Consider the following 285123-nt stretch of genomic DNA (forward strand, 5'->3'; position numbering starts at 1 on the left):
GCACGCGTATAATTTATTGGCCCTCTGGTTGAAGGGGCTCCTGACTTGACACAGGCAGCAGCCACGCTGCCACACGGATCTCGCACAAAGGCTTGATGTTCTAAGGGGTCAAGCAAGCCTGGGTTGCTGAGCCTGCTCTCGCAAGCTGGAGGCAAAGTTCAGGATTAAAGCGCTCAAGGGCCAGTTTTGACCTTAAACGTGATCAAGCACAAGAGGGAAAAGGTGCATTAACTCACCTCTTGCCACATCTGGAGTAGTGCCAGTGTCTGTCTTCTGCCCTGTCAGCTTTTTCTGTCACCCCTTTCACAGGGGAGGAAGGTTGGGCCCATGCTGCCCTTTAACTGATATTTCCTGGATTCACCCAGCCCACACCTAGACACCACACCCAGCATTGCGTATCAGGAGAGGGGATATTAGCCTCCTCCTCAGTTGCCTCTATTTCTTCTTGCTTCTTGAACAGTCACACAGAGCTACCATGGCATGGCTGAAGGGGAGTTCAGGGTCAAGTGGAACTTAAAATCACTTTTGCAAAGTAATCACCCCATGGATTTAGCCTCTCCCCAACTGTAAGAAAATTGTATCATTTGAAAGCAACATAAGATACTTAAAATGTTTTCTCAACAGCCATGTGCTGCCAACAACCAGAACCAACAGCAAACCGAAACACCCAGAGAGGCTTCGTGAATGCAACTCTTGCACATCTCTTAGCAATAATTTCCAGTTGGTACTACAAATAATGACAAACTGAGTAGATGCCAAATCCTTTCCCCACCCCTTCGCAGATTGAGACAAGAGGAGCAAAAAGGCGTACACATATATTTAAGGTCCTGAAGTCAGCAGAGTCCCCCCCCGCCAACACACGACAGGAAGGAGACTGAGTCAGATGATGCCATTTTTTCATTGTTGTTCTTCAGATCACTACTGCCTGCAAATAGGAGAACGTACTTGCATTTCCTTAAGGAAGCTAGTAACGTATAGAGAGCATAGTTGGCACATTTATAATCTCCCTCCCCGCCACCAAAAGAAAACATATGATCTCCCCCCCACAAAAAAAAAGAGCTGTATAATAGACATTCATGCTGCTGCCATCATGCTGAAAACAAATACCAAGTATACTCCACTTCGACTCTAGTGTTAAGGCCATTATATCCACTCAGTTTCTACTGTAATTCCTTGTATTGGCCATGGCATGTCCTTTGCTGTCAGTACATGGTATAGGTCAGGGCCCTCCCTCTAAATAGGTAGGTTTCTAGCTTATGTACACATATTGCCTGGGTCACTATCCGTCAGAATCGGAAACCCAATTTTTCCTCCTCTTCCTCCTACTTGGAACTTAGTTTCTTATCTTCCCCCCCCTCCCCCCCCGGTCACTGATCATACAGGATACCTCTACAAAAGCAACGAACCAACAAACCCTACTTTACTGTAGTTTCTAGTTATACTAAAATACCAGTAATCTTATTTTCTTTGAGAGCATGCATCTCAGCTAGCTTGAAATACCTTTAATTGCAAGAGGTCTAGGAAAGCGAACACTTCTTTCTCTGAAAAGCTGTCCTTTCAACTCAGGCAGTCAGTATATGAGAGAGATTTCTTACCATGCTGATCTAGCCTGGGATCTTCACCAACCAGCTCTTAAAAAAAGTCTAGGTTAAAAAGGATGAAAAGGGAGGGAGAAAGCTGCCCTCACTATAAGCTTATGTGCTTTAAATTCTGCTTCTTCCCCAAAAAAGAATGACAACTAAATTCTGATTATTTTGCAGCTGTCAGCCCCAAAGTGACAGACAAAGCAAGGGCTGAGTTTCTGGCACTGACTATTAGCAGGATTCCCCACCCCCGTTTGAAAGAGCTTGACCTAGAGTCACTACAGGACATTAGCAACGCAAAAGCCTGCAATGTTTTTCAAATCAGTCGATTCAGAAAGTAAAAACGAGGAACTGTGCACCTGTTACCTGCGCGCTTAGTTAACACACAGGAAATGCACAGCAAGAGCCTAACTCTAGAAGGTGACCAGCTGCTTTAATTTCTACTAACTTCAATACAAATTGCAGGTATAATGCTGGCAGTGAGGTGTACAGCACACAGTATGCTGTCTAGAGAAGAAAATTACTGGAGCTCAGCATAGTGGAATATACATTTTATTTCTTAAAAAGAAAAGGTACTAACAGGATTTAATACAGTCAAAATTTTACATTTTAAACAAAAGCTTTTTTTTTTTTTTTGGTTAAAAAAGGAAGTTACGAGCAGAGAAGTGAGAAGATTTAAACTACTCACAAAATCCAAGCTGTTTTTGAAGCCTTTGAGAATTCAAATCCATGGTTTATACATTTGAGAAAGTGTAAGAAATGGAAATATAAAACAATACCAACTCTGCAGCAGTGAAATGCCCTTTCCCCATTAGAATGCTGTTTAAGCACCTTTATTTTTCACCCATCAGCTGCCTGGAGCATGTAGGTTTATGTACAAAATGCGCTGTTTGGGATGAAGGATTTATATATAAACTGAAATCGTTTATGGCAATACAGTCTTCCCAGCTGCTTTACCAACATGATTATCCCTCATTTCTACAGAATCTTTCAGTCAGAATGATCTCAAAAGCACTCTATAGGCTGCTTCAGAAGTCAGCTGCATGGACAGGAATTGTTTAAACAGCCTCAAGGTGCAGACACCCAAGAGAGTAAACAATTTATCATACAATAAAACTAAGACCAGATGTATATTTCATATAAATATTGTGCAGATTTATCATCCATCCCATTGAATGAATGGGTCAGATCAATGTCACATGTGAATCCAAATAAAGTATTTTTATCCCAGAGGCAAAAGAATTTCAAGACAAATATAGCAGATAAGAGTTCCTTCAAACTATGTAGTTCAAAACTGAAGGTCTCTGAAAAAACTTTACAGGAACAGAACTTTCTGAGTAACCTGCACATATGCTTAGCTGTTTCATAGCTATTTTATAGTCTAGAGACACCAAGGAGCGGGGAGGGGGGAGCATCACCATCTCTGCCCACTACCAAAGAGGTGCTGTAGCTTTGTCATTTATGGAACGCTGCAGAAGCGGCTGATATCAGAGAGGAGACTGCTGCAGTACAGCATCAAAGACAAAGAAGAAGTGTTATGGCTGGAGAAGGTGTATACCACAGGATAATCTCCCTAGATGGAAGGCTGATGGACCAATCTCCTGACCTCCTCCTCAAAAACCAAATGTTCATGTCTCCTAGCAGACTGCTCATGATTCTCACCACTGTTTTTTTCTTTTAATATGAGATAGAAAAGGTCATGAAAGCTGATGAAAGTTCCAGCTGTGCAGCATCCAGCAAACATTTACTCAGCAAAAACTCAAGTCATGAATCACACTTTCTCTCCACACCAAGAGAGGACACCTGTGCGTCATCTATGTACATAACAGGACTAATCAAAACGTAGACCACCCCAGATTACAAATGAGCTTCAGTAACAATCACTCACTGTTTCATTGCAACTTGCTGCAGTCTGGCTGAAGGATGGAGACAGATCTGTTTAAGCCAAAAGAGAGAACAGTTTAAATAAAAATAAATAAATAAAACCCACTTTCATTTTCCTCAATCACTAAGCTTTCACTAAGCTTTATAAGCCATTTAATATTGCCATTTTCCAGACGCTGCTGGTGAACAAGTTAATTGTCCAGCAAACGGGATAGGAAGAGAACTATGAATGTCACATCAGTGACTACTGTTAAAGAAAGAGTGGAAGAGAATCAGTTCCCTCAAATCATCAGTTTCTCTGCTTAAGTGTAGCTCTTTTTTTTTTTTTTTTTAAAAACGTTTTTGCTGATAGAAAGCATCACAACTAGACTAGAATTCCACAACATCAATCTTTGTTTTGATTTCTGTAGTTCTCTAGGAAAAAATTCCCAAATCAAGCTACATGAAGCATTAACAATATTCAGATATTACAATGGAAGCACTTATTTATTACTTCATAGAACAGATTGTTTTTAAAAGTGTATTTACATATTCTAAGTCATACAAAATACAGTATTCCAATAATCATGTTAATCACCATATTTCAGACAATTTCACATGAAAGTGCAGAAGATGCATCCTTCCATGATCTCGACCAGTAGCAAGCAGACACCTGCGTTGGGACAGATGAGAGCTGCTATTCCATTCACTCAGGTAAACAAATCCCACCATACCTTCATACTGAGACATGGCGGCAGATCTAGGAAAACATTCAGGCAGGTACATGAGCAAAGTCTGTTGAGACCCACAGCCCAAAATCTCATGCCTTAATTTACTAGACAAATATGAAGTACATTTTTACAGATGTTGTACAGCAAAGAGCTTCTGTTCATGCTTTAGTTGGGAGAAGTGAAATAACAAGGGTCTTGGCTACATAATAGGCACCCAAATTACAGTTACTATAAACAGCCATGGAACTACAACTGATCCTGTGTTAAGGACACAATTCTGCAGCTGACTGCCTGGGCAAAGCTTCACATTCATGAACAGATCCCGTAAAGTCCACGTGGTTTTATACAGATACAGGGCTCATCCCATGCAGAACTGACAGCAGAATTCAGGCCTTAAAACATTGCGGCCCCAGTGAGTAATTTCCCCATGACACAGCACTACCCTATACAGCTTCATATGGGCAGGACAAGTCTCAGTGCAATAGCACACTGCTAAAGCAACACCTGTTTTTTCATGCCTTTCTGCAACAACCCTCCTCCTTATCTTTAGATTCCTTTTACTTTCTTCTGAATTGTGGAAATGAGAACAAGAAAAGGAGATTCGCAAAACCTAAACAAGCGTATATCTTCTGTATGATGCCAAACTGAGGGGATCCAAAGCGTCCTAAAACTGGAAATGGTGAGGCTTTAGAGTTTTAGCAGTCTGGTTCAGGTCAGTACCTTGCTTTACTCTTTATATTTCTGCTTTCATTCTTCATCATCCTTGCCAAGTATCTGTATTTTTACCTATCTGTACTTCCTTCAAAGGCTTCCCTTCCCCCTGTAGCTGCTTCAACATTAGGTTTGCATTCCAATAATGATCCACTGCAAAGATTAGCATACTACCAAACTAACAAGTTACATTTTTTAAATCACAAGTCTGCATTACCAAAAATTAAATCATTATAATTTCTCAGTTAATATAATGCTAACATCTCCACAAGAGTTTAGCTAGACTTATTTTTTTCTACTCTTCCTCCAACCTTTCACGGAGGGTTTATCTTTATCATGTTATACTGGTAGATAATACAGATCAGAGGAATTATTATATTAAACAAACCAACCAACCCACAGACTAGAAAGCTAGCTGGTGTCTTGTAGTGCTGCAAAGGTATAACACTAAGGACAAACACAAGCCTATCTGGAGTTCACAAAGGTCTGAGATACCTCCACTGTCACCAAAAATGAAGGCATCTGATCGCAAGCAACAAAACCCTGTGAGGCTGAAAAGGTTTACAAGGCTGAAGCAGCAATGTTCTCTTCTGTGTAAGTCCATTTTTTCTGCTGTCTACACAAAATATTCTTCCATAACAAGTAGTTATACTACAACATTCCCAAAGCTGCAACTGCTGGCTTTGCACTACACCTCCCCCCAACTTGAAGTGAATTTGGTACAGTCTGTAGCAATCCTACAGGTAATGCTGAAAATCATCTCTACAGCTAGAACTTCCTGGGCTTTCAAACACCACAGCAGAGAAACGGAGAATTGCCAACACACAAAACGTTACTAAAAAACTGCAGAAAGTTTCCTTTAGGAACTTAAGGTTCCTTTTTTAACATTCCGTCTCCCTACACAAGTTTATTGTACGCTTTTTTCACACATACCAAGCAGCAAGAAAAAACAAACAGAAGGAAAAAAAAAACAGCTGAATTCACCAGATTCCAAATATCAAAAATGTATATAGCTTGTGTAAATGAATAAAAGATGGGAAGGGGTCAGTTCACAAACATTACATCTGCGATCTGAGATGCATCCACCTGGTCCCAACGCAGAGCGCTCCAGAGTAAAGCAAAGACACCCATGACTCCAGAGCTTCCTAAATCTTAAGAACACCATGTCAGAGAATAAAGACCTTTTCCTGTGGGAGTGAATGAGATCTTTGTTATTGGCTTTGGTGGGAGTCGAACTTGGCAACAGATGACAAATTGAACTTCTAGGGAATCTTTAAATACAAAAATGCATTATTATAAGGACATGTAACTCTGTTTAGATTAGAAGACCATGTATGAAAACAATGCTACTTAAATTTTGTGCATCATTTATTCATTGACTATTTCTGATGTAGAATAAGACAATGCACTCCCCACAAACATTATCAACAGCTCATATATTTTGAAAGCGAGTACTGTGCAATGGCTGTTTGACAGCCTATGTGGAATGACCACTGGCTTCAATCCATTTCTTAATGAATACACAGCTGTGTCAAACACTGCTCCCTTTACTGGCAATTCCTGCAGTAATGCTGAAAGGTGAACTCCCTTTATTCCCTCCCCTTAGGGATGGTCCCTTTACAGCTGGAATGGGGTACATTGGTATTAGGCACAGTTATGGCCTATACAGAGCTTGTTCCATGGTTAGAGAGCTTCAGATGCTAACAGTGTCAATTCAGCAGCTTTTAACATTCAAATTCAGTTAAAAGAACATTGGTCTTCTTATGACCCCTATGGAAAACGTATTAAAGTTAGAACTTACACAGACAGGATAGTCATCTTAGTCAAAGAAACGAGATTATATAGTTAATCATTCTGAAAAGAGTGGAAAGCTCTGAAGCAGTTAGCCTAGCTTCCTGAGACTGCAAATACTGAAAGAGGAATTCAGCATTGCACATATAGGTATTGCCCAACAAAAGTTATATTCCTTTAAAAAGTTACTACCATCTCAGCTATCTTTGAAGATGTTGTTTCTTAGCAAAAAATTCCTCCAACTACACTCTCACCCTACAGTGTGATTTTCCAGTTTTGCAACCTGTAGATACATGAATCGCAAAATGTGCAACTTTGCACTGTTCTACAGGGAAGCACAGGAGTTTGCTAACAGTCCTCTCTGAAAGAAAAATCTAAAACATTCCCTCTTAGTTCCCATTGTATAAAGTTCTGATGTAATACAAAAAGCGAATAGAATTGCACATACTATTCTTACCAACTAAATGTTTTGCTATTGATATAGCATGACACACTGCAAAAAACAAATCCTGTATACAACACGAGTAGTTAAATGATATTCCTAAAGCAGTAAGACGGCAAGACCCGCATGAAGGACTAGTGACTCCTTGTCCCGTTACAATACCTTTTAAGTTTGCAATTTGAACAGGAAACATGACTTTCAAGAACAGCCATTCCAAGCTAACTGAAACATCAGAAATGATAAATTGCTAAATTTACATGCTCTCGGTATCTTTTTAAAAAATCCACAGCAAGGCCTTTATCACCAAAATAAAGCCACAAAAAACAGTACCTACCAAAAATAGCAGTCCACATCTGCAATATTTGATATAGGTAGTGATATATGCTGACATTTCAGCAATGTGGAGCTGAATTATTCATTTATTTGAATAGGATACCTACAGATTATCTCAGAACTTTAGAGTCCCAAATTATAAAAGTATACTCATTAATATACGCTTGTAACCAGCAAAAAAAGTTAAAAGCACTTTCTTGACTTCAGAACATGGTCCATTCAAACAAACAAACAAAAAAAAAAAAGGTCAAGAAGTGCATTTCATGTATATGCCCATTACAAAAGTTATGCTTTCAAAAAATTGGTTATGTCTTCCAGAGTTGTTGTTGTTGTTTCTTTGAAGTTCACAGCGTTATCTGCTTGTTCTTTTTTCTCTTTGCCTTTCTACTATGAAGTTAAGGGCAGAATCTCTCTGGTAAATGCAAAGTTAAAATATTTGTTCAATATGATAGCATGTCAAACTTTGTTGGTAACTAACTGTGCCTCATATTTAGGCACTTGTGCTTCTGAAAGCTTTCAAGAATATTTTTCTGAAAGTGTATGCTGTTTGTTAATCTCCAGGCAAAAATACACTGATCATCTTTCACTCCTGTCTGACAAGCTCTATCTTGACTATGAATTAAGGACTACAGCCCTATGCTACTTTCTGAGAAATCAAATACTCTTTTTCTTCCCACATGAATTTAGGTCTTAAGCTTCAATATAGAATTAGATTCTTGTTATACTGATTAGACTCTTGCAAAGGAACTTCCACCTACTTCCTCCATATTCTACACACAACAAGCATCCACACAATCTGTCCAACCTTTCATCTACTCCCCCACACCAGCACAAGGGTCTTGATAGTTGAAGCAGTCCATAGTGACTCCAAAAATCATTAGCTGTTTCAGATTTATAAAGCAGATGAACAAAGTATTCATTCCCCACTGCAGTTCTCTTGTGGTCAAGAGGAGACAGAAAATTGTAATGTGGTAGCTAAGTCATTGTTTTGGCAGAACTAGTATTCATTGGGTAATATGGGACTGCCGAAAGATATGGGGATCAGCAGCTTAGACCCACACCCTTTTCATGATTGCTGAATAGTAATAGGAGAAGAGATCTTGTTTCAGTCAGATACCATAGAAGAAAGCGAGCCTCATAAGAGAGTTAAAAAGGAAAAGGTAGGTTACAGCTGTGTAACTATGGGGTAGGAAAGCAAATGAAGTATTTTACTCTTATATGGGTCATTTGACAGGAGTTTATTACGCCTCTTTGTATGGCGTACCGTGGTGCTTTCTAGTCTGTTTCAATACATCTGCTGTACTTTCCTGCACTGAAAGTCTTATACATTATAGATCACTGCTTTCTGGTGTCTTCAGTTCTGCACTAACAATACAAGATGATACACTGTACCAGAAGTGAGCTGCAGTATTTACTGCAGACAAAAAAAAAAAAAAAAAAACAAAAACACAACACTTTTTAAAATATAGCTGTTCTTAATATATAGAGCCACTTGCATTTAAAACTCCCTATTTTCTTTCACGCAAGTGCCAAAACAAAGAGTCACTATTCACACAGGTTGTCAACAGACTTGGAGAAATGAACTTTGAGTGTCTTGACAAAACCCCAGTAAGCAAGCTTATTGTAGTTCATAGCTACAGTGAAAAAGACAGATAAGAAAGCCATATACAGAATTAAGGAGACTTTGCACTTTTCATCATGCCCAGCCCTGGGTAGTTCAGATGGGGTACTTGCAGGCAAGCAGGCAGGCAGGGTCATCGTCAGTTGTTTGTGTTGGGACACCTCATAGATTTCACGCTCATTCTGAAGACTGGCGATTCATGTGTGCTTTTTAGTTTCTTTGTTTTTAAAAGTCTTTAAAGTTGCATCACTCGGAATCAGATAAGTCACTTTAAACAAAGCAAAGTGTTAAGTGTGACAATTTATTTATAACATACTTCCCACCATTACCACCACACACCACCCTGTGAGAGAAAAACCCCTGCTGAAAGGGTGACAATCTTTCGTATGTTTGAAAGAAATTAGACCAACACTACATGAAGAGCTACTCTGGTCAAACTGGAACATAACAGAGAGGGGAAAAATCGTTCAAAGTATACATTTACTTTAAACATTCTGAATAAGCCTTTTTCTCCACTTGCTTAAGAAGTCAACATACAATTGGTCTCCAATTTCCATGTTGCGTTTAAAAGACAAGCTAGGCAAGAAGTCTTTAGCATCGAAAAGTATATAAAAAGTGCTGGGTTTTTTTTTCTGATTTCAATACAGGAGTTGGAAACTAGCCTAAACATCAGTTGTCCCACGTTCACTCCCTAATATAAATACAAGCCCAGGAAGCATAGCCTAGGGGTTCTAACATAGCCACTATCTTAAGATAGCTTGCCCTGTTAAGATGAATTCTAGACAAATACTTCTGTTAAAGTTTCTGGTTCTTGCAGATGGAGGCCATGGAGAAGGTTCCAACATCACATGGAACGTTTTTCTTTTAACGCCACATACTGTTGAAGCAGTGTTTGGTGCTGAGAATGGATTAGTTCCAAGAGGGCAAGTCTTGCATGCTAACTTTGTAGCAGGAAACTTGCTGGAGAGAGAACCAGCAGGCATGGAGAGACCAGATATGTGGCTACGCGGGAGATAACGGAGTAAACAGTTCATGTTTAGAGTGGGCGTGGCTTTTTCCTTGGCGTATTCACAAGGCAAAGGACCACAAGTCCTTCGCAAGCTCTTGTTCAACAGGTAAGGTGCAGTAAAGCCACGATAGCTGCTTTGTCTGTTACTTTAAAACCGAAAACCTCCTTCTAAACCTTAATATACTGGCAATACCCAGACAGATGGGCTGCAAGGTCCTGTCTAGTGAGCCAGACCTCTTCTTTTTTTTCTTTTCTTTCTTTTTTTTTTTTTTTTTAAATGGCACAGTCTCCTCCTTTACTTCCTAGTTAGGTGTCACATGCTGCATGACCAGCAGTTCAAGAACAGGGAAGTCCCTGGGGGGGGGGGGGGGGGTGGGAAGGGGAAGGGAGAGGGGAGAGAGGGAGAAGACAACCTAAAACCCAAATTATTTTGTCCCTGTCTGTAAAGTGGGAGATCCCTATTGTTCTCAATCCTGTGTTTCTGGAAGCTATCCAGAATTAGAACCTACCGAGATGTTTAAGCAGTATTTTATTATCAACAATGCATTGACTGTGGTCTGCATAAACATATGTTCATTAACCTAAAGATATCTCCATTTCTACAGGAGACTGAGTATTTTCTGTCTTAAAGGTTCCCCTATTCCTCTTGAACAGGAGCAGAGAGCCCTTCTCTGGGAAAGGAGAAAGCACACAGGTGCTTCCTAGTACCCCTAAGTGGGAGAGGAAATCATTTCATGATGCTGCGCAGCAACATCTACTTGTATCTTAAAATTACGTTTGACAGTTCAATTGGGGCAGGGGAGAGGGGGCAGGAAGAAAAAAAAAAAAATCAATCAAAACAAACAAACAAAAAACCCCATCCACAAGGACCAGAGTCCTAGGCTCTTTCTCCACTTAAAATAGAGATTAGAACAGAAAGCAAGAATCCTGTCCGGTCAGGAGAGATCCACTTCTATTCCTCCAGACAGGTCAATCTGTTCTCTTGCATAACATCATAAAGTGCTCTATCAGTGTTAAAAACAAAGTTGTAAGTATGACACTTTTTAAAATTTTGGCAACACAAGATCAGGAAAGGGCCTGAACAAGTTATGCCAACATAAACAATTTTTTTCTTTTTTTCTTTTTTTCTCTTTTTTCTTTTCTTTTTTTTTTTTTTTGTACAGATGCAAAATGGCAAAGCCTCCACAAACTTTATTTCTAGGAGTCTCTACAGAAGGCAGAGAAGTCTAAGAGGCTAAAACAAGGAGCCCTAACAAGGAAAAGGGGTGTGCTTACAAGGGTCCGTATCTGGTCTCGTATTTAGAAACAATGTTCTTGCATCGCCCCACTTCCTTGCGCAGCTCTGCAACCTCCGTCCTCAGGGCTGTATTCTCTTTCTCGAGGAAGGCTGCCCGAATTGTGATTTGATTCTCCTTTAATCGCCGAGCATCACGGGAACGCTTTGCTGCCACATTGTTCTTCTTTCGCCTTGTCCAATATTTTTCATCCTGTAGGGGGGAGAGAGAGGGGGGGAAAAAAAAGTAGAGAGAGAGAGAGAGAGAGAGAGAGAGAGAGAGAGAGGGAGAAAGAGGTGCCAATCTGTCAACCTGGTATTTTACATCAAATAGAAACCTTTTATTGTATGACAGTCACACTAACTGCAAGACTGAAGAAGAACTTTCTTCGGGTTTCAGGGCTCAGATACTAGAACGTAGGTTACACAGTACTGTAAGATTTCATCCTTATGTGATGCTCCTTTCAGGATGAACCAAGGGAACAGCTAAAACTAGGGAGATTAAAAGACTTGGCTACTAAGAAGCTGTCCAACTGAAATGCTCCCTTTACTTAGTTTCAATTCAGTAATGAACTTCCATGGAAAGCAATACGTTCTGTTGTCTGGGCTGCTTAAAACTGGATCAGACAGAACGCTGGGCAAATGCATACAGTGGCATTCAAAAACGCAGTGAATGAGGATGTGACTTGATAGTTCTTCTACTTCTAATTTCCACGTATACCATTTTAAGTTGCTCCTGCCCAGTAATTAGCTCATGATACCGGCCCAACAAAACAGCAAGAACAGCAAGCGACTTGCTAGTTCTGTTCTTGGCAGTGCTTCTGCCCAATCACGTAGGTATGGCACATTAGCTTTGTATGTAAAAATATTTGGGCAAAGAGTCAACAAGTTCTGATGAAGACCTAGAGAAATCTGCAGTAATAAATCTGTTACCTTTTGCTCATCTGGGACAAAAACCTTCTTGGCCTTTTTAATCATAGGTTGTGGTTTCAGGTCCTCTTCAGTAAACTTGTGCTTGCGAGGATTGAAGAGCTCACCACCAGGCACACTGGACAGCACTAAATCAGCAGGGTCAGGGTTAAAATTCACCTCAACTTCTACGCAGTCAGGATCAATGGGGCTGGGAGTATTTCTCTCATTTTGTGGAGGGGACTCTAGCAAAAACAGGAAAAGTTATAATACATTGAGCAGGACAAATAATTATTTCAGAAGCCAACTTGGGTACCTTTATTTATTGTCCTACAGTGGGCAATATTTAATATTATTATTTCCCTAAGGTGTGCTAGCTACTGGATAGAACACTGCACAACTTCTATTACAGAGAGAAGCTACTCAGTCCAGTTGGTTGTTTATAATAATACAAGCTCTAAGAACATATGCCAAACTAACAGACATGAGTAGATGGATGTGGCACAGAGTTAAGACTTCTTCAGCAAGAACTTCATGCTTTATGCACTCAAGCACACATTAGAAGCCATTGCCACACAGCACGAAACAAGAAACTTGCACCAGTCTAAGCTTTGTGGCTTAGAAAGCCCTACAGAAGCAAGCCTGCCCAGAGACTCCATTCCCTTAGTCCTTCGAAGATCAGAAAAGATAATATTTCCAACAAAGAACTGAAAAGAACATAGGTCTTCTGCAAACGCAATAGTACTCTCTTCATTGCTATGCGGAGACAGAAACGTCTCAACAGATGGCCTGACACTGATAGATGGCATTCACGAGAACTTTCAGGATACTGGAGACAAGAACTATACTGTGGTCATATTTATATGGCTTGATTACAGACTTGATACACAGGGACTGCAAATGTCAGTGCAATCTGAAGTAGAGACCAACGAACAAATTTTTTCATAACACCACTGGCAAAAACAAAAAAAAATCCAAAACAAAACAAACAAAAAACTTTGGGGAAAAAACCCAGACCTTATGTCCTACTCAAGTTGTTCCACATTTGCGTTTCTCTCTCAGAATCATGGAGGAAGAGTCACCAAGAAAAAGGCTTTCCATAAATCCTGCTCATAAAATAGCACTGTGTAAATTTAGCGGTTATTGTGGTTAGGATCCAACTCTCGAGCAAACTGAGCTGATGAATTCTTCTATAGAGATCTCCATTCTTCTCGTGAAGAGCAGCAGTTTCCTAGTATCATTTAACGACAAGGTTTTGTTTTTCTCTGTTCCTCTATTCCCACTTCAAAGCACCACAGAACATCCAAATGCATTGTAAACAAACGTCTTCCAAAAGACAGTTCTCACATTTCACAAGCTAGCAAGGAAACATTGCTTCATTATTTTTCTATTAAGCACTGTTATTTGAGGTACATTAAGTGGGCATAAGTTCACCCAAGCAGACCGAACCACCAAGGTAGACCGAATAACTTATCACAAACTATAAAATCCGTTGTAAAATAACCTGTCATCTGAAAAACTATGTTCTCCACGTGTCCAGCTTCTCACTAGATTACCTGCTGTCTTGCTATTGCCACTTTTTGTTGGTGTTTCAGCTTTTCTGCTTTCAAAGGTGAAACAAACCACACACTCAGGGACACTAACTCATTTTTGTGGGAGGGGGAGAGACTAAGAGGAGGAGGAGCAGCAGCATCTTCATGAATTGACATATGGACTAAGGCTCTAACCTGAGTACGCTTGTGCTGCTTAACCTGCAACAGCTAACACTGATACGTTAACATGTCCCCTCTTCAGTCTGAGGGGAGGGCCTTTTGATACGAGAACAACAAAAATCCCTCACAAAGCCCCAAATTACTCCATCTACCTGTGCTGGAGGCTGCTTCAGATTGCTGGTAAACTGCAGATGATGATGAAGATGATGCAGGTGAACCAGTGGAAGCACTGGCAGACTCCTTTCCTTCCAGCTCAGCCACAGGCAAGAGTGGATTCTGGTTCAAATCCAGGTGCGTAGGGCTGGAAGGAATTCCATTCTCCAGAAGGAACTCATCGAGATCCATGTACTCCAGGTGGAAAGACTCTCCGTCATAGGGAATAGTTTTGTCCCAAATGGGTGGCATAAGGGAAGCTGAGACTGCCATAGTGCTAGCAGCTGCTGCTTCATCTTCCTCAAGTTTTATCTTTTCCTTCTCTTTATCTGTAAGATACAAGTAGGTCACTGTACAAGCTGCAGCATAGGAAAAACTCAAAGTTTAAGATTCTTACAAAGATCTCATGAAAGGAAATTCAGTATAATTTTTTTTTTTTTTTTTTTTTGCCTCATGACATGGTCCGAGGAAACAAACGTTAAAGGCAATATTCATATGTAACTCAGTATGGAGTGCTCCGTTTCCCTGTAAAAGCTAGATCACAGACATTCGAGTAGCCTTGGAGATCAGTATCTTTCTTGTGATAACTTACTGAGCTGTGACATAATACTGCATCGAGCTTATTATTAACTAGGCACTGCAGAATAGCCTGTTTTTCCCACAGACTCATCCTGGAAGATAGGGAAAGTGACTGTGGATAAGTAGCATTACAGAGGAAGCCATTAAGAAAACACTGAGGAAGCAGCGTCGTTTATTCTAGGTACAAGAGAAATGAGGGGCAGAGAAATATTGTGGTACAAACAAGGAAGGAATACGGGTTTTCAGATTAGATTGGAAAATTAGTCAGAAGGCCCATATGACAACAGGAGACCTGAACCTCAGTATTTTAGAATCATTTCTTTCTAAAGTGACTCAGCATGTTCACACAACGTAATAGCTTCAAATGTTCTTCATTGTAGATAGCTCAGAATCCCTATATACAATTTTCACTCTTTGGGGAGCTGTCTAATAAGGTAGTGAAAGATGAGTTTTTAAAGGAACATTTTAATACCCCCCCCCAGCCCCAAAAGACTGATAAAATTTTCTCCATTTACTATGCTACAGGTCATGCATTATAGAAAAATGGCAGTCTTTACACTCACCATAGTTACTGAATCTTAAAAATTGCCTGGAACAAGATCCCAGTAGAAAACTCAAGTGAGAAAATAATTCCATAATTTAGGCAGTAAACTGGCCAGAAAAAAAAGTCCAAATCAGTTTCCTAATCTAGTTCTGTATGTAATCATGCAGTTTTACCAGCACAGCCAAGGAGGTGCTGTAGAAGCAGGGCACTGGGTCTACTTGAGCCAGCACTGCCATCAAAAGGAACCACTCTGGTTGCACTCTGATCAGTGGCAAACTGGGTCTTATTGTGGAAGCAGACAAACGTTCAGTTCAACAAAAGGAGGAGTCCAGAGATATATACTCTGATATCCACACAAGTCAGTCTGACCAAGATGCACAAACTTTAGGTATTAGGATATTTTAAAGTGGCTACCATACATTTAAAAGAGCATTTTACTTTATAGGGAGTTTTAAACTCTGCCGTAAATCAGTAAAGCCTACTTATATAAATCTTATTCTGATAAAACCGGCATTTCTTCAACTGCTGCCTTAGCAGGTATAGAACTGAGACAGAATGAGCTTCTTACAGCTTAAAGAACATAAAAGCATATAGAACAGAAAGCTATACAAAGTATATTATCATTTCAATCTGCCATACTCTGAACATTTTGTAACCAAAGAAGATACAGATTTCCAACTGAACAGCTAAAAAAAAAAAATACCAGCCACAGACTTGGTACTAACAGCGAGTACCTAAAGAGCACATTAAATTCAGACCAGAGACTCCTGGACCTGAGCTGTGCTGTTGACATCTTCTTGCCACTTTGGGCTTTTCCCCTTGCCACCTCACATTGCTGCCTCTACACTATCTCCCAACTTCTATCTTTGCTATATACTCCTTTCCACTAACTCTCCTACTATTTCCTTGTCCAGTGACTGCAAGAAGTGCAGGCTAACAGGCATGACCCAATTACTGTTTCTCAAACAGCTCCTCACTGAAGCCAGTAAAGGAACAGCCTAAGTTTTTTTCCTGCTCAGCACCACACATGAAGATGATGTCAATTACTAGTGAAGCATATCCCACCAAACTGGAACTGCCATTTTACATCAAAATTTTGAAGGAGCATATGGTTTGCATAGTGCCCAGCATAATGGAACCCAGATTCTGACTGGCAGTTGTGAACAGTATCTTAATAAAGACAGCAGCAAAACACACACAAGGGACAATAAGGACTTTGTAAATCACTTTATTTTGATCAATGCAGTAGAGAAAACAACTTGTGAATGTTGACTCAAAATGCCCATTAATTAAAAGAAAAAAACATAACATACTTTAGTCTTAACAACAACAGTATGCCATTATAAGCTATGCCAGTTTTAACACAAGACAACAGTGCTTTTGTTTTGCAGCATCTAATACAACACCTCAGACACCAGAGGAGAAAGGAAACGTTAATGGTTAGTGGACTAAATACAAAGCTTAAGAATATTTTTCAGAGGATAGATGCCCAAAGACTATACTGCTGGCATGTCTGCTGGCTCTTCTCAGATCTTTTAATGCCTTTTAGATGTGCACCATCATCCCTCTGTACTTCAGTAACCTGAAAAGACTGTAGTCTTTCCAACTTCCTCTTGCTATCCTCTCTGGCTCACACCAGATTAGATCCTTTCTTCATGCGAGAAGACCATCTGAATTTTTTCCCCCCCTTTTTGCTATATGTTGAGAACTGGACAAGCACTGGGCCCCCAGCATTGTCTTTGTTTAGCTATGCTGTCTCTCTCTCCCCTCACTTCTAACAGCAGTATCTGAAACAAATTAAAATAGCAAGAGTTAACAGGCATATTGAGTGCCCATGTGCTTCAAATATGGCATATATAAAGATAAAACTGTACTACAATCATTTTTACATTGACATTTTCCCCACTGGCTTTCTTTCAATTCATTTAATCTTTATTCCTGCTACACAACATCCTGCTGGGTGCACAATATCTAATGAAACACTAATTAACTCCTTGAATTTTGAGGGGGGGGGAGTTTCGACCTGCCCCAGCACATGGACCTGAAACATTAATTCTCTCAAGATATTTATAGGGTAAACGGGTATTACCTGACAGCAGAGCTGCAGTATCCTAAGAGGTTCCATTTGCAGTGATTCAAGGTCACCCTGATAAATCTGGACTGTACTTCTGTAGCTGATAGCTCATGTCTGATTTAGCCCCCTCATTCTGCTACTGTGGCCTGTTAACTAGTCCCTACGTCTGCTATTAACAGAGAGATCAGTAAGTAGTCTGTGCTAAATAATTTAGACAACAACTGAGCATTCCAGTTCATGAAAAGCTGGAAAATACTGGTGTGTTCTAGCCAAAAGCAGCAACCTGGAAAGAGTTTTATTCCACACCCTGCTGGGTTTTCTCCCAAGAAAAAACGACATTTGGGCCATTACTGTCAAGCGATATTCAGCCCAGAACTAATAGCTGACAAGATTCCCCTTCTTCTTCATCAAATATACACACACAAATTATAATACTATATTAAAAACACTATGCAGACTATGGCTGATTCTTCCATATGTCTTCAGTGCAACTTGTGGCAATGGAACAAAATAGGTTCTAGGGTTATGAACTCCTGATGCCCGTTATAGGGATGTTCGTTGAGGCACTCCTCCTATCACAGCAGCATGCAACTGGCGATTAGGAAATGCCTTAGATTTGAGAGAATGCAGTAGCTTCTTATTAACAGGACAGACCTATACTCCTGCTCCAGAATATTAATTCTCTTCTCTCACCTCATGGAACTTGTCTTTTTTCTAAAAAAAATCCATATAATGACCATGGCAACAATTTACAGCAAGGCTGGTCAGACATACGTGGTATAAGGCAGGGTATTCAAGATGATGGCATTCATTTGAGACTGGATGTCCTCCTCCATTGCCCAGAAGGATTAGAAATCCTGCTTGCTTATGGGTAGTCAAATTACCTAAGGCAGTTGCAAAACCCATGGTGGAGACTATAAATGGACGCTGCAGCTAGTTGATACTGTTTCTCAGGAAATTATATTTTGTCAACAGACAAACCAGACAAAAGGCATATGGCCCTTTCTCAGAAAGCCTGCTGAAAACACACCACTGTATTAAGCGAATTAGTACATTTCTAACACTATGGTTCTGTCTGTAGAACGCAAAGGCACAGAAGATGCAACAAAGATCATTTGAATTTAGCATAGTTCTACTGACTAGTTTTGTAACGTTAACTACCTGTTAACACAGGTTTCCGTTTAGTGATTTTTTGTTGTTTTTCTTTTGCAAATATGCAAAAAAAAAAAAAAAAGCCACAGACATCAGAATAAACAGAAAGCAACAAGCTGCGCAGTGCAAAATGAAAAAGTATGAGGTGGGCTAAGGAAGTCCATGGATATTTTTAAGAATGAGAGCAATTTGAACTTGATCGCAGCATGAATGGAAAGGAGTAATCAAGGTTCAGTGGACTCGCTATCAAGCTTTAGAGAGAATACTGAATACTTTCCCAAGCAGGGACAGGGTCATCTAGTGAAAAGAAAAATATCAAGTGTTTCCAACTTGATAACAATGCAAGATCTCAAGCTCATGTTAATTTAAAAAATTCGACATCTCCACATACTAAATCACACAAGCCTGGGCAACAGAAACACCACCCCTAAAATGAAGCCTCCATATCCTATTCAGCAACCATTATAATTTCACATACTTACTTAAGTTGTTCCTGCTAGCACTATTCCTAGCACTGTTGTTTAAAAATGATTTGGCGAAGAACACATCTCAAGAACTCTCATACATTGGAGATTCAAGATTCTATATACTGCACCATCCTGTACCATAGCAACATAACCAAAACCTTCATCAGAGGCTGAGAAATTTTTGAATAGGAAGGAAGAAAAAGTGTTCAGCAGAATCACAAGATGGATAATGTCAGACACAGAAAATAAAAGGATCTTAATTAGCAACTTCATTAGGAGCAATCTTGCTAATCCTGAACTGTGGTCTACCCTGGATAATCTGATGTTCCAAAAACAACTGTCAGTCTCAGAACATCTGAACGTAAGGACTCATTTATATCATACCTCAGCACATGGCATCACAGCAATGAAGATAAACCTCAAGCTCACTCAAGATCAAACTGATATTCTGAAACTACTGTCAGGTGAAAAATTCAGTGTGCCATTGGGAATGAAGACTATAAACAGCAGCACTGTTTATTTGCACCGATGCAGGTGGCAGTTGTGTACGAGAGACAGCTCCAGCCTATTCAGGATTGCATGCGCAGGTAATCAGTTACACCCTTATGGATTATCACCAAACCTAATCTGAAGAGAAGGGATTTGCTTTTTAGGCACACTGTCATATAACTTTCCAGCAATTGAGGCCAAGAAAGACCAGAAACCTTTTCAGTGCTACTCCTGACTATTACCGTATGCCCCAAGGTAAGGAAGCTACGAGACAGTTAAGTGAAGGGAAAAAAAAAAAAAACCCACCATCAGATTATGAATTCTACCTAATCCTCATAATCTGTGGCACACTTTGCACAAAGCAGACGCCTGAAAGGCAAATCGCAGCACCTTAATTCTTTGGTGGCATTGGCTAGCTGGGGAGATCCAGCTGCGGGGCAGCCGGCGCGGCCCGCTCCAGCGGGACAGGACGGGCCGGAGCGCAGCAGGCACCGCCGGCACTCTCGCACCGCTGTTTGCGCGGAGGGCGGCGCAGAGAACGGATGCTGGCGCGCGGGGAGGGCTTCAAGGCACGCCGGGAGGGGCGCTAAGCCGGGGCGTGCGGGCTGCACCGGGCGCGCCCGGGCCGGCGGCAGCACGCGCGTGGGTCGGGCCCGCGCGCTCGGGCCCGCAGGCCTCTCCCGTGGGTGTTCCTCCCCCCCCCGCACCCACCCCGAGCCAGTCCCACCGTGACCCGGCGGTCCCGCCCTCCGAAACACAGGGGCGGGGAAGACGGCAGGGAGGCGGGCGGGTTTTGGGGGGGGGGGGAGGAAGGGGGTGCCGCGCGCTCCCGCTCTCACCCAGGCGCGCGTCCCGCGGCGGGTTCTCCATCAGTTTCTTCAGCACCAGCGGGAAGGCCCCCGCCAGGCCCCGCTGCTCCTGCTGCGCGGCGGCCCCCGCGCTGCCCCCGGCTGCAGTGGGCTCGGTTCCCCCCGCCGCCGCCGCCGCCGCCGCCGCCTCCTGGTGCGCGGCGCGGCCGGGCATACTCCCCGCAAGCTGGCGGGCGGCTGAACGGCTGTCAACGGTCACCAACGGTCGCGGCGCGAGGCTGCGACAGCTCCCAGGCACTCGCCGACACCGCCGAGCCCGAAGAGACAGCGCGCGAGAGGCCGACGGCGCATGCGCGCCCCGCTGACGCTCCGCGGCGGCTTTCACTATTCATGAGCGCGAGCGCCCGCCCCGCCCCCACGGCCCCGCCTCGCCCTCCCCGCGCCGCCGATTGGCTCCCGCCTCGCGCGGGGGCGGTCCCAGGCGGGCCGGCCCCGCCCTCCCCTGCCTCCGGCGGCCCGCGCGGGCACGCTCCCCTCGCCCGCCGGGGCGCGTGCAGGGGCAGGCCGCAGCGGCTCATTAGCATGGCCAGCCCCCGCCCGCTCCGCGCCTCCTTGGGGGCGCTGCGTCACCGCCAGCTGCTCCCTCTCCTGGAAGGCCGGGCTGGCGGCGGGGAGGGGAGGGAGCCGAGCTCGCGCGTGGGCGGCGGCGGAGCAGCGCCTGCCGCGGCGCGCGCGCACGAGTCTCGCCTCCCGGGAGGGGAGGGGAGGGGAGGGCGCCAGGCCGCTCCGCCTCTGCGCATGCGCGAGCGGGGCGCTGCTGCCCCTCCCCCACCCCGGCCGGCCGAGGGGCCGCGTGAGGACGCGGAGCATCCGCTCAGGCGGCGGCGGCGGCCGGCGCTGTGCGGCCTTTTACGAGCCGCCTCTCAGCCGCGAGTTGTTGCCCCCGCACCAGCCGCGGCCCTTCCCGCCTCCTCTCGGGCTCGGCCGCCGCGGCAGCCGGCGCCGCCGGGGAGCGCGGCGGGCCCGTGACCCGGCGAGCGCGGGCAGCCCCGGGCCGCCGTTACGGCGGTTGCGTAACCGCCGCGGCCGTTGGTGGCAGGGCGCGTTGGGGGCGGGAGCGCCCGCCGCTCCGCAGCCGTGGTCAGCGCTTCAGCCGATTTTAAAATACCCTTATTTGGATCCAGAGAGCACCTTTCCCACATGACCTGGATTTTAATCTCCCTCTGTCCTACATCACGCCAGCGGCAGCTGTGCGCCCTATATAACATTAGCAGCGAGAAGGGAGAAAACTTCCCTGCGGCTGCTCCCAGCCCTCTGCCTCGAGGGGAGGAGGACAGCCAGGATTCAGGCGGGGGGCTGAGGTGCCTGGGCTGCTGGAGACGCGGCGGCTCCTGCGCCGCGCACAGAGTCATTCTGAGTTTTCATGCTCATGTGAATTTAGGGCAAGCGAGTCCTCAGCACCGTTCCCGCTGATGGCCCACGTATCCCCCTGTTCCAGTGACGGAGATGCTATGCTGGGATTTAAGCTTCTGAGCACATTAAAGCCAAATTCATCCCCAGGAGCACAGGCAGATCCTAAGGAGCTTCTGCAGAATGAACAAGCTCACAGAAGTGACAAGACGCTCCAACCGCAGGCTTTTCCCATCAGCAGTTGCTGCCTCTTGCCGCAGAAGGGCTGGCCACAGCGACCCTACTGCATAGCATTGCAAGCAGCGAAAGGGAAGGGTGCACGACCTACCTGGGATAACCCCATCTGCACCCTGAGAAGCCACGTGCGCAATCCACTGGAGGGAGATGATTTCTGTGCTCAGGCAGCTCTTCCTCCAGGGTAGATGCTCAGTTAAACATTTGCTTGGTTCAGTTGTCCTTCCACAAACCTCCCTCAACAAGACTCTCGAAATACCTCAGACATTTCATCTCAGTTGCATGGCACAATTTGACCTGACCCTTGCTAATAAACACTAGTGGTCCGGCACGACACAAATCAGATCCAAATTCCTCTCCGCGCACCCTGGGAAAAGGAATGGACTGGAAGTCACATGTGATAGGTGCTTTCCCCCTTTGTTTTATTGCAGCATAGCCCAGTGCATGCCCTCATCCAACCACCTCCTTTTCCTTCAGGGCAGACAGGGAAGCTGTTCGGGGAACGCACGCTCACTGACAGGCAACTACTCAATTCTCCCATGCAGCCTGGGAGGCAGAAGCTACAGGGGACAGGGGTCGGACTGGAGATACAACTCCTGTGCATGTTCTGCCTGCCATCGAGCTGGAGATGGCCACCTCATTAAAATAGGATGAGGTCCGGGAAGTGGGAACAGCTCAGGTCAATGTATCATTGCGAGGGGCTTAGTTTGATAAACTCAGCTGCAAGAAATACACAGAGCAGGTCATGCTTCTGGCTGCTATTTGCCCTCCGTAGACTCCATCTGTCTTGCCTAGCTCAGCTGGCAGAAGAAATAGGCACATACATGAAACAGGGATGCCGCTTCACATGGGGCAATGAAACACAGATGTCAGACCACGCATGACAGAGGCGGCACACACAGCTCGGCAAGAGGCAACTGGTCCACAGTGAAACTTTTATGCAGAAAACAGCTAGCTCTAGATGGTAACGAGAGAACACAACCTACTGAAGCTGAGAAGGAGCAACTTCTAGGAACAGGGAGAGGGATTTTGCCAAAGTGGGGCTGGCTGCAGGCTTCCCGTTCAGTTGCAGCTTTCACGGTCGCTTTGTTCCATCGCTGTAGATGCTGGAGGCCCCTGGGGATGACACTGTGTCTCAGTACTGTACATAGCTCCTTCAAGGAACAGGCTGCGCGTGCTCCCCCCACCCCCATCGCAGATCTAAATGGCAACTACTTCGCTAGTGAACGTCCATATGAATGAAGGTTATTACACTCACTCAGCAGCCTTCACCTCCAGGGCTTTTCCTTTCAGATCGACCCCGTTCTGCACATGTCCACTCAATGGTTTTGAACATTAGGGTTCACTTTTGCGCCATCACTGCAATGTGACCGCCTGGAGAGGGTTTAACTTGTACAGTGTCAGTTGCTTGGCTCAAAGGCGGGGAGTTCCTGGGGAGCATTCCTGTGGGTTCCCTCTCCCAGCACCCTGCCTGGGCAACAAACAGCTCTGCCCTGCCAGCAAGGAGGGAGGTTACTCTGAGAGCTTTTCCTTGTTGCCTCCAGGGATTAAGGATTCAAGTCACTGCCAGCACAAAGTGGACATTGCGGGATCAGCTGTACCTTCTTGGTTGAGTTGGAATTTGCCAGAGATTTGTACACTTCTTATTTTGTTCTGGGGCTGAGAAGGAAGAGAGGAAGACAATGAGATGTGAGGAGAGGAATGCAGTGACCTTGGCTGTTACTGCTGGGAGTTTTGTCAGGGCCAGATGATGCAGATCAGCCCAGCTCTGATGCAGCAAGGAGGCAAGCAAAAAGCAGCTCAGCCCTAGGCACTGGGGGACACATACGGCTAGCCCCACGGGGAGGCTTTTTTGGATAGCAGAATGCATGTCAGATGGAGCCCAGAGACCCAGCAAATCCAGAGGGCTGATGTGTCGGTATGAAGAGCTGGAAAGAAGGAATTGAACTCTGTGGAAAGGGAGCACTGATGGGAACACTGGCCCTGGAAGGGAAGTTGCATAATAAAGACAATTCTAAGGGTTACAGGAGGTGAGGCCGAGAGGCAGGGTGGTCTTGGGACTGAGGAAGAAAGCTGCCAAATAAGCCACATTCAGTTAGGACTAAATTATTCCCTCTGCAAACCACTGATTTCCCTGACACCCTTCCCTCCCCGCTCCAACTCGCGCCAAACAGATACATCTTGCCAGTGCTCCTCCCTTGGATTATTTCAATCCACTTGGCTCTGTAAACCAGTGATCCGGGAGAGCCAGCCTAACTTCTGCTTAGCCACAGCGAGGCTTTGCACCATGTGAGCCTCCCTTGGTCATTACTGCCTCCTCCCAGCAGGTCATCAGTCCTTCCACCTGGGCATCAGTCAGCTCTGAAAACGTGTCCTGGTCCAGACACCCAGCTTCATACCATATGATATGTAAACACTTTGTGCATTAACTGTGTTCTCAGCAAAGAAGAGAGCCAACTTGTAGGTAACAGCAGAGCAACATGACAAAATGAGCCCCCTAGGGGGTATAGGAATCTCCCCATGCCCTATTAACCCTTTACGCATAGGGAGCCATGCCAGTGCTGTATTTCACTGAGTCTAGGCAGCTGCCTTTCCTGCCATAAATGCTTTACTGCCACAGCAGCATCCTTCTCTACTGTTGACCCCAGGGCAAAAGCAGGGGCCCCTCTTCATCGTGTGGCTGGCTTTTCTGCTCCCACCTCCTGGGTCACACTCCCCCGTGAGATTGCAGAGCTGCCTGTGTGTCCTGGTAGCAGTTCCCTACAGAACAGCGAGCTCAGCACGTGTTCGCTGCTGTGAGTTCGACTCACTCGTGCCTGGACATGAGCTTGTTGTGCCAAGGTGTTCCCACACACCTCCTCAGCGCTCAGCAACAAACATTAAAACACAACAACCGAAAAGCAGTCTGCAAGGGGCATGTGCCATTGCATCCAAAACCAAGAGAGTCCCTAAGTTACATGAGGGGCACTTGGGGGCGTGCCCAGCAAGAGAGATGTGGCCAGTCCAACACTGCCCAGGCACAGCAGACACCCAGACTAAATAACCTCCTAGCTCATTTCCATTTGTTTTCCACAACACTGCACAGAGAACAGGAAAGCCTGGGAAGACAGAAGTGCTCTTGCAAAAAATAAAAATAAAAAACCAAAAAACCCACAACGTTCATTTTCCTCCCTACCCCAGCTTTCCACTGATAAACAACTGGAGCATCAAACACAAAGCTTGCACAGAATCACCCAGCCCCACATGGGCCAGAATGCCTTGGCAGTCCACATCTGGCAATATCTAGAAGTTCAAAAGTTAATAACCAAGGGACAGCCTGGATGGGAAACCTGAAAGCCACTGCTACATGAGCATAGAGATTTGTGCCCAAACTTCTGTGCCCAAAGCTTTGAGGATTTCCAAGACGTAGATGAGCACAGAGATTAAAAGGATCAGGAGCTCAGCCCTCTTGACTGATTTTGTAATCAATCCATCGCTGCCGTTTTTCCTCCTCGCTGCACAACACACTCAGTGCCAGAACTCCCCATCTGACTTGGACTCTTGGAGGAAGCACACCCTTGAAAGGCTTACAGCAAACAAGCACTTCTGCCCTCTTCTCGCCTTGCAACTTAAGGAGGTGAAGGAGGGGGAAAAAAAATCAACAGGCATATGTTACTTCAGTCCTACCTGTCATTTTGTTGGTCCAGGGTAAGGAGTACTCCAGCAGGGACTTCAGGACTTCGGGAAAGTCCAGGGCAGCGGGGCCCCCAGGGCTGTTGCAGCTTGACATGGCCCGTCCCGGGACTACACTAGTAACGCTAACGGAGGACCAAGTGCCTGGCCGCCGACACCACAACCCACTTTCCCAGGAGTTGCGAGAGGGGTTCAGAGGCACCCAGAGCAGACTTGCCAAACAACTCCAGCTGAGAGAAACCGAGGAGGAAGGGAAGCAGCCTGGCGAAGATGCAGTTTGCCCTGTCTTCACCTCCCCCGCTCCTACGCTGAAGTGGCCAATTGTGGAAATAGCTCGCAGTCTAGCAGGGCTGGGCCGGGCTGCTGGCCAGCACGGTTTTACAGGGCCTCTCACAGCCAATCCGGCTGCAAAGAACTGGGCCAGTTATCTAACTTTGCAAAGGCAGCACCCTTTTCCTTCCCAAGGTGTTATAACAAATATACACGCTGGGAAAAGAAAAAGTGCGCACACAGTCAAGGGTATGCGCATCAGCTGAAGCGCGACAGCAAGCAGATCCTCTGAAGTGCTCTCAGGAGGCTCTGAGAAGAGGAGCTCCGAGCTGCGCAGACTGCCCCATGGAGACGGGCAGATGTTGTTTGCATCTGCCTGCTAACTTTTTCACCTCTCTGCAATGCAGATAGTGACTATTTTTGTATATGGCATAACACTTATTGTCTGCCCCTCCTAAGTTAATACTGATAACAACATAAGGCATCTTTCTTATGAAGTCTGCGTTGTCCCCGAAATGCAGAACTACTCTTCAGAAGTGACACAAAGCTATATCAGAAATCCAACAGTCTCCTCTCCAAGCGAGGATTCAAGGCAAGAGAGTTAACGCATCCCTGCAAATACTCTGATAACAGCCTACTTAAGTAAGGTCTTGAGCATGCAAAGCCCCTCCTGTTAGTAAAGCTTTTTAGGATGGCGAGGTGGTCTGGAGACAGGAGGATAAAGGTCTGATCTTCCATCTGGTTAGTTATAGAGCTCTGGCTTGAGAAGAGCTCTTACACATGCCGGGGTCTTTCCTTTTGATGTGTGGGATAATTAGAACAGAATTGCCTTTATTTCTCAGTTTGGTCCTGTCCACTTTACTGGGCACAGCCTTACTATGCCAGCGTGAATTGTTAGGAGCAGGGTATTCCTACTATGGTCTCTGAGCATATGGGGGACAGTCCTGCCTAAGTATGAAAACCATGCTTGACATTAAACATGGAAGCGGCCTGAAGGAAGTCATTAGGACTTTTCTCATGCTTGAAGTGAAGCATTTCACCGGCCCAGCATTTAGAGTCTTCAAAACTGATAGGGTTTTGCTCACTTCCAATAGCACTGTGTTTCTATTTGGTCCCATAATGAAATGCATTTGATCTAACCCTATGGAAACCAAGAAGAAAGAATTGCCTAGCCAGGCTGGGTGGTTGGGAATTTCAAATTAGCCGGGGAAGTTTTGTGATCTAGATCCCAATCTAATCGGGCTCAGGAATCACACGCTAGATGCTTTGGTAGAATTCTTAATTGTGATACAATTACATTAAAACCTCTTGGGGTTTTCCCAGGGTTTGCTCCCCCCTACCCTAGACAGAACGTAGGAAAACAGCCAACCAGTGCTAACGATTAGCAGTTAAATCATTCTGGGAGAATATTCCCCTGCAGACTCCAGGCCATTATGGTGTCCTTTACTTGCCCAAAGCTGGAGGTAGCAGACAGACCCAGCAGAGCATCTTGAAGATCAGCGGATTCTGGCTGCTTGGAGCAAGGGAAGCACAGCCGCATCTCTTGCTCCTGCAGCCCAGCCTGCTAGCCGAGAGGCTTCTGTCCTTTCCTGAAATCTTCTTGGCCGTTCTGGCTGCTTAAGGCAAAAGGAATGGGGTTACTCAGTGCCACCAAGCACTGCTTACTCGGGAGAGCAACTATTACCCTCACATATCTCTAGGCCTGTTTCTCATCAAAGGATGGCAACTGATGGCCTTTATCAAGGCTCAGTTGCTCACTGGCAAGATAAAATGAGTAGAAATACGGTAACTGTCCAGTGCCAGGTGCAGCTGGACAGCCTGTTCTTGCCCCAAGCTCAAACCTGTATTTAAAGCTGGACGACCCTGTTTAGGGAAAGGAGGGTCCTCGAGCACACTTGTGGCCACATGTCTGGACGCACCCCAGGACTTCACAGTAGCTTCTGCAGCAATTGACGGACATTTATTACCTCAGCAAATGAAGGCGTTTATTGAAGGGAAATACGAAATTGTCACTTAGCACTTCCAATTACGGCAACGGATATTTGCAAGTTATTTTCTAGAAATCTAAGAGCACATGTCTCATCTTGTGTTCATCATGTCCACAAAGTTCCTTGCCAATGCTGTGTATCTTTCTTGATTCATAATCCCTGAAAATTGAGCTCCTGCCCAGGAGAAATGCTTGGGCAACATCACTAGTAGGATGTATCAGTGCTGCCTGACTTTAAGCCCTGGGAAAGCAGAAGCTGTGCTACGGAGGAAAGTCATAGCAGTGGGGAGCGTCTGTCTTCCCTTGTGTCCCTGCCTCGGAGAGCGCTTGAGCTGGTTTCGTGAATGGAGTTGAAGTGTTGGCTCTGTGTCAGCATGGAAATCTGCAGACATGGCCATAGATTGCATCGTTTGCGCTGGCTGCACTGTTATCAGATCAGATGGTTATTTATTATTATTGCAATCCCACGTTAGCAGAAGTCTCAGCAGCTCTGCTTCATCACTCACAAGTCCCGTCAGCCCTCAACAGCACGTTTTTTCACAGACTTGATCCGCCATAATCCACTTACACTGGCCCTAAATTGGATGCAAACAGAAGGGTGCATTGAATGAGACAGAGAGCGCTACACTCGAGCAATGCCAATTTAAACCGCAGAGGCCAGGGCTACGTTCAATGTCTTTTCTTTAGGGCTCCTTGTGTGGCTACCTGTACCACCCAGCAGTGCTGGGACATTCAGACTTCCCCGACACTGCCTCATTTATTACTGGGAGCTGGGCGAGGGGGGGCTCCTTGTGCAGATGTGCACCTCTCCAAGTCACCTTCTTTCTCTCAGTCCCAGGCCTGCTCCCTCAGCTCCTTGCAAGGACTACGGCAGCGGCACTTCTGCAGCTGCCTTTCTGCTGCTCCTCCTCGTGCCAGTCTCTCGCACCCACCCTCTGCCCCAAACCAAGAGACAGCGACGTGCCTGTGCCTTCTCAGGCAGAAGCTCATGCAAGTTGGTGCTGCGGGTCTTGTACAGGTAGGTGGTGACACCAGGCTGCCTACTGATTTTTCTGACCTCTAGAACTTAATTGTTTCTCATGGGTAACTTAAAAGTAAGGCTTGTGGAGAACACACTAGCAGCAGTGATATTTGACCAAAATAAGGCGTTTGTTGTTATTATTATTAACTGCTATTATCTCAGCTTCTTCACATGAGGTGAAAGCTTGGCTTGGTAATCCAATGGAATGTTTCTTCCTAGAAAATAGATAACATTTTTGGTCTGATTTTCTAAGGATACAAAGCTTACGCAACAGTATCATCTATCTATCTAGCCACCTCTCCCCTACCCGTTTTTGAACCTACTACCCAATTTGGCAAAGGGATAAATATATTTAAATATTTATGTCTACCTAAATTTGAAAGATCTTATAATCTGGAAAGATGGATGAGAGAGCCAAATGAACGCCTCCTCAGAAGGAAAACCTGCTGTTATTCTGTTTGATTTTTGAGGCGTGTACATTAGTAGCTGGGACCCCAAAGCATGTGCTGCCCCAGCAGCCAAGAGCTAGGGGACAGGCAGAAGCTGGCAGTACTGAGGGGACTGTGTGGCAAGGGAGAAGGTAAATTACTGCACTGAGGTATATCCAGAAATAAGAACAAAAATCTGTAGAAACCTGTAGAAGCTTTACCAATCTTGCTGCTCTCAAAACAGCCTTTTTTTTTTTTTTTTCCTTTTCAATCACCTGAGACCATTTCCTTTGGCTGCACAGCCCTTATTTGGAAATGCCCATATTGCCTCATACAGGGACATCTGCTGCTGCAGGACCAACAAATCAGACTTGCTGCTCATGGTCTCTGTGAAGGCTCCAGGCCCAGTTCTCACACTAAACCCAGAGGGGCAAGCGGTTTCTTCTTTCTCCTTTTATCCAGGCAAACCTTTTGCTGGAGATCAATCACTGCCTCATTCCACACATCTGTAATTTTACTTGTTCTTTTACTAGCTCCTTGGACAAATAAAAACAGACTCCAATGACAGATCCCAGTGGAGGATTTACCAATTTATTTGCATAGCGCGTTGGACTTGATAGGGGATTTTTGTCACCTTGGCCAGAGGTGGCAGGTTGTTTCACTATGGTCTTTCCGAAAAGGACGCTTGCCCCATATCCCAGCACCTCTTTTTCTGTGGGGTCGAAATGCTGCTCCTAGCAATGACGGGCGTGGGCAGAACTGCAAGAGCACCCAGAGCTCTAGGTTGCGGCTAGAGCAGGTGGGTCTGCAGCCACCGCTGTGCAGAGATTACTTTAAAAGAAAAGGAGGTGGGGAAGGAGCAAAGAAGCCAACATAGGATGCTGGACAGCTGAGTGTGTTAAAAGCAGGGTGGGAGCTCTTCGTTGGCTGAGTCGCTGAAGACCTAACCTGGCATCTGAAAGAGGGCCGTACAACCCCTCGGATACTTTTGACGGTGGCAATGTGCAGCACGGACGCTCAGGCTTGACCAGGCCTTGCACTGAGCCCCCTTCTCACCTCTGAAAGGGCTGCCTTTTCCCAGGGCAGAGTATAGCATGCATACGCATGTATATGTACATATTCAAGCAGGCATGTGTGCTACGGAGCGGAGGGCTGGCCTGTGCCTCTTGTACTGCAGAAGGGACAGGGAGCGTGACCCCTAAAGCTGTACTCTCTCGTGCCTTTCGCTGCCATTAAAGAAAGGCTTAACTAAAAAAAAAAAAAAAAAAGGAACGGGGGAAGAGCAGCCTTCTCCTTTGCAGCTTTGCCCAGCAGAAAAGGCTACGGCTGAACTGATTAGTCCTGTCACAACAGGCACGGGCCAGAGCCAGGTTTAATGCAGACAGAGAATTAAGCATTAATCCCCAGCGACGGGCTGCTGACAGGAACTGGGAGATAGCCCTCACGTCGGAGAAGACCCTTTGCCACCTCGTAATCCCTTCCTTTGAAAGCTCGGCGTGGCGCTGCAGGGATGGTTGAGGTTAGCCCCACTCCCAGCGACCGCGCAGTGGAGAAGGAAGGACGGGCAGGAAGGATGGAGGACGAGGCTCACCCCTAGCGCCCCTCGCTCAGCCCACCCCTCCGCCAGCACCCCTGCAGCAGGGCGGCCGGATCCTCGCCCCAGCACGGCCCTCAGAGGGCCCACAGGCTCTCGCTCCTTCCCTGCTGCAGCTGTGACCCTTCATCTGAGGCAGCCGGCAGCTTGCTTTTGCTGCAAACAAGTCCCGGCAGCCGGGACTGGTGCCTGCCGTGGCGAGCGGGTCCCGCTCACAGTGCCCGGGATCCCCCAAGCGGCGCAGCTCCGCAAAAGGAACCACCTGCACCTCCTGCCCAAGGCAAAAGGATTTCTAAAAACTAATTGCCCCAAATGAGTGCCAAAAGCTAATGAGCTTTGCTTCCCCCCCACCCCAAGACCTCCCCCCCTCCTTGGGGCGCTCACGTGGCAGCTGGGCTCACGGCAGCTCTTCTCCTCCGCACGTGGCCTTCCCCTGTGAGGTGCCATTTACCAAAAATCTAGGTGCTAAGCAGGGAGGTAACGTGAGAGGCTGGATCACCACCAGAAGTTGTGCTGCTCTGGGCAGGAAGGACACCTAGAGCTGCCCCTGTGTATTTCCCTGCTCCTGAAACACTCTGCGAGCCTGGGCAGAGCCCGCTTTGGGAGCTCTCTGAACAAACCAGAGTTGCTTTACCAGACCCTTGGCAAGGGGCAGAGCCCAGAAGATGCAGAGTATCAATAAACTAAGGCATTTAAAGCAGGATGGGGAAATCCAAGGAGAACAATTGCTGGACAGCTGCCAGGGTCCACAGGAGACCACTGGACAGGTCAGCAAGGAGACTGGGTGAAGGAAGATATACACCCCTCTGCACACTTACTCCTCAAAACGAAGAGGCTGGGTGTCAGTGATCTCAGCCATTCCTCGGCCATCCCTTTGCAGGCTGTATCACTCACCTCTCATCTGTCCTGAGAACAACGCTGGCCCCGGCAGGAGCAGGTATCCTGCAGCACCACAGCCCAAGAGGTCAGAACTGGACGGACAGATATAGGAGACAGTAACTCTGCAGAGGGTAAAAACTAACACCTCTCAAGTTGTATGTGCAAACGCTCAGTAGATGAACCTTGAAATTGCATCTTGCTCCTCATTCCCTCTGCGCTACAAGCTTACATTCAGACATCTCCTCCTTAGACCAGAAAGACCTGAGTTGTCCTGTTTGTATCCAAGCACAGCAGGGAGACACATAACAACCCTCCTCTGCTCAGGTCTCACTGAATATGACCTTCTGGTCACTCTAGCAATTTATACAGCAGTAGTAGGGTGTCCCTATGGGACTTCCTTGTCCCGCCACATGCTGGCTTCATTGGGAATCCCAGAGTAACATGCATCAGGACAGATTAGTGAAAGAAGTGTTATTAACAAATGTTTTCACACTGACCTCTTGCCCCAGGTGTGATCCTTACCACACAGCATCCTCTCCAGGAATCTGCAGAGATACTTCTCACAGCCTGAGCTGCATGAGACGTGTTGGGTAAGACTAAGGGCATCTTCCCTGGCAGAGTGCACTCTGTCAGGCAAAAGAATGGGCTGACCCTGTTTTAACAGACCAGTCTATACAGGAGAACAACCTTTGGACTGAGGTGATTACAAGACCTGATTACCGGAGGTTTCAAAACACACGTTACCCAAATACCTGGATCTGTGTGTTAATACAGAGTCTGTATTAAGAGGTTCCTGGTGCTTGGGGGACAGAAACAAAAATCTTAAAATCTTTAACCCAAGAACTGCGGGTCTGATGAAGAACTACAGCACATCTGTTTATATACACAGGCACACACATGCAATTTTCCACTCAACAAGAGTAGTAGATTATACTGAAGGATGGTACGAGATGTAATCGATTCAATGCCTGAAGTCCCCTTTTTCTTCCACCTTTGTTTTCCTCATTAGAGTAGGGAAATCTGAAACCTGGATAAAGCCATTGTGGGCTATTTGAAAAATGCAAACTCTATATCAGGAGAGGGTTTAAAGTGCACACTTTTATTTTCTATTACAAAGGCTAAAAGAAGCAGGTTTGTTTTTTATTTAAGAACAAAACCAAAAATGTTGTTAAAACATCTACATTATTATCCCGATACTAGACCTTATGAAAGATACTAAGTTTTTTTTTAATAGTAAAGCGTGGTATTCTTAAATTATATTAATACAAAGACGTATTAAAGGACTCGAAATCATTACTATCCAGCTCAGAACTGCAGCATCCCCTTGCTATCTTCTCCTTTCACTTGCTAAAACCCATCCTTTTTTGACATACAATTTCATACAAACTAAGTAGGGTATTTTTGGTTTTCCTCTTCCCCCATAAAAGTCATGTTAGCTCCAACACCAGCGTCATATAAATCCCTCCCAGGATATGGGAAAGGATTTTCACTAAGTCCTTCAGCATTTAATAAGCTGAGCTAAATCAAAGTCTATTTCATGTGAGTGTATGTGTGGTTATTTTAAGGGACAGGAGATTTTCTTCTAATGCTATAAAATTAAAACATGACTTCTTTTGTTAATTACCCTCAGATTTGGTTCTGCATCGCAAAATTTTCCTCTCCTCTTACATGAATACAGAAAAGGGAGAGTTATTGCAGGGTCTCATGAATGCACCACTGAAACAGTCCTACAACTTACTTGTGGTTTAATTGCTGTAGAGCTGTTAGCTCTTGAGCATTTCTGGTGAGAGTACATAACATGCCAAAGAAAATCCCTTGACTTCATAAAGCGAGCCTGGAAAGTCAAGTGTGAAGCCTCCTGCCTTTCACAACGTCCCTTTAAATAACATAAGCAAAAGACTTACCATTAAAACTTTATTCACAAGCTTAGCGGTATAATACTCTTTCACCGAGATGGGACTGCAAGGACATCCCAGGGGGCTTTCAAAAGCATGAACAGGGAAACCTGTCCCATCTCAAAATTTATACCTATCTATATAAAACCCTCCCCTCTTTAATAATTCCCTTTCCCTAACCCAAATAAAAGTTTTCATATTTAAACCGGAGATGCTGCGTTTCCTTGCCCGAGTCCTTTTCCTTTACCCTCATTAAAAAGATTCTTTCGATACCACACACATATAATATTATATAGAGCAATATATTTAATACCTGTGTATATATGCTTTATGGGAGGGGTCACATATATACACACTAAAACAAGTCTGGTGACAAAGTACTGCAACACCACAGACCAGGTTATCATATCAGGGAAACAAAAAGAGATACTCAATGCAACACCCTTGACCGTGGGCCTCCCTCGCCTAAGGCATGCTCGCCCTCCCCTCCTCTCGGCCCCGCTCTGCACCTCCGTCAGGGTGGGGTGGAGGGCCCGCCGAGCGCCTGAGCTCTCCAAGAGACAAGGAGAGGGGAAAGCAACCTGCTCAGTAACCTAAACAAGTTATTGTATTAGAAACCATGGTGCAGCGAACGCTAGAGTGACACTAGAGATGCGGATTTGTCTTAAAAATAAAAACACATTCCAACATTCCCCAATCCAGATTCGCTTCCTTGGCATCTCTGTCCAAGAACAACAGAACAAGATAATCCCGAAGCTGATGCCTACTTCCTCCTCCCCAGCTCTCACAGTTTATAAAGTTGACCAGTTCAGCACAAAGAGCACCAGGAGAAAGTACGATCCAGACAGCTACAACAAAGGGCAGAGGAGAAAATACAGCACCTGTCTGCTCAAAAACTGTCATGCCTGGCAGTGCTACGGGCAATAAGGATCCTTCCACATCTCTTCCTTCTCCCTGCATGCAGTCAGAGGTGAGAATAACCACTTCCCTCTTCTCACAGATCTATCATAAGCCACCAGTATATCAGCAGATGTTACAGTGCTGGCTCCTTCCAGGCCAGACCCCAAAGTGTTGTACAGCCAAGAAGGGAAGCTCATACCACACCAGTAAACGCCATCTACATTTTACAAGAGAGGAAACAAGCTGCGAGGCACTGGTTATTTGGAGCGCACAATATCACTGGAAAGACCCAAGACCAGAACGCAGCTCACCCTGCTCCTGGGCCATAACTACGCCGGCAGAGCTGAGGCAGCTATTAGAAAGGTGCCAGCTGCCCCCACAGCACCTGCATATTTCCACATCCGCCCTCTCTTGAAGCTGGGGATCCCAAGGATATTGGAGCAGGGAGGGAGAAAAGGGACCCAGCAACGCCAAACCACCACACGCAGTTCTGGGAGACTCCATACAGAAAGACATCACCCACAAAGGCAGAGAGGGAGATGTATTTGTGTTGGAGTGGATGGTGCCATCCATGCATACAAAACTGCAGAGCACCATCGGGCTGCAGTCAGAGAGGAGAGACAAGGACACACGTTTACCGCTTACGGGATGGGACTGCCAGAAAGAACAAGGCTGGCATACGGAGAAGTACTGCCTCTCACCGCTGCCTTTATGAAAGCCAAAAGTCCTGGCCCAGAGTTCAGCCTCCTTGGTTCCCTGTCAGGGCTGACCTGGCCTGTTTCACCGCAGAGCGCATGGCAGGCGGGACAGGAGCAGGTGCACAGCTGGGTCCTGCTGTGCTGCTTGCCCTCTGCCCGCAGCCATGGTCCCTGCCCAGGGCCGCATCCTGGCTCGCTCTCCCCACTGCTGCGCTGTGTGCCTGCCAGCTCCCGGCCCCAGCTCAGAGGAGGAGGGGGCTGCACCCCCAGCCCCAGCACCTGTAAGTGACTTCCAGCTGGATTCCCTGCAGCAAAGCGTCGCCAGAGCCAAGCCCTCTGTGTTAGACCCAGGCTGCTTAACACTGTCCTTTCAAATGGACTCCTACCCGGTTCCTCTGGCAGCACAGGAAACAACATAGCTCTAAATAACCAGTTACACACACCCACCATTTAAAGAGCAAGAAGGGAACCCCATTACCTCCCTCCCTCTCTTCAGGACAGAAGCTGACATAGAAATACAGGCTCCTTTTGGTTACAGCCTTTTTTCCTGACTGATATTCCAGCATGGAGTACAGTGCCACAGTGTGCCACGCTCTCCACTACACCTTCTAGATGGCTTCAGTCTTATTTGCACCAGTCACATCAGCCAAAAAATTAAACCAAAGCTACCAACCCCCAATATCTGTTGCATATTTGAGAAAGATACCTAACGAGGGAGGGGTCATCAGTTACTTTGACCCCTCGGGGGGTACAGTCAATCAAAACAGGCTAAAGTCACCTACCATTAAGTTCCCACTGCTGCAACACTGCAGCATACTGTTGCTACGCTCTACACCAAATGGCTCATACCTTCCTCAGCTCCAGCTGATGCCTCAGGGGAACATATATAGCAGGGGCTTAAGCCCTGATGTTTTAAGCCAATCTAGTGACTTCCCTCCTCTGCATCTCAGTTCCCAATTCTTCTGGTACTGAACTCCCAGGAGAGTGGGCCAGTTTGCAGCCGTGTAAGCGGGGCTTGCTCTGCAGCTCTGAAAAAAGGAGCACACAAACTTCATGGTCACCCTTTTACCAGATGTCTAGCTCTTTCTCTCAGCTTTCCCTCCCTGTTTGTCCTCCTGACCTCTGCAGCCACACTTGGAATTGAAGGGCAGGGGAATGACAAGGAGAAATTTTCCACTTCGCACCCCAGTACAGACAGAATTCATTCCTTAAATAAAGGGCAGAGAAAACAGAAAGATGGAGAGGAAGAGGAACTGGGAGGGGTAAGAGAGAGAAGATGGAACACGAACTCAGTGAGCACGGCGTTCGCTGGCCAAGGAGAATCAAATTCACGATTTCATTCACCACTAATAAATCATCGTCTCGTAATCTTAAAACGAAAGAAAAGAAAAAGTTCTCTTTGCGAGATATGGATCTCACTCTCCCTGCTACTGCCACTCTCAGAAAACCTGCCCCGTGTTTCTCTAGCTGACAGGCTCCCCCCAACCCTTACTATACGCCATCCCGCAATAGGAAGTTGTATTTCCCGAAGTCGTCATCCCTGGGGCACAGCAGCATGTCCTTGCGGGCTTTGGCCAGTTTCTGTTTCAGCACCTCTCTCCGGTCTAGCCACTCCGTCAGCTCGTCCTGGCCATGAGCATAGCGACACTCTTCTCCTTCAGGGCAGGCCTTGCTCTTCTGAAACCTGCCAGCATAAGGAGCACCGTTCAGGAGGCTACCCCTGCAAGGGCAGGGCTTTGAGCTCCCCATGTGCGATGCTCGACTGGGTCCCACCAAAATACGCTGCAAACTCTCCCTTCTAAGGGAGAGATGATTCTCCTACAATCAGTGTGCAGCCAGAGGGAGGCAACATGGAGGCTGGGCACAGAAACAGGGCAATGAACAGTCTATGGGGGCATTTAGTCAACAGAAATGACGTGAGCTGGAACTGGACCAGCAGGCATGAGAAGAAACAACTACACAAGAGAGGAAATGCTATGTAACTCTAAACAGCCACGAGGGACACAGCCATCTCTCTAACCAAAATGGCATTTCTAGCCATCGTAAGCCTTCTGAAGACACCTCAAGGCACTGATTCAGAGGGTGTGAGACATTTGAACCACTTAATAAAGCACCTGGGATTCCCACAAGAACTGGGCCAAATAGACACTGTTTAGACTGAGAGAGATGAGAGGATCCTGGCTACAGAGGACACAGGTGCAGACATGAAGTTCCCTCTCATTTTCTAAAGACACATGCTCAGGGATTTTTTTTTCTTTTTTTAAACCATCAAGTAGTGTGGCTGAGCATCTCTGTTGTTGGCAGCAGAGCCTCACTGTCACCCCCGACTGGCAGCTTGTCCCACCGCTCCTCCGAGCTGAAGCCCCTGGGGACTCCATGAGAGAGGGAAGAGGAGAAGGAGAAGGAGAAGGGATGATGGAGGCCCTGGGCCAGTCTCCCCCTTCCCTGCAGCAGCAGCACGCAAGGGAAATGAGATAGCACGTGCAGTACCTTTCGCAGAGCTGGAACTCGCCCATGGGGAAGCGGTAGCTCCAGCAGCTGGAGTCACTGTCTGAGGTGAAGACCTTCTCCTTGTGCTTCTCTGACTGGATGTGCTGCTGCCATTGCTTCTTGCTGTTGCTGTTCTTCCCGCAGAGCCAGCAGTGGTAGCCCATCTAATCGGTGCAGACATGCCAGTCAGTGCATTAATATTGATGCCCATCAGCCTTCCCCATGTTGGCATTCCCTCTCCCCTGCTCTTCTCAGAGCACCCTGGATGCTCCGCTCTCAGTCTATGGCCTCCCCTACTTCCCTGACATGTCATCTTCAGGGGCATTGTGCTGCCACTAAGGGGGAGCAGAAGAGGTGCTCTGTGTAGGCCTATCTACAGCTCAAACTAAGCTTCAGAGGACAGGACAGCTCAGTAAACTGACATAGCCTGTAGAGTCCAGCTGCAGGGCACTGAGGAGCACAGGCCATGCAGGACTCCTCAGGAGCACGAGTCCTGATGCCGGCGACTATCCTTGGGCTCAGGAGACACATCTGCATGCAGATTTCCCAGGCTTCTGTGCTCTGTGCTCTTTTCCTCCAAGCCTTCCTCCCTTTTCCAACAGGCCAGCAATGGCTTTGCCAGCTTTCCCAAGAGCAAGCAGGGACCCTGGGAAGAGGCTGGACCCATGCAAATGGGAATCTGAAGTACACTTCTACGGATTAACAGAATCCTGTTACTCCAGGATTAACAGAAAAGCCTCAGCAGAGCCTTGCTGAGTGGGTCAATCCCTTCCCACCTCATCTCTGCTGCCCTCGCTGTGCTGCTCCCAGCTGTCAATTTAACATATATTAGCACAAGCTCTTTCCCAGGAGAGGAACTCAGTCTCTGCTAGCAGCACAGGAGAGGTGCAGGCTGGCAGCGCCGAAGAGGAGGAGGGAGGAAGGACAAGAGATCAGCTATTACCATGATGTCAGCATAGTCTGTGGGCATCTGGATTTGTTTCTCCCCTTCTCGCGACGTGAGTGGTGTCCCCTCTCCAGGCTTCCCAGGATTGTGCTTCTTTAGCCACATGTCGTAGGTCTGCTGCATATCTAGTACTGCACAAAGGCGACCCATGAAGTCACTCAGACAACCTCCCGCACCGTGCACAAACTACGAGAAAAGGACCAATACTGGGGCAGCCCTTCCCTCCCCTCTCCAGTGCAGCAACACCTGCAATTAGAGCGAAGGCCTGCGCTCAGGAGGCCCAGTGTCACCTCCTCAAATGAGGGCCATGGGGAGAGGAGCCAAATTCACACAGCCTGGCCAGGGGAGGTGTCATCTGTAAGTCGAGGGGCAACTGTGATAGCAGCTTACACAAAGTACTCAAGAAAGAGGGAACGTGCTTCAGGATCTCCATGGACTTCACACCACAAGGTGATTCTTGATCAAGCCTGGCTCTGCTTGACCTCAGCAGACTTCTCACTCCAGCCACCGCAAAGACCCTGGGGTGGATTTGGATCCAGTCCTTTCCTCCACACCTATGGTTATCCGCAGCACTCAAGAGGGAGGAGAGCCCATAAGCGAGCTGGCCACAGGAAGTATTAAGGAAGGGAGGAGGACCTAATGCTAGTCTGACCCAAGTTCACAGCCTGCCCAGAAGGGCGCAGTCAACGTCTTTTGGTGCTTTTGGTTTAAAATTCACTCAGAATGCTAGTGGCAAGGGAAATTTTGGCTGGAAGCTTTGACTACATATTTGCCTTTCCAAGATCGACTTGTGAGCAAGGCGAAGGAAACACAAAGTGGTTGCAGACAGCAATGTGATGCTGTAAGTGCAATGCCGTAGCGATTTACTCCTTGCTAAACGGGGAATTGAACTCAAGGCAATGGGGGTTGATAATTAATGCAAATTCTCCCAAAACGACAACGCTGTCATTTGAAGATTCACCCTTCTGCTTAAGGATCACAGCTAGACTGGCCTGATGTGCTCGAAAGGCCTGAGCAACAGAAGGACTTGAAATGTACCAAATAGCAGCATGTGGCTCAGCAGAAAGACACCCTCCACCTGAGCACAAAACCCAGAGATAACCTCCGTGCAGGCCTGAGACACTTGGGGCTTTCCAGGATCTCCCAACAGAGAGAGAAATGACCACCTGGACAACTGGGCACTGCAAAAAAGTTTTTTCTCCTGGCTTGCTGTTGGCCTGAGTAAAAAAGGATTGCTGTCAGAGAGCTAGTGGTGCCTCCACCAGCCCCATCACTGCCTGCACAGGCACAGAGCTCCATAGGGCCCAGCTGATGTTGGAACAACTGAGGCAGTTTCAGGGAATTACCAGGGCAACAGCTTGAGGCCCTGCCTTGCAGGGAGTGGGATCATGAGATCCTGAGAAGGACAACTGTGACCCAAGTGTCCCCCCGCCAGGTTTCCCTCACAAGGTAAGTAGGGGCCATATAATTAATTTTCAATAGACTTCTCCACAAAGGCACCACCCAATAACGTTCTCGTTCAAGACCTCAAATCCACCCCTTTGCATACAATGTCACGAGCAGGGAGTGCCACAGCCCAGGAGCAAGGGATACGAGCAGAACTGGGCAAGAAAGCCAAGATAGATACAAGCTAGACAAGAAAGATACAGAAACAGCTATAGGTCAGGACTTGTGCTTTGGTGGAACTCCAGACCCATCCAGGCCTGGGACAATACAGGCAACTGGAGGGATGGCACAGGGTGGATTTGCAGAGCCGCAGAGAGGGAGGGCAGCAATGGAGCAATGCAAGACGTGGGACTGACATGCGCGAGACCCAGTGTATGGGACTGAAGGTATATATAGGTACGTTTAAGAGAGGAGCAGCTCTAAGCTACTCTAGACAGACCTTTGCCAAAATCCCACCTAAGTCTGGGGTAGCAGGAGCTCTGTCTGGCTCAGCCTCCATTGTTGACAGTGTGCCTTAACAGACCCTGCATCCACCGCCCAAATGTTCTCTTTCCCTCTCCCCAAACTCCTTGACCCATGTTTCCCTCACTCACTTTTATTTTCCTTCATGAAGGTCCACATCTCTCTCTCCTCAGGGCTGTGGGCAAAGGAGCAGTTACCCACATACTGGCATTTCCTGCCATTTTGTGCATGGATACACAACTGTCAAAAGATAAAAAACAAAATTCAGGGTCTGCATAAACCCTCCTTGTTAGAGGGATGGAGTTCAAAGGCGTTCAAAAAAACCAGTAGGGGTGTGAAATTGCACACAAGAGAGGTAGCAAACGTCATACATCATCCACTCACGCTTCTTCTCCTGAAGCTCCTGATGACACGAAAGGTAAGGTTTCCCTATATACACACAGGCAGCTCAGTTTGGCACCTGGCCTCTCCTGGGGCGCAGGTTAGCTTAGTAGCGGTCCCGGGGGAGAGAGCAGGGCGCAAGTGGATTGACCCAACACTGTCTCCTGCTGGTCCCCAAAGAGGACTCATTCTCCAGCTATCTCCAACCCGGCTAAGAGTGCCCTTAAGGGGTGGTTAGACCCCACAAGCACACACACTACAATTTTGCCTCACAGTTCCCAACAGCCTCATTGCTAGAAAAAACAAGAAGCTTTCCAAGCATCCTGTTTACTTGTCATCCCTTCTCCTCCACTTCTGTCATCAAGCAGGACAGCAGTGGGGACACCAGCTGGCCCATGTCAACTGGGAAGAAGAGACAACACTGTTCCTCTCCGGCCGGCGCTGTGTGGGAGCTCTGGCAACCTGCCTTTGCTGCATGATCTGTGACTCACCTGCTGGCCTTATCTCCTACTTCAGCAGCGACTAATGACTCCTGTCTCCTGCTCAAATCTGCTCCCTCCCCTTCCCAGCTTCTAATAACAGGCCTGCAACTGGAGAGCGCTCAAGGCTTCACTCATGGCCTTGTGTCTGCACATTGATTAAGTGACAGCAGATCCCTTGTGGTAGGAGGGAGAGCAGCTTTCTCCTTTTAGGGAGAAAGGAAAAGAGAGGGCAAGAGAAATGATCAGTTACCACATTCTGGGCTGGGGTTGGACAGCTGTAGTTTTCCTCACAGCGTGTGGGCTTTTAGCTGAGTTCTTAATTTTGATTTCAAAACACATTGTGAGCAAGTTTCACAGTTATCAGCAGAACAGCCACAGTAAAGGCAGGGATCGGCTTCTCTCAAGTGCTCTGTCTTGCTTCTTACCCACATTGAGAAACCCTGACCCGAGGGGAGACTTAAATCTCGTTCCCAAACCCTGCGCCAGCCAGTTCTTGAGATGCTGACTGCACTATCAGCAGCGTCAGAAGCTCAGGTATGCGCACAGAGGGGTTTAAACAAGCCCTGCTCCTTTTTGTGCTCCACTCCTCTTGCTGGATGTGTTTGTGATCTCACTGCCTTCGGTTCGTTCCTGCCTCCCACCTCAGCTAACACCTGCCTGCTTCCCAGCAGGTTGACAAGAAACCTGCCCTCAAGGTGCTGCACTGTGCTGGGAGGGAAGGGGAAGGTGCACCCGGCCACGCAGGACATGAGGCTTACATCGTATTGCTGTGGGAAGTTGCGGATGGAAGGCAGTGGTCGGACAGACACCCACTTCTTCTTTGCTTTGGACATCACCAGCAGGACACGACGTTCCTTTGTCCAGCTAAAGAAGAGAGAATAAATCAAGAAGGAAAAGGAAGGATAGAACAAGGTTCTGTTTTCCTCAGAGACCCTTGACTATTCAGAGGTGACCAAATTCTCTAGCCCAGCTTGTCCGCATCACTATCTGGCTGCTCCTAGACTCTGACGTGTGTGGCACAGAAGCCAGCAGAAGGGTGTTTTAGGAGGATTTATCCCACTATTTCTCGCATATTTCCTGGGGTATCTCTTCCCATAAAGCCACAAAAAGATTCCTCCAACTGTTACGTGACATTACTGTGGGGTACTAAACAACTGCATTCCACTCTCTGACACAGCCAGTTCTTGTGTAATCAAGTCCATGAAAAACATTTGGGAATATTTTCTGCTTGAAAGGTGCAGTGGAAATGCAAGTCATGACAAGCACTGTCTTATGAACAGGTGCCAGTAAGTACTAATTCCTCTGCAGCACTAGCAAGGCATCAGAAGGAGATACCCTGGCCAAAAACCCCCCCAGCTCTATTCAGCAGTTGCACAAAGAGGTGTTAGCTTCCCTTTCCAGGAAATAATGCTCCCCTACTCACTTCCTCCAGCAACTGCTCCTTCTGTCTCTTTTGAATTACAGGTCTTATATTAGCAATAAGACTCTGGACAGCTTTTTTGGCTTGGGTTATGGGAAGATAAGTCCTGTAAACCCTTAGGAAACTAATTTACAAGGAAGTGGAATGCCTTGAATCATCACTAATAGCAACATGGCAGACATCTTCAAACAGCAAGGAGTATAAACAAGAGCAGAGAACTACCTTAGTGATCTTGCTGAGAAGAAATGATAGAACTGAAAAAAAGGGAACTGCGGGAGCCAGACTGAAAGTGCCAAGAGTAACAGTTTAGCTGCAATGTACCATGCACAACGCTGGCAACAAATATCAACAGCAAAGAGGAGAGCTGGAAACAGCTACCTGCAATGCTTGCTAAAGTGAGAAACACCCCAAGCACAGAGAGGCTGCCAGAAAACTTCCCAGGCTCTTCCAACAAGGCCAAATGAACTCCTGGAGAACATACAGGGAGAAATTCCTGGTCCTAAGGAGGGCTGGAGGGAAGAGAAGGTTGCATTGCTCACCAGTGGCGGGCTTTGGCACTACAGTACTTGAGGTCTTTATCTGGCTCCACCAGCTGCCCGTTCCTCCAGCACTGGCCACACACAAATTTCATCTGGAGGTCAAAGGTGCTCGATGTGGGAGCCCGGGTGGAAGCCTGGGAAAGAGAACCACCAACCACCACCTTAGGTGAACAGAGCCAAGCTGCACCCCCCCGAACAGCAGTTCCCAGCATACGCATGTGCCAGCAACCAGCTATCTGTCTCCCCAGTGACACGGCAGAGCTTTCCTTCGCCAGTGTCAGCTGGTGGCCCTTCAAGCTATCAGACCAGAGCAAAATCACTACTTGCTTCAGCAGATCTCTTGTTTTTTGACATTTGGCCAACAGTGCAGTCAGCCCGGCAGCTTCAAACACTGACCAGGCCTGGCTGTAAAACCCCTGCCTTGTTTCTTCGTGTACAGGCAAGCTCTGCGAGACTTGCCCCAGTGCTTCACCCCTATTCCCCCGCAGGGAGAGCAATCCACGTTCCCCTCACTCTCCGTAGAGAGCGCCCAAAGGAGGACCCAAAGGAGGAAGCCAGGCCATGCCACAGCACAGGATCCAACCCTCCTGCTTTTGAAGCAAGAGGCTCATGTTACATCTAAATATTAAGTCTGAGCTGGGTCCTCAGAGCTGACTCCTCAAAGCCCTTTCTGGGCAGGTTTCCACCTCCCACAGATCCTCTGCACTGTGTTACGCAGTCATGGTTAAGCCATGATCTCTGGACAGACATGCAACCTGTGATTCACATATTTCATGCTCTCTTGGCCACTTAACTTCATTGGCCTTCTCCCTGTCCCTGTGAAAAGGCTGTTTTGGGATAAATCGTAACAAATTGGGGAAAACAGAGTGAATCCTTTATCACCATTGCCTTGCATTTTCCAGGCAAATCTCTGGAAAGTCATTTACATTTTGTCTCACTATCAGAAGACATGAGAGTCTAAAACTGCCACATGGCTGATGTCTCCAGTTCATTTCCAAACCAAATAGCAAACCTGACTGGCAGCCACTGACCTCAGGCTCAGGAGTGTGAGGGTACAAGCAAGAAACCACAGCCTAAAAGAACATCCTGGTGTTTGAGCAGACCGTGAAGCACAAAGGTTACATACCAGTAAAACAGCGCTCTGCCTGTCACCAGATAAGCAGCCCACACCAGCTGCCATGCCTTGGCTTCTCACCCTACGCATCTAATAAAGAGCGGACAGGCAAACTATGTCCCTAAGCAGCAGGCTTCTGCCACTAATTGATTAGCAGCATTGTGAATCCTATGGCAAAGGAAAAACAGTAAGCACGGGATGGTGCACAATCAAATCATCTCCCAGGTAAGGCTACATAAGCTATCAGCTACCACTCTGCATCCTCTAGACCCAGTCTTTTGGAAAAGTAGATGTGACACACAGAGGATCTTCCATCACAGTGAAAAACTAACCAGAGAGTTGAACTTTAACTCTGTTGACCTCGTGAGGCCATCACTGCTCCAAATGGCTCAGCGAGAGGACATTTCTGGAGAGCCATCAGCGCTCTTAACAAGTGCCAGCAATTCTGGCCTATTCACTTGCAAGACCACCTTTCTGCTGGCAACTGACACATGATCCAATTCATCTGACAGCTTTCACCAATGCTGATGACCAATAAAAACACATCACAGCTGCAGGTTGAGCAGGGTTGAGACCTGGGATATCGCAGAAGGCAGTAAGCCTCACCAGAAATGTATTCACAGGGTGCCTCTCTTTCAAACACGTGGCCTTTGAACAGTGCTTTTAATCTCCACTTGGTCTCCAAAGAAAATTATTCTACAACTCAACAGGCTCCAGAAGGCACCACAGATCAGAGATTAAGAAAGTGTTTCTCAGGTAATCCTGACGATACGGGCTGCTTTTCCATAAATTCTGGCAAAAATAGCCCCATGCATGTCTTCATGAGAGTAATACCAACCTCTGGTCACCACAGGACATGTATGCTTCCAGGGAATTAGGAGTAAAGAGAAAATCAAAGCTGCTGTTGTTGCTGCTACATGACTGTATTTGTAAAGGCAGGATCACATGAGGCTCTAGCAGACGAAGCCAGGCAAAAGAGCCTCAGGCTGTGGCACCACCCTTTGTTATGAAGCCAGACATTATAGTGTTAGCTATGCACCATGGCAACCAAATAAATAAAAATCTTTGGCATGGCAGTTCTCCACTTCATGTTTTGCAGAAAGCAGCAGCCCCAGCACAGCCACTCACACCTTCCGACTTCAAGAACTCTTCTCAGATATTCTGAAACGCTTTCTGAAGGAGCCACGAGTCCTTGGGGGACTATTTGAGGTGCCTGAGCTACTTGGCCACCTAACTGAGCAAACTGTACTTAGGTGCAAATATCCCTCATTAGAGGGAGGGCTTCTTTCCTCTCTATGCTTAAATTGCTAATTCGGATGCCGATTTTGATGGGGGTTCTGCAGCTGGCTAATAAGGTAAAACAGAAAAGCCCCCATTGGCTCTGGGAAGTCAGCTGAAGCATAAAAGCCCTCAATTCCCAGGGATGTGGTGGAGTTGAGGGCACCCAACTGCCCGCAACAGTCTTCTGATACCTGCCTCCTTCATGCACAGCCACTGGGTTTACTCCTACATTGCAGCAGTTCCCAAACACTCCTCTGAGAGCCCTGCAAGCATGTTAGACTGGATGCAAGCTTCATGGCAGGTGCTTAGCAAGTGAAATAGCTTCATCTTCCTTTTCTTGGCAGGTCTCCTGACACGCACCATCATGGCTGCTGGGTACCTATATGCTATCTGCCTCTTTTCTCCCCTGTGTGCCCCAATCCACTGAGTCTGACTGACCACTATGCCAGAGCGCAGCGAAATCCCTGGGAGGGACTTTGCTTCCACTGACCGGAAGGTGCCGAGTCAGGTGCAGATCACACGGGGCAGTGGGAAGGAGGGTTCTGCTTTTACAGTACTCCTGGGAAGTTGTCTTTGCCAGACAGCCAAGTTCAAAAGCTGGAGGGATGCTGAGAAAACTCTGAGTCATATGAGCCTGCTTGGACTGGAGAAAATAATGGCAAAAGTAAACGTCTCTCAACAGATCACGTTAGTCCTGCCCCCAGGGTCTTCGGCAGCAAGCCAATGTCTCATGCCGGAGCCCAGCCCTCTGGCTGAGTACGTGCCAATTCCAAAGCCATGGTTTGCAGTTGCAAACATATGCGGCTCTGACTGACTCTATCCGGCTCCCTGCACGATGCCAGAGCCTGGCTGCCAACCAACGGTGCCACCAGCAGGCCCTTTCCAACCACACCAACAAGGCTGCTGCACTGCCTCTTCACAAACTGAGGCCCTGGAAGGGCCAACAGCGCGGTCCAGCACTGACAGGCATTTGTGGGGTGAAACCAGACGTTGCCATGGGCCATGAACTCTGAACGCTGCCCAAACGGCCCAGAAACCATAGCTTTCTGCCCACTCCTTGTGGGCTGATGCAGCAGGCGCTGACATTTCTCTTCCTGATCCTCCGCCCCGTGCAAGCCCCAACAGTCAGAAATGCAACCCTCGTTCCTCCTGTACTAACCTGTCTAGCCCCCATGTGCTTCAGAGGATGTGCTTGAAGGCCTGCTGTCTAGCAGAGGTCTGAGCGAGACTTTTTTTTTTTTTTTTCACTAAGACTACAGTTAATATATAAAAATAAAGATACTCCTATCAATACATATAAAACAAACATATATAAAAAACTGAGCGTCTATATAAACCTGAACAGCAGTTTGCTTCCCTGTTGAAATGGAAAGAAATTCAGTACTCTGTAACAGCACTTTCCATGGGAGAGGATTGTAATGCTGAGGCATTACACAGTAGTGACTTGTATTATTCACATTTAGCCAATCTAAAGTAACTGGGTTCCCCCATTTCAATTTTCCAGGTCTAACCCAGCAAGACCAATGCAAGAGAAACACTGACAATCCTCCTCCTTGTGCTTCCCGAGAAGCAAATTTGCTACGTGGGTCTAGGACAGCAGCCTCACAGAAGCATGTCCCATATTTGAGGTTTTTAATGCCGACAGGCTATTCTGCTGAATGCCGCTGCCCTTGCTGGGCCAGGCAATGGCCTGTATTAGGCAGGAGGCTATTCCAGATACACACCATGGCCCCATGAGCTGCATAAAACCAGAGAAGAGAAAGGAGAAAATGAGTTGTGATACTGCAGCAATGCTGCGGCTGGCACCACTGAACATGCCATCCTCATCCCTTGAGCAAATCTTCAGAACCCATCTAGCTACTGTTCACCTTCCCCTGTCCTTCCGGTACACCTGGATCAGGCCCAATAGGAGTGCTCCCATGGGCTCCAGAGAGCAGTGAAAACCAGCCAGGAAGGGTAAGATTCTCCAGCACGGTTCTGCTGTCTCCAGGCTTTCGCCTAGCAGATTCCCCATCTCTGGGTCTTTAGGGCATCACACAGAAAGTTAAGAGAGTAGGGTAAAAGCCATGAAACAATGAATTAATGGCCTACCTCAGGAAATTAAGTTATTCTTCCAACAGCAGCACCTCCAGACAAAGGTGAATTTGAAGCTGGAAGGCTTACAGGAAAACAGTTGTCCAACCATCTTTTCTATCCCCAGACTATGCACAGAGAATGGCAAGACAGAGCTCTCTGAAAAAAGCAGGCAGATCCACAGGAGGCAGGACAGAACCAGTCACTAGACTCCGCTCCCTATGGGGAAGGGACTGCTGACATAAATCCAACTACTGTCACCAACCGCTTCAGATTAACAGTAAAATTTTCTCCACTGTGGAAATGCAGACAGTTGCCTCTGTCCCCATGCCAGGCTAGAAAGAGATGCTAGCCAGCTCTGTCTGAAGGGACCATTCAGATCACCTGAGCTCACTTTTCATATAACATAGGCCGTAGAAACTTGCCCCATACCTTCAGGATCAGTCCTACAGCTTCCTGAGAGGCTAGAGCAAATTGCTTAGGAAGCCAGACAGCTTCGGTGACTAGAACTTGGTTGCTCTGGACTGCTGCCGCTTCCTGTTCCTCAGCCAGCACCTTGTCCCCTAGCCATTTCAGACCACGAGAGCAGTAATGGGACGTGCCCATAGGTCACTGAGCATTGCTTCAAAGATGGCTCCATCTCATGCAGCACAACCAGTAGATGGGCACAGAGCCTACTGGGAACATCAGGGCGAGTCACCAGAGTCTTTCCCACTGGGCTAAGCCATGCTGATTTTTCACACCTGCTTCGCCCCAGCATCAGTGCCTTACAGCCTTCAGAACGCTTCTGCTGGCACACTGCCAGTCCAAAAAAGCCATGAGTGGCTTACACCACCATCCTGCAAAACACCTCCACAAGGGTGCTTAAAAGCTGGACTTCTTGGTTGTCTGCAAAGGAAACGCTTGGGTGAGAGATCCCAAACAAAGGTGAAACACCCTCGCTCTGACAACAAGGTTCAGGCCAAGGGGTGGTGAGCTCAGGCCTTTGCAAGTCCAAAGAAAGCTGTCAAGTGGAAACAAGAGGGATTCATAACACTTTTCCCACCACTTTGGAGGGGAGACGACTGCTCCTGTACCTCAGAGCTTGCTGGGAGGCATGAAGCTTCGCATCTCATTGGCCATATCTTTTGAAGGCAGTTAAAGAATAGAAAACTCCTTGTTCTAATGGCAAAGCTGCTTCAGTTCATCCCCAGGGCTGGGCTGGGCATCGTCTTCACTGCGCGGGCTCTGCTCCTACACTAGAGGACATCTCCTCCAGTGAAAAAGATGGTAAGACAGTACCACCCATAGCCACTAGGTTGGAAGAGAGCAGAAAGGTGCCCTTTGCTTATTACTCATCTCTCTAGAGCAAGCTCTTGGCAGTGCCAGAGGGTGCAACCAGCAGCATGCTCTCTCGCACTGAGACTGGTGGCACAAAGCAGACACAAAGCTCTCAGCCTTCTCCGGGCAAAGAGTCACTAAGAGCTTTGATTAGCCTCAGGTGGCCCCTGAGCTGCAAGCTGCAAGTTCCAGCCACTCCTGTGCTCCGATTAGTTCTGTATGTCATGAGTCATTTATTAAGAGGAACCGTTCAAACTGCTATATTGTCCCTTGGCCACTAAAGGGCAGCAAGACTTCTTTGACGTCCACACTGTGTGACCATGGCCCCCAAAGTCTCCTGGTTTGACTACCAGGCTGTGGCAGGAAGCACCATTCTCTGTGCCTTGGCCTCCCAACCCTTGGGGCTTGTCGCCACCACTGAACAGAGCAGAAAGAAACGCTGTAAAACCAGGTACAAAGCTCATCACTAGCACAGCAAACAGGAAAGCTCTCAGCCATCTTCCTCCTCAATGTCCAGCCTGGTCTGCCTGTGACCGGTCAGGCACAACAGAGGGAAGAAAATTGAGAGAAAGCGCTGGAATAGCAGGGAGCAAAACCAGGCTGCAAACCCTGGATGCGTCTTACCAAGCTGTTGGCTGGTTTGCTAGCATGTGCCTCCATCTGCTGCCAATGCTTCTTAGACTCCTGCACGATATCTTCATGGGTCATTCCTGGGAACAAGGCAGAGACATGACTGAGCTACCCTGCTTGGGGCAACATAAGAGAGGGAGGGAAGGGTCGCAGAGCTTCTGGCATCAGGCTGCATGCAAATGACACAAACACTGCTAATTCTTAACTAGGAATCAAGACTTTGACCAAGGCTCTCCCCCAAACGCAAATCAACAGATCCCATATAGGGCTCTGAAGACAATGGCTTGTTACTGTTATCTACTGTATATTGAAATTTTTGCCACTGGCGTGGCAGATTACAGATATCCCACTGTCTGAGATATCCAGCCTCTCCAAGACCCCAGAAGTCTCATCTAATCCCTGCTGGTATTAGCCTGTTACATACTTCTAATTGTGTGTGTGTGTGTGGGGGGGGGGGTGTCACCAATCAACAAGTGGAGAGAAAATCTGAAATTCAATCAAGACAAACACAAAGTGTGCCAAGGTAGCAAGGAAAGATAAAATGTGCAAAACCAAGCAAGGAACAGCTGCTTGCACATAACCTGCAGGGAAAGATCTACAAGGTCTCATGAATCAGAAATGCAACATCAGCCAACAAGCAAAAATGTCAGAGCTTATCTAAGGAATTAGCTCTTGATCAAATCAAGCGCTGAGGGAACAGCCCCTGCCAGCACAAACCCAGCTAGACGGGCACTAGGATTCTCAGTGCACAAAGCAAGAGAAAAGTACGTAAGAGTAATAAAAACTCTGGCTGCTCATGGTATGGACTGGCTCCGTCAGAGAAAAGCCATGTTATTTGAGTGCTGTAAAGATGTGAGATGGCAGCCAAAAGAAACTGAAAAGTATCCTGTAACCGTCAGCTGATGTCAACAAGTGAGGTGCTGAGGGCTGCCTTAATACAGCTCCCCTAGCACAGAGAGGCTGTGAAGTCACTTGCGTTGTGTTCGCTAACAGCTTTTATTAAGGTGCCACGTTCCTGAGGCATGGCACACAGACACAGTCCCTGATGTGGAAGCCTGTATATTTCAGGCCATGGGGGACTACATATGGCCAGCCCTGATCCGTACTTAGGGGACAAAAACTACAAGTCTGGGAAAACCATATAGAGAGCTAAAATGTGGCACTGGATCTCAAAGGGAAAGGGCCAAAGTAACCTCCGTCTTCTCTGTTTTGCACACCTGTGCTGTGATCCTGGGGGTGCAGAACCAATGGCAGAACTGTATGCAGCTCTTGTCAAAGGAGACTTAATTTCAAATTAAGTCCTGAGCATGTGACTGCCTTCTCCAGCTCCCAGAAACCCAAATGAACTCAACAAGGTCTAGAAATGCTGTCGTTGGAAAAAAACCCTCCCAAAGATGAAAGGTTGTTTTCCAACACACCGGCTCCACAAAGCATGAACAGCCCCAAAGAGATGCTCTGAGATCCAGAAGGCCCATGCGTTTATTACTTGTAACGCTTCAGCATCTTTTGCAACACTGTTAGTGAGGACAAAGACTCTGTGGTTCCTACTGGTGGAAGAAGATAGTATGGTATGTCTGTGAACAGACACAGTGAGCCAGGAAACAGTCCTGCCCTCTCACAGGTTCAGATCATGGGAACCTTTTCTCTGCTAGTACAATCCTTTATCACCAGGAACAAAGCCACATGCCTTGTAAAAGCTCAAGGTTTTGCTGTCTAACCCAGCAGCCCACGGGCTTAGAAACGGAAGATGCTAAGAACGGTGCCCCCTTCCTATTCTTTCAGGGAAAAGGGTGCCCAGGCCGAGAAAAGGGTGCCCAGGCCAAGCTCTCTGCTCCAAAGTTAAAGCCTTTCTAGAGACTGGCACAGCTACCTTTCATCTCTATTTCCATACCAGGGCTACAGTTAGGTAATAAACTACCAGCCCAGGAAAGAAAACTCACAAAGAGAGCAGACAGATATATATATATATATATATATATATATAAAACCCTGCAGAAAAGGAAAAAGATGATGGTGCTCGCATTGCTAGAAAAGATGGGAACAAACACAAGGCCTACAGATCACCTTTGCAAGTAAAACTCATAATTTGCTTCATCTTCTCAGCTTCCCCTTTGGAAGTCACTCGTTCACGGAAAGAAGGCAAGAAGCAAAAATCTAATCTACCTATATACTCTCCCACAGGCTGAAGAGGAGGGGAGAGAGAGGGAGGGAAGAAGCTCTTTTTTATGTACCTGGGGAGGGGAAGAGAGCAAGATGCCCAAAGCACTACAAGCAATCTCTCAAGTATTTAGGGAAGCAATCCTGGCCTATGGCTCTCAGGCAACATGCTGCCTGAGTAAGTCGTGTAATTTCTTAATTCCCTGTGGGCACAAGTGAGTGAGGCAAAACAGGAAGAGCAAAAGATGGCATTTGCCACAAATTGTTACTTGTTCATCATTGTCACTCACAAGCCAAGCCGAGGCAGAGGAGCGCACTGAACTATAGTGGCAGGCATTTGAACAGTACAGGAAAGAAGCTGCCCCCAGTTAAAGCAAGGAATGGCGAGAAACGCTCGTAACACCTTTTCTCGCTGAAGAACTCCAACTACCATGCTGGGTCCTGCACTAAACAAGATCTCCTAGCGAAAAAAGATCTGAGTAGCGTTGTGGGTGGACCAACAAAAACATCTACTCAGTCAACAGCAGGAGAGATCCTTGAGCATGTCAGAGAGAGAGGACTGAAATTACTGGATATAGCAGTGTCGTCATATGAGTGACCTGAATATAATTTCTGTAATAGCCTCTTCCGAGGCAGTTTGTCAAAGGCTTTTTGGGAAAGGCCAAGTATTATGTCATTTCCTACTCTCGGTGAACTTGTTCAGAGGAACTGGACAGGCACAGCTTTCTTTTTATAACTGCTTTGTCACTTACGTGTTCTGTGAGTCTCACTGGGCCAGACATTCATCCAGGGGCACAACTGCTACCTAGGGCCTTCCACAGGATTTAAACACCAAAACACCTTTGGGTATTCAGCCCCACCTAACAATCACTACGACTTATGCAGCTAGTCCCAAGGGAAAGGCTTCCCAGTTTGCAATTTACAGTAGCACCAGTAAAGGGACAAAGAGCAAATCATCTCACAGAACACCCTGGCCCTTTCTCTGTATCTCAGAGGAGACGAAGTACACGCACACGTGAGTGACAGCTTCTCAGTGCTCCCAAATCACCCTTTTTCTCTCCCAACTGGTCCCATGCACATGCTGGAGGAAACTCAGGTATACGCACCACCAGCCCAGCACCCAGAGTAACACTCACCTGAATATTGCTGCAGCAGCCAGACCTTGAGCTCAATGAAACTATGAGCAAAGTGGCAACTGTCCTCCCGCAGGCAGCCGTAACGCACCTCGTGTCGGCACACATCAAACTGGAAGTGCTCCTGGAACTGGCGGATCTTGGAGTACTTCAGGGAGGTGGAACGTACAATATGGACTAGACACCTGCAGCCAAGCCAAAGACACATGAAGCATCAGTGGACTGAATCTTCACCCCTTCCTACTTGCATCTGACGTTCACGCGTTCAACTGGGCAGGCAACGAACGCAGAAAAATCAATGCTAGCAGGGGTGAACTCCCACTGGGGAAACCAAACTCCTGCCTGTCCATTGTGTAGCAACTCTCGGTAGATATTTTCAATCTCTCCAGCCTATGGGTGACATCCTGCTCAAGTTCAGAGGTAAGACACATTTCAAAACATGCAGCAAAAATACCAACTCATCCGGCTCAGCAAGTCCTTAACTTTCAAGTTGCCACGAGCCAGAAGGGGTTGTATTAGGGTACCTGACATGTTTCTTGTACTCATTTTTCTAAACATTCGTTACCAGCCAGTCAAAAGCAGGATCCAGAGCTAAAGGATCTTTGGTTTGACCTTTATATAAAAGCCAAACTCAAAGTCAAATTAAGTCAATGGAAAACTCAGACTGACCCCAAAGGGCTTTGCTCATGCCTCAAATCCCTCAGCACCAGAAGCAAACATGCAGAGTGAAGCACACAGTGCTATTAATCATGTTTTGAGCTGCCCTATGATGGGAACCCATAGAGGGGGAAAGAAAAAAAGAAACCAGGGCCCTGGCGTTAAACTGGCTGGGCATGTGAGAGATCGCTCCCATCAACCCAAGTGATGTTCACTCACTTGTTGTCATGGAAACTGTGTTTGGCAGAAAGGTTGGAGCAGACAGATGGTGTGTCCTTGGTCCCTTTGCTGATAATCCGGGGTTTGCTGTCAAAGCAAATCTGAGAAGAAAAAAATTAGCATGCTGGGAAAATCTTAGAGAGAAGTGAACCAGAGCCATTTTGCTTGGAAGGGGAAGAAGAACCAGAGCCAACCTATTCTAATGTTCAAAGTTAGAACAAGCCTGGTGAAAACTTAGTGGTAGGGCTTTAAAATATAGTAAGTGTATTTTTGGAAAAGTTTCAGGATAACATTTTTGGCTTGTTCTCAACAACATTTTCCATTGTGGTTGGAAAAATTTTGGTCAGACCCACATATCCTTTCCCAGTTGGCCATCAGAGTAAGAACAAGGGAAACGATGGGGAGAAATGAAAGAACAGCCAGTTCACAGCAAGAGAACGTGTCCCTTTGCATCTAACACTGCCAGCCTGGGGAAATCACTGCTGCAGAGCGTTAAGAGAGAAAGAGTCGCTCCTTCACTGATTGAGTCAGTGGCTCAGCAGTGGCTTATAGCAGGATAACAGGAATGTGTATACCAGGTGGGAAGTTGTTGCCTTATGGGGTTCTGACTTAAAAAAATAAAATTACACTTCAAAGCAATATCTCATGATAGAAGAAAAGACAGGCAGTTAAACCTCATGTGGCTCTGTGCGCCCCATTTAGCTGCAGGGGTAAGGAGGGAAACTGTATCTGCATCCTCTTATACTACCACATCTATTGCTCATTGCCCTTCTGGAAGCAGGGCACCGGCTGGAACATAGCAACGGTCCAGATGCACACTGAGGACTCGATGAAGGGTGCCTGCTCCCTCCCCCTAGCTCTGTACCTCACAGAGGAAGGTGAAGATGCCCTGATGTTCCTTCAGGAGCTTGGCAATGGTGAGATTGCTCTGCTTGATCCCACCTAGCGGGTCAAAGAGGAGGTCACGGTTGAGGGTCCCCTTCCTCTCCTCTGTCCACACGTCGATCTCCTCCTGGTGGTACGCGAAGGTGCAGTTATCCCCGTACTTACAGTCCTGCTTGTTAAGCATATCTACAAAGCAACAAACAGCACACACCACCACACAGGGAGGGCGGCCCAGTCAGAAACTAAGCTCTCTCTCGTCTCTTCCCACTGCCCGCACCTCACAAGAAGCTGAAAGCAAGAAAAAAGAGTGGGAAAAAAAAGTCCCTCCCCCCCCCCCAAGTATGTCTACAGTACCAGGACACTCGGGGAAGTTAATCCAAACTAATGAACAGTGAGAACTTCAAGTAGATTCCATTCACTGGGAAAACTGTTTCAAAATGGAGGCCTGCTTTAATTCAGTGTCTGGCCAGGGACACAGCGCGGTTTAACCAACAACCCCTTTTAAAGTCAATCCAAATTAAGCTGCCCTCACAGCCCAGCACAGATGAGCCCTGTTATCTTGGCTCTTGCACTCTCCTCACCTCATTAGGTCCTTTGTAATGACATTGCCTCAGAGACCAGTCTGGTCACATCTCACGCACATACCAAGGGATGGCCTGGAGCAAGGAGCAGGCAGAGAGAGCTTTTCCCAAGGCAGAACCAGAGCCCTGCCAGAGGGCTGCTAGATGGAGCGGGACTAATGCAGGCACACGTACAGAAGCCAGGTTGTCAGCAAAGCATGTGTCCACAGGACAGCTCTGAGCCTTTGGCTGTGCACAGCACCCCACTATGTCTTTGTGATCCCACTGCAACTCTTCTCCTGCTCCACCACTTTCAAAGCTCCCTGCTTCCTGCAGTATGGCATAGGCACGGGAGCTCAGGCCCTTCGACTGTACCAGGCCTGCCAGTCCATGGGCTAATGATGGAACTGGAAAACCCCAAATGCAGCAGGCAATGCCCTCCCAGCCTCCACTGGCATGCACCTTACAGTCCCCACCCAGCCACCCCTATCCCCTTCAGATCACCTTTGCACAGGTAATAGGATCCTACAAAGTTGGTTTTGGTGGGGCGAGGACGGATCCTCTTCCAGGTCTTGTCTTCGGAGTTCTTCAGCCTGCCCAGCAGGATGTCCCGTTTGCACTTGTGCTCCAAGCCTTCCCGGTAGGTGTAATCACCAGCCTTGGGCCCTGCAGGAGAGAAGGGCCCCGTCAGCTGGGGCAAGGGCAAAACCCTACCAGGCCCAAAGTTCTGGGTGGCACAGCAAATGCATCACCTGTTTTGGGGTAGCAGATATGACAGGCTTGTTTGAAGACGTGAGTGGATGCCAAGGGGTTCTTCACCAGCAGGGCTGTGTTGGGCATTACTGGTTCTGGCTGGGACAGCAGGTGCTCGGTGACTTTAGGCACAGCCGAGTGATTCACTCCACCTAGGCTGACCTGAGAAAAAACATACACCCCTCTCGCCTAAGCTCTGCAACCAGATGGGTAAGAAAGAACCCCTCTCTAACTCCACACCCCATTCCAGTCTCCCAATAACCGTCCTCATTTTCACCCTCATCAAAATGTTCACATCTGAGATAACATCTCCAAAAGAGATGCATGCAATTTTTTTCAAAGATCACAATGTGTGATATTTACTTCAAAGAGGGGGCCCCTTTCTTTCTCGGTAAGGGACAACAGTTCTCCACTGTCAGTCATGGAACAAAATGCTCTTCCCTTCCCATTCCTTCCATCGCAACCAGCTCTGCATTCAAAGACTCTCAATCTAACCCTACCGCAATCTGAGTGAAAAAGAACCACTTATCAAGTGAGTCTTCATGAAGCAGATGAAATTGAGAAGAACAGAGACCTTGCTCTACAGCGACACAACGGGGATAGTGGAATGACAGAAACTTGAGAAGAATAATTCTTGTTCCAAACTGGCTAAACAGGGAATAACCCTCTCCCTTACCCCCGAGACTGGAGACATGGGTCAGGGGCAGAACACCACATCTGGAAAAGCCTTCTGATGGAGGCAGAGAGGAGCAAAGAATCTCACTAGTCTTAAGATGAAGCTGGCTTACAGAGCCTCATCCTTCAGTGCTATGTGGCTGCCAGACATAGCCGGGACACTGGCTTCCATGACCCCGGGTTGATCCTACAATCGAATTTACATTGGCAATAGGCTGAAGTTACAGATAAAAGATGGAATGAGTGTCTTCCTACTGCCTCCGGGGAAGTCTTTACCTGCCTTGCCACAAGGAGAGAGGCAACGCTCACTAAGGCAAGTTAAGAAGAGGGGCTCGAATTACCTACATCACCCAAGTCACTACTACCTTGGCTCCAGGGCACCTTGGGACATCAGCATGGGGGAGCGGCTCACTCACCACGGGGGATGGTTTTTGGCTGCCAGGTGGGTGTCGCAGTTCCTGAGGGCTGGTTTCTTCTGGGCAAATGAAGGGAAAAAAGAAAATCCCACAAAACAAAAACAATCATTTCACTTTCAGAAACTGTTCTACTCGCAGAAAGACAAACAGCTGCTTGTGAAATCCATTTGCTTTATTTATTTTGTAACTTTTTAGTATTTTTTCCTCAAGCCAGCCAACTAAGTCTTGAAAGAGTCCAGGAAGAGCCCTCTTGTCCTCCAAACCTCGCTGAGCCCAATTCCAAACTGCCCAGCGCTGGGATTCCCAAGGCAGCAGCTCTGAGGTTGCCCAGTCCTGAGGCAAATCTGAGCCTACTTTGAGGAGACTGGCCAATCTCTCTTCCTCTCAAAATATTTTTGCTGGTAACATATTGCAACGTTGGGAATGACCCAGTCGAGAAGCCTGCCTTCCCTCCTGGGACAGGAGGGGACCTGCTCCTTACCAACCATTCCTGTACAGCTTGGCTCCTTGTGACATGAGAGTGCAGTGCCCCTTGTGACATTCCCCTCACCAGGAATGGGAGAGACCTCCTAGACCTTAGCCTCTGCCATTCTGCCCACTGCAAGAAGGTCCTACATCACATAAAACCGTCACCAGGATTTTGCCACTTTTGTCCAAAATGATAAAGAGTCATTCGGGGAAGGCAGAGGAATCACTTTATGGTCTAGCAAATTCTGCCAGGGGAGGTACCCTGGATACCAAGCCAGGATTAGACCTCCTTGCTCATCATTATATACCTTTTGAGATTTCTTTCTTCTGAGATTTCACATCCTGCACATAATGGTTGTCTGGGATTACACACCCATAGACCTTCTCATTACCACTGAGCTGGACATATTCAGCTGCTCTGTCCAAGACAATTCCCTGCCCTCTACTATTTGTTCTCCCGTTCTGCAGCACCGGCAGACAGAGGTGTATGACAGACTTCTCAGCGCTCAAGGAAATGACCATGGCATGCATTCACAGATAAAACAGTACAACCCTACTCCTGCCGCACACCTACCAATGGCAAAGGAATCCAAGGCATCCAGTGACCCTCTAGTTCCAAAGGAGTCCAGGGCATCGAGCCGTGAGTCTGTGTAGGGGAGCAGGTCCAGGGAATCCAGAGAATCTAAGGTGGAGCCGCCACTTCCTCCTGGTGGGGGCTCGAAGGCATCCAGGACAGAGGAGGAGGAGAGCTGCTTGGTGGGATCCATCACGAGGCCGAAGGAGGCAGGTGGCAGCGGCGTGGAGACGGGGATGCTGGCTGTCACGACTGGGGGCAGCAGTGGGGTTCCTCCCGGAAAAACAGGGATCAGCTGGGGCATCTCTGTTGGCAGGTTGGTGGGAATGGTGCCCTGAACCAGAGACTTCAGGGAATTGGGAAGGGGGAGGATAAACACAATATTAAAAATGAGGAGCAGAGAATGAGTGCAGAGAGTACAGAGAGAGCAAGAGACTTGCACTAAAGAACATGCTGTATTATCTGGAGGAAAGGATGTCCAACAGCTACATCTGCCCACAAACTTCCTACAGATCTTCCAGTCTATCTACGCTGCAAACAATCTGCACCAAGTTTTCTGAGGAGGAGTCAGGCTACCTGAGCTAGTCAGTCTGCCAGGCGGAGCTCTGTGCTGAGCACCTGAACCAGCTCAGGCTGAGAAACAGTAGAGCTGAACACACACAGCACGGAGGTCACAGTTACAACCGTTGCTCTTGGCACCACTCAGAAGAGTTTTTCAGCTGAAGAGGCTTCCTGCATGGATACGACTATATTGCTTTCAGATCCAAGCTGGCTCACAGAACATCACTAACACTGGCAACTAAAATCCAGCATAAGCATCAATACAGATCGTCTCTACAGCACCCAAACCTGCTTTAAGAGCTCAGGCCGAATGCAGCCTGCACAAATACTAGAAGGTTAGATCAGCTTTCCTGTTGCAGCGCGCTCATTTCTACCTTCACACCTGTTTCAAAACCACAGACACCAGGAGCCAGGAAGAAAGTGGTGACACGTGACGGCTGTCTTGGCTACCTTTTGAGGGGCAGCTCCAGGTAGCTGTGTGTGCCACACAGCAACCCAGGCTTGGAGGGGGCCTCTTTAGATACTCACAAGCCCGTTGCAGAAATAAAGGGAGGAGTGAATAAGCTTTGCCAGAGGAACAGCTAGGAGGAAAAGGAACAGAGAGAGAGGCAGCACGCATATACACATGCTCCAAGGACCTATTTGGATCAAAAAGCAAGGGACTTGTGCAGCGCCCGCTCTTACTAGAGGGTACTGTGAGCCCTCAGCAAGGGAGTCAAGGAGGGAGTCCAGTTCTTCCCCAATGATGTCACCATCTGTGAAGTCCTCCACGCTTTCAGGCACTGGCAGGGACACACAGTCTGAAGACGGGAGCAAGCTGGCAGCAGGGAGTGAGGTAGGCAGGCCCTTCACATCAGAGTCGGAGGGCAAAGGGGCCAACCCTTCGCTCACGGGGATGGAGGTGGCCATGGGAGCCGGGAGGCACTGCAGGTCCATAGAGCAGTCTGTGATGGGGAAGAAACAGAGACAGTCACCCAGGAGAGCCTCTTACGGGGGGGGGGGGGGCAAGCAGAGCGTGGCCTGGCAAAAACAGTATTGCACAGCTCCATCAAATCACAAACACCAGGAATATCCAGCTTTCAGAAAGAAGGGACTTTGGTTTCAAGAGTTCTTGCCCTTTGATCTTTGTCTCCAGTCTCCAATGGCTCATCAAGAGCCAAAATACACTCTAAGAGTCAGATGCAATCATGACCCACTGTCATGATTGGGCCACCATGTACAGCAACCACAAGCCAGCACAAAGCCTGTGGCTAATCAGTTACTGAATTTGCTTTGGCCAGGACTGAAGGCTGGGGCACACGATCCAATTCGTCTATAACCTGACACCTGGTGTTTCCTTTAACGTTCCTCACTGATGCATTTGGCAGGCATCACTGTCTTCTCTGCTCCTTGGAGCTTCAATATCCCAACTGAAAGCTTGCTTACCCACACACCCTCTCTGAACCCTCAGGCATCCTAAATTGCAGAAGATAAAAACACAAGGCACCGGTGAAAAGAGAGGGAAAGACGGAGGACTCAGACCAGCTTGTGCTGACACTGTGTCTCCCTCCGCAGACTGGCAGAGCTGTCTTTACCTAAGTAAATTCCCTGCTCTCGAGTGCCTCCATACGTCTGCCAAGTGCCAGGCTGCTACCCAACATCTCAGTCAGCAAACATCCCCTCCTGAACTTGTTTGAGCAAGGGCAGGGGGAATTTTTCCTAAGGCTTCCTTAACTCTCTGGTGCAACACTACTGAAAAGCTAAGACGTTCCCAACATGCAAAATAAACCTCTGTTAAGTGAAGTTAAGGTTACAAGCACATATTCTTCATAGAAGAGCATTTTATTCTCCCAAAACATTAAAGGTTAAAAAAAAAAAGTTCAAATGTTAGAAATTCCAGAAATGCAGCGTTATGTTTGCAGTTCTCAAACCAAGCACTCAAACTACCTTAATTCTGCCCCTGTGCAGATGTCCTGAAATAAAAGAACAGAAATCAGAAAACGATGCTGCCTTCTCCATCCATGTAGCAGTGGTTACACTGTAGCTATGATGGTGGAAGGCTATTAGCAAGACAAAAATCTGGAGGGAGAGGCAATAGCTTTTATGAGAGAAACTGGTAAGAAAAGGAAAGAAACTAGACAAGCTTCTGAGCGCACAAATCTCGATCCAACAAGAGACACTGCTTACCCGTCTATACAAGCTCTGTTTTCTCAGCCACCATGAGAACCCAGTTAGCCTCTTCTAACCTAGACTGAATGAGCGAGCCGTGCTGCTGCCCTGTATACTGCATGCTCACTGACTAAGGACCGTGCTGATGCCATGCTTAGCAAGAGCTCAGCAAATCCCCAAGTCCTGAACAAAATGACAACAGGAGCTGAGATACACACGTGAGCTACCTTATCCCTAGCCCCACCAGGAGCACCATGCAGTCCCCCTCAACCTTTCCTCCTGCATTTGCCATGACCAATGCACGGGATGGCCAGGGGCAGCTCTGTACGGCCGAAGTCACTGTGCAAGGCACCAGAGGCCGCACTGTGACAAAAGGCAGGGGAAGCAGGTGGGAACAGCAAGCCACAAATACTGAATCCCTCTCCACAATCTCATGAATATCATCAAATGAAAGCACGTGTTGTACCTTAAGGGATTCAACTCTGTTTTCCAGCGCTGCAGCTGGACACAGTCACCACAGGCAACAGCTCAAAAGAAGGCCAGAAACCTCCTCGGTTATGTTGGCCAAGCTGTCCCTCAGATCAGGCTCAGCTCCAGCCTCATGCCTCCTTTACTATGACTTCTGCTCAGCTCAGCTCCCTTCAGCACGAACCCCAGCTGGACTCAGGAACCAGCCATTTAGCTTCCTCGGTGCTGGCTTCAACACTGGTAGCTCAGCCAGATTTCCCCCAGTACAAAGGGACAGCTTGCGCCTTCCCATTTTTTCAGATGTTTAAATCTGGAGTCCTGTCAAGATCCCTCCAGGGGCCAAGCAGTAGTTCAGGACATGCTAGAGGGGCCAGGGACACATGCAGGGGGGAACAAAAGAGCTCACAACAACAAGGCCTCAAAGGGTCCAGAAGTTTCAACCTTCTCTGAGCAATGAGGTCCTTTAGTTCCCCATCTGACCAGGAAGCAGAGAGGGAAGCCCTCATACACCCGAAGAGGCTAAAAGCCCTGAAAACCTGAATGCATGGTAGAAAGGCACAGAGACACAGGACGCCCTGCACCTCAGTGCACGTGAAGGGCAAAGGGAAAAGAGGACAAACAGATTGAACAACCAACAAGGGGAAGAGCAGGGACGACTAGCTCCCCCTCTCTGACCATCCAAACCCTTGTTGCCCTTTCAGCCACTTCCTCCCATTACCTTCAGTCGTATCTCCTCTACTCCTCCCCCTTTCCCATTCCTGCTTTTCTCAGGACTCCTCCATCTACTGATCCCACTCACCAGTCACCATACCCATGTGTTACATACTCTCTTTCCAAAAAGCCCACGCACCTCCTGCACTCACCTAACGTTTGCTCCAACTGAAAAAACCCCAGCCGTCTTTGATGGGCAGGTCAGAGGCGCATGCCTGCCTGCCTTCCCTGCTCCTTCCTTCCGCCAGCACTGTAACACTAAACCCCACGTATTATTAGAAGCTCAGTGAAGGTCTGTCTACCCGTTCCCCTGAACCACCCAGCTCCTGCCAAACCTCTCGAACCATGCCCACACTTTGTAGCTTGTCTGGCCGCTTACCTGCCTATCCCAGAGAGGCAAGTACAAGTGCTTTTAAAGGCCCTGTTTCTAGCTCTGCTTCCCAAAATGACAGCGATTCTCCAGTGCACTAGCTGGCCAAGGCCACGCTGAGCCAGATCTGAGCGTTTACCTGTGCAGGGCAGGGCTGAGCGACTCAGCTAGCTTCAAGCAAATCGTGGGAGAAGGAGTTTCAGGAGCGTGCATCTCAAAAACACTTTGCTCAAATACGTTTGAATCTGGGATACTCAATGTACCCTGCATCCACTGCCCTCCTCACGGCACACCAAATCTGAGGGCAACGGGATGAAGGATAAGATAATTTCAGTGTCTTTGAAAACATCTCCTAGCAGAAAAGGTTCTCTCTGCCTGGACTACACAGGAGCTGGCGTGCTGCTCTTATACCAAATCCAGATTAGACAAAGAGCTTACTGGAAGCAGTCATTTGTCACTCTGCAATAAGAGTCCGGTTCATCTCGGTACAGCAAGATGATGTGAAATACTCTCCTTGTTTCATCGAGCTGGGTCTCATGATTGCACTCAGTTACTGAATTGGCATTCAACAGAGAACTAACGTTTTCTAAAATAGACACCAAAACACTCCCATTATGAAATTAGGATCTTTCTATAAAAAGAGCAATAGCTAATGCAGTGGTAAACCTTCACACTTAACCCTGCAGCTGCCTTTAAAAGGAGCAAAGACTGACGTGCTCCAAGGCACCATTTAAATGCGCCAGCACGCAATGAAGGGCCAAACACAGGGCTTTCTACAGGGGCAGAGTTAAGGTCACTTGTTTTCTGGCATGAGAAAAGCAACCGCATATCTCCCCTTCTGCTCCTCCTAGGTTCCTAACAGAGAACATGGCTCTCCTTGGATCCCTCCCAACTGCCTTTGTTTGGATTTCCTCCATCTCAGCTTCTTGCAGGACAATATGCACGCAGTGCACACGCAGTGGCCTACAACCTTAACTTCACTTCATAGTTCTGGTCGGGAGTTTAAAGCAGAATCTCACTTTGCCAAGACCAGCTTTAGGAGAGCACCACTGGTGGGAGCTGTGTACCTCAGCAGGCCCTTTTAATTCCTAAAGGTGGCCAAAGCTTTTCTGTAGGTGGTACTAACAGGTAAGCATCTGCTTTGCCTCATTTTCCCCTCAGACAGTGTCTCGTAGTGAATTTGGAAGATGCAAGGAAAAAACATCTGAGTTAATAACAAGCCCACACACGTGAAGACGATGAACCTCTCAGACCTGCCAGCCTGGTCAGATACCTTACTGAAGGCACAAAAATCAGAGAGGAGAAATGTTTTTACCTGTTTCAATGTCATCTATCGAACTCAATCCATTGGAAGCGGTCTGCAAAGATGATGTAGGGAAAGGGAGAAAAATTATCACCCAAGTTCATCTTTTAAAAGATATTCACATTTCACAAATGACCCTTTACTACTCCCAAATGTCTCTGGCTCTTTCTCTTCCTTTACTGCCTCTTTCAGTGCAAGAGCTGTAAAATCAACAAACTAAAAGGCCATTAATCCAAACAGCTTATTCACTTTTACCTCCAGCAGCGGCTAAACCCTGTTGCTGCATAGGAATACCAACTCTGTGTGACATCCAAGCATGTGAGGAAATCTGTACATAGAACTGAATTTGTCATGTGTCGAAGAAAATACCATGTCCCAAGTCCCAGGACAAATCAATCAGTCAGCCCCATGCAGTGTGAGATTCGATTAGCCTGATCTTACACAACGTTCCTTTTCTTAGTTCACATATTTTGCAATCTAATAACCACAAACTTTACAGAAAACTCAAAACAGGAAAAGGTTTTCGCCAAAACAACTGCTGACTTGGAGCTCCAGGCAAGGAACAAAATAAGCCCATATTTTACAGAAACATCAACAGAGGAAAGTATGCATGCTTTTGGCTTAAAATTATAAAGGCACTAGAAAAGCATTACATTCAAGCTAATGTATCTACTGCAGTAGTTTTTGCAACCTACAGTTTTTGCAGTATTTTCACTTCTTGTAAAAAGAAATATTTTCAAAGCAAAAATTAGGCACAACTGTAAAAGAAAGATGACTTGTTCTGCTACGAAGATGCAAAGGCAGGTCACTGAACAGCAGCATGTAAACTGATTCTCTACTATCCTACCTTGTACCAAATGCACATTTTTATGATTTTATAGTTTGTTTGTTTGCTTTAAGGAGTAACGTCAAATACCAAATCCCATGTAAAAAAAAAAAAACAAAGTTGCTTTCGTTTTTTTTTTTTTTTTGGCCAGTTGCAAAGCAAGGAAATCAGCTATTTATTATATTTTGGTTTAGTATTTGTGCAGTGACTTGCCCAAGCTGGATCTCCCTGGTGACAGGACAATCCAAAGAATACATAAACTCTATTTACCGTATGTACCTTGCTCTGTTCCGGACAATGAAACTAGACCATGTGATTTCACTTTATATGGTTCTTCAGCAGTTGAGCTTTCTGATTTTTACTTAATGTTGCCCTGACTATGCAAAAACTAGAAAATTGAAACTCATTTAAAATACAAAAGAAAACAAACACTCACAATAACTAAGATAACTAAGCACCTTCAATGATCTAATTACTGACAGCAGAAGTATTTTCACTAGAAGTATTTTCAAAGAGCGGGATTTCCTTGAAAATATTCCTTAGGAGGGAAACATTAATTGACATATTTAAATCTTAAGAGATGGCAATAAACTTGCATGTAAATAAAACCCAGGAGCATTCTAGTAGCACATATCATGAACAGTGAGAATCACAGGATGGGAACTCTACCTGATTTGATAAATTGACTGACGTGCCATTACTGAGTAACGAGAATGTTTCCAATTCCTGCTGCAAGGAAGAGAGAGGTCTTAGAACAGAGTCATCCCCTGAATGCTTGCAAATTAGGTAAAGCTGGGTTATAGCATGGTGTCCTTTCAGGTACCGTCCATAAATATTAGGGAATTGGATTCCTTTTCATTTTAGTGGGAAATAAAAGCCATCCCAAAAGGCATATGACTGTGACACAAGGGTAGAGTTTACAGAATCCTGAAAGGGTTGCGCGTTTTTCTGGCCACCTCAGTGCAAAGCACACACCCACCATTCAACACAATAAAGTGAAAATTCACCTCTGGGAACAGACATTTTTGCCTTTTCATTAAAAAGTTACTGTTGGGGGAGGGCACTAAGGCCCTGGAACAAAAGAAGAGAAACATGACACAGCAAGCTGCTATCAAAGTACCAATCACTACATTTCAAATAATAAAAAGCATTTTGGAATTTTTTATTTTCATAGCACACAGGTGGTTTAAGCCCATCTCAGCTGAGCAACACGACAGCAGCAAAAATGCGACATGGCCAACACAGTGAGCAGCTGTAAAAATATTTCTGAGTAAAATTTCCCTTTTTTGGAGACAGAATAATTTCAGAATGCTGAGAGCTGCTATAATGTTGATGGCTTTTTGGGTAGGCCAATCACCCACATGAGCTTTGTAACGGACAGGCATAAGATGTTACATATGGATAGGCAGCCACAGTTACCTCAAAAGCTCGCTGCAAATTGGATGCGCACAAATCACTTCACCGCATAGTGCTAAGGGGCCCCTCTGGAGGTGGAACGTGCTGGCTGTTGAACAGAGCACTGCATACAGCGTTGAGGGTGCAACCAAGCAGAGCAGAGTTGCAGACACAGGCTGTCAATCACTCAGTGAACTTCAGCCAAGATTGCCAGTGAACATCCCTTATTCCTGAAAATGCATCCTGGGATCTTGCATGACCAAGGCAGTTATATCCGAGAGCGCTAGCTGTGGACCAACGCCCTCTAGCTCCATCCCAGGGTATACATTTAAAAAACAACAGAATACTGCAGCGCTTTCTTGTAGAGCCAGGTTATGCAGCTAGCCATTGCGGTCAATTAATTGGACTCATGACTCACTTTTTGCTGCCTCCTTTCCTGGCGTCTGACCAGATGTGTACCTGTCATGTTACCAAAGAGAGGTCTTCCCACTGTCACAGAGGTTTATGGGACAGCAACCCCATCAGCCTCGCTAATACAAAACCAGATACGCCTCCAATGTGGCAGAGGATCCCTTCTTTCTGATCCCGTAACAGACGGGACTAGGACGCAAAACCTCCTTTGGGATCAGGCCAAATGGCTCTCTCCTCCCAGAAGCACATGCTCCTAATGCATTGGAGGCTTCTCCTCCAGCACCGGCCAGGCTCTGCCTCGCCTAGCTGCGGACACAGGAAACACCCCAGCAGTAGACACAGGGCAGCGCTGGGGTTAGAAATGGGTCAAGACAAAAGTGAGTCAGAAGGTCAGCACAAGGAAGGTACCCAGGGGCCCACTGGCGGGGTCGCAGGCTAGCGTATGTGTGTGCGTAGCTGCAGAGGAACACTTATCGCTTTTGCAAAAGTAGATCTGCAAGAACCAAGGAACAGATACCCTTAACAAGAAAAACAAAAAAAAGCCGTACCTGAGGCCTCTTGTATGCTTTTCGAACTCTCAGTCCCAGCTTCTGGGCAAGCTCCTGTCCCAGCTGTGTGACACTTTCATCCTAGGGACAAAACCATTGGAAGGATGGTTTCAGTTTTGCCTCACGGCACACACAACACAACAATCAGAAGCACATGGTTGCAGCTACCCACACTGGGTTGTGGCCAGAAGCCTCACTTGCAGCCAGCGTCAGACAGACAACTGCCAGAGGCAGCTCCAGGAGAGTCCATGCAGACCTGAGCACTCTTGTCATTCAGCCCTGGAGAGAGACTGAGGTTATACCAGAACCTTTCCCCACACTCTCAGGGCTGCAGAAAACGAGAAGCAATTATCTGTCTTGAAGAAAGGATCCACTCTCTGAATGCAGGGTTCATGTTCCCCCTTGGCAAGACAGGCCTTGGAAGGGCTGTCACAGGCTACCAGCAGTCCTCATGCCAGGGGCTGATTAAGTTTCCACAGAGTCTCTGTATCTGGGAAGAAGGAGCTTAGCAAAGCCTGTGCCTTTCCTCTCTGCTAGCCACAGAGCTAATAATCAGCTAATAATAAATTCTGATAGGCAGACAGTGTTCACCAACCTTTTTTTTGTTTTTATTTTTTTTAAGCCAAAACCAAGTCTTAGTTTCCAACTTACTTGTTACAAGGCATTTTTACTGATTTCAGCCCTGATTAAACAGCCTCAGCTCAACCAAGCATATCCTTCTGCTTTCTCCTCTGCACCCCATTAACCATCCTCCACCTCATTTCCCAGGCCCAGGCCCACTCCTGCACCACCTGGAGCTTTGGAGAAAGTTTTGGGCCACATTCTATTCCCCTGCTCAATCCTCTCCTCTCCAGTCTTACCCGGACTAACAACCTGCCTCAACCCTCTTCAGTTATTTATCACCAGCAGCTCTTTCCTTCTGCTTTCCTCTTGCTCCCTGTTTGCAAAATATTGAGGTATTTCACCAGCTTCTTAAAAGAAAAAAAAAATTGCTCAATCTATTGTGATATCCCTCCTTGATGCCCCAACATCTCCCCCCTCATCTGCAACCTTGAAGCCTGCCCTCTTCTCTGCTTACCAATGCAATTCTGATCTTTCCAACCTCCTCCTCCCTGCAGTTTATCCTTTCACTTTCAACCTCTCACTAGCCTCTAGCTCTTCCACCTCACCCTATCAATGTGTTTTCAATTCAAAGTGCCATCTTTTGACTGTACTTGCTCCCCCTCCACACCGGTCTGGTCACCATCTTCTCTGAACTCTGAGTAGACAAAATCTAAACTAGTTTGTCCATTTCCTCTTCTTTAGCTGTTTTACGCCCCTTCAGAGTATACCTTCATCTGCTGAAATGGCCCCTGTACTCTCCAGAGACCCCTTCTTGGTCAAATCTCATGGTCACCACTCCCTCCTCACTCTCTTGCAACTCTGAGCTCTGACTGACACCACTATCACTCTCCCTTTATTAACATCGTACCCTGATCATGTTCTCAACGCTCTGTTCTCCGCTGGTTCTTCCATTTTTTCAAACGCTCCCTTAGGTGTGTTCTGATGAGATCTGCCCTTTTCCTACTCCCTGTGGAATACGCCCCAGAAAGACCTCTAACACCATCACTTTTCATTGATCTCACACTCATAACTACCAGATTTACCCTATCTAGCACCGCATGCCAGCCTGACTCTGAGATGTCTTCTCTGATGCCCAGTAAAGATCATGACAAGATCAAGAATGCATCTTTCTCCAGACTGTCTCCAATCTATTTCTTGCCATCATCAAGTCAATATTTTTTTTTTTTTTTTCCTCAGCAGGCCTGAGGTTTGGGATGGGAGAGTTATTTACTCTTTGTCATTCGCCAGATCTGTCTTTAAGCTTCCCTTCCTCCCAGCTAAATCCCACCCTCTGGTGCTTATTACCTCCCATTGTAACAAGAGGATGCTCAACAAGGGAATGCAATATGTTCTCCTGCAACATCCTAAACAAATATGCTGCCTCCCTTTGTGCCATACCAAAAACAGCCAACAGAGGAATATCAACCTCACTATCCTGGGAACCTCCGCAAACTAGCAGCGCTAAACACCTACACCCAGGAACAAATTAATTCTGCTAGACAGTGAGTCAACTGAGTGGCAGATCTTTCATCACTGGAAGTTTTAATGCATGCTCTGTACTGACCACAAAGTTCTCAGCTGTTACAGCAGCATAAGCTGGAAGTACCCAGGTGCTCCAGAGGTCTAGCAGCTGGTACAATGGAAACAGGAGTGAGATGATGGATAGCGTCTTGCCTTCGATGCAGAAAAGGCATATGATTTGTGTTAATTGGGTAATAAGGCAACGGTATATGTTAATTTACAAGAATGGACTTTTTAGACTAGGGGGTGCAAATGTCTTGGTAAGTATTTGTGAGGCTGAGCTGTCCTGACAAGAGGAGTTTCATAAAAAGTTTGTAGATCACAACGACTGTAATGATGACATGGGAAATATGTAAACACAACTGAATTGATATCTTAACCATATACTAAAGTGGCTCAATTGCACCATGGGATATATAGCCGCATACAGCTTTACATGAACACATACATTAGACCACTTTGGTTATAAAAGGGTACTTTTTAAAAAATAGATCTTTAGAACTTCCCAAAAATGATCCCTTTAATCTGTTTTGGTCACCTTGTTCTGCCAGACCAAGGAAACTAGGGATACAAAAAGAGTAACTGATTGTTAGCAAGGCTTTGCTTTCAAAGACTGCTTCCGTAATTCCAGTAATAAAGTTAACTTCCTTTGCTGAAGCAGATGCATTTTTCTTATAACAACATTAACGTGATGGATCAGAACCAAATTTAGCAAAGGCAACTAGTGCTTAGTAGGATCTATCCAATCACAGTCTGGTTTCCTGCTCAATATGTAGCCCAAACAGAGGATACTGGCTCAACTGAAGCACTGTTGGGAAAATACCTAGGGCCTGATATATGCCAATAATACCCTCTGAACGTAAAAACGTACACGCATGTGAACATAAAAATAATCGTCATACGTGATATCAAAGACCCCTTCACATGCCCCTCAAGAAGTAATAAACTTTATCAGCTTGTCTTAGCAATTATGAAATAAAGCATCAGATATGTTAACTAAAACAGGACAGGCTACACGCTTTCCTTCCAGGGCTCCAGTTCCCATTTGTCCCATGCTGATAATAACTCTCATTAGACATATAAAAACAGCTAGTTAAAAAAATCCCGTGGCCTTAACTCACATTTTGTCAAAGGCAGGTTTTTGCACTTCACTAATAGGCCGCCAAACCTACTGCCACTAACCAGGGTCTCCAGCTGGCAGTGTCCATACAGGGCAACTTGGACTGAAACAAAATGGGAGTTCAAACACCCTCTCTGAGTCAGTAAGGCAGGATTGCTGGGCACAAGCATGTCTCCAGGTATAGCCAGCTTTCCTCTTCTTCTATCCTCAGGCCTCACACTAAACATTATGTTACAGAGGAGGGAAGCGGTGAAGTGTCACAGAAGTCAAGATGAGCTGTATGTCAAAAACTTACGTGTGGGAGGGACAGCAAACATCGGCTATTACACTCATATGCTTCTTTGTGTCTTCCCAGTTCATTTAAGGAGCGGGCTTTCCGGAAGAGCGCTCGGATGTTCTCCTTGTCTAGACCCAAAGCCTTCTCGCTGTCTTCCAGCGCCTTTTCGTACAAACCCTGCATGGAAGAGAGTGCCTCGAGTCAGTTATGGCACTGCAGAATTTAACTCCTCCTCCTGTCTGAATGCATGTGTTTTACCTCTCAGCAAAACACAAGAACATACAAGGCAGTTGAAAATACATATACTACACCACACACAAACCCACATACAAACACACAGAACCTACAGTTAAAGAACATTTTGCTAAGGCTTGTAAAACTGAAAACACTTCAAAGTTAGAGAATGCCAGGATTAAGGCAGATTGAGCAACTTTACCTTGCCTCCCCCTCTACCCTGGGCATGTTACATTTGACAGTCTTTAATTATGTGACTGCTTGCTAATTTTTTTCATGGTACTCAGCCTCATTATGAACGGGATGGACCTGCTCTGGGGTTGTGCCATAAAAGACAGCTGTTGGATTCTTAAGGAAAACGGAAGCATGCAGCCTTTTAGAGCCTGAATATTTCAGAATCCTTTTCCACGTGTGTCTTGAAAGCTTTATGTTTATGGGGAGGCAGGCAAATTTTAAGAGCAATGCTCAAAGAGTCAGTTCTGGAAGGCACTAGTCCTTTCCAATCTGATCTCTACATTGTATTAATTCCTCCCAAACATGGAACTGAACTGCATTCTCAGTACTTTGGCTTGACCAACAACAGTAGGTCTCCTCTCTCTCATATCCTTCCTCTGATCTTGCAAGACACAGTGTGGGAGTAGGGAGATAAATTTTTCTCTGTGGCATTGTCTCCTCTGCAGCTGGAGACCGGAGTAGACAAAATCAGTTTAATCCTCTCCTGCCACCTCTTCCAATCGCATGGAACAGCAACCCAGATGCCATGCCCCCAGTTCTTGGAGATGACTTGGGAAAGCGCTCACCATGGCGAAATAGCAGGCAGCTCGATTGACATGCAGCTTGCACAGGAGTTCCTTTGGGATGGTCACCTCATCGGAGGCTGCATAATCCGCCACATTCAGCCCTTCTACATACTGTACCAGCGAAAGCTTGAAATCCTTCTCTCGGAACAAATCATTGCCCTCCGCAAACAGGTTTCGTACCAGCTTCTGCAAAAAGGCCTGGGCAATAGGGAGAGTGCAAACAGAGTGAAGCAGATGCCGTAAGACAGAACAGTTCCCCAACTTCCCTTCCCTATGTTTTAGCAGGCTTTCTGCCCTCTAAAATTCTCCTGCCTTCCCATCCCCCTGTATAACATCAATCTCTTGTTAGAGGACAATCATTCAAACAAATCTTCTTTCTTCAGCACTTAACTGCCTTCTCCTCTCCCTGAAAGTTGTTCTTCTCAGAATTCTTAATGTTTTAAATTGTAGAAAAATTATGAGAGACCATTTCATGCTCTCCACCTCTGGTGTGTAAACTAATGGCTGTGCAATGGGACAAAGCTTGTTCACTAAAGGGCACCCAACTTCAGAAAACAAATTTTTGATTACCTCATAATCTTCTTGGCTTAGGGGTAATGTGGACCTAAAAAAAAGGAAGAGGAAATGCTCATGAAACAGGCATCCAGGCAAACACACACTTCCCTCTGATGAAGAGACCATTTTCTGGTCCTGTGTTGATCTAACTGAGAGTTACTGAACATTTGATCACTTGCACAGCAGCAGGGGCAAAGAGGACAATTAGAGAGCACTACGTTCAGTGATGGCCACACTGGTACCAAGAGATGGTCAGGTCCCAAAGGGACTCGAGACAAGTGGAGCCTTACTTATTTACTTAGTCTCAGCTATTTTTTGGGCATACAGGATCCTCTGCTATGTGCCCTCAGATAGTCACCAAAAAAGGTTCTTTGAGAAAGTGCCATGAGAGATTGCCACGGAGAATACATTTTAAGTGCGTCCGGCTCTAAAGAGAGGCACAGGACTGGTCACTCCAAGACTGCCTCAAATCCTCTGTGTGGCCACAGAAAAGACATACAATGATAAACGCATCTCTGTGTTACCTCAGCTACACACCTTTAGGCCTACACCACAAAAACAGTGTCAAGAAAAGGAGAAAACAATGCAAGTTCTAGAGGCCCTTTAATTTGATCTGTTTTGGCCAAAACTGCCAGGCCGGTGACCCACAGAACTGCCGGTTCTCGTGTGGAGAACATCCATCCCATAGGAGCACTGACACTTAGGCAAAAGGCTCCATCCTCTAAATCAGACCACACAGGTCATCCAGGTTTGGCTCACAATTTATTTATTTTTTCCCTTCAAGGAGAAAACATCAGACTCTAGTAGAGAGTCTTTTTCTTAGACCTTTCACAGCGCTACTCACCCTAAAATGCAACATCACATACACGATCTTATTTGTCAGAGAATACACTTTTCTAGATTTCATCAGTACTGCTCCTTAAAATTAACTAGAAGAAATGTCATGGCTTTCTAGGAAGCGCTTAGGTTGCAGGTAAAATTGGGCTACCCCTCTTTCACAAGCTAATCAATGAAACTTAATCTGGTTCAGAGCCCAAGATATACTCCAGAAGCGTGAAAAACATCCTATAATTCTAAATCATTTTCTTTCCAAGGAGCTTATACATTTTTATAAATGTTACCAAAAAAAACCCTCAAAACTACCTCTTTGAAACTGGTGTTATTTTGTCTCAGACTAGGGTGAAAATATCATTGCCACACCACAGGATACAGATACATGACCTATAAGATTTGGCTTTTTTGTCTCTTGTGGATAAACACACTTCAGCCATAAAAACTGCAGGATCCAAATTAGACCTTAAAAAAACTACACATTGATCTGATGACAATCTTGCTGTTTCCCTATATGCCACGGAACTCACACCTGAGTCTGAGGCTTTTGCTAACTCAACCATTGGAGGGAAAAACACTACTGTACTTTATGAGGAGGGACTTGGACTCCTAGCTACCCTTTGAGTACTCACCCCAAGCTCCGGAAAGCCACAAGATATTCACAGAAGAGTGACCTGAGGTAACTACTATCTTGGCAACTGTAAAAGAGCCCAGATCCTCTATTTCTGCTACAGGTACCATACAGGACATCTGGCAAGTCATTTACCTAGTTTTCCCCACCTGTAAAGTAGAAACGCTACCTTCCTTCCTAAGAAAGGTGGGATAACCTTGTTGAGAGTAGAATACTTTGAGATCCTTGGGCTACAGATAAAGCAGAAGGTCCAAGTACCGTTAGCATTATGGTGACTATAAAGATTATCCTGTTACTACAGTAGAGGGCCAAACCCAGGAAAATTAAAATGATACCATTTCAAGTTTAGAGAGCTGGTAGGACAAAAAGCACCTTGAAGAATCACAGTAAAAATCCTCAGGACCAATATGTCTTTCTCACGCAGCAGCTCCAGAGCAGTGAATAGGAAGAACTCAGTTCCTGTAGCCTTTGATTTGAAGATAAGCCACAGAAAACAATGAGGTTATCCACTTACTGAATGAATTGAAGTCCCTTCTCTATTTCTTGTTTTCTCTTCTGTCTCTCCATTATAGTCGCTGCAGAGGAAGAAGAAAAAAAAAACATCACAAAACAAGTCATTACAGGTCTTGCTGGCAATTAAGCAGCACCATATTTTATGTGTGCTTGAATTTACTACTAACAAAATGTTCCAGACCAGATGCCCTCAACACTGAAGTCCTTGATTTATCCACACAGCAGATACAGGATGGCAAGCAGCTCACTACCCAGCATCTGCTTTTTCTCACATGCCACTGCCAGGACACATGGGCAAAGAGAAATTACTTCAGTTTGAGCTCTCTATTTAGACTGCCAGTAAATAAAGCAATGGGAACCAACAGTAATCAGGACTGCTTTCTAGGAAAAAAAAAAAAAGCCCCCAAACCAACATTTCCCCTGCACTGACAATGATTTCAGGAGTTTGTACGGGGACACTCCCATGATAAGCAGTTCTGACTATGTATCTGAGCCAGATTTAAACTGGTTTACAGCACGGCATACAAAACAAGTAACCTATACAGGGTGTCAGGAAGCATGTGACAGAGAGAAACACTAAGGAAGAAGAAGGAATTGCTCGCTGTGGTTCACATAGAAGAACAGAGATGAATCTAAGCCATAGGAATTTCAGGTTAAAGATCAGCAGCCAAACCCTATAGGCAAGGGCAGCTGTCAAGAGTCCAGTTCTCTCTGACCAGGTTCCTTTAGATATTCCACACATACGGAGAGCACAATTCTTAACACAAAAGTTTATTTTGAAGATATTTGATGTTACACTGGATTTTTGATTTAGCAGAGTGATTCAGCAATATACCGAAAATCACAGTTCAAGTGTACACTTATACAGTTCAATCACAATACCAATGTGATTGCCGTTACCGGTCTCTAGAACATGCTCACCATCACGAAGCTGGGCCTCCCCAATCGCCAGGAAGGAATACACGAGTTGAGGCCAGCTCAAGCCCGTTGCTCTCTTCAAAATTCCTTTGTTAGCTGTTGAGGTTTTATACTCTGTTGGGCTGAGCCACATATAGGCTTCCCCCATGCTGGTCTGGCTAGTCTCAGGGAGACATGTCCAATTAACGGCTATGGCTACTTATCTAAAACAAAGGTCACCCTCCGGCCCCCTTTGTGTTGAGATAAAGTCAGTTCTCTGCGCAACAGCAAGGCTTAACAAGCCACATCCTACACTGCTCCTGAACTTCATGGGGCACCTTGCCCTTTGAGCCTTCTCCCACTGCAGGGGTTACTGGTCAGTCACAGCAGCAGAGACCTTTGAACGCTCTCCAGCAAAGGGGACAAGGGCCCATACTGCAGTCTTTTAAATTGGGGTGGGCAGTGCCTGAAGAAGACTCAAAAGAGAGTAATCTTCCCCGATCACAAACACACACAGGCAAACAGGGACAGGGACACAAACAGGCAAAGTAACTTGTCTGGGTTCAGCCAGCTCCAGTCTGGGTCTCTTTAAGTGCAGATAAGCTAGGAATATGATGCACTCATTTTGGAGCAACAGCACCATTCTCAACTAAAATGGGTTTGAATCACACCGTTAGATACATGGGCTTCATCCCCTGCACTTTGGGATCAAGTCTTGGATCAGCTCCCTGTCCTCCCTGCAAGGTACACAGAGCTGCTGTACAAGGCAAGAATAAGGAAGGGGAGAAGGGATGGCACTTTTTGTAGCAAGAAGGACTTGCTGGTTACTGCAAATTTCCCAGCCTTGTCATCAATCAGCTGTGATCGCAAACGATGCTCAGCATTCGAGGAACGGTAACTTGGGGACAAAGACAGCAAGCACAGAAACACAGAGATGAGACGGAGCTGATGACACTGTGCACTCCCAGCCTGGGATCACCTCTGAAGGGATTACGAGAAAAAACAAAAGTCCCTTCTCAACCCGCACTACACAGCTTGGAGAGCACTACTGCCCAGCTCCCTTTTACATTAAGGCCGTCCTTACCACTCTAAGGTATCTTAAGATAGCTAAGGACCTTTAAGGGGTGTGGAGGAGGGTCAATCTTGAACTCTTAGAAAGCCCTTATTTATTGTACTCTGCACTATACACAACGTAGAAAAACTGATTCATGCCCTCTATGACGGAGAGCCAGAAGGAAAAGATGGAGGAAAAAAAAAAGAAAAGGCAGGAGTGAGATAAAGACCAGAAAGAAATCATAGCAGAGGTATGCAAGGATTTGAAAGTGACACTGTGCAGTTTGTAAGTCATCAGACAGTACATTTGAGAGCAATCTGGTCCAAACAGCAGGTGGAAAATTTTAAGCAGCTGCATTTGGAATGGGATGGGCAGGCACAGCAAGAAGGGGAAAGCCAGAACGCCAACAGACAAGGTGAGTGATGATCAAAGTCTCTATGAAGGCTTTCAGCAGAAGTGATGGAGAAGAGCAGGTAGACTTCAGTACAACACCAACAGAAGGCCTGGAATGATTTATAGATAACCTGGATAATGAGCAACCAGGAAGAGGGAAGGAAATCTAACAAGGAGACTGAGTTTAATATGATCACTAAAGCTACGGGCAGAAAGGCTTGGGGAGTAGAAAAAGAGAGAGCCACTTGATTTGCCAGTATTTCTCTTTGCATGAAATTCTGCAAAGCCAGAAGAAGAAAGATGGAACAGACAAGGTGGAGAAAAAGCAGTAGGAACCATCTGCACGCAGACAGTACTGACAGCCGTAAAAGAGGACAGAGCTACCCAGAGCAGTGCAGAAGAGAACTGTGAGGGACATGAGAGATGAGGTGGGGAAAGAGTCAACACAAGAAGTGACAAGAGACAAATTTGGAGGTGGTAGGAACTGAAGAGTCAAGAGGACACTCACAGCACCTCATGAGGGAAAGCACAGGGAAGAAGGAGAACTTTCAAGCTGTCTGGGCCCTGAGGCCACTAAAAAGCCGTAAATGTCCTGACCAGCCTCAGCTGGGACCCCCAGCATTCACTCACTGCCCATGGCTCAGGGGCTCCATTTAAGCTAAATACCAGGCACACAGCCCTTGTCTGAGCTACACTGCAGGTTCACCTGTCTTCAGTCCTGTCTCCTGGATAGACCTTGGATCTACACTGTGGGTAAGTTGTCTCTGGTCCTGTCTCTAGCACCATCTCCTACTGCTAGGCTCCCTGGGTAGACTTTGGATGAGACTCATCATTTCACCTTGTCTGGGACTGTTGATGGATCCTCTTACCAGCACCTTGCTCTGCCCACCCTGTTCAGATACAGCAGGACTGCAACCCAGTTGGATGAGGGCACACTTACTGCGTGTGCTGTTACCACCTATAGCTCCTGGCTCACGCTTCCTTGAGAAGCAGCCCAGCTCTTGCAGCTCCCTGACACAAGCCATACTGGAGAGAACAAAAGGCACAGAAGTGAAGCAGTGGCTCACCAAGATTACAGGTGACTGTGGGGAGAGCAATTCAACACTGGCTGGTCATCACAAAGCCAGCAGCTACACTCCAAAAATGCTGTGGCACACCTTTGCAATTTTCTTTATCCACAAAGAAGGGACATCACTGTGGAAAGCATCCAATAGGCACAACTTCTGCTACTGACCTCAGTTCTCTTCTTAAAATACTACTTCAAGCAGGGAGGCAGAGAAGATCAGTACCTATTTTCATGGCTACCCTGGCCCCACTGATAAAACATCCCACACAGCAGGATGTGGGCACGTGTCACAACAAGAACTGGTTACTGCTGCTTGCCTACAGAGGACAGCATTCAAATGCTATCGACCAAAGGCTGGAGTGAAGCCAAAGGCCTACAGGGAAAGACTCCAAAATTTATCCTTCCTACAGTTATCTAACTCTTCTTGCATCCTGGAGCTCCTCTTCAGCTCATTCTCTCCTCAGCAGCATTGCCAAATTGGCCTACTGAATTCCACTGAATCCAACGTGCCTACGTACAGCCTTACTTCACTTTGGCTGACCAACATACTGCACCTCAGTAAGTCCCATAAGACCCATCTACAGCTCAGTCACACCTTCACGTTTATGTCACGGCTTTATACATAAGACTCATCTTCTCACTACAACACCCTCAAAATGTGTACCATGCTCTGCAACCTTAACTTCCTGTGTCTCTTGGTGGGAACAACCACCTTTTCCATTCTATCTGACTTCACACCACCACACATAACAGGTTGCTCCTCCACCTTCTGCCTTCCTCACTCCTGACTGTTTCGACTGCTCTTATCCCTTTTGCACCTCACGCTTGGGCCACCCCCTAGCAGACTCACGCACTTCTGACTCCCTTTTTCATTCCAGCCTCCTCACGGTGTCTCATTCTACCCTTGGATCAAGCTGCAAACTTATTACACCAGGAACCAAACACACAACTAACAACCAGTACATGCAACACTTCTGTTGTGCGCAGTACCACAACTGATGTGTAATCAAGTTTAAGCAAAAAGCCTGTTTAACTTTTGTTTTCTCAATGTTACAATTATTTTTAGAAATAGTGGAAAACACTTCAGGAAATAATATGCCTTTTCTCCCCAAATCTGTCTGTCCAGACTTGTCTGCTCAAATCACCAGCAGAATTTGAATCCAGAACACTTATATCCCCCCACCGCAAAGCTCTGTCGCTTGAGTGACAAATTACAATTATCCTTCTCTGGTGCAGCATCTAGAGAGGACTTTATTCACAGTTTGTCAATGAGTTACAAACTATTTGCCAGGCAGAAACAAAACACCGCAGATCAGCAAAACTGCTTCCTTGCCTTCGGAAGGAAGCGCAAGCTAGTAAGCAGGCTAACTAAATCACAGACTTGATAGGTTCACTCTAAGAGACAACATAAGACAAACGGAAAGACCTGAATCTACCTATTATTACCTAATCTCCTATTATGGAGCTGGTTGTTATTCTCAGCCCTGCCAGAGTTGAATTTGTGCAAAGTTTTTTTATAACGTATTTGTGGGATGGCAATGAGTTCACACACGACTGATTTCCAGGCTTTGGTTGTAATGTTTCAGTAGGAAACAAGTGCACTGAGATGTAAGTGGCAGGCTGCGGAGCCGAGACAGGGACTCGGCCCCAGGCTCTGCACGCTCTCTTCCAGGCAAAAGGCTCCCACATCCGCTAATCTGCAAATACGGAGTCTTTAATGGGCAGCAACTCGCCCGCCTTGGCAGTGCGGCAGAACAGGTAACCGGATTCACGTCAAGCAGAAGACAAGCCGCGCGGCCCATTACGAGCCCAACGAGTGCGCCCGCTCGCTCTCCACCGTTCCCCACGCATGGGGTCTGAACGCTTCTCGTATCCGACAACTCTGAGGGTCCCAAAGCCAGGCTCCGCCACCACCTCTACCTCATCCTTAGATGTGCCAGGTCCCCTGAGAGCGGCCGCTCTCCCACCCCCGGCACCTCGCTAGCTCCCCGCCGCGCCGCTCCCGACGCCCCTGCCATATGGGCAACGGGGTGGCACCACGTCCAACTGAGACAGGCCAACTCTGCCATGAACACCCTTGCCTCCCGCCAGCCCCCAGCCCCGCAAGCAGAACGTAAAAGCGGCAGTGCCGTGCCCCCTGGCGAGGGCGTGCGAGGCCTCGGGCGAGCCCCCCAGCCCACACCACCACCTCGGCGGAGCTGCCCCTGGGCGCTTCAGGCCGCCCTCCCGCCCCAGCCCGGGGCCGGGTGGGGGGGAAGGTGCTGCTTTCTCTCCCTCAACCGCTTCCTCCTCATTTCCTGTCCACCCAGCCCTGCCTCGCTTTTATAATTAAAGCCCCGGGTCGGTTCGCAGACGCGGGAAGTAGCGCTTCCCTCTTCTTCCCCCCCGCCACCCCGCGCCGTAGGCCGCCGATCCCCGGCCTCGCCTGGCGGCCGCCGCGGGCGCCAGCGCCGCCTCGCCCGGCCGCGGCCGAGAGGGGCCGGCGGCGCCCCCGGGGCCTGCTGCGGGGCAGGAGCAGCGCGGGGGGCTCTCCGGCGGCAAGACACAGCCAGGCTTTCCCCGGAAAAAAAAAAAAAAAAGCAAAATAACCCCCAAAACACTCTCCCTTCTCCTTCCCCCACCACCCCCCACCCCCAGCCGCCGCCAACCTATTTAAATAAAACCCACATATTTCCGGGAGCCTGGGAGGCTACTTTAAGAAAAAAAAGAAAAAACATATATAATATACATATATATATATTAAAAACCTCCCCTTCTACCCGGAAACGGTATAAAAGCATCAAAGAATTAAAAAAAAAACCAGCAACAACAACAACTTATTTGATAAACTTTACAAGCCCCCGAGGAAGATGCATCTGGGAAGCTATGGCACAAGGGCTGCTTCATGGGGTTTATAGCAAATAAGAGGGGGGACACGGCAGGCTAAACGCAGATCGTGAACAGAGCTTTGAAATCTTACAACCAGCAGCCGGCACAAACACCATTAATACTAAGTTTTTAATGCAAACCCAAGGGCTTTTTAGCAAGCTGTTCACTTTTAGACTACTACCACATTTTTCTCCGGGGGGTGGGATTAGGATCTCTGACAATTATTTTTTTGCAAACCCCACAATTTTGGCGGAAGAGTGGGGGCAGCTTCAAAATCCCGTCAATTTTTTTTTCTCCACTTTTTTTTTTTTTTTACATTTGGAATTACAAAACGTTTCCTCTATGTAGTTGCTATTTGAAATGTTTACTTTTAAATGAAGCAACATCAAGATGTTCTTGTTTTTTCAAAGCCCACCCTTTATACATACATAAATACGTTTATATTTTATAGACATATTTATATATATATATATATATATATATTTATATATGGTTTAAGAAAAAATAACCCCCCAAAACAATAATAAGACTTACCTCTCCTTGGGTTTTCCCCCTCACACTATGTATAACTTTTCTTGATAAATGGTATTATATTACTAGAAATATTATTAAAGTATTATTACTATAAGTAATAATAATAGTAAGTGTTATTTAATTATAGAAGGAAGCATTCTGCTTCTGGATCGGCTGCCCCTGCAGCTCCCTCCATGTGCCTCCTGATCTCTTTACTTTCATTTCCAGGTCTCCCTCCCTCCCTCCCTCCCTCCCTCCCTCTCTCTCTCTCAGCTGCACCAGCAAGAGAAAATGCCTCCCTGCATATCCTCTGGGCCCTAGAGGCTACCGGTTTCCATTACAAAAATTCATACAATCTTTCCCTTGTGGTTGTTTTTGAAATTCTTTTTACGTGAATTAGCTTTAACAAAAAAAAAAAAATTAACACGCTTAACTGTTTGAAGCTCATTCTTATTTTAATAAGGCAATTTCCTCGTTGCCGGATGTCTGGCTTTGTGGATATAAAACACACCCCAAAAGAAAGCAAAAGATCCCAAGCTGCCTTTGCACAGTAATTTATGCATGTGAGGAGCAGCAATGAACTGAATGGAATGATGCGACCCTCATGGGATTATCCCATGCATGAAGTGGCCCTTCTGCCCATACATATATGTTTGCTGGCGGGGGGGCAGAGCAATTGCAAACAGAGCTTATTTAATCCACCCCACACTGCTGAGGGGTTTTCCTGGACACAATATATTCTAAAAACGTAAACTTTTTTGTGGAAGACGTACACAGTGTATAGATCTATTACATATTATTATATTATGTAATTATGTATATTGTATGTAATATCATCACATATGTTATATACATATACAATGCATATATTTATAGACTTACAACAGTTTTTAATACACATATGTATTTAGGTGCTTTTTTGAAATCTGATTTTTGGTTTCTCATCCCAAATCCTTCAACAGTCTCAGGAAATGGCCTGATTCTCCACAACGCTCCATGCAGGCAGAACCCCAGGAACGGCTTTATCATCATTTGTTCTTGGGTCATGGCAGATGATTGCGAACACAGAGATACACAAACCCCCTTAGACAGGGGTTTCATCCATCCCTGTCCAGCTGCAACATCATTAACTTCAAATAAGCCTCTGGAATGAGTTTCATGCTCAGCTCCTCATCCACCCTCCCCGGTAGGCTAGGTTTTCCTCTCCCTAAGGATTTTGTCTACTGTCAGATTGTAATTTCCAGACTGATGCTGGTTTAAATTATCACCTCTTTACAAATGTAATCAGTGACATGTTTACCTCTCAGTGTCTCACTTGGCCATTTACAGTGACCCAAAACAGCATCACTTTGTGCTTTGCAGATAAGTAACTCAGCCAATGTTCGAACGCAGGTAGAAAGTATCGTCTGAAATGTATTAAACCTGCTTAATGTTTAAAGCATTCCGGTCAGAACAGGATAGACTTTGTTATACTGAGTAGGTTTGGCTTCTGGCAGCTCTTTTGACACAATAAACCGAAAATTTATGATATATAGGCTGTAAATTATATAATGTACCATATGACATTGGAGAACACTTTCTTACACTGTTCACAGTATTTAATCACAATGTACTTTTTTTTAGATATTCATTATGTTCTCTGATACGATCCAAAGATGACTGTTATTTTTAGATAGGACAATATTTATTTTTTGTTAACTATTCAGCAATTTGTTACCTTGGATTCTTAGGCAATGACAAGTCCAGCCAAGTTGGGCCTCCACTGCAGAAGGTGCTGTGCAAAATGTACATTAAATGACAATTCCTGTTGAGGGGAGGCTTTAGGCAGAAGGAAGGTTGAGCAGGCCTGGTGGAAACAGATAAACATGGGGAGATCTGACATGTCAGATCACATAGGAAGGGGAGCGTCATGGAGCCAATAAGCTTCAGATGAGTCACGGCGCCTAAGATGCCTCCAACCCTGCTGTGAGAGTTGAACGTCTGAAAGGCAAGACGTAGCAGTTGCATGAGAAGAACAAGAGGGCTTAGGACGAACTGAGGAAAAAGAGGAACGAAAACAAAATCTATACATAATAAGGAATTCCGCTGGAATTAGTACGGTTCTTTTATTCAAGAACATTCATTTTTTAAGATTGAATTTCCTCACTGAGCATCGCATTACAGCCTCTTCCACCCCACTTTTTCCTCGCTTATAATACCGAGGGCTGTCTCATAAAGTCATGATCCAGTATGTATTGCCCCACTCATGAATAACATCTTTCCTTACTGGTTAATGTCCAAATTCTCATAACTGGCAAATGAGGTTATCTACGTCTAGTATGCACATAGTCAGCAGAGTCAAAAGGTGGCAAATTCCTACTCTGAACTGAGTTACAGTTGCATAAAAGTGAGTTTGATTTGTGAAGCTATTCCTTTGAGGAGAAGGAATCTGCTACAATGGCATAATATACCTTTAGTCCAGTATAGCTGCATCCACAGTTGAAGTCTTTGCTCTTGCCCCTTTGGCCCCATGTAGCTAGACAATATTTGGGAGAAAAATAGAGAATGGAATGAGATAGATTTGATATGATCCTGTTTATTGCTAAAGATCAGGAGGAATAATAGGAGCAATTTCCTCGCTCATAGTTTCTGAGTTCAGGCTCCCTCTCAAGATCACGCTAATTTATCTCCTCATCTGCTCTACGTTTTCTGATAGCTTTATGCTCCTTACGCACAAGCAGAATCTAGTCAGTGCCTCAGCTTCTTCATTTTCTTCAGTTGCAAGAGAAATTCCTCTTACTACTTATGAGTTAGCTTTAGCTCAAGCTTTCTATCTAGCTGCTGTACCAGTTGGTGGCTTTTATATTTTCGGCTGTCATGCTCCATAAAGAAACTTATTTATCCTTTTCTCCTAGAATGAAGAAGGACTAGCGTGTCTTCAGCCTCAGCGTGGCCTCCCGTGTCAGTCAGCATTGCCAATTAGTTCAAGTTTTGTCTTGGGTCTGGATAAACAGCATTTGATATTGTTTCTTAAAACCTCAGTCACAGAATAATGAAGGAACAAAAAAAAAAAAGACTGTCATGTTTTGGGACCAAATGGCTGAATATATCCAGCCCACTGGAGATATTATATCTATATATATAGATATATCTATAGCTATATATCTATCTATCTATATCTCCAGCACCCCGGCCCCGGGCCTAGGCCGCCACCCAGGGCGGCGCTGCGCGCTAGGCATGCCGGGAACTACCGCCCCGCTCCGCAGAACTACATCGCCCGGCGTGCCCCGCGCCTGGCCGGACAGTGTGGCACCCGTAGCTCCGCCGCGCACGGCGCGGCCGGCCGGCGGCTTGCGGCACGCTGACGCTCACCGCCTCGCGCGGGGCGGCGAGGGACGGGGGTTTGTGACGTCACGCCGGGCAGCCAATCCGAGAGGGGAGAACAAAACTGCCGGCTTTCAAATCCTCCGCCTCCTCCCTCCCTTCCCCCCCCCCACCCCCGGTCTGTCGGCAGCGGCGGCGGCGGGAGAGCTGGGGTGACGCCACTCGGTCGCCTCCACCGGCAGCGAGCGGCGGCGGCGGCCGCGGCGACGCCAGCCCCCCTCGCGGCGCGGAGGTGAGGCGGGGCGGCGGCGGCGGTTGGCGCCCGTTGGGAGCGGCGGGCGGGAGCGGGGGCGCGCGAGGCTCTGCTCGCGCCGGCCGCTTCCCCCCGCCACCGCCCCCGGCTCCTCGCGGCGGGGGGAGGGGCGGCCTCGCGACGCTCCCACGTGCCCTTCTTCTTCCTTCCCCCTCCCCCCCCCCCCGCTGCCACCGCCGCCCCGGTGACGCCGCTGTGCGTGGCCTGCGGGTGCGGGTCACGCGTGCCCGGCCCCAGCCCTCGCGGCGTCGCGAGGCGGCCGGGTCGGCTCTGTGAAGCCGGGGGAGTCTCGGGGAGCAGGTGGGAGGCGTGGCGGCGGCGCGGCCGGTGCGCCGCACCTTCCTGAGGGGTACAGAGGAGCCATTAGCCGTCATTAAGGGAAAGGCGCACTGGGAGCCTGTCGGGGACTTGCCGGAGGGGAGCCTTGGGCTGTCACCGAGCTCCCCGGGGAGCGGGGTGTGGGGCTCTGGATTGCCCGGGGTGCACAGCAGGGCTCCCCCTTGGGTAGTGCGCTTGATAGTCGGTGTCTTGTCCATTAGCGTGGATAAACCATTATAAATAAAGTATTGAGCTAAAGTAACTTTTTTTTGACCATCAGGAAGTGTACAGCATTATGCAGTGGTTAAGTAATAAGGAAACGTCTCTTCAGGCATTTCTAGACCTTGTTTTTGTTTGCCAAGAATACTTCTACTAACTTTTCTGTTGATTTTATTTATTTATTTATTTTTTTAAAGCTTTCCTTGCAGAAGACCTGGCAGTGAAGAGACCTCTGGTAGGTTAACAGTTGGGTGTGGCTGATGTGTTTGCAGTAAAACATGCTTCAGGATGTGATGGAGAAATGGGATGTTGAAATCAGGAAGTAGTCCATGTATAAGATGAAGAAAGAAAAAAGGGATTTAGGGAGAAGAGAAGCAGAGGGAGGGAGGGAGTATGCTTGTAGATTATAAAAGAACATTACAGCAGAACACAGAACTCATTTTTAAACAGCTGGGTGATGAGATACTCGAAAGTAAAGTTGAGAATCCACTTAGGTGAGCGAACTGACCTCTCTGGATCCTATTTAACTTTTGTTCCTGTGTGGTAGAGCCTTTGTGAGTTGGAGAACACCCTCTCTGTTTGTTTCTTCTCTTTGCTATTGGATTGGAAGAAGTTTAGGCATGTTTATCAGCATGGTGCCTGAGTGACTTGATAGATGTTGCCAGCAGAAAGATGCTCAAATAATTACTCCTCTCCTATCTGAGAGGTCAGTCATCCTGAAATGGTAATGTTGATGAACCTTGAAACCCCCTCCCCCTGCAAGTCCAAAAGCAGCAGTACTAAAGTTCATAAACCTTAAGAGAAAGGCACTACCTGAGCAGAGCTGGAGGCAGGTCCTTTTACAGCCAGGTAGCAGGAGGAAAGGATGTATGTACAACTTTCATTTAGGGGGTGTCTAAAATCCTCCCCATTGGAGGGGCTTAAAGAGCAGCAAGCTTTTGTGCTCACCTTGAAGTTAGACAAGAGTGGAAGGGGTCCGGTTTTGTGCAGTTGTAGGGATTAACTTGCATCCTCGTTAACACCTGAAATCTCTTTTAAAGGTCTTTTTCTTCTAAGCACTAGCTGCTTGCAGCCCCTTATTTCAGCAGAGGTGGAAAGAAACCATGAAACCACCAAAGAAAAATGCTCTGTTTATCCTGCTGAATGAACAGGGATCATTCACTTCAGAGTGATGATAGTCATCAGATAATGATTTACAGATGCTACTAGCCATGGCTAGCACCAATTTGTGCATAGAAGTGAAGTGTTCCCTGATCCATCATCAGGGTTATATCAGGGTCATATATATATATCTGTTTAATGTGTTTGAGTACGACTCTGTGGGGCAGCCAAAAAGAAAGCAAGCCCACAAATCTAAGCGAGACTTTTGTAGCTAATACACATGATGTTTTTCAGCAGCTCAGCGATTCTAGAACTGTGCTGACATGAGCACTACTAGGGATATAAATGAAAGGGGAAAACAGTTGTGTTCGTTCTAGTTTGGCGTGGAGAAGAGGGGAAATGTGCAGGGTGCGTGTAATTAAAGGATTAGATTTGGGTAGAAAAGAATGTCACATCTTAACTGTGAAAGTGTTGTATGCAAAACAGTGTCTTAACGTGGTCTCGTTATACTTCATAAGCAACCAATAGCTAAAACCACTTACCAACTTCATCAGAACAAAACATGAGCCTCTTCAGGACTGGAAAAATCAACCAAATCCAACTTTGAAATGTTAATCTGGCCAAGCTGTCATGAGTGAGCTATGAGGGAAAACACTAATGACAGTGAAAACTCGATTAGATATCTCAGGAACAAAAAACCACTAGTGTTTAAATATAAGACAGTTATTAATATAGATTATGTATCATCGTTTGCTTTTCTAATGTTGACAGTTTCTTTTTAATTAACAGCTTGTAAAGTTTGGGAAAGCGGAAAAGATGGCATCAGAAGACATCACTAAGCTTGCGGAGTCACTTGCCAAAACCAAAGTGGGTGGAGCACAGTTGAGCTTTAAAGGCCAGAGCCTTAAACTCAATACAGCAGAAGATGGTAAGAGAAAATATCCTTGTGTTGGGGAAGTGTCTCCCTGTAATTCTAATGTCTTGCAGTAAACCTCCATCCCATCTTGCATGGCCAAGTTTTCATATTCGCTGGGGTGCAAGGGTTATTTTGTTACAGCTGCTTCTGATAGAGATATTTTCTTCCCTTCTCCCATGCTGCTTTGACCTGGTACTCCGGCAGTGCTGCTTGCTGAGGAACTTGGGGTTTGGCTGTGTGGTGTATAGTTCTTGTTTTCTTGACATTCCTGCCAAGTGCTTTTGACAACCACTGTGTTAAATGTCGGTTCTCCTTTTAAAAACACTAGGCAACATCATAGTGCTTGGAGCAACTGTATACTTCGAAGACCTATGTAGAAGAATGGGTTGATATATTAGTCTGCTGCTATAGTCCCTTTTTTCCCCAAACTCTGATTCAGTTTTAGACTCATGGTTTTTCTGGAGCCTGTCTCTTAATGTTGTGTGTCTTTCCCAAGGAACAATGTCTTGCAGTGGCTGCTAGTGTTGTAAAACCCTGGAATATATCTATATGTATATGCAGGTCGACATTCCTACCACCTCAAGAAACAGCGTGTTCTTGAGACTATTCTTTGGTATAGTGTGTACTTATGTGTTTTTTTCCCTTTATTTTAAGAAAAAGGATTGCTCTTGAGTTAAATTGCTTCCCCCGGCACTGTAATGGCTGAACAGGCGTCTACTTTTGTCAGTCATGGGGAACTTCTTGTTGTTGTTGGGACGTCTGTCCCCATCACCTTTTAGCCTGGTCCTTGCACCTTTGTAGATGTATGCACCTCCAACTCCTAGGCTGTGTGCTGGATAACAAACAAATCAAACTTACTTTCTTAAATACGAAGATGGCTATCTGATCGTAGAACTAGAAATAAATTATGAAAAGGGAGGTTGGGGAACAGAGAACACATTCTCTCTAGTGACCTGACACTTCAGCTCTGTTCTCCGTTACTGTTTCAGGATTCTTTCAGATAATGTTGCTCAGCGGTTTTGGCTGAGGGTAGAGCTGAGCAAGTGCATCAGTGTGTTACTGAGGTACCTAAGATGTTAGTTAAAAGGCCAACAAGACTGTCTGCTCTTTGCAGCTGAAGAAGTGATCAAACAAATTGAGGAATTTGATGGCCTGGAAGCATTACGCCTAGAAGGCAACACAGTAGGTGTGGAGGCAGCAAAGGTCATTGCCAAAGCCTTGGAAAAGAAATCGGAGCTCAAGGTGAGATCCTCAAGTGGGTGGTGGTGAAAGGGGAGAAGTACTGTAGAAATACTGAAGGCCTATCTACACTCTTCCCACAGCAGCATGCCTCGAGTTGGCCTCAAAACTCACTTTGTTCTTCCAGTAGGAGGAACAACCATATGAAAATGTGGCAGAACTTGGGGACTTTGGGATAGTGGGAACATGTCGTGTATTCGGAACTGATCCTGTTCAGAAGGCTTCCGATCTTAAAGCTGATAAGCTGTCCAAGGAAGACCTCAGCAGAGGCAGCATGTGCAAACAGAGAACTGTGTAACAAAAGACCAAGAGAGCTTAAGTTATAATGGAAAAGCTGGCTTGGATCTTCTTGCTCCTTAGAAGGACTCTTCAAAGAATGCCTGAATATTTAAGAAATAATGGAGGAAATGCACAAGGATTTTTTTCTGTGCCCTAACTATGCTTCCTACTACTGTTCTAGCCTAATGTTAGAAGGGTGCTGTGGTGCTAGAGACACTGTCCTTTGCAGGAAAGGAGTATGAGATGTTGATTCACGTTAATCGCCAAAGCGTGGCTTTTTGAGTAAGTCTGGATTGTTGTGGATTTTCTTAAGGTACGAAGCCCATTTCTAATGTATCCTTTAGTTCCTGCCAGTTTTTCCTCTGGGAATTTTCTTAGCAGAAGAGAATTACAAGTTGAACGCAAGCAAGAATTCTTGTATAGTGTTATTTACAGTATTCACTTCAATGGTTTTATTTCCTTGCAAGTAAAGTAATTATGTTAGTTCTCGTAGCTCTTCAGTGTAATCAAATGACAAGCCCAAGGGAATGCAGGCAGTGCTAAGTTGTCCCCAGGGCTGCAATGCAGCTTATGGGTAAACTTCTGTACAACTGTGCTCTAAATATTTTAATGGCTTCTCTTCTATCTGTATGTGTTTCTTCTTTTAGAGGTGTCATTGGAGCGATATGTTCACAGGGAGGCTAAGATCTGAGATCCCTCCTGCTTTGGTAAGTAAAAACTAGATCGGAGACTTTGACTAATATAACTTCTTTTCTCATCTGTCGTGCTTTCTGTGGGAGTATGTTTCTAAGGCTTTGTTAGCACAGAGATGATCTTTCTCTGTGCGGCTAACAGTAAATGCCTTGGGATAGGTGAGTGACTTTGTGCTCCTTCTGTACAAGATGGTGAAGAGTTGATAAAAGGCCAAACGTGGGTCCAAACTAGTGAAGAAGCTTATCCTGGAGAAAACCAACATCTTTGTGCTCTGATAGGTAGTGTGGGAACTAAGCTTTCTAAATAAAAGCATATATCCCTCTCTTCCAAGAGTGTTACAGAAACCTACCACCACTGAGTTCTGCGGAGCAAGAACATGATAAACTCAACAGAAGGAAGAAATGTTCCTTCAAGTGGTGCAGAGGGGTAATTCACTTTGGAAAAAAAATGTATATTTGACCTAAAAGGATGGGAAAGCTGCTTGATAACTGTCTTGCAGTTATCTTTAGTAATTTGCTCACCTCATGCTCTGACTTTAACCACAAAGCTTTATTTCACTGTGCAGCTTTGCAGAACGCCTTCAAAGCAGAAATTTCTTTGCTGCATCACTAGCCACTGCAGTGATGCTGTCACTAAAAGTCAATCTATTCTCTCCCCACCCCACCTGCCATCTGTTTTCTCACAGATCTCTTTGGGAGATGCACTCATCGCTGCTGGAGCCCAGCTGGTGGAGCTGGACCTGAGTGACAATGCCTTTGGGCCAGATGGCGTGCGTGGCTTTGAGGCGCTGCTGAAGAGCCCAGCGTGTTACACCTTGCAGGAACTCAAGCTCAATAACTGTGGCATGGGCATTGGAGGTGGCAAGGTAAGGGCTGTCTCCGTATTGGGAACGAGGTTAGAGCTAGGATTTGCCTCCAGGCTTCCCTACACAGAATTACTGTGGTTGGAAAGCAGTTCTATAGACGATCTAGCCCAGCCCCCCTGCTCAGAGCAGAGTCAACTAGACCAGGTTACTCAGGGCCATGTCCGGTCAGTTTTGAATATCTCGAAGTATGGAGACTTACAACCTCTTTGGGCAACCTGTTCTGGTTTTTAACCACCCTCACAGTGGGGGAAAAAAAGGTTTTTGTTGTTAATATATTGAAATGTATTAAATTCTATGCATATTTCATGTATTTTTATGTACCTATTCCTTGTCCTTTCACTGGGCACCGCTGAAAAAGAGTCTAGCTCTGACATCTTTAGTTCCCCTCCCATTTCGCCATCATCTGTTTATACACGTTGATAAGATCACCCCTCAGCCAGGCTGAACAATCCCAGCTCTTTCAGCCTCTCCCTGTATGTAAAATTCTCCAATTCCTTTGTGCCCTTTGCTGGACTCACTCCAGTATGTCCACATCTGGGGAGCACAGAACTGGATCCAGCACTCGAGATGTGGCCTCACCAGTCCTGAACAGAGTGGAAGGATCACCTCCCTTGACCTGCTGTTGACGTTCTTCCTGATGCTATCCAGGAAGCTTTCTTTGCAGCAGGGTCACACTGCTGGCTCGTGGTCAACTTGCTGACCACCTGGACATGTAGTTCCTTCTCTGCCAAGCTGCTTTCGAGTTGGTCAGCCCCTACTCCTCTATACTGCTGGATGAGGTTATTCCTCCCCAGGTACAGGAATTTGCATTCCCCTTTGAACTTCGTAAGATTCTTGTTGGTTCTGTTTCTCTAGTCTGAGATCCCTTCCCTCTACTTGATTGTATTGATTAAACTGAAGTACAATGTTCTTGTCAACTTTTCTAGGCTAGAGAAAGAGGTCTATTTTAGACCCTAGATTCCCATCTCAAGAGAGCTAACAGCACTGAGTTTGAGAGAACAAGGCTGGCGCTGAAGGATGCCTGTTGGAAAACCAGGATTGACTGTCATTGTCACTAAGACTCTGTCTTTGCCTATTTATGAATCAAATGTCGTTAATGGGGGCAATGCATTTTTAGTGCTGCAAAATTATCACTTTGTGCCTAAGGCAGTAGTGTGAGTGTTGTAGCAACACATGATTCTGCATGCTCTTCTATAGAAGAAGCAGATGTATTTTAGCAGTGACCTAAGGGTTTCTTGAGAACTGGATATCCAAAGTGCATTTAGATTCCTTCAGAATGAGGTGTTGAGGTAGTATAAACCTCTTGTGTTATCTTTAGATATTGGCAGCTGCCCTGAAAGAGTGTCACAGGAAATCGAGTGCCCAGGGCAAGCCTCTTGCTTTGAAAATATTTGTGGCTGGCAGAAACCGTTTGGAGAACGATGGTGCCACTGCCCTGGCTGAAGCCTTTGGGGTAAGTACCAAACCAGAGCTTCGTGACAGCAAATCGAAGCAAGGTGCACTTAGGTGCAGATGTTGAAGGAACGCACGTATAGCTCTCCAGCTTGGAGACGGTGCTGGCCATCAATTCATTAATATTATGATGCAGTTTGCTGTTGAAGGTTGGAGACTCAAGTGTGCAGTTGGGCCTCGTTTTACGAAGACACCTGTTGGAGTCTTCTACAAGTGCAGTTAGAATTGATGACTGAGTGTTTCTGTGACCTGTTTTCAAACACACAACTTCTTTCTATGTGAAGTAGTTATCTGAGGAAGAAATAGGCACCTCCTGAGTAATTTAATATTGGTCATATTCTCCCTCCTGTCTGTGCTAATGGAGGTGATCTGGCACTAGAGTTAGGTGTACCAGATGACCTCTTGAGTGTTTCTCTACCTACTTGTTCAATCATCTAGCAAAAGCCACCTCGTGTTTTCTCCAGGAACATCCTGAGAGAGCTGTTAGATCGTTCCTAGCTCTTGTCAGCTCTCACTGATCCAACTGCATTCTTATTTGGAGGAGCAGAATCCAATGTGGTTGGGACCACCTACTTTTCTAATTCCTCTATTGCTGTGGAAAATAATTTCTGAATTATAGTGCATATTGTCAAATGTATTAGAAAAAATATTGCAAGATTACAGGTTGTTCTTGTAAAGAGCTGTCTGGATGCGACCTTGACTAATCAATAATGATAGCACAAATAACACTTCTTAAATACTTGAGAGGCACATAAAAAGATGATTAGTGAGGAATTTGGACTGAATGGTGCTACCAAGATGGGATTCTTTGTTGTGCGATGTGCTACTATCGAGCCCCAAAAGAGTTCTCATACTGATTTCCTCCCCACCGGGGGATCTGCTTCTGCAGTCAAGGCAAAATGTAGACCTTAAATAGAAGAAAATAGTATCCAATGACACTGCTTGATCTGCTTCAGGGTTATTGAACCACAGATAGAGAACCCTTGTTTTAAAGGAATCTAGAGCGGGCTCGCTAGGAGGATGCTATCAATGACTCTTAGAATTGGAGGCTTTCTGTTAATCTGTCACTTGCCACAAGCCTACGATTCCACTTAGATTTGTGACATAATTACTGATGAATAATTCTATGCACAAGAGCTCATTGACTTGAGTTGCATGAAAACAATTGTGAGCAAATCCTGAAGAGTGGGGCACTGTATTCTTGAGTTGAAGTATGTCTCCTGACAGCTTTTCTTATCTGTGTCCTTTGCCAGATCATTGGGACTCTAGAAGAGGTCCACATGCCACAGAATGGAATCAATCATCCTGGCATCACAGCGCTGGCCCAGGCCTTTGCTATCAATCCACTGCTTAAGGTTATAAACTTGAATGACAACACGTTCACAGAGAAAGGGGCTGTGGCCATGGCAGAGGTGAGTAGGTATAAGTGGCTGCTTTGTTTTTTTGTCTTCTCTCTCCCAGCCTCCTCAGATGTAGTTAGTATCAGCACCTCTGGGTTCATGGAGCCACGTGCCACATTGAGGCAGCGGAATAGAGGGAAGATGACCTTCCAGGAGTGATTTGACATTGATGTACTTGCACGTCTATACTCAAATTTGTGCTCTCTTGCAGACTCTGAAGGCCCTTCGACAGATTGAAGTGATCAACTTTGGAGACTGTCTGGTGCGTTCAAAGGGTGCTGTTGCTATTGCTGAAGCTGTCAAAGAAGGGCTTCATAAATTAAAGGTATTGCCTTCTGCTGTTCAGCTTTGAATTTCTGTTGAGAATGCTTTTTTCCCCCCGTTTCCTGGTTTTCTGTACGTTCTCCTACCACTAGTGATCATTTTAAAATGGAGTTCACCTGAATGCAGGCTCTGTCTGCACAACTCAAAGCAGTAAGCTATGTTGTAGATCACTTGAATCTCCACTTCCAGGTAAGAGTACTCCAAGCTGAACTGTACCAGTGATCTGTTTAGGTTCCACTTGGCTTTTTTAAAGCTGCTGTTTCTGCTCAACAAGTACTATTCAAGAGTGATAATAGAAGTATCTGCCTTTAGAGCCTCTCAGAGGGTATGAGAGGGTACTGAGGTATTCATGAACAGGTTGTAATCTGTTTATCACTTCAGAGCTCCTACAGTTAATGCTTTTTTTGTTAGAGCTTGTATCAAAGGTCCAAATATTTCTAGCTTCTTGGCAGTACCACAGCCTCCTGAACCAGTATTTGCACAGGACTGTCACTGGACAATGCTTGAGATGGGCCTAAGTCCAATCAGTAATATAAGTAAACTATAATCTCTAGAAACACCAGTCATGGATCATAACTACATCCTGAACATGCATGATTCCTGCTCTTGCAAGCTTACAATCAAACAAAAATCTGTCCGAGTTTTAACATTATTTACTTGTGTATGAATATGGTAGAGAAAGAAACGGCCGCTTTGGGGCGTTGAGATGTGAGCAGTGCAGGATCCCTTGCTCAGGCTTCTACTGATTCCACTGGAACTTATTTCTGAATCTTCCAGGGAAAACTTCCTCTTAAATAGGATTTTAACAGGGATATTGAGGTGAACACCCAGAAATTAAATCTTTTTCTCCAGAGCGAAAGTAGTTAACACATTAAGTGGCATTAAGCAATAATAGCCGATTCATTCTGTTCAAGGACTACTTCCCTTCTGTTGTTAATATTAAATCTCTTCTCAGGAGTGGATTGATTGAGTACGATGCAGGATGTGGGGGATGGTGGCTGACAGTTGAAAACTTTACCCTTATTAGGCTGTCCGTATTTTTTCCTCTGTTGGCCTTGCTTATCAGAAATAGTTCCACTCATAGCTCATCTTTTGGAAGCCTAACCTTGCACTATAGGCATTGAAAGGCAAACGTGCTGTCCTATCCTCCTTCAGTAAGACTTACCAGTATGTGAATTCTGTAGTAGTCACATGGCTAGCAGCAGGGCTGTGTTGGTATAGAGGGTGTGCTGGGAAACAAAAATCTCTGGTTTTGGAGGGGAAGAAACCAATAGGGCTGTCACAGTTGAACTCGACAGACTGGACACACTGCTGAATTCCAAGGCAGCCTCTCTCATGTGGCAGTGGTGTGACAGGAGCTTTGAGGAGCTATGGCTCCTTCCTGCCTATAAACACTTCCAGAAATTCTTTCTCTTGGTTCTGTAAAACGTGCGGTGTCTTGTGCCTCTCGGCTATGTCGAGATCTCCAGTCAGCTGATAAAGGTTGGAGTATCTGCTACCTTTTAGATGAGCAGTCAATGTTCTCTGTGGCTGTTGTCCTAGACTGGTTAACTTCAGTAATGCTGCTCCTCATGATGGTATGTTTCAAATGATCCCTTTTAGGTATATAAGTAGAAGTATCTGCCAAGCTTCCCCTTCTCCCCCCCCCCCCCCCCCCAAAAAAAAAAAAAAAAACTTTTTTGTTAAGAGTCTCTCCAAATGAGAATCTTTGCAGAAAGCTTCTGAGCGTGTGAAACTGATGGGGTGATAGATGTTACAGGAATTCTGCGGATGAATGCTCTTCTGCTTCTTAGGAACTGAATTTGTCCTTCTGTGAGATCAAACGGGATGCTGCTTTGACTGTTGCTGAGGCTATTGAAGACAAGTCAGAGTTGGAGAAGTTGGATCTCAATGGTATGTAAGTTTGTTTAAATCAAAGTACATCTAGCCTGATCCTAAGTAGAAACCTTTAGGAAGAACGTTGACAATATCATGTATTCTAGTCTTGCAATTGTCAGTGTGTAAAAAATGATGTCTGAGGATAGCTGAACTTGGATGACCCTGGAGCAGGAAACAATTTAAATCTCAAAAGTCTTAAGCCACAAACCTGGTCAATGGTTAAAGCCAAGCAGTTTCAGTACATCTCATAAGGTGAAAAGATCGGACTGATACCCATATCTGTTTCTTCGGGGAAAAAAAACCCAAAAAGCTTTTGATGTGTTAGTGTGATCTCAGATATTTCATACTTGTAAATAAAAGCCTCCTTGCGCATCTCTACAGTAGAGCAGGAATCTTCGACCAGTGTTGACTTTTGACATTCACACCTTGGGTCACTATTTCAATGGTGCTGTGCCAGGTGTACTTGTTTCAGAATCATTGAGAACGAGCGTTTTTTATAGAACTAACAGGAAGTCTCTTAAAGACACTCTGACCAATTACGGTTTTTGTCCGTCTCTGATCCTTGTGTAACGTTGCTAAAAATTGTCAGCCATTTCTACACATTTTAGAGGCAGCAATGCAGACTTCAGGTGTCAGAATCAAGCAGCTGTTAGACAACTGTTCAATTTCCAGATCTAAAAGATAGACAAGAATCTATAGCAGAGTCCCTAAGAGCAAACTCACGTGTGTCTTTTAAATCTATTCCCTTTCCACAATAACCTAGGTAACTGTCTTGGAGAAGAAGGATGTGAGCAACTCCAGGAGATCCTTGAAGGTTTCAATATGGCAGCTGTTCTGGGATCTTTGAGGTAGGCAAGGCACCAGAGTTTAAATCGGAATTTTTCCCACAGTTACCAACGCTTTCATCTGCCTATCTGATCTAAAATAAAAGCTCTGACATTGCGGAGGGATGTTGGTCTGACTGTGTAGTATGGAGGATTCCAAAAGGAAAAACAGTGTTGTACCTCATTTTCATCTGTGGCCTTATCTTAGTGTTAATTGTAGACTGCATTTCTGGCTCTTTGCTGGCCAATCTCTCATCTGGGTGACCTAGGTCTGAGTGACTTTGTTATCTATTGTAGGCCAGCAGGTCCCTGAGATGTGCTGCTTCCAGAAACGCTTGGGAGGGGGTTGCTTTTCTGTGCTCTTGAAAAAAATGTTTCTGAATTCCAGTGTATTAGTGGTGAGCATGTAATGAGGGCCTGCTTTATGTATAAATTCTCAAACTGTAGTGATGATGAAGGGGAGGAGGAGGAGGAAGAAGAGGAGGAAGAAGAGGAAGAAGAAGAAGAGGAGGAGGAAGATGAGGAGGAAGAAGAGGAAGAACAGCAGCAGTTGGAGAGAGGACAGGGAGAAAAGGAGTCACTGACTCCCAAGAAGATACTTGATTCACAGGTAAGCTTACTTTGGGATGCAGTCCTGTTTCCTCCTTTATTCTCCTCCACATGAGGAAATAAGGTCTGGAGTGAATCTGAACGTGAATTCTGGCAGGAGCTCATTCTTTTGTGGGTTGGCTTTTTGGTAGTGAGCAGGGAGATAAAATGCAGGAAATAAAAGAAAGTGGAAACATGTTTAAAGTGTACGTGTGCAGACCTGCATAGAGAGAAAGGCTGAGTGACAACTGTAACAAATACAGTTAGAAAACATCTCCCCAGTTCTGGAAAACAGTGGGAACCTTGTACATGCAATGCTGTGTAGATGTGCTATCATATCATGGTTATGCCAATTCTGGGCTCATCCCAGCTGCAAATGCTTTTCAAATGGGACAAAACCTGATCTGACTGCACCCACACAAGTCAATCCATTGTGCCTTTGCTGCGCTAATTTGTTTACTTTCAAGAGTAAACTTGAGATGGATTTTGTTTCAGGATTCAACTCCAGTGCCATCTCCTCCGGTAGATGTTGCCACATTCCTTGCTTTCCCATCACCCGAGAAGCTGCTGCGGCTAGGACCAAAGTGTTCTGTTCTGATAGCTCAGCAGGTCGGTGAGCCAGTGGTTTTCAGTGCTTGATTCTCTTTCAGGGTCATTTAAACCCCTTCGGTGACTCCTTTCTGTCCCAAGACCTGGATTTTTATTCTTCCCAGTGGTCCTAGGGAACCTAGGAAGCAAGTGATTCAGTTGATGCTTATACTGGCACCAAAGGCTCTCCTCAGAGTAGCTATGTTTTGTAGTATTTCTTATGACTTGTGCTATGGCCAAGACAACGCTGATGTCAGTCTACTGGAGGCTGTAGTTGTTGTCATTGCCATAGTAGAAACCTGTCTCCTGTATTTGCCTAGCAGTGAGCTTAACAGCTCATGATTTTTTTCTTGTCTTTCAGACAGATGCATCTGATGTAGAGAAAGTAGTTACAACTCTCCTAAGGATATCTTCAGTCTTCAAAGATGAAGCCCCAGTGAAAACAGCAGTGCATGAAACAACAGGTGACTGGGCCTCTCTTCATTTCATGGTGTGACATGCTCCAGTATCAGGGCATCCAGGGCAATGTGGGGGAAGGCCCCTGTTGTCCAGGCTAGCCCCTGGTGGAGCAGGTCATTTGACTGTTTTGTCATTGGCAGGATGCAGGAAACCCAAGACAGCAAAATATGAGGCAGCGAGAAGCTATTGTTTGGAGTAAGAATAGGGACTCATTCTGAAATTAGCAGGTCTTGTACTTGTGAAGCTTGAAGATCAATATCCCTTGTAGTTGCTGTCTTACTGGAACTGCACTGCCCCTACTTGCATCTCTTTGGTGTGCTGTCAATAGCCAGGAGCACTGTGTTCCAAGGTCAGTTACTTTCTCAAGGCTGCTTATTAAAAAAAAAAAAAAAAGTATTTTGCAGAAAGTAGCCTCTCCAGTTTAGTATTGAGAGACTGTAGAGACCTCTTATTTAGTGTCCCTTCTTATCAGTGTGCCTGTTTAGTTTCTTCAGGGAGTGAAGATTGCATTACAATATGAAGCAAGGCACAGAAGCCAATACACAGGCAAGGGACAGTTCCTCTCTATATTGTCAAGCAGTGATCAGAGTTAGATCTGACTTCTGCATGGATTAACATTACCCCTTCACTTTATCATTTGGAAACAGGAATTTCCAAGTGTCTACTTGGCATCTGGCCACCCCTTAAGGAGAAGGGGGATTTGGAAGAATTGAGAGCAGGTCCAACAGTACTGTTCTCTCATGCACAAGCTCTACCTAGCAGAACAGTGCGAAAGGACTGGATCAATTACTTTAAGACCATTTGGTGTGATTCGTTGAGAACAAATGTGCGGTTTCCTAGTTAGCAATTTATTATTTTCATCATGTCTGTGTCTTCTGAGCTATATTAATTGTTGTCTGTGAACCAGTAATAAAGTACACAGTTCGCTGCACTTGCTTATGGATCCAACCTAGCCAAAAATAGCCAGCTGACATTTCATGAACTACTGCTAGACTTGGCTAATGCCCAATATGAGTTGCCTCCAACTTTTACAAAAGATGCGGCGCAGGGTGGTCCAGTTGACTTAACTGTACTTGTGTATGTTTTTATCTTGATGCTATTCCTTACTACTCCGACTTCCTAGAAATGAGTACCTGGCAATTAGTTCCTCTTCTCTGAGGAAGATATCAACCGGTAATGAAGACTCCAGTTAATGTCTGACAGTGGTTCTACAGCCACCATAGTGGGTTCTGTCCATTCCAAGAAACCAGAATGGTCAAGGGTCAGAATGAGTGCCTTGCCTTCCTTGTGGACACAAGAGGCTAAAGCATAGGTTTGCCGTGGTTTGCAGCAGTTAGTCATGAGGGAGCCCTGAAAACGAGTGAACAAACTTTCTCATTGCATTCTCATTCCTTTTAGTTTCAAATGAAAGGTGAATTCTTGCTAGCCTTAAAATTGTGAGGCTCCAGCTCCTGCTGCTCCACTAGGATATCAGCTCATCCTGTGTGTGTGTGCATGCATGCCATGTATATGCATGTTCAAACGCACTAAAACGTTTTGTGGGGCATAGGACTGAGGTCAAATTACGTCTGAAGCTAGGCAATGGGAGAGGCTCTTCCTTGTAGGCCTTTGTATAAAATCCGGTCCTTAAATATAAGGCTTAATCTGTCTGTTTTAGAGGTTACCGCCAGCCTCTGCAGAGACATCTAGGTGGTTAAAGCAGTTTTGATAGGTAATATCCCTTAACGACTGATGCTCTGTGAGGTCCTGTATGGATCAGTTTTGACCTTAAAATCTGTAACAAGGCCCCTTTCTGTAGTATAGTTCAGTAGTGTCACCTGAGGCACCTCAGACTACGGATCAGACTCTACTTGCTAAGAAACAGAGCAAACAGGAAAATAGTGTTTAACGTGATATGTCTACTTCTTTTTAGATGCCTTGATGAAAAAAGCCTTCACTTCTGCCACATTTAATTCTGATGCATTCATCACAAGCCTCTTGATCCACATGGGACTGCTTAAGGTGAGGGAGCAGGAAAGAGTTAAATTATGCTCTGGTTAGGCTGAAGACCAGACTGGGTTGGTTGTGGGTAATTATGTTGCCATGGAAGCAGCTAGGTGCCTGTGCTTGCCTGATGCCCGGAGAAATGGAGGTCTGCAGGTCCGGCAGAAATTGCAGATTGTAAGATCAGATGAAAGAGGTGTGAGCTCTTTGCCTCTGTTCTGCTTAATGTGCTCTGCATTCTCAAAAGTCATCCTCTGAAGGTAGAGAGGGTCATGCAAGGAAACTGAGCTGCTGCTGGGCTATGAGCTATTACAGATGTCTGTAAAAAGCTGTATCTAGGAGTCTAATTTTTTTTATTAACTTGACCCTTTAGGACATTGTCTAGTCGGAAGGGTCAGAAGCAAATATCCAGCCGCTTGCATTTGATCATAAGCGTTCAACTTCACCCATTGATGTATCTTTGCAAAATACTAGTTTCAAGTGTGTAGTGACATGGAAGAAAACTTATCAGTGAGAAAGGATGGGAGGGTCAGTAGGAAAGCTGCTAATTGCATTAGAAATACCTGTTGCTTTAGTTTCGGTGAGATGACTGAGAAGAGGGAGGAGCTCTGTCCGCAAACTAAAGGAGCACTTTTGTATATTTGTGGTGCAGGGGTCAATATTTCTCAGCACTTCAAGACCTAGAAACTGAGAATGGAAGCTTGTACCAAGCCAGTTCAGCACACTATAGAACATAGTGTATGTTATAGCGGCCTACTTTCAATTGAGTTTGTGAATTACCTTATGGTAATATCCAACTTGGGGGACAGACAGCTGTGACATGCTAGGTATATCTGAATTTCCTAAAAATCAATTTATCCTGTCCCTGTGTTGTTGGACGTAGGACTAAACGCTAAGCAACCTGCTTCTCAGACAGGTCTACAGAACCCAAGATAGCTTTTTGTTCTGCAGGATACTTATTTTAGGGACTCCCACCTACCTCTTATCCCATGCAGAAAGCACCAAATATGTACAATGAAGTCTAAAGCACAGATTTGTGCTCCACAGGAATTCTTTCAAACCATGAAGTGGTATTGACGATAATGCCTTTGAAGATTAGCCAACAGGCTGCTTGTGGTGTAGAAGGGATCCACTGATGAATTAGGCATGTGTATGGAGCATCTTCCATGATTTTCTGTCCAACATATCTAGAGGCACAAGAGGAACAGATGTTCTTAGCAACATCAAATAGAAGGTCACACTCTCGGAACAGGTCTAGATCCTATCTACAGGATGAAGGGTAGTTGGGATGGTAGTGGAAAAATAACTAAAAACAGTTTAAGAGTTGAGACATGTAGGTTAGCATCATCTAAGCAGCAAGAATTCATCGTGTAATCAGGGGAACAGCGATAGAGATGACTATGACTTTACCTCAGACATCAACTCTTCGACCAGTACTGGTAACGCGTCACATTCTGGAGAAAGCATGCTGAAGAATTGGAGGTAGTGTAAAAAGTAGCTAGAGTAATACAAGGGAAAGTGTGTAACCAAAGCATTCAATATCTGATAAATTGAAGTCTGGTTGGATTCCCTAGGAGAAAACTTCAACAGGAGGCCTCTAAGAAAATATGACTTGTTTCACTGTTTGATGCATATGTGTTACTTCCCTTTCCGTATTGCTTCTGCTAACTAAGCCCTAATTGACGTGTGCTAGAATATTCCTGCTGCTGCTGGTTTTGAAATGTTGGTGCTAGGAGGCCACAGGGTTGGTTACTTTTCTCTTAAGGAACAGTGCACTTAATACAAAAGGGAGCTTTCTGCCCTACTGTGGATGGGAGCGCTTCTTTCAATAGAGAAGTCATTCCCTCTGAACTGTAGTGGATTAGATAAAATAGTGATTGTGACTTGTCTTGATGTCTGACTTCTGTCTTTTTCTCTTCCTAGAGCGAAGAGAAGATCAAAGCTGTCCCAAGCCTTTATGGTATTCTTATGACCTTGAACCATATGGTCCAACAGGATTACTTTCCTAAATCCTTGGCCCCAGTTCTCTCAGCTTTTGTGACAAAGTGAGTATTGTACTTGCTATGCAGTCTTCTCCATGGGAGCTAGTGAAAAGGTTTTGAAGGTTAACAGCTGCATGCAGCCTGTTCTGTTAAAATACTCTAAATATTTGTTCTGAAAGGTTTGTAAGGTTTAGAGTAAAAAAATCTTGAATCCTGAAGAGGAAATGGTGGGGGGGAAAAAAAGGCTCAAAACTAACTGGCTCTGAAGCACAGACTGCAGATGCCAGTTACAGAAGAGTGTTTTGAACTTGAGGAAACCTGCTGGGTTTCTAGCTACTGCTTCAGTGAACTAGGAGTACGCTGGATCTAACAAAGCTCTCCAAATGGCCCTGCTGTGTGTGAAGGTCAGCAGAGTTCTACCTGACTTGTTACGTTCTGTAACACTGAAGGGTAGCAGGTGAGAACAGTGCAAAGACTGCAATTGTTCTTAAATGCAACCATTACTGTGATAGCAACAAGGTTATTAGTTTTTGAGAACTAAATTAGGAGCATAAATGTTGAAGGTGCTTCTACTGTCTATTTAATACCGTTACTCCTAATACAGGTATAGAATCATCCCTCCCTTGACCCTCCAACCTTAGTTTCTTTAATGTCTTAAAGGATCGTAAATGTAATAGCTGTGGCAAAGACAGACAAAGCCATATCTCTTCTGGATTAAATCAGTGAGAGCTTCAGGCAACTTAGTGTTGATGTGGTTTAGAAAAGCCACTCCAAATAATCCTTCCTCTCTTGAGGTAAGCATAAATAGTTTTCTTCAGTTGTCAAGTGGAGAAACCAGAGTCTAAAACTATCCTTTTCCCCAGAGCAGCAGAGGTCTGAAACCCATTTGGAACTTGGGGGCTGGTTGTGGCTCAGCGTGGGCCATGTGCCACGCAGGGTAAGAGCACCTCTTTAATAGGTTTCAGAACCAGGCTTAAACCTTCCTAATTTCTATGGTGTAGAGAATATTGTGGAAGCTTGGGAGCTTGTACTGATGAAAGGCAGAGACATCAAGTACTTGTGACTGGTACAAAACATGGGCAAGAGGGATGTAGTCAAATACCAGTACTCGCTCTTTTCTTCGCTGGCCTGCGGCCAATTCTTGCAGAGCTGTGAAAGGGGAGAGGTGTTCTTGCAAACGTTGGTGTGATTGAAGTTGTCAAAGCTGATGTATAGTAGTGGTACATATCCAGCAAACAGCCATGCTAGTATCAGCTTTGAAAATAAAACCATACAACTGCCTTTTTACACATGTGCAAGCACTAACCTAGAGGCCCTAATGGTGGAACAATTTCAATCTGGATAATCTGTGTACTCGTGTATCCTCTTCTTGACTTGATCAGACTAAGAATTGAGCAGCATACAAGCCAATGAACTTGTGCTTTAACAACTAAATAAATACACTTCCCACTTGACCTTCATAGGTTTAAGCAAGAAGTATTGGGAGGTGCCATGTGAAGCTGTTCAAACAGATCATTGGATTTCTGTTTCTCGCATTGCTACCTGTGCCTGTGACCTTGTTTATCAATCAAACAGATGCCTGCAGGGTCAAATTCCAGTACCAGCCCTAAAAGAAAAGGGTGAAGAAAATGATGGCTTGCTTCTCCCATCAGGCGCTAAACGCACAGTTTGATCAAAACAAGTACCCCTTAATGTCCATCCAATGCCAGCCCTCCAAACAGAGGATTTAAATCATTTGAACTTGGGGATACAGAATAAGGGGACTCTGGTTCAGTGTATTTGACCCTTCTAACTGCTTATATCACTTTCTGGTGTCTGGAGCAGCCTCATAACTCGGCTCGATATGTCTTTTTAAACAAACTTGCTTGCAACAGACACTGCCTCCCTTTCCCTGTATGTTCATTGCAGGCCTCTCCCAGGCTGTAGATTTGCAAGAGACCAGTCAATGTTCTTCATCTGTAAATGATGCTTTATGTAGACAAAATGATAACAGAGTAAAATTCTGGTCCTGTTGAAGTCATCAACAAAAGTTCCATTGAATCTATAGCCAGCATTTTGTTCCAAATGCAGGAAGGGGAAGTCTGTTTCTGAAAGCCTAAGTGAGCTCTTTCAGCGATCATGTAAAAACTGCAAGAGCCAAGAAACTCTCACAGCAGAAAGCAGATTTGTCTGCCTTCCTTTAGTATGTAAGGGTGCTAACGCCAAGTCTGCAGAATGTCATTTGTGCTATGAAATTTTCAGAGCAAAAGCTTCAATCTGCAAACTTCTCTGTTGCAAGGTAGACTGTGTGACGTTACAGTAGAACTTATGTCCTGTGCAGCATGGTGAAGTCAACACTGCACATGAGCAATATACTTCTGTGTTTCATGGAAAAAAGTGTGTATGTGATATGCATATATATGTATTAAAACCCTTTCCCTAAGGGAACAAGGGGAACAAGTGTTAAATCCTTTACAAGTGCCTGGAGAACTGAAAACAAGAGTGGTTCAGTAACCACAAAGTCCAATTAATTTGGCTTCTACAATGTTCTGGACTAATTTGCATCCCAACTTGTATTTGTTCAGAGCTGACTCCGAACAAAATCGCATCCTAACCTTAAACCAAACCTAACTAGTAAACCTAGTAACCTGCCAAGCTCTTCTGGATCAGCTCCTGCAACGAATCTACCTCTGGTCTGTCAGGCCTGTGAGCCCTTCATTTGCAGCTATATAGCGTGCATTTTCATGGCAGCATTTTCTAGCTTTTCCTTTAGGATCAGTTAGCTCCTTTGGACTTCCAGAACTGTAAAGTTCTAGCTGCCTAGGCTAGAGCTTACATTTCTGGAGTAGCTGTTCTCCTCTTTGCTTCTATGGGATTTTTAAAAATTATTTTTAATAAAGCAGGGCTGTGGACCGTAAGCAGCATCCATCTTATTCGGCTACAGTCTGTGCTCATTTTCTTTTGGACGCAAGAGGGTGCTGTAAATCCACATGGGCTTTTTCCATAATTCTTTTAGGGAAAACGCTGTGTGTCTCTGGATGCCTGCCTACCCTCTTGTGGTTTGACTGTACTTCCTCCCCCCCCACCATTGTTGCTGTTGGATTGGATTGTATCACTTGCCTCTTTCACCAGCCCTTTACCACAGAGTGGCATGCAGTCGAACTCCACAGCAAGTAGGGAAGCTGGTTGGTCTTAGAGCTGGAACACGGAGGCTGGGGGAGCTTGGCTGTGATCAATGTCAACGCTTCAGATTTGCTATTTCCAAAAATGTGGCCAAGCAAAGTTAATATGAGGCTGCCTTGACAAAATCAGCATGCTCAATACAAACAGGGCTGGGTCTTTCAAAAATGATAACTGAAGTACCTCACCCAGACACTTTAAACATATATGACAATTACAATTTGCGGTTTATGTTCTTCATTGGGGGACTGCTGAATGACTCTTGTGGAAATAAAAATGGTTAACTCTTCTCCAGAATGTGGTTCTGTTAAACCACAGTATACAATGAGCCTCTGCCAAGCTATTGACTATATACTATAAATCCAGAAGTGAATTTTTTTCTCTCGCCTAGAGAGATTCCCAGTCAAATAGATCTCTCTATTATTTGCTAAAGGCTATTTTCTCATTTGGGGCTGAGAGGGGTAAAACTGGATTTAAATTCTTAGGGAAATTTCCCTAATGGATGAGTACAAAATGCTGGAAGTTTCAGTGATGCTTAGCAAATGATTAGCCTGTGGAAACAGGGAAAAATACATTTCTGGGAAGTGACAGGGATGCTAGAGACATTTAGCCCCACATTAACCCTTATGTGACTGTATAGTCCAGTCATCCAATTTCAAGAGCCGGGTACTCAGTGTAAGGTAGACCCTGCAATTACAGTCTCTGGGCCAGGCACTTTCAGCTGATGGTCTGCAGGTTCTGTGGGCACCCTGAAAGGTAGCTGAGCAAAGCCAGTCAGCTGTTGTTTAGTTTAAGGGGGTGGGAGGTTATATTGCCTCTCTTTAAAGACTTGAAAAAGCCCTATAAATCAAAGAATACCAAAGCCACTTTTCTGGTCACAGATAGCAGATGGTTTGGCAAGGAATGGAGGAAAGATTTGAGTAAAAGCAGACTTATCCTTTCTGTTTTGGGGCCCTAAACAGATGATGTATATGGAAGGGGGGAGGAAGGGAAGTGGGTTTTTACTGCTGCCCACTTCCTGCTACCCAAATTGAGACATCAGATTGCAGAGATAAACAGCTGATTTTTTTGTACCTGTGGAAATAAATTTTTTGATTGCTGACTGTTGTCATCTTGGCCCCTGCTCCGCAATGGGGATGTTGTTCTCCCCAGCGAGCTCTGAATGAAAGTACGAATCTGTGCGGAGATCAGGGAGTGGCTGAAGAGAGAACTGAAATGGAAAAACATAAGCTTTGGGGCACGCAAAGTTGCAAAGCAGTTCTTATATTTAGTATTTTAAAACTGAGTATTTCTCTTCTTTCCACAGACCAAACCGTGCTCTTGACTCCTGTTCTTTTGCTCGCCACATGCTCTTACAAACCCTCCATCAGCTGTAACAGATGTGCTCCTGTGCCCTTCCCTCCTCCTATAGGACTGTCGTCAGCGGGGAACTCGGAGCTGCGTGGTGGGAGAGGATTCTAGAGCCCATGCAGACATGCTGTCATTTTTTTCTTTTTTTTTTTTTTCTCCCCTCCCTTGTAGGAGGTCTGTTCTTCATTTTGCTTTCATAAACTTGGACAAATCCTGCTGATAGAGATTTTTTTTTTTTTTTAATTCTTTCTTTGTGAAGCGTGCCCCTTGTCTGCAGGGCAGGTGCTTGTGCTAGAATAAGTCTGTGCTGTTCTGAGCTCTGCATGAATCAAAAAGAAGAGTCCTTCTCCACTCCTGTAGCATTGGCAAGGGTATGTCAAGACTAACATTGCGTCCAGAAACACTGTCCTCAGGATCCACCAAGTTATCCATTTTATTTTATTTTATTTTACTGGACTATGGCTTCTGCCTGATGCTCTTCAGTACTGTGCAGGAGGGAGGCTACAATGCTGCTGCTGCTCCTGCTTCTCCAGGCTGGGGGAGTGCTTGGTCCCCTTCTGCTGCTGCTGAGTCAGAGGGGCAAGGCGTGCTCCCCTTTGTTTCCTGCTTTCAAGTCCATTTGTTCAAGGCACTGTGTGGCGTATTTCTGTTTTAACGTACCACTGCCCTGCTGTTGTGATTTGGATATCCGTGTAGCGCGGCCAACTCTGGTGGCCATTGCTTAAGGGAGCAAGCATATTTTTATTGTAATTTTTGTGTGCGTGTGTGCTAGCACCTGTTGTTTCCCTCTTCCCTTCCTTTCCCTCTCCCTTACCCCTCTCTTCCTAATTAAAATAGGCTTGGTTTGGAAGTGAATACAATCCATGAAATCCCTGTGGAATGTGTTCCCTTTCTCCTCCCTTCTGTTCCCCCTCTGATAAAACAGTGTGACTGTGCGGGCTGTTCACATATTTGAAAGCCAAGCATGTGTAAGAGCACAGAGAGTTAGGGCTGTGCTGATTGTCCTCAGGTAGAGCTGCACCTTTTCTTCCTCGGAAGGAGTAGCTGATGCCACTAAATCTCTTTGCACGGAGAACCGTTTGTGTGCCTGCACCTATATTGATGGCACCTACCTGCACAACTTGGAGCACACAAGGTGATTCATAGGCTTGTCCTGTTCCCTACTTTTCATGTGTGTTTTCAAGCCTCTAAGAATCCATGCGTATGTTTCTCTTTAGGTAACAAAGAGTTTGTCCTTCAACTAATGCTGGTCTTCCCCTCTCTTTTTGGTTAGCGGAGGCTGTTTGTCTTCTCTTACCAGACCTTACAACTGATCTGCAGCAAAAACAGGGCTAGTGCCAGAAGTCAAGGGCCTCTATGGGAGGGAAATAGCTATCTCTTCATTGTGAGAGGCAGTGGGTGCCACAGCTGGCAAGGGTACGCGTGCTGACCCTAAATGCAGGAAATGATGACATTTTCTCAAAAGTTTGCAAGCAGGATGTGGGTCGCTATGTTAAATAAACTATGGTACGTGCAAGACCTATTTACATGTAATCTCTGCTTAAGTTCCTCCAGGTTGTGGGCCTGTTCAAGGCAACCACAGGGTAAAAGGGGGAGGCTATGGGAAGTTGTGAGTGGCTATGATCCAGCAATCTCTGGAAAGCAGTGTCTCTTCGCTGCTCTGGGAAGAGCTAGTCTTCGTATAGAAGCAGTGTCTGCTTATAACAAAGGCTACCCTAAGGCTAAGGACAAAGTCCATTTTCTCACAATTTCTGTGATGGAAGCTAGAAATCCTCTGTTTCTAGATTGGTAAAATCAGCTGACGTAGAGGTACCTACACCTACTGAGAGTGCTTCAGTCACTGCTTTCAGCCCCTGCTCTTGGGCTGAGCCCTGCCTCCTTCGCCTCATCCCATCCCTATTCTTCAGCAGTATGTTACAGAAGCTGGTGAGTTAAGTGTTGCCATAAGCTTGAGGGGAAAATCAAAACAGAAGGATCCGTATTTTCCTTAAGTCTTGAGCCTAGTATAGCTTTCCTTGAAGCTCCCTGGCCTCTTGCTTCTCTTATTGCCCCTTCCCCAGAGGGGATGGTCATGGAGAAAAAGGGACATGAGGTAGAATAGAAGTGTCTAAACCAAGGCAGGGAGTCGACCCAAAGGGTGACTTATCTGCAGCGGGTCGTATTCCTACATCACTTTCCTTCCTCTAATTCTTTCTTTTATGGGTCCTTCCTTCCCCACTTTGCCCCACTCCGTTCAGTGTCTTTAGCCACCTTGCAATGTCCAGCTGTCAGGTCCCTGCCGGTGGCACTGCTGAGCAGGAGGAGCGGCTGCAGCCTGTCCGAGCTGTTTTCTCTCCAGGACCCCACCAGGCAGGGTGTGATGAGCGGGCTGGCAGCTGGCCCTGTGGGTTGGGTTGCGCGTACTAGACTCTCAGTAGCTGCTGAGGTCGGAGGGATGCTGCTGCTTGCACAGACGTCTGTGGGCTAGGTCATGGGAATAAACTGCGCAGAATACTTTGGGAGGTTAAGCCGTTATAGTGTAGCAACTGTGAGATTTCAATACTTGAGTTTCTTTTGAAAGCGAATAAAATTTAGGAACTAAAGATTCTGCTGGCCCTAGTATCCAGTGTCAAGATTAGATGTCTACAGGACAAGGGAGGATGTGTGGCATGGAAGTGACAATGGGCAGATGACAAATTTACTTCCAGGTAGGACGTGGAGACTGAACTCCCTTAGAGTGGGCTGATGTCTCAGGCTCGGCAAAAAAGAGGATGAGAATTTCTAACCTTAGTTTGTATTAGGAATTGCTCCCAAAGGATGATAAATTCCTAGTGGTGCCCTGAAGGACTGCAGGTCCAGTCTTGGTTCAGCTTGTCTTGTGCAACCAGCTCACCCCAAGAGCACCGCTACTGCAGGAAGTATTTTTAATTTGAACTTTATTAGTCCAGCAAAGCAGTGGTAGTGAAGAGAAAGATGCTATATTAGTGTGTAGCAGTCTTTGGGGGTCTCTGAGCAGTGAAGCACTGTAGTGGGAGCAAGTGATGAGAGAATAGAAGAGGACAGGTCTTCTTGCAGGCAAAGGTAAAATGGTTTCTTTAATGGAAAGCAAAGGTATTTCCTTTAATGGAAACTGGGGATGAAAATGAACTGTTTATGTCCCTCACTTTCTATGTATTCTGTCTTGCTGTTTTGGGGGAGTCATTCCTGCTCCGTTTCCTCCTGTAAAAGGGGGTTGTGCAGAACAGAAGGCATTTGAAATTATCTGCATTGGGCACTTCAGAAATACTGGATAATTTTTATTGGTTTTGGAAGGTAAATGGCATAGCCTCTTGCCTCCTCGTCCTGGCGTGCAACCCCAGTGCCTCCAAAGCAATTTAGTGGATTGAAAAAGCTGAAAAACTGCTGCAGGGCCTTAGCAGCCCTCCACTGCCCGGCAGGCTGCCCTGGCAGCGAGGCTCCCGTGGTTTGTATTTCTGGGCGGTTGCTGCAGGATAGCACCTGCAGGATAGCACCTGCAGCAACCGGTCCCCTTTGCCCAGGGTCACCCTTCGGGTACGCCTGAGCAGCTCTGGAGCTGGACTGCATCTTGCTGCCGCTGCAGGAGCAGCCAGCTAAGCTGCCTGTAAAGGCGTCAGCCCTCAGATGACTGGCTTGGGGGCCACAGGCCAGTGCTGGTCCTTGCACTGCCTGAAGGCATCTGGCCAGTCTCTCCTAAGGGATCCTTAAGCTCAGGCTGACCCTCACTGCTTCTTCAGAGCCAGCTTCTAGGACTAACATCACCCCCACTGACACCAGCCCCCCTCTGCCTGGCGAGGCTGAAATGGCAGGCTGCCGCTTGCGCTGCGGTGCTGGCCTGAGGTTAGGAACTGCTTCTCGGAGGGGCAATGAGGGCTTGATTGCAAGGAGAAGGGGCGTGAGATGGGGAGGACAGAAACACGTCCTCTGCGCCTGTGCTTTCCTTCTGACGGCTGCCACCTGGCCTTCCTCTAGCTGTTGTAGCTTCTCGGGTGCATTGGCGTGGTAGAGGTAGCCTTTGGTGGAGTAACACCAAGCTGAAGTGCGCTCGCCTCATGTCCTGTGCTTAACCAGAGAGCAAAAAACGACTCCCTTCCCACATCTTTGGAAGATGCCAAAGCAGGTAAGCACATTGCTAGGTAAAGAAAGAAACAAACAAGCCTGCAGGAGGCTGGGAAAATTCCTCATTTCTGATGCGCAGGCGTGAGGCTGTGCACTGACTGAGCCTTCATCCACCAGTCTGGCAGCTTCGGTTTCCGTGTGGGTCACGGGAAGCGATCTGAACCTCTGGAGGGGGAGGAAAGACCTCAGCAGCAGGGCGAGACTCACAGGAGCACATATGTAGGTGTCGTGGGCCTCCTCGGTGGCAGGGAGCGAGCGCAATCAGCCGGCCTCTCCGGCCACTGGCCGGCAGCCAGCACATAGCTGTCATGGTCGTCGTCCTCACCAAAGGCGGCCTGTTGCTCAGCGCCCCTGTGGCACAGGGACGGCTTGTCGTCGTCATCGCGGTGCCGCTGGAAGGCGACTGGCCACTCAGTGCCTGGGTGGAGGCCGCGGAGCTGCAGCTCTGGCGGGCCACCCGTCACCTGCAGCACCTTCGCGGCCCCCCCCCGCCCCGGGGGTCTGGTACCGTACCTCGAACTCCTTGTGGTCCCCCCACCCCCGGGGAAAGCCCAGGCCACAGCCAGGGAGGTGTCGCTCCCACCGCCGTCGGCCAGGCAGGGGTCACGGGTCCGCGTCAGGCCCTGGCAACAGAGCCCTGCCACCGCTGTGGTCGCGCACCCTCCTCGTGCCCCCCCCCCCCCCCCCGGGAGCCTCGCTCTGTGTGATGACAGCCCCAGTACTCAGCCCCAGTACTTTCGCTTCTGTGGCCGTGGCATCGGCTGGTGAGAACGAAGGAAGGAAGGAACAGCAAAGGCCGGAAGAGAAGGAATGAGCCGATGCGAAAGTCGGGGGGGCCGAAAAAGGAAGGGGGGAAAAAAAAGCACATGGCTGCACAGGCCGCCCCTTTCCTCAGACCTGCGCCGGGGCGCTGGCGACAGAGGCAGCCTCTGAGCCTTGCTAAGCACCCCCCCCCCCAGCCACCTCCCTGGGCCCCTCAGGACCCCGGCCAGGGGTTAAAAAGGCCATTTTCCCAGCAGAGGTTCAATGGGGCGGTGACAGCCGAAGGCACCCCCCTCCCTACGCTGCGTCAGCCGGCGGATGGGGTTGCCGCTCGGGTGCGGGGTGGCTCACCAGCCGGTTGCCATCCAGCTGCAGGGCGCGTAGCCCCGGAGAGGTTGGCGCCGGAGCTGGGACTGGCTGCCGAGCGCCTGGGCCGAGAGCTCCTGCAGCTCGTTGCGGCTCAGGTCCAGCACCAGCAGGTGCTTCAGGGAGGAGACAGCACCTGAGGAGACCGGCGGGAGGGAGGCTTATTGGGATCAACCTCCCGTGTTTCAGCAGCCTCCGAGCGCGGCGTCCCTTCAGCCGCTCTGCCCTGCACGCCCCCCCCCCCCCAAAAATACCCCCATATTTTTCCTGCAGCAAGGCCCGGGCAGGCTCTAGCCCTCCGGCGGTCTGCAGCAAGGGAGAGGGCAGCTCTCAGTCCCCGGCCGGAGGGTTCGTCCCTCGCAGGCGCAGCAGAGGAGCAGCGGGACAGTGGCAGGCCACGGTCAGGTCCGTGCACATCTACTTGCTGCACAGGTTGAGCCGTGTCTCCCTCCTCCAGCCTGGGCCGACTGGCACCTGCTCGCGCTGTTGCACAGGAAAGCGCTGGCTGGGGAGGAGGAGGTGGAAAATACCTCCCAGATCTGACCTGCTACCTCTTCCCTGGGCAGAGCTGGCTCCAGGCCTCTCAGGCACCGCTACCAGCTCACTGCCAGGCAGGAAGGAGCAGCTATTTGCCCAGGGCAAATGCTCGCAGACGGAGAGCGCAGCCCCGTCAGGTGGGTTGAGCGGAGCAGTTGCTCGGGCTGCTGCTGCTGCTGCAGCACGTTTCTGGTGGCCTTTCAGGCTCTGGTAAGGCAACTTTGAGACGCCTGGCAGAAGCAGGTGGATATTTTACCCATACCCAGGATTGGGCTTAGTGGAGCTAAATCTCCTAAGGGGAATTGCAGCAAAGCCTGTCCCCACTGGAGAGTGTGTTCCTGAGCTGCAGGGAGAGCGGGCCGCTGCCGTTCAGCGTAGAAGATTTGGGGCTTCTTTTCCCTTCCCCCCAAACAGACGAAGGGTTTGAAGGGGGAGAGGACATACATTAATATCAAGTCCTTTGCAGATTCTTTTCAGGCTGCAGATCTGCTTATGTTCCCCAGGAGAATGAAAAAACATCGCTGAAAACCTGAAAGAAGAGAGCCAGGGAGGCGAACGAAGGCCCCCGTCGCCTTCGGCGAGGAAATGATGTTTCGCGCATGCACTACCACCCTCAGCCGCTTTGAACCAAGCAAATAAACAAAATTAGGAAAACTAGAGCTTGTAAACGTAGACTGGATGGCTGCCTGCACAGCCAGTTTCCCAGAGCGAGCGCGGAGGCTCCACACCGCTATTTGGGAGGGGATGCGAGGTAACGGGCGCCCTGGGCTTGTGCGAGGCACCGCTCCTTTTTGCTCAGCCTCACCGCAGCAATTGCGAGGTTGGCTGGCCGTCGACTTTCTGCGCTGGCCATCTATGTTTCCCATGAATGATGCAGGCAGGAAAGAAAAGGCAGGGCACAGAAAAAGGTGAGCTTAAACCCAACGCGCGCTCCCTGGGCTGGCACCGTGGGCTGCCACGCTGGCTGCTCCGGGGCGCAGGGCCCGCTCCGTCACACCAGCGCGACGTGCCCACGGGGGCCGCTGCCCTCTCCCCGAGGGGGTTCGTCCCTTCCTTTCCCCCGGTCTCCTCCCCCCCCCCCCCCCCCGGCTTTTGCTGGCTCCGTCCAGCAAGCGCTGCGGGGAAAGCGGCACAACGGCCCATTCAGCTCGCGCTTCTGCACAGAGACGTAAATACCGGGGCAGGCACGGCGGGAGCCTGGCAGCCGCCCGCCAGCGCTGCAGCTCTCTGCGCCGTCCGTCTCCTGGGGACGAGCTACCCGCCAGCCCCAGGTGAGTGGGAGGGGGCGGCCGGGGGGGGGGGGGATCAATCCGGCGGTGCTCGCCGGTGGCCGCATGCTGCTGGCTCTGCGTCAGCGCAGCCCGTCGAACGCAGCAGGAGGACAGAGCGGGGGGCACGTGGCCGGGGCAGGTGACCCCCCCCCCAACTCCTTCTTGAGTTTTAGCCCTGCCAAGCCCTCCTGCTGCTGCTGCGCCCCATAGCTTGGGGGGGGGGGGGGGGGGCCGCGGCTGTGTCCACCTCCAGCCTCGGCCCCTCTTTGGCACCTCCTCCTCGCTGCCACCTCAAACCCAGCCTGGCGGAAACCAACCTTGTCCTTCCTGCATGGACTTGGTTTGCTGATTCAGTTTAACAGTGGCTATCGTTAGTCCAAACCACTCTGAGCAGCTTCAGGTAGTTCTGGCATTGGCTTAGCACAGTCTGCACGCAGCCTGCCTGCAGCGCCCGCCCGGCTCCAATTCGGGGAAGGGCTGCAGCTCTGAAAGCCGGCTGGATTGCAAGTCGCGAACCTGCTTGCCTTCTAAAGAACAAGCTAGAGTCGTGTTAATAATAGCGCTAGCTTGTACAGCTCAAGAGACTTTTGTGCTCACGACAAGGAGGAAAGAGGGGCTCTGCTCCGAGTCACTTCCCCACCACTGCCCCGGGCTCATGCTGAGCCCTTCCTCAAGTGAATCTAGACAAACCAGCTAAAGTCTCTTTCTCAAAGGAGACCTGCTCTCAGCGATCTTCAAGGTTAAAGCTTAAATTTTGACACTAAATATTTATTTTTTTCTGTTTCTTTCTCATTTATAGTCCATAAAAACACAATTTTAGAACAAGAGGCTATCATCAGAGCTGCCCCATGGCTCTGAGCAATGCTCTGTGGCTCGCAGTCGGTGGCCCACGGTGGCAGTAGCTGATGCCATTTCAGGAGCGCGCAGGAGCCTGGCCCCACTGTGCAATCCCTTCCTGGTGCCCCCAGCACCCCCAGGGCTAGGGATGGCTGAGACATCCCTGCCTCTTCCCTTTAATAGCATGTCCCTTTGCCACGAGTTTATCCAGTCCCTTTTGACCCTGCTGAAACAGCTGCCTCCATCGCTTCCTGGGACAACAAAGGCCAGAAGTCCCCGGTGGCGTACAAAGTACTTTCTTTTGTCTGGTTGAAACCATGTCCTGCTAGTGCCCTCTAGTCCTACTGCTGTGGGAATTGGTGAATAACAGATCTGCACGGATTTCACTGCTGTCAGGAGGGCTCCTTCCCCTCATCCGTCCTGCCTCACGGTGCGTCTCCCCCAGCCGTAGGTGACGTCCACGATGGGGCTTGCCCTGGGCCTCCTCCTGCTCGCAGCCGCACTCGCGCTCCAGGGAATGGCTGCCGACCGCTGCCCTCCAGCCTGTGTGTGCGACAACATCAGGACCCATGTCCTGTGCCTGAACAGGAACCTCACGGGGATACCCAGCACCATCCCACAGGTCGGCTGGCGAGGGCAGAGCGGGTGGAGGGAGGACGGTGGCACATGCAACCTCCGGGCAGTCATAGCACATGCCACCATGGGTCTTGTCCCAGTGTATTGGGGAACACCACAAGCCTCCTCATCACATGCTCTGCATTTGGCACGTGCAGACCTGGGGGGATGGAGGGCGCAAGACCAGCGGGGTTCGGCCAGGACTGGGTTCAGAAAATGCTGGCAATGGGCACATAATTCAGCTGAACCAAAAGGATAATTCACTGCTTTCCATGCCATGGGTCATCAGGGGCCTAACTTAACCCTGCTCTTATGAGGTAGATGAGCCTAGAACAGGAGGGTGTAGGGACCACACTGATACTGCCATAACGAGCCCAGAGCCGACATGTTAGATCACTGCTGGGCAGGAGATGAAGGGGGAGAAGGCTGAGATTTTAGCTCTGGAATAAACCCACATTTGTGTTACTTACAGATCACCAAAAAACTGGATCTCCGGGGCAACAGCTTCAAGGTCATCCCTGCAGGAGCTTTCCTCAATATCCCATACCTCACACACTTAAATCTGCAGCACTGCAAGGTGGAGAGCATCGAGGAAGGAGCTTTCCGGGGACTGGGAAGACTGGTCTACCTCAACCTGGCCTTCAACAGTATAGCCTCCATCTACCAGCAGTCTCTGGATGGGCTATCTTCTCTGCAGCAGCTCATCCTGGAGAAGAATCGCATCGAGGAGATCCAGCCAGGTGCTTTCGGCCAACTGGGGTTCCTCAACTTCCTCAACCTAGGCGAGAATGCCCTGGTCTACCTCCCAGATATGGTCTTCCAGGGCCTGCAGGTGATCAAGTGGCTCCGCCTGTCCCATAACTCCCTTCACGTCTTGGGCAACGAGGCCTTCGCTGGCTTGCCCACCCTGAGGAGGCTGAGCCTGGATCACAATGAACTGCAGGCGCTGCCCAGTGAAGCTCTGTCAAGGCTGTCTGGGACGACACGGCTCGATCTGGGCCACAACCCCATCACCTACATCACTGAGGAGGCCATCGACATGGCTTCATTGAAGCACCTCTTCTTGGACAATGCAGCCCTCCAGGTCGTTTCGCACAGAGCCTTTGTGAAGAGCCCCCAGCTGCGCACACTGGACCTCCGCAACAACCAGTTGCAGGGGCTCCAGCCGCTGGCTGGACCAGCCAGTGTGGCAAAAATCAGCTTGACTAGGAACCCCCTGCTCTGCTCCTGCCACCTGCGCCCCTTTCGGGAGTGGGTGGGGAGGGCGCGGGTGCACGTGGAGGCAGTGTGTGCTGGCCCCCCTGCTCTCCGCGGACAGCAGCTGGAGTCGCTCAGGCCCCTCGATATGAGGTGTGGAGACCACCCGACAGGGGCTCAGTCATCCCCCAGCCCCGCTCCTCCCGCTGGGCAGCCGGAGGAGGCCATGAAGAGAAAGTGCCCAAAGGGCTGCACCTGCTCCCCGGATTTCCAACATGGCAACTGCGAGAACAGAAACCTCCGGGAGATCCCTCATGGCTTTCCCAGCAACACTCAGCTCCTTGACCTGCGCCGAAACAACTTCCAGGCCGTGCCCCAGGGCTCCTTCCCTGGTTTGAAGGGCCTGGTCTCGCTCCACCTGCAGAGCTGCAAAATCACTGTGCTGCAGCCCGGTGCACTCCAGGGCCTGGAGAAGTTGGTCTACCTCTATCTGTCTGACAACAACCTCTCTGCCTTGGAGGCCGCTGCCTTTGATGGTGTCCCACAGCTTGCCTACCTGTACTTGGACCACAATAGCTTCACCCGGGTTCCCCAGGGTGCCTTCAGGCTCCTCCCCAGCCTCTTCTCCCTCCACCTGCAGCACAACGCCATCAGGCAGCTGTCCGAGGGCGACCTGGCAGGGGTGGAGAAGTTGCGCTGGCTCTATCTGACAGGCAACACCATCAATTACATATCCCCCACAGCCCTGAGTCCCGCCAAGATGTTAGAGAAGCTGCACCTGGATGAAAATCACCTGGGAGAAGTGCCCACAGGGTCTCTCCGGGGCCTGCCCACCCTCAGCGAGCTGAAGCTGTCCAAGAACCCCATCAAGTCCATAGGGGACGGTGCCTTCCTGCCAGTGGCCAGCACCCTGCAGCACCTCTACCTGGACAACATGGGCCTGGAGTGGGTGCGCACAAGATGGGGGGACCCCCTAGAGAAAGGGGCCAGGTCAGCCCCATAAAGCTGATGCAGTTAGAGATTGCCGCAGGGTCCCATCTGACTCCTCCCTGCAGGACCGGGCCCCTCTAGGAGCTTCTGCCCCATGGACATCCCCAAAAATGCCACTATTCCCTTTGGGAGACACTCCACAGCCCAGCCAAGAGGAGATGCTTCCTCAAGCTCGGCCTGAGCGTTGTCTTGGTCCAACGCTCAGCTCCCCAGTGAAAGCCTCCCTTCCTCTGCCTGGCCATCTAGGCAGTCATGAGTCCTCCCACATCCCTTGTCACTGTCTGCGGTTCCTTAATGAAAACAAACAGGGTCCTGCTCATTGCAACAGACTGAGATCATTCCCACAGCCCCTCTTCCCCAAAGAATCCCCTTCCCCCTTGCCTGGCCGTGTAGCTCCTTCTCCTGTCACCTGTTCTCCAGGGCTCTTCACTGCTATTATCCCGAATTTCTCCTTCCTCTCAAGAAACTGATATTATCATCATCCTCTTAAGGATCAGGCCTCTTTTACATCACCAAGGGATCACTGTAGTGATTCCCAAAAACGTGACTGAAACTGGTTAACTAAACTGTCTCTTCCCTTCTGTGTATTAAGCCTATGTACTGCTATCTAAAACAGCTTTTTCATGGGACCCCCCCTCCCCCCTCCCCAGACCCAGCACAGGCTTTCACAGACACCCCCTCTCCCCCCAACCAGGCTGTAGGCATTAGCAGTGCGTGTGCACAGGTTTGCTCACCTGCTCCCACAGGGACTCCCTTTGACTCACCCTTGCTTCATTGCAGATTTCCTTGGGTGCTTTTGCTGGCCTCGGGCCCAAGATCAAAAGTCTCTACTTGGAGAACAACAAAATGAGCGATATCCCCGACATGCGCAGCTTCACGGGCCTGGAAATCCTCAATCTGCGAGACGTCCCTTTCCACTGTGACTGCCAGCTTCTTCCCCTGCGCAGGTGAGCTCTGCGAGGTGGCAGGGCCCATGGGGACCATGGGAAATGGGGAAGGATAAGGAAATAAGAAATAAGGGAAAAACCCTTCCCTGAGAGAGTGGTCAGACACTACTGGCTCAGCAGTCCAGCTGTAGGATCTCCATGCTTGGAGATACTCACACCTCATCCAGCCAAAGCCCTGAGCAACCTCTTCTGGCTTTGAAGCGAGCCCTGCTCTGAGCAGGGGTTGGTCCAGAGACCCCCGTTGGCCCTGGCTGACCAAAACCTCTCTGTGGTTTTAAAAGGGAGGTGTCAGCTCAGGAAGGATGATGGCTCTGTGCCCTTGTGTTCGCTCTGGGCCATGCCCAGCCACAAGAGCCTTCTGGTGGTCTGTGCCCAGGGCAGACCTCCCCATGCCCCACGGCCCATTCCTTTGTCAGCCCCAGGGCTGAAGGTCCAGCACTGACACCCCTCAACACAGGCAAGAGGCCATAGCGCAGCTGGATCCGACCCCCACCAGCCTGCACCAGGTCACAGGCACAGAGTTTCACCTCTGCCTTTGTCCCTTCCCGTTCCTTTCTCTGATCTGCTGCCACCTTTCCAGGTGGATTGACAAACTCAACCTCCGCGTGGGAGCCACCTGTGGGTCCCCTGCTGAAGCTCGGGGCCAGAAGGTGAAGTTTTCCACCATCTTCCAAACCTGCCCTGGCTGGGGCCGGGGCAAGGCCAGAGGAGCCAGTCCTGACAAGGCCAAGGCTGCGAGCAAGTCCAGCAAGCAAAAGAGATGGGGAAACTCACCAGCCAGAGGCCCCAAGAAGAACAAAGCTTAGGAAAAGAGTGCAGGACGCAACGGTGCCGTACCTACTAGGAAGCGGTTTAGTGAGAGCAATTTTCCTGGACTTGTCCCTGCTGCAGCCACCCACTTATTGTACAGGGTGAGAAGGAGGGAGCCTGGCATAACTGGACTGATGCTGATTTGTCCTGGTCAAGGATCTGGGACCTAGGTTTTGTTCATGCAGGACAAGACAGAGGCACAATAACCTGGAAAGAAGTAGGTCAGAAGCTTTGGTAGTGTTTGTAACATGCTTCATCTAATGACTCCAACTGAGTCAGACAAAACAAGGTATACTTTTTTTTTTTTTTTTTTTTTAAAAACAAGGCTTCTCCATCCACACAGGACAGGTGTAATACCTGTTTTTTCCCCTCCACCTTTTTAGGACAGGTGTAATTGGTCCTACACAATAGGTTTTTCTTTAAATCATTTTTAGGAATATTGATGTTTGTGCTTTAGCAGCTTCAGAAACCCTTGAAGAGCCCTGAGGAGGACTGCCAAAAGCACTGACATAATAACCTGCACTGGCTCAAAACTTAAAAATAATCGCCAGAGAAAACATTTCCTGAATTCCCAGAAGCTCCTAAGAGTTAAAACAAAAGCAGATATAAAACTTTTTTTTTTTTTTTTTTGCAAGATTCAATTAGTTGTTCCCACATCCCATTCCTAAGTGATGTGCCCAACCTATTCTCTATAGCATCCCAGGGCTGCCAGGTTTGCATTTCCCCTTTCTCAGGGGGATTACAAGAGGATTCCTTTTTTTAAGTCAAAAATCAGCATTTTGTTTAAATCCAGAAGGCTTTGAAGGTAAACACTTGTATCCATTACATGACCACAAAGGGGTGTGGAACTGGTGTAGTAAAGAACCGCAGGAGAAAGGCTGAAGTCCTTTGGAAGGAAACATGCCATGAAGACCGCTGGCCATATCACAAGTGTGGGGAAAGGTGAAATCCCAGAGGGAAGGAAAGAGAAAAACGCTACAATGGGAAGCATGATCCTCCGACACGAAGGCATCTACTGCAGGCTTGTAGCAAGCCTTACTACATGCCTCAGGCAAAACCAGACAAAAATACCGCACGCAAACTCCCCATACGCTCCGTAACGCCCTTCTACCAATCTTGGCCACCCCCAGTATTTTGCTGTCCCGGATGCCTCACTGGTCTGGCGCAGGAAGGCACCAGCCAGCCCAAGAGTAGCTCACCCTGGTGACATGTCAGTGGTACAGGGGAAGGAGCCCCTGCTCTCCATCTCCTGGGGGAAAGGGAATAAGAGAGTTTGTATACGTTTATATAAAAGTCATTTATACAGTTTACTTTTTACTAATGTAACAGAACATAAAAGTGCATATAAAAGAATATATACAAAATTCTATATTGAAGTATTTTTCTTTCCCCTTTTTCACTTCTCTACACAAACTTCTAGAAGTTTCAGACAAAAAAAGGTATGCCTTTTGGGCACTGGTCCTGCTATTTATTTTTCAGCTTCAGGAATTTATCATGACTTCTGCTGGAGAAGCCACTTCCCTGCACTGATGGCTCCTGCACCATCCTCATGTCCCAAGCCCCTGCCAGGCCCCTTTTGGGCACCTCCTGGGCCCAGGGCAGCGCAGGAATGAGTCCTTGGCTGGTGGCTCCCCCAGAGCTGGCTTGACAACATTGTCCCCGTTCTTCAACTACCGTTTCGTCATTGTTCAGGCTATTTTTACACCACAGGCGCTCACCTATAATCCTGAGCAGAGCGTGTGGTCTCAGGTAGCTTTTCCGTTGACAAATGCATAGCCAAGGGCAGCCACCATTTTCTCGTAGACTTTGAGGAGGCACTTGCACTGCAGCCAGCCGGGACCTGGCTGCAGCACCCACAGGCGACTGTTTAAAAACATCCCTCAAGCCTCCCTGGCCCGCCCACGTTGCTGCTCCTCAGTACAACACACCTCCGGGTGTGCACGGCCTCCTTGCGTGGTTGTTAAAATGCTGCCATTGCCCTCCCACCACAGGTGGCCCAGTCCCCAGCAGCTGAGTATTTAGCACACCTTGCAAAACATATTGGTCCTATGGGGAAATGGGCTGGAGGAGGCCTGGGGTGCTCCGAGCCGAGGCAGGCTGGAGAAAACTCAACTGCCAGCTGGAGCCCAGCTTGAGGTCCAGCTCCACACCCTGACTTTGCGTCCCACTTGGGCAGCCTTCGCCTGCTTGGCGGCCATGCTGGCAGGGGGTCAGGACTGCCTCCCTCAAGGCTTCCTGCCAGAGGCTTGGCCTGGGCAGCAACGTGCCCAGGTGGAGCCCCAGCACCTCCCGGGCACAACTGGCAGAACCAGGGGGTGCAGACTGAGCCACATGGAGGGGAAGGGATGGTGGCTAGGCCCATTCCTGCCATGACTCAGTGCTCATATCTGTAACTGGCCACAAAAACACTGGAGCTCTATGGAAGCAACTTCAAAGTCATCCCTGCAGGAGCTTTCTCTTCTCTCCTGCTTCTCTCTCACTTAAACCTGAAGCGATGCAAGGTGGAGAGTATCGAGGCAGGTGCTTTCCAGGGCCTGCAGCAACTGACCCACCCCAACTTCGCTTTCAATAACATGGTCTTCCTCCACAAGCCGTCCCTACAGGGCCTGTCCAACCTTCAGGTGCTCAGCCTGAGCAGGAATTACCTTGTCGAGACAAAGCTGCTCACTTGGGCCACCCAGCTGGAGGAAATGAGGCTGGCAGGGAATTCCCTGGGCTGTACCTGCTCCATGTGCTCCTTCCAGGCACAGGTGCAGAGGGCAGGGGTCACGCGGTATGACCCCACGCAGTATGCGCAGACCCACCTGAGCTCTGGGATGCAGAGCTGCAGTTGCCGAGGGCCATGGATAGCAGTTGTGACCCTAGCCCCTCAAAGCCCCTGGCTGCTGAGAGGTCAGGGAGGGCACCAGCCGTACAGGGCAAGAGTAGCTCACCCCAGTGACACAACCCTGCTCTCCTGCTGCAAGGGCCAGGGGGAAAAGAATAACGAAGCTGAGTAAAAAGTAAACCGTGTAAGTGAATTGTATATGAATGCATACAATATAGTAGAATGTCAGAGTACATATAAAAATATATCCAAAATCTATATCAAATATTTTTCTTTCCCTCTTTCTTTTCCTACCCTGCACTAATTTCTAGAAGTTTCAAGCAGAAATACACGTCCTTCAGGCACCAGTATTTTTTGTTGTTAGCTTCAGGAATTTACCATGACCTCCCCTTGGAGAAGCCACCCGCCCAATTTGTTTGTCTGTGCACTCCTTTCCAATAAATATCCATTATTTCCTTTCTGAGTGACTTGGCTTTTTTCTTTCTTTTCCCCCCCTTCTCTTCCATCTCCCTTTAGAAAACATGCAGGGACTGGTGGTTGGTCTCAGTAGTGGGGGCAGCTGAGCTGGTTGTGTGGTTGCCATAGTAGAGTCATGCTTCTACCTCCAGTCTCCCCCACTCTGGGACCAAACCAGTTTAAACTGGTTTCCTGCAGGAAGCAGCAAGCTTAGCAATTGCCAGCAAGGGCCAGGACCTGAGCTTCCCGGGCCAGCTGTGATTCTTGCCCAGAAGTTTGTGGAGGGAGCATCACCAAGGGCAGACACTTTGTGGCAAACTCCCTGCTCAGAGATGCTGTTTTCCTGGGGGGCTTCCACAAGGCACTTCCACAACAGCCAGCCAGTGCCCAGCTGTGGGCCAGGCAGGCACAGCACTTTCTCACCTGTGTGGCAGGAGGAAACAAGTGTGGGGGGAGAGGCTGGTAACCAGAAGCAGCTGAGTCAGGATTAGAGACAGGTTTTAGGGAGATTCAGGAAACATGATGTTCTTTGCTCACCTGGACACACTCTGACCCGAGACTTGTGCCCTGTCTTGCCATCCTGTGCCTGAGCTCAACAGCACTCTGTAGTGTCCTCACTGTCAGCCCTCTTCTCCCCATCTTGGCTAATCCTGGTATTTTGCTGACCCAGAAAGCAACATACAAGCCTTTGGCCTCTTCCTCAGTTTAATCCACAGGGCTTTAGGGTACAGGTCATTGGTCAAGTTTACAGAGGGCCTACTAAAAAATAAAAAATTCAAACTGTGCATCATGTACTCTGCAGTTCTGGGGTCAATAGCAAGAAGTGACATTAATTGAAAAAGTCTCTCACTCCCCCAAGAGGCATCATCTTTCCTTTTTCTTTGTTTTTCATCTCCTTTTCTCTTCCGATCCCAGCTCTCTCAGGGGTTGCGTGGCCTACAGTGGGGGGCACAGCACAGATGTCCTTTGATGAGAGCAGCTGATTTCCTGACTCACGGGACTTGCACATAGCTTCAGATTGCGGCTCACCACCTCCAGCCACAGCTGACATCCCAAACTGCCCCTTCGTGCTGTGACAGCCCCACTGGGGTCTCCTGCTCAGAAACACACCTTCGGAGCCAGGCACACACAACCTCCACAGTCACTCTGGCCATGTTTGTCAGCAAGCCTGCTGCCTTTCTGGAGTCCATTTCCCAGGGCTTAAAATCACAAGGCTTAGGGGAAATCCTCTTGCACACCAAGAAAGCAGAGCTGTGATGTTGCAGGGTGGCCTGCCTTGACAAAGGAGGGCCCTTTTGGTCTCCTGCTCTGCTTTGTTAGGGCCTTCCCCAAAGAGCCACAAGGTGAAGCACAGGCTGCTGAGGACAGCTGGGGGACGCTTCAGATTCAGTCTGTGACCTCCTGCTTTATGCTGCTGATGGGAATGGGAAGCTCTGAGGTTCCAAACTCTGCCATGGAGGGGTCGATGGTTTCCTCTTTCACCTGCACGGCAATGACTAACAAAAGATAGAAAGAGAGAAAACAATTCATGCCACCATGCTTTATCTGCAGCACCCCAGGACCAACTCTGTTCATACAGATCCTCAAATGCCTCAGGTTTCCAAGCCCATTTCTTGCAGACCCCTTACAGAAGGCAGCCCTGTCCTGTTGGAACAAACCAATTGGTGGTCCTAGCAGCGATCAGGATGGGACCGAACCCTGGAAGCATTCAGCTGTCTGCTCCCAAAAGTAACCTCTCCTAGGGCTGAGGGAGGAAATGCCGATGTGTTCCATACTGTACTTGCCTGGGTCCACACAGGGGAAATTAAACCTCTATGAGCAACTCGGACCCTCATGAGGCTCTGTCCACACGCATGCGAAGCACCTCACTCCTCCCCACTACCTGCCAGGTTCGACAAGTGACCCAGCTGCCAAACACTTTCCTGGTCACTGCATCCCTCAGTGCTCAGCGTGACAGGCTGTGCTCACATGCAGTGACAGCCTCTATAGGAACCGGGACGTGACACACATCTTCTGACACCTTCATGTTGCCCCTCCTCCCTAATTGACCTCGCACAGGCACAGACTGCTCAGTAGGGCAGCTGGACTCTCAGCAGGCATCAGCAGTGCCAAGGCATCCAGCTATACTGGTGCCATTGGACCTCCTAGGAGGCAAACTTCCCCAGGGAGAGCGGGTGAAGGCTTTCATCCACTCTCTCCTCAGCCAAGGCAGCAAAGAGTCCCTGCCCCTGGAGGAGTGCGACATGGCATAGCTAGCAGCGTGCTGCCTTTCCCTGCCTGGGGGCACCCATGACTTAGCTGCTAAGAGGCAGCACAGGCCTCAAGATGGCTGGCGACGTGCAGGCACATGCAGGAGAGCTGCACGTGCTTGCAAGGTAGAGTTGCTCACTCCCTTACTCTCATCGGGGGCTGGCTCCGGCAAAGCCTTGCTGGCAGCTTTCGCTTCTCGTTTTGTCTTCGGTCCAGGAAGCTTCTTGGCAGTCTGCTTGACGGTGCGGGTTTTGGCAGGTAACTTTTTTCCTTAACAAAGAGATAACAGAACGTGGGGAAAAGTGTGTTTCTTTTCCCTAGAAAAATCAGCAACCCTGCTCCATTGAGAAACCAGAGGCCAGCATGACTGACCAGCCAACTGCATGGTCATTAGCTGCCAACTTGTCACTCAAGAAAGTGGCCTAATGAAGAAAAAACTCTATATTCATCATCTCAAAATACACTCCATCTTCTCCCTCGTTAAAGGCAAGGTACTTCAGCATGAACTTAACTTCCAAGGAGCAGGTCCTGTTGGAATCTGTTAAGAGCTTTGCTTACCTGTCTGGCCTAGCCCTAGGAAATGGGCACGGTGGCTCCAAGGCATAGATACTGTAGCATTATTACTTTCATTTTTAGATAACAGACTTTACTTAGGTTGAAAATCTTTAGTTATCTTCTCCTCTCTAACCCCTAACAAGGAATTTCTTGCCTGCCTACACATGATTTGCTACAGCTAACCCCAAATATGACAACAACAACAACAACAGCAACAAATGGAACAATAACATCATCCAGCCCCACCATGGCACCTTCAGCCGCCTTAAGACCTTCTTTCCCTCAGCACAAAGCAGCCAAGGCTGTTCTCTAGCTACTCAGCAGCTGTGGCAAAGAATCTCCCTCTGACCATGGACACAGTGTAGGGGGGTGGGGGGGGGGGAGAGGGGAGGGAAAAGCAGCACACCTCATGCCTGGAAGCAAGCTCCATCTACACCTCAGCTGACAGAAAACAGACTACAAAACAGATCCTTCCCACACAAACAGCTCTCAGCTCTCCTAGGCAACGGGGGGGGGGGGGGAAACTAAGAAGGATGAAGCTGTGTTGTCAAACCCACAGCTGGCTGAGGGCATCCACAGCAAGACAAGGCCTCTCTCTCCTGCTCTGACAGGACATGGACAGGGTTCCTCTAACTGGGCCCAGCCTGCGAGCGAGCGGGAGGGCGCTAATCAAACATCACTCACTCTTCTTTCCATAGGGTTTCTTCTTCTTCTTGGGCACCTCCTTGGCCTTCACTGGAGTTGTGGGCTCTGTCATGGAGACGAGAGGGAAACGAAAGCCAAGTCCCATAACCAGTAGGTAACTGGGATGAAGTGACATAAGCGAGAAACAAGATATACCCGTTCCCCCCGAGCCAACGCCCTCTCCCCAGGAGAACCAGCTGAGGGGAAGGCAGGGCCCTAGTGCTGTGGCTGTGCTCTGCTTCCAGGCAAGGGCCCAGGGTGGCAGGCTGGGGCAGCATAGGGGGGGAGAGGCCCAACAGAGATTTGGCAGGGGCAGTAAAGAAACAAGATTTGTAGTTTGGGACAAGAAAAAAAAACCATCTGCAAAGGTGAGGCAGTAGCCCCCTCCATGACAAGGGAAGGAATAAGCTATTGAGAGGGATGGTCTTACCTTCACAGACTGAGTCAGAGAATTGATGGGCAGAGAAAAGGGAGCGGAGGCAGAGCTGCCCCTGCTAGCTGGCTGAGATTGTAGGTATGTTCAGTAAAAGGGAGGCTGTGCAGGGATAGGACCACCTGGAACTCCTACCCAACTTCTGCTGGAACAATTCTCCATTGGCGTGCAGGTAGGGAAACAGAAGGAAACCAAAGCCCACCTCAAACCTCAGGCTGTCTTCTCCCCACCACAATTTCTTCTCTGTCAGCTGCTAGGCTGCGTGGCATCAGAGGAGAAATTGCAGTAGCCAGCACAGATAAAGGAGGTGAGCTTCCCCTCTCCACAAGGTCCAAAAAAGCAGGAGCAACTCACAGAGCAGGAGGAAGAAAACCTTTGCCTCCAGGATTGAGGTGTAGGAAACCATAGTCAAGCTTTCACTCACCTGCAGCAACAGGCGGTTGAAGCTGGTAACCTGTCAGCTCACACCACCCCACAGGATAAATGTCCGGAGACTCGCAGTCCACCCACTGGTCGTACTCGCTGTCCCAGCCATCAAAATGGATGCTGAGGAGGCGGTGGACCACACGCTTCACTGTGGCCACACAAATGAGCCGGGGCTCCATCAAGTCCACTGCTTCCACTTTCATGCCTGCCTTGAAGCCATGGTTTGGGCAATCCTGGGTACAGGAGAAAAAAAACAAAACCCAAGGCAATCGTATCCAGTCCAAGCCCACATCCAGATACCAATGCCCTAGAATAGCTACAGACTTGCCTCCAGCCTAAAGCAAGCAGAGAAAGAACAAGCCCGCATCCAGACAATGCTAAGGACTTCAACTTCCCCATCCAGTTTTATAGCAGAAGTGGGCCTATAAACAGATCCAAGGCCAGCTGTGTCCTTAGTGAATCTCAACGCAGACTTAGGAAATGAGATCCTAAACTAGGAGGAGCAGCATACAGCCGTTAAAGGACATCTGGTCAAACACAATGTGAGACACTACCAGGAAATCAGAAGAGGAGGCATGGGACTGAGTGCTGCAGCACGGTTTTGCTGAGGCAAAGCCGATATCCTCTACCGAAGTGCCAGCTGCATTTGCACAGGCAACAAGTAGTGCAGAACCCACCAGTAGCCTAGGGCTCTTCGAAACACTAGAGAATGACAAGTCACCCTCGGAGCAACCGATAGACTGTTCCACCCGTGACTGGATGATCCTGCTCATCCAAAACAGCCAAACGAGGACTTCAAAGACAGTACACACCTCTGTGCCTTGGACTCTCCTCAGAAGTGCTGACTGGTGGCACAGAGGAACCCAGGAGAAACACTCAGACCTCTTGTGCTCCTCCTTGCTGACTGCAGGCATCCCTGCATATCTTTTCTTTCAGGCACCACTCACCGTGTTGAAGAGCCGTGCTGGAACAGGTCTTGACTTAGTCCTTTCCAGGTAACTGTCCCAGTTGAAGGTCTTTGCATCTTGCCCTGCAGCAGGAAGAAATGGTCAGAGGGAAAAATGCAGTCACTGGGCAGACCAGTGGAAGAAGAGACAGGATGGGCAGGAAGGAAACAGCAACTGCTTGCAAAGCATTTCATTGACCAGCACATACAGCTGGATGTTGAACATAAGTCTACTGCACAGATTCCATGGAAGTCCAGCACTCCCATCCAGTGGGGAAACTGAGAAAAACACAAGCTGCAAACACTGAATGCCCATGTCCATCCTATGTTCAGGCCACAGAGGAAGGGAAGGAAGGCAAGAAGTATGTTTAAAAAAAAAAAAAAAAAAAAAACACCAAAAAACCCCACCACCACACACACACACACACACACCACTAAGATCACTCTTTCTCCCACCAGCAGAAAAATCAGAAGGAAGGCAGAAGAGCAGGAGATTACTGGACTGAAAATGCTGCCACACAGAAATTCAGAGCAGGCCTTTTTGGGTCCAGCCAGATAACATAGTAAAAAGACTCCTAAGGTGACTAACTCCAGAATTTTCAGGAATAAGTCAGCTCACGTTTATTTATACAAGAAGATCAGAGGTGACTCCTGCCATTTGTAAAAAAAATGAATCATGCAGCAACGGCTCTGCTTACCCCTTCCCATCCTCTTTATCCTTAAATCTCAGATTTTATTCAGTTTGGGGACTGCACATCTGTCCTGCCAATCCTCCAGGAGCTAGCCCAAAGGTCACTAACGCCCTTTGGGGATGTTACTTCCTTCCACTGAGTACCAAGATTTGGCATATAGGCCAAGCTCAAGTGGATTGGCCTTCTGAACCAGCTCTATCTCCCCAAAAAACAGGCAGGTTGGGACATTGTGGTTCTGGCTCATCTGAACCTGACACCTCTCAGAAAAGCACAACCCAGTGGCTTCTGTGTGCAGGTTTACTCCTGAGGGCAGAAGGGTCCAAACTTCACCTTTTGGAGGGGTCAGGTCAATGCTGTTCTTCTGGCAGAAGTTGACGGGGAAGATGGCATGCGAAGAGGCATGGTAGCAGAACCAGTCAGAGCCATCTGCAGACGTGGCTCCATCAATGCTTATCATAAGATATCCGTCCAAGAGGACCTGCAACAGAAGCGAAAGGGCATGAGTATAGAGCTTCGCTTGTTCTAAAGCCTCTCCTCTCAAAGGATCCCCCCCGGAGTCCCCATGGCTGGATCACAATTGCCGCTAGGTAGTATGGAGCAATACTGCATGCTCCAGGATGTGTAGCAACTTCTCATGGTATGTTAGTCAGCAAAAACTAATCTCCAAAGCAGCTGTTTCTGCAGGACTGGGACTAACACCAATGGTCTTGTAAAAAGAGCTGAGACCTAAACTGTCAGGAGCTCTATCCTCTCTCAGAAATAGACTTTACTGGCAGCTCAGAGCCCCTGTACACCAGCCAGGTGATGGGTTTGTTAGAGGACTGAAGGGAAGGACATCAGTTCCAACAGCAGCAGGACTTGTCCCACCCTGTCACTCACTGGTAATTGGTGCCTATCAAGTGTGATAGGCATGGCTGCCCTAACATCTTCACATTTCAGAGCAGTAGCTGAAGGGAAAGTTTTCTGGACCCAAAGGACTTTCCTAGCACTCCCTTGCCAAACCCTATGCAAAATCTTCTACTTTGGGCTCTACCAGAGCAGACAACTTATTGAGGGAGCAGAAAAAGCTCAAGGCAATGCTGCACTTCAAGACATGCAAAGCATCTCACTGAGGAAAGCTAGCTGAACCATTTACTCCCTACACTAGTGCAGGAGCAGAGCTCACCACCACCTCAGAAGGAAATACAGCAGGAGAGGCATCTATCGTTAGCTCCCACACTGGGGGATGCTGCCCATACGCTTACACACTACTCCCCACACAAAGCTCACTTCACAACCCTTCCTCTGCTCCTTTCTCTCCTCAAGGCAGAACTGCAGAGGCCTCTCCTTAGGCCCGCCAGGAATTGCCACGAGTCTCCTGTGAGAGCAGATTGCATATCCAATCAGGGGAAGGGAGGGCTGGTTGCCAACCACACACCGGACAGTTAGCTTGCAGGCTGAACATGTTCATCTTCATGTTGTCCACTGAGGCATGCATGAACAACTGCTGGTCTCATCAGCCTGTCAGACCACCGAGCTAACACCCCAGCCCTCTCCACACACCTGCTGCTTACCTCTCTCTGACAGCCCCTCTTTACAGCCCTCTCTTCTCTCTCAGAGAAGCTCCTACCCAGTCTTGTCTGTTTGCAAAGGTCTGAGGAAAGGCTGGGATGTCTCAGGTAAATACAACAGAGCCCCTTCCCTCCCTCCCCATCAACCTGACCTTACAAACAGTGGCCACGCAAATGTTGCCCAGATTGAGAGGGTCAATGGCCTCCAGCTTCATGCCTTCCTCAAACCATCCGCCTTCAGCATAGACAGCTCGTACCTAAGGGAGAACATAGGCATATCATGTGCTATAGGAAAGTCCCATCCTGATACCAATCACCCTAAGCGTAAACAGGATTAGACCCTCTTTAGTTGGCTCAGCCCAAGCTGGAAAGGGAGAGAAAGAACAAAAATACAAGAAATGCAAAGAGGGAACCAGCCCAATGCTGTCTCTGTGCCAGCCAGCCCCTGCAAGGCCTTGGCCAGTCACGGAGCCAGGCTCAGCACCCAGCCTCTGCTCCAAAGCAAAGTAAACCTCCCAATCTTAATTCTTACCAATACAATCCAACCCCTTGTCTGAACTTGTCTCTCCCATGCAACTCACCTGCTCAGAGCTCCAAGCAACTGCTCACTCTTCAATCGAGTCCCTCAATCTGCTATTGTCTTTTGGTTCTTCCATCTTTCTATTTTCACTTACCCTGCCAAATTTCAGCCTTCATACCCCAATTACCTCACTGCCTCATAGGTGGAAGGGGAACAAGGGAGTCACCCTCAACAACCCACAGAGCAGCATATACCCAAGCAGGAAGTGGTATCATTGCTTCCCTTGCTGTGGCCACCACAGAAAGGAAGGGTTGTCCTACCTTCTTGAAGAGATAGGGGACAGCATCACAGTAAATCTTCCGGAAAGTGGGATGGTTCGCCATATCAGTGCGCTTTTCTTCTGTAAGAAACAAAAGAAAGAGGTGAGAAACCTGAAGTAACTACAGTAAGAAAACATTCTGACTATTAATTATCTGGTGAGAGCTCAGCAGTTATACAAGAGCTAGATCAGAGACCACAGCAAGGGTGGGGGGGAAAAAAGAGAGGTTAGTCCATCTACACCTTCCCATAACATGGGCTGGGAGGCAGAGCTTGCTCAAAAGCAGAAGATGAATTTCATCTTCTTGAGCACCAGTGATAATACCTCTACATGCAGCTGTAATCACCAGGTAGAGGGAGCAAGGAAGCAGCGGGGGGGACAAAACAGAAAGGATCAACAAGGTGAGCAGCCCCAGAGCTCAAATCTTGCTTTTTCTGGCAGACTAAGCTAAGCAAGAATTCTTCTGTTAAGCCCAGGAAAAAAAAAGTCTCGGGAAAACACAACCTGATGGTATCTAGTCTTACCGAAACCAGCATGAATTTTCTTAAAAAGATCATAAACCTCTGTGATGCTGCAGACTCTGCACTCTCACACTGCAGGGATAGACTACCTGCTTCAGGCGAGAAACCCTACAATCTTTGTGTCTGGACCTGCGACAGCAAACTGCTCAGCTTTTGTCTGTCCAGGGGAAAAAGTGGCAGACGAGTGACAGTGCAGTCCTTATCCACCCAGTCGCAAGGTAACTGCCTGGCTCCCAGCATGTCAAGACTGGTGCCAACAGCAGGGACCAGGCAACTCACGGCAAATCAGGAGGTGCCTGCGGTGGCCTGATCCCTACCCGTCTTCTTCATGCTGTGGCCCACCCTCCGTGACCAGCCCACAGGATGGATGAGAGGGCTCCACATGTGGCACCAGAAGTCATCATCGCTGTCGCCGTCCTCGTAGAGGAGCCTCAGTCGGCCCCCAATCACTGTGTCCACTACTGCCATGCGGGTCCGGGACACATGGTTCTTGTCCACCACCTCCACTCGCATGCCTTGCCGGAATGAGTACTTCATGCTCTCCGCCATCTGGCAACAACCAACAGAGGAGGCGAGATCAATCACCTCTGGTGTCTTCCTCCCCCAAACACCTCAGAGAGCAGCTTTCCCCATAGACGTCCTGGCTGACTCCCTGTACTGCCCAAAGCTGACTGGAAGACACCTCTGGGAAGGGATGCATGGAAGCAGGCTCATCAAGGGGATGGGGAACAGCTAGCCCCACACACAACAGCACGGCTGGGTACTTGCACCCAAGTCTCCCCTGTCCTAAGGCTTCATAACAGTTCTCCCCGTTCTGGCACAGCAGCCACGCTCAGCCAATGCCCTGTGTAAGCATTCCGGAAGGTGAAAAGCAGTGAATAGCTCATCTGAAGAAGTCATAGGCAGGAAGGCTTCCTGTTTAGCAGGAAGTGAGTGGGGAGTTAGGTGCCTTTTTCAGTCATGAAAGCAGCCGTTTAACGCTGGAAGTGGTCAGAGAGGTCTAGCTTCCCAAAGGGCAACAGGATTTTCAGTTGTCTTTAAAAGAGGTCAGGCTCTCGCTTTCACCTTTGCACTGTGATCAAGTGTTTAACAAGATAATCTTATCTGCAACCTCACCTCCAATGCCAAAGCTGCTCTACAGACTGAGCCTAAAGGCTCAAGCACATTAAAAAAAAAAAAAAAAAAAATCACTGGCTGCCTTCTGACAGATTTTTGGAGACCTCTGGTCTACTGAGACACCATAGTCCTACTGATTCATAAGTACTCAAAGGCATTTATAGAACACCTAAGATTTTGGCACTGGAGATCCCAGAATCCTATAGAGGAGCTGAGTCAAAATGGACTGAACAGACACACGAACAGGCCCACACTTGAATCCAGAAAAGTCCTGAAGGGAAGGTTCCCCTCTCCCACCTCCTGCTTTTCATCAGGTGGGAGTGGGGAAGTTGGGAGGAGAAAGATAAGAAAGATATTGACAATGTCAGTCTCCCTCTAGCACTTTCCTGCCGTGATGGGAGCTGTCAGGTATGCAATGTGGCTTAGGAACAAGCAGCTCCTAAAAACCCTTTCAACTTCCTGAGAAGCAACAAAGGAAGCACAAACTACACCAAGTTCAGTGTTACCAGTTACCTCGCACAGAGATAAATCCCATCACCTGTCTTCTTGCCTGCTGCCTCTGGGACCATCTTCCTTATCTGCAGTTCCCCAAAGCTGCCTGCCAGGGGAGAATCTCTCCTCCCACTTCTGCCTGGGGAACGTCTAACCTCAGTGCAGGCTACATGAAACAACCACAAGAGCTGCAAAAGTTTCAGGGCCACTTGCACAGCTGCTTCTGTGCACCTCGAGAGAGCCTGTGACCCTCATTCCCTAGCACGCTGCTCTGTTACCAGGGCTGAAGAAAAGGTTTTTTGACTTGCATAGCCCTGAGACAGGGCAAAATACTGCCAGGTGGAGCTCCATTGGCCTCTCCCTTCAACAAAACAAAATATATCCCGAGTATTTTGCAGCAACTATGTGACAACAGCTTTTAAGCCTTTTATGACCCAAAGGAGAAACTGGTGTGCTAAAAGGGTCAGGGGACTGTGCCGCTACCCACACCATCGTGATAGGTGTATTCTGAGCACAGCCAAGCACTCACTGCCCCAATCCTCCCATGCAACCGCTCCCCTGTGCGGGAGTTGCGGATCAGAACCAGGAGAGATGTTCCCCACACGTCTCCTGGCTTTGTTTCCGCACAAAATAGCCTTCTACATTTACCTTGATGTGGAAATCCACAGGGATAGTCCTGGCTCCCACCAGCTTTTTCATGAGGTAACCCCTCCAGTCAGTGTACTTGGCATGGATACCTATACAGGCACAGGATAAAAAGCACCTCTTTATGACAGAGTTACAGCACTGCACTAGACATTTCCTCCTCTTTGAGGAGGGTCCATCTGCATTAAAAGGCCTTCTTCACATTCAGTCCTTGTACCTGCTCTCAGGCAGACAGATTCTGTGAGCTTGCCCCCGCAACAGGCTGTAACGGATCATCATTACAGACCGACTGTGACAAGCAGATGTCCAACTCCACTGATCGAGACGTGGAAGTGGTATTACAGCAAAACACGAGTTACACCAAACAAATTTCACCATTGCTAGGATCCTGCTAAATTAGCATCCCTCTCCTGCTCGCTGAGCAGGAACTGTGGCCGGTGTACTCCCAGAGACAACTGCCCAGGATGTAGGGCCGTGGAGTTCCCCCAAAAACTAAGCCTGGCCACTGCGTGGGTCAGGAGGAACCTGCATTAGCCTCTGTCCACTGGCCTGACAAGAGCTCTGCATCCAGCACCCTTTGGGACAGCCACAGGCAGATGCAGAGGAGAAGTCCCCCTGCTTCCCAGAAGACTAACTGCCCCTTATAACTCAGAGCACACATGGAGCTGCAGCCCCACGTATGGTGGGAATGTTTGCCCTACTGTGCTAGAGACAAACCAAGGCGTCTCCACACCGAGATACACGCTGACCTCTCTCATCCCACACTCACTCTGTGGTGGCACCAGGATTTTGCTGTTGATGGCACACCAGCCAATGGGGTGAATATCCACTGTGCCCAAATTGCACCAGAAATCGTGGCCGGCATCGTTCTCAAAACCCTCATATCGCAGAAGGGCCCTGTACCCTGCCAAAACAGAGCAGACAACCAGAGAAAGGCATTAAACACCAAGCATTTCTCCTCTCCCCATTGGGTACCACAGGCTTATTCCCCGCAACATGGCTTTCAGAGCTCTGCATAGGTTATCAGGGCTTCTCCAATCCTTCTCCTGGAGGCAAAGCCATCCCCACAAAGAGCCCATCAACTAGAAGAACATCCAGATGCTGGTTTCCTCACACCCCCAAACCATGACATTTCCAAGACCTCTCACAGCAGTTGCACAGCTCCAAAGAGCCAATATCGTGCCTGACCAGCCATACTCAGCTCTCTAAAGCTTCCCTTTGAGGTTAGCTGTCCCTGGCCGTTGGGAGCTATATTAGAGGCATACCTGCAGTCTGGATGACGGAGGCAATCCAGTATACTCGGCTGGGCAGCACGGCATCACTGTTCAGCACTTCTACCTTCATACCCTTCACCACATCGTCCCACTGATCAAAGAGCGGCACCTGAAGAATTGAGGCAGCCATGAAGGGAAGGGGCATTTAGTCACTCAGACCCTTGTTCTAGCTTTCAAAGCCATGTGTTAGGCAGCTAGGTTCTCACCACGTTTGTATGCCTTAACCTTCCCAAATCCACAGACAGCCTGAAATACAATGGAACTATCCCAGTCATCTCAGTGGAGTGTTAGTGTAGGATCCCAAAAGGTAGAATATTGTATAAGTGTATAGCAACACTTAACTGCTTCCCTGCCAACTGTCCTGTAATCCCAAGGTAGCTGTTGCCATTTCTCTACAGTATCCAAATCCTTAACCATTAGGAAAACTGCCATGTTCTCCTGACACGTCCTCAAGACGCACACAATTTTGTCAATACCACCACAAACTGCAACTCAAAAGGAGTGGAAGAAGTGAGTTTTAATATGCAGAGAGGACACGGCTGCTATAATACCTAAGAACTGCTGTTCTTCCATTGAATTGCCTGGCTACCTGGCCCACAAAGACTGCAAATCAATACAAGGGAAAACAGACATGTTGGAGGGGCAGCTGCTGCCAGGCCCAGATGAGCTGAATTCTTCCCTGCGCATTACTCTGAGCTCCCCCCACCCACACAACATGCAAAAGCAGCTGCAAACTTTCTGCTACCTGACACCTCCCAGGCAACAGAACTGGTTTTGTCCCCAGTCAACAACGGCCCATCATCACTCACAGTGCTTCTATCAAGTCCCTGTCTGCATCTTCTCCAAAACTCATGACTCCTCCGTGGGACCCCCAACCCTCAGCTGGGAGGAGCCACCATCTTCCTTCCTTGCATCAGCTGGGGCCTAGTAACTAGCTTCCCCAGTCTCTCCCCACCACTTGTCACAGGAGGAAGAGGACAGGAGAGCCCCGTGCATACATGTTCCATGCACACTGCAAGGCACAATGAGGAAGAAGGACTCACATGTTTGAAGCAGCTGACGGGAGCTGCCTTGAAGCCATGCTCCTGCAGGTACTTTCCCCAGTCAAAGCCCAGGACAAGTGCTGTGAGCAGACACGAGAGAAGAACTTCAGGTGAGAGGGTTGTAGGAGAGGCACTGAGCACACAGTTACCCCTGGGCTGCAGCTTGCAACCACATTGGGGGCTGCCCTGAGAGCAGAGCACTCTGCCCCAGCACAAAGGGGCTCCGGATTCCAGAGTATTTTCTCTGGAGGGGAACTAGATCCCACAAACCCATGGGGACCAGCCCCTGCAGAGGTCAAAGTAATTATTAATCCCTGCCATCTCTTGCTCTTCCGGGAGGGCAAGACAAGGGGTCAGAATCCAGCCCAGGGCTGAAACACTCTGGGGCGAGTGGGGACCACATCCTGCCTGCTCTAAGCTACTTTGCTCTCAGCGTCTCCACTGCAAGGCCACATCAGCAGCGCTTGCTTCCCCAGAGGGTGCTGGGAAATCGCAGTGAAGCATTCAGATATTATTCCCACAGATATTCCTGACCCAAGGCCACAGCTCTGCTCCAGCTGCAAAATCAGCTCAGGGAGCAGTCAGTCTCTGCTGCCACCCCAGGGACTCGTTTTTGCCAATGCGGCAGTTTGCTACTCTTTGAGCTGTACCGATGCACTGTCTATAAAGCTGACTAGTGAATGACTCGGGGTAAAAATAACTCCCCCACAGGCAACGGGGCAGTGAATGGTGCGTGCAGTAGGACACCTTTAGGTCAGCTTTGCCAGCAGGAGCCAGCACCTCACGGGACTGTGGCTACAGAGTTAACCCACCAGGACAAACTCTGGTCAAGGAAACATGCAACGAGCAAGGATGGCACTGCAACAGTGAATGGGCAGCAACCCACTAGTGCTCTGTTAGCACAGGCAGGGAGACGGAATGGGGACATGCCCTGCATGCTGCATCAGAGTGATCCACACACATGGTTTCGGTATTAGGCTCTACACAGAGGAGAGGGAGAGGACTGCAGAATTTACAGCTCCTCAAGGAGCCCCAATTTTTGTGGCTCTCACAGCTGCACCTCCTCCTGCATTGCCTACACTCACCATCCTGGCCTGTCAGCGTCCCATCTGCCAGCTGTCCTGTGCCCTGTGAATGGAGGAAGGCCCCAATCTTGGCAGACCAGGCCGCCTTGTGCAGCACTTTAGCTTTCTTTGTTGGTGGCTTCCCCTACAAAAGAAGGAAAATTAGAACCGAGGGGCAGAGGAGCGGAAAGGAAGTTGGCCCTGCAGCTGGCCAGAGGGGATGAACCTCTATCTTGGGATGATTTTAAGGTCATGACAATTTTTACTAACGCTCAAAGAAAAAGAAGAAACAGCAGGTAAAACATAACTGTGCCCTTCCTTCTAGGGAGGGCCACTCTTCAACTGGCACATATTCTCTGGGGACCACAGGCCAGAATAACAAGCCACTGGTAATGGCTGTCAGCTATCTTGCTAGACAGCAAGCATCTCTCCTGTACACAGGCACATCCTGTTCCATTCCCCAGGAAAAAAAGAAAGGTTTTGACTCACCTGCAGCCTGGCCAGGATGCTGGCCTTCTTGGAGTTTGAGGAGTAGCTTCTGGAGCAGGAGACGCTGCAGAAGCGTTTGGTCTTGGAGAAGAAAGCCTCCCTGGTGCCCACAATCCCACACATCTCACACACAGCTGGCAGAAGAGGAAAAGCACAAAAAAACGTGAGCAGGTGTCTGGGTTGGTGAACTACAAAGACAAAGCTAAGCCCAGGTAACCCTCTTTGCACCTAGCAGTTCCCCCAGGTAACCCAGAAAGTGCAGTTTCAACCCAGTTCTGCTCACAAACCATACTCAAGATACAGTCATATGCTCTTTGGCTTCCCTCAGCAAAAATTCCAGCCCTTGTTCTATCACACATATGCGTTAGAAATGGGAAGGCAGCACAGTACCTGGCTCAGAGCCACTGTCCTCTGTCAGTCGGCCTGTGGACGGCTGGTGCTGGTGCACAGGGGAGGTCGGAAGCTCTCCAGCTTCCCGATCCACCACCTCATCATCACTAGACTCATCCAGGCATGAGCTGCTGTCGCTGCCCATGCTGCTGTTGTAGCCCCGGAAGCTGTCGTAACCTCCAAAGATGTCCAATTCATCATCTTCATCATCATCTTCCTCCTCCATCCGCTCCAAAGATGAAGTCTTGTGGCGGAAGGGAGACACCAACTAGCAAGAGAACCAGTCTGCTTTAAAACAGGCATTTTACACCTCACCCCACAACAAGCCTGCCTTCGCTGCCAGGACCTCCCGAACCAGGGATAGGTCTCGGTGAGCGAGGAGTCCATGTAACAAACCCAGAGGCAAGAGTTCAAACCCATAGCAAGGAAGTTATTCCCCCCTCACACAGGTTCCTTCACAAGTATTTCATGTGATGCATTCTGCTTTCACAGGGCAAACAAACACAGCCACAGAGCTGCAGCTACATGGAAAAAGGCTCGAGAAAGAGATGAGACTATGCCCTTCCAGGCACTGTCTCTCCCAACAGCAGCACAGCAGAGCAGACACCATCAACAATAACAAACCAAGGTCACCACAAGCTTCCAGCACAGAGGACAAAACTTCAAACTCTGGTGACCATAGCCCACAAAATCAGTTCAACTTGGGTGTCAGCAGAACAAACTCGACTTTAGAGAAAGTTCATGTTCTATGGAAATGACTTAGTCCAGAGCTGACCTAAGTTCAGAAGCTGCATCAGCAGGAAGACAGAACAACTTTTGTTAACAGTCTTTCCCTATAACTAGATCTGTCTGTATCTACACATCTTCACAAGCTCTTCATACTAATTTATCCAATCCAAAGATAGGTTTCAACCTGTTACAGCAAGAGGGCAGAGAGGTAGCGATTGATGAAAAGCCTCAGAAGTCCGATGACTACTTTTCCAACTAGAAGAATCCTGAACTGGACTCCAAAAAGGGCAAAAAAAAAAGCTGGGAAAAGGTGTTAGCAGTTCAGGAACGAGCAGCAAAAAGTCAGCATCAGCACAGACAGTGAGGGAAGAGAAAGATGGATTAGAGCAGCAACGTGAGGGACCAGGAGACAGTTGTTCATCCAAGTAGGCAGTAACTAAGGATCAGCAGCAAATCCATCCCTTTCCAGTGCTAAATTCCCACTAGTTCCTGGCTCCTGGGTAGTATTACAGAGACATAAACAGGAAGATAACAGACTTCATTCATTGCTGTCTCCCCATATCCTCCCTTGCTTTCACAAAAAAAACAAACCGAAGCCACCGAGGTTGTTCCCTGAACATCAGGGCTGCTTTCCTGCAGGTCCACATCCTCAGGCAGTGTTCCTGATGCCTAAAAGGGGCTAGACTCTCTCAAAAAGCACATTCGTCTCCTTCTTGCCCCTTTCACAGCGCTCACCTTCATTCAGCTCATAAGAAACGAGTATCTTTGGACCGTTACTCTTCCATTAAACGCGACTGAAAACTCCCAGAGCTGACGAGCGAGGACAGCACCGCCCGTAACCCCATCTCCTAAGCGAGGCGAGCCGGGCGCAAAGGCCCGTCCTGCCCAGGGCCGGACGGGCCCAGCTCCCCCCCCCCCCCCCCCCAACAGCAGCAGCCCGGCCCCAGGCAGCGCGAAGGCGGGGCGAAGAGCCACGTCGGTTACCACAACAATACGGCGGCCACGAGGAGGAGAAGGAGGAAGATGCCCGCTCCTCCCGGCTCCGGGCAGCCGTTAGTACGCCACCACAGCCGTTACCCCGCCACCACAGCCCAGGCCTCGCCCCCTTCCTCAGGGCGCCGCGTGGCCCAAGCCTCCTCGCCCGCTGCTCCAGGGCTTCGCCCAGCACCCGGCAGGCCGCATCGCAACTGCGAGACCGGCAGCCTTCCCCTGGCCCGGTTCCGGCCCCGGAGGAGCCCCCAGTCCAGTCCAGTCCGGCCCGGCCCAACGCCTCTCACCTCCCCCCGCTCCTGCTCCATGGCTCCCGAGACGCCGCTACCCGCCTCACGCGCCGGGAGCGCGTCCCCCCTCCAGCGGCACAGCTGAGTGGTGGGAGGGCGGAAGGAAGGAGCCAATCAGCGCAGAGGTTGTTCCCGGCCACGCTCCCCGAAGAGCACGACGGGAGTTGTAGTTCAGCACCCCCCCGGCCGAGGCGGGGCGGAGCGGCCATGGCGCCTCACGCGGCTCCTCACGCCGAGGCCGGCTCCCCGGCACCGGGGTGTGTTTTAACAAGAATTAGGTTAGGTCTAGGCCACAAGGAGATCTGGGGAGAGCCGACGGGGAGAGGGTGAGACTACTGTTACTTAATCCCTGTAAGTTGTATTTAACCTAATTTTCCACCGATCCGTGGTTGCCCACCGCGCCCGGCAGAGGTGCCACAGCAACTGAAGCAAGCAAGTAAATATTTCTCAAAGTGCCCCTGAAGGAGGCCACTTCAGCCAGGCACGCTGGGAAGAGGCTTTGGAGCCAGCGGGGCGCCTGCACCCTCCAAAGGGATCCCTGAAGTGGCTTTCGGAGCTGGCTGACTCGGTAGCCAGGGTCAGACAGTCGCACGACACCCCCTCAGACAACCGGCGGACGCTTGCGTACGTGTGAACTATACGACCCACAAAAAGAAGGCACGGCCTTTAAAGAAATCTTTTTTTCATCCGTTCCCCTAGTTGCGGAATAGCTCTCTCCGATCCTGAAGGCGCTTTTTAAATTTTGCCCGCGTTTTCTTTACGGAAGTCTCTGGATTAGAGAACGCGGCACGTCAGGCTGTGGCTGCGCAGATCTTGCCTCACATAAGGTCTTTGCTCCCACAAAGGCAGGAGCGCTGCGTCAGTGAACGCAGCGACTGAAAAGTATATTTCTGCTACTTGTCCTGTGCTAAAGCAAGGATAGAGGCAGAATCCCAGAGCCGATGACAGTGGTACAGTTACAGAACAGAACAGACAGTATCAGTCCTTGCCTAGCAGTCACGCAGAATAACTGGAAATGAATGCAGAAGCCTTTTCTCATATGTACTCATTGATCTACCAATTTTACAGAATACGTGAATGAAAAATTGAGTCTCCAGGAGAGACTCTGATGGAGGTTTGTGCTCGTGGCACAGGGAGCTACCGCCATGACATTTAGCTGAAGATTAAATGAAGGCAGCTGAAGTACTGGGAAGTCACTAGCACCTCAAGGGCTTGTGCCAAGTTGACTTGGATCATTCTTTTAATTGTTAGAAGGTCTATTTAGGTGAAGGAAATTAAGGTATTTAACGTATGTACGGAACGGAGGATGGCAGGCCTGGTGGCTCGCTGTAGTTCCCCCACTGGCCCGCTATGCTCTTGGTACTGCTAATTCATTCCCTTGCCTCCTGCTTGCGGCATCTCAAATCAGTGATAGATTTATGTGACTAAATTACATAGTGTATTGACTTGGTTATATTGTATAGTCTGTCTGGATGAGGTCATGCAGCAAGCTGAACGTGTTTTCGTGCAAAATCACAATGCATGTGTGTCACTGTCAGCCAGTCCTGGAAGCTTTTGCCAAAAAAGGAAAACCCCCAATCCACAAACCCCATAAAACCCAGAACTTCAGCCCTACAGACGTTTAATGCCCAGTAACCACCATAATGTGGATGCAAATGTAGCATTCTTGAAACACAAGTGAGCTCTAGCAGCAGGGCATATCTGTGCAGATGGACAGCTAGAGTGCAGTGCCTTAAACACAACTGAGGATGCACAAGATTTCTTAGAAATCTTGATAACTGGGCAAGGGTTTGTTTACCTACGGGAGGAATGGAGCTGCACAGCACAAGGCAGGATGGGAAAGAGCTAAATGTTAGATCGGGTCCAAGTTTAAAATTGTCACAAATTTTCTGGTAGACTAGCAGAGGGATGGGAGTGAGAGAAAGGAAATGAGAGAAAAAACAAGATTGTATGGATCAATGGCAGGAGGAGAAAGGAAGAATCAGAAAGATGGATACCATCATCCTTTTTCAATCATTGGTGAGTTGGTGTCGGAAGCAACGGGAGACATGCTCATCCGATGATGATCACAAGCCTCAGTTTATTTGCACATTTTCATGACTTATATAATAGAGTTAATTAGCTCATACATATTGCAACAGCCAAGCTCCTTATAGGTTGCTAACATTAGTTACTTATCATGCCCGACAGCCAGATGCGGTCAGCCTGTTTGTACCGGCATTTTTGCTGATACAAAACCTAGCCTCAACCCCACATCCGCTCAACCAGACACTTCCCCAAATCCACGTGACCCAGGCGCGTTTCACATTGCCTTCTGACACACAGTTACATCCAAGCAGTTCTTGCAGCCGTGTCTTCATGTCTCTCGTCATGTAGCCGACTTCCCAAAATACCTTCCACAAGTTGGGGAAAAGAGGAGAGTTACAAGTGCAAATTCAGTTGGGAGTTTGGTCTGTCTGTGCTTTAGTCTTTACATATTTTCTCGAGTTTGAAGCTGCAACTATGCTAGACTTGTATAAAAGTACCAGAAGCGAAGAAACAATTTTCTGAGGTCACTGCTTATAGCACTCCACATCCCTCGGGCAGAGTGTCTGTGATTTACATTTAAACTGACCCTTCCTGTGGTAAAAATAAACAATCCTCAACCAAGCCCTGAAAACGAATGCAACATGCTATCCCCCTTAGGAGGAGCAGCTGGTTCCTTGGCCCACGCAGTGCATCTTGCTGCACAGTCCTCAGCGCAGCATGCCTGAGGCCTGTCCCTGAGCGGTGCGCACTGCCGAGCACAGCCTGGCTGCCTCCCCAGGGCCTGCTCAGCAGCTGATTAAAGGGGTTCCAGCATCCACAAGCCCCTCCACTGTCCCGCTCTTGCATGTTTCCTCTGTAGGCACATGCGGAGCCTTTGCCGTAGCACGTACTGAATGTCACATTAGCAACTCCTTTGTCCCTGTCCACAGGGCCACAATCAGCATGTCACTCAGACTGGGAAATCGTCAGGGGATCCCAGTGAGCCAAGGGTGGATGGCACTTGAGTTGCACAGGTTATGCCTTCTTTGACACTTCATAAAACACTATTAGCTCTTCTTAGCAGGCAGCTGGGCTTGCATCGTTTTCTTCCCTTTGGTAGATCCGCATGTTTAATCACCCTGCGGTGCTGCCCACATCTGCATTAGGAAACGGAAGTCCAGAGCAATGCCAAAGCTGTTGTGTTAAAGCACCACAGGGTAAATGATCTACATGTGTTAATTAAGCTGCTCCCCATGTCCTCAAATGATCAATTTCAGAGATTTCATACATAAATAGATATTTTATTTAGGAAAGAAAGCATTCCCTATGCAACAGGGCTCTTGAAGTGCTTACTGTGCTCTGCAATTGGTTTTAACATTTGTATGCGTTTATATCATAGCTTCTTTATAGTGCAATGGCTTCTGTCCCTCTTGGCTTCCCCCTCCAGGAAACTACTGTGATCTTAGCCTTGTTCCTAGCAACATCCCTCATCCCAGCTCACTGTCAAGAACAGCCAAGAAGCAAGTGTCTCTCAGTATGTTTCTGGCAATGATTCTCTTTTATGAAGAAGGTATGTTCCCTGGAGTTTGTTCTACTTCTCATTCTATTTTTTTTATATCACCTTCATTCTGTTCACACTGTAAAAAGTAAGTAAATAAATGCACAGTTCCCGTCTTGCACATATAGAGTAAAGTGTTAGTTGCAGCCTAAAGTCAAGTAGCAAGAAAAAGCTTAGTTCAAAGTCTTATGTATGTTATAAAACTATATGGATTGCTGTTTCAGACAATCCAAAGACTCTAAAATGAGGCTACGGCCTGCCATTCTAATTGCAAAGGAGAGTCATTATCAGTGCTAACCACACAGCGTATTCTGGGTAGTCATTGGGGCAATATCCTAATTACAGATTGAGGGTGTCAGTGACCTCTCAAATCCTGCTGCATGCAACTTGATTGGCAGATATCACTAGCATCAGTGATCCTTCAGGTTCATGTCTCTCAAACAGTCCTCCAGAGCTGTTAAGAAACACAATATTGCTTTTAAAATACTTAAACAATACAGTTGATATGGAAGTAAATTATAAAGAATGCTATTCTCTTGCAAATACTGCTACAGACAGTACACTGCATGACAGGCAAAAAAGATGTTTCCAGATAAGACACAGATACCAAATTAAAGGTTCATTAAATCTTTCTATTGCAATCATCTTTCATGCAACTTATTATGTGCTATTGCTAATACATATCCCCTGCTTCCCAGAGCTGAAAAAGGACTGTTCCCTTAGGTCACAGACAGGCTGGCTCAAGGCTTCTTGAAAGCTTAAGCAAGGATCAGTTTTGTGTTAACACAGCGTAGCCTCGAGCAATCCCCACCTCATGGCTGTTCATATGTTGTTGTTTCTAATAAACCTTTTCAATAAATAAAATTATTTAAATAATTGCATTTTAATAAAATGAAAATTGAATTAGGAATATATTTTCTTCAATGAGAAAAACTTTCTTATGTAACATTAATTGTAATGTTTCTTGCTGGCAGTTGCCAGCCATCCAGCAATTCTGTCCTAATCTCCCCATCTCTGAGAAGTTTGACACCTCCGTCCTCACCTTTCTCCACCGCTCCAAGGCCCTCCCAGTGGTGCGGTACTGTCATATAATGGAAAGATGTCTGCAAAGTCAGATGGTACAAGACCGCTCTCCCTAATGTGTGGTGCTACCAGGAGGTCTGGTTTTGCATCTCACTGTCTTATCAACACTGTGTATTTGTAAAGCCAGCACCTTTCTTTATGGATACAACAGTACCCTCAAGAAAATCTCAAGAAACTAACACTCAGATCTGACTTGGACCTGACTTCCATTTCTCTGTCTTCTTCCCTACTGCTGCCCTTCACCTGTTCTCTGTTTTGATGCCATCTAGATGGAGTGGAAGTTTTAGACAGACCATTATAAAATTTTGGCTGCTGTGGGGTCCAAAGCACAAAAGGAGTACATGATAAAATGGGAGAGATTATTCCTGCAGGGCAGAGGCCAGACTGCTTTCTTGGAGCGGGACACAGGTGCTCAGCTCAAAGCTGTAAAGTTGGAGTAGCTTTCTGTACCTCGGCACCAGCTCTGTCCCCAAGCACCACAACTACCTGCAGGAGCTCTGGGACACGGGCTCTTTATGCTTTGCTACTGTGGCTGTCACAGTAGGTTGCACTCCAGGTCTCCAGCCTTTATAAATTCACCCACTGCCCCTCCAGAGTCTCCTCTCTTAGGGGCTCTTTGAAATGACAGATGATGGAGAACTAATACTCCTGACAGTTCACGGGCCGAGACTGACTCCCAGCACCAAGAAGTAGCAGCTATTCTGGCCACCAGGCAAGCTTTCCTGTTCTTGAGTGCAGTGCTAAGCCGTACCTAGTTTTCGTAATGTATTTTTTTCTCACTTCCTATGCAGATTTGCTAAGAAAAAAAACAACCATCACGTAGGCTTCATTCCTGTTATCAGCACTGGGGAAAGCAGCCATTCCGAGGAAAAAAGTATTTATAGACTTGTAACCCTTGATCACATTTTCAAGAGACTGTCTTTTGAAAAGGGAACAGGGCTAAAACAGCTCAGCAAACCAAAAAGGAAACAGAGGAATTTAGAAAAAATGAGCTCTGTTTAACTTTTGGCAGATTGTAATTTTACAAAGGCACCTGGGAAATGAGAAGAGAAAAATGGTCATCATCCTGACAGCACAGGATTACCCTACCCCAGGCAGTAAGTAACCCAACTGTGCTTACTTGCAGACATCCCTGGTTGGGGCTGTCCCATGTTGGGCCCTTGATTCATGGGAGCCTGGGGCATGCCCGGTGCATTTGGTATCATGCTTTGCTTCTGCAGCCTGGTCCTTCGTTTTTCTTCCAATTCCTTCTGAATCTTATAGATCTTCTCAGCTAGCAAGTGATAGTACTCTGCCTGTTGGGCAGGAACACAAGTCAGGAGAGCAGACGAGACACAACAGGAGCAAAGGCAACCAGCACCATCATCAAAACCTGGGCTGGAAAACATCCCTCCACACACACTTTTTAGATTGGGTGGGCTTGGCTCTCCCTTGACAGCGGCTGCCAGGGCAGATTGGGAGGTGAAAACGGGCACCGCGCAGGGCATTCCTGCAACAGCCAGTAGGACGGACGCCTCTGGAAGTTTTGCTTCTTGTGTCTAACGCTCCTTGCGGAGAGCCACAATGAAGAGCTTCACGCTGCCTTCGGGAGACCCGGAGAAGTCCCGGGCACAGCACACCAGCACAGACACCGCCCCCGCTCCTGGCATGCCCAGCCACAAGCCTGCAGCTGCCTGCTTCCTAGGCCCAGAACAGCAAGCAACCCCTCCTACCACACCCCTCAGCCTGGCCCTCTCCTCTACACTTTCCTCCCCCTCCTCTCCCCAACCGCACCGTCATTCCCACAGAAACTCCTCAGTCTGTATTTCTGCACTCCTCCCACAAACCCACATACAAACTCTTCTCCAGGGAAGCAAAGCAGCAGCTCTGCGGGGGGACACCTGATGGCCTCTCACCCTGCTGTTTGCCGATTCATACATATCTCCTTCCACTTTCCGAGCGTACGCCACCAGGTTCTCCATACGCCGATCCTTCAGCGCAGCAGGGTCAGGAGTAGGAAATATGGCTTGCACTCTGAAGACAAAGCGGGCAAGTGGTTAGGACAGCTCCAGACCAGGACATGGGCACCAGCACCAGCGATTCAAAAAAACAAAGCAGGGAGCAAGTCTTCTGACAGAGCAAGAAGCCGCTCCTCTTCCCTGGAGACACCTTCCCCGCACTGACGGCCTGAGTGGGGAGCGGGACGCTTTCGAGACAACAGCCCCAAACCAGCACGGGCAGCTCCATTCAAGACACGGACAGCAAGAACACCTCTGTCATGCTTCTGCTTCCCCTGCCCAACAACTCTTACTGCCTCCTTGGTTTTGGTAGGTGGGCTTCCTCCTCTCACACACACACACACACACACACAGCGCGAGCTCGGAGGCAGCAAGTCACCGAAGAGGATGTTATTTTGATATTAGCTACTCACAATTTATGAACAAGATGATTTCGGAGATCCTGAGTAATGTCTTCATGCCACTGCTTTTGGCCTCCTCCAGGCAGGAGCAAAGCTCCCAGCTCCACATAATGGGGCTCCAGGCGACCCGGAGACACGGCGCTGCCGTTTGCTGAGGGAAGCACCATCACCACACCCCGGCCCGGCTGTAGTCGAGAACTGCCTGCGGCAACCGCCGCCCGGGGCGGGGCCGAGCCGGGGCGGGGCGGGGCGGGGCCGGGGGGAGGGGAGGGGAAGGGCGCCCCTCCCCTCAGCAGCCCGCGGCGGCGCGCGCCGCCCCGCCCAACGGCCAACGCCCAACGGTCGCCGCCGCGGTTGCGTCCTCTCACGGCCGTTCGGAGCCTCTGTTAACGGCTGGCAGCGTCCGGCTGCCGACCCCCGCCCCCGGCGGGGCCGGGCCCTGGGAACCGCCTCCAAGGGGTCTCCCCCTGCGCCTCGCTGTACTCGGGGACCAGGAGGCAGAAGGCAACGTGCCCAGCTCGGCCGGGCAGGCTCCTGACACGGCTCATCCTCAGCTCGCCCTCTCAGGCCACAAGAGAGGCGAATGGCAGGGGAGAGAGGCCAGGCTGGAGGGCGAGCCCGCCAGGCTGACCCCGAGGGGCTCGGGCTCCTGCCGCCCGTGCCCAGGCCTGGGGCAGCCAGGCAAGCGCCAAGCCGCTCGTTTTTCCCATTCTGACTCAGCGACCCAAACTGCTGCCTCGTTCCCCCGCCGCCACCATCTTGGAGCCCACAGCAGCGCAGGCCGCACCAGTCCTAGGATAGAGTGATGCGGTAGTATTTTAATTACTGTTTCAGATGTTCTTTATGTGTGACCATCGTGCGTGCCTACAAATAATTGAGTTCTTACAAAGCTTTCATGTTTCACAGCGGGTTCCTAAATATACGTAATTCTTAAAAAAAAAAAAAAAAAAAAGCTTCCAACATGGAAACAGCAGGTGTTTCTCTCGTAGATTCAGGATCCTCAGGCAGAAACTTACTTCTCAAGTGCAATGCAGGCAGCTTGGTGGTTGTGTTTTCTTAAGTGAAGGCACATCCTGCAATGTGTAAAAACGCATAGCAGCCTACTCAGAGATGGGGGAGGATTTAAGCCATTGCTATTTTCAAGTTCTCTCTTATAGATTGCAGAACATGCGGAAAACCCTTGTGAGATCATCCTTAATGTTACATTTAGGTTCCTATATTTTACAGCAACTTATCATTAAATCACACTATGTAATAAATATAGCTGTAAAGCAATTCATATGATGAACAAATAAAGGTGGAATCCAACACGGGGGCCAACAAGCAACTCAGCTAAGGGCACAGATAACTAAGTTACCCTGTCCTTTCATGTTATTTTCCTACCATGCTAGTATGTATCAGCAGAGTTCAACATACAAAAAATAAAAAACAGAAGTAAAAAAAAAAAAGTGTCAAAGTTTTAAGAATATTCTATGCCCAGCTCTTAGGCTGCAATGTATTATTGGATTTATTATTTATATTTGTTTCTCCAAGATGTGCCAACAGTTTTAAGCTTTTTGTTTCTGCAGTTAATACATTATGTCCTGAGTTCCCTTCCTCTCTAGGAAGCTGTCTTTGAACTAGTGTGTCCCTAACATTGCTATAATTTACAAAGTATTATAATCAAAACAATTTTTTCTCTCTAAAGAGAATATTTGTGCATAAGCTAAGTTTCCAACTCCTATGCTGTTTGAATCATCATCCCCTGTTTCTAAACTGCTATCTCCATTGTATGTAAAGGACATACTAAACACCAAACATCTTTACATTTTTAGCCTGAAGAGGAATTTTTTCAGTTACTGCTATTGCCTTTCAAAGTTTTGAAAAATTGCTCTACTTCGTGAGAACAGCTGATTTCACCCATTACAGAATGGGCAGTGCTTTGGCAGCCAAGTCTGAGCTCTGACCTATACCTGGAGTTGTATCAACTACAGAAACTTGCAGTAATAATGAAAAAGAAGGATATGCCCATCTCCTTCCAGGTCCCTTGCTTATACAAGGAGCCACTTTAGGCTCAGCATACTCCGGGGCTCACCGTTGCAGGCTGTTCTGAGAAGGGGAGAAAAGACTGAATCGTCTGGGAGATAAACTTCTCAGGTTGAAGTATTTACTCTGTTCCAGTGCGGAACAAAAGCTGGCTTTTGAGCGCTGAGCTATGCTCCCTGTTTGAGTCTTCTGCAAGCCTGGGAAGATGTGGAACGCTATTATGTCCTGCCAGACTCCTTCCTCAGCAGAAAGGGCAGCAGGGAGGACCAGGAAGACCAGCTAACAGCAGATGAGAAGTTGTGATGCCCATCTGGCCTGGCATGTTATATGCAGTTTACCAAGATGGAAGCCCCTTTTACATATACTTTTTCAAGTCATGGGCAAGGACCCTCTCTCACTATGGTAACACTGGGTGGCTGGACTGACAGAAAGCCGGCAGTACAATCTTTGACTGAGAAAACAGCAAGTAAATGGAAGAACACCTGAGTTCTGTCATTTTTAAATTCATGATTTTTGGGTTCTAACTTCCCTTGGCAGCTCTAACCCAGCTGCTGAGTCCAGTTACAAGCTGTGGCAGCACCTGCATCCTTAGACCCATGCCCCTCCTCAGCCCTTAGGCTGCTCTGGCTTTCAATCGACAGGCCTGGAGAGATATCCCTCGAATGGCTCCCAAAGCTTTGTTTACCAGGGAGACATTGTATTGCAAGCGCCTTTCGGTACCACACTCTAGTCTTCACATCTTATTTGATGGAAAAAAGAAGAAAAAAACTCACAAAATCACCTTGGAAATAAGGCATCCCAATTTTAACTACCCACCCTTTCACAGTACTGAACAAAGGTTTGCTTTGGAAGAAAAATCTTGTTCTCTGCTATCAAGCCTACCGAATTGCAGAAAACCAGCTATGAGTTTTTGTAATAAGAAACTGGCCAAGCATATCACGGAAGTGAAATGCATTAGTCACCCTCTCCTGCTATCCCTCTGCCCCCACCACCACTAAGCCCAGGGCTGCAGCAGTACAAGTGCACTAAAAACCTCCGTAAGACTATACAGATCCCTGCTGAACTACATACAACTGCACGGGGTGTGACGTACCCCAATGCAGTCAGAAACGAAAGCGGAAGGAGGGCATGGCTGCTGAAGCCATGCAGAGGTTGTGGCTTGAGCAAGGGGGAGCCATTTTCTTAGGTGGATCACACGTCTCATGCTCCACAACATTGTCTTTGCAGTAAAAGAACCAGTATCTCCCCAGCATGTACTTGATGCATTAAACTTATTTCAGCCGCTTACATATGGCTGGGAAACACTGAGCTGTATAAAGCACACTTCCACTTATTTGCAGAGCTTGGGGATGGGTCAAAACCTCCTCTCACACAGTGGCCGTGATTTGACCACACGTATCAGTCAAGTTCTCCAGCCAGCCCAGCTCCCAGGACAGAGAAATTTCAAATCAGGCGATAGTGTCTTTTCCCAAGTTAATTCTCCTTGCTGCTGAGAAAAAGCTTAAAATAAACCTATCTCACAAAATAAATAAGAGAGAGTTGTACCACTGTTCTGGAGAGCAGGAGCTGTGCTCTCTCAGCCAGAGGAGCTGGGGCTGGCAAAGAGCGTTCATCTTGTAATGCCACCGTCATTCCCTGCCCATTCCTCTTATTGTCCTGGGGACAGCGGATGCATGAGGAGAGGTAAATCACCTACCGACAGAGTTCGTGGTTGTGGCCCTCACCGCTCTCCACTCCCAAGATGCATCAGAGCCTATCAGAACTCTGCACACTGGGGAAAAATAACAGTTTGAGCCATGCCAGCTTTACCAGGAGCTATGAAGAGCTTCAAAGATGGCTATGGAAGACGGTGCCAACTGTAATACCTCCACCTTCTCTAAATGCACCACACTGCCTAGAACAGGGAGCGACAACGGGAGACATGGCTCATTGCCCATGAGCTACCCACAGCACCGGTTACAGAACAGGTTTCCCTTTCAAACATGCGTGGTGCGCATGATCGCTGCTGGGGAGTTACAACCAAGACCCTCTTTTAAGGGAGTGCAGCTTAAGCAAGTCATCAAACCCCCATTTTTCTAAATGGAGTTCCAGATCAAAGCTGGATCAGGCAAGTGCCAGTCTATGCAACATGCCTGTCAAGGCTGATGGAGCAGCTCAGTGGCTTTTCAACAGTGACTCAGAAATAGCTGCTCCTGAAGCCACTGTGGACAGAGCCTGTTGTGCTCTCTCACTTTCAGAGCTTGCCAAGCCTCTGTCTTGGTCGTGATCTGCAGCATGTGATCTGTTTTGACAAGCACAGGGAGGAAATGGCTCCTTGTGCAAACCGAGAGTTACCCAAGGGTTGTGATGTACAAAGGCAGCAGCCAAGAGGATCCTTCACTGCGTTTGTCCGTAGAAGCAAACATTCCCCAGCCAGGCCAATATATTGCTGTTCTTCAAAGAGAAGCTTGTTTTAGGGTAGAAAGCCACTTCATACGCTTAGGCAGAATCAGTCATTAGGAGTAGACTCTTCTGACCACTGCAGACTTCCAACACAAGACCTGTTGCAGGACATATTACTCTAAAGGGATTGGGAGAGAGACCTTGAGTTTAATCAGAATTGGGAGCAGCACAATCCATGACATGGGCTATGCAAACATAAAAAGACCATCTTGGAAACAGGAGGTCGAGCTTCTTGCAGAGGAACTAAGTGTGTGTCAAAGAAGGATCGGAAGAACTATTGGAAAAGGAACCAGCAGCTGGAATGCCTGTCACTGTCGTGTCACGTCCCCCGGCCTTGTCGTGGTGCTGGCACTGCTTGCAACGGTCCGTTAAGTTTTGCACCACGTGAACAACACAAGTCTCAAGAGCTGATGGATTTTGTCTGGACTTGTCTTAACCTGTCTGGAGCTGTGTTTTAGCTTGTGTAGCTATAACAGTTATCTAATGACCAGGCGACTGTTACCTCCATTGTTGTAGTTTGTGTACAACTGTGTGGCACAACACTTACTGTTGTATGTATTTTTATAACTAATAGATAGATAGCAGGTGCTAGGGAGAGGCCTATATAATTTCCAGGCCTAGAACAGAGCTCCCAGAGCACAGCTAACAGAGGCAGCCCGCAGACACAGCGGTTGGTGCAGAAAGGCACGTGGAAGGGGGCCAGCATACATGTCCTCAGCAACGGTGGTGACACGCTGCAGGAGACAGTTCCCAACCCCCCCCAGAGCGAATGCCCTTGGCACATCAGAGGCCTCGGCCCAGACCAAGCTCCCGAGGGAGGATGGAGCCGTACAGGCCTGGGGCTACAGGGGTGCTTGGGGCCTCTGCTGCAGCTGGTGCTGGGGCAGATGGGCTCCTGGCTTGCAAGAGGTGTGCCCTGGGGAAGGTCTGGGTCACCAAGGAAAGGACAAGCTGGCAAAGGCTAGCCAACCTGGTGAGGAAAACTTTAAATTAGGAACAACAGGGGAGGGCTATGACAACTGTCAGTCAATTGAGGAAACAGTGGACTGGGTTGGCAAGTAAGGGTGCAGGGTGATGCTGACAGGACAGACCCTGAAAATAACAACACAGGGCAGAAGGGGACCCACCCCAAGTTTATGCACACAAATAAGGAAGCGCCAAGAGGACAGCATCATGGGGGAAGCTCTCATGTTTTCTGGGAAATCCAGATGACCGGATGCCTCTCTGGATGCCTGTACAGATGCACACAGTGTGGGGAACACACAGGAGAAATAGGAGGTCTGCATCTGGAGTAGTGCAGGGCTATGATTCGCTGGGATCACAGAGGCATGGTGGGATAGCTCACACAATTGGAGTGCTGTGGCAGACGGTCGCAAGATCTTAGGGAAGGATAGGCCAGGAAGGCGAGGAGGGGGAATTGCCTGTTATGTGAGAGAGCAGTGGGAATCCATGGAGATGCCCAAGGAGAGGTGAGGAGCCAGCTGAGAACTTTTGGGCCAGGACGAGAGAGCAGACAAGACGGTTGATGGTGTGGTGGGCATCTGCTAAAGACTGCCTGATCAGGAAGAAGCTTCATGTTCGCAGGTCCTGGTCCTCATGGGGGACTTGAACCACCCTGATGTTTGCTGAAGGGACAACACAGCAGGGCACAAGCAATCCAAGAGACTTCTGGAGTACATTGATGGTAACTTCCTGACACAGGTGATCGAGGAGCTGACAAGGAAAGATGCTCCCAGGAAAAAAAATGTTTGGGAATGCAAAGGCTGGGGGCAGGCTTAGCTGCAGTAGCCACAAGATGGAGGAATTCAGGCTCCTGAGAGGAAGAAACAAGGCAAAAAGCAGGAACACAACCCTGGACTTCAGGAGGAGATTTGGGAAACTGCTTGGAAGAATCCTATGGGCTTCCCTAGAGAGAAGAGGGGTCCAGGATACCTGGTGGGTTTTCAAGGGTCAAATCCTCCAGGCTCAAGAATGGTCCATTCTGACATGCAGAAAGTCAAGCAAAAGTGGCAGGAGGGCTGCATGGGTGAACACGTGAAACTCAAACATAAAAAGAAAGCATATAAGAGGTGGAAGTGGGGACAGGTGACCCGGGAGGAATATAAAGGCACTGTTTGAGCATGCAGAGACAGGGTTAGGAAAGCCAAGGCCCATCTGGAGTTCAAACTGTTGAGGGACACAAAGAGATACAAGGAGGACTTCTACAGGTGTATCAGTAGCAAAAGGAAGACTAGGGAAAACATGGATCCACTGCTGAATGGGATAGGGGACCTGGTGACAGAGGACATGAAAAAGGTTGAAGTACTTGATGCCTTCTTTGCCTTGGACTTTATTGGTAAGATTGGCCTTCAGGATTCCCAGGCCCCTGAGACCAGTGGGAAAGTCCGAAGGCAAGGAAGACTTACCCTTGGTGGAGGAAGATCAGGTTAGGGAACACTTAAACAAACTGGACATAAACAAGTTCATTGGTCCTGAGAGAACGTGCCTGCAAGTGCTGAGGGTGCCGGCCAATGTCATTGCAAGGCCACTTTCGATTACCTTTGAAAGATCATTGCAATTGGGGGAAGGCTCCTGAGACCTGTAAGAAAGCAAATGCCACTCCTCTCTTCAAGAAGGGCAAAGAAGATAGATCTGGGGAACTAGAAGCTGGTCACCCTGACCTCAATCCCTGGGAAGGTAACGGAACAAATCCTCCTGAAAACCATTTCCAAGTATATTAACAACAAGAAGGTGTTTGGGAGTAGTCAGCTTGAATTTACAAAGTGGAAATCATACCTGACCAACCTAATAGCTTTCAACAGTGCAACAACTGACTCAGTAGATGAAGGTATGGCAGCTGATGTTTATCTTGACTTCTGCAAGGCATTTGACACCATTTCTCTTAACATCCTCATAGACAAACTGATGAAGTATGGACTAAATAAATGGACAGTGAGGTGGATTGAAAACTGGCTGACCTATTAGGCTTAAAGGATTGTAATCAGTGGCACAATGTCCAGCTGGAGGCCAGTCACCAGCAGTGTGCCCCAGGAGTCAATACTGGGGCCAATACTGTTTAACATCTTCATTAATGACCTGGATGATGGGAGAAAGTGCACACTCAGCAGTGTGCAGATGATACACAACCGGGAGGAGTGGCTGATGGATCAGAGGGCTGTGCTGCCATTCAGAGGGACCTGGACAGACCGGAGAAATGGGCAGAGAAGAACCTCATGAAATTCAACAAAGGCAAGTGCAGGGTCCTGCACCTGGGGAGGAATAAACCCCATGCACCAGGACAGGCTGGGGGCTGACCTGCTGGAAAGCAGCTCTGCAGAGAAGGACCTGGGGGCTCTGGTGGATAAGCTGGACACGAGCCAGCAACGTGCCCTCATGAAAAGAAGGCCAACAGCATCCTGGGCTGCATTAGGCAGAGCATTGCCAACAGGCTACAGGCAGTGATCCTTCCCTTCTACTCAGCTCTAGTGAGGTCACACCTGGAGCGCTGGCTCCAGTTCTGAGCTCCCCAGTATGAGAGAGAGACATGGACATACTGGAGTGAGTCCAGCAAAGGGTCATGAAGATGATTAAGGGGTTGCAACACCTGTCACAGGGGGAGACACAGAGCTGGGACTGTTCAACCTGGAGAAGACTCAAGGGGGGGTCTTATCAATGTGTATAAATACCTGATGGGGGGGGGGTACAGGAGGCAGAACCAGACTCTTCCCAGCGGTATCTAGTGAAAGGACAAGAGGCAATAGGCACACATTGAAATACAGGAAATTCAATTGAAACTTAAGAGCAAACTTTTGTACTGGGAGGGTGGTCAAACATTGGAACAGGTTGCCCAAAGAGATTGTAGAGTCTCCATCCTTGGAGATGCTCACAACCCAACTAGACACAGCCCTGAGCAAGCAGCTGGAGGTGACCCTGCTCAAAGCAGATTGGACTAGACAATCTCCAGAGGTGCCTTCCAACTTCAACGATTTCAGGGATTCTATAAATAACAAGTAGTTCTGCAAAGAACGGACTATCTATGAGATGCTAGAATGGAGAAGAAACAAAAAAGGTGTAGAGGCATACAGTTAGAGGATGATACCGCAGGCCCCATGCTATAAGCAACTCACCAGCAGTCAATTACTGGTCAGAGTAACTGGGAGCTGGATAAAAACAGTCGTAGGGATAACAAAGAACAATTAGCCAACACATGTAAAACGCTCTATAAACAGTAAATTTGAATGTGACATGGAACTGTGAACCAGTGGACCCAAGACTGAAGAGAAAGAAGCCATGAACGTTATACTTCCCATGAAGGCAGTATAACTCCCTGTAAACTCTCCTCACGTCCAGCTGAAGCCTTGGACCTTAGGACCCAAAGGGGCAGTGGTAGGGTGAGCGTAACACCAGGGAAAGGGGTGAATACTAGAAAGTTTGTATGTATTATTTAAGTGTGTATAATAATACTAATGGTTATAGTCAAATTATAAGTGGATTAATGATTCTTTGATTAGACTGAAAACCTTAATTAGACCAACAATAAATTCTTAACTGTGTGTATAAGACAAGTTCCTTTTGTCTGTAACAAGAGTCTGAGTGTAACAAATAGGTGGGAAGTCAAACAACCTACTCTTAACCTGGATGCAACAAATTAGTAACAGTACACTGCACTGATGGGGGTGACATGCCTTTGCTTTTGTTACCATCCTGAAGTCCTACCACTTCCCCATCAGCTGCACCATTCTCCCAACTGGCAGTTTCTGGTTCTTGCACTGGAATCAGAAAGATTTTTTTTTTTTTTGGGGGGGGGGGGGGAGGGAATGGAGCCCCATGAAAATCCAAAACTAATAATCATCCACACCAACTCAGAAAAAAATATTTGAATTGGGCTCAGCAACAGCATCTACAAAGAGAAAAGTGGCAGCTGCACTATCACCTAAAATCCCTCAGGGGATCTTCTAGCAAGTCTCCTCTCCTGGGGTTCAAATGTGAAAGATCTGAAGCTGTTTGACTCAAAGCTGCTCTTGGAGGGCTTGGGGCTTCCCCACCTTAGCATGGCCCTGGGCCCTGCTGCTCCCATCTGGGTCAGTGCAAATTCAAATATTTTTTGTGCTAGCACACCAAACAGCTCTCATTGAGGTCTCTAAGTTAGGACGTACAAAAAGCAGACATAAATCAGAATGCTGGGTACACCTAAAATTTCACCGGCCAACAGGCAGTCAGAAATTCTTCCTTTATTCATGCTCAGGCCTGAGAATCTCCAAGGCCGAAAGTGAAACTAGCTCTTGCTTGGGTGGGGGGAAGGAAGAGGAAAGCTTGCCTGGATTGATATGGAGAACACAAGAAAACTAAACTGTGCCAAACTGCTGCCTTTGCAAACAACCCATGCCTTTTTGCTTTCTGCTCTCCTTTCAGGTGGATCAACAGCAGTCCCTCCCAAGCCAGAAGAGAGAATCCCAGCTGTGGCACAGAGCTGCTGTGCCATAGGGGGGTGAGCAGTACCAGTACTTCTGAAGGGAGGATGCCAAAGCACAGGGCTGCTTTCCTTAAGCCTCCCTGGGACTTTCCACCATCTTGTTTAGGGCTCTTTGCTACCAAATACGTTTTTCTAATCCCAGTTCATACTTCCGTACAAGACTCATCTTCCTACCTGTGTTTATATCCAAGCATCAAGTATCTTACTCCTGTATTCTGACAGCTTTGAAAATCCACCCACACCACGATACACTATAGCTTTCATTTGGCACTTGGGTAGGGCTATCATCCATCCAGGTTTCCTCCACACACATCTTCCACCAGCCATTTCCTGAGGGCAGCTTGCTCATGTTCTGCAGTTTTCTGGGATTTGTGGACATGCTGATGCTCACAACGCACCTGGTGTTACTGCACAGCTTGTGCTCTGGTCACACCCAGGACTTGCAGGTGTCTAGCAGCCCCAGGGTAAGTCACTCCCTATGCACCCAGCCCTGGACATACACACACACCTCCCCCAGTAAGGCTGTATTTTGGGAAGCCCTAGATGGATCTACTGCACACATGGTGCCTCACCAGAGCACAACAGAGAGGCAGCATGCTCTGAAGTGACCGGATTAACTCCACAGGCACGTAGCTACTGGCAGCACACACAGCTGAGCTTACTACGCACACACACTCCACAATTACAACAAAGTATTTCTGCTCAGGAATTCCCAAATATATGTGGTTTGCATGTGAGACAGCTACCTGCACACCTTACAGCAGGGTTAGATTTACAACACTTCAGCCTTTCTGTGGTAACTGGCCACACACACCTTACATCAGGCAGATCATCCTACCTAAAGGAGGGATTCCCAAATTCAGCACAGCAGGACAGGACACCCACGAGATGCCACAGCCCAGTGTCTACGGGACATCCACACAAGCTTACCCCTCACAGGAACATGCTCACACTTTGGTGCCGAAAGTTGTACAATATATGCCAAGTGAAATAGGATCTTTTAATATCACATATCCAAACAATAGTTCTCATTTCAAAATGCAAAATAGGTCCTTTGAACATCAGCTGCTCCCAGCCTGTTTGAGCAGGGTGTGGTACAGCTGACTGGCACAACTGTTGAGGTCAGACCTCATTTCTTTGGTAAGATACATGCCGTGAACAGATGCAAACGCAGAGTTGTACCAAAAGTATCCATTCATGAGACTAATTATTACTCCACACCCCTTATTATAGATTTGCATTTTAAAACAGTCATATACATTAAATAGCTCTCCAACTTCTAAATAGCAAACATTTAAAGTAGCATATGTTCTGCTATCCCCCCCCACCAGTTTAAGAACAAGCAACACATGTGGGAGAGAAGGGAAACATTAAAAACAGACTGTCTGTCTCACACAGTTTATTTAACAATAGGTAATAAGAAATCAATTTTTAACAGTCTATACAGTGATCGAAAGTTCATATTTATAAGTAATCAACTTTAATTGCATGATTTACAACATTTGAGGGTTTTTTGCTTTCTATTTTCAAGTTTTACAGAAAGTGGAAGAGGGTGGGAAAGGGGCACGGGAAAGAAAGCAAGCATAAAGAAGAAACCCCAGGGACTTTTTCTCAGGTTAAAATCATCCCCTTGGAATTGTTTCTTACCCTCTTTTTTATTTTTTTCCTGTTAGATGTAAAAATAACGAAAAAAATTCTTTCAAGAAAACAGAAACCACAATATATATACTACATCCATTTGGCAGCTGCCCCTGTGTATTTGCAAAAATGTTGTCTTCTCTCTACATGTACAAATTATTTTAATACTTGAAGTTTTTTTAAGCTCAGACTCTTGTATAGAAAATTCTTGGAGGACAAAAGTAGACTTCAGGAGGGGACTGAGTTATTTAATATTTTTACATTTTTCAAAGAATTGACATATTTCCAACCATAGAGGAAAAGATTGGTATTTTTTAATATATATATATTTATATATGTAATGTATTTTTAAAGCAACATTAACCCCTTTTGTCCTCCGGTTTTAAGAAAATGTTCTCCTGTAGTTTTTTTTTTTTTTTTTTTGCAGTGACATGAAGAAAAACCAGAATAGGGAAAATGTTTACCATCTGCCTCAGTAAATAACTATCAATATTACATATTTTCATTAATTTAAAAAAAAATAAAACCTATTGGAGGCATGAGTAGGGCGTCCTTTGGTGAAGGGCCAAAAGATCACCCTCTTTCCCCGACCTCCCCAACGCACACACGCGAGGAAAAAAAAAAAAACCCAAGAAAAAGGACTGGCTATGATTCCAGCCATAACAAAAATATATTCTTTGTACTCTACTGTCCCTCAGGTTCATTGTTGGTTTGTTTTTAAAACCACAAACTACTACTGCAGAGTTCAGATGTGTTCCAGGGAAAAATGTTGTTTTAGCTAAGAAAGATTCAAAAAAATTTGTCTTCAGTACAAAAAGTCTTGAGAAAATAAGGTTTTTTTTTCATTTTTTTTTCATTTTTTGCTCCCAAAATGCTACAATGTGTCTAGTGTATGTCTAGTGTACTCTGTGAAAGGTTTGAATTCAAGTCTGAGTTCTCAGAGCTGAGCCCCAGTTCCGTGGCGCTTGTACCATGGAGGCCTGCCATGCCGGGATTGCTAGCAAGCTGAGAAAGCATTGCACTCTGGTCCGGGCTGGCAAAGTGCCCTTGATCCATGGGGTTAGCCTGGGCAGCTACCAGTCCTGGATGTGGGGAGCTGGTCTGCGGGGAGACGTGGTGTGGAGAAGGCTGAGGTTGCATCCGGGGGGACGGGCTGGAATGGGGGGGCTGGGACTGGGGCCGCGGTGAGGGTACAGGCTGCGGAGAACGCACTTGATTGGTGAGCGATGAAGGGATCTGCTGGCCCTGTAAGTGTGGGGACTGGGCCTGATTGGGGAGCATGTGCTGTTGGGGGCTCATAGGATTGGGCTGAGCTGGGGACCCCATCTGCTGCTGAAGTAGCCTCTGCTGGAAAGCCTGCTGCAAACTGGCTCCCGTCTCTGCGCTCATCGCCTGCGGAAGCTGGCTTATTTGTCCCATGTTTCCTTGCTGCATCTGCTGCATGTGATGCTGCATTCGCTGCTGCTGCTGTTGCTGCTGCTGCTGCTGGGGGTACCCAACGCCCTGGGGCTGCTGAAACTGGTTGTGGTTGGCCATCCCCGGCCCCAGGGCTGGGCCTGCTCCTTGCTGCTGCTGTTGCTGCTGGTGGCGCTGCTGCTCGATCATCTGGTGCCGCCTCATGAGGAGGTCTCGGAACTGGGGAGCCATCCCAGAGTGATTCATGTTCATCTGCTGCGCCTGAGGATTCATCCCAGCCATGGCCTGCTGCGGCTGCTGCTGCGGCGGCGGCTGCTGCGGCATGCTGGGCCTCTGCACTCCTGCTTGCATGGGGCTCATGTTCTGCATGGCTGGGTTGGGGTGCACCCCTCCTTGCTGCGCTTGCATGGCCTGCTGTGGCTGGAGCCCCGGCTGACCCTGGGGGATCCCAGCCTGACCTGGCATCCCTTGGGGGTTCTGGGACCCTGCGTACTTGGCAGCTCGCTGCTTGATGAAAGCTGCCAGCAGCTGAGGATTGGAGTGAAGGATGTTAAGCACCTGCTGCTGCTGCATGGGTGAGCTGGGAGACCTGAGAGTCCGCAGTAGGTTTTGTAAGGCTGCCTGGGGCACAGGTGGTTGCTTGGGCTGAGCTGCGCCAGGTACCTGACCCATCCCGGGCTGAGGTGCCATATTCATGGGCTGCCCTGGCTGGGCTACTGACATCATGGATGGCCTCTGCATTCCTGGCTGCAGCTGCTGAGGTTGGGGTAACCCTCCCTGCACCCATGGTGGCTGCTGCTGGATGCCTGCCGGCCCCATTCCTTGATCTAAATGACCACCAGGACCTCTGGCTATCTGCGGAGGGTTCATTCCCATAGGTGGCATCTGGGGCATCTGGTGCTGAATTGGCCTTTGGAAAATCTGAACCTGTGCCATCTGACGCTGCGTCTCTGCTGCCCGCTGGATCTGCATGGCCATTTCCACGGCTGCCGGAGGAGGACCCTGAACTGGTGGTTGAGGAGGCTGGGGTGGAGTCGGAGGAGTCACCTGGCCACCTGCCTTGCCCTGGGACACAGCACTGGGGGGCTGAGTTCTTGGCATGGTGTAGGGTGGCATATTGTTGGGAGGCGCAGGTTGAGGCTGCGAGGCAGGCTGAGGTGGAGGTTGGGGTTGTGGGGTTTGCGGCGTAGGGGGCTGCTGGCCTGTTGGAGTTGTTGGGGTGGCTGGCGTCGGCGAGGGCAATCCTTGCTGCTGGCCTACCACACCGGTCCTCTGCATACTTGCCATCCGCCTTCGGAGCATCTGCGCCTGTTGCAGACGGTGCTGAAGTTGCTGCTGACGGAGCTTGTGTTTGATGTTGAGGCAAAAGGGCACGGGGCACTTGTTCTCCTGGCAGTGCTTTGCATGGTAGCAGCAAAGAGCAATGAGCTGCTTGCAGATAGGGCACCCTCCATTGGTTTTGCGCTTGCAACCTTTGGTGTGCTGGACAACCCGCTTCATCTTCTGACAGGATGGCAGTGAGCAGTTGGCATTGCGACACTGGCAGGCATGGACCAGAGACTGGATACAGCGCTGAATGCTCAGGCGGCGGGAATCACCGGGGCTCTGGGTGGTTGCAGTCTGCTGGTTGTTGCTCTCGTCATCTAGACCAAGGCCTAGTTTCTCCATCTTGTGGTCATGGTTCTTAGTGTTATAGCAGGTGATGCACAAGTCATAATCCTGGAAAGACAATGAAGGAGAGTGTCAACACTGTTCCTATAACTCCATAATAAATAATTTGAGGTGACCTGACTCCACTTACACCCAGATTTTTCCACGTGAATTGCTACAGGAGGGAAAAAAAATTCAACTTTTCAGGCTATGTTGAGGTGGTGGAGAAGGAATAAATCCAAATTATATAGCCAGGGAAAGCACGTGGGTGGAGGGATGTCTGAAATTTACACAAACACATACAGCTTGAAAAGCAAGTCTGCTCTGAGCTAATAGGTCACACACGATTCAGCTGGGCCAGAAAAATCACTTTTTCCTGACAAGGAAAGGGGAAGAGAAAGGCAAGCAATAGAATAGCTGCCCATGTGCTGCTTCTTCAATAGAAGAAGGTAAAAGTAGCAGGACAGGTACCAGTTTTCAAAGATGAAAGGAAAACACAAACAGGTTTTTCAGGTGAGCTGATAAGCAGTAGTGTCCTGATAGAACCACCTGAACAATGCTTACATGCAGAGAAAGTAGCAGCACAAGATTTAGGGCTCAATACCCAATTGTAAGAAAAAGATGCATGTCCTTAGGATTCATTAATCCTTAGGAAATTTAGACTTTATTTTCTGACACATAATGAGGAAACGGGACTGCCACATTTTAATCAGAGGCTTTCAGAACAGAATCTGATGCAGTCATTTACTTCTAGCAAGCTGAAAACTGAAGTTATAAAAGTCAGGTTCAAGGCGACGCCAGCTTTGGGAAGGCACAACACTGACCCAGACCACTGGAGTTGATCTTTAAACACACAGGTATCAAACACCTCTGGAGTCAAGAACGTTGTTTGCAACTACAGAGTGACTGGGAGAATCGTCCAATTATATATTAGTAATTTAAAAAGCACCAAGAACGGCGTATTTATGCTTTAGTGAGGAATCCGCTTTACAGCGTGGCAAAACCTCCATACCAGTAAACCAATTGCCAGCTACAGAAGTACCACAGCTCCGCACTGAGAAGTTAGTTCAGGTAAAGAGCACTCTGGGCACAAGTAAGGAGAACTTGACCGAGCATACCTCACAAACAGTGCAGTGCCATCTGGTCTCCACATGATGTTTGCACTCGTTGCAGGTGTAAACAAAGCGGTCTTGGCTCTGGGTATGCAGCTCCACCAGCATGCACATGGTTGACCACTGTGCCCTTCGTAGTGAGGAGAACTCCAGGTGTTTGTCTCTAGCAAGGGTGAGGAAAGCATCACGGCCGTCCATCAGGTCACACGGAATGAGTGGGTCAGGCTCAACGATGGGAGGCAGGGAATTGGCTGCAGGGCCAGCAATGAGACGGATTACAAAGAAGACCTGAAAAGTAAAGCAAAAATAGTTAATGCCAGCACCGATCAAGAGGTTTTAGTTAAACTTCACTATGCAGAATAGTTCTGGAATTGTATAATCAATACTTGAATGATGTGCTGACAGGGGTGGTGATTTGGAAAACGTGTATGCTTGCAAGGACTGGGAAAATTTCAAACCTCTTGATGCACTGCATTCACCTTCTGCAGGACTGTGTGGTAAAGAGCACTGGACTGAACAGTCCAGTTTGCCATGACAGTTTTACTGTTTGGAAGTTCTGTACAGGCACAACTGTATTTACCCCAATGCCCTCACAGCACAGAACGCCCAGACTTGCTGGAACCCTTGTCTAGTGGGTCACTCCATACAGGTTTGGCCGAGCGTTTTATTTACGGCATACGATTTGGCTGGAAGGCTTTGCATCAAGGCTTTGTACACCTGTCTACTTAAGTAGAATGTGTATTTCTCACTCTTATCAATTCTTACCTCTTTGTGCTTCTCCATAGTCGCATACAGCTTTTGGGAGAGATCATTGGACACATTGGGCATGCCAGGCTTCTTCTTATTGCCACGACTCAAGCTGCTCTTGTTCTTACTCGTCTTCTTATTGTTCTTCTTTTTGGCATTTTTGCTGTCTCCCTTGCTCACCTATTAATTTTAAAAGTTTTTTTTTTTTTTAAAGTTTATGTCAGGTATCTGAGTTATACCAGATCAATATTTTATTACTTTCACACCTTCTACAATTGGAGAACTAAACATATTTCACAGTGATTTACTCTGAAGACAATTACCACAGTGCCCTGAAAGACTAAATTAATTCAACTGGAATCACTCCAGAAGATAACAAGATGAGCAATACATAGTTCTAAAAATACTAAAAGCATAAATGCTCAGGAGGTGTAAGGGATAAAGAAAGCTAAACAATATTTACCAAAACCTGTTCCTCTACTGCAGTTCAATACCATAGAACATCTCAAATAATCCCAAAGGGCTTCAGCAGATGGCTTCTCAATGCAATTCAAACTAAAAATGACTGAAAAGCCCAACTGATTCTACACTAACCAGAGGTAAAGACGACTTAATAATTCACCTAGATCAAGTTTAACATTGCAGCCACCTGTCCTTTGTCTGACAATTTTTTTGTAATAGACTGTATTGAACTGAGCATTATGTGAAGTTGTTCCCAGTCCAAAAGGCATTACTAGTGCAAATTCTAGTATGCAAGATACAATAGGAGAAAGGTGCAACAGTCTAAACAGGTCAACTTCACTTCGATTATAATCGAGTAGCAATGAACAACTTATTCTCCCCTGTACTTCTTAAAAGGGCCTCTTGAGACCCTAGGGCATTTAATGATCAAGATCCAAAGCAGTTCTTATTCAAATAAGCTTTTTCCTAAGCTTAAAATAACTTTGATGGGACGGAACAGTGAACATGAATGACTATTTCATCACTTCATTTAAGAATACAGATTATTATTGCCTCATTTTCAAGAAGTGAGGCACTGGGTCAGTGAAGTCTTAAACTTATTTTTAATAATGACTGTTAAACAGCAATACGCAGCAAGCTTCCCCACCATGGGATTTTGGGCTAAACTGCTGTGAAGAATCAACCTGAGCGTTCACAAATCTCACACATGCAGCTAAGTCAGATTCTTCAAGACTAGTTTCTGGTATATTTGAGAGAGAGGAAGTTTCAGCTATGCCAAACTATAAACAGGTCCTTCTTAAGGCAGACACTAGTTAAATTGCATATGTGACAGAGCTGCCTAACTCCCAGGTTGGTCTTGCATTTAGAGTTTATTTAAAAGCCTTGAAAGGAGGTTTTGTGAAGCAGAACACAAGAGAACTACAAACTGTAGTTGCCATGCTAGGCCTAACTTTTTTTTGATGTAGTTATCACTTGAGAAAATAATTCTAAACCCCAATACAAATCTCTAATATGGAACAAGGTGACAAAGCAGCGGTGTTTAAACAGGACTAGCAAGTACAGTAAGCAAAAATAACTTCATCCTAGATTCATCTCCTTTTCTTAAAAAATAAATAAATAAAAGCCCAGAAGATCAAAGACTGCCAAATGTGTAGAGTTCAGCATCTTTTCCTTTTCACTCAATTAAACAGCGTATCTTTTTTGTTCTTTTATTGCAAAGTGTGAAAGCACAATTGTTGCACACCTTCCAGAAAACGTGCACAAATAAGACACCAGCAAGAAATGTCTCTGGTTTATAAGTAGCCCTACAACAAATTCTCATCAGTACTGCGTGTGCTAGATCCTCAATGCCTTAAGGTTTTCCACGACAAAAACACCCTACACAGTGAATCAGGGCTTTTTCAGAATGTTCTGCTAAGATATGTATTTTAACATTTAAGTTAGAGGGAAAAGGGTTAGCCACTGTCCAGAAGCTAAAGAATAAGGAGAAAGCTTCAAAGTCTGGCTGAGGTTGCAACGTGAACATTAGATAATAGGATTTCAGCAGTAAAATATTTAACTAGCAGCTGTTTCAATTTAATTGGCTTTGGTAATTAGTTAGGTTTACAGCCACAGAACAGCCACTGCTAATAAGAATTAGTTTAGTGATTTTTTTTTTTTTTTTTAAAAAACAGCTCTAATGTAAAATTGATATTTATCTTGCAGGAAAGGTGAAAAAGCCAGTTAACCAAAGAGCCTGGGCACTTCTTTTAATTAGCCACAGGTAGTCACAATTTTTACACTAGATGATGAAACAGCAGAAGCATTCTTACATCTGTGCTTTCATTGCTAGTGTTTTCTTCTCTCTTCCTTTCTTCTTCCTCTTGCTCCAGTTCCTTAATACTCTCCTCTAGAACATTAGGCCAGAAATCTCCTTCAAAGTACGGTAGCTCTTTTGCACTCGTTAGACGATCTTCTGTTGCCTGCTTAAATATATCCTGAAAAGAACAAAACGCTTGGTTACAACTATTACAAATCAAGCGAGTCAAGGCAACCGTTTAAATAAATAAAAAAGGCATGGGGAGACCAAGTGCAAAAGACAATTTTATAATTCAGTTTATGACGACACCATCTAAGCGCAGATTTACCCCTGCATCAGGTACAGATAGGTCCTCAGTTTGCAGTAACATTTCAAACGTTCCCCACTCCAAACAAATAAATCATTAACCATCACAGTAGACTCCAACATGCACACTTACCAAATGAGACAGTATAATCTCTATACGGTCCACAGTGGCTGAAGGCCAGATAATTTAGAAGATTCTAGATACTTCCAACTGTGTCAGTAGCCTAATTTGCAATTTTTTTTTTTTTTAAACACAGGAAAACTAAAGATTCCAAAAATTGTACTTACATTGATACAAATGAGATTTTCTCTTACCTAGTATTCCTCAAGAACGCACAGTTTTTGAGGAAGGTGCATCACCATTTTTGCTATAATTATTTCAGAAGTGTATGCTTTAAATACAATATGTTTAAACTTGTAGTGCTCAATTAACACTAGCACAGTATACTCTAGGCAAACACAATGCATAAGGTAAGAACAGAACCAAGACAACCCTAGCCAAAACCCCCCACAATCCAAACACTTAACACACCTTGTAATCATGGACAATGCGCTCCGACACAGATTTGTCCAGCATCTTTTTGTACCACTCTTGCAGTCGCTTGGGCTTGGGTATCTTTTGGTCAGGAGGATGGCAGTGGAAGATGTAGTCATCTCCTTCACTAGGAGGGCACGCCCAGATATGGCCAGTAGTATACCTATAGCACAGATAAAACAAAAAAGTACATGTGGGCTCTGGTGACTGTTAATCAAGCTTGCTTGCCTCTCTGCCACAAGATGGAGCCACCACAAAATTGGCTGGTGTTACCAGATGGACAATAATTATAGCTCTCCAAGATTTTAATTCTAGTGTTCGTTCTGGCTTCATTCATGCATAACGTTAGTGTCTTTTCACTAACTTTTAGAAATTCAGAGCTTCACGCAGAGCGGATAATATACAGTGTGTATGTTTTTCAGCCTAGAGGTAAAAATCAAAGCCTGATGTACACTTGCAACTGCCAGCTGGCTGATAATTACATAAGAGAAAGATGGAGACTAGATATTTTAATAGGAAAACGTCTCAAGAAGAAGAATTCAGCAATGTGGTCACTCATTACCTAGTGACAGTTTAGGAACACGTTTACCTAAACATACGCTTCACTTTATTGTAACTTTTTAACTTCAAAGATCAGTTTTAAAAGGTTTCACAATTAGATTTGGGAAAAAAACCAAACCAGTCACTCTCAACCCATGCTACTGAGTACACAATTCTATGCACTGCAAAGACAGAAGGCATCCAAATAGTAGCAGCTGCAGAGAATATAATGCTGCAGAGCTCACTACTTCTTTCTCAGTTATTCTCCATCAGTTTTTAAAGAACTCCAGTAGGAGGAATAATCAGAACTCAAGTTAGAGGAAAATAACCATCCTTGCCCTGTTGAGAAATACATCTGCAGAACCTTGCCCAGGCCCTGGAAACCGTAGCCAGTCGTCATTCCTTCTGCCTGGGAAGGGAGAGATGACGCTACGTGACCGATACTGTTTCCCCAAAATGAGAACCTGATGTTACCCATTAGCACAGAAAACAGCATTAAGTAAAACTGATGCCCGAGTTCTTTGCAGCAATTTTACAGACTTCCAGGTTAGAAATATATTATTACAAAAAGCAGAACAAAATGTCTGACATCTGCCTTCAAAGTACTAAGATATCATCATCATCTCACTCGAGTATTGAAGAGAGCACCACCTCCATTCTGACTCTCCCTTAATTCATCTTTCCTATACAACTATTCTAAACACAGTCCCTAACACTTTTTTCTTGAATAACTCTTTGCCAAGCTACTCCAGATACCTTCAGCAATAGATTGATGGGTACTTCACTGCCATTTCTACTTCAGTAATCACGGTCATTTAGTTTCCACCTTTCTCATTTCTTCAGTTGTGTTCTCTTTTGTGCTGTCCCTTGCATACTCTCCCTTTTCTCTTCCAACTTTCGAGATGCTCACAATTTCAACTACTTCTGCAAGAGATTTCTTAGTAGCCTTGCAGAGCTGTTACACAGTAAATCAGTACAGACAGAATACACTTACCTTTCTCCTCATAAATATAGGACCTTACTTGCAAGTCTTGAGGAATGACTTGACCAAACAGGAGCGTTTCACAAGGATTATATTATTAGCAAGGCCAGCCAAATTTTATGGTCCAGGTAAGCAGGTTCACTTTTTCTACTTGGACTTCAGGAAGTCTTAGATCAGTTCTGAAACTCTTTATATGTCTAAAAGATCTGAAGCACAAGCCTTCCCTGAAAAACCTGCAATCCCTTTTTATCCCTTCTTCTCAATTACACATAGGTATTGCCAATTTATTCTATCCCTTGTTGATACTTAGGCACTATACTCTGCACTTCATTTGCATTAAGAATTACTCATCACAAATGCTGTATAGAAAAAAATTATTAAAAACAGACTTACCCTAATTTCTTTACATATTCTAGGTATCCAATTAGTATTTCATGATAGACAGCAGTCCTCAAACACTTAGGGCGGAAGAAATGAACACTGTCAAGGTAAGATATATACACTCGCCTAAAAAAAAAAAAAAAAAAGAGGACATATACATTACATATTAATACATTATTTATGTAGTTGCAACATCCAATACAATACCAATCTTCAAAGACCCGGGTCCTAATTTACCTCTAGAAACTCAGCTTTCTTTTAATATTCCAGCCTCATCGCTCTGGAACTATCCAATTGCTTCCTTTAGAATACCGACTTGATCTTGAAGTCAACATGTATGCCAGCCAGCCTCCCCAACAAGAAGTGATTCTTATTAAAAAAAATCCCATTACAGACACTACTGCGTTACTAGAAACTAAGAGAAATTAAAGTCTTTTGATATGTAACACAAGATCTATGCAGAACTTCAGAAAGTTCACTCAGCTGAGACAGTACTAAAAATAAAACCAGCTTCCATGCAGCTCCTCACCTTTGATTGGGTGGGGGACAATCCGAGCCATACTCCTGTACATGCATCCCAAAGAAGCACAAGTCTACACCATCAATTTCTTCAAAGGCAAAAAGCGCTTTTGTTCGGTAAGGGAAAGACTCGGCCATCTCTCCACTGTCTACAAACCTACAGATTACAGCACGTAAGTGAGAATACCAAGTATGTTCACATATTAGAGAATACAGGGTAAGTAAATGCAATGATGAATGAGGACTGCAGTAAGTATAATTCTAAGATAATTTAAAAAAATATGCTTAAGACTACTCAAATATAAGGCACCACCCACTTTTTACTTTGAAAAAATGACAATGATCACAACTATTTAATATGCTTGTGCTATAATATCTGCTTGCCACAAACCAGTCAGTGGTGAGATTTTGAATGCAATACAGTCTTTACTTTTTCCTAGTAGCAGCACATAAGAAAATTCAAATAGCTTTTTGCTTACAAGAAAGCAAAATGAGAAATTGGAAGGACATACCTTGCCTTCATTCCTGGTTTTACTTCTACAGTTTTGTCAGATGCATGTACCACCCTAACTGTAACCTCTCCTGCCTCAGGGTGATTCTGTCGTCTTAGGAAATCATTAACTCTGTTCTCCAAGAAGGTACCAAGTCTTGTAGCAGGTAACCCTGTAGAAACAATACAACTCTGAATACATACAAAACTGAACCGTTTAAATGGGATTACTCTACTCAAACGTTAAAAGTGTTTTCCAATGTAGCCAGTCATAACTAAGGCTCCTCCTGAACAGAAGCTTTTAATTACTTAAAAAATTGGATCATGAACAGTGCTTCCAGACTTAGCTCCAAGACTTGATGTTGCATTTGGAAGTACATTCTGCCTTATAACGTCAGACAGTAGCCGAGTCAGTATCTTTCCTTACCGAAAGGAAACGCAAATATGTTTTGATAAGAAAAGGACCAAGTACTACTGTGTCTGTAGGTATATGTTTTGCTGTGAAGTTTCTCCTTTCAAACAAAATTCAGACAAAAGAAGTACAAGCGGAAAGTTAGCTGACAGAAGACCTACAGTTGAAAGGGAATTTAAGACCCCTGGTGTAACAGGGCCTATCTCATTGTCTGTAGCTTCTAGTAGAGTTACAAATCCATCGACTTTTCAATCATTCAATTTGATACCTTTCTGCGAAGTGTCACTATGCTATGTTGAATATACAATGGAAATAGGTGGCTAGAAATAGCAACAGAAAAATTGTAAGAGAACTCTTGGATTCCTCTAGTATTCTCAGTGAATCCAGAAAGCTTGGATTTTGGAAAGAGACAAAGATGTTCAAACCATCCATCCACTGATTGGGGCTTGCTTTCCGTTTCACAACGGCAGTTAGAACACTTTTGCGTCTAAGCTGTAAGCCCATCAAATCCAGCCCCTAAATTTCAAGATAGTCTTGGATATCCTCCTTCCTTTTTGTCAAAGCAACACCTTAAAAAGTAGTCACATAGCACTACATTTAACGCTTATGTTTACATCTTGACACTACTGTTTTGGTTTTTTTGAACAGAAATACAACTACCCACTTTTTTTTTTTTTTTTTTTTTAAGTGCACCAAGTTAAAAAAAAAAAGCTTTTGAGACTTTTGTCTATAAAAGAGGAACAACTTTATGCAGTTGTTGTCCATCTATGTTTTCAAAACAGCTGCCTCAATCAAGAGGAAACATCTGTAGAGCGCTTTGTCACCAGCTGATGCAACTTTGTCTCCAAAGCTTTTAAGAGCATCAGCGGTCATGGTGACTTGAGTATGTTATCATAAACTTAAGTTAGACTGCAAACACACAGTAACTATTTCCCAATGCTATTAATTCTGCAATTGAGATAAAAGGCCATGTATCATGCACCAGCGGGACTAAAACAGACATTAACCCTCTACAACAGACTATTAACCTGAAAATACACATTAACACAAGTATTCTGAGCATCACAATTGAATCTGGTCAAAACTATCCTCCCATTTCTAACTTGAAGAAAATAAAAGATGGAAATAAATGCAAAATGAGCATAAAAGCCACTTCCTCTCCATTCTTAACAAATTATTTAAGTTTTCTGGTGTATCAGAAGCTTACTTTTAGCAGAAAATTTGTTCTCTTTCCTGGTTCGCCCTGTTTTCTTCAGGCAGCCATCACAGACAAAGCTGAAGCAGAAATACAAGAAAGTGAAAGACCATTCCAAATCAAACCATAAGTTCCTTAGCATCTGATCATTAGGGGTAAAACCTTTTAAAAGAAAATACCTTAACTGAAATTTGAAGTAAAAACAACAAACAGCACAAAGACCACTGCCAGCAAAAACAGTCCAACTGTTTCAGGGCTGCAAGCTCAGAGTGCATACCCCATCAGGTCCTCCTGCTGCTACCTGCCAGCTTCAGCCCAGAAAACATCACTAGGATGCCTGACAACATTGGCTTACAGTATTCCTTCTCAAACCACTGTATCAGTTGAAGATGATAATGAATTATGTAACGCTGACATTTTTCTTTAAACACCCAATTACATTGGAGCATGTCAACGATGGGCAGAGTTTCTTCAGTTATAGAATATATACCACTTTCGCACAAATTTGATTGGAACAACAAATCAGTAAAATAATAGCTCTCGTCAAGAACAAAACGCCTAAACTCTCTTCAGAAAGGTTTATTTACCTATGATTTATCTGCTTTTTTTAAAAGGTTATTAAAGCAAATGGAAAAAAAACAGTATTTCACATGATCCATAGCTCTTGATCAAAGGGGAGTGGATCTTGTTTTTCCGATTTAATCTGATCATTGAGGTAAAAAAACAAGTTAAACTGTTAAGCTCTTTGGTGGTTACAAAACTTCTACTTGAAGAGGACAAAATCTGAACTGTACAGAAAGCAGATCAGTGTGAAACTGTTACAGGAACTAAAAGCAGAACTCCTTTTCACAAAGGACTATCATCTTTAAATACAGAATAAGCTTGAAAGGCTCTCTTCCAATTACAGGAACGTTAAAAACATCCAAAAATAAGAACAACTTCACATATGATACTGTAAGATACGGTCTCTAAGTTAGAGTTTACCATATATATGTTCTGCAAAACTTTCAAGTGGCAATGCAACTTTTCCCATTGGATAGGGTTTTTTAGGCATGGTTTTAGAGGTAACTAAGATAATGAAGTTTAGACAAAAAACACTAGTCAATCTATCGTACGCTGTCTAGGTAAGAAGGAGAAATTCCTCACCCAGAAGGCCAGATTATCTCATTATGAAGAACACAGATCTGGTGCATTTTTCTTCCACACTCTATACATTCAACAAACCTGTACGGGGAAAAAAAAAAAAAGGAAGGTAGGGAAGCGAGGTTAGTAGCAACATTATTTGGTAGCGTATTTTGTATTTTAACAGAGGTGCTCTAGCACTTATGCTCTTGAGCCTATTTAACATAAAGGGCATGTCCATGCTGAGAACAGCCTGCAGACTGATTTAAGGACCAGCCAGATGAAGTCAGGTAGACTGCAGGGACACATTATTGCTATTTGCCTGCCTTACTGCCATCTACCTCACTTTATACATAGATACGTATGTACATAAATACATATATCTAAAATTATATATAGATATATTTATATATATATAGCAAAGTCTTGGTAAAGGATCAAATCTGTGAAATGCTTGTTACTATAACAGAGAGGAAGCTGGGTTCACAGGTGCCAGAAGTGAAGATTCAGAAATATGTTAGCTCTAGTTGCTCCATCACATTTAAAGTCTAGGATATGTTGCAGGAAGGTGGGAAAGTGGGGGGAGAAAAAACAGTAGCAAAGTCAAGGTCATATTCAGAAGGCCAGTAGAGATTTAAGGAGAGCTGAACTAAGTTATACAGCCTCCTTCACAAATGTTGGAAGAATATGATTTTCTGGAATACCTAAGGTTGCTTCATGCATCAGGATAGTGACTCCTTTTGAACGCATCTATTTATAAGAGTCTGATACTTAAAATGAATGACTCATTTACGTAGGGCACATTGCATCATGCTAAGTTAGGCTTGTATTCTAGTGTTAGGCTGCATCTTCACTATAACAAAGGCACAGACAAGTTATGAATTAAGTTACTGTTCCCTTCTTCCCACAGCCCTTGTAAAATGGAAGAAAGAACTGGCTGACCCTTAGAAAGACAGTGTGGGAAGAATACACACCCTTTTTGCTCAATCATTTGAGAGCAAAGATAACATTTTAGGAGTAGCAGCATAGGTAGATAACGGAGTGCATGAAGCGCCTTCAAAAAAAACCTCAGAATAGAGAGGAAAGAAATCAACTGATTCACCATATTTAAGCTTTACTGAATGTCTACAGTTCTGCTTCCAGAGCAGTGTGGAAGAATTGGTTGATTCAAATTTAACAGATCCTTCTAGTACAGCTGCCTGTAAAATGACAGCTAGAAAAGCTAACAGCATCAAAAAAACTACTGCCAAGTGACACAAATAGTTTTGAGACTTCATGCATTTGCCACAAGGTTTCAAATTGCTGAGTTATAAGCATTCATCCCTTCTGTTGAACCTACATTCAAGGCAACCAAATGCACTAATTCAAGCCCATACATTCAGATTTACATTTTTCCTCAAATGTAGACACAGAAATTTCGAATCTCAGGACAGAATGCCAGATATGCAGCTTACAGAGCAGCATCTGCTGGTTAACAAACAGAGCTACACTACATTTGGAAAACCTCGAAAAACAAAGGTGGTGGTGAATGAATAGTATGCCTTTTCAAAATAGTTATGATGAAACGAGGAGCATTCAAGATGTAGCAGCACTACTTACAGTTCAGGGTCCAGTGTATCATTTTTCCTTTTTGAAAACTGTTCTTTGTTTATTGTGCTATGGAGAAACAGGTGATAAAACTCAGTTTTAACACAAAATGACATATGTTCATGCTGTACCACATTCGTCTCCGCACATACCAAAACAAGACTTGCAATTAGATTTCTTAAACACTCACTAGCACTCACTATAAGGGAGTTGGATTTCACAAAATGAGATAACCGACTCTGCTCGGGGCAAAGATGCTTTTCTGTGGGACAAGAACTTGCAAAGAAACACATTCCTCCCTTACTCAGTTTTACCATAGGATAAATGGGTAGCTTGCCGACATTCAAGTTTTGGACCAGTTTGATCAGTCTTTCATAGTAAAAGGACTGTTTGATATGCCTACCCGACATTTTGAAGGCAGAGAATTTCAATTATCTTTGGCTATAAGGAAAGGTAGGTTATCTTATTTCAGATTCTTCTAGCCTTCCTCCTAGATTAAATTCAAAAGAGAAATTTCAGCTTCCAAACCTGCAAGACTAGCCCAGCCATTACTTTTCACTTGAGCTTGACTTTCCCTTCAGCATTTACAGAGCCAGCAATTCCATCTGTTTGACAGTGAGGTCCCAGGTATCTTTTATACCAGTCTGGTTCACAGTAGTCCAGAACAACTGCACAAGCAACATCCAGATCTCTGAGAACCTTCTTTTAAGGGGGAGCTGTACAACCTGAGCTGATGAGTGCATGCTTCCTTCAGAAGCAGGAACAGAGACTCCATCCAACTTGAATGAGACGCATTAACCTTCCTACCCTTTTATTTCAGTATTTACCCTGAATAGCCAGCTGCAGAATTTTTCAAGCTTGTTATCTGATGAATCAAGAGGGTTCAATCTTCCAATTACTTCAAATTGCAGTTTTACTCACCACATAATACATAGGACCTTACAAATACGGTTCCTGAGCTTTTTTGCTTTTACTCATTTTAACTGTGTGTTGTGGAGACGGAATAAGGGAGCAGGATCTCCCTGCTCCTGTAAAATGAGTTCCTGGGACAAAGGCTATAGTGGGTAAGGGAACACATTCAAAATATACTTGCTCCTTGTGTATAGCCTATACTTTCCATCTTCACTACCTAACAACCAAGTATTTAAACCAGCTATGAAAAGAAAGTATATCAGGAGGTGGAAGTACCTTCTTATCGCCACTTGTGTTCAAAGAGCTTTTAGTTGTTTTAATTTTTTTTTTTATAAATATATAACAATAATATACACCCACATTTTATATATATATATATGTGTGTGTGTGTGTGTGTGTGTATATATATATATATATTTTCACACACACATATAAGAGAAAGAAATTTGCATCTAGTATCTGTATTGCCAAATTTAGTGCAACAATTCAAAAGCACTCTATGCTTTCTACCCTGACTCAAAGGTTCGCAGCAAACTGTGCCGATTTATATACAAGATAGATCCACTGTATTGGTGGCTAAGAAAAAAAACTTATACATTGAAGTGATTATATTTTGAGGTTTATTTTTATAGAGATTTTATTTATACAGATAGTGGCTTCTCTCACATATAAGTGCTTCATATCCCAGATCTCTCATTAATAAAACTGGACAACATAGATTAAGCCCTGCTCCTGGCTTTTAGTAGAGCAGCAATTTCTTCCTTTCCTCCTAAAGGATCAACATTCTCCTGTATCTGCCTAAGCCTCAACGGATTCTTTCATAACTGGTCTAAATGGTCATGCTGAGGGATGTGTCTAAGATTTGGTTGTGTGCTACTAAAGATAGCTTCTACTTCCCTTGCAAGTTAATTCAATCTGTCCAATTTTTGAACTTTGACAACTCTTCCCTTGGCTTCAGGCTTTCCTAAGTCCCTTACTTGCTCCTATCTACAGGGTTCTCGCAGTGTCCTTCCCCCCAAAAGCTTTAACACCTCAAAACCTCCAGAATAACTGCTTAGTACTCATCTGTCCCTCAAGGGCTTTCTTAGTCGCTGAAAATCTGTTCAACATTTTTCAAGGAAGTGTGAGGACAGCAGAGTGGAACTAAAGACTGTCCAAACAACTGGCTGTTACCAGTTGCTGGAAAAGTCAACTAAATCCATGCATAGGTCTGGTGGCATTTTAACAGTAAAGTATTTGAATGGCAAAAGGAGGTTGTCTGCTTCCAATTTACATGACAAATCATAATTTGGAGTTAAATACAAGTTTAATAGCATGTGCAGTCTATAAACAGAAGCTTAAGTTTGACTTATTTCAGAAGATGTCTATCGCATACTTCCTGCGGGCATGGCTGTTTCTCCCTACAATAAAATACTTCCACATTTTTTCAGGAGGAAAAAAACCCCAGATATTCTCATCTTTCCCCTCTAGTGGTATGGTATTAAGCACTAAGCGCTTGCTTATTTCTCCTCACTACAGTTCAGTCAATCCAGATTTTAAAGAAAAAAAAATTACACGACAAGTCCAGGCTTCTAAAGAAAAGTTTTCTGGTCCTCTCTATACTGGCCTAGTAACAGAGGGGGTTGCCTCAAACTAAACTCCTTCCCTTTGAGGGAGCATTTTAGACCATGATACAGCTTGTACACGCATATCACCAAGCAAACACAACTACTCACGTTTGAGGTTGTGATGGGTCATCCCCCAGAGAAACGCTCTCCCCTTGGATTTCGTTGAAGCACTTCTCACAGAAATGATACCTGTCAGCAAGAAGGCCATATTTGGGTGAACTGCTCCATCCACACAACACAGCCCAAGCCAAGTAACGGAGCCACCAATCACAGCAGGCCAAGGGAGGGACAGGAGCAGAGAGCAGGTCATCAACGACGACAAGGATATTCAATGATGCAGATTTATGGGCCCCACATTGTGTTTGGTTGGTTTGATTTTTGGGTTTTTTTTTTTGGTTTGGTTTATTTTTTTTTTCAGTCAAAGCCAAGTGCAGACAATGACAAGCACGAAGGAGAAATAAAAAATAACACATACACGAACAAAGAAATGGGTGTTCACAGGACAAAAACCAAAAACATAGAAGCAGGACAAGACAACACAAAGCAGAAAGCCAAGGCAAAGCACAGATTAGCATTAAATCTCTCAAATGGGTTCACAAGCAGCAAGCGATTACAGCAAATAAAAACAAAAGAGTATTTCATTTTAGCATACCCATACCCTCTTCATTTTAATAATCCATGCCATGTACAGCAAAGAATTAACATGAGAAAGGAAAAAGAGCAGAAGGAAGGAAGATCTACTACTCTGACTTGTGTATCAGCATAACAATTCTGTTGGCAGGAAAACGTGCAGGAAGGGAAGAGGGATAGTCTTCCATCTTAAACGTACAAATGCCGAAAGGCCGATCCTCTTCCAATTGAACGGGAAAGCTAAACATCAGAAGCTTAAAGCTCCATAAAATCTGTCCTCAAAAACTTTAATACATTAATTTCAGAACTGTCAAACTGCACGTTAAGTAAATGCCTAACATTAGCCGCACACACAGTGCTCTACGTTGATACGTTTCTGCCATAGGCCAGTTCATGAGCGCAGAGCAGTCCAGGTATTGATACAGCAAACGCTACACAAAGATGTAATTTACACTTGAATGAAATAGTGATTCATTCCAGATTCTACCATATTCTGCAAGAGTGTATTGACACTATGACCTCTCCATTGCTACAGCACATTGTGTGCACAAAACATCTCAGAAATAAAAGAAAATCCAAATAAGTTGCGACAGTTTATTATAAAGCAACACAAACTGACACTATAGCAGCTGTTCAGCTAGGAATACAGGTCAGTTAAGCCTCTCTCCCAGTCTTCATCTAAGAAAACACATGCAATAGAGGTACTTCAGTAATTTTATATATCCATCTACAGATATGCATGCATATGCATGCACAATGTAATTTACAGATCACGTGCATGCATGTGCTATAGTACAAACATGAGAAGTGAATGTTTTCAAAAACGCAAGCCCGTCAGGTTTTGGAATAATATTCTTTCAATCTATCTGGCACTGGCCAATGGATAAATGAGAGTGGAAAATACTGACTCATCATGTGAAGTGCTCTAAGTTATGCAAGTCCAGAATTACAATAATTTTTATGGGATAAGACAAACTTATTTTCCACTTCACTCCTGAAGGCTTCCATTCACTGCCATAAGCCTTCATGAAGCCTAAAAAAGTTAAGATACAACTCCTGTAGTTCTTCAGTGCTTTCACATGATCAAGTGCTTAACAAACTGCCAGTTTTGCAATATCTTCTTGGCTTTCAGGTAAAAGCCTTTTTTTTTTTTTTTAAAAAAGACATTGGATAAAACAGAAAGCAGGAACTAAATTGATGGAGGTGACATAGCTTGGAGGTAACCAGCTGTCTGCTTTTAACAGATGCATTCTGGTGACAAGTCAGGGGATACGGGAGTGTTAAAGCACCTATTGCCTTGCTGCTCTCCCCTCCCCCCAACTCCCACTCCCCGGTGGTAAAGAGGTGCCTTCTCTCAGAAGTCAAATAGGTTTAAATCCTTTAATAAACCGCAGGTCAAAAAGATTAGTCAAGAGAGCTGTAGAAGTGACAGCACTTTACACAGCTGCTGACAGCCACTGTAAGACAACTCCCTTAAGGGAACTTAAAGGGAAAAAGAAAGAATCAAACTACACAAGATCTGAATATACAAATCCTCAATCAAGATTTGCACCACATACACAAAAAAGGGCTTGTTCTTCAGTATTAGTGTTAGAAAAACAGACTTGCTGAGTATAATATATATGACAAGCTTAATTTACTTGCTGTATTTAGCACAGAATTCTAATTTAACATAGAAACGTTCCACATGAAACACACAGCTGTGTGGTAAGGAGCAAAGACAACAGGCTCTCGTATATGTGATATCTAGATAAATGAAGATTTATTCAACTGCAGGATAAAAATCTAGTAAGCACCACACATTTCTGCAAACAAAAGAAGAGCAAAGACTGCAGTGAGCTGTTGTAGAAAGAACTTACTAGCACACAAGGTAAGCTATTCGAGGGCACTTCTAGCAAATTTTTGTCTTGTGACATAAAGGTCTGCACATATAAAGAGGGTGTATATATGTATACATGCATGCCTTTAACAGATTGATTGCAGCATGCACAAAACTGCACCAAGCAAGTTTTCCTTACCTGTTCTGGTAACTGTAATAAGTGGCATCTCGAGGGATTGTGCATAGCTGTTTGCCATAGCAACACAAAGTCTGTGGTGAGAACTCCAACTGCAAAGAGGAGCAGAACTTCTTAGTACTCGTACACGTTTTTACTTGCTCTCCAAAGAAAGCAAGTGTGACCCAGACAATGATCATTACCATCTCATTCTGTGCACAGATCTCACAACACAGTATGAGCATGAAGTGCTAGAGTGACAGAAAACCTTTAGCAGGCTGTTACTTTCAAGTTAGCTCTTCTCCAAAGGAGGAAAGCATATGAAAATAAGACAACGGAAATAGTCTCAACTACAGAGACAAGAAATTGAGAGTGCTTTTTCCGCAATTAACAGAAACATCTCTCATTTCCAATAGAGAACTGGTTTACCCTAATCAAAAGTGAAGCAAGTCTTCAAAAGACACTGAAATTTTTATTTCTGGACTTACAAATAGATGATTTAAGACAGAAGATTTAAGATACCTTGCAGATAGAATTAGAAGATAAAAACAAAAGCAAAAACATACCAAAACCCCCACCCTAAAACAGATTACTTACTAGATTCCTAAATCCTAGTTACGTTTTCAGAATTTGACATAAACGTTGCTAACTGCAACTGCAGTATATCCCCACCCTGCCTCAAGTATCAGGAAGCAAGCAGCAGACTAAAAATGTTTTCTCCTTACCTTTCTTCCACAGCAATAACCAAGGCTCTGCATAACTGGGTCAATTTCTTGCTCAAACACCTCTGCCAGTTTGGAACAGTACTTATACACCCTGGACGTTTTGCGGTTATAGAGCCAGGCGTTATTGAACATGAGCCAGATGTCATCTACATACTGCCATGGTTCCTGATACTGTCCTGTGTCTAGCTTCCTCTTGATAGTAGAAAGGTCCATGGGGTTCTTCACTATGTCAAAATAATCCTGCAAGAATAAGCAGCGTATCAAAACACTATTACAGAACTATGTTGTGACGGGACAGCATATGCATTCCCAGCACACAAAGTCTGCGATACGTCAAGAAAAACAAGTTCCTCCCCGACTTGACTGTCAAACTCCTCGCGACATGCAACGAAATCTCTAAGCAATACCGTATCACTTCCCAATGCTTCCTCCTTATTATTCCTTTATTTTTCAGGCTCTATTGCTCTTCTGTGGATGAAATGAAGCCACTAAGTGCAGTCAACAAAATAAGCTTTACAGAAAGGAGGAAATGGCAATGCTGTAGCTGATCTGAGGATATATGCAATAATGCTAGTGACACTCTTAAGCAGACCAGCCAAACAAATAACAAAATGCTTTATTAAATCGATAAAAGATGTCATGTCCTATTCTACAAAAATTTTACCTAAAGAATGCCTCTTTTCAGTCCCCCTCACCCCCATCAGGACCTCTTTTCCTAAGAAAGCCCTCCTAACATGGCAACCAGTTGCAAGCTTGCTTAAGAGTACTAGAAACATACATGCCTGCTTAGAACAATTCAGCTGGCTTTATTTTGTTGCTGTTTTTACCCTAAAAAAATTTTAGGCAGAAATTGTTGCTGAAAACAACCAAGTAGGATTTCTACGCATACATATGCTGCATACATAGTATCCTTGTGTGCGCAAACCCAGATGGTTTAAAACGCAGATGATCCTTGAAGGATAGCAACCTCTTTCAAAGAGGATTCTAAAATAAGCGGAAAATTCAACCTCAAACAAAAACTAGAAGCTGAAAAGTCTCCTCTTTGCCAACAGCTTAATCATCATTTGATTTTTTTTTTTAAATCTAATTGATCTAATTTCCCAGTGAAGTTAGTTCAAAGAAGTTTTATATATGACAAGAAACACCTACGGAATTCAGCAATAGAAGCATCACAACATGAAGCAACATCCATAAAAAACCCACACAGCGCTAGGATCTGTTGGCAATCACTGCATCATATGGTATGCCTGCTCATTTTTCAAAAGGAATCCAGAACCAAACCACCCTAGAAAAATAAACCTCCGACTCTGATATTGTATGTGCCGTTGCCTAAGTTAACCTCTTCGAATGCATCAGTATAAAAATGGGAACAAGACAGACTTAAGCTGTCTTCAAACAGATATATCAGAGAAGTAGCAGTTCTGAGTTAAAGCCAGGAAAGTATGTCACTGAGACACTCACAGGAATTCCTAGTAGTTGGGGATCCACAGGCTGTCGAAATGGAAGAGACTCCGGATCCTGACGGTAAAGTGCCTCCAGTGTTGGCATAAGCGCCTGTCGCAACTCTTCTGGCTTGAAAACTTTCGAAAAAAACAAACGTAAGCAAGGCAGCAGAAACAGCTATAAGGAGGAAAGCTCTTGGAAAACGTGAGTTCTATGAAAGACAATTACTGACAATGGATTTAAAATACTTAGCATGGCTTGCTTACACTCTGCAGCATATTAAAACGACCATCCGGACACAAGGAGACTGTTAAAACATTGAAAAGGATCTCGTTTCATCAGAGAGCGATGCCAGTAAATTTAAGAGAGTCAATTTACGTTTTGAATGCAATCTCTCTGATGTCAAGAGAATGAACTTGTCTTGAAATGTAACTGAAAAGTATCTCCAGTCTCTATGTTATTAACAATTTTACTAATTCTTACTGTCTAACACTAAAGCCTTAATGAGCTTACCAAGTAGAGCCAGTTAAGAGCATACATAGTATTAGACATTTTTGTCTAAGAGCCACAGAGAAGCACCCATATAAGCCTACTAAGTAACAACGAAGAAAGCTCGCTCCCCCCTCCCCCCCCCCCCCAGAGTTCTCTGTATGGAGATGCAGTGAATTTCGGTCAGAATAGTGTTCCTGCTTACTTTTTTTCTTAGACTGCCCAGCTGCTGGAGAGGACTGAGTAGCTGGAGTAGTAGGTCTCTCTTCCCCCTCTGGTATTTCAGTCTTCACTTCTGACTTCTTCTCTTCTTGTTCCATTGGGTCTGGTTTACATTCCTCCACGACCGATTCCACTTTAACCTGGAAAGTGGATTAGAGCTTGTCACTTACTCGTCTCCTGTAGAGTCACTCATCTACCTTTCTGCCCTTTACACCTATCTGTTGTCCCGCCTACCACTCTTCCTTAGGACGCAGAGCATCTACTCTGTAATTGTAGCTGCGCCTACCACTTGGAGCAGATGTGCTAAAACATACCTTTAAACACCAGCTAGACTGCACAGAAGTAGCAGTGAGGGGCTGCTACTCAGTGCTGAGCTGCAAGTAGACACACAGGTACTCATCCAGCTCTTCAGGCAGATCTGACCATCATCTCTCCTGTGCTGCGGCTGCCAGCATGACAGGGCAGCCACACTTCTAGCTGTCGTCAGTGACAAACTGTCAGAGCCCAGCGGAGCAGCCAGTCATGTATACACCCATTATAACATAACAGCTCCCAGTTTAAGTCAAAGGACTTAAATGAGCATCCTCTTGCATTAGCAAACGTTTACCAAAAAGCCTCACAGCTGCAACCACATTAACACGATCCTTATTGTGGTCAACCTAGGAAACCAGTATAGTCAGTCTACTGGCTGCAACCCACCGTTTCACCACAGACAGAGACCTTCTTTGGGAAGAGGTGGGGAGATGACGAGACAAATAGCAGCAGCAGGTAGCACCTAGAGCTCTCCTCGAGCTCCAGAAGAAATGGCTTGTTTGGAGCCAGAGAGTGTCTAGCGGCACTGCATACAAAAGAGATTCCACCTAACAACTGGCCAACAGTCTCACCTCAGATTTCTCTTCCATCTGCAACTCTGTCTGTTCTGGTTCCCCTTCATCTGTTTTGATATCCATTTTCACTTCCTGCAAAGGTGGCTGCTGCTGCTCTGGAACAGTCTGCTGAGAGTTCACCTCTGTGCTGCTGGTGGATGGGGGATTGGACACCTGTCCATCAATGCTTACAGCTGGTTGTGAAAGCTGAGGAAAAAAAATCCACACTCATTACAAAGGGGCTTTTACTGAACCTATTATGTTTCTCCATTCTGACCTAGATTTTATTTATACCATACACTTCCCTCACGTTTAAGTGCACTCTAGCCCTTCTACTTGCTTCATAACTTCAACCACAGAAAACATGCAACAGAAACATGCACTGGAAGGCCTAGTATATAGATAACTACACATTCTGTTTCTCTACTGTGCACCATTGCTATGCATATGCAAACATAACTGTATTACTGAGGGCCTTGTCCATTTTTCACAGTGAATTTCAAAACATGCACTAGAATTCTGCAAAGTAATTCCTGTGCGCGAATGGCATATGTTCTACAAACTTCTCTCTAGACAAAAAGGTTTCTTCCCAAGTGTAATAGCTCCCAGGATGTTCAATATCAAAATAGCTTCTATCTCCATCATCAGACTCGCACAAAAGTAAAGACTCTTACGGAAAACTAAACCTCACACCTAGTGATTTGCAGGGAAAGCGCAATTAAAGTAATTTCTTACAGGTGTTGTGGGGTGCTGAGGCTGCAGTGGTGCTGTTGGTGTGGGAACAGATGCAGTCGTGCTCTGCTGTGACAGGGGCTGCTGCTGTTGCTCTGCAGAGGGGGTAACTGGAACTGGAGGCTGGACTTGTGGAGGCAGCTGTGCCTGTGGAGGTGTTGGAGTCTGCCTTTGAGGGGGGTGCATAGTTTGTGACTGTGGTCCAGGTGGCATTGCCTGAGGAGTAGGGGTGGGGGCAGTGGTGGCAGCTGCTGCCGCCTGCTGTTGCTGCGATCCCAAGCTTGGGGGTGTGTGGTGAGGTGTTGGGGTTCGACTCGGTACAGGAGAAGGAGAATTTCTGTGCATGGGAGGCTGTGGAAGAGGTGGGCAGTGAATATGGCTCCCTTGAGAACCTGGGGCCATTGCAGGAGAGTTCACAGGACAGGAAGAGCTCGTCATTTGTGCCTGTGGGGAAACAAGATGACATTTGCAATGACTTGAAATAGAAAAGGAGAGAAATTATCGCTAAACAGCTGCTTTTCCACAATTACTGGCATACCTCTAAAGTGTGACACAAACTTTTTTTAAATTCAATTTCAAAAGGAGAAATGGGCCACTCAATTTAGCTTTGTAAAGCTTTACATTAGCTGCTTTACAGTTTGTTCAGACCTAAAAGAGAATTTTCAACACAATAACTAATACTCTAATACACTTAGGGTACTACACCTATACTCAAGAGTTTGCATAAAATTTCTTTCCAAAACCATACATTTGTACACCATGAATATAGGGCAAAGCCCTGCAGTGAAAAAAGCATTCAAATTCACTTAGAGATGAACCATTTTCCAACCCTCCACCCTAAGACTAGAAACTGAATTTCTCCTCATCCAAAATAAGTACAGCTGCAACTATACTATTACGAGGTCACAAAAAATTTGGGATCAGTCAGGAAGAAAGCTGTCATTCTGCAATAATCCCGTCTGCAAACTAGGAGGAAGCACAAACAAGAAGCAAACTGATGCTCCCTACTTCTTTCGGGCTTGAGAAATTCTGGATGAAAGGGAAATTGAAAGAACAGAAAGAAAACTGCCAGAAGGTAAGCTCAGATCTTCACTAATTATGATAACCTCCCCTCCCCCCTAAACAGTAAGTCAGCAACACACATTTGATGGTCCTGACTGGACATGCCTTTTTGACTTGTTCTCCCATCATCTCAAACTCTCACACTCTGCTGCTTCACTGTTTAGTAAGAAATACCGAATTGTTGTATGCTAAGTAACAATTTCTTTTTTCCTCCATGAAAAGAAACTCCAAAACAAAAATCCTGTGCCACACTGAAGCCGCCTAAGCCCGAGAACAGACTAACAATGCTCCAACCCTTGCCATTCCCAGCGTTACCTCCAGGAAAACATAGGAGCTCAATAAATGAATTCAAATGACTAAAACTCTGCCAGCATCTTGAGAAAACAAATTCTCCATCATTACAAACCGAATAATGAAACCTGTGTATGACAGAGTCCAGTGATATTACTTTCCATAAAGAAGAAACCTACTTGAGACACTGGTGTCTGATTGCCAGGCTGGGTCATAGGCATGGTTGCTGTGTTCATTCCTGGGGAAGCAGCAGGGAACTGGTTTTGTTGTAGAAACTGATTCTGACCAGCAGGCTGGCCAACTCCTGGCTGCTGCATACGTGAAGGAAATCCCATCTGTTGAAGAGGAAAAAGGGGGGGGGGAAAAAAAAAAAAAAACATTTTACAAAAAATTATTTCTCTTGCTGCAGAAACTGATGCCTGCCACTTTTCTGTAGGATACAATATGAAAAGCCTGTTAAAGTTCCTCTCAAAAGAAAAAAATTTTGATTCTGATTAGTCAACTAAGGAAGAGAATATTATTTTCAGATTGCAACTGTGGCTCAAGGTTTATCTCTGTTTTTTGTTTTAAGGATGTGGCAGCATAAAACACCCACAGTCTTGGTTTTTTAGACAAGGCAGTCATTCCATACCAACGATTTCTAAAGGCTGACCATAGACCAGAGAAATCTCGCAACGGAGATGCAAAAAAATTGGCCAAAGCGTTTACAGAAGAAAGAACGAATGCTTTTCCCCTTTCCTCCCCCCACCCCCAGGGGATCACAGCCAATGGGAGCAACCCTGTGAGTCGGCACTGGCCAAAAGGCAACATGCACTGACCTGGTTCATGGCCCCAGCCTGGCTTAGCTGTCCAGGGTGCTGAAGAGGAGGGGTTTGCCGGGGTCCCATTGATGACAGCTGCATGTTCATCTGGCCAAACTGATTCATTCCTGCACATTTACGCCAGAAAGACTTATAAACAAAGGCCTGAATTCTCCTTTGGGCACCATTCAACATTTGGAGAAGAAATGCTGTCAGTTCCTTCCCAACTTCGTTTTCTATCAACCAGTTGTCAAGCATGCAATATTGTAACCGAACAGTTACATGGAACAGTTTTAAATATAAAGTGTCCAAGTGACCATGCTCCTTCAGAACACATGCTAGTCTTTTTTTCCTGAAAAACTTGTTTCTGTCTACAGTTTCAGATGGCTTGCATTATCTTAACTACATATTAGAAGTTCACTTATTGAACTCCAGGTTGTAAATTTTCACATACTTCCCTAAAGCACCTTGCACATTGGCTAAAATGTTTGAGTAGGCAAGGGTTCTCCCCCTACCTTCTAAGCAATAATTCTCACCATCCTCCAAGTGCCACAGAGGCGTCCCCCTCTAAGATGACTCGGCCCACCATATTTACTTGACTGACGCCTCCCCCCCATTCTGTGGTCACACAGTCAGCACTTTCCTAGAGCATCTAACAAGGCAAGTTCCCTAGCAAAAAGCTCTTAAATTCCCAAGAGCATGAAATGCTATTAAAATATATATACTTATGCATAGACTATACAATATAGATATAATCTATTTTCTTAATCAAACAGGAAAAAAGCAGGTGAAAAATCAGGCTACACTTCAGCAAGAGTTGCCCGATTCCTTCACAATCGGAGTAGCACATTTTCTTTGGACAATTACCTGGCTGTGTCTGCATACGATTCATCATCTGGTTTGGCACGTTGGCACGTATCAGGGTTGGGTCTGGAAGAGGACCATCTAGAAAAAGGACATTGGAATAAGGTTATGGCATTTAGAAGACCACCAGGTTTTATCCACCGAGCATTTTTATTTTAACATCTTCTTACAACATGTTATTACAGTCCAATAACTTTAAATACTTAAAATATTGGAATCCTTGAAGTGTGAAGCAAAAAAAAATAATAATAATAATAAAAAAATCAAGCTTCCTTGAAAACATGAACATGCTCGCTTGACAAAAAAACAACATCTGACTTGGAAACAGCTTTCAGAAGTTGAGGACTACTATGAGGTATGTTATCAAGGTACAATGACAAACTCAGCATTTCACAAGCATTCCAAACCATCAAAAATGACTATAGACCACCCTACACTTACCACACTTCTAGTCTGAAAACACTATGAAAACTGTGTGGTTCAACTGAAGGTTTACCAAGAGTCTGAAGTCTGAGAACTGCTGGAATACATGATAGATAACCGAAATGTCACATTTACTACTGAAGATTAACTTTCTACAGAGGTTACAGCAAACAAATTCATAGCACCAATCTTAACAAGCTTTTATTTCTACGTCTTTTCATGCTTGACATTAGAACTGGATTTACCAAGATGCATTCATAGTTAAAAGGAAGAAAAAAATCCTAAGATTAAGCTTCTTGAAATATAATTCTGGACTTAGTGGATGGTTCCAGATTTTTAGAAAAAACAGGAAAGTTTTGGCATTAGTCAACTGAGGGGCCACCTTTTAACATGACCCACTACAATGTCATTGATAGCTATTCATCTGTTCACGTGAGGTGTCTCAAGAACTCAATTCTTAACTGTAAAGAATCTAAGAATATCCAGGACTGAATGCACAGAGGAGAAAATCCTTCTCTTCTGAGATGGAGGCTCTTGGGATACATGAAGGGGGAAGGGAAGGCAATACTTTAGAAAAACACATTAATAGAGCTGTTGCACTTATTTTTAAGTAAGAAACTATTTCAGTCTCCAGAGCTCTAAATCCAGAGAGAGACACAAAATTCATCCTAAAGTAGATTTTGGCTCAAATAAATAGGGAAGAAACATATTAGCGCTCTTATAGTTAAATCACAGATCACGAGATGCCATTTTACTCGGAGAAACGTATAGATGAAAATCCTGTTTTCCAATTTTTTAAAGGACTTAATCAACTGGAAAAATGAGATTACAATGTGAAAGGATGCCCCCTCTTATTTTTTTAACTGGAAATACCACCTGCAGTGATTAATGTTCTGTTCTACCCATTAACCCAGACAAAATATACTATAAATACCTGAGGCAGCCTACAGCGCCTCATCACTTTCTAGTGTTTGAAGGGTGCCTGTGAAGAGACGCTACAGTCTTTAGCAACATTAGTTTTGATCGTTATCTTCTCTCCATCAAAATCAATTTTATTCTAATATACTAATGCCAGGTTAGAAGGGAATAATAAACTAGCATTAAAAGGGTTAACTCAAGTAACAGAACTACTCTTAAAGACAACAGTTAGAAAAAAGCTGAAATGTGTTTTTTTTTTTTTTGGACAAATGACCTTTACGGCATACAGTAAAAAAACAAATCTGGCATACAACAAGCACTAGCTGAACTCTGAATGGCATGAACACCTAAGCAAAGACTACCACAAGTGGAATGCTTAGCAACAACATTAAGACCAATGATCGTTTCAAACACCACAAACCTCAAGCATCACGAAAGCGTATTTCTTCCGCATTAAAGAAAGTTACCTTTAACTGCATTAATTCTAGAGGTAAAACTAACAAGATCGAAGTTCTACAGTGTTAAGGATGCAATTTAATCTCCATTCGTCCTACCCCAAAAGCAAGTGTAAAGGTCTATGACATTTCAATGAGCTCCTAAGACTGAACTCTTTCACATCTTACATGAGCATTAGCTAACAGGAAAGCAAGACAAAGGTTTTGCAAGTACTTCTGAATAAAAAGTAAAAACAAGTTCTGCTCAACTCTTGCCAACGAGAGGTACCTGTGAAATGAGAGGGAAACGGTCACCAGCCTACCAAAATGACAGCACAGGATTACCCTACCCCAGGCAGTAAGTAACCCAACTGTGCTTACTTGCAGACATCCCTGGTTGGGGCTGTCCCATGTTGGGCCCTTGATTCATGGGAGCCTGGGGCATGCCCGGTGCATTTGGTATCATGCTTTGCTTCTGCAGCCTGGTCCTTCGTTTTTCTTCCAATTCCTTCTGAATCTTATAGATCTTCTCAGCTAGCAAGTGATAGTACTCTGCCTGTTGGGCAGGAACACAAGTCAGGAGAGCAGACGAGACACAACAGGAGCAAAGGCAACCAGCACCATCATCAAAACCTGGGCTGGAAAACATCCCTCCACACACACTTTTTAGATTGGGTGGGCTTGGCTCTCCCTTGACAGCGGCTGCCAGGGCAGATTGGGAGGTGAAAACGGGCACCGCGCAGGGCATTCCTGCAACAGCCAGTAGGACGGACGCCTCTGGAAGTTTTGCTTCTTGTGTCTAACGCTCCTTGCGGAGAGCCACAATGAAGAGCTTCACGCTGCCTTCGGGAGACCCGGAGAAGTCCCGGGCACAGCACACCAGCACAGACACCGCCCCCGCTCCTGGCATGCCCAGCCACAAGCCTGCAGCTGCCTGCTTCCTAGGCCCAGAACAGCAAGCAACCCCTCCTACCACACCCCTCAGCCTGGCCCTCTCCTCTACACTTTCCTCCCCCTCCTCTCCCCAACCGCACCGTCATTCCCACAGAAACTCCTCAGTCTGTATTTCTGCACTCCTCCCACAAACCCACATACAAACTCTTCTCCAGGGAAGCAAAGCAGCAGCTCTGCGGGGGGACACCTGATGGCCTCTCACCCTGCTGTTTGCCGATTCATACATATCTCCTTCCACTTTCCGAGCGTACGCCACCAGGTTCTCCATACGCCGATCCTTCAGCGCAGCAGGGTCAGGAGTAGGAAATATGGCTTGCACTCTGAAGACAAAGCGGGCAAGTGGTTAGGACGGCTCCAGACCAGGACATGGGCACCAGCACCAGCGATTCAAAAAAACAAAGCAGGGAGCAAGTCTTCTGACAGAGCAAGAAGCCGCTCCTCTTCCCTGGAGACACCTTCCCCGCACTGACGGCCTGAGTGGGGAGCGGGACGCTTTCGAGACAACAGCCCCAAACCAGCACGGGCAGCTCCATTCAAGACACGGACAGCAAGAACACCTCTGTCATGCTTCTGCTTCCCCTGCCCAACAACTCTTACTGCCTCCTTGGTTTTGGTAGGTGGGCTTCCTCCTCTCACACACACACACACACACACACACACACACAACGCGAGCTCGGAGGCAGCAAGTCACCGAAGAGGATGTTATTTTGATATTAGCTACTCACAATTTATGAACAAGATGATTTCGGAGATCCTGAGTAATGTCTTCATGCCACTGCTTTCGAATTCCAGTATTGGATGGTTGAGCTGTTGGCATGGCCCCCAAACTGGCAACACTGGCACTTTCACTCATCATGGTGCTTCAAAAAGAGTAAGAATTTCAGGGTGAAAGTCCAGCCCAAGGTCGCTCATCTTACAGTTACATCTTCCAGTCACAGCCTCTTTTAGTTCTTTGGCCTAACTTATTCTATCTCAGCCAATCCCTAATCAATGGACGAGCTCTGCAGAAATAACTGCATAGAGACGAAAACACCACATTCATCTCAGAATGAAAGAGGGCCATGAAAGAGTACATGCTGTCCTACCCATGGATTTGGAAAACTGGCCCAAAAACTACAAAATCCAAAGGAAGTAGTAGGAATCGATTGAATTTATCTCCCTGTTCACGCAGAAAGCGCCATGATACTATTAAGCACAAGGATTGCTTTTACATCTCACCGAATAACCTGCCCCTCAGTCCCACAGCAGGGCAATGGCAAGCTTGTGGTATGACACTGTGATTAGTAAACACAGTGGGGCTTCAGATCTGCCCAGATACTGATTCAGCTAGCGCCTGTAACCTTTGTGGCCTAAGAAAATCTGTTTGCAAGCACTGAGGGACAAAATTAAATCAGAGCGCGAAACCTGTGAAATGCATAAGAACAAAGATACTCCAATTATGAGGCTTCTCTTCCAACTGCCCTTAGCAGCAAGCATCAGTTAAATCCCTCCCGAGATGAGAGCAGGAATAGCCTTACATACATCCTCTTCCCCTCCATCATGATCTTTCACTGAGGGAAATGATCAGCGTTTGCAGCTCAATAAAATCACTTGGATGCAAAGAATGTGTGAACTTACTTCTGGGAATTCATGGTTGAATGCAACATTGAGTCAGGCAGCAGATTAGGGGTTTGAACCCCTACTCCTCCATTCACTCCCATTGGATTTGCACCTAGGAAACAAAAGGACAAGTATTTTTAAAAGAGCCAAACTATTATGCAAATTCAGTAATTGTTCGGAAATAACAAGGGTCTAGACTTTCCAGTACTTCACTTCTGTAAAGTATTTACAGGGGAATTTAGGGGGGAATTTAGCAAAGGGGAATTTAATTACCCTTTGCTCTCTTTACCCTCTTCCTTTTACCAACTCAGAAGGTGACGAGGCACAACATTGGTGATGTTCTCCAAGTGAAGCATCACAGCCCGTTACTCTTCTGAGCATCTTCCTGAACTTCTGAACACACAAGCAATTTCCATTTGCTGCCAATGTTATGGACCAGAATCCTTTTCTGTGACTCCCTAAGGATTCAGTGTTATAAACCACTTCTGCTTTTAGTTTAAAAGCTTCTTTTGTGATTCAGAGGCTTGGGATGTATGCTCAAAAAGCCTTCACAACAGCAGGTCTTTCAGCTATCGCCTACATTTGACAAGGTCTGCTCTCACTCCTTCCGTACTTAAGAAGCCTGCAACTAACTTTCATGCTTATATTACTAAAGGGAAAAAATATGACAATCCTTTGGACGGAAAAACACTCCAGTAATTTGTTATGTATCAGAATCCCCTTTTCCGAATCACAGCAGGTCTCAATGACCATTGAAATCGCCTGTTTTAACTCTCACACTACAGTTAAGACTCAATAAGTGAAGAAAACAAATGCAGCATACTTCTGCCCGGAACTATTAAATAAATCCCTTTGTTTTGAAGGAAGGGTAGCATGAAACCCATTACCAAAGTTCTACATGTATTTAAGACATCTGGATCCTACAGAATCGGTATTTCCTGCAAACTTTGACACTGCATGCAAGAGAAACCCACTGAAATTAAGTTTAGCAAGTCTAATATACACCTCTGAAATCACACCCAAATGTCTTCTCGTAAAGCTGCCTGCACTTCCCTTCCTTTAATCACTTTCGCCCCCTTCCCAAGTCACCTTGCCATCTGAGCGCGAACTGGTCTAGAAGACACAACCATTACCTTACCTCTCCCTTCTCAACTGCCAGAACCTTGACTGTGTTTGATGTATTTAGGGTGGCATCTCTTCAGACTTCCCAAGTTCTGCTATTTCTTCTAAATTAGTCCTTTCATTATGCAGGTCCATGAGTCAATGATTCCTAGCTCACCTTTTTTAATCCCCTCACCCACCTATCTGCTCCTAATAATGAAATCACAGTCAAAAACCTACCCTCTCCATTCATGTCTTTTTTACATAAAGGTGCACAGCCCTTCACTGCCCCAAAACTTTTAAACTCCATCTCTTCAGCTTGTTTTTTCTCTGCTTATCACTGCTACAGGGAGAGCGGCCCGATAAGAAGGTACAAACTAAACTCTCTATCTCTACAAATAAGAAAAAGCAGAGACCCATTTCTCTTCAAAAAAGACGACAGATTCCTTTCAACCTTCCAAGTCCTCACTGTAACATTTCTGAGCTTTTGGAAAACCATCTATTCTGTAAAGCACACTAATGTACAGTCGAAAGCCATGTTATGTTATGTACTTGTTTTAGGACTAGGCTCTCAGGAACTTGTTTTTAAAGCACACTTTACATGCTGAAAGGCAAGGTGTTAACAATATACAAGTTGCATGCAACCTGTGAGGATCAGTTATCTCACTAACATCTACTCTCTACTCTAGAGAACAGTCTTTTCCTGAACAGCTCGGAAGTAGGATGTAGGTTAGTGCAGAACAGCACAACCTGCAGCCTGCAACCAACTGCTACTTTCCTCAGCAACCTCTCGAGCTCTTGCTCTCCCTCAGCATCCCTGTTCAACGCACAGCACTCATTGTGCGCACAGGCTTGTCACTGGGCATAACACACCACTGCAATCCAACAACAAGCCTGTGGTAAATCTCTGCCAGCTCATTTTTCCTCTTTTCAATTAAAAAACCACCTCTGCTTAAGCAACTCAAGCTAAGAGCTGGGGATGAGAAACAAATTCCTGTGAGGTAATCGCAAGCTATCAAAATTAGATTTGATGGTTAAAAGTTACTTCATTTGACACCAGAAACGACAGCAAGGGTAGAATTAAATGCGCTTCAAACTAAAATTCTTGGGCAGTCTTTTGTGGTTTTGCAATAAGCCACACAGACAAATTACAGTTACATGAGTCCACATAACAGGATTCAGAGAAAGAGTCATTATTCTCTATTCTACATTTTTTAAAACAAGCATTTTGCAACTGAGATACAACTGTAAAACGCTGCAATCTGAGCAACAAGGAAGTACACTTGAACGCAGGTGTTTTGTCATTTCCCATTAAAAACTTCTAAAAAAGTCTGAAACTTGCGTTATAAAGCCACAAAACAACATTAAATTAAGTGTTTTGGAAAAATCATTTTCCCCCTCAGAGAAAAAAACATTTTTCCAAAGAAAGTACTTCCCAAAGAGAGGCTTGTTGATTTTCAAGGGAAAACATTTGGGCACTCTAATGTCCCCTGTTCCACTGAATAGCTTGTCATCTCAGGACTAAAATACTGAGGAGTCATAGCTTTTGCTTAATTAGCTAGCTGCATTCAGCTAGTAGGTTAAGAAAGTTTGCATTAGATACAGCACAAGTTGCTTGTAGTTTGTATTTTACCACTGGCAGATCAACTTACTCATGGGATTCATAGGGCGCAGACCCTGGGGTGACTGTCCTTGCTGCTGATTCTTCACTTGAGCCTGGGATTGTGTCTGCATCTGGTTCCCTTGATAGGTCAGTCCGAGGGCTGCATAGGCTCTCTCAATGGAGCTGGGGTCTATCTGACTGGTAGTGTTTATGCTGGGTGTTGTTTGCTGCCCCACGCCCACGGAGCCAGTATTTGCAAGTCCTACTGCAGCTCCGCCCAGCAACGCTACAAGAGAGATATCAAGTTGATGAAAGACAGTAGGAGGTAGCCAAAGAAGTCCAAGAGAACAGGGTAAGCATGCAAGACTACTGGCTGATCAGAACCAAAATGTCTCCTTCCAGTAATACACATGCAAGAATCCAGGTCTGGAAAACTTGTCATGAAACAGGGTGACAAGTTTTTGGCCTAACCAGTCATCAGTCATTCCAATAACACGCTGTTTTCCTTTTTTGCTGCTAAGAGCAAATCCCACTTCAGTATTTTGGACAGATCTGTTTGCTTAAAATTGAAAGCAGAGGCCTATCATGTCACAGAGGTTAAAGACAGACCAGCACAGCCCTTCAACACCCATTCTGATGCCTCTCCCTGCCCCTCCCCACAACAAATACTCCAACTCAGGCCAGTCATAAGAACACTGCAAAGCAGCATGAGGAAAGGAGGAAGGGCATACAGGCAATAAAGTGACAGAAATCCTACCAAAATCGTTGGTGAGAAGACCAAGGGGACAAGAAGAGGAGGAGGAAAAAGAGCTATCTGACATAAACATACAGGATAAAGACAGAAGAGCATCAGCTAAGATCGTCACGGCTGAAATGACATAGCTCTATGTGTGAGCACACGTGTGTGCGCCTCTCACTCCAGAACTTTGTTAGCTGGAAGGGGTGATGGAGAAGAGCAAATCAGCTGGGTAAAAGACAAATATCACTCTTGTTCACCCTTACCACTCTCCTGCCAGGAAAAGCTCAGTTAGAAAGCTTTCAGAAAAAACTGGCTATCGGAGGGAGAAATAGGTTCTGCAACTCCAAAGCAAGAGGAAAATCATATTACGTGTTCCCAGGTTCCAACCGCACCACTATCCTCAACCGGGTCAAGCAAGTTAACCGCATTTTACGTGCATTTTATGGTTTATCAAAACACACAGGACTCCCTAGATGACTTACATTGTTGGTTTCTTTTGTCCCCAGCATTTTTGAGAGGCAGACATACAGGACAATCATGTCTCGTACAGTTCTTCCAGTGCGAGATGATTTGTCGGGAAGACGCGCAATGTGCCACTGAGAAAGGGAGGGGAATGAAAAGCCTTTAGAAACTACTGCTAATATCTCCACAAGGTCAACACAAACTCAACAGGGAGCAGCTACTTCTCTCAGGACACATCTCTACATCAACAGCAGTTCAGCAATGTATTATGTCAAGCAGTTCAGCACTAAATAGCCCTGCAAATGCAGCTAGATCACCGCAAGTATTATGCTGGCTCAATTAAAGCTTGCTTGGCAGCTCTGTGTTAAACATCTAAGGCTACATCTCCATAGCTCAGTGGATAATACCCTATATACCAGGGACGAGGCAAACAGTATCAGCTGTTGTCACCATCCAGAAAAGCCTAGGCTACCACAGATGTAGTCCACAAACTTTCTTGGCTATGGGGACAAACTAAGAGTTCACCAGCACCAGTAACAGATAAAATTCCTGGAGAGCTATTACTTAAGATTTGTCCCCTCCCTTTAAGGGAAGCAGGCAGATTCCTACTGGCAGATTCCTACCTCCCGTCTGTGCTTATCAGAAGATAGCACTTAAAAGGCAAGTTTCAGTTAAGCAAGAGTTCTTCACTCATCTTTGTGCCATCCTGCCTTCTCTAACTTGCCTAAACTTTAAAATCTCAGAAGAGCTTTATGATTTCTATTCCCAAGGGGGAAGAGAGGATAAGAAAAAAAAAATTATACTTCCCAAGTCACCCCATGTTCCTTAATGGCCTTTCTTCACTATCTCTTACTAGGAGGCCTCCTGGTCTTGCAAGTGCTGAACGCATCTACACAACCACTCCTCCTCCACTTACCCTGACAAGATTTGCCAGCCTGACAATGTGTCATGTGGTTCAGGACATTCTTCATGGTTCGGCAATGAGGGAGGTTGCACTGTCGCACCTCGCCGTTGGCCTGTTCTCGCCGCTGACACTTGTGAGCGTGTAAGAGGAGAACTAGTTGCTGCTGAATGAGCTTGCGTTTTTCTGGATCTGCTGTCGGCGCTCCAGACCCCATTCCTTGTGAAGCTGCTGGCCCCATCCCAGCTTGCTGAACTTGGGGAGCCTGCTGCTGGCCCTGTAGGAGGCAGAAAGGAGACATCCAGAAATAAATCTATTCAAGAACAATGCATTTAACAAGTAACCAAAGTACAGAAGAAAAACAACTGTTACATGTATGATTAAGGAAATATCCTACCTATCTGTATTTCTGGGTGGTCCATATTAAATACCCATTTACAACAGTACCTGCAAGGCTCCTGTTGCCAACCAGTTACTTCTCCATGTCACTCCCTCCTATTGCTAGCTCTTGCCTGGTCAACAAAAAACAACTTATTCAATTTAGCATATGCTCACAGGTCCATCTGTGGTGCTAGACCAACTTGGAAAACATTATTAATAGGACTTGGACATCAAATCTCTCTTTAAGTGGCCTTGTTTGGGAAACTAGAAGGAGTTGCATCCACAATTCCTGCATTAAAGGAAAAAAGCATCTTTTCACTTTTCCTCAATTTCAGTATAAGATACCTCAGTTTGACTATTCCTAGAAAAGGAGAATGAAGAGGAAGCGATGGGACCTTCTTTCATAACAAAGACGGCACACACTGGCATAAAAAAAAAGCGTTTGTGCTCCATCTCCACCACAGATGACGCACAACTTCAGAATAATACATGGTAGAAGATTAATATCAAGTACGGTAATGTCTAGCACTTGTAAACATCTGTATTTCTCCAGACTTCGTATTTCTTCTAGGTGATATCTGAGGAGCACTCTGGGAAAGAGAGGCTTATGGACTCTGTTACTTGTTTCACTTCAGTTCTATAGCCTTCAGTTTCCAATAGACTCTTCACTTCCAGAGGGTTTTAGAGGTTGTTTCCAGAGATCTCAAAAGCCTCCACAGTTTTTCAGAGCTCAGTTACCTGCACTCCTAAACCTCAGTTCTCCTGTAGCTCTTCAAAACTAGTATGAACCTTTCATTTTGCAGGAATCTGCAAGTTACTTAGCCCCCTCGGGGCTATTAGGTGCTCCAGCAGTGACCTTAGTTGCCTTGTTTGCAGTCTGTCATTCTAAACATCAACTGAGACAGCAGCAACCTTTTCATTCCTAGGTCCCCCTGCGTAGCAATTCAACCCCCCAAAAGTTATAAACTCTGCACTGAACACAAGGTTGACAGTTGGGGTTCTGAACAACGATCTTCTGCTGTTTCTTCATTAGTTCATATAACTGCCTAGTTGTGCTAGGCGTTTCATGCTCAACTTCAAAAACATTAAATACAATTCATGGGACAAAACTCTCTAATTCAATAGTATAAAAAGTTACCTGGAATGTTTTTTCATTCACCAGTAATTACTAAGATCAAGATATTGACTTCCAAGAAGGTGGAGAAAAAATTAAGATCTGAAGCTGCAGGAAACACCAGCTACATTCAGAAGTGAGAATTTGTTTCACAAGTGAGAAAAAAAAAAAAACATGGAAAAAGGGGAGGACATGATGCATATGTACCCCTAACCAGTTTAAGGTTCTACAATAACACACACATTAAGCTTCTGCAAATGCATTCAGCCCCTTCGCTCTCCTAGACCATCAGACACTAGGGTTAAGCTCAAGCAAGGGAAGTTAACGTTAATGCTTCTGTCATTTGTAAGTTTGGTCCATCCACTTTTCCCACCGCTCTCACTTCCTCTTTCCTTGAGCCTTGCTGCAGGAACAGTAGGGGGCAGGGCTACTATGGCAACAACTGCCAGGGAACCTCTGCAATCAAGACAGTCGTGCGTGTTCATGTAAGGCCTAACATAACAGGAACGAACACGATCAGAGCTGCTAGGTGCTACCGCAGCACAGATAATACATTTTTGTGAAGAGAGATTTCTCTCTCCCAAAAGCATCAGTAACTGAAAGCCAGGAAAACAACCCTCAGGACAAAACTACACGGAGGGCAAGAGGCCCAGGGGACCAACCACAGGAGAAAGGATGGGAGACACCAGAGGTGTCCAAGCAGGTAGAGAAACTTATTTTTCCTTTTCTCTGTTAGCAGGGTTTGAAGGGTAAAGAGTAGAGATGGCAGCTTATAAGTAGAGAAAGCACAAATCAGCTATCTCCTCCAGACCAGCCCTTTTAGGATTTGGAGTAAGTGCCTTACGCAAGGATTTAGAGCATGCATGCACATTGGATATGACAGCTGCAAAATTTCACCATGCCTCCTAACATGGCAGCACTAGAGCACCGCATATTGCTCCATTTTGGTCTGCTACAACATTTGCTGGAGACACCTTTCATTCTACTTACCATATTAGGTATTCCCGCCCCAGGAACTGGCTTCTTATCCATTGGAAACTGCGGTAAGCTATTCTGCAGTCCAGCTTTATTCTGCATTTGAGGCCCAAGTCCGCTGGCTCCAATCTGCTGCCCAGTATTCTGACTATATGGCTGGCCATAAGGACTGGGATTGCTCATCATTCCCATCTAGGAATTAAAATGGTAAGAAAGTCAAGTGAGATAGCACAGTTCACAATAAAGGGCAAATGAAAACTTAAGAGAAGCAAGACTGAATACAGCTATGAACCAGGTGTAATATAATACTGATCCACATGCTTCCTTTGCTCCCTCATTTGTATGTATTTACACCAACCACATAACATCCAACTCCTCAACCATACAGTTCCTCTAAACAGAGGCAGGCCAACACAACAGCCTTTGAGGACAGTCTGGTTAGAGCTAGTCTGATGCTTTTCCTATAAGACGTTTTATTCAACAGATTCTCATTTCACCTTTCCCAATCGCAAATCTGTATCATTGACTATACAACTCGGAAGTCTGGAACAATTTTTCTCTTCTCTGCCTCTGTGCTGACTCCAAACGGAGACAAATATCACCTTCATTCATATCAGCAGGGTTTATCCTAAATTCCTCCCACCCAACTGTCAGCACTCCCACAGCTCCTCTCCAGACAGCCATAACAATGCAAGTCCACATTTTCAGCAACACAACACATTTTTCGATTTAGGAGTGCGTTACAGGCATAGGTAACGCCACGCTGAATCACACAGGCACAGTATTTGTTGGCAGTTGCAAGTACTGGAGGTCAAAGGAGACGGTCAGAGGGAACTGTGCAAACAAAACAAAGCTACTGAACCCTTCACCCATAGGGAAAGGGGATTCTTATTTCATACAAGGGCTATATATCCCCTTCTGGGGTATGCATCACCTATTGCATATTCAACAGTTCTGGCACACCAGAACATGCTGCCTGTTGCCTGTGTTCCAGAATCTAAGGCACAGTTAAGATCATTCTTGCCAAAGATGACATTTTTCCACTCCTTACATTCCAATCTATTTTTCACAGAAAATTTGGCCTTCTAATGCTAACTTCTTACTAAGCTATTGCCATTACTCAGGCTGTAACTCAGTAATAAAGGCATGAAATTAAAAGAGCTGTACCATTTCAGCTCACATTAGTCTCTAACTAGACAGTGTTCAGTCTATTTGAAGTGTTTCTGCACATTTTCCTGCATCCAAAGTGCACACAAGCTCCTGTGGTAGGTTTGTTTCCCCCATCAATCCTATATTTATTCTCAAACCTTCTTTCCCTTGCAGAAACATCTCGTTTCTGCTCCTCCCCAAGCTTCTCCAACTTGCAGAAAAAAAAAGTGATCTACCTCCCCAGATATTACCTACGGTTAGCCAAAAAACTTTCCTTCTTCAGGTTTGCACTGTAACAGCCTTCAGCCTGCATCTCCACAACGCAGCAGGATCAAACACATGTCACTGGACAAGTGGCACAAACCTCACCGAAGAACCTGCCACTTTACACACCTTACGTGTACAAAGTGAACTCCCCCTACACACAAAAAATAACCATAATCTCACAGCACAGCGGTAATTTATTAGAGAGCCATGAAAGAATCTCTGCGCATGGTAGATGAACAAGCTGTGTAACGAGCAGGCAGAACCAAAAGCTTAATTTCTTCTCTTCTTTAGTACTGCCACTGCCATGTCTTGACTGTGAAGACGACACACGTGACGGACACGTGTGTCTGGTGACAGACCAGACAGCTGCAGCCAAAAACGGAACAGGTAAGGGTCAAGTCCTTCCCACTTCTCCCTCAGGAAAAGGCCTAATAAGGTCTTTCCTGTGATGAGCAGGAAAGGCAGGGGAAAAGGGCCAAGGAGAAGGGAAAAAAAAAAAAAACAGGGGAAAACAGGAACCAGCAAATACACTGGTATCTTTGAGGACGCTTCCCCATCATCACTGCAACCTCAAATTGACCAACAGGTTCAAGAGCTAGTAGAGGACCGACAGTGAGAATTATCTCCTTAAGAAAACATGATAAAGTCTTTTCCTGTAGGACAGCCTGATCCCTTTGGCTCCAGAAAGGATGAAATTAGGTACATACCTTAAGGAATGGACGTTTCTAGGCAGACAAAGTTTGAGTTCATTAAATTAATATTCACAGCTCCAAAAGTTAGCTGCCACCTGGGAGGGGAGCGTATTGTTTACAGGGCTTGCTTAAGTGCAGACTATGTTGGCCACCACTAACACTGTATGCACCCAAATAACTCCTGGGATTTGTGTGTCAGCCTTAAAGCTGAACCAACCATAATTCAGATCTGAAGGCTGAACGGTACAAATTTTCACACCTTGGTGTCGCAGGAAGAACTCAAGACGCACAACAGAGATAAGAGCACTGGAGACTTCAGCCATTGTGCCAAAGGCTACAGAACCACCATGGCCCGATGAGTCAGCTCTGTCCTGACTGCAGGGGGAAAAGAAACCTAGACTTACAAAAGCACCTCTGCTATGTAACCAAAAACTGAAGCTTTCTGATGAAACTCGGGGATGAGGTTTGGCCTTATTAGCCAAGTCAGCCTTTTTACCTGCATTACGGCTGAAGCCTCATGTAAACTTTACACGAGGCATCTGGCTTTTTAATGAACGCTAATAAAGTTGGCATAGCACAAGATCTCTGATGCTTTCTCAAGCATGAGCCAGTGGTACTTTTTGTTGAGGTGCAAACACAGCCCCTCAAAGAAAGACGTCTCCATGGCAGAAAGGTAGTGCCACGCTCTCTCTCAGGCTGGGAACCGTCGTCTGCCCTGCCGGTGGGTCTCCCCTGCACCCCACTGTACTTGGGGACCTGGAGGCAGAAGACGTGTCCAGCTCAGCCCAGTAGGCTCCTGACAAGGGTAATCCTCAGTTCTCCTATGGCCAGAGAGGGGGAGGGGAATGCCAGGGGAGCAGAGGTCAGGCCAGAGGGTAAGCATACCAGACTGACCCTGAAGACCATGCACTCGAGCATCACCTGAACAGGCTGCAAAAAGCAAATGCCTCAAGGTCTCCTGGAACAAGTCTGCAGCCATAGTTTTGTCCAGGTGGACCTTGGAGGTGTCAGTCTCACAGCTGAACCTTGCAGCAACACCCTCCTGGTCCAGCCACCACAGATCCACTAACCTGGCATCTGCAATGAGGACCCAACCCAACTGAGTCAACAGAAAGGTCACTAGGGAGATTCCTCACAGCCAGATTACGGGGCCAAAGCTTTTCAGTAGTAAACCTGGCACAAGAAACAAGAGCATGCTAATATCCATTTGCTGTGACATTTTGGGAAACACCAATAAAAGCAAGATGAAAGTACCCAACAGGAAGAAACGGATGACCTCATGACTAGAGCTACAGAAGCAAGAAGAGAGTTATCCTAGAAACTTGGAGTTCCTCAGTTGTAAGCAACCAGAAAGACTTTGCTATATAGTTCATCATCATATAGTTCATCATCATATAACTGATCTATTTGGAAGGAGGTGGAAAAGTGAGAGATGTGGTCAAGTGAATAGCAGCCAAAGTAAGGCAGTGCTGGTACCACTGCATGAAACAAGTACAAGGCATCTGCAACACCGCACAAAAACATACATGGCCAAATCATTGCCCTCACTGACTTTGAACTATCTCTACACTCCTTCCTGGCCTACATCCTTCCATTGCTCTTCTCATTTCTCTTTATTCATCCCATTTGTTGCTTTCCTCCCTCTCTTCACTTTACAGCCTCAACTCACTCTCATCCCGTATGTAAGGGCTTTGCACGCACAAAAGAGCACAGAAATGCACAACACAATAAAGGAAGAGTATTAGGGGATGAAAGAAGAAACAAAGAAGAGGAGGAGAGCTAGAGAGGATGATGCATGGCTAGTGGAGGGTAAAGGTAATCTCAAATGCTATTCCTTCTACACACACAGTAGAAAACAACCAGGCTTGACTTTCTTCTCTCCAGCTGAAGCAGTGGCTATCTTCACCGGAATGGTGGAAGACGTGCATCTCTCAACATATAAGTGATGTGGATGACACGAGAAGTTCTAAAAACATGCCAGTTCACAGGCAAGAACAGCATCAGATAGGGGGAAGCTTTTGAACAGCCCTATCTCATAGATCAACTTTGGAAGTAGAGGAAATTCCCTAAAGTTTTTGTTCTGATGCCATGAAATAAATGCATCTTTAGTTCGGAAGAAGGTCAAGTAACTAACAACAGTGCTTCTAGTTATACAGTTAATACAAACACTATTTGAGGGGGAACACCTGGTTATGGCAACGCACATGAATGTTACAAATTTTCTATGTAAATTTTCTAGATGATTTTCTATGTTTCGCCGTAAAAACCAACTGCTTCAAAGATGACAGTATTTGAAAACCACAACTAGACATCAGCAATAGTATAGCAAGCCCTGAAACTCTGGTCTTTGTTCAAAGATGTTCATAAGCATGAAGAAGGAAAGAAACAAAATCGAGTTTGGTAACATTCTTCCAAATAATCCAACATTTGTAGCATCAGCTGTGTATCTCTATCAGGGTAACTGCAGTGCGCATGCTAGTCCAAGACCACACTGATTTGTCAAGTATCTTTCAGCGTCCACATGTTCAAGAGTAATGAAATAGGAAAGTTAATCAAATTCCAGCTTGCTCTTAAAAGCAAAATGCCTTAAAACTATTCTATTATATATCACTTTCTAGTACCTTTCTACTGACTGACTGGACCCAGACATGGCCTGACAACAAAATTTTGCCAGTTTCTCCTGCACTCTTTACAAAGGCTGTTACTGATTGTTATTTACTGCATTGTGTTTTCAGATACCTTTTGCAAGAGGCCAGCACTATTTCACTACCACCTGTGCAAGGAACTCCCCTATTCACCTCAAGAACTTACAGCTAATGCACGCAAGTCGTCACTGCTCCATTTCTCCCTTATGGACAAATGTGTTCCTCCACTATGGCAGGATAAAATGAGCGATTATCCATTTTTCACCTCGCTTCACCAAAGAATTTGAAAAAGCAAAGGATCAGAACATGTAATTACACTTTTAATGGATTAGTACTTTGGTCATATGGTATACCTGGCCTCAAAGTCTAAACATTATGGATTAACTTACCTCTGGAATCAAACCACTATTAAAAATAAAGCAAACCAAGAATACAGCCCATAGCCCTTCAGCCTAAAAAGGGACACTGAACACTATGTTGAAGATGATAACACTAAGAAATGTACGTTTCTCTTATTTTCTTTATTTGTATCCAGTTTCACAAACCAGTATCAACTCCTTCAGTCTCTCTGGAACTTTGAACAGCAGAATTGTAGCTGCAGTACTCTCACATTTTTTATTCTTTTATTTAACAAAGTTATGGAGTTTCTAAAGAATTACGTTTGTTATAGTAAAATATTACACTCAATTCTTCTTGAGGTGTTAAATGCCGATAAAGCAGAGAAGCATCACCCTTGTAATAGCCTCGAATTCTGTACATACTCAAATCAAGCAGCAAGCTAAAGGTCAAAGAATTACTACTGGAGCTCTAAGCATTTCACACCACCTCATAGGCAAGTGAAACGATCACACTGCAGAGCTACTCGTTCCCTTACAAATCTGAACTGCCATCACGTCCATTTCAGTAAGCGTACCTGTCTTGAAGTAGCGGGACATAAAAGGTAAAGTGACTAAATTCACCTGGCCTTCAGATCATTTAGGACAGAGCACCACCATCACAAATGCCAACTCACATGTAAAACATCCTCGTCTAATAAGGGGCAGGACAACAAGATAGTAACTAGGAAATCTTGACAAGACCCAGTGGAACAATTAAAGAGTCAAGAGTAAGGTTTTAACTATACATACTTCCAAATAAAGAGCGGCTCAAAAAGAACGTGAACTTGCACTCAAGTCACGGAGCTTGAATTCGTCATCCGTTTACTCTTGAACGAATCAAAGCTATCCAGTGAAATAAAAAGCTTGAAAAATTCGTTAACAATGAAAGAATCGAAGGATTACAAAGCAGAGCACTGAAAACTCCGTTTTAAGAGTAATAGGTAAGTCCATCCTCCTTGTAGCTTACCAACAATCAAGCACATTGAAAACAAAAAGCTTACTCCAGAAAGCAAAACTTGTCATTTCTTTCCCCTCCAAATTTATAACAGTTCCTCTTAGGCTAAATTTTCACAGGTATTTTAAGCTGGCACTGCTGCCAAAACAGAGCTCACACCCTCCTCTGACTGGCAATACGCAGTCCTTTAACATGTCCTCTCCCAAGCATCAGCACCACCTCTCCTGCTGATGAGCACAAATTGGGTCAGGAAACAAACCCAAGTTAAAAAAAAGGGGGGAGGGAGGGTTTTTTTTTTTTTTTTTTAAAAAAAAAGATCAGGTTAGTTTCAAGCCTGGATTAGCTCTTCACAACTTGTCATGCAGTTGGCACACAGGAGGAGACTGCGTGCAGACAGAATTGCTTCTCTGCATGTCAGTGATTGCTTATGTTATACATAAAACTATGGCATTACATGACAGGACATAAGTGGTAAGTTATAGCAATGCAAGTTAATGTCTAGCTGATGACCCCAAATGAACCATTTGTGTTGATATTTGGGATTTCAAGTCCTAAAAAAGGAACGCTCACAATTAGAAAAGTTAGGAACTACAGGCTTCCCTCTGAAAAGCAAGCACTTTATTCTACAACTAGCCAACCCTTTGGGAGGAGAGGAAAAAACATGCTTCACTAACTCCAGAAAACAAACAAAAAAAACCCCAAAAAACAAAAAGAGCAAAAATGTAACCAATTTTGTTCCCTGAATTGCATAGTCATTTGGAGTTCATCTTCACCATTAAAAAAAAAAGCTTCCTCCTCTCGACTGGTTAACATCAGAGAAAACACGAGCTACTCCTCTGTAAAAGTCACTGAGGACAAGACACCTCAGTTTTACTGAAAGACAATTCACAGAGGCGACTGTCATCACCTAAAGCGACTGACCTTGGCAAGCTAACATTATGATAAAAGCGTCTGGTCTTCTGGTTTTCCTCCTCCCAAAGGATAGCTCCTGGATAATGCACATTTTCACTGTGATGAAGGCAACCTACAGGAGTTATTACACAGACTCCCTCCCACATTAGCAGCAAACACACTATTAAATTTACCATTAAAAAAAAAAGGTTTTAAAAACAACTGCTCTAGGGTCCTCTGTTTTCACCTACTTTTTGAAGATTCGTAGGTGGGAACAATAAAAGCAGATTAGTGGAGAGATAAAACGGGCAGACATTACCGTTGTCAGATTTTGCTAACTCCACTGCATGAAGTGAAACACAGGCTCCCTGCCAACAACCAAACCAATTGAAGACATTCTGGAATTTCAGCCTCCATTTCAGACTGTTCTTTCTCATCAGGCAGTTTAAACTACTTTACAAAGGCCACATCCACCACACAGACGCTAAAGCTATTTTTTTCCTCAAAATTTAAGAACTCCGCTGTAAGTATTTTCTTTTTGTTTGTTTTGTTGGGAAAACAAACAAAAAAGCAGAATTTATCATGTATTTGGTCTGAAGATTCCCAAAGCACAAAATGCTGCTTAGTTTAGCTGTACAGCACACTTCAGAATTTAAGAATACTGGGAAGACGATTTAGCTTTGGATCATGTCAGTTCAAAGCTTGATTTTGTGGCCTTAGATTTTATTTCTCCTAGACAAATTAGCTTGTTAGAGTTCATAACCCTACTTTAGCTCTGATAAACAAGAATTAAGATGTTGCACTTCACCAAAATACCCAATAGGTCAAAAATTGACCTCTGAACACAATTCTCTGAAGATCAAAGGAAAGTAACTTTACAGCCAAGGAATAGTAACACTTTATATAAACTCCAATGCAAAAATACTTCCAAACAGTTACGTATTTATTTTCACTATAAACTGTACACAAATACATTTTCTGCTGCAGCAATCCAGCTCTGTAAGAAGCTTACACCAACTTACCTATCAGGCAAAAATATCTAAAGTGAACAGACCACAGAATCAACTCATTATTGGACATGTATATAAGAACTATAGCTAGTTAAGCTCATGCAAACAGCTAAAACCATGAAGTTTATAATGGATAACATTCATCATAAGATATTAAAATCATTTTACTTAAAGCATAGCAAAACTATTAATCTACAAAATATTTTTCACTTAGGTTTCAGATAAATTTATGGACTATGCCGGTTATAACGTCAAGCCCTCCGAGCGAATTCAGTTTGAGGATTCCAAGGTGGATCTATTCAGGTACTCTAAAGCACCCTAGAACAGCTTTCCCCTCATTAACCAAGAAATATAAAATAACCACCTAAAGTGGATTAAGATATTTAGGTATTGTCTAAGCTTTTGATCAAAATACTAACAACTTGAGAACACACACTTGGCCAGTTCCCTAGCCTTGTAAAGATATTTCTTCACAACAAGAAACAGTTTAAACATCTCCTTGTAATTTGAAGTATTAGGCCATCTCTTGCCTTTACGTGTCCCATGATAGCAACTTTCTTCCAATTTCCTAAACTGGAAAAACCCATCCATCTCCCCTCCAACATATAAAAGGAGGGTAAATCAGAAAGCTGAAAAACCTATGGACAAAAACTTTCTGAATTTTAAAACTAGAACCAATTAAGTCTTTAAGAATCACTCAACATTTGTCTTGAGGTGTTTATGCAAGTATTCCTACTTTATCAATAACTCAAATGATGCGTTTGTTAACAAGGCCAACATATGCATCTTATCACATACAGCATACCAGTCCATTCAAACACGCACGGGCCTCTTCTCATTTGCTATAGCATAAACTAATATTCAATAGATCTCAGACAACATACATTCTTGTTAAGTTTCACCCAGAAGGGCACCACAACATCTAAAAGACAAAAGAGACCTCCTGGGGTTTCTGAAAGGACATGACCCCAAAAAACCCAAAAACTAACGGCAGCAGCGCTAGCTGATATTCCCATCGCACTTTAACACCAGCATCATGTTAGATGGGAAAATAACCCATTAAAAAAAGCATAGGCAAAAACACAAAACCAGAAATAGAATACAATTACGTTCGTTTTCAGTGTTATTGCTAAACTATACCACCACAAGGTTTAAAAAACAGGCCTCTTACCTAGCAATAACCAGGCTTGCACAAGACTCAATTTTTGCCTCGCATGACTGCTAGGAATACCATTTAAGCAGCATATAAACTATTTACCACATGAACCAGAGGCCTTAAAGAAAGAAAAAACAGCATCCTATACAACCCCTAGCACAGTGGAATACTTCTTACAAAGAGGTTGACATCAAGAAGGAAGGCTATAAAGTCAAGCTTGTCTTACCTTGTTCATGGCTCCAGGCTGTGGCCCTCTCAGTCCAGCCTGTCCTCCCATCTGCGGAGAGCCTTGTTGCAGTGTCTCAGCCAACAAGTTACCAGCATTACTCATTCCCGGATTTGGGTACGGCATATTAGGTCGCCCTCTGCCTGCTCCAATTGAACCGTTCATGACTTGCCCCTGCATCATTCCCTGTCCATTGCCTGCTGCCAACATCCCAGGATTCATGCCAGCATTCATCCCTGTGTTCATTCCCATGCCAGGCTGATTAACTGGACTGTTTACTGTTGGCATCATTCCTGCTGTGGATTGGGCTGAAGGACCCTGGTTTGGTCCACTTGCACCCATCGCCATATTGGGAGAAGACAACCCAGCCTGTGCCATCGGGCTTTTCACCATGCTGTTTAAGATTCCCATTCCAGGACTGTTTTGTTGGGTTTGACTGGCCATGCCCTGGCCAGGGCCACCAACCCCCATATTGAGATTCGGGGAGCTGCCAGCCCGTAAAAGTTCAGACAGCTGCTTGTGTTTAGATGCAGCATCTTGTGCCATGCCAAGGCTGGTCTGCAGCTGATTAATGTCACCACCATTGGTGAGTCCCAGTTCCGTGGAGCTGATTAGTTCATCTGGCAAGTCATGTTCCAGATCAAAGAGGGATCCAAAATCTAAAAAACAGAACAAATTTTGCATGAGTTCAGAGCAATCAGTAATACCTTGAAGACAAATCTCATTTTACTTAGATTCCAGCTTTCATTTCACACAAGTACCAAAACTTCATTTGCTATGTTCCAGTGAAACTCCCATATCAGTTATTATTGAAAACGATCCGACTTGTCCTGATAAAAGTCATCTAAACATTACAAAGTCTAAATCAGACAAGACCATACTACTTCACTCTTCTGCAGTTTGCACTGAAAGATCCCCTGGGTATCTCAGAATGTGAGCTCTCAACTTGTGAAATTTGAGGAGGAAAGGAAGGAAAAAACTAAATTAAGAGATCCCACAGAATTAGCCACTGGAATTAAACAATTATTATAAAAAAGTTAGAAGTTTGATGAGACAGCACTGTCCTTAATTTTCAGCTTTCTTTGAACTCTTGTCACTTTTGGATAGTCAAAACTAGCATAGTAACGTAATGTTTTTTGGAAAATATTTACCCTCTCTTTATCCAACCATAAAAACAATATAAAAGGAGCATAATAGTTTTAAAAGGAGCATAACAGTCATTCCCAGCACATAACTGCAAAATACCATTGAACTTCAATAGATGGTCAGTATTTTCCCTATACAGGGCATAGTCAGAAACCAATTGAAAGTAACCTTCCTGCCTGTGAAGCTGTGCAAAAACAGTGGGATGACAAAAAAAAAAAAAAAAATTGCATCACAAGCACCCATACAAAGTCATCCCCAATTTCCCAAAGTGGAAAAAGATCACTATTTGGAATATGTAGATATGAGAATACTGCACAGTACTCAAAATCAATTTGCTCAAGAAAGCAAGGAGTTCTTAGGCCTGCAGAACTAGCATGCACCTTGATCTTTATATTTAGTCTACGGGCAACTGAAACAAAAATAATATAGAAAAGCCAAGTTACTGTATGATGCATCCACTCACAGTAAATAGTCTGTAAAACTTACTATTTGGAATCTGAAAATAGAGTGGATCATATTTTAATTTTAATTCTAACAGTTCACCACCACTTTTGTCAGGAAGGCCATTTCATGGATGCTCAGTAGGAGGTATTGCACTGCATTTTCAAAGACCGCAGATCTAGACAATGACCTAAAACACGAATTATTTCAGCTACTGCAACAGCATTTAAAGGAAAACGTCAATTACAGTGATCTAGAGAAGATGGCAATACCACCTGTTCAAAAAGTTAACGGAAAAGACTAAACAGCATGCAAGTCGGAAAAGCTGACCTGCCACAGAAAATAGTTAAAGCTCCACATGATACCTGCCCAAACTTTCACACTCCAGGACTAACAGAATATTTATAAATTCACAACTTTTAACAAAGATAAGATCATACTTTAAGAATTCTGAAAACATTGCACGAGATAGGCAAGAAGGACGACATACCAAAATAGAGATTTCCTAACTCCATTTATATATTCATCATTACAGAAAAGCACCAGAGATCAAATGACAAGAAAATACTTCCACTAAAGAACCATTCTGAACTACTGAAGATATCAGAAGGGGCTAACTGATTTCAGTAGGGGAAACCTTCCGCCAAAAGTTACACTTTGCACTACATATTAAGGTCTCATCCTGCATCTCTAGTATTTTTCAGCATGATTAATTTTTGAAGATTCAGAATTGCAGGAAGAAGCAAAAGAATAGTTATGCCATATTTCTGATTTTATAATAACGATATTGGAGGTTTGCATTGGTACATGGTCCTCAGAAAACACACACAAAACTTCAAATGCTCAGTTTGCTCAAGAGTTGAATATTGACAAGCATGGGAAAAGTTACAGTGAAGAAGCCCTTCAAAATAGAGGGGAGATCAAGCACATGGAGAAAGTATTCAAAGGCTATGTGATTAATGTAATATATATACAATATTAAGATGGCTAAAAATAGGCAGATGTTGAAAGATTATAATCCAAAAAACACTGGCTAAATAACCTGACAGAACCCCTCATGAGCGAGAAAGAGTAAAATAAGTCGGTAATTCACAAGTTAAAGTCTGCTGTCCAGCAAAATTTATCCTAGAAGAGGAGCAAACAAAATTTAAGAATGAAGTGCAGTGTCTGGGAACGACATAAACCAGCACAAGCCCTGTACCTTCCGCATAACCATATGAGCGGCATACAGGAAGACCACACCCCAAATTCTGTGCACATACATGAACAGGAAGTAAAATGGCAAGTTTTAAGGGTTTTTAAATACTCATCTTCTCAAAAGATAATAGGCCAAAAGCTATGCGTAGGAAAAATACTAAGCAGTGATTCCATTAGGCTTAGCGCTGTACGTCCAAAAATTTAAATCAAAAAGATAAGTATCTCCCTTCCGTAAGAGACACAAACGCTAGGATTTTTAATCCTAGAGAATACAGAATAGAAGATTTATCCTCAAAGAATACTAGCAGCTACAAGCCAAAAACTTGAGAAGTAAAAACCAACAAAGTAGTACGCTGGCGTTAGTTTGCCCTTTTCACAAGTCTCTTCCAAAATACAAACTTGGAAGTCTCCAGCCATTGGGGGGGGGGAGGGGGGGAGAGGGGACAGGACCAAACTTTCAGTTGTCTGGTCAACTATGAAAACACGTTTTTACTCAACTGCCAGGAGGCAGAAGATTTTTAGGTAGAAGACTGAAACATAAGTTTCAAGAAGTCTCAGAAGACCATACAGAACAATAACACTTTGTGTGCATATAGCAAGAGTTCCAATGCATTTCACACTCTTTGACGTACAATGCACACTATAGAGTTTTATCTACAGCCAACCCCCAAATTGACAAGACTAAGCCAGATAGTTCATAGACTATATCAAGATAATGGCAAATACATTCACGTAAAGAGCCAGTGACACAGCTTAAGACAAGAGTGGTAAATATCCAGAGAACTGACTGACTGACTTTCCAGTATACTAAATCCACTGCTAGCCTCGTAATCTTTTTCATCAAGGAGACACATTAAGATTTCTAACTAAAATACAAAGCGGGGAGAAGGAGTCAGATTTGTCCAGCAAAGGTCTGTCCACCTGATTCTATATCCCAAGATCTCTAGGGATATCACTGACATGACAAAGTTGGGATATAACACAACAGGCACAACCTGGCCTTAAGAGTCCATTAAAAAAAAAAAACAACCCACCACACACACATCCAGTAACATCCATTCAGCAAGAATTGGAAAAATCTTCATCCCAGAGTGGTAGAGAGCAATTCTACAGTAAGTTACTAACAGTATTATTAATATATTTCTTTTCATAGGTAACAAGATAATGTAGAATAGATTACTATTACCATCTAAGATTACAAGGAAAGAGAAGGGAGGCACCTCCTTAAAACAACAACCAGGTAAGTAATGAAAGTGTTAAGCTGAGGCAGTCTCAGCATGCAAAGATATACAATTATTCCTTTCAGGAACTGTTACTAGTGGTACATTTAAGTGAGTCTTTCTGTAGAACCAAGAAAATGGTCCAATTTGCCCTGGCAAGTAGTGAGAAAGCTGCTCAGAAAAGACAGTAGATGGAGTATGCCTATTTTTTCCAGTGACAGTCCAGACAGACTAAAATAATATGAACTGCACCCTAAAATTTGAGAAAGCAAAAAAAAGGAAAAAAAAAATCAGTGTGTTAACTTCAGCATTGCTTATGTGTTGCATACTATGGATTATTTTATTAGTTTTAGCCCCTACAAACAGCTGACTTCTGACAAATTCGCCTTCGGCAGCCCCTGACTGGCAAGATCCAAGGAAACCTACAGGTCTGGGTTGAAAACCCACCTGACATCAAAATGGGCTTAACATTAGCACAGATTTAAACTGAGCAATCAAAGTCCTTAAATCATTAGGAAATCTGTGCCCCACCAAGTGATTACTTTGCAACTCAGTTGAAAGGTGATTATTTGAAGCCAGTTTTACTGAAATAGTACCTAGCAGTTCCAGTGATATAATAGTTGTCAAAGCATGCAAAGCAAGGCAGAGATTAAACAAAAAACATTTCTGACTAAGATGTTTATAATCCAAGGAAAATACATCCACACTAACTATTTAGCAGAGAGTTCTACAAGTGGGTCCAAGCAGCACATGCCAGCTTCTCTTGTACGCTTTCCAGCCTACGGTCATGATTCAGTAGTTTTTTTTCTCATTTCTGGGTTAAGATAACATACTTCTATTCACCTTTGAGAATAAAATAGCCATTTCTATCAATATGGAGATTATCTGGTTCCAGCAATAGGCTGCAGTGAATAATCTTATTTTTCCTAAGAACTTGCTCATGTGCTACAAGATAGCCCAGAATGCTTTACGCTTGTGTACTGCATCCTCAAGACTCAGGTATTTACCCATTCAGCCTCAAAGGAGAGTTGGTGCACCCGAAGGAACGGCATCACGTGTGAACCTAAAGACGAGTGATACCTAAAGAACCCTGCATGCCAGTCATGTAAGATGACAACTTACTCCACTGCTTACCTTGCCACTGGCCTTACAGCAGGTTAAGAGATACTTACAGTTTCTGTCTCCGGATCTCATTTGTTATACTATATTCTGAATACAAACATATCAAATTAAAAAGCTGCTGAAGAGTTACCTTTCTGCAAAATGTTTCTGGGCTCCAGACACATATCAGTAGATCAAGCTATATCACAGTTAAGTTCATAATGAAACAAGTGGACAAGGCTTAATACAGGACACTGACTATGAAGCATGTACGCATCAGGGTTGACAGGAACCGCAGATGATGTTGGACTACATATAAAGCATGACACCTTTGCTGTGCTTCCAGCCAAAGAAAAAAAAAAGGTGCTGGGCTCTGCATCTTCCCTAAATGTCGACATGAAAGCTATCCAGGAATCGAACAGGGCCTAGATGTAAGAGAGAAAGTGCCCAGAGGACACGACCAACGTCCCAGAGTAACGAGCTATTCAAGCTTGCAGCCGAGCACCAACATTAGAGGCCTGAAAATTAAGGGGTATTGACTGAAGCGCCCTTTAAAAAAGGCAGAACTCAAGACAATTCTTGAATACCCATGAAAACACAGGAGCAAAGCCAAAGGTGAAAGTTAAAACATTTGATAAATTTGAAGCACAGATATAAAACAAAGCGCTACCCACGAACGCATGTGAAACGGTTTAGGAATCAAAGAACCCCTTTATGAGGATATCAAGTTGTAAATAGTGACACGTTTCACAAAGGAACTCTGGGCACCACTAGAAGGAAAGTGACACAGCAATGAGGTATTGAAATCTCAGACCTATTCACTGACAAGACCAGTCACCTAACCTAACTTTAGTTCAAAGCTGTCAGAGGTGAGCTTTTTTGTCTAGTCTAGAGATCAACTAGAAGACATGTTCAACTTTAAAAAAAAAAAAATCAAAATCATGAGGTTGGAAGGGATTCTCAAGATGTCATCTACATCCTCCTGCAGAACAGTAATACAGAACAATATATGTACTTCCTTCCTAACAGATAGTAGTGTTCACTTGTTCTTCCTAGTGTCTCTTAAGACTTAAAAACCATAATTCCTTCAGTCTTTCCTTATACAATTAGACTTCTAGTCCTCTCTCATCTTATTTTCCTGTAATTTTCCATCTGCCTTGAGATGCAATAGTAAACTGGACATGGTATTCCACCAAAAACTGAGCCAATATCAAATAAAGAGGGAGAGCACTTGCTATTGACTCTTTGCTACGCTACTCTAGATATCCCAGTAAGGTGCGTGGATTTTTTGCTTTTCAGAACTGCACATGACTTGTGTTCAAGCCTACGACCAACAATCTGTGTTTTTCTTTTTTAAAAATTATTGTTTTAAAGTAAAATAGCTGACTTGCTCATCGCTTCCCAGACTGTATCAGCACACCTGTCATTCCTATTCAGGTATACCACTTTGGATGTGTCTCTGCTAAAATTACATTATTTCTTTCAAAACATAATTCCAGTCTGCCAGCACACCAGCAGTCAAATCTTAGTTCAGAGAGTTTCTGGCAGCACAAATAAAGATCAGGGCAGTACACACACAAGGGCATCAACTCCTAATTTTCTGCCATTGCAGAGGCCTTAAGGTAGACGTGTTCAGACAGTTTTTATGGGGAAGAGAGAGGTGGGGAGAGAGACGCGTACATTCTAGGAAAGAGGCAAAAACCTAAGGATTCCTGCCAGGTGGCTGCAAGAGAATCTTGCTGTACAGTACTTTCGAGATGAGGTGGGTTTTTTTTTTTATTCTCGTTAAATCCCATTAATGAGAAGGTTTTGCATGTAGACCCTCTACAAAGCCACAATTGCCTAAAGATAACAAGGACCTTGCCAAACTGTTTTTTGCACCTAAAGTTGAAGATTTAACTTGATCTACTAATTTCATGCAAGACAAAGTGGAAAAAATTGAACAACAATTTAAAACATTACAGTCTAGATTCAACATTACAACTATTACTTCCAAAATTCTAGGTCATGGATCTCTATTTAACCCTATTCATCTCTTACTCCCTAAGGTAGAGGACTGATGCAGAGCTATTCGTTACTGCTTCTTCCACATCAACTGAGATTTTTTTTATTCTGCATTACACTATTTAGATTATCAGATCTTCAGCATTAGAACTTTGCTATTTCTTCTGTTCCCTATAAGAAACTGGTGGAGTATTGCCTCCTTGTGTCCTGGCTGATCAAGAAAAGACCTGATTTTTTCTCACCACCTCAAGGAACCTGAATATAGTAGCTGATATATTTGAAGCACGACTGCAAACAATAAAAGCAAACAAGCATCTAAAAAAGGACACGTGCAACCATTCTGAGAGTGAGCTCAGAAGCACTGGAGGACAACAAATGCAAGAGCACAAAAGTCATGCTGAAACAACTTCAGGTACAGTTTTTAAAAACAAAGTTTGTTGGTCAAAAAGTCCAATTAACTAGCTATGGAAAGCACATAATTTCATCATTAGTTGCAACAATCATATAAACAGAATTATTTTGCAAGTGTCAAAAAGAAAAAATATCGTTCTAAAGAAGCAACAACTTCTTGCTCTGTATCTGTCTCAGACTGTTTTTGGACCTCATTCTTCCAGCTTTTTTTTTTTTTTTTTTTTTTTTGGTAAAGTCTATCCTAACCCCTATTCAGACACTGTGTCAAACACGCCAGCTCTTTAAGAAAAATGTCAATTTTGCTCAGAACAATAATCTACAAGTTTAATTAATGCTTGATCCAAACTAATATCAACAGAAAGGTCAGCTTTAATAGACTCTGCACAGGGGCTGTTTTTGCAACTTCAGAGAAGGTCTGCTGTTTACACAAGACCATATTTACGACAAACTTTTCATTTTCATAAACATATTCAAAGTACTTTTTAAAGCAGTATTTAGATGTACAGATGATCACAGGTGCTTTCCTGTACCAATAACCATAGAGAAAAAATTGATGGTTATGATTCTGGAATGTCTTTTGTAGCTGTTTAGAGAAACGGAATTGGTATAGTCATATGAAAAAAGACTGCGTGCAAGAATCAAGACAGAGTGCATTTAATCTTCTAACATTTACCTGAGGGATAAGTTTAGAGACAGTGTTGCTGTGTCTCTGAGAAAAACAGCGTATTTATATTTTTATGTGATACAATGAAAAGGCACTAGTCTTGCAGTGACAGATGACCCAAATAGGATGAACTTTTTGAAATTTTAATTTGAAAATACTAGAGTAATTTTGGCTTAACACACAGTCATTTACTTACATGTTGCTATTTGCACAAATTTCACTGTGTTAGCTTTAAACCTAGTGAAAAGTCCCTACGTTAGTATTCTTAGCCATCCTGTGTATGCCACTGAAATTCCCAAAGGACCACATTAAGTTACTTACTATTGGTCTGTGGTATTGTTAGATAGAAATGCTGGCATTTCAATTAGGAGTCTGATAAGTGGCAGACCACCACACAAACAAGTCTGAAAAGTTAACGATGGCTTGTTGGTCTAGAGAGCCCGGGAGTTGCTGGTCTGCTACACTGCTGGACAAAGAATGGACACTTGCATATAGGAAATGAACACATGTATGTCCTCAAACACACTGAATCAGTTTCATTTTAGAAGAGATCACAAATCAGTTAAAGAAAAGAACAAAGTTAATTTCATTGTAAAGTTAACAGCAACTTCAAAATGATACGGTCTGCGTATACAGTTACCAGAAAGTCAAGTCAGTTTTTTGAGTGTTACTGACATGAAGTCATTCAACGTTACTCCCACGTAAAAGCACAAAAGCAATGCTGGATTTAAAGATAGACAAATGTATACACACACATTTATGTAAATTAAATAAAAAACAGAAGTCGGCAGACCAAACTTCTTTATGTTGAACCACTAATTCCCAGAAGCTAGTGAAACGCTATCCAGGAAAACAGAAAAGGCAGTTTAGCTTCAGCAGAACTTGTATTGAACAAACCAGACATCAGCATTATGCCAGAGTTATTTTTGATTAGAATTCCAAACAAACTGAGAATTAGAGTATTTCAGCTCATTAACGCAGTACAAGAAATTATCTATTCACTTGTATTTGGGAGCTCTTCAAAGCAAGAAACAGTAGATCATTTGTTTTAGGAATGTCTTTGCAGAAGAATGATGATGCCTCTCCAGTCCATCGTGATTCTTCATAACGCCTACAAACAAAAAACTGATATGGTTGTTCAAAGCTCTATTTCTCTTACGAACATCCAGGAATAAAGGCAGTATAGAGGTGATTCACACCACCAATGAAAAAAGTAAAAGTTTGTTCTGCTCCATCTCACCATTACCAATGACAACAAATAATCCGCAGAGTTGCTGAAGAACCTGTATCTAGCAATTCTCCCTTTGGGTAGTAATCCAAGTTTGGACCAGAACTTCCTATCTTCGCTGTTTCTGTAAACACAACTGACATAACCAACTAAACATGAGTTGCTATGATGGGAGCTCAGAATTCAACTCTAATTTTGTTGAAAAAGTTTTTCGTGAAAAGGGTGCTTGAAAATGAATATGACGTGTCGAGTTTTTAAAGAATTTTAAATGCAATCATATGCCAATTCGTTTTAAGGAAACGCGCTGCTACTTAAGAAGATAAAATCATGTTCTCAAATGCGCCGCTTAATGCTCAGGGAGAAGATTTCTGAAAATAAAATTGCTATAGTTCAAATTCTACCTGTTGGCTTCATGTAACCAAATTCTATATAATCAAGGATGTTTTGTCAGTGCATACAGCCATATGCAGAGACAGATGTATTTTACTTCAACCTGCTGCTACAGTTGAAGACAAGACAGAAAAGCCAAACCCTTGGAAATAGGTGTGCATCGTTTATCTGCCAGTGAAAGCTGCACAACAAAATTACTCCATTTGACAAATACCAAATCTAAATGACTTTTGTCCAAGCCCCCTTAGACGGGGCACTGGTTTGGTTGAAGTGAAAGATTAAAGAAAGATCATTACATCACTGGAACAAGCACTGAAAGGCTGCTTCTGCTAAGGCAGCTAACAAGACACAGACGTGACGCTGAACATAACCAAACCGCCTAAGGAGAAAAGGAAAAAAAACGCATACTAAATCACGTGAAATTTAAGTAAAATAACCAAGTAGTTTTGTTCAAGTTGTAGAGTTACAAGAAACCAGAATTCCCGCTGTAAAAGTTTAGCGTTTATCACCAATACTTCACGAAACCCATAAACTCCCCCCAAAAGTGTTCAAACTCTAGAATTCATTAGACTTTGTAGAAAAACAAAATTTATCTGCAAAAACACAGAACCAGTCGATAACCTGAACTAGGGACTCTTTAGACTAAGGAGTCTGGCTCTGGAAGCATGAAGGACAAGATGCAAATACATAACCATTTTTTTCTTGAATCTAGGATTTAACTTCCAGACAGCAACCCAGGCTTTTCCCTAAATACTAAACTTGTGAATCTATTTATAAATTGCAAACGTAAACTGGCTTTCCAAGAACAAAGTTTTTTCTTCATAACTATGCAAGACACAGTTTTACATCAGAACGTGTAAGGTCTTTAAAGCACGGTGGGCATTTCTTAGAAAAACTAAATGCCTTTCTAACACTGTTCAGAAAGAATACGTATCTCTGTCAGACACACAATCCACTCAGTGAGAGGGTCAAAAGAAGCAGAGGTGCAACAATTCAGAAATCTAAGAGGTTCAAAAGCCTGTAACATTTTTTTTTTAAAATGTTACTAAGTATCATAACAATGATCCACTTACCAGGTACCTTCAAAATTTTATTCTTAATGTAGTTACTTGGATAAGTATCTCTGCCTCGTAGTTACATAGGTTATTTCCTACACAAGCATCCACCCTAGCTTAGAAGTTAATCTATTGAAATACTCAATTTACAGCACGTGCCATCCCACAAGCCCTAATTTAAGGCATCTCCCCTCTCACAACAATACTTGGAAAAAACAGTGAAAAAAATGTTGCTCTCAACAGGGGATAAAAACATTTTTAAGTGAGAGTCATAAACGCAGCTAATGACTTGGTCTTTGCCTTAGAGTACTTTAATCAACCTTTAGTTAGAAACAGAGATGTGTGAAAAGTATTTAATTTGAAGAGAAATGCATATGAACAGTAAGAAAAAAATCCATAGCAGCCTGCAAAACCTAGTAAGATGCCTCTGGGTAAGACAATGAGACAAGAATTAAAATGATTCATTTCCAGCAAAGAAACAGCCTGATTGGTACACATTTGAAACAAATAAAAGATGAGTCTCAGTCAAAATTACAGCAGTCCAGATGAGAAGTTTCATTACAAGATCTATACACCTTTGCAGTAAGGGAGAGTAAAGTTTTAAAGGTCAGAAGTAGCTCCTAAAAAAAAAAAAAAAAAAGACACAAAATGACCGCGACGCACACAGTCATTGACACGGAGGGAGACTGAAGATATTCTATTACTCAGAAGAACGTGACTTTTTGGAAACAGTAAACTGAAGTAAGTTAAGGCACGTATCACAAATATGCAGTGATCCCCAATTCAACTCACATGACAGCTAATTAATTGTAGAAAACTGACTTCAATGCTAGGGCTCACCAGAAACACTTAGCACTCAAAATCCTATTTTTGAGTTAAGCAACCAAAAGGCAGGATACTACACAAACATGTTGCAACACAGAGTATATTCAATTTTTATGCCTTGATGAATGCAACACAGCAGTTCTGAACCCACAGCCCAAACAGGATTCCTGGTCCACAGAAGTTTATTTCTAAGGGGGTCTGTAAAAGATGTCTAAACTCACCCTGCCTAAATATAGTATAGAAATCCGTGTGATAATTTCAGTGCACCTGCATTTCCACAGGAAAAGAGTGAGTGGTTTATTAATGAAAATATTGAAAATCACCAATACGAAGCAGGCAGCTACAAGTATGTTTATAAGAGATTTCCACTCTTTTACTCAAGGAACTAGATTTTTAAGGATACACTGAAATTATTTCATTACAGACAGCAAATATTGTGAAAACGGACTGGTGCACCCAAGTAGTCTGCTAATACAATGTGTAAGAAGGTCTTGTTAGACTAGATGCAACGTATCAAAACAGTGTTTCTACCAGTAAAGCAAGGTAAGCAAAATAAGCTACACTGGCAAATCACTTATGTCATTGTAACCCTGTCTACAGAAGAGCTGTGCTGGCACAGAAGTGTCACAGAAGCTCATCCCACAGTAAGGATACTGTACCAACAAAAGGTGACCCAGTGTGGAGTTGTAGCGGCATTCAGAAAACTTGCTATCTGAACAAGATACGCACGTAATTGTCATTCTTCTCCTCAAGAAGCCTAACATTTAAATGTAAAAGAGGTTGTAGAAATCGTTGACATTTTAGAAGACCACACAGCCCTGTTCCTGAAGCTAAGAACTGGACAGGATGTAACAAAAATAAGAAACAAAGAGATGATATTCAAAAATTCACTACTAATATACTAGTAGATAGTGACAATACCAAAACTTTCTAAATTACTTTAAAATGTTTATTACAAAATATCTGCTAAAATCATTTCAGTCTCCCAGCAACTTTATTAACACTATCTTATTCTTACCTCCCAAGAAAGAAATTGGCAGCAATGAAGTTATTTAAAATTATACTAATACAGTATGTTCCATGGCAAAGCAAATTCTGCTCCAGAGCGGGAAACACATGAAGGATTTAAGACTTAAGACAGAAGGAGATGCAGCTCTGCAACAGTGGGAAAAGCAGCTATATTTGGTTGCTGCCAATAAATCAAGCTCACTAGGACAATCTTTGCTGACCTCTTTGCAGAAGAAAACCAGCATCATATGAATTTTTTAGTACATTCCAAGCCCAGAATATCAGTATCATCCAGGTCTACAAAAAAAACCACGGGTCAATTAGAGACTCAACTTAGTCTCCGACATGCTAATATACTTAACATCTGTAAGTTCGGGAACAAAAAACTAACTAGATTCAGACATTATTTTTAGATATCTAACATGCTAGAACAGTATTTCAGGTTAAGAAATGAGTCAAAAAATTAACAGCAGAAGAAACATACTAAAAAGACCCACCATGCACATATGCTGGAAAAAGTTCCACCAACAGTGCAAGTTTCTGGTCTGTCTGGATAAGGATGTTGCAAATCTAACACTATGTTTAAAAAGAGTGCTTGAGTAAGTACATAAGCACCACGTTTCTGATTTTCTATAATTAACTCTGGAGCGGGGACAATACACCAGCTTCTATAAGTGGAGTTTACTACATAAGAGTTCCTTGTACTATTTCAAAGCAATTTTAAGGAGCAGGTAGGTTAAAAAAGTAAACTTCAGTGCTGCTACCCACAACAGCAAAAGCAAGACAGAAAAACGTCAGTCACTCATGCAGTAAATGAAAAATATAACCCCGAAAACATGCTTATTGATTAAGCAAGTTAGTTTTACATTTTTTTAATTAGAGAAACAGATATATCACATCATATTAAAAACACAGAAAGTGGCAGTGTGCTAAATCCAGGTAATAAATTGCAAACAAAGTGCACAAGAATGAGAACCCTTCAACAGTTCTTTGTAACATACATGAAATATTTGCACCATTAAAAACCTCTGGATAGCCAGCAGGTGATGACAATCTCAACAACTTCAAAAAAATGTATCCCGTTTTGCACACTACAATGTCATATCTGAATTCCTTTGAATTTGTCCAATAATCCCTAGTGTGTTTCACCATAAATATAAAAAGATCGCCAATTAAACTGTCCAGTAGACTAACAATTAAAAGAAACTAAATATTCTGAGAAAATCTGCACCTCTTACACTGAAATAAATCCACTTTACACAAATCTTATCTGATCGCAAATGCCTTAACTTTGATACTTGTATTCATCTAACAACCCTCCAACTTTCCTACTTTCAAGCATCAGGGCTTCTCTCACAAAACCCATCTTTTATTTAGCCACCTACACAGAGCAAGGCCAACCCTGTCAAGAGAAAGAATGAAAACGATTACTACTGAATTAAGTACTGCTTTCCAAGTCTAGTGTAAAAAAACCTCCACAACTAGCTGTAGCTGAAGAGCTCCTCCAACCCTCTCCTACTCTCTTACCAGAGACCTGTTGATATCAAGACTAGTCATCTGCTCCAGTTACAACACAAAACTGCCTATAACTAAAATGCTCTGAAAGTTACACATAAACTTTTTTTTTTTTAAAACTAATGTGTCATTCACCAAGAATAAAGAGAAGGCAAAAATCAAAATTTTTAAGATGATTCAAACTGGAATCACACCCCGTGCTGAGCCAAAAACTGGGTATTTAAACCTCCTGTTTACTGTCAAACGATCAGCTTTTTTTTTTTTTAACTCTTCCTTTTCTTCACAGATCTAACTGCAGTGACTAAGACTGGTGGCACCAGGAACGCCATCTCTCATCAGATTCTGCAGAAGGCAGCCTCCTCCAACTCCCATAGGCTAAGATGATCTAAAGTGAGTTTAAGGAAACTCCTGTGGGATAGGTAACCAAGTACTTTCAGAGCAAAATGACACTAAATGCTCATCTGCTTCACAAGAAGCATTAAAAAGCAGAGCAGCCCTTTGTTACCTCCCTCTCCCTTCCCAGTACAACCAGTTCATGTTTGCTAGGGATGGGGACACCGGAGACTTCCAGCCTCTAGCTTGACTCCACAGCAACTCTGGAGTTTCCACAGAGCAGATTATTCCTCCCTACTAAAACATCACCAAAGATCTTTGCAGGATTGCAGAGAAGCCCCTTTATCTTCCCAACCCATAAGTCTACAGGGGAATTTCAGACATTTTGCTCTCGCAGCAAAGAAATGGGAGATGCAGAATGAATTGCACTCCATATTGGTTCTTAATGCAAATAAGGTGAAATAATATTTTGTTTCTACAATGCTAAGGCTCTTGATAAGCCTTAAGCCCCAAACTTGCAATCTGGATTTTGTTTTTAGTTGTTGTTTTTTTCCTTAAATCGATAGTCTATTTGAAATAAAAAACAGGTTTTTTTTTTTTTTTTTTAGAAATCCTTGTGCAAGGAAGAGTAAGAAGGATTGTAAAAAGTAAATCAAATAACCGGAGTGCCTGTTAAGAGGGTAAAAGAAAAAGAATAGAGAAATAAATCTCATGTTTCTAAACGAGTTATAAAAACACCGTACATACAGGCAAAATAAAATAAGAAACAGGCATGTATTTGTGTGTGTGTGTATATGCAAACATACACACAGAAATCGACAATAAAGTGTACAAAAGCATCATTGTAAGCAATATTTCATATTTCTGCAACTGGAATTAAATGCATATGCTTAACGAGGAGCTCTGAAATAATTACTATTATGAAAGACAAGAAAATGACAAACTGTTAATTCTTATCTGTGACTGATCAAAAGCACAATAAACTGAACAGCTTTGCTTTCAATCACTTCCAAAAAATAAAAGGGCTGAAATAGCCGAACACCCTCCTCCTACGGCATTAACACAAATAAGAGCAAAAAGAAAGAAAAAGGGAGAAATCACAGACAGAGAGGAGAAAGGAAGGAACAAGTTAAAGAAGCAAAAGGGAGGAGGCGATTTAGGCAAGAGAGGAGAGAAAAGGGCAGTAATTTGTGGCACCAAGAGGCTGAGAGCCCGGGCCCCCGAGACTGACCTGTGCCGTCGCTGGCGGACACGGAGAGCGCCGGTGAGGAGAGTTTAGGCCGCTTGGCTGAAGGCGGGCCCGGCTCCACCACATTCTCGGCCATTTTTAATTCTTTTTTAGACAATCACTCAGAGTAAAGAGACCGGGGGAGGGGGGGGGCAAAACCTTCACCTTCTTCCCAGGCCCCGAGTCAGCTGAAGAACAACAATAACGACGAGAGCGAGCGAGAAGGATCTGCCGGAGGAGGGGGCCAAGTTCCCCTTTTTCTGCCCCTCGGGCTCGGGCTCCGGGAGGGCGGCAGCGGAGAAGCGGGGAGAAGGTGGGGAGCAGCGAGGGGAAGAGGCCTCTTCCCCCAGGCGAAAGGGCAGAGCGAAGATGGGAAGAGCTGGTAAAGCCCCCGCCAAAAAAAAAAAAAAAAGAAAAAAAGGAGGGGGGGGGGAGAAAGAGGCTGGTGGGTTTTTAGTAAAATTAATCCCGGCTGTTGTGCTGCTGTTGCTTCCGCGCCGCCGCCACCATCATCATCTTCATCCTTCGGGGGGTCTCCTCCTCTTGCTGCCTCCTCACCGCCGTCATCAGCCTCTTCCTCCTCGGCGCCGTCCTCCTCCTCCTCATCGCCACAAGGAGGCGGGCGAAGGAGGGGAGAGGAGGAGGAAAAAAGAAAAAAAGATCACCGTCCTCTAGCAGCGGCTCCTTCCCCCTCCAACACCACCCTGCAAAAAAATACCCACCGCCAGCGACAGGGCTGGGGGGGAGGAGGAGGCGAAAGAGGCCGAGCGTGCGCGGGGTCCCCAGCTCCCCTCGCTTCTTCCTCGCCAGTCACTAATGGCTGCAGAAAGGGGAGCTGTAAGGATGAGGAGGGTGAGGATAAGTCCCAGGAGTCTCCGCTTCACATCTTGTTGTGCAGGGAAGAAGGCGGGGTTGTTGTCCTGATGGAGGCAGCACCGATCGCGGGATGGGAAGGTGGGGGGCGGGTTTCAACACCCTCTCTGCCCCCCCTCCCTTCTTCTCTTCTTTCCCCTTCCTCTTTCTCTCGCTCTCAGTAGCAGGGTGCCCCCCCCTCCAGCGCAGGCAGAGGGGGCCGATCCCACAGCAGCAGCAACAGCGGCGGCAGGAGCAGGAGGAGGAGGAGGAGGAGGCAGCAGGAGCAGCAGCCGGCCCCTCCCCCCCCTCTGCCTACCTTCCCCCCTCCCGGGTGCCTGAGGATGGTGGCGAGCGCTGGCTCCGGGCAGGGAGGGGGCTGCCGCGGAGGCAGGGGGCGGCGGGCGCAAAAGCGAGGGCGAAAAAGCCTCGTCCGCTGCCGGGGCGCGGCGGGGACTCCCTCCCGGCCGCTGCGAGGGTGGGGAAGGAAGCGAAGAGCTTGGTAGGTGAGGGGGGGGGAGGAGGGCGGGGAAGAGAGGGGGAAGAAGCCGGTCAGCGAGAGAGAGAGATTAAAATTAAAATAATAAAAGAAAACCGGGGCTGGGGGAGGGCGGGGGGCTCGCCCCGGGAGGGGGAGGGGGTCCTCGGCGCTCCCCGGCGGCGGGGGGGGGGGGCTGGGGCGGGACGGCGCTGGGAGCGCGGGGGCCGAGCGCAGGCTCCCTACTGCCCCTGCCTGGCGCTCGGCGGCGGCCGCTCCTGTGGCGTGTGCGGCGGGGCGGGCAGAAGCGGGGGGCGCAAGGGAGAAGGAAAGGCAGAGAGGAAAGGGGAAAGAAATCTTAAAAAATAAAAAAAAAAAAAGGAGGGGGGAGGAAAGAAAAAGAGATAAAGAGAGAGGAGGGGCAGGCTAGCGGAGGGGGGGGGGAGGCCGGGCGGGCGTCTCAGCTTCTCTCTTCTCTCCCCGTCCCCTGGCCGGGCCCCTGGGTCTCTCTGCGCTGCCCTCCCCCTGGCTCGCCCCGTCCGGCTCGGTCTCTCGCTCCCTCCCTCAGTCGCTCACACACAAACAAAATGGCGGCTGTTGTTTCTTCACTCTCCCGAGTCCTCAGAGGGGAAGCGAGCAGCGGTGGCGGCGGCCGGAAATGAGCCAAAGGGGGGGGGGAGGGAGAGAGAGAAAAGGGGGCGGGGCCAGGCTTGGGGGCGGGGCCCGGCGGCGCTGGCGCACACAATGGAACGCGGGGGGCTTGCGTGCTGCGGGAGGGAGGGGGAACCCCGGAGCGGCGGCGGCCCGTCACGAGACCGCGGCCAGCCTATCAGCGCCCGCTATTCGCCGGGCGCTTCCGCAAACTCCCTTCACTCCGCCCCTTAAAGGCAACGCGTTAAGGGAAGGGGGGGAGGAAGGAAGGAGGAAGCTTCTTCTATCTTCCTCCTTCCCCCGCCCCTGTTTTGTGTCGGCCAAAAAGTGCGCGGCGGCGGCGGCGGCGGCTCGGGGCAGGCCGGCCGGCTGTGGCAGGGCGGCCCTGCCAGGCCTCTTCTCGCCGAGTCTGCCCCGCAAAAAAGGGGCCTGGCGAGCAGTGAATCCCCAAGATACCTGTTCTCCCTTTTTCAATAAACTTCCCCCCTCCCCCCCCCAGTGACCGGAGCTACGTCAACATCACATAAAACCGGAGTTTCTGGCCAAAAGCGATGCCTAGATGAAAGGAAACGGGGGGTGGGGGGGGGTGAAGGAGCGGCCTGAAAGGGCGCCGGCTCCCCTGGGGCTCGGTGCGAGGCCGCTCCTGGGCTGTGGGCAGTGGTAGGTAACGTTGACGCGCTCCTCGATAACCGTCGCCGAGCCATTTTAGAGCTTAGTGGGGATTACGGGCTGGCCAGGAGTTTCTCAAGTCTTTAAGCCCTCATCAGCCATCATTAGCGAGGAAATACCCCTTCCTAGCCTTTTTTTTTGTTTGGGGGGGGTGTTTGGGCTTCCCCCCCCCCCCGCCCCGGTTTTACACCCTTCTGCGACAAGAACGGGAAGGGGAGGCAGGCCTGCCTATGTTTTTAATGGGAAAAACCGCGATTTCATGTGAGCGGGGTGGGCCGTTTGGGAGGAACCAGCGCCCTGCGCATCAGCTCCTGCGAACCGATTCCCCTTCGCCTCCCGAACGCTGACTTCTTTTTTGCGATTTTTGTGTTTTTTTTTTTTCCTAAAATACACGAACTGGGGAGGAGGTTAGAGGTTGTTTTATCCCCTCGTCTTGTTCCTCGCTGTGCAAGATTCGGGAGGCCTTTAAGGCAGGGAGTGCTCAGTCCTTCCCCCTCTCCCCCCCTTTTTTTTTTTTTCTTACCACCCACACTCAGAATTGAGTTTTCTGCCATTCTGCCTGTAAGACCTGTACCAGGTGTTTGGGCAAGAGCCTATTACAAGCAACAGCATAAACACCACAGGAGAGGAGAGGGCGAGAAGGAAGGAGTAGAGATTCGCAGCCCTCTAACAGTTACCCACCAGCTTCCCGCGCACATACTCACTCCCACGCTTGAGTTTCCCTTGTTTCGGCTTTATTTCGGGCAAGGTGGTTGTGGTTGTTGTCTTCCCCCCCGGCACAAAAGGGGAAAAAACGCGAAGCGGGTTACGCTCAAGCTGCTCCGAAAGGTTCTGCGTGTCTTCTCCTCGGCGAAAAGTCTCGGAGACATAGGCAGGGGCGCAAATCTGTCCGTTTGAGAAGAGAGCTGGAGGGTGCCTTGCAAGAACGACTAAGTAACAGCCTCACCTTAGAAACTACGCACGGTTCTCACAGGTTTTCCACCTGTTATGGCTACTAACGCTCTCAGAAATATTTCAGAGTTACAGAAGTCTTGTATTACCTCAATTTATTTCGCCAGATTGACTCTTTCCCTTGCTTGCGAAGCGCTTTTTTTTTTAAACACAGCTGAGATTAATTTTAACTGTTTTTAAAGTCTCCTTAGAATTAAAAGTTGACTCAAATCAGTCTATATAAGGTTTTCAGACTCTCTAGAGGCCCTTAATGCGTACTTCAATAAGGAATTAGTGCCAGCTTTATAAAGACACCAAGGTGCACATAAACACCTAAATACTTTTAAAAGTCTGGTCCTTACTAAACAACAAGCTTGGAGCAAAGCAGATGTTTCAAATAAAAGTTTTGTGACACTAGTTCCTATCTAGAGACTTGATCCTACCAATAGTTGCATGTGTGCTTAGTTTTATTTAGCACATAGTTCCACTGAAATCTCACTGTACTACTCACCATAGTAAAACCAAGCACATGTGTGCTTGCAGGATCACAACCTGAGAAATAAAAGTTAAAGGACTGAGTAGTGAGTTGTTACTCCAGAGGGTATCATGTGGATCAGTTAGTTGTTTAGCTAAGTAACAGTGAAAGCTGAAAAAGAAAAACAAAATAAAACCTTTTTTGTGCACCTTCCCTTCTGCTCTGGCTATCTATCTATTTATCCTTGGAGTGAGTTCAGTGAAGGTAGCATCTAGCCTATCTGAACCGTGGAAAACACACACCCTTTGCTGAATGCTACCCAAACAACATCTATATCCTTAATATGAGCTATGAATGTAAGTAATTAACTGATATATTAATACAATACATCTGCCTTACTAGTTCCACGACCAGAAGAATACCTTAATTCTTTATATATCAGGAAGTCATATTCAGTTGGCTTTCCACATTAGAGACTTAAACGTAAGCTGAAATATGAGGAATATAAATTAAAAAGTAGCAGGATGAGATGCTACTTGCGGTTTCTGAGAAAGAAAGCCACTCTAAAGAGAAAAGGAGGAAAAAAAAAAGGAAAACCTAGGAAGAGAGGGTCAAGGAAAAAACAGGAAAAAGATTTCAGCACCTATTGATTTTTGCTAAATACACTGAGGTCTTCTTTAATGAACCTCAATACATATGCACACAACCAGCTGCTTCTAAGTGCTCCCTGTCAAAATAATAACATGCATTGTTACTGGAAAATCATAATAAAACATAAAGCACACTAAGAAGCAAATACATATGCCTATATGAACAAGCAGGAAAGGACTGAACAGTTAAAAAGAAGGCAAACCCAACATCTCCTCCTTGCCTCAGTTTCTCCATCCTTGCCCTGAGAAAGGTAGCATTTATCCCTTGAAAATTGCACTGAGAAGAATTAATTAGCTCATTATTGCCAGTAATTATAGTGGCTGTTATGTACTTTGAGATAACTGGATGAAAGTACCGTAAGTCTGATTAAAATGAGAATCGGCTCAGGAAAGCAATAAGAGGAGGAATGCAAGGCCTTGAACTTTTATCATGGGATCTCATTTGGCCTTAGCTGGTAGTTTCTGAAAGTTGTAAGCGTGCCCAGCTGTTTTGAGGGCTACAAGAAACAAGATAACATCCCCTCTTGCTCCGAGAGTCGATATAATGACCAGCACTGCATGCCCCAGCTCCAGCCAGACCGGCAGGCGGAGGGACGACCGTCTCCTTCAGCTTCGAGGACGCCGGGGCTGTGGCCTGGGTCCGGCTGTGGGCTGGATGAGGGTGATGGGATCTTGAAGCCACCCGCTACCTGTTCTCCCCTCCCTACTACCCCTTTGCCAACCACTCACGCTAAATGAGAATTTCTCGCGCGAGTAGCCGGCGCAGGAGCATCGCGCGCCCTGACGAACCTGCGACCCGGCACTCCTCTTCTCTCGGCGCTGTTTCTCCCTGCGCTTTCCAGCTGTATTTTCTTTTTCCTGAACTTCCCAAGGCCGGTGCCCGAGTCTGGCAGGTAATTCCTCCCGCTCCCAGGCTGCCTCCTGCCGCTGCAGACGTCTGCTCCTGCAGCACCTTTCCTGGGGCGCGAGGGAGAAATGTCTCCCCTCTTCATATGAACAGGGAGATCGGTGTGGAGGGTCCTCTCAGCACAGGTCAGAAAGGGTGAAGAAACTATTTAGGGCTGCAATTTTTGCAAGTGATGCCAAGGCGCAGTTACATTTCTGGAAAGCAAGAGCCGGCGGTGCCTGAGCAGAGAACGTTGTTCAGTGCAGTGTCAAAACCCAGCAGCATTTTGATATGGGACAAGTTTTATTAAAACCATAAGGAGTAACCATCCAATAACTGGTTCTTGCGTCTAGTATATACATAAAAGAAAAGGCTGGCTTTCTGACAACAAGCAACATGCTTTCAGTGCTTGGCCCCAGAAACGCAGGCTTCCTTAGTCACACAGTTTTCAATAGCTGCAAACAGAGAGTTATGTTGCTAAATGTTAAGGGCTCAGCTGTTTACCAGAAGAATGTTTCCTCCCTGGAACACATGTTTTTGCTTAAAAAAAGTTCTCCAAAACACTTTATTTCATTAGCAAATGCAGCATTACAATCCTAACAAACATGCCATACAATCTGCCCTTGCGAGAGCGAAAAGAGAAAGAAGGCAACATTGACCGCTCGGTTTAGCAGCGGGTCAGAAGTACGCTGTGTATAGGAAATACTGCAGTTTTGAGGGCTGCAGATTTAGAGCTGAACTCATCCTCTGAAATGTATATATCCGTATACATTTTTTTTCATGTTTGAGTTCACATTTAAAGCATGAACGTGGAATGGCACCAAGAGACTGATGTGCTGCCCCAGCTTCGCCGAGGACTAGCAAAATCACTTTCTTTCACTTCTGAGGCTCGGTTTTCTCCTCTGTAGCAGGGAGGTAACGCTGTTCCTCTCTTATATAGAACACATCAGAATCGCTAAATGAAAACGTAGGCATCACTGTTGCTCTGTGACCGCTCTCATATCTTCTAAATGAAGTTACGCTGAAATGAATGCATTTGCCTCAGCAGTTAATTCATCCCACAGTATTACAGGGACCAAAGCAAGAGCTTCTGGAGTGCAAGTGTGATATTTTTAACTAAGAGCTCTTGAGCTTTCCATGGGCTTTGAGATTGTGGAGGGTGAAATAATGGCAAATTTCTGGACAACTTGGTCAGCTCAGCACCATATTTACAATGAGCTGCTAAAAATGATCATTGTGCAATGAAGCTCAAGCTAATATGGGAAATCTGTGCTCCAAGAATTACAGTTGTAGTAACGACCCGGAGGAAGCACGCTGTTCACATTCCACTTACTTCTTTTGACTCTGGTATCCAATGGGAAAGTTCTTGATAAGCTTTATTGCGCTGTAGAAGGTATAAACAATGTATTTTGAAATCTGCTAACCTTAAGCCCAAAACTTATTTTTTCATCTGTTTCCTGAATTCAGTCCCACAGATACAAAGCTGCGGTCCCCACATGTGCTTATAGAGAACAAAATACAATTATTTCTGTTATACCTTCATTTTCTTTGCTGTTTTTTCCAAGTGCTTATTGTAGTGTTCCTTAGTTCAGTAGTGTTTTTTAAATGTGCTACAATATTCTTCTGTATGCTGAATTGTTTTGTGTTGCTTGAGATCTGCGATCAAAATGTAAAGAAGGAAAAAGTAACATTATCCTGATTTATTATTTTTCATGCTTCAAGATACAAAGTGAGCCCTTTGATGAGGTCACGAAGGAATTTGCTTTGCAGCACAGAAATGTACTGAGTAGAGGGGTTTTCAGTACAGAGGGTATTGGCCTTCTGACGCAGCTAATGGGACCCTGTTGTTCCTGGGGTAAAACACTTAGCTAATCAACACGGGCTGAACTGTTTTTACAGTTACCATGGAAGAGAAAATTTCCACAGGAAATATAGGTCTCTCTTGTTTTTTTCTTTTTCTGTTTTTCTCTTAACGTGATCTTGCACTTTCTTACGCTTTTTGCCTTGTTAGAAAAGGCAGTGCCTTCATGAGTGCTTTTCTTCTGCACGCAGATAAAAGTCAATAATTAACCACAAACACCAAAAGCTAGTTGATTCTAATGCAGCGACTCAGTGTAAAACAATAGGGTTAATCATCAATTACTTACCTTCCTAATTTATTGGGGTTTATCACTTCTCTTCCCAGCAGTTCCATTGCTAACCCTCAGGTTTCAACATCCCTGAGGTTTTTTTCTCTTGTTCTCTCCTAGCAGCGGATGCCAATGTCAGGCGGCCTCGGACTTTCTGTTACTGTCCAGCCAAATTGTGAGCATCCTCTGACCACCCCAGTGCAAAGAGCCCTGCGAGCCCTGGAGACAGGAGCAGCAAAAACGCAGAAGCTGTACTGGCCCGCGGCAGCGTGCTTTTCCTCCTAGTGCTCTTTCGTTGACTGAAGACCTCAAAAGACGGTTCTGCAGGGCAGGATCCCTTTAGGAGCTAATTTGTTATGTTTACTCAACCCTCTTTTACCATCTCAGAAACTTTCCCCTCTGTCCCAAAAAGGGCACGGGAGAGGGATGCCGCCAAAGTACAGCAAATTAGGTGGACACAAACAGCCCAGAGGTGCTTATGCGGGATGCTAGGGGAGAGGTGGTTCCTGGTCCCACACAGGCACTGCAGTAAAGATGTAGCCACCTGGGATAAAGCTGAAAACTTCTCAGAGGGCTGGATCGGCCGTGAAAAAACGTTCATCCGGCAGCAGGCCTGATGACCAGCGGAAGTCAGGGCTGGCGTGATACTTTGGCAGCAAGGACATAATATAATTGCCTAAGAATAAAGCTAAAAAACACAGCTTAGCGAGGGATAACGTTGCCCAGAAGGTCACAAGGGAAGTTCTCCATCCTGCCCACTGGTGAGAAAATACATTTAACACTGAGGTCTCTCTTCCGTCCATGTGTGAGTCTGTGCTGTGGCGCTGGACGCAGGGCTCGAGAGCAGCGGGTATCGGGGAGTGAAGGAAAGGGCGCTCAAAGGCATGTGAACCTCAGAGGTGAGGAAATACGGCGAGCGTCAGAGGGAGGAACTGTTAGTGCTTTTGGGACATGTCACCATGAATCCTGTCACACAGCAAGTCTCAGCAAACTTTTTAATGTGCCTTTCAGTATACAGAGGTAAAGGACTTAATTATCCTTTATTATGGCTGAAGAAACATTCAGGTAACTTTGGGGGGGAAACGTAGAGGGCTTTGTCTGATGATCAGAAAAGTAACAATTTCAAGGTCGATGTCACTACACTTCTGTCAATATTTATATGACTGCAAATTTGTTGGTATTTAAGGACTGGCTTCAAGAAAGCAAAAGGCAAAGTGTGAGAATGCACAATTAACAACGCAGAAGGGCAGAAAGCCTCGTGTAGCCTTTCACCGTTCTGTACATTGAAAGCATAGAGCAAAGATTTTCTGCAAGTCCAGGAGCCCTGAACAGAGTAGTTTGGCCACGCTCCTTCTGCATGATGCCACGGCCAAGCCAAGGGCCAAGTCTGGGGAAAAGCTTCCCGGGCCCGTGGGAGGCCCTGACCTCCCCTATGCGGAGGAAAATTGCTTATCTCAGGGTGAGATTCACAAAAGTCAGCACGCTGGGCAGGCAAGCCGTTGACCCAGCTGATAGGAAGCACTGGTGAGAGAGGCCTGTAATCTGGTGTTCAGGACACTCAGAGAAGGAGGTTGCAAATCTCCAGGCGAAGGAAGGACTTGAGCAAAGATGTGGGTTCCTGAGCGCGTGCTCCAAGCGTGAGGACCGAGCACCCCGCCGGGGTGCCCCAAGCACCCGTGCGCCGACCGGCAGCTCCTGGTGCCGCCCGCGGGCCCGCTCTTCCTGCAACGGGCTCCCCCGCGAACCTACGCGCAGTTTGCTGCGCTTTGCTGGTTCAGGCGTCTTCCCGGCTGTGACACTGCACCTCAGGGAGGCAGAAATTAAAGTCTTTTTGCTTAGAATATTCAAGCCATCCTGCCATATTTAGCACTTGCAATAAAAAAAAAAAAACTTTTAAAATTATTTTCACTTAGGTGAACTTACTGTCTGTTCGCGGAGGATTGTGCCGGCTTGCAGAAGGCGAGACGCGCATGCATCAGGAGATGCCCTGTGCTAAGCCTGTGACAGATCCCTTGTTCCCGCGCGAAGGAGGTGAGCTAAAGGGTTCATCTCGGTGGCAAACGGGCATGTGGATTCCTAGGTCTCTTCTGGGTATTTTAATTAAAAGACAGGGGAGGAAGTCCAAGAAAATGCCTAAAATGGCTTGAGTCCTTCCTCACGCTCTGGAAATGGAAGTTAGCAGTGACTAATTCCAGCCCAGCCACCAAACCCCTCCCTCCGAAACGCTGCATCGCTCGCTTCTTTTCTCGCTCCTGTTCTGTGTTTGCAAACAGTCCTCGGTGGAAACAGTGAAACAGCGTAGGTTCAAATGCCAAAAATACGCAAATGGTGTGTGACTGAGGCGGTGACTGTCAGCTTCAGTGGCAATCCGTCATCCAGCCATCCCAGCGCCTAACCTAGGAAGAAGTGATTAAAATCTCGCAGGGAGGAGTCCTGATTAGAAGCAGAGGAACGATTTTAAAAGAGGCTGCCTTAAGCCTGCAGACTAAAGCCCAATTAAATCTTGCCATTGACTTAAACTGGCTTCAAACCAGGCCTCTAACAGCTTCCCTAGTAAAAAAAAAAATGCTTGTTTATAATTTTTTAAGCCAGCACAAAGTTCAGGCGGTATCATCTGGCCTCCTCACAAAGCTAACAGATAGCAATATCCGTAAAGAACAAGATTAACTAATTGAACGGCCCGGAAAGCAGCATCCCAAACTCACGACGTGATGGTCTCTGTGATACATGCTCTTTTTACTGCTGATTCAGTTGCGGTTACGCAGTTGACCTGGATTTGAAAGCGTCAGCCCTGACCGAAGCAGAGCCAGTACCGAGGGCAGCAGCGGGAGTGCGCCTGCTGACCGCGGCCACTCCACGCACACCAGCCCGATTCCTTCTCGCTCCGTTTGCTCCCATCCGGTGCTATGCATGGAGTTGCAGCTCTGCTGTTCAAAATTCGTAACCGGCTGCACGCAAACACCTGCTGGTCAGCCTTTTCCTGGGATTTCAGCTGCCACTTTCCTTGCACCACCCATCCATCTCAAAGGAAAGTCCATCAAGACTTTCACTTTCTGTAGTGCGTATCCCATGGGGATAGTGATCTCTGTTGGCATCCAAGAGCTATGATAATGTAAAAAGTAAAGAACAGAATGGGATGCTTATGATCACCGTCATGCGTTGTTCCTAATTTTACACTTCAAATCTCATCTGCTCTTTCAGTTTACTTCTTCCCCTGGGGACTTCAAAAGAGTCAGAGTTCTGCATGCTTGCGTGTGAAGGCTGATGAAGGATGAAGCATATCTACAAGCAGAAGTTCTCAAAGCTGGGGCCCAGGATACCCTATCCCCTCCACCTCAGGAGTGTGGTGTCCTGGAAAAGTTTGACAACTTCTGAGATGAAGTCCTTTCCGCACCCTTCGTTCAACAGCACAACAGGCTGTCTTTGGGAGATGCTGGAGACCGAACATGGCTGCAAATGACCATAGGCACATGGTTTGTGGGGTATTGACTTCAGAGGTGCAGAGCTGAACTGCCTGCCTGTGTCTTACTCAAATTTACCACTGCCCTCAGATTTGTGACCTCAGTTACTATTTGATGGGATAAACCTACCTTGCGTATTCCTTACCGGTTTGATTAAAAAAGATGAGCAGATAAATGCACACCTGAGCAAGGATACTGCTAAACTAATTTATTCTTTTTACTAAGCTAATTAAAGTTGGACCAAAGCAGCGATCACTCTGTGATCATGATTAAGATCAAATCAATACATCAATAGGTACAAATAATGTAGTCATCAAATTATACGTCAGTCTATCAAAGTGAATTGTGAAGTTGCCGCTAAGTAATGCTAAGGAATTACTTAGATTTAATCTTGGCTAGGGAGATTTCAAAGAGGAGCCAGCGTCTTTTCAGGCTAAAACCCTAGTGAGCTTTCCAGAGGATGCAATGACCCCAGTGGTGAAGAGCATAGGTCTTTGAAGGATATAAGCATCAGAGAGATGTAGCTGTCCCTTCTCATTTGGCTTTTTGCCAAGCTGCATGAGCCAGCTCACGCAGTAATCTTGTTTGAGCTCTGCTTTAGTGTGATAGGTGCCTCTACAGTGACTTTCCTGTGACACATCTTCTGTCAACTTAAGCTTATTTTTAAGCTTGTTTAAATTTATTGTCCATATTTTCACCATTTCACAAATGACAAGTTCTCCTCCACTGTTAAGGCAGGGATGGTGGTTAGAGAAGACTCAGCTACTTCTTAATAAATTTGTTTGCAGCTCAGAAGACTGCCATCCTAATTCATTAACAACTTAACAATTAATTTTAGTAGTCCTTCAAGGGTACTTTTCCCATCAACGTATATATTCACCCATTCCTACTAATAGAAAATAAGAGAAACAAGAAGTGAAGGAATCCATTCATTAAAACAAAGGTAAAAATAAATAATGTGATTGCATCTGCATCATTTCTTGGGGTTTAATAATTCATGTCTGAGTTTTTTTGTTACGTCTGGCAGAGCACTGAAGGTTTCTTCGGGGAGCACAGCGAGGAGGCTACATGATCTCCGAGCAGGCTGTGAACTGCTCAGTGTGGTGAGAGCCTTGACTCAAGTCCTTTTTGTCTTCCTCTTGCATGAGTCATCCAGTGCGAGACCCAGACATGGTGCTGTTATTTTTATTTTGAGGAATGGGTGATACAAAAGAACTGTATCTTCTGCGTAGTTACTGTTTGTATAGGTGTAATTTCTATTTTGGTTCAGCCTCTATGGCTGAACCTCAGGTTCAGCCTCTATGGCTGACAGGCCTATGGTGAACCTAGGTGTTCTGGGCGATTCTTGACATCCAGTTCCCTCAAAGGCAGTGGTGGAAAGTCCCATCGGTAAGTGCCCCTTAATTTTACCTGCTCATACCTTCATCAGTAATATAAAATGTAGACATACTTGTGAGAAAGGCATGCAGCTGAGATAAAGGAAGTACAACACACCTTCAGCAGAAATCAGTTTTCATAGCAATAGCTAGACTTTTGCTCGGCACAATCTCTCCCCAAATGCATTTTTCGCCTTCCAATTACCCTGGTGTCTGTAGTGGTTGTTGAAATACTGTGAACTTTTCAAAGGAAAAGAACTGAGGAACTAACCTGGGTAAATTTGTGACTTATCCTGATGGCTTTTGACCTAAAACTACAAACTGATTTTATATTAATCAGAATTTGACCATTAAAGTTTTCTCAGGTTCAACTCTCATTTGGGCCTGTTTGCTTCCCACAAACCTGAGTACAAGCAAGGTTCAAAATGTATTTGAATTTTCAGTTTATGGAGGCTCCAGACTTGCTGTAATGCAACGAAGGCTTTTCACATTTCTGTGTCACTAATGTGAATTATAGTGCACCTGAGGCAAAATGGGAGCTTTAAAAATAAAAGATGAACATGTAAAATAAAAGATGCTTCAGTTCCCCTTTTGCAGAGAAAGCACAAATCAGGAGGTAAGCTCTGCACGGTGCTCTTGCAGAAAGCAGTTTCCTGATTTAGGGTGATACGTAGCTAAGGATTTTGACTGATCTCATCTATATGTATATACACATTATTAGTAAGCATGCCCCAAATTTGTATGTCTTCTTTTATTTTATAAAGCTTCCTTTATGGTTAGATGTATAGATGTCTATGGTTTACGTCTAGATAACAGACAGTTATCTATGTTCGTTGCAGCCTCACACAGCTTCAAGTCATCTGCAGATTCAACGCTCCTAATCTTTCTTCCACCAGCTGGATAATTTATACGAAAGCATCGTAAGGGCTTGTACCCCCCCAGTAGGTCCTGGCTGACCCTCACTCTGTCCAGCCTTTCATTTGACCATGAACCACCCACCGCTAACAACCAAAATAGTACAAGGTTTTGCCACCCATCCTATACTAGTTTCATCTAGCAAGATTCCCTATCTGGTTTACGGGAATACTGTGCGAGAGTGTGCCCAAGCCTTGCTGAAGTTGAGCTGTGCAACGTCTGGAGCTTCTCCTGTATCCACAAAGCCTGTGGTCTGGTTTGGGAGGGAAAGTAGGTTGGTTTGATATGCCTTGCCATCTTTGGATTTTGACAGATCAAAACTGGCTGCTGCACATCTTATTGCTATCTCTTGGATGTTTGCAAACAGATGGATTATTTGTTCCATATTTTTTCTGAGAGTTAAAGTTAGGCTGACTAGTCCATAATTCCCTTGGCTCCTGTTTTCTTCCCGTTTTTGTAGATAGGAACTCCTTTGCCCTTTTTTAATCTTTGAGCACCAAACGTGTCCTCCACAAATTCCCATAGCTAAATAGCTATGATTCTGAGATAGTGTCAGACAGCTCTGGATGAAATTCCTCAGGCACAGTGAATTTGAAAACATTTAGCTCATCTAGGTACCCTCTAACCACTTCTCTGCTTGAGGCTCACATCTCATTTCCTTTGTTTGCTGCCAGCTTGGAGGCAATATTTTCAGTGAAGACCAATGAAAAAAAGCTATTAAACACTTTGACTTTATTGACGTTATTTATCAATAGTACTTGCTCTTTATTGAGTAGTAGGGCAATACTTTTCCTTAGTCCTCTTACTATGACATGAGACGAAGCTGTCTGTGAACTGTGCCCCGTGCTAGATCCGGGGGTGTCCAGTACTCTTCTTCTTTTATGGGTGCACGATGGGGAAAATTGTGTCGTGCCAAACTGGTTTTCTTCTGGTCTTTGTCGGTTTATTAATATATTTTTCAAAGTTTTTCTAGGCTCACTCACAGACAGAAATAGGAGATGGCAGAGACGTATTATGGCACCTCAGTCACTTCTCTTCCCAGGGTTGGCCTTTAGCACAGATGACTCCGTGACTGTGTATAGGCCGTGTTTCTGAAGACCTCCCTTGCCAAGACCCGTAATTCCTACGTCTGCCCAATTACTCCTTAAGCAACCAGGTTAACCAGGGACCAGGTGAGAGGAAGCCAGCTGTGTGATGCCACCTCCCACAGAAGGATCCCCTGTGGCAGGCTGGCCACCTCCCCCATTTTGGGCTGCCTGCGTGGCGTCTTTTGCTGCGGACCCCAGCGATGCTTTTGGATGCTGCTCCTCTGGTGCATCGTTTTGGAAGTCCTGTCGCTATGGCGACCGCCTGCGGCTTTGCAAGCTGTTTGCTGTCCACCTTGTTCAGCCAGAAATTATTCTGGAGCTTTTATATTTGTAATGATTTTGCTTCAAATCATTAGTGGGTGGTTTTGAATTCAAGAGGGAAACGATAGGCTGCAAAGAGAAACTTAGACCTTTTGTGCTCCACTATTGCATCGGTTTATTTTTTAATGATTAAAACACACTTCCTGTCAATTTTTAATCAATTTTATGTCATTGTCACAATACTCTTCAGAGCACATGGGAGAGGAGGAGAAAAATCTTTATGAAGCCCCCTGGGATAGGTACAAAAACCCCAGAACTGTTCATTCGCATCCAGGCAGGGTCACCTGCACCAGCTCGGGGGCAGTGGAGCTGCCCGTGCGGTCCTGTCGCTGGTGTCTGGGGCACTGGCAGGAGCTGGGCAGGACACGTGGAGCCCGCCACCCTGGCCACAAGCGCTTTGGGGCCCCTGACCTGCGGCGATTCGGCCTTCGGGGCTGGGAGCCGACTCACTGGCATCCCTGCAAGGATGTACCTCTTGGTACTCCCTGGCTGAGCTGCCAAACAAAAGGAAATCAAAAATAAACAGGAAGCCTCAGAGGGTGCATGCTGCAGCTTTACCCACCTTTATTTTGATTATTAGGATTACATCAGATGCTTGTTCATCACAGAGTGACATTTCACAGCAGGCTTTAGCTTCTTCTGCCTAAGGAGTTAATGCTTTTACCTGCCAAAAACTAACATTATAGCATTTACGGTCTTCCCATTTTACTGAAGGATCGCGACTTTCATCTGAATCCTTTCAGCGTGCTCTTTGCCTGGCCCCAACGTGTGTTTCTGTCTCTATGGAGCAGAAGGAGGGTTTTTTTCATTCCTTCTGTCTGTTCCCCAGCTCCTCGGGACCTTGTGGGCACAGCAGACACCCCGACACCACCCTTCACGCACATCCCAAGTGTCTCCTTCTTCTTTTCAGCACAACTTAACAGATAAAGTGTTGTTAAACTCGGACAAATCTTTGTCTTTGTTACGCGTTTGCTGCATTTAACATATGATATTTTAGAGAGGCATTTTCTCTGAAAGGCATTCAAATACCTATTGGTACCCTTGTTGCATTGCCAGCTTTTACATCCAGATGCTGGCACGGGAGAAGCTTTTAGGCTGAAAACCTAGTTTGCTCTGTAAGTTTGAAATTTCAGTGAGCAAATCTTATTCTTCAACATGTAGTAACATGTAATAACAGCTACCAGGCAACAAATAATAAAAACGTAAAGATATGAAACCAGGTGAAGATTATTTGGGAGAAAAACCGACCTCAGCTCAGAATACTTTCAAATAAAGACAATAAGGATATTGGGGGAGCTGTCTAGATTTTTAGTTATGTTTTCATTTACAGCTTAGTTACTGGATTTCATTTGTTTTGGACAGTAAAGCCAAGCTACTTTCTTTTTAGATTCCCTAACATTTTTGCTTCTAGAACATAGCATGATGCTCTTGGATTTAGTCTCTTAAAAAATGCAGTGGAATTTTAAAATAAAACTAATTAATGCCTTCCTAGGTACTTTAGCAAGAGGTTTTTGATTAACCTTTCAGTTTTATTGACAGCAGCCACATGTCGGGAATCTGTTTGCGGGAGTCCCTGTGCAAAGGACGGTCCTCTCTTTTTGTGCAGGTGTCAGTGCGGCCGGGGCAAGAGGGCCGGAGGCAGGAGGGGCAGGTTTGCACCCAGGGATGGGAGAGCTTGCGGGGATCACTGCTTTGCCGTGCCGAGCCTGCTGCTCTCACCTCCTGGGTGCCCTCCTGCCCATGCGCTGCCCGGGTCCGTGGCGGGAGCTGCCGCACCCTTGCACGCGGTAGCAGGAAGGGTCACGTCTGCTTGCGCTACCAAGTGGCTTTTGCTGAAGGATACACTGGAAGGAAAAAAAAAAAAACAAAAAACCAAGGGTTAGCGTCATTTACCGCTTTTAGTCGCAGCCAATCCGTTTGCAGGCAACTTCACTCCACGCCGCTCGGCTTGCTGGTGACGGCAGCCTCCGCCAATCCCACTGGAAGCTCCAGTTAACGATCCCATAGGGCGATGCTTAATTGCGACTTAGCGGCTGCCAAGACCGGCTCCTTTAAGGAAACCTCTTTCCCATTTACACCAACAATCATCCGGTAGAAGCCAGCCCCTACGGCTGTGCCCGTCTTCAGGAAAACCCACCTGGAAATAGAAACATGCAAAAATTTCAGTCCTTTCACCTTACCGTGCTTCAGACCAAGGCCAAGCGCTGCCCCTCGGAGGAAAAAAAGAAACAGAAATCCGAAACGGCATAGCACGTTCTTCACCAACCCTCAAATGAACAGACAACATTAAATTACTAGACAACACAAACACAAACGCGCAAGTGCTGGCTGGACGCCCGAAATAGGGTCCGCTCCGAGGTGCTGATCACCCCCCGCACGCAGCAGGGGCCCCGACCGGCATCGGCAAGTCCAAAGATAACGGGAAGTGCTTTGAAAAAGGGAAAACTGAGTCCAGCCCTTGGTCTGAGGCTTGCAGAGAGCAACACGTGATATGTGACCTCTCTCCATAAGAAGGCGGGATAGGATGAAAAATCTCCTCCCTGGTCTGGTGGCACAGTGTTGACTTTTGGGAGGCTGTTCCTAAAAGTGACAAACATGCTCGAGTTGGCCCAGACGCTACCAAGAAGCTAATCCAGGCATGCTGGCTGACCCTACGCGTTAGTGACAAGACTATTCGCATCGGAGCAAGTCCCAACTTTTGTTAGGAAGAACGTAAACAACTGCTGCTTACAAAAGAGCTGCTTCATTCAGCATCCAAAAAAACCCCGAACCAACCCTCTCAGGCCGTCGCTGCACAACGTGCCTTCGGTTCTGCACGGTCCTGCTCCTAAAAATAAGGCTCTCCAGGAAAAAGGATAAGCTCAAACGCAGCATTTCACACGCAAAACGCGGGTGTACGAGCTCAGCCGTCATCTCACCCCAAAGTCGGCCCCCGTGGCGGTGGGTATAGCCCTGAGCGTCGTTTTCCTTTTCTCTCCTTCCAGCAAAGCTTTTGCGAGGAACAACAATCCCGAGCAGACGGGGCGTTTTGTGAGCCTCCAGCGATCGGGGGGGGGCGTGAAGGCCCCAAAAAAGTGCTGAGCTCGCTGCAACGGGGTTGAGTTCAGGACAAAACAACAAATCACCAAAGCACCGATTTTTTTTTTAATTATTTTTTTATTCCCCCCCCCCTTCCCCCTTTCTTCTCATCGACAGCCTGTCGCCGCGTATAAAAATGACCGCTTTTGATGGAGAAGCCGGTTTTAACCTATCCCCAGCCAGGCAACCCCAGAGCGCCGTGTCACCGCCCTGAGGCACGGCCCCGGCCCGCAGCAGCTCCTTTTTCCCTCGGAGACGCCCCGACCTGGTGGGAAGAGGGTGTCCGGAAGCGGAGGCCGACAGCCCCGGCCGGAGCCGGCCCTGCGGCCCGCATAAAGCCCGGCCTTGGCGGCGCGGCGGTGGCATCGCGCCTCCCCGTCGGCGCCCGGTGCCTCTGCCGTCCCGGCCGCTCGCCCGCCAAGCCGCGAAACGAGCCCCGTTTGCCGAAGGCCACGGAGGGGAAGACGTCGAGGGCGAGCGCGGCCGGCCCCGCCGGCGGGCGCGTTGTCGTTTCTGGCGTTGCCTGGCCCCTCCGGCCTCTTTTTCTTCCGGCCCCCAGGCCCGAGTCTACCGCTCGCCGGGTCTCCGCGTCCCGCCGAAGCAGGGCGGCTTTCAGCAGCGGCCGACACCGCTGCCAGAAGACGGCAGGGGCTCAGAGCGACCCAGCGCTAGCCTGGAGGGCCCTCGCGCCCTCCGCGAGGTCTCCCGGCCCTGCAGAGCCCACCGGGTTTAGCTGCCCCCTCCCCCCCCCGGCCCCGCTTCACGTTTGCGCTGGCGTTAAAGCCCGTGATCGTCCCCTCCACCCCGGTCCCAGCGCCAGCGGGTCTCTCCTGGGGAAGCAGTAGACAAAACAGACCTTGCAAGGACATGCGAATTACTTTCACTTGCTTAAGGAAGAAGAAGAAGGGGGGGGGGGAAAGATAATAAGAGGAAGTGAAGAATTTAAAGCAGCAGGATCCAACGCGACTTCCTTTTATTTCAGAAATGCCTGAACCGTCCACCATCCCGGCACGGGGGCTGCAAAGGCACTGGCGACGGCAAGGAAATTCTTCCACGGGAGAAGGCGCGTACACTGATGACAAAGCACAGCAGCCTGGACTTGGCGAACCGATTGCTTCGTTTTTATTGGAAAGAGGGCCCCTCGCGCACAGCGGACATGATGGCTGCCGCTGGGCTGGCTGCGCCTGGCGCTCCTTCGGACAAATCCAGGCTCCAGCAGGCTCTAAGGCAAGGCGAATCCTAGAGCGAAGATCGTCGCTTGAGAGCATTCAGCTTCAGATGTTTTAAGATTGCCTAAAGTGTAGGTAGACTCATTGATTTTTCCAAGGCATTTTGCGCACAGGCCCCTGGAAATCCTGATCAGAGCTTTTTAGTTACCTCCATAGGCATGAAGGCTGCACCAGCATCTCCGTCCCTGCCTTGAAAAATTAGCTCCCCAAAATGAGCACGTAGCAGATGTGGCGAGCTTAACGGTCCGCCAGGGTGTACGAAGCAAGCGGTGGTGGAGGCAGCTGGTCCCACATGACGCGGATGGGCTGTGACCGGTCCCTGAAGGAGCCCGCGCCGCGGCCCCCGCGCACGGTGCGGCGTGCTCGCTCCCCTGTGCCGGCAGACGGCGGCAATCTGCGATTTGTCGTAGCCTCGAAACCATTTTCAAAGGCGATCCGGAATAAGACTGTTCGCAGTGCAGCCACGTGGGGTTCATGGCGGCCCCGGCGTTATATCAAAACGTGCATCGAGGCTCCCACGCCTCTGGGAGTAACTGAGGTCTCTGTCAAAACTCTTACCCCAGCAGACAGATTTATGTGCTTGCAAAAGCCCGGGCCTGCCACCCTCTTCTCCAGCCGTAAAGCGGGGGGCCCGTATAGAAACCGGCCTTGTAATTAAGTCCCTGTTGAGATGCATGGTGCAGTGCCTGTCTTTTTTGAGCTATAGCTCCAGCATCTCCGCAGGTGCCAGCAAACGCCTTTTGGGCGAGGCTTTCAAATTTCCTCTCACAATGATGAAAGACTGGAAGCTCAATTTATTAAAAGACACACGGAGCTGAGATTTCGATTTCATCACCTTGCTCCAGGAGTTGGGACCTTGGCACAGATGGATAGCGCCTATCTGTTAACCCAGCGCTGGGCAGGGGAGGGGGAAGAAAAAGCTGCTAGTTCCTTCAGCAAGCCAAGGACAGAAATCATTTCAGGGCCCTGCTCCTACCTGAGGCTCAAAGAGCACTGCTGCCTTGGCGCTTGCGAGTATTTTTTGCAAAGGTCAAACACGCTTCCCCAGTATGGAATGCGCAGAATAAAAACTGGCATTAAATTCTGTGCGACTAAAACCTTGGCGCAGAGTTCCTGTGAGTGAAAACCCCAGAGAACGTGAAACACTGTTCGAGTTGTACTACAAGGCTTTGGATTTTTTCCTCTACCCCTCTGGTGCCTGATGTTCCTGCAATTAATTTAGCCCGTTTCCAACCCTGTGTGAGGAGAAGGAGGGGGACAGGAACGTTAAAGCTAATCGATTTTTGGGTTTCTTTATATCTGCACAGTATGATTTGCTAAAAGACGAGCTTACATTTTAGACCCAGTTTAAGCCTTTTTTACCTCCTGGATAATTCATGGAAAAAAAGAGGAGGAGAAGTACATTTTTGGAAGAAAAAAAGGCACTCACACTCGCACGGAGGGACCCGTTTACTGCAGAAAGCAGGTGAGGCCCTTGTGCCGTGCCCCAGGGATGCTGGATGCGGCCACCCGAGGCTCCAGCTCCTTGGAGGCCACCTGGCAGGCCTGGAAACGGCTGCTCAGGACAGACAACTGAGGACGGGAAGTCGCCGATAAATTACTTTTGATGTCTCTGTGACTCACAGCAGAAACTTCCCTACCTTAACGTAGGCTTGTCTTCTTAAGCCATCTTCACTGAAGACGGTTCCCCCCCCCACCAAACTTAGAAAGCAACCCAAAGACACTAACACCGAACAATTACTGTACACATTTACCACGTAAATAGTAAAAGTGTTTGTGCTGCACTTTCCTTATCCAGAGCGCCAGAGCCTCTCTCAGTAACCTCTTCTAACACGATGCTACCGAGATTGCTCATGTTGCTTTCCCACGTCTGCAAGCGAGACAGCTGAGACTGAGGGCGAGGCCAATGTGCTGCAAAGACCACAGAGGCAAAACAAGAACGCTTGGGTGTTCAGAAGATTCTTTTTTTAGCTGTCCTGGCTGCACACAACTTTTTCAAAATGGCAAAGAAAGGACTGATTGCCTATATTTTTATTCCTGCTGTTCTTCTAACCAGCGTGTCCACCAGCGGAGCGTTTCCGAAGCTCTAACAGAGGTTAAACACACGGGGACGGAGAGAGAGAAGAAGAGGAGGAGGAGAAGTTTTCCTTGCCAAGGGGGAACCGATGTTCCTCCTGATGTTCAACACACGCACGCGTATGCCACCGTTGGGGCACACAGTCAGGACACAGTCCCTGAGCCCCAAGACCTGGGCTGCCAGGAGCATCACTGTGCTGGTGGCGCTCGCAGCCTTTGTGCCGCTGTGGTCAGAGCGACGGAGATGCTGCAGCTCCTTTGCCAGCTTGTGTTCGCGGCATGCCAAAGTGGCAGGGTTGCAGAACGGGTTGTCACGTATGTACATGGACTAATCATCTCAAAGCACGCCCATTCCAGGATACATAGGCAACCTTATTTTCCTCAGGTGATCACCTCCATATGTATCGCGCTGCAGCTAAATCCAAAGCAGCGGTTTAAGAAAAAACACTGATGGAAAAAATCTAGGTAAAGAATGAAGCCAAAACAGCTCTGTCAGCTTTTATATCTCCTCCTAATGTTTGCACAAACATATACGGCTTTGAGGAAGTGAATATAACCATATTACTCTCACTGCAGTTTTAAATCAGGGCAGTACTTAGTGTAGCTGTTAAGGTGGGAGGATCTCTTGCTGAATGAATGAACAATTTTCCCAGATATGTTTTGGTGGCACAGTCTGACGCACTGTGTTACCCATGTGGATGGTCTCCATGCTGATACCTGACTCTCTTGGACGTCTTTGGTGGATTCCTCCGACAGCCACCTCCAGGCTCACTGGAGCGCAAGGGTACAGGGACTCCACTGCCAGCGCCAGCAAGTACGTTTGAAGCAAGGCTGAGGCAAGGCCATCAAAATGGAGATATGCTGAAGAGGGCACGTGGTCTCTCTTTTAAATGGGATGTCCAGCAAATGGAAGGACAATCTAAATCCCACCAAGGGCCGGGTTCCTCATGTGGAAGACTGGTTGAAGGGCTGCTTTAAAAAATGTTCCTAGTGGACAGAGGGAAAAAGAAGACATTTCAGAGGCTGGAGTTACAGCAAATACTGCTTTCAGGTATGTTCAGGTGTGCTTTTGGGAGATTGAGGGACAGCCTGGTCTCCTGTTGGTTCCAAGAGGTCAGTCCAAGATAGACTGAAATTTGAAACAAAACCAAGGGACGTTACGCTGTTGTGACCAGATAGACACTCTGTACCTCTTTCAAAGATACGCCAATTTTACTGCAGATCTTTCTACTTTTTATGATAATGTTTTGTACTTCCTGACAAAATGTTCTCTCCACAGTAGGCAACCCCTGGAAGTCCACTTTGCTGGCAGGAGCCACTACAGATTCAGCCGGGGAATGAAATCCTTTTGAAGGAGGTTAGCCATAATCAGTAAAAAGTTTTCTCAAAATCTGATTGACAGCCAGTAAAAAAAAACTGCCAGGGCTATGTTAGTCCCGTGACAAGGAATTCCTTCTATTCTTGCTTTATTCCACATGCAGCTGTTCAGCTCTACTATGGTTGTGAATGAAAATACAAATTAAATTACAGTCTTAGTTGTAGATTTCCAGTCAATTCAAAATGTAAGCTCTCTCTGGTTAGCAGTTTTAATTCAATCCTTGTTCAATCTCCAACTTTTAAGCATTCACTTGCCAATAAAGTGTCACCGTTCAGCCCCCTGCAACTTCGGTGGTGCAGACTCTCGTCTGAAGGCATCTCTTCATGTTACAGGTACTGTTCCATCTGTTTGCAGTCAGACACTACACAAAAACATATTTTTCAAGAAGCCTCTCACAAATCGAGACTATTTCTGAGACTATTATGTCCAAGAAAAATTATTTTATGTCCATAATAAGGAATTTATTCTAGTTCTTTTTCTATTTTGTAGGCGATATTTTAGTTCTGATTCTACTCTTGCCAACATTATGGGCTGTTATTTTGTTGCCGTTCCTGCTAATGAAGTAAAGAGCTTTACATTCCAGCTCATGATAATAACACAGCTATTTTCCAAGTTTGTCTTGGCCAAGACAAGCTATTAAAATGAGTTTTGTTTTGTTGTGTTTCGTTTGCTGAATCACCTTCAGGAGGAGAGGAGCTGGTAGAAATGCCTAAAACAGGTTGAGATTCAAAGGAAGGAAAAACATCTGAGCCTAACCCACAGCTCCAGGCTCAACAGGGACAAAAGCAATAACACTGCTTGTTCCCTCGTGCGGTGAAAAGAGCTATGTGTGGAAAGTCTCATTTTGGAGTGTTTGAAGTCCAGCCCTTTTTTTTAATCTGCCGTTTGTAACTCATTGTGAAATATCTACTCCAACTGCCCGCTGCTATTTGCTCCAGGAAGGGGAACGCTGGAAAACGCAGTGCCGGGCTTTGCTGTGTGCTGCAGTGACCAGGAGCTTCCTAGTTACCGGCTTCATTTTGCTCTGCCGTGTTTGTTCTGACAAACTGAAAAAAAAGAAAAAAAAAGGCTGTTGGATTATTTCACATGACTTGAACTGTGCAGCCTGATATGATCATTAGAAAGCCTTGCCTGTGTTATAAATAACTTCTGATGCTACCACGGCTTCACGCAGCAGCCACTCCTGGATCCCACAGGACTTCGGGATGGAGCCAGCATCACTCGCTGCATTGATGACTCTTTCTCGAAAGGGACCTGCAGATTTCACTGCAGTCAGGAACAAGGCCTCTCCTCAGCAAAATAAGCCTCTGTGAGGTTGCCAATTAGCTGTGCAATGGTTTCTGATGCTGGGTAGTGTCCGAAACCCAGAGATTTATAAGCCAGTGTCACACACAGTCGATGGCAAATCAAATCTGGGATGAAAAAAACCCTGCAATAAAAAGATTCAACACAGGAAGTCCGATAAACTGTTCATTTTACTTAGGATAATTATAGTATTTACATCTAGGTAGTGCTGACAGTTCAAGGCTTTGATATGCTCTAATGGGATTTATGAGCAGCACGCAGGAGCTGGGCTGCAGTCAGTGATTTTTGCTCCCGGAGTCTCCGTTCTCCGTGCAGGGGTAGGATGAACGCGTGCGCCTCCCTGGCAAGTACGACCACCTACGGGTGCCCTCCGCTAAAGCATACCGGTCACAGACATCAGCAACAGCACTATTTGTTTCCGGACTTCTGCTCAAAGACCCTACACCATGCTGACTAAATGCTGATGCAGATACTACATTTACAGACAACTCCAAGAGACCGAGCGACTAAAGAGCCCAAGGGAGTAAGCCAAAAATTGTGTACTGACCTCAAAAGAAACAAGTGGGAAAGGAGAAAGGAAAGGAGGCTGCGTGATCTTCCAGGAGCTGCTTTTGGTGCTTTAATAGTTCATCGACAGCAGCTGCAACCCCAGATATAAAAGAGGCTGCCATCGTCACCAATCCAAGCGTGCAGCGTCAGGCTGAGGAAAGAGACACAAATGAAAAACAGTCGGGGCTACAAAGATGGTTCTCAGCACAAATGCTGCTGCTGCTGCTTGTGGTTTTGAGGATTCGCTCTGTCCCTCTGTCCTGGATGCCATCCTCCCCCTCGGCACTGTCCCAGGTCTCCAGCTGTAACATGCGACAAGCCCTGTAGGTGAGGTGGTGGAGATGATAGGAATCCAGGACAGAAATGCTGCGTGAGCACAGTGGCTGCAAAAACAGCTGACTAAGAGCAATTTTTGAGGGGAACTATGTATGTCACTGGGGAACAGAATAAGGATGGGCTCAGTTTCTCCACCAGCGCAAGAAGCACCTCTGTGTGTCCGTCCCAGGTTTTAAAGGCAGGTAGCATATGGAGAAAGAAAGGAAGCTGCTATTTGGCTTTCAGAGAGCTAGCAAACGGCTGAAAAAGAGGCCAATGTTCATGGGAGACTGCAGGGGAGACGGGGACAAGGTCTCAGAAATAGGTAAAACTTCCAGAAGTAGAGCCAGCACAGGCCTTTTCATACATTACCTTCCTGACAGTGATGTCCAGCAGTCCCGTAGGGACACACATTTACTTTAGCCCTGTCAAAATAATCCTGCATGGATACAAAGAAATCTGCCATAAACCTCCTCTGTATTCCTAAATGCCTGAAAAGGACGTGCTATTTCATTCCTGCCTCCTATGTGCAAACAATGGCTCTTACTCTATCTCCCCATCTTGCAGGAAAGGTACACAATGGCACTGAGAGACACCCAAAATACCTGTCTGGGAGAACAAATTTAGATTATTCTTCACAGAGACCCTTTTAAGGAGCGTTTTATCTTGTTGGAAGCCTTCTGGAGAAGCCAGTGGCTCACAGACAATCCCCACTGAGCTGTCATCCTTCCTCATAGACTTTCAGCTATGAACAGTTTGGAGATCAGTGATTTTTGAGTATTTTAAACCTTTGGTCTCCACTTGCTGGCGGGCTGAGCAAGGAGATGGATGGCCACTCACTCAATATGGAGTAGAAAGATGCTAGAGACCCAGGGGAACAGGAGGGACCAGGGGACCCTCAAAGCTCCCACCAGCCCACATGTGCTGCAGCAGTCATGTCATAGGCAGGGGCTGAAGGAGGCATTTGTTGGCGCATTTGTCAGCGCACACAGCCTCTGACATTTCTCTCGCCTTACCCCCAAAACTGAACACAAATAAATGCTTTTGTGGCAAGCGTAATGGCTACAGACTAAAACTGTAGAAAACCGAATTCATGTTTTACAAAAAAGGCTGCAGATTCAAACTGAATTCTGGCAAACAAACAACATTCAAAAAACTGCAATACCGAAATTCTGGGGCGGGAAGTATGAAAAACATCAAAACATGTTTTGCATTAAAAATCATAATATTTCATGTCAAAATGATTCATTTCAATGTGTTTGATGCAAATAGGATGAAAAAAACACTCAAACAAAATGCCACCTCTTTCAATGCACAAACAGGAAACAAATGCCCATTTTGATTTGAATTGTTGTTTATGTCTTTTAGGACATGGAAGAGAAAGGGGGATGGAAAGCACATTAGGCAGGCTACGTCTCCAGAGACCTCCTCCTTTACTCCCCGGCCTCAGTGCAGCAGTACCAGGTTGAAACCCAGCACAGGAAGATGAATGAAGTGGAGACGAGAGCCCCTGAGGACAAAGAGCAGCACAGCTGGAAGAAGAGGACGTTTTCTCAGAGGTACCACCAGTGCGCTACCACCTAGGAACGTCTACCTGGGGTGGTGGCACATCAACTGGAAATACCTACCTGCTGCCCCATGGGCATGAAATACCTGCATGCCTGCCATATACAGCTTTGCAGTCCCACCTGAGTTGGTGATACCTATAACGTTGGTACCTCTTCAGATGCAACTGTCGTGCCCCTCTTCCGGCTTGTGGGCTGGAGCAGTGGGGCCATCGTTCACATGAGTAGGCCTCATCGTTCACATGAGGAGCAAGAAAGTGGGCAACCAAGCTGATGTTGGCAGCAAACGCAGGCTAAGTCCAGGCTACAGCAGGTCTGAGAGGAGGTAAATTCAGCAGGAAAGCAGGCAGTGATGTGTTTCCATGCCCAGATATATACTTTCTGCAATCAGCTGCTGCTAAATTTCAACAGATCTTTGAATTGAACTCTCAGCTGAATTTTTTTCTTTTGCAGTCGAGACTGTTAATGGGGGTGGCGCAACGTGTAAGGCCTGAGAGCTGGGCCATTGCGCAGCTCAGCTTTGGGTAGCATCTCCTTCTGCATGGGACGGGGAAGGGCTGGAAAGCAGCCTAAAAAAAGTGAAACAACAGGCCAACAACCTATTGTTGTGAAGGAGTTAAGTGATGGAAACACAAAACAGACCTTCCAGCAACTAGTAGACTGGCTTCTGGGATGGGTTACAATTACCACCCAGGTGAGCCAAAAATCTTCCCACTAACCCTCTCCCTGAGGCTCCAGATGAACACGGCACCCGTTTATTCCTCAGGATCTCCATGGGAACGGGATCAGAGAGGGAGAAAGGCAAAGATCAGACCTGATAACAGACCAGGCTAGATAATAGACCAGATCAGAGAGAAATTGTGTGTGTGTGTGTGTGGAGGGGGGGTGATATGTGCCATTCTTCACGCACCACAGTAAACAGAACAAACTTGCTGCAAAACCCGTTGCATTGGGGAAGAAAACAAAGTTACATAAAGTGTGGGGGGGGTGTTTTTTCACAGCAAATTAAACACAGCAGTGATATCGGTGCAGCGAGCTTGTGGGGAAAAGCAAGAGCTGAAAAGAAAAGCTTGCTCTTTTCAGTTTCTGCAGGGAGGAAAATAATGCAGTTAGCAAAGCAGGGAGAGAAGACATTCCTTCACACATATCCTCCCTGCTCCCTGCCAGCCCTCCGGGGAACTTGGTGTAGGAAAATACCCTTGGTGGTCTCGTGTCCTCCCCTTCTCTCCAGCCATGGCCTGGGGAGTCTTCCAGCAGGCTGCGGCCAGCGTCAGCTTTCAGCCAGGCCAGGGCGAGGTCTGGGGAGGCCGGGGTCTGCTGAGCCCGTTGAAAACCTCCTTCCCTCCCTTCTGAGAGACATCTCTTCACTGGAGGCAAAGCAGCCACTGCGGTGTGGATACACCGGCTTTTATGGTGGGATGGGGAAAGGCTTGACAGCGGGCTGGCAGAGCAGGACCGCAGCACCAGCGCTGCTAGCCCACTGCTAGATGTTTCCAAAGAGATGCCTGTGCTGCAGTCCCAGCCCCAGCTGGGCTGTCAGCGTAAGGATATCTGAACTCTAACACACATACTGCGTTTGTAGTTGCAGAACAGAGAAATCCCTGCAAGATGACATATGAGTTTGTAGTTTTTTTCTCTGTTTCCATGCTGTGGTATCTTGAGTGAGTGGGCATCGGCTTCGCGTCTTGAAAATGCCTCTGTATTGGTCTACACCAGCACATTTCTCCTGCCCAGGACAACGTGAAGCAATAGGGGCCATACCAATGTACTGCACTGCCAAAGAGAAAGGCTTTTGCTCTCCATCCAGGCCTGCACTGGTATTCGCTGCTTGCCACAACATCTACTCACCTCTCTCCTGATGGTAGCAGTGTCCGGGACAAGCACAGGCAGCAACTTAGTCTTAGTTTCTGCCTCTGCCCATCTCTTCTTCATGTTATCTTCTTGTCTGCTCTTCTCCGCTTGCTTCTAGCTAGGGGAATGAAACCAAAGATGGTTACCAGTCAGGGAAGTAGCTTTGTTGCCGTCCTCATCCCTGATGTATTTGGAAGTAGAAGTTTTCCAGAAGATCAGACAGCACAAATCTCCTCAGGCTTCCCACTGAGGCTGCTCTGTTCCTGGAAGCTTGGATCTGCCCGTCCTGGCATTGCTCCACCGCGTTCAACGCTGATGCTGCTTGGGTGATCTTCGCATCACCTTTGCTGAACGTTTTGTGGCCCCAGAGTGCTTCAGGATGCCCATTAGCTTCTCCACAAGGAGCTAGTGGGAGAGGAACTGATGGATGCTGGCATCTTTGCTTGCCTGCACCCCTAGCTGCAGAAGGCTACTGCTGCCTCTCCTCACAAGGCTGTGTTTTAGCACACTTGGACGGGGTTTCACCATCACACCTGACAGTATAGCAGCCAGAGCAGCTCCCGGGGCTCTGCCCACATAGAGGACATGCAGAGGGCCACCCAAAGCAGTTGCAAAGCTTCCTCATCCCAAATAAAGCATGTGTATCTCTGAAGATACTTCCTCACAACCATATTGAAGTAAAAACCAAGGCATGAAGGTACAACCATATTTATTCCATGATCTGTTGCTACAAGCCTGGCAAACTGGCTGAGGCTTTAACCATTCCTCTCAGACACAGAGAGGTTTTTGCCCAGAGCGCTCCTGAAGGCATGCCATTTTTCAGTGTACAGCCCATAACAGGCTTTTGAGGGGGGAAAAGTACATAGTACCTATACTTTTACCTACTAACTGCTGCTCAACCACTGCACTGTAACACTTATGTTTTGCTCTTTGGTGCCAGTCCACCACCTCTTGCTTTTGCAAGTATTTAGAAAAACAGTAGAACGTGCTCTCTCTCTGCACCACATAGCCCTGATTCTGACATTTTCATGAAATAGCACTGAGGGGTTTGGCAGGCAAGGCGCAGCTGATGCCACCCGGCATCTGAAGTTTATTGCCTCCTTTCCACAAGGAGGAAAAGGCAGCTGCTCTCTGGTCAGGTTGGCTGGCTCCAAGCGCTCTCCACTGGGGTCTGTTCAGCTCGGCTCAGCTGACGAACTTGTGGAAATCATCAATAATGTCAAAATTGGCTTCTGCTCTGCAGCAGGTCCATCACCGATTTGTTTTTCTCTAAGCAGACAAGCTGTGGGATACGCACTCTAAGCAGTCCTAACTATCGTCTCATTCCGATTTCGTTATTTTTGGGTCCATAGTTCAGATTTATTCCCCACTTACAGAAGTGGCAAAGGGCCACTAACACAGACATCATTTTTCCCCTGCACACCTACCTTCCCCCCCAGCACCCCAACGACTTAGAAAAGTGTCCAACTCCTTCCTCCCACCCCCAAAAAGCCGTCTGTATTTTGCAAGAAGGGAAAGCTGTAGCTCAAAATGATTGTTGCTTCAGAAAAGAAAAGAAAAAGATGACAGTGGGAACTAATGCTCCTCCTGCCTCTCACCACCGCAACATCCAGATGGAGGCCAAACTGTAAAAGTCAGGACAGGGTGATGCTAGTCTGAGCGAGCAACCATGCCCCAGGGAAATAGGAGCCTTTGTCTCTTTGGATAAAACGGATCCCTCGTCCCTTCACTTTCCGCTCCCTGTGCTGTAGCGCTGCTCTCTCGGATCACTTACGGAAGCTCTTCCCCCTCCCCCAGACGCAATCCTCAATGTGCGCTAGAGAAAACCGGGCTGCCAGCAGCCGTATGCTGGAGTTGCCTTGGTTCGTCACAGCAGATTTCAGGGCTTTTGCAGCAGAGGGAACAGGGCAGCAGAACTGTTTCCACTGGCAGCAGCTGAAAACGGATTTTCTTTCCAGGGTCTGTAAACAATTGCTGCTTTACAGTCTTCCCCCCCCAATTTAGGGAAACCAGGTTTGGGACAGACTCTACAAGAGCAAACTGAAATCAAATTTAACAGTTTACGCACTGTACCAGAACGGAGTTCAAGGGGTGTGGGGGAGAGAGTGCCTGTAAATTGCCAGTTGGAAAGATCCATTAAAAAAAAAAAAAACCAAAACAGTGATACAAAAAGAATCTGCTTGCAGGCACAGCCTCGAGCAAAAACACACAAAGCCATGAAGGAGAGGGAAATGCCTGCGCTGATGTGTCCTCAGCCAAAAAAATACGCTCAGGGCAATACGCACAGACTAAAGGGAAACAAACCAGACTGATGCAGCTGGACCCAAAACAAAGTCCTAGAGGAACTACATGCCCTGATCTGCCGCTCCAGGTCCTGAATATTCAAACACTGTACAAACAGGCTGTCATCAACAGGGACAGCTGATATTTTGGTCAGGTGGATAGGACATTCAATAGGAAGTGCAAATTCCAGAGAACGGTATTTAACCTGGATATCCCATTGCCTGGATGAAATGCTTTGACCACTACGTTAGCCGAGAAGGTCATTTTTCCCCCTGCTCTGTTCCATTCCTGTTCCCATCACCAAAATTCCCTTGATGAGCTTTGAATCAATTGAACTCCAAATTTTCGGTGAAAAAAAACTGTTTAACTATGAACTCTCCTGACTCTAGTTGTCCCTTTTTAATTCCTGAGGGTGGAAAATAGCAAACTGTATCATTGCAGAGCACTGACACCTGCTGATAAAATAATCCTGACATTTGCTTGCTGCAGATTAAAGAAAGACCCAGCAATTACTGAAACGCCTGCAAGTTTTGGTTCTGTTGGTGACCATCTTTACTCTCCATCACTACAGTACACTAACGTTTAGCATTAGGTAACAAATTTCCCATCCTCAATAACTAGCAAAAACGTGCTCATCCAAAGGTAGCATCGTGAACAACCAGAAATTTACTGTGCATACCACTGCTGACATGAAGGGGGACAAGCTTTTGTAGTAGGAAGAATTTCTTTTACCTTGTCTGAGTTACAGGCATCTGCTGAGGCTGTCAACAAGGGCCAACAAGGGAACCAAACAAAGCATTATGTACTTTTCAGAATAACAACTTTTGGCCAGTAAGAACTGTGTCTTGGCTTGAAATGGGGGAATTCCAGTAGAAAGCCAACCAAGAATTATTTTTTTCACACATCGGTTATTTTTAGCTCTGCAGTCAATTTAGCATGTGAGCTACCTGAGCCTACTTTCACCTGACACACGAAAGCGCTATATGAGCACTGACAAAAATTGGCCTTCAGCTAAAGTCTCCCAAGCTAAATAGATAGCACTGAGAACGGTTAATGACATTTTCCTCTGTAACGGAGCCGGTCTAGTTAAACTCAAGAGTAGAAGCAATAGAAAGTACTTTCTAATAATGACACAATCCCTAATTATATGGATCATCATTTCAACTCCACTGCAAGAAAGTGTGTCCGCCTGAGAATACTATTTGCATAAATTACACTTAGCCAGGCCATGTCTTGCTCCCATTATACTACACAGGATGAAGCCTAATGCTGACTTCAGTGAGCCTGAGGTGTGGTTCTTAAATTGCTATGGAGTAAGACCAAACCCTCAGTCAAAAACTGGGGGCAGTGACAAGAGTATTTGCCCAGGAAGTTCTCCTATAAAAACAGGACATTTGCCTCCCAAAGTGTTGCCAATATGAATGAACAAAAGCGTACCTGAACTCCCCAGTCTTCAGAAAATTCTTCTGCTTTCTCATTCACCAACTTCCCACTCATAAAAACAAGACAAAAATGTAGAGAGGAAGCTCCAGCAAGATTTTATTCAATGGTGTACAATAGAGAGATATTGAGATTGAAGCAAAATAGTACACATATTTTTCAAATTGCTAAAACAAATCCATAGTGACATCAACAATTCAGGCTGACGACATAACAAGAAGCTTGGTGACCATCTCTCTAATGTCCATACCTGAAAATATATAATATGTTACATTAATGCTTTTGGAAAATTTGTATTTGATACCAGTGCTGATTTGGGCAGATTTATTCTCATTCCAACACAATCTAATTAACATGCAAAACAGAGGTAGGTGAAATGCTATGCTATGGAAACCTTAGGAAGTTCTCCACATTTCGCTTCCCCCAAGTCTATCCAGTCTTTACCTAGATGGGAGACTAAGCAGCTCACCATTTCATATGCAAGAGACCCTCAGTATCCTCATCTTCTGCCCTGAATCCCACTTCAGTTGTACCCTGAGCAAAAACAAGGCCAAAGCCTATCACATCCCCAGACATATTACTGGGCCCGCATAAGAAGATACTCAGGCATGTTCCTATCACTCATAATGCTGCCCATGCAACATTAGTCTCTAGCCAGACAGAATAGCTGCACCTTGGGCTCAGCTTTTATCAACTGTTCATTAAAATATCTTAAGACCAAAACTATAATACTCAAGTGGTCATGTTAATGACCATTTATACAACTGAATGTGAACCAGATCCCAAAGACAATCCCGAATAGTTACAGTATCTGCTTTGCTTTGCTTTAATTTGGACTCTTAATGGTCTTAAAAAAAAAAAAAAGAAAAGAAAAAGAAAAAAAGAGGGTGAATCCATAGTTATGCAAAGAGAGATTAATGGATAAACAGTGCAGAATGAAGTACGTGACACGCACACTTCCCAACCACTGTCCATGTACAGTTAATCCTCAAAAACCCAACCATGTATCTCCTGATTATTCTAACAACAGACCTTTGAAGAAAACAAAACAAAAGAAAATGTAGAAATTCTGAATAAATGGGCCAAGCTGCAGCAATGGTTACATGGACACTTGCTTTCAAGATACCAAAAAGTCAGCCGTATTAGCCTCTAATCTTATTAGATTTATAAAACAAATCACCGAGACACAGATGGACCCAATAAAACTTCTGGCAGCTCAGTATAAATGCTCTGGAACAAGAGAGGCTCAATTCAGGTCAGTTTCCAAACCCAAATTGCTCCTGCGGCAGTGCAGCATTCACCTGAGGCTCTGCTTTCAGTGGATTCCATTTCTCTCTGCTCTCCGCTCTTTAGAGAGAACGTCAATAGAAATCTCTACTTTATAACAATGCTCATTTACCCCACAGTTATTTGGTCTTCCTTCAGAGCTCATTTAATACCAGGTAACTAGCGAAAGGTCGCTATACAGCAAGGTAAAATAAAATCCTTTCCCAACAGCAACTATGCCCTCAGACCCAGAAACAAGAAAGATTACCCACATATCTGACATTGATCATTTCTGCTAGCAGAAGGATAATTGCATTTTTGATGTTGAAAACTGTGCCAGATACCTACTTTTGAAACTCCCATTCCCTGTTGTCCAACGGACATACTTGGCGAGTTTTGAGCCAGCGAGAGATGCAGTGGAAGTGGAAAGCATGCTGGAAGACAAAGTTCAAATCACATCATTTCAGAACACACTATTCACAAACATGCCTCAACATGAAAGCTAATACATCGAAAGCATCACGGTAAGAAGAGAGTAGCAAGTGTTTGCAGACAAAGGTGGGCAGGGCTCATCAGCCAGCTCACTGGTAAGCACCAAGGAACTGATGCAAGTTCAAGAGAAAAAGGGAACCTTAGTGAAATGGCAGCAGTCAGCCTGTTCCACAGTAGGCACAGTGGCAAGCGACTGACTTCTGATGAGGAAAGAACGCAGAGTTTAGCAGCTGCTAAAATTGGCAGAGTAGATGCTGATAAGAAGCATAATCAGAGAGGCAAGAAAGAGGATTTCACAACAAGTAGCAGGGTGATATGTACGTAGACAGGCAGAAGCTTTCCGCGAGATCTCTGGACAAACTCAAGCTTGGATAAAAATGAACTTGCAAGGCCAGAAAAAAAAAAAATCTCTATTACACATTTACTGCAGACACTCTATTCCGTGCCCCATACAGGTCCTTAAAAAACAAGGTTCCATTTGTGGTAACTATTGCACAGAAAGTCATAATTTTGACGCTAGACTATTCTGACATGGTTAAAAAAATTGCTTTCGTCTTCTATAGACAGAATCGTAACATTCATAATCCTTTTTGAGGATTACCACATTGTAACTCCATCCCACAGCACAGCAAGGCTGGGGCTGGCACTGAGGAACAGGTAGCTATTCCATTATGGAAAACTGTATCTTCCAGTTCAGGTCCAGGCTAGCTAAGAGATGGTACACCAGTTTGAGTTCACATGCTAGCGGGACCACATATGAAGGAGTGCATGCAGCAGCAAAATGGAAGGGCTGGAGATTAGACACTAAAACTGATTTGATCTTCTTCCAAAAGGGAAAGCAAGTCACCCAGTCATCCCGTATGCACTCCTTGAATCAGCCTGCACAAAGACAAATCAAGCATGCTGACATCCAAGTAATCCTATTATCAGACAAAAGGTGTAACTCCTAAGCAAAACCTTGACCAGGAAAATTATGCTCAAAATTAAAGCTCTATTATGCTTCCAAAAAATAGGACAGGTCCTATCCTCCTCCCTCCTCTTCTGTGTTTCCCCATTACACCTCTCCAACTTTCGTTCTTCCATTTTCTTTTCTGCTATCTCCTCTTCTTTCTACACTCCAGGCAACAATTGGCATTTTAAAGTTCTTTTTTCTGGTGCATTACTTGAAACCTTTTTTAGAACTAACAGTGAAAAAAGGGACAACATCATTACACATTGAGCTTAGTAACAAAACAGTTTCCCTTACATTGCAGACGCCCCATGCAACTGTGCACTCTTCAGAGGTAGCTGACGCTTGGTTGGCTTGACATTCTATGCCTGTGAAAACAAAGATTAAACACGTATATGCAGGAGTAGAAGATCTATATGCAGCACCAACTGGTAGGTTTCTTTATTATAGCAAGTGGAAAAAACAGCTCTTTGTTTTGTTGAATTTATTACATTAGAAAGTGTCAAGAGCTATTGGTTTAATGCGTACTATTTCCCCCAAAAATGTTAGATCAAAAGATACTTCATCTCACCCTCCCCTTTCCTCTAAATCTGTAGTATCCCAAAGAATCAGAGGGCAAGAGTACCCAGCTCATCTGCCAGAAATGTGTGTCTGCTTTCCAAATTTTAAGGAGAAGTATTTCTAATTTGGTTTGTCGTGCTTTAATACACCTTTTCTGATGATCAGTTACCATAGCAGTACTGTAAAGAAAAGTTTACTTAAATTTCTTACCTGGGATTCTCTAAATATAAATTCACTGTCTTGTCAGACATTTTGTACCATAAATTATATTTACAAACTAATTTACTAATTTAAAGCTGAAATGTGTCTCCTCTCTATAGCCCTGTGACAGATGAGTATACCCCCAAAATACTAATGGGAAATACAGTTTAAACCGTATATTTTGAACTTTTAACACCTTAGAGCAGAATACCCAGGATGATCCTGAAAAGGAAAAAGATAACTTAAGATTTTGTGTGGGTTTTTTTTTAAATGTCAGGTGTCACGGATGAAGTGAGTGAGTGAGGAAGGAAGAAAGAACAGCACTGACAAAACAAATTCAGCAACCTGGCTGTCCATTCTATACCCTGAACAATTCAGTCCTGCTCCAGCTAAAGAAGAAACTTAAGGAGAAAAAGAAGACATTCCTAACTTTTTTACAATCAGCAACATAAACCTATTTTAAGACCAACATTCTACTTCCTGCTAAAGGATGCATCTTCAAAACAATGAAAGTCAAGCCCAAAGGGTTTAAAAAGAAGTGCTAGATATAAGATATATGATCAGCTTAGAATTTGATACATGGGTTGGTTACTTTCTTTTTTTGCGGATCTTTTTTCTTGGCAAAGAAAATATCTGAATGAGCTCCAATTCTCTGTGCAATTCTCTGTGCATCACTCTGTGCCTGAATATGCTTAGAGGAAAAGGAATTTGATTCACCAATTAAGGATTTTAAAATGTTCTAAAGCCCCACGGGTTTAGCTGAAAAATACATTCTTCATTTGTTCTGTCCTATTCATCCCTTCCTCCATTCTCCACTCTCAGGTGTGGAGATGAGCAAAATAAGAGCGCCCCATTTTTCATAAGATGTGAGAAAGATCATTTAACCTCAGGCATGAGAACTACCCAAAACAAGACTTGGATTTAAAGAAACTCACTTCCAGCAAGTGTTCTGCAAGGTTTGGATGAACTTATATTTGCGCTAAGGTTTACATCAAGATATGTTATGTAACAGCAGGAAGTCCAAAGCTCAATCTTTGGCCTGCCCATAGAAGAACACAAATTCCAGTGCCGTTGAAATGTCAAATTTCTTAATTCATTAAGCCTTCAACACTTACAGCAATAGAACTATATCTAATTTAGTGAAAGATGCTCAAGAACCTAAGAGCTTCAGCTACTTTGCAGAAAAGTGCACCTTTGCTGAAAATGTACCACTCAAGACTGCTGCAACAATTTTACTGCTACAGCAGTATAGACTCATGGACTTACCGGTTATCATGGGGCATATATGGTTATATGTTTAAATATTTTGAATGATTGAGAAGAAAAGTAGTGGGAGAAGGAAAAGAAATGCATTTGAAGGAAGAAAGGTCAACTGGTAAGCAAACTAACTCAGAAAGTCCCTGACTGCTAAAAGCAAGGAAACTATCCCATCACGCACTATACTTATCTTGATTCTTCTCCTCTTCCCCTGCTGGGAACAGGATATTGGGCATATTAGATCTGAAGTCCATTGAGCCCAAGCCTATGTCATTTGGTCCCTGCCCTGCCAGTGGCCCTAATCTGTGAGCTGTACGCTTCGGAACACAATCATAAAACTTGTTTAGGCTTTTAAGATTCCACTTTGAGTGTGAGGGAGAGGGGAAGAAAGATGGCTTAGGTAAGGGGGAGCAGCAGCACTTAAATTCATTTTAGTGTTACTCAAGCATTTGTTGATCAGCCAGTACAGTCTAAAACAAACGACAGTTTAAGAGGACAGATGAGCTTTTGCAGAAATAGCTGAGCAGGAGTTCTCTGGTGGTGATGTAAGGCCCTCCCAACAAGACATCCAGATTTAACTCCCTCATCAAACAGGCTGGAGACTACTGCTGGCACAATCATCTTCGGCTGCCAAAAAAAAAGGCTTCCCAAAATCACTTCTTGGTCTCTTACTTGCCTAATTTCAAAAAAGGAAAATATATCAACAAAACAATAAAACAAAGGAACAGTCTCAGTCAGAGAATGAAAGCCCATGATTCTAGCCACCGAAATAAAGAAAAGCTATCTACTGGCTATTGACCCAAAGTAAGTGATAAAAGATGGACAGTAACAGGTACCAGAGGAGGAATATTGAACTACTCTTCTTTTGCTTTGCTTTTGGCAGAGCATCTGGAATGAGAAAGATACAGCTAAAACCTGAACTACGTGTAATAATTGTGAAAGACACAGTGCAAATGTTTCAACTCAGGCAGTTACAGAAATGCGTATTATATAACTTTTGAATCCTGGCATCTATTAAGAATCATCCCTCTTTCCCTTCATCTCCTATTGCAGAAATCTTCTGTGTATTTATACCACAAGAAAAGTAGCTCTACAGTGGTACTTAACAGAAGTAGAGTATGTCTTCCTTTTACAGCTGCAATAACAGGCCGCTGCACTGGTAACTAGATGGCAGAGCTCTTCAAAATGGCTCTTGCTTGAACAGGGGTAACCACTAGAGGGGTTTCCCTTTCTCTTTACTCGTTGCCTTCTATTTTTTCTCTTTTAAACGTGAAGGGACTTTTTTTTTAGTCATGAAGGGACTGATGTAGTTGGAAGAACAAAACTAAATATGAACGGCTAACATAGCATGTACTGTATTCAATCAGAAAAAGATGGAAAAAACAAATAACCAGGCTAACAACCTTGGAATACGTTTGTGACCCACAAGATGCAGCATGAGCTCTCCAATTAAGTCTTTAAAACTTCAGGAAGATTCTAGTACTTCCCCCTTGCAATTTACTCCAGTTTCTTATGAATTATCCACAGGTTTTTCCAAATTCTTACCCTAAGTTCCACCCCTGTTGTATTGTCATATGATGCCTTCTACTTATAAACCGCTTCTATAATGCTCAATATTTCCTCTTGGTGTCAGGCTCTCAGAAATATTTGTACACAGTTATCATGTTCCATTCTTACTTATGACTTAGCAATCTATCTATACTCAGTTCTGTTCTTTCATTCTTCCCATGAATCCAAAATCATTCAACCTGTTAATCACGCTGAGTTTCTTCTTTGGATTCTATCCCATTTGTCTATCTTTGTGCAACTGGAATACCAAATTTGGTACTTTGTATCTTATTATCAAAGGAAGGGGCCAGTATTTCATTAGCATATTTTATTTATTTCAAAAGCATATGGGTCACTTTTGCCACCCTATTACATTCCACATCTTAGACCAGAAGGTAACCCACTATACTAATCACAGTGCTTCTTAACACTCTCCACTTACCATGCTGCAGCAATAGCACCAAAGAGCAAGCCCTTGAAGAAATCAAGAACGCTGCTTAAGTAAAATCTAAATAGAACCTGGGTCTTTCCAAAGAACAATGAAAAGAAAACAAAACACTGAAAAATTGTTCATTCATTCTGTACACTGAAAACGAATCGTACTGAGGGTGGGCGGGAATCCTTTGACCATGACAGTCATGACATACATGCATTGGGAGGGGCACATGAAACTTTAACTTTGTTATATCCTAGCTTTTGCATGCTTGACTCGATAACGTTAACAGTCTTCCATTAGCGTAGCTGGCAGACTTATCACTTTGCATTCTTTTAATGTCTCCCCTTTCAAGGCTTCTCTTCATCACTGGAGGATGGAGGCATTTGTATCCGGCATTTTATCAAACTGAATGTTGTGTTGTCCTTCCCTGCATATTCTATTAATTTTTCTCAATTTCCTATCACTTCACATCTTATGTTTGAAAATCTAATTAAAGTGTTTTTTAACATCATTAATGGACTGTAACAAGGAAGTAAGTAAATCCAGACCCAACTCTGATCTCGGAACACCAATTTAGATACTTCTTCTACTCTGTATGCTGTCAATTCTGGTCCTTCATCTGCAGTCCAGGCTTTTCATAACATTGCTTAGACCCAAACTAGTGTGTGTTATGCTTAAGCAACTCAAAAAAGAATGAAATTCACCCATGTCCTCTTCGTTTGCTGTTTTTCCTGTTCTGCCTATACACCCTCAAAAAGTCATTTAGGTAGGACTTTTTATTTTGAGAACTGACACAAGAAGTTCACTACTGGAAAGTAACAACTATCTACTCCCCTTCCAGCTCCTCCACATCTCCCCTTCATCACATTTCCTTTTGCCATTTATCAAAAATGGCAAACAGACAAGACTGTATTTGGTCTTTTAGGGAAAGCAGTATTAACTTTGAGGCAGCTTCACAGAACGAAACACTCTAGCATCCAATATCTTACAACAACATATCTCACTTGTTTTGAATAATTATAGTGAATTACATGATTTTATAAATTTATCCTATATATTTTTTAAATTCTATAAATACAACTTATGTTCCAACAGACCTTTAAAATTCCATTTACTTGTCAGCTGCACGTTTTTCTCTGTAATATATCATAATCGTAGACTGAGTTGCATCCCCAGCGCCCACCTCAACATCTTTTCAAGATGGCACAGGTTAGAGGGGCGTCAAAAGTAAATCCTTGTTTTAAAGGACCTCAGCATATTTCACAACCACCGTTGTCACTTGGCTTGTCTTAACTGTTATCATTACTGTTCTGATAACTCAGAATAAATTGAGGCATAAATAGGCAGTAACTGGCTCAAAATACAAACATATCTGTATGAAAGCAAAGAAGGGAACTCACTTAACCCAGTTTCAATCCTGTGTGTTATAGCGTTTTCTCTTTATAAAAATTCTTTTGAAAGTAGCTTTGGAATTCTTAATTAAATACGAGGTGAAATCAGGTACATCTCTCACTAGATGAGATTATGATAAGCAGGAGGTCTCATTTTTCTGTAACAGGTTTTACTGTCCTATAGGCTTATTGACAGTAACTTATCGTTACTAGTCGTTCCAAGGGCTACTGCATAAAAACGAAGTGAAATAAAATTATCATGATGGAATCCTGACTGCCATTTTCAGACACTGTAGTTGTATCTGCTTTTGCTTTTTGGGGTTCCATGATCTTAATATTTCAGTACTACAGGCAAATAAGGCAAATTTCTATGTGGATAAATTAAAAGGTCTTCTGTTCTGCATTATTGAAACAAGATGGACAGTTACTATGTGAAAAACAGCTTGTCAGTGTTAAGAAAAAAGTTTGTTTTGTACTCATTATGACTGAAAACAGCGCACCCATCTCAGGGTTGAAATTTTTATACTTAATTCCATTTTCACTTTGTTTTCCTATGTAGCAAGCATATTTGTTGGTTGAACTATCAAGATTATACAGCAGAAACTCAAATCAATACTAACAACGTTTTGTAGTTTGTTTCAACATTTGATTTTTCTGTTCGTAAAAGAACAATTAGTTCTCTGGGCAACCACACAGTTCCCCATACCACGATATTTAACTAACTTATGCAAAGTAGCTTTTGCAGAATGAGGAATCAAGTGAGGTCACTGGTCTGAGCCGCTTCTGGCCAGCCAGCTACAAAAAGTGTTATAAGACTTCATCCTATTGGGCTTCTTCAAAAACTTGATACCTATACTTCAAACTCTATCACTTCTCTTTGTGAGCAATACTTGTCAATCCTGAATATGTTTACCTCCTTCCAGCTCTCTATTATTATTATTCCCTTTCCTCATATTTCCACCCAAAATACACTCAGCAACATCATGCCTTCTGTAGATGGCATGAAGTATGTATGATGGCATGTAGATGGCATGTATGAAGTGATTCTAATCCCTTACAAGAAAAGGGTGTGGGAAAGCAGTACGGTGACAGAAGTGACAAAAATAGATTACAGAACCTTAGCATTACACAAGATAGAGCATAGCATTATAGGCATTGAGAAGAGTTATTTCCTTACTGAAAGCTGTATTTGCAGAAACATACCCTGAACAGGGGATATTTCAGCTGTGCACCATGCCTGTGATAAAACTGTCAACTGTCTTCCCCACCATTTACTTACATAGATCCATAATATGGTTTCTGCAAATGGCACAGTTATCAACCACAATGTCCCATGCCCACAGAGCTACTGCATTCCACTAGAGAGAGAGAAAAAAAGAAAAACATAGTTTTAACTCAATTTACAGCACACATAAATCCTTGTTTTTCCCCTCAAGATGCTATATATTTCTGAAATGGAATCACAGAATCTCAGAATGGCTGAGGTTGGAAGAGACCTCTGGAGATCATCTAGTCCAACCCCCCTGCTCAAGCAGGGTCCTCTAGAGCACACTGCCCAGGATTGTGTCCAGGCGAGTTTTGAATATCTCCAGCGAAGGAGACTCCACAACCGCTCTCGGCAACCTGTTCCAGGGCTCAGTCACCCTCCCAGGAAAGAAGTTTTTCCTCATGTTCAGACGGAACTTCCTGTGTTTCGGTTTGTGCCCGTTGCCTCTTGTCCTGTCACTGGGCACCACGGAGAAGCGTCTGGCCCCATCCTCTCGACACCCTCCCTTCAGATATTTGTATACATTGATCAGATCCGCTCTCAGTCTTCTCTTCTCCAGGCTAAACAGTCCCAGCTCTCTCTGACTTTCTTCATAGGAGAGGTGCTCCAGGAAAAGCAGGGACATTCCACAAAAAAAGATCTTAGAAGTCCAGAGCCATTCCTTCTCATGAGTTCAAGAGTGTTAGAGGAAAGCAACAGTGCATTCTCCTCACAAACCTCTCAGACCTAATGCCTCCTTTCTACTTTAGAAGCAAGAGCTACCTCCCTTAGTCCCCTTTTTTGTCAAACAAATGTAATCATCTGCATTTCTATTCAAGATTCCTAGGCAAGAATGCATCTCAAACTACATCCTCAATTCTGATGGAAAAGACACTGCCTTGGAGAAAGGCCAATCTAAATGCCATTTTGTTAAGAGGAATTTCCATTATTTGCAGCAGTTCTAAGAAATAATTTTCCCTTAAAACAGTTGGAACCCATGACTGGAATCATCTCTTACACTACCTTTCCCTGACTCCCAAACGACTAAATAGATCGGCTTGCCTTCAATATTCAGAGCAGTCTGAGAGCATATAGGTAGCCAGGATAATCTTCACTTACTACTAAATTAAGAGGTCCAGACATTTTGTTTCTTTCCAGCCTACTGACTGAGGTACTTATCTTCCAAGGACTTCATCTCCTCATTGAGGCATCTAGCAAGTTCCCAGTGCCCTCATCTCTTCCATGCTCTCACATACTTAATCCCTTGCTCCCACATATGCTACTCTGGGGACCCATAGGCCTATTCTGAGCCAAACACACATGCACACACACACCAGATGTGCCTTGGTATATTGCTGGGGAGGAGGAATACCACCAACAGATAAGAGGTGCCACTTCCTGCTCTTCTCATGCGCTGGAGTGGCACAGCTGTAGAGGTACTACTGTAACAGCTCCGGGAAGGAAATAAAGCGCCACACATTATACATGACAGCTATAATGAACATACTGCAGGGCTACTCTCGCACATACTGTTGTTGCATTGGCACCTGATGGCACAGTTATCATTCAGAACTGCAGTAATACATAATACCCTGGCATCGGTATATTGCCTAGCTCTATTTCCAAAGAACAAGCAAGCACTTTATTCAAGCACCTGCTTCTGCATAGACCTGCAGCCCAGCACAGAGCTAGGAGTTTCCCCCACCAGAGATGACAACTGTATTTCAAGTAAACTAGCCTGGACACCATCCTACAAACAGGAATCACTATATACGTATGAATCACTAGATGGAAGTGTTTGCTGATAACCAGTCTGGTTTGTCCAACACCAGACTCTAGTGTTGGACAACCCCACCCAACCTCCCTACCTGGCCTGTGCCCTTGTGTAACAGACAGGGGTGTTTACCGCCTTCCACCTGGCAAACCAACCGCAGGCGCTGAGCAGACCACCTACATCATGACTGTTTGGGGGAAACAAGACAAAAACCGGAGGGACAAGAGAGCGTTTGCTGACTACACAAGCGCCGTTACTGCTCGATTTAAAAGGAGGAGGGGGGGAAAAAACAAGAAAAAGAAAGAAAACGGCAAATTTGCGCAAAGCTTCTTACAGGGCAGCGAGGGGCGGGGGGCAGCCGGGCCCCGGCGGGGCGGGCGGCGCCGCAGCCCCCTCACGAGGGGCAGCCCCTCCCCCCCACCTCGCGCGCGCGCGCGCGGCAGCAGGCACCAGCCGCACCCGCTGATTGGCCGGCCGGCGCTCCACGTGCGGCCGCCCGCCTCGGCCGTTGGCCCCGACGCACGTCACGACCCCCGCAGGCCCCGCCCCCGCCCGCGCCGGTGCGGAGCCGGGAGCCCGGCGCCTGGAGGGGAGTGGGAACGCGCCCTCCCCCTGGCTCGCCGCCCGCAGGCCGGCCCCGGCCAACCCCCCCTCCTCCCACCGAGGCTGGCGGCGAGAGCGCGCCAGGCGGGCCTCACTTTCTTCACTTCGAAGCGCTTCTTGCCGGCGCCACTGTTGGTGCCGCTAGGGGTATCCACATCCATCGCGGCCGCCATTTTGGATGCGTGAATCGCCCGTCCTGCTCCGTGCGCATGCGCCGCGGAGAACGCGGCGGGGTGGGGGGGGGTGAGGCGACGGGGGAGTGGAAGCCGTGGGCGGGGCCTCGCCCTCGCCCCGCCCCTCCACTCTCCCCCTCCCATCACCAAATTTCAGGTGTGTAACGGGGGGGAGCCAGCGGGAGTGCGGTCACGTGAGGCGGGTTCTTAAAGGCGCCGGTCAGGGCGGAGCCCGGGCTGCGCGCCCCGCTCCCGCCGTTACCTCATCCTTCCCCCCCCCCCCCTTCACGCCCGGGGTTGCACAACCGGAGGGGCGGCGGTGGGGGAGGGGCGGGGCCCGGCCCAGCCCGGCCGGAGCATTTAAAGGGAGACGCCGCTACCCCCGCCCCCTCGCGGGTGGGGCCGCGTCGCCGGCGGAGCGGAGCTGCGCAGCGCGGGGGGAGGGGGCGCGCGGCGCTGCCGGCGCCTCTGTCGCCTCCTGGCGGCCGCTGCGCTCCGCGGCGGGCGGGGCAGCAGGTGCCGCGGGCCCGGCCGCCGCGCAAGGCTTCCGCCGGCGGCCGGCACCACCGGAAGGCCCGTGGGCCTCGGGGCGGCGGCTCAGGCGGCCGAGGAGCTGGGGGAGAAGCTGGTTTCCCGGCCCCGGTTTGTTGGCGTCGTGAAAGGGCATGTAGGGTTCCCCCCCCCAAAAAAGAAAAGATTAAAGACGCCAATCCAATGAGGCGGCATACCTGACAGAAAGTTTGGATGGCTTTTAAGTACAGCCCCAGGTGCTTCGCGTAGGGGACTCTGGTTTTTGTGTAAGATGCTGCTGAAACCAGTTGAGATTTGTCTCTGCGCCCTACTGCAGAATTGAGGCTTCAGCCCTTAATACGCTTCTTGCTGTTTTTCTTCCATCCTAGTTGATCTCCAGCTGGTGCTGAATCAGGTAGGGTCATCGATGTTATTACTGCAGCCCATTCATTTATTAAAATTTTTTTTTAATACAACATCATTATTGCTAAAGACAAGTCACACTGCTCAGACCACTCTCAACAGGTGAATTGGGTTAAAAATAGTTAATCAACACAAGTTTTACTTACAGTGCTAGCATCACCTAAACCCTGCCTACTCTATCACAAAAGATGGAGACAACAGGCATGGGAGCTGGTACTGGAAACTTCCTTTCCATCAGTATTGCTCAACCTACTTTTCAGAGTAGGTCAGTACCATTCCTCAAGTTGTGGAAACTTAAGGGCAAAACGTTCTCTGAAAGTCCCCCAGCAGGCTAACAGCAGATCTTGGAAAGTCACCCAGATCTGCAAGTACTCTATGTCTTTGCAGACTACGGTCTCTGCAAAAAGTCAGTCCTTTTCTAATTGATCTGTACACCATGTTGCTGTATGGAGAGAGGGAGGAGGAGGAGGTGGTAGCAACCCAGAGAGAGCATTCCCTTAAATGCATGCAGGTAAGCTACAGATATATTGTACTTACCATAGGCGTTTGGGTGAAATGGCACTGTCCCAGCCTGGCTCTAACATATGTCTTGCTATCTGTGGCTTAGCCCCAGAGTTCTTCAGCCTGCCTGAAGCAGGAGTCCAAGCTGACAGTAAATCTGTTCTACCTTACATCTTGCAGGTGACAACACTAGAGCTGAAGGCCCGGGAAGGATCCACAGATAACTCATCTCTGTGGAGCTGGCTACATGACTTCACTGTTAGAGGAAATGGGAAACCTGAAGTGGCTGAGCCAGGCACATGGTGCATAGTGCCATACACGCTACAGATAAGTAAGCAGACAGGTAAACCTACATTCAGGGTGGTGCAGACTTGAAATTTCTCGCCTATCATGTTTCACACCTATTCTAAGTCCTGGCTTCGTCCCCATAGTACAGATGTAAGAAATCTGGGCTTAGGACTGAATTTCAGCTAATTATATAATAGAGCTATCACACTGCATCTTGGAGTACTTCTGACTTTATAGCAATCTATGCAGAATACTGCCTTCCCTATTCACCCAAGTACTCGTACAGCTTTTACCTGAGATCCAGTGGCTGCTGGGATGGGGTGTCTGGAAGTTTCCAAGTAAAATCTCAACTAAAGTAGAGGCCTGCAGTAAGGACAAGGTGATGCCGTCATTGAATGTGTTGGATGTCCCATTTTCAATAGGAATCAGATTTGAAAGACGCGACGCATGTGCCTGAGTCAAGTATGTACATAAATGCTTGAAGGATCAGGGCCTAAGCCGAACACATGGTCAAGGTAAGTCTGAAGAATGCCTGCTCTCATTTACACGCACTGTAACACCTCTAGTTATCAACATGAAAAGTTTTGATTTTACTTATCTGCCTTGTTCCTCAGATGCTGCTCACTTACAATGCATCTGTTATTGGTGGCAATAAAATCAAGCTGAATACATTCAGCTTCTGGTCCTGTTGCCCCTATAGTGTGATGGCCACTGCAAAGGAATGTTTTGGAAACGAAAGGTGGACGCTTGAGGGAAAATTTCTTCACCTGCAACAAAATAGCTGTTTTCATAGCAGAATTTGCAAGATTTTTAAAAAAATACGTAAATTTTTGCCCTAAATCAGTATGGCAATATCCCCCTTAACTCAGTAGATCTAAACTAAACTCATGCAGATCTTCAGTTAAGTCTTGCTAAAAAGGTTGTGTGTTTTTTTGGAACCTACTAACTGTGCTAAGATAACAAACAGAATTGCGGAGTCTCTTTTGGTATGGAATAGAATGCATACCTGCATGTTTATTTAATAAATATTTACTGATATATGTACATAAACAGATAGACGTATACCAACAATGGGAACTGCATTGAGAGATCGGCAGTGTGCTTTGCAAAATGAAATTAGTGATGGTGTTCCCTAATTAGTCCTTCACTTCATAAAAGGTCTGGTTACTCACTTTATCTGTAGTCTACCTGAAAAAATAAATGCTTTCTGTTGACTGTGGTGTCACCTCAAATTTCTTTGCACCTAGGAAAAGTGCAGCCCCTCAGACCTACTTTCTCCCTGTTAAGGCTATATGTTATAGAGAGGTGGCAAGAGCTGCTGCAGAAAGACAAGCTGCAGCTTTGAAAAGCGTCAGCCTCAGAAGAAATACAACACTGTGGTCCAAATTACCAGGGATGCATTGAAGAATGGATCATTTTTCAAATCACCAGAACATGGCAGGGGAAAAATAAAGGAGACTGCCAAGCTGAAAAGGCAGGGAGATGGACACACTGCTCTGAATATGGTTAGTCCCAATTAAAATGAGACAAACTCCCTCTCCAAGGTATCAAAACCTGCTCCAAAAAGGTAGTTGCCAACAGTCCAGTGGCTCCAGGACAGTTACCTTCCAAAACTAACTGGTCGTCATCTTCCGGCTGTCATTTTCTTCTGCAGCCACCATGAAGTATATCCCCCAAAAGATTTGTTTCTTTCACTTTGAAAATATATGACTGACTGGACTGTTGTGCAACTATTAGTGAGAGGCAGCTGCTCGTAAGCCAGGCTCTGACCCATACAGGGACCAGGCAGAAGACCTGGTGGTGGCACTCACAAAACTCATCCCTCCAGAGGCACCAGAACAGAAAGACCCATGTGTCAGGTGGAGGAATCCACCAGCACTAACCGAATCAGAGGGAAAACACACACAAAACGTTGCTTTGCTTTTCAGTCCTCACTGCCTGAACTATTTGCATTTCCTCTCCCATCCCACCGTCTCAAAACAACCATCAACAAGTCCACACCACCCATTGCTTGACAACTGCAGCCAATAACAGGTGGCTGCATCCCTAGAGGGCTGTCTCCCCTGTGGAGGGTGCAAGAGGCAAGAAGGGGCGACATGGACTGCAGCCACAGATCTGCTCATTGTGGTAAAGCTCCTTGGGGCATTTGATGGACCCTCTCAAACACACTTCAGAGCAACGCCTTTCCATTACTGCACCGTCATAGAGCAGAAGAAAAAGAAGGTGAGTGGTGCTTTCCTAAGTGCTTACAAAACCTCAAGCATACAGCTGTCAGAGTCTTGCTGCCATCTTTCTGTGCTCTGCCCTCTCAGTGCTGCCTGCATGAGGTATGATTTCAATGGTGCCCTAAGCAGCAGCAAGTAGGAATTACCAGGTATGTGAGACTAGTTCCCATTCAGTAGTTGCAAACCAATGAGTTAAAATCAGGCATGTTTTATTGCTTTTTAAGAACTGCAGGGCTAGCGGCCCTCTGTTTGCTGCTGCCACTGAAAACATCTGAATCAACCAAGTAGCCAAGTTTCAGCACCCTTTGCTTTTTTGGATGCCCAAACCCACAAACAGCATTCATAAGTTCATAACTGGGACAAAACAGGATCTGCAGTCTTTCCACATTGCTACAAAACTTCTCAAAGTTGACAAAGTAAGTAGACAGCCTCCTACCAAGGCTCTTCAGCACTCCTAGCTCATCCAGAGTGCTGGGCACAGTAAAGCTGAATTCAAAGAACAGAGCCAGAGGGGTAGAATAAGCAACACACAGCATACGTTTCAGGACCAGGCTATGCTTGGTTTCTGTATAAAGCCATATGTCCTGCTCTTGTGCATGTTTTCCAGGTGATGGATATGTGTTGCCCCATATAGTATCACTGCTCTGCAATCCATCAGTAAAACTTCATGGGAGAGATGGGGCCTTCTGCCCCAGCAGGGGCAGCACAGTCATCTTTTGTAACGTACCACCTGGGAACACAGCGTAGGCTCAACAAATAACACTGTCCCCACAGTGGGGCATCCCAGCCCCACACTGTGCCTGACAATCTGTAGCAGTTGATACTGAGAAATGTGATTAGGAGAGAAGGTTCCCAGTGCATTACAGTCAAGATGTTGGGCTGATTTCATTTGGCCTCAGAAAAGGGTTTGAATACATCCTGTCTATGCCTTAACACTCCTCTCCCCCTCATCCTAATCGTCTTCCCCTAAGGTGCTCCACCTTCAAACAAGTAATCCCATCTTGCCCCTCATAGTCCTAGGCACTGGGCTGCAGATGCTGGTCTCATCTGGCTGTGCTGCCACCTCCTGAGAGAATCCAGCATCACAGCCTCCACGCAGAGGAGAGGACATGTTCTGCAGCCGGCCTTACCGCCTGCGCTGAGGCCCCCCGGAGGACCCAGATCTCTCCAAGCTGCCTGTAGCCTGAGGATACAAGAGGCCCAAGAGTGACCATGCCTTTAGACCAGCTGCAGCATGGCCTCTTCTTTTATTCACAAGGCTGAAGAAGCAGCAGGAGTATGAAACTGTCTACAGCAACCAAGAAAAATGCATGGGTGGAAGAGTGAGGGCTTGAGAGAGGAAGAAAAGTCCTGCTTTAACCTGAGATGAGATCCTGAAGAGATATCAGAGAGAAAGGCTGAGACAGTGACTTGGAGAGAAGATGGCAAGTCTTTCTTGGGGAATAACAGGAAAGTGATAGCAGGGGAGCGATTGTTTTTAAATGTAAAAACAGACAGCTGACATCCCAGAAGACCTGCATGTGGTGACAAGAGGCTCTGGGATAGCCCAAGGACAGGAGACAGTACTGCTAACTGCACTCAAGACATCATTTGACTACCAGGTCACATTTTACATCTTCTCCGTTGCCTATACAAAGTTTTCAAAGTGCCTTTCATTCTTTTAAGAAGGATGTTAAAAAGGAGAATGTTACAATAGCTCAATACAAGTAGTTATATGGTTCTACTACTGCATATAAGCAACACTAGAAAATCTGCCAGGCCGATTAACAGTAGCCAGAAAAAAACACAGGAATAACCAAAGTAGTAACACAGGCATGCCTGCATATGAATCAATGAACTCCTACTGATTTGGGAAATCCATGTACATTCAGTAACACAAGGAGAGGCAGTTCCAGACTGGTGTGTGGGAGACACTAAAACACTGTTTACAGATATTCTTATCTCTACAACTTCTCTCTGATAGTCTTGAATGTGGCAGAGCCACTGAGAGGGAATAAGCACTGAAATCAGAGAAAAAAAACAAATCAGCAAGTGAGGTCTGGAAATGACATCCACCGAGTCAAAGGTTTTGATCCTGTTTGAAAGAAGGTGAGAACTATGAAGCTACAGCTTTGAATTTGTCTTCCCTAGTGAATTCTTTGTCCTTTTTTTGAAAAATATAGCAGCCTAAAGGTATTCTCCCAAAGATCACTTCTAACTAAACCAAGTTCCTAACTGCAGGCCATGTACAACAAGACAAAATTCATTAACCTTTAGCTTCCTTCTCTGGCTCAAGAGGAGAGATGCTGCTATTACTAAAGGCATTTTCTTGAAGCCCTGACCAGCAGAGTGGTAGTCATGACAAAGGCACAGTTTGGCAGTTGAAGACAGTAAGAATCCAAATCCAAGTTTGTTGAGGTTTTTTTTTTTTTGGGGGGGGGGTAGTGAAGATGGAGTTGAGATGTGTTTTGGGGGGCAAAAAAAGAGCTAATCTTACATTGCTTCATCTTGCCAAGACACAAAAGGAACGGGAGAGAGAAATTAGGTAGCACAAAGACATGAAAAATAAGACATGATGCAAAAATACATGGGTATTATAACAGAAGACAAGAGCTAGGGAGCCAGCAGTCCCCTGCCTCCCTTCCCAGCCTAAACAGGAACAAAAAATTAAGATACCTCACTCAGGTAGTTCTCAGAAAGCAGAATTTCAGATATTTCTGGCATTTAACTGCTCTCTCTCTATTATCAATGCCCAGATAAAGACAATATACCTGGTTTAGCCTTACTTTGGACTCCACTGTAAAGTTCATTAGGTCACCTAGGTCTGAGAATTTATCCCACAAGAGACGGTCTACCTGCCAGTTCTGTTCTGTACTGAATAATAAAATAAATTGTTGGATTTCTTTGCTGAGTTCACATACTTTAAAAAGTATCTCACTGTGTCAAACATCCTTTCCTTTTATTTCAAAGCTCAACACAATTGGATCTCCACAACACCAGTGGAAAGAACGGGGTCATCTGAAGCAGCGAGCTTTCATTGATCAGAAAGCACGAGCTCCCCAACCCTGCCAGCTTCAGGAAAACGCAGGAAATGGGAGTGAGCAGAGAGACAGCTGTAAGGCGCAGGGCCCAGTACTTTGGTAATCTTCTCTCGAAATCACCACTGCAAAGTGATGAATTTCCTTCTCTCCCCCTCCCCGTGGTTCTTTTTGTTGTTTTTCTTTTCTCTCTCTGCTCACCACGTTCATGAATCAATCATGTTTCTCACCCCAGCTTCAGGATTCACTGATTCCCTATCTGTGCTAGGAGGAAGGGGAAGGAGCCACATCTAGCATGAGGAGTACTCTCCCACCCACCTGCTGTATCAGTACAACTTTAAAAACAGAACAGGACAGGATGCCGCAGCTTCAGCACGCTTTTACCAAGATGCAAAGGAAGTTCTGTAACAGGGTGAGAGTTTACTACAACTGCCAAGGAGTTAACTCTTTTACCTTAAGGTACAGGGTTTTGCATGGAAGAGCTTTATGTTCCAGTTCACTCTCATCACATAACCTTCTTCTGCGAGTCTGCAATCATTTGAGATAGCTGATTGTACAGGTCTCAACTGGGAATATTATGAGCAGTTCTGAGGGAGCAGGAAAGCTGGGAAGAGAGAGGCCAGAGGTCTGACAATTCCACACACATAGAAACCATTACCAGACCCTTTTCATTCCCTGGAGGGAAAAAAAAAAAACAAAACAAAACAATGCCCCATTCTCTTACCTTTCTTTGTTAATACAAAGTGTGACAAAGTACCTACCTTTGCATTTACATACATTGATTGCTACCGCTGGGGGGGTTGCATGGCAAACACAGCCTCTGCAAATGCCTATCTAAACAAAGCCTTTGGTCAGAAAGGGGCCTGAAGCTGAGGAAGAGCCCTTATAACTCTTCTTCCTTTGGGCAAAACTGTCAGTTAACTAAAACAATATGGAGAGTATAAGAAAAACTGTTCAGTTTCTCTTTCTCATCCCAGTTTCTAGGACGGGGAAAATTGAGTGGATGACAATTTATCTGAGTAAGAGAGGAGCAGAGGAGGTTGAAGGACAATTAGCCCCCAAAAGCACATGACTGCAACTTGTACTCTCATGTTATCTGATTAATAATTAAGGTAGTTGTTTATGCTAAACCAGTTTTTCCTCACTTCACCTTACTATTTCCTTCTATTTATTCCTTTCACCCTTGCTTTCTTTTACCGTATTTTACTGTATTTTTGTACTTTACTGTATTTTTAAATTCAGTGCTTCAAATCCATGTTATAGGTTTGCTGGTGTTTAGAAATTATAAGGTATTCTTCCCCTTCTACAAACATATTTGTTTCATTTCACCTTATTTGCATTAAGAACCAATATGGAGTGCAATTCATTCTGCATCTCCCATTTCTTTGCTGCGAGAGCAAAATGTCTGAAATTCCCCTGTAGACTTATGGGTTGGGAAGATAAAGGGGCTTCTCTGCAATCCTGCAAAGATCTTTGGTGATGTTTTAGTAGGGAGGAATAATCTGCTCTGTGGAAACTCCAGAGTTGCTGTGGAGTCAAGCTAGAGGCTGGAAGTCTCCGGTGTCCCCATCCCTAGCAAACATGAACTGGTTGTACTGGGAAGGGAGAGGGAGGTAGCAAAGGGCTGCTCTGCTTTTTAATAATATCATTTTGCTGTGAGATTACTCAGTTACCTGTCCCAACAGGAGCTTCCTTAAACTCACTTTAGATCTTCTTAGCCTATGGGATTTGGAGGAGGCCTCCTCCTGCCAGAGCCTGGTGAGTGGTGGTGCCACCAGTCTTGTTCACTGCAGTTAGATCTGCCAAGTAGAAAATGGCTGGTCATTTGACAATAATCAGAAGGTTTAAACATCCAGCTTTCAGTCAAAATGTTTACTTGGAAGTTTCCTTCAGAGGTTTGTAGTGACTCCTCCTTTCCTGACCAGGATGAATGGATTTCACTCAATTAATTATACCTTTCTCAGGTTTTCTGTTGAAGTTAAAAGAAAGTTCTCAAATAACTTTCCAGGCACATTTAGGACTTGTGCACAACACAACAACGGTTTGTTTGTGGCAGCTTAACTTAAATTGGATTTTACATCAATTTGTTGAACAGCTGAGGAACCCTGTGTGGACGCACTTATTTGCCTTAAGAATTGGCTTAAAATCAGTTGCTAATCGATTTAAGCTCCACTGATCAGATTTAAATATATATTTAAAAGGTCAACACAACCTTTGGCATTGATTTAATGAAATGATATTGAAAGCAACGCTTGAGTAAACTGGTGCAGCTCTGTGTAAAGAAGCTGTTTGAATTAGTGTAATATGGATTGTCAAAAAATGGAGAAACATTTCTCCCCCTCAAAGCTGGTAAATGTAATCTTTTGACTGAATGCTAGAAAGATAGAGGTTGATGGAACTCTCCTCTGATGGAATCATTTATTGATTTTATCATTAGGTATACAAAACAAATACCTAATTCAGTAATAGGCACATTTTATGCCTTCCCTTGATGGTGTTTATCTTAGCCTCACATATATTTTCGCTCAAAATCACATGCATTACCTTTCAGTATGGAAGTTCAAAATCCAAACCTGGGGATAATTTTGTAATTCTAATCTTTTAAATACTATAATGTGGAGAGGTAAAAGCTTTTTAAAATTTAGATAAATAACTGCATGAAAGTATGACTTATGTCAGAAGCTTCTTTCACGCTTTAACAGGTGCAGATATTCACCATAAATCAAATCTCATTTGTGCTGAGTGGTTGAATTGCAGAGGAATCACTATATTGGTATGTGAAATATTTACTATGTATAGCTGGCTAGCCTCCCAGGAATTCACATGAGACACATTAATGCACAAGAAAGAATATCCTTTCTTCACAAGACTTGTGAAAATGTAAGCTTGGCACTTCTCAGTATCTTATACAGTGGCTTTTAAACTGTCTGAATTATCCATATAAATTTATCTAAAATAACTATCAAGATCAAGAAAGATCTTTCCATATAGGAAATTCTCTCTTTATTGAGTAAAGTTGCTGTCATAAACATGAATATACTATCCAAGATAAAATACACTTTTATTTAAACTATATTTTTCTTCCCCTTAGTTAGAAATGCCCTTTTTCTTATGGAAGAGTGAGAAACCATATGCTGCTTTAAACAATTTCAGATGCCCAAAAAGAGAAGACTGATATTGGGATAACTTCAAAAAAAAAAAAAAAAAAAGCACATGAACTGAGAAGCCAATAACTAACATTTGGATGGGAATTGTTTGCATGTGTCCCTTGAATAAGAGGCATTACTTGCTAAGAATTATTTATTTAGACAGTTCAGCTATGAACTTCCGTATCTATGGTACAACCAAAATATGGTACAAAAGTAGAAAAGACTTCCAGTTACTATCTAAAACTTCTTGGTTTCCATCTCCAATATGAGATCTGGGTTTGCTATGTAGACTAATTGATCTGTATGACAAATACAGGCAAGATTACCTCTTACAAAGTGCTACAATATGCAAGAAAGAAGCGGCTTCAATAGCAAGTTTTGCCTACAGACAAGAAAAGTTTCAAACATAAAAAAATCAACCTAAATTAAATAGCAATAAAAGCAGATATGAACTCTGTTATATTAAAAATCTAACATTAAGAGCCATGAAAGCTCAAGAGTTTACATGAGCAGCCTATAAAATGCTAATGTAACTAACACTAAGGAATTCTGTAGAAGCCGTCCCTCTGCAAATCCAAAACTATATTAAAAAAAACCAACAAAATATTTCCAGAAATAACAGATGTATATAAATTTACAAGATTAAAATTTGTTCTCTGTTCCTGATTCACAGGCTCATGTTAGAAGACAATTCCCAGTGACTGTACACCTTTTTTTTTTTTTAATGTCATCAGACTATACGTACATATTTGGATGGATGTGTTTCTCTGAGATGAAAGCAAGTCCTCCATCCCACCTGGTATAAACTGCTTTTAGTTTAACCATGTCACTGCAACCTGACCACAGGTGAGTGGTCCAACTGCCTTTCCATTCTCCAAACATTTATAGCTATGCAGTGGGCTCTGTGTCTTTGACAACAGAGCTGCTTTAGACTGGCTGTGAATAATAGTATTTATGTTACTTTTGCACAGATACTTGTAAGGGTATATTGAATACTCATGCTTCATTCAAATTACATAGAAGAGACTAGGTGCACATGGCATAACATGTGTGTGCATCTTGTTTTTTTTACATTCTCTGAACAGTCGGTGAAAGACAGTGAAAAAGAGGCAACATAGTATTTTTTGATTTAGTTATGATGCACAGAAAACTACTGGAGAACAACCAAGGGTCAAATCTTTTGTGCCTTTTTTTTCCAGTAAGATGTAAACTGCCAAAGGAATGAGCAGATGAACTGTTTCTCCATGAACAGTGTATGCATCAGGCCAAAACCATTGTGCTAGTTTATTTTGACTCTAAAATTGCAAAATAAGTGAAGAAAACAGCTTTTTATTATAACATTGAGTATTTTAGTTAAAAGGGCAATTGTGGCTTCTACTATTCATACTAACACAAAGATTTGCATGAAAAGAACCTACTTTCACACAGAATGGGAGTTTCTTTCTGGCCCCGTATGTAAGCTCATATAGCTTGTACTCTTGCTATATCCAGTTAAGAGAGTTGGGAGGACTTTTTTCTGTAATTTGAATGCATCATTAATATTTCATGTCTCACATACTTATTAGAATATGACAGAGAACATCAGTCACTTCCATCAAGACTGGAATTCATAGAAGCAAAGGTCCTATCCTAACAACTAAAACATTGCTGGGATAACATGGGAAACACTTGTTCGTATTTCCATAAGCTCAGCAATCCATCAGTTGGCCTTTTTATGAAGATCAGTTGAGGGTATGACATGTAATAGCATACTGTACAGAAATCATACTTCAAGTCAGAGACTGGAACATGCCAATTATTTTAACACCAGTCTAATCTCAGTTTTTTACTCAGGAGTAATTACGCCTGGGACCATTGAAAGGGGTACTTTTAAAACTTTTATGGTTATAAAATTAAATCCCATTTTTATTGATAACACTTCTAAATTGGTTCATCTCCTACTTATAATTTTATTTACTTCTATAAATGTGTTCCTCGAATAAAAAAAGCTAGAAATAAGGAAACAACTTCAGCCTTACCCAGATTCTTAAAATCCGAAAGTGTTTCATCTTCTAAATTATGTAACAATTTAGAGGTTAAGGAAGAGGATATGACATCTGCATCAAGCATATATTTCAAAAATGCTTATATTTGTCGTGTGTCATGTTAAATAACGTTCTTTTGAAGAATACATATAACAAAGGAGATAATGCAAATTGCTGTTCCTTGACACTGCTGACCTCTCAAAACTTCCCGAAACAGATGAAGTGCATTGTCAGTCCAGCTACCTCCAGATAAAACAAAATAATCCTCTGTGACACAAGCAGGTTAGGAGAGATTGAACGGAAGAGTCTGCCCAGAGTAAAACTCGTAATGAAGTAAGGCACACCAAAGAGCAAAATAACCATACAACTCACTTGAAAGACACAGGAAGCAATAACGATTTCAAAATCAGCAATAGAGACTTACCCTCACTGCGTGGCCCTTGCAACTGCTGCACCATATGGTCACTTCTCTTGGATTAATTCCTGAAAAGAGAAAAACAGGTATGTTTCTACCTCATCCTATTTGAACTGAAAAGGAAGTCTGCAGAAAAGCACGCGGTGCCATGTCTACACAGGCTCACACCCCTTCCCATGCAGGTATGGAATAAAGCTCCCAGGAAGACGTCTTCCCAGTCAGGGCTCCAGGCCAGGAACGGCTGCCTGGGTCAGTCTCCCCCAGGCTCTGCCCAGGCTTTTTTCAGAGCAAATCCAGGTTATGGACCCTCTGTAAGAGGTCATCCCTCCTTTTAACTACACTCAGTCAACAGCATATGTATGTTCCAGCATGCAACCTCGAGCAAGCTTTCCCAATGGAAATGGGCACGTGATGAAAAAAATCAGATAACAGGATGAAAATATCTCTTGTCACAGTACGATCCCGGCTAGCTATATTAGCTGGATCAGGACAAAGTTAACAAGTACGACTGAAAGAAGTTGGAGGTAGGTGGAATTTGTACTTGGCCTCTTAGACGTTACATGTGAACTGAGAACAAGAAATGGATATTGCTGATTTCAAGGAAAGAGCTTTGCTGTTGAGGAAGTTAAAGTGTTAATTTAACAAAAGACAGACAATTCAAGGAGGGGTCTTTTCTGAACCAGCAATTCCTGAGTTCAGAACATAACCTAAAAGTCACCATCAGTTCATAGACTTACTCAGTTCTCTCCCTTGTTACACTTCAGGATTTGGGCTTGTCCTTTTACTTTGCCTTGGCACGTGTAGTCTGAACCAGAGAGCTGCAAAGCAGGATCATTCAGGGAATAAATGGGAGATGTAGCTAACGCCTGGGCTATGCTTGTGTCCTGCACAATTGCTTGTTATCTTACCGGAATAAACTCATGATGGCAAAAACAGGAATGGAGTCAGCTCCAGAAAAGCCACTCCTACAAGTTCACATTCAATTTTTTAAATACACAAAGATTCTGCTAAGTTCTAGGGAAAAGAATAGAAAGGGGATGGCACTGTTTACTGGAAGACTTGATTTGCTGTTTGTTTGTTTTTTGGGCAGCCGTTTCTTCTGCCAGAGGAACGTCATGCAACATGTATGCATCTTCACTGCTTATTTCCTTCCTTTTCTCCCTGGATCTTTGTCTTTCTGGCTTTGCTTTCCTTGCTTCATTGTGAACGGTCCCATTGTGCAGCTCAGGAGATTCTGCTTCTGTATCATCAGGGTGGATCAACAAAACTCTTTTTTTGCATTAGATTTTTTTTTAAGTGAAAGTAATGACAGCCACTAGAAGCAGTTGTGGGGGTTTTTTTAGCACTAATCTAACAAAACAGGAGATGAAGGTCAGGGTTACAGACTTTTGTATGGAAGTACAATTACAGTTCCATTGTCAAGGCTAAAGTGAACCCAGAGCAGGTATCCAAGCTCTTCATCACAAAAATAAAATTTTTCCTTATCCTCCCTATAAAGCCTATTCTTGGGGGGGAGGGGGAGAAGAGGGGGAGTGTTGCATAGATTTTTAACAATAGAGGCGATTATTTCAGTAATTTGCTCTAGCTGTTAAACAATTCTCCATCTCTTCCCTCTCCTTCCCCAGTCTTCAGATCAAGGCTTGATGCCTTACTGGGGGATCTGTTGCTGTCACATGCAAGCTACTGGGTGCAGTACTAGGCGGGTAGTACGCAATGGCTTTTGTAGGAAGGCGCTCAAACTGCATGATCAAAGGGTGCCTCCTACCCTTTAATTCTGTGCAGCTATTTACTGAAGACAGGCAATATTCTAGAGGATTTTCAAGTCAGGCCTTTATTAGCTTATGAGTCATTAAAAATGGATTCCTTAAAAAACGTAGCTTGTCTTAAATGCATTTCTTGTCTTAAATGAGCTTAGAGAAACAGATTATCAGGTTTCGTTGTTAACATTCACTGAAATTTGGGAGAGAGAGTTGCACACTGGAAGAAATTAGCAGCTCTATATCTAATAGCTGAGATTATTATGCTGATTATCATGATGATTGTATTAGATATTTAAACTTGCACTACAATCCTCCTTTGAGTTAATTCTTACACTTGTTCTATTTTCTTTTTTAAGAAGTTAAGTTAGAATGATAAATTTGGGTTTGTAACTCGCGTTACATGAAACTGTAAACAGTTTCAGAGTTTCAAGAGTAGTGATCACATCTTTCAGATTGCACATTCTCACTGTTTTGGGCAGGAGAGAGTCACAGAACGCTGTCTCCTCAAAAGCCTCATACGGCAGGGAAATGACATACAACAGAAGAAAAATCTTAAGATGGAGGCAAAGTTAAGGCTATATCACTGTGAAATATATTATAGAGATAATGTAATTATCTAAGGCCCCAAGAATATACACCCTAGAAATTCAAAGTTAAAATTAAGCTTACTGAGAAATCCAAATAAAGTATAAGAAATGCAGAGTCAAAGCATGTAAACAATCCTAATTATGCTTGGTGAAAAGCTCTTCTAAATCTCTAACTAGCAAGAAGTTACAACATGTGTGTGCATAATAGATGTGCATGTTTATATATATATATACATACATATATATATATATATATATAATACACATGCTTTTGAAGATGCATGATGCATTTCCATTTTGTAACTGAAAGTTTGTTAGAAAGCTTTCTCTGTTCTGCAGGGGAAGGCAAAAAAAGTATAGTGTGCCTTTAACAATCTTTTAATCATATCTGAGTTCACAAATGTAGACTATCTCAAGATGAACTGCATGTTTTTGCCTGGTTACAGTCGCCACAGTAACACCCATGTTGCTGTTAAAAAGCTCATCTCCTGGAGAAAGAATGGGGTAAGGCATAAATTAGAAAGCAATATACGTACCAGACATCTGCAATGCATCACAGGAACCTCAGCGGTACCTTATGGAACGTGACAAGCAATAGGTCAGTGCGACAAGCGTACTGAAGGCTACTGCTTTTTTGGCTGCAGACTAGTATCTTTGCAAGTCCGGAAGAGAAACAGTTGGAAGGGCAGTTGGAGATGTAAGGCCTCTGTGACAGGGCGCATCTGCCTGGGAAGCAAGCTTCGGACTGGGCATTTCTGAGCTGTCTGTGGGGTTGAGTCTCTCCCGCTCTGCGGGCAAGAAGATGTGCGCAGCTGGGCTGAGAGAACATACACACAGTGCAGGAAGAGACAACCAGACCCGACTACACCGCAGTTTCAGTCCCATGATGGGAACTCCCCTAATCCCAGACACACCAATATCAGACCTTGTCTGTCTGGGACACAACGGTACAAAGCAGTTACTGGATCAAAATGGGATCCTGATGGCACTTTACAACATAGGGAGGCCAACACAAATGACAAACTTCATTAAGGCTTCTAAATAGAAGTGACCACAGTCTGTCAAGAGGCGGTAAGAAAGGGTATTCATCGGTAGTATCAAAACCACCCGTTTTTGTTGTCTGGAATGAGGCAAGCACTGGCAAAGCTTAAAAACCCACCCCTGCTAGCTATAGCATTAACAGCCATGCCTTTTCTAAATGACTGTAAGGTCTGCTGCATGTCCATAGCTGAGATGTAATACTATTAATTACAGAGATATTGGTTGCAGCTCCTACACATGTGCACTTTGTGTGCGTGTTAGACTGGAAAAGCGTACTATCCCCAAACTTCCACTTCCTCTCGGAGTAAAGGATTCACATGATAAGAAGTTACATGAGGTCTGTTAACTATTTCCTGGAGGGTAAGACTGCATAATCTTAACTTGGGTCGGTGGCAAGTCCCATTTTGTATTACTCTCTCAAAGGTGCACACAGAGGCTGAAGCCTTGACCTGCCCAGGATGCAGAGGCTAAGCCTCTCCCTCCCACTGGCCTAGTTTACTGACACAAGCTGCAGCAGACACTCTCATAGCTGCACTGAGCCTATTGCCCTGGAAGTAATTGCATTTCAAGCAGTTTTTGCTGCACTCTCAGCTTCACTTTGAGCTTGATCATCAAACCCCAGGCTGAGTGTTCCCAACTTCTGCCGCAGTGTTTCTTCTCTTGGATCATGAAAAAAGAGATTCCTTTAAAAAGCCCTTCCCTCTTCATGGTCTTCAGAGCAGAGAACCACTGCAGAGTTTCAACCAGTCTCAGTCAGCCCTGTCCCACCACAGCGTCTGACACCTGTGTTCCCAAGAAGCTCCCAAACTGAGCCTGCATGTCACTTCTGCAACACCTACTTGTTTCCTTGATGTCCAAGGAAAAGCATATTTTGAGCCCTATAGTAACCATCCTCCCTCCTGGGTCTACACCCACTTCCTTATTTACTTTTTCGTTGCTCAGATGCAAGCATCAGGCTTACCCAGATTGGAATTAATTTTTTCTTTGCCTTTCTTAATGGACAGGTCTGTCAAGGTAGTTAAAAGAAAGCTGTATGTGGTATGAGTCAGTAGAAGGCGGCAATGCACACAGACCTTTCTGTCTGTCTTCAGAAGGGTCTGGTTTTGGTTAGCAAAATACTAGGTGGTGCTTTTGAGAAACAACCCGGTGGACTGTGGCATGACTTGTCCCAGGAAGACGGGCATTGCTCCAGTTACTGCTAGTGAGGAAGGCTCGGAGTTGGCAAACAGTTAAGAGGGAACAGAAGGACAAACTCTGAGAAGGTCAAGCGAGTTGAGGGGAGAAACGGAGCATCACTGAGCCTGCCATGCCTTGCCATCAATTTCTATTAGAAATTCTGCTTTAAAATTACATATTGTTACACCTCTGAAATACAATACATTTCATAAGCCAGAGGCACTGCTAGAGCCAGCCTTGTGACAGTGCCCTAATGACAATTTCTAATCAAGTTGAAGCTAAGCATATATGTAGGCAACATGCGTAACAGAGATGTTGAAATGATCTCAGAAACGTAAACTTATGCATGCTGCATACTAATGAAAAGATGCCTATATAGGCTTCTACAACTCAGTTTAAAATAAATCAAAAAATGTCAATTTATTGCAGCGCAGAGTTTTGTTATCCAATTACACAAAGTATTAAGCATCTCATAATAATTAAAGCATTTTGGTCATTTCTCTCTTATGGATTTTTTCTAAGATTAACCCTAACTCTCTTTGCTTTATAATAGTTCTCTTAGGAGTAATTACTAAATTTCCATAGAAGTAATTTGGGTAGCATAAGAGTATGTAACCTCAGCCTTGCTCCCTCCATCATAATGAAGGTTTTGTCTAGAAATGTACTTTTTCCCCTTCACATTATTTAAAATATGACACATAATCAATAACATAAAGCTGCAAAAAACTTTCTCATATGATAATTCTATTGATTTTTTTAAAAAAATAATTAAACTAACTTGTTAAGACCAAGTTCATCAATACAATCTGCCTCCTTTGTTCCCCCTCTCAAGTAGGACAAATCAATCGGGGTCTCCTGGCTAGTGAAACTAGTTTTATAGCTATTGCACTGCTCCGACAACATGCTGAACAGCCATTTTATACTCTGCTGTTCTCTGCTTGCTCTCTCATACACCTGCACACATCCCCACACATCCCCCCAAATTGTGCCTTTCTCAGGAATCTCCTCTACTGCATTGTACATTCCCAAATTCTCCATCTCCATTCTTTTCTGAATGCTCCCTCAATTTGCACATCCTTCCAACCCCATCAGATTCCTTCACAAAATAATAGATGCAATTTTAGAAAAGACATACTGTACTTTTCACAGATAACAGAGATTGAATGCCAAATTGTGTTAAATGCCAGATTTCTCTCAACGTTGACACTGGAAGCATATCTACAAATTAGCACCTCTGCTCAGACTGTGCTGTAACAACAGGACTTCCATTACCAACAAGTCCTCTGCGAACAGAGCAGGTGGTCTGGGAACGGGAATGCAAAGAAAAGCCTCCCGGGCTTCCTCTGACCACCAAGCAGCTTCTCTGTAGGGATGGCTGGCTTTGATTTGAACATTTTGTCTCGTACTCCGATTCCCTTCAGATTTGTGCCATAGTTCCAACAAAATCTCTCCTCAAAAGCGCTTGCGTATACCTCAATTTCCTTTCAACCAAGAAGCCTCAAGAAGAGATGCCTTAGGGTTATACATACTCAAGTTCCTACAAACCAAGGGAAGAAGTGGATTCCAGAGCTAGGATCCGGAAGTGGATTCGCTTCCAGGGATCCTCCCAATGCCC

At 45.6% G+C, this 285123-nt stretch overlaps 8 protein-coding genes and 3 long non-coding RNA genes across 31 annotated transcripts; 3 read left to right on the forward strand and 8 right to left on the reverse strand.

Annotated features, from left to right (window-relative positions):
- Positions 1-6240: 6240 nt before the first annotated feature.
- TEF (TEF transcription factor, PAR bZIP family member) lies at positions 6241-25870 on the reverse strand. 2 transcript variants are annotated; one of them, XM_009665269.2, is made up of 5 exons: positions 25556-25870; positions 14131-14460; positions 12291-12511; positions 11360-11571; positions 6241-9343 (listed from the first exon to the last, which is right to left on the reverse strand). In XM_009665269.2, the coding sequence occupies exons 1-5, from the start codon at positions 25656-25658 to the stop codon at positions 9322-9324; spliced, it is 888 nt and encodes a 295-aa protein (XP_009663564.1). In that variant the 5' UTR covers positions 25659-25870; the 3' UTR covers positions 6241-9321. The 2 variants fall into 2 exon arrangements, with proteins under 2 accessions (XP_009663564.1, XP_068797150.1); XM_068941049.1 differs by lacking the exon at positions 25556-25870 and adding an exon at positions 20276-20581.
- LOC138067089 (uncharacterized) lies at positions 22811-23548 on the reverse strand. The gene is made up of 2 exons (XR_011140744.1): positions 23148-23548; positions 22811-23005 (listed from the first exon to the last, which is right to left on the reverse strand). It is a non-coding gene; the product is annotated as an uncharacterized lncRNA (long non-coding RNA).
- A 1926-nt stretch (positions 25871-27796) lies between the features above and the next one.
- ZC3H7B (zinc finger CCCH-type containing 7B) lies at positions 27797-81172 on the reverse strand. 16 transcript variants are annotated; one of them, XM_068940998.1, is made up of 24 exons: positions 77323-77524; positions 75062-75154; positions 74142-74202; positions 72181-72214; positions 71611-71808; positions 70595-70753; positions 67056-67136; positions 65371-65430; positions 63888-63930; positions 59560-59819; positions 58315-58660; positions 57222-57331; positions 56181-56343; positions 55933-56094; positions 54849-55054; positions 53984-54084; positions 53111-53292; positions 49812-49897; positions 43400-43533; positions 42199-42304; positions 40709-40817; positions 38667-38800; positions 37724-37887; positions 27797-28393 (listed from the first exon to the last, which is right to left on the reverse strand). In XM_068940998.1, the coding sequence occupies exons 1-24, from the start codon at positions 77507-77509 to the stop codon at positions 28333-28335; spliced, it is 3240 nt and encodes a 1079-aa protein (XP_068797099.1). In that variant the 5' UTR covers positions 77510-77524; the 3' UTR covers positions 27797-28332. The 16 variants fall into 16 exon arrangements, with proteins under 16 accessions (XP_068797099.1, XP_068797141.1, XP_068797136.1 ...); XM_068940993.1 differs by lacking the exon at positions 27797-28393 and adding an exon at positions 32819-36917 and having other exon boundaries at positions 57273-57328; positions 65371-65427; XM_068940985.1 differs by lacking the exon at positions 27797-28393 and adding an exon at positions 32819-36917 and having other exon boundaries at positions 57222-57328; positions 65371-65427.
- Positions 81173-84199: 3027 nt separating this feature from the next.
- Positions 84200-107697, forward strand: RANGAP1 (Ran GTPase activating protein 1). Of its 2 annotated transcripts, none has more exons than XM_068941110.1 (17): positions 84200-84526; positions 85282-85319; positions 86975-87113; positions 88216-88343; positions 89267-89326; positions 89998-90177; positions 91496-91630; positions 92883-93041; positions 93241-93354; positions 95147-95246; positions 95995-96079; positions 96503-96665; positions 97139-97252; positions 97593-97695; positions 99603-99691; positions 101597-101718; positions 106121-107697. In XM_068941110.1, the coding sequence occupies exons 3-17, from the start codon at positions 87002-87004 to the stop codon at positions 106188-106190; spliced, it is 1734 nt and encodes a 577-aa protein (XP_068797211.1). In that variant the 5' UTR covers positions 84200-84526; positions 85282-85319; positions 86975-87001; the 3' UTR covers positions 106191-107697. The 2 variants fall into 2 exon arrangements, with proteins under 2 accessions (XP_068797211.1, XP_068797220.1); XM_068941119.1 differs by lacking the exon at positions 84200-84526 and adding an exon at positions 84571-84847.
- Positions 107698-112881: 5184 nt separating this feature from the next.
- On the forward strand, positions 112882-119972 carry CHADL (chondroadherin like). Its single transcript, XM_068941061.1, has 5 exons — positions 112882-113216; positions 114499-114675; positions 115141-116814; positions 117636-117802; positions 118383-119972. Exons 2-5 carry the CDS (start codon positions 114517-114519, stop codon positions 118606-118608), a joined length of 2226 nt encoding a protein of 741 aa, XP_068797162.1. The 5' UTR covers positions 112882-113216; positions 114499-114516; the 3' UTR covers positions 118609-119972.
- A 2610-nt stretch (positions 119973-122582) lies between these two features.
- On the reverse strand, positions 122583-139422 carry L3MBTL2 (L3MBTL histone methyl-lysine binding protein 2). 4 transcript variants are annotated; one of them, XM_068941077.1, is made up of 17 exons: positions 139311-139422; positions 137305-137572; positions 136915-137048; positions 136447-136570; positions 135362-135441; positions 134310-134427; positions 133814-133948; positions 133048-133136; positions 131109-131340; positions 130272-130351; positions 129584-129688; positions 128212-128359; positions 127191-127273; positions 126242-126476; positions 125385-125450; positions 124293-124415; positions 122583-123391 (listed from the first exon to the last, which is right to left on the reverse strand). In XM_068941077.1, exons 1-17 carry the CDS (start codon positions 139329-139331, stop codon positions 123282-123284), a joined length of 2151 nt encoding a protein of 716 aa, XP_068797178.1. In that variant the 5' UTR covers positions 139332-139422; the 3' UTR covers positions 122583-123281. The 4 variants fall into 4 exon arrangements, with proteins under 4 accessions (XP_068797178.1, XP_009663554.1, XP_068797192.1 ...); XM_009665259.2 differs by lacking the exon at positions 139311-139422 and adding an exon at positions 138769-138972; XM_068941091.1 differs by lacking the exon at positions 125385-125450.
- Positions 139423-142600: 3178 nt separating this feature from the next.
- Positions 142601-146595, reverse strand: LOC104137897 (histone acetyltransferase p300-like). Its single transcript, XM_068941133.1, has 4 exons — positions 146372-146595; positions 145857-145974; positions 145082-145256; positions 142601-143332 (listed from the first exon to the last, which is right to left on the reverse strand). Exons 1-4 carry the CDS (start codon positions 146524-146526, stop codon positions 143289-143291), a joined length of 492 nt encoding a protein of 163 aa, XP_068797234.1. The 5' UTR covers positions 146527-146595; the 3' UTR covers positions 142601-143288.
- Positions 146596-158344: 11749 nt separating this feature from the next.
- EP300 (E1A binding protein p300) lies at positions 158345-223441 on the reverse strand. Its single transcript, XM_009665258.2, has 31 exons — positions 222549-223441; positions 206780-207438; positions 197427-197603; positions 194957-195218; positions 194061-194174; positions 192889-193125; positions 190154-190247; positions 189262-189396; positions 188739-188856; positions 187964-188138; positions 185811-185888; positions 184962-185071; positions 184323-184478; positions 182794-183234; positions 182077-182265; positions 181176-181332; positions 180500-180618; positions 179039-179278; positions 178338-178426; positions 175798-175878; positions 173183-173239; positions 171608-171685; positions 170474-170541; positions 168877-169027; positions 168375-168521; positions 167858-167971; positions 165940-166105; positions 165115-165279; positions 162860-163021; positions 162101-162382; positions 158345-161051 (listed from the first exon to the last, which is right to left on the reverse strand). Exons 1-31 carry the CDS (start codon positions 222640-222642, stop codon positions 158802-158804), a joined length of 7365 nt encoding a protein of 2454 aa, XP_009663553.2. The 5' UTR covers positions 222643-223441; the 3' UTR covers positions 158345-158801.
- Positions 223442-223772: 331 nt separating this feature from the next.
- On the forward strand, positions 223773-234660 carry LOC138067097 (uncharacterized). The gene is made up of 4 exons (XR_011140752.1): positions 223773-223899; positions 230386-231164; positions 232179-232296; positions 233467-234660. It is a non-coding gene; the product is annotated as an uncharacterized lncRNA (long non-coding RNA).
- Positions 234661-254570: 19910 nt separating this feature from the next.
- On the reverse strand, positions 254571-266445 carry RBX1 (ring-box 1). Its single transcript, XM_068941174.1, has 5 exons — positions 266315-266445; positions 263876-263954; positions 257500-257570; positions 256110-256195; positions 254571-254745 (listed from the first exon to the last, which is right to left on the reverse strand). The coding sequence occupies exons 1-5, from the start codon at positions 266390-266392 to the stop codon at positions 254733-254735; spliced, it is 327 nt and encodes a 108-aa protein (XP_068797275.1). The 5' UTR covers positions 266393-266445; the 3' UTR covers positions 254571-254732.
- A 7448-nt stretch (positions 266446-273893) lies between these two features.
- On the reverse strand, positions 273894-279946 carry LOC138067106 (uncharacterized). Its single transcript, XR_011140763.1, has 3 exons — positions 278954-279946; positions 275060-275155; positions 273894-274031 (listed from the first exon to the last, which is right to left on the reverse strand). It is a non-coding gene; the product is annotated as an uncharacterized lncRNA (long non-coding RNA).
- Positions 279947-285123: the final 5177 nt, after the last annotated feature.

This window comes from Struthio camelus, chromosome 1 (genome assembly GCF_040807025.1).
Source record: "Struthio camelus isolate bStrCam1 chromosome 1, bStrCam1.hap1, whole genome shotgun sequence".
Classification (NCBI taxonomy): Eukaryota; Metazoa; Chordata; class Aves; order Struthioniformes; family Struthionidae; genus Struthio; species Struthio camelus.

What these genes read in the sequence shown, in the direction of transcription:
- EP300 (XM_009665258.2), bottom strand. Translation starts at nt 222,642, where the DNA reads ATGGCCGAGAATGTGGTGGAGCCGGGCCCGCCTTCAGCCAAGCGGCCT. An exon ending in GCGCCCTATGAATCCCATGA is followed by an intron (nt 190,248 to 192,888) that starts GTAAGTTGATCT and finishes TTTGTTTCCTAG; the next exon opens with GTGCAAATCCAATGGGAGTG. An exon ending in TCGTATGCAGACACAGCCAG is followed by an intron (nt 185,072 to 185,810) that starts GTAATTGTCCAA and finishes GTAAATGTGCAG; the next exon opens with GAATGAATCAGTTTGGCCAG.
- ZC3H7B (XM_009665263.2), bottom strand. Translation starts at nt 77,509, where the DNA reads ATGGCTTGTGTCAGGGAGCTGCAAGAGCTGGGCTGCTTCTCAAGGAAG. An exon ending in TCTTCACCTTCCTCTGTGAG is followed by an intron (nt 54,085 to 54,848) that starts GTACAGAGCTAG and finishes TTTTCTTCTCAG; the next exon opens with ATTTGCTTTGACAGCAAACC. An exon ending in GCAAACCAGCCAACAGCTTG is followed by an intron (nt 43,534 to 49,811) that starts GTAAGACGCATC and finishes TCTCTTTCCCAG; the next exon opens with GCTTCCACCCGGGCTCCCAC.
- LOC104137897 (XM_068941133.1), bottom strand. Translation starts at nt 146,526, where the DNA reads ATGGTGCTTCCCTCAGCAAACGGCAGCGCCGTGTCTCCGGGTCGCCTG. An exon ending in AATCATCTTGTTCATAAATT is followed by an intron (nt 145,975 to 146,371) that starts GTGAGTAGCTAA and finishes CTTTGTCTTCAG; the next exon opens with AGTGCAAGCCATATTTCCTA. An exon ending in ATGAATCGGCAAACAGCAGG is followed by an intron (nt 145,257 to 145,856) that starts GTGAGAGGCCAT and finishes CCTGCCCAACAG; the next exon opens with GCAGAGTACTATCACTTGCT.
- RANGAP1 (XM_068941110.1), top strand. Translation starts at nt 87,002, where the DNA reads ATGGCATCAGAAGACATCACTAAGCTTGCGGAGTCACTTGCCAAAACC. An exon ending in ACTCAATACAGCAGAAGATG is followed by an intron (nt 87,114 to 88,215) that starts GTAAGAGAAAAT and finishes TGCTCTTTGCAG; the next exon opens with CTGAAGAAGTGATCAAACAA. An exon ending in AAGGGCTTCATAAATTAAAG is followed by an intron (nt 93,355 to 95,146) that starts GTATTGCCTTCT and finishes TCTGCTTCTTAG; the next exon opens with GAACTGAATTTGTCCTTCTG.
- TEF (XM_068941049.1), bottom strand. Translation starts at nt 20,459, where the DNA reads ATGCCCGGCCGCGCCGCGCACCAGGAGGCGGCGGCGGCGGCGGCGGCG. An exon ending in TGAAGCAGCCTCCAGCACAG is followed by an intron (nt 12,512 to 14,130) that starts GTAGATGGAGTA and finishes TGTTTTTGCTAG; the next exon opens with AGTCCCCTCCACAAAATGAG. An exon ending in GAGACCAGATACGGACCCTT is followed by an intron (nt 9,344 to 11,359) that starts GTAAGCACACCC and finishes CTTTGTTTAAAG; the next exon opens with TGACTTATCTGATTCCGAGT.
- RBX1 (XM_068941174.1), bottom strand. Translation starts at nt 266,392, where the DNA reads ATGGCGGCCGCGATGGATGTGGATACCCCTAGCGGCACCAACAGTGGC. An exon ending in AGCGCTTCGAAGTGAAGAAA is followed by an intron (nt 263,955 to 266,314) that starts GTGAGGCCCGCC and finishes CTCTCTCTCTAG; the next exon opens with TGGAATGCAGTAGCTCTGTG. An exon ending in TTGCATGGGGCGTCTGCAAT is followed by an intron (nt 256,196 to 257,499) that starts GTAAGGGAAACT and finishes TTTGTCTTCCAG; the next exon opens with CATGCTTTCCACTTCCACTG.
- CHADL (XM_068941061.1), top strand. Translation starts at nt 114,517, where the DNA reads ATGGGGCTTGCCCTGGGCCTCCTCCTGCTCGCAGCCGCACTCGCGCTC. An exon ending in ACAACATGGGCCTGGAGTGG is followed by an intron (nt 116,815 to 117,635) that starts GTGCGCACAAGA and finishes GCTTCATTGCAG; the next exon opens with ATTTCCTTGGGTGCTTTTGC. An exon ending in CAGCTTCTTCCCCTGCGCAG is followed by an intron (nt 117,803 to 118,382) that starts GTGAGCTCTGCG and finishes CCACCTTTCCAG; the next exon opens with GTGGATTGACAAACTCAACC.
- L3MBTL2 (XM_068941077.1), bottom strand. Translation starts at nt 139,331, where the DNA reads ATGGAGCAGGAGCGGGGGGAG. An exon ending in GCATCCTGGCCAGGCTGCAG is followed by an intron (nt 136,571 to 136,914) that starts GTGAGTCAAAAC and finishes CTTCTTTTGTAG; the next exon opens with GGGAAGCCACCAACAAAGAA. An exon ending in CTGTGGATTTCCACATCAAG is followed by an intron (nt 131,341 to 133,047) that starts GTAAATGTAGAA and finishes GGTTGTTGCCAG; the next exon opens with ATGGCGGAGAGCATGAAGTA.